The sequence below is a fragment of the Desmodus rotundus genome, chromosome 8 (assembly GCF_022682495.2).
Source record: "Desmodus rotundus isolate HL8 chromosome 8, HLdesRot8A.1, whole genome shotgun sequence".
Taxonomy (NCBI): Eukaryota; Metazoa; Chordata; class Mammalia; order Chiroptera; family Phyllostomidae; genus Desmodus; species Desmodus rotundus.
The window spans coordinates 120,523,035-120,769,014 of NC_071394.1; the positions used below are offsets into that span (position 1 = coordinate 120,523,035).

A 245,980-nucleotide genomic window follows, 5' to 3' on the forward strand; every position below is an offset into this window, starting at 1 on the left:
ATTCTTGAATACTATTTAGCATAAAATTCAAACACAGGGGTTGGTATCTAATCTCACAGTCTAGAAAAGAGGAAACCCAGAAAAGCCACAGATATTTTTGGTTTTGCCAAGAAAGGCAAGTTCTGCTTCAAAAACACCCACCGTCCACCACCAGCCACTGTCCAAGTCAGAAATCCAGAAGTCATCCTCGACACTTCCTCTCCCTCCCCGCTTCAAAAGTCAGATCCCATAGGTTCCACCTGGAATGGGTCCGCTTCTCCCCATCCCTGCTGCCTGGATCGCAGCAGCCCACAGCTTTCCTAACTGTTCTTGTTGCTTCGAGTTTTGTCCCTCCCAGGACATCCTCTTTGCTGCAACTACAGTGATCTTCTAATAGACAAATACGACCACGTCACCTATCAGCCTAAACACTTCAATATCCCCCCATTGCCTTCAAAAATAAAATCCAAACCCCTACAATAGAACCTCCATCATCTGGTCCCAGTCCACCTGTCTGCCTCATGTATCGTTACCTCCTGCTCTATCCTCCAACTTACTGGACTTTCAGGTTTTCAAAGGAACCAATAGCTATTTTTCTGTTGCCTCCAAGCCTCCACCCACAGTGTTCTCTCTGCTGCAAACACGTTTCCTCCATTTAATTCCTACTCACCCTTCAGTCTAGAAATCCTTCTTCCGCAAAGTCTTACCTGACACCCTGGGTCCAGGTTGGTATCCCTCCCATCTGTTCCTGGAGTCCACGGTCTTATCATAGCAACATCAGTCTGGGCTCTACAGAAGATACTTGTTTCTTTATCTGACCTCCTTTCTGGACTGTAAGCTTTTCTTCAACATTGTATCTTCAGCTGGCACATGGTAGGAGTTCAGGGAATACCTGTTGAATAAGCAAATGAACAAGACTCAAATCTAGGACCAAGACCAGGTTACAATTTGATTTTTAAAAAGATTTTTATTTATTTACTTTTAGAGAGATGGGGAGGGAGAGAGAAAGTGAGGGAGAGGAATATCAATGCGAGAGAGAAACAGATTGCTTGCCTCTCTTACTCCCCCAAGTGGGGACCTGGCCCGCAACCCAGGCATGTGCCCTGACTGGGGATCAAACCAGCAACCTTTCAATCTGCAGGACGATATCCAACTTACTGAGCTACACCAGTCAGGGCTAACATTTGATTTTAATCAAGTAGAAACTGAGTAAATATCTGCTTTCTCTGATGAGGTGCAATACTAAGTCTGGTAATTTCATCTTCAAAACTTCCAAGTTCTCCCGGTGACCCCAGCAGAGTGATACTATAGATGTAACCAATAATAATATCCCATGCTTGGCTAGGAGCTGGCAGCTAAGCTGAAGGTAGCTTACAGTACTATGATCTCTAAAAGAAATAACCAATCCTCACACCATCCCAACGTAAGGGACTGGTAACAAGTTACCATGGGTGGATAAAAGCTGGTGTACAACCCCTTCAATAATTCAATAAACTTCGGTATGAACAGATTACAGTTGACACCTGCTACTGCTAAGTGTCTGGGGCTCTATTTGGTTCTTGCAAGCAGCGAAATCTGCCTATTATTCATTATGTCTCTATTCCCCAAGGAAGTGAGGTCAAAGCCCACAGATGTTTCCAGAAGGAGGCACTGTTTTTCCAGCCCCAAATCTGTAATTCCTCATTAGACTGCCAATAGCAATATTGAAAATGGGCAGTTTCATTTGAAGCCAGTTGTACCAAGAACAAATGTCACCATTGGGGATTTTACAGCGTGTCATTAGGAAGCAAAGTGGTGACATATGTACTATGAGAGCAGAGTAGCTCCAACGTTTCTCTAGGGTGGTCCAAGCGTAAGTCTCACCTGGCATTAGAGGAAGGAATTTAACCAGTATCAGCCTGTCGAAGAGTTTTCAGTGCCACAGAGAAATGAGGAAAACGAAGTCGTTATGGGAGAGTTTTCTAGAAGGCTAAGCATGTTCTTTCATTTTTCATTTTCAGTTTTCATTGTGTGTGCATTCATATTTTTGGTATGGACTATATTGATATATATTTTATATTGATATATAAAAATCAATATATTTATTGATTTTTAGAGAGAAGAAGGGAGAAAGAGAGTGAAACACTGACTTGTTGTTCCACTGATCTATGCAATCCATTGGTGGATTCTCACATGTGCCCTACAACCTTGACATACTGGACCAATGCTCCAACCAACTGAGCTACCTAGCCGTGGCTAAGTACAAATATTTTCAGTCTATAAACTCCCCAGGTCTGGGCACTATTTTAAAATACTTTGTTCAACAAGCCAGCATTCACGAAATGCCTTTTCATTCCAGCTAAAGGAGGCACGTATGTTGCTTCATGCCACCGCTGGAAACATTGGCTTTGACCATCGGGGTAAGGCGGAGTCAGCCAGTTTTCTCTAAGAACTCTTGGTCGCGGTTACTCGTTCAGCCTTGGTAGGTCATTTGTGTGGAGACTCTGAGGCTAGGTAAATACCCTCATGGAACTTTCACTATTTCGAGCATCTGTTGATGACTGGGTAGCACCATCACCCCTTCCACACTCGTATTTCAGTTGCATTCCACTGCGAGGAAGAGCTTTCTCTCTGCCTCGTTCATTCGTGTACCTATTTCTTCAAATCACATCGACACAGGAACTGTTATTTTATTTTACTCAAAGGGTTTAAGTCCATTACTATTATTAATTTTGATGCTGTCAACCAGATTTGGCTTGTGGGAAATCCTTTTTTAAAAAAAAACAAAAACAAAAAACAAGCCACTACCATTTCATCTGACCTGACTGCATCTAAGTGAAAGTCTCCCCTCTCTTCGCCTCTTTGGTTTTTGTATTAATCTTTGTCACGAGTCTATAAAATAAATGACTACTCACTCTGCGTATTCTGGCGCACTGCCTCGTGCACATCACGTGATTATACCGGGATATCAGCAAACTCCGTACAATGATGCCGTGTCCACGGAACAGTAGGGAATCGCATTATCATGCACGTGTAGTTGCAACACCGGAGAAGAGGGGTTTCTATATGACGTATAAATCTTCTAGGCAGAGGCTAAAAACAATCAGGTGTCGCTGTAAATCTTCGTAACGCATGCCTACTCCTCATCACGTACCTAAGCTCATTATTTTATGTGACAACCCCACTTTGTAACACCCATTCAAGAAAAAAAAGGAATAAAGCTTGAATAGTCCATTTCTACTTTTTTCATCATCCCTGGTTAGGTGTCTTTTCATTCGTGCATACAATTGAGAGTAAACCATCCGTGAGAGAATGGACAGAATGATCTGTTTCATTCACTCTTTAAGTATTTCTTTGAGTAAATATCGTACGTAACATTGGTAAATCTTTCATACAATGTAGAGATGAAAACAAAAATAAATTAGTCCCCTGGGCATCAAATTAATAGGTCTAGTACTTTCCTATGTACTATGAGTACTTGTTTCTTTAGCCAGTCTCTACTGGTACATTAGTTTTTCTGGTCCTCAATTTTGACTGCCTTTGTAATCACCTCTTGAACTTTAAACAAATTCTGAGGCTTGTACCCCATTCTGGGAGATTCTGACGTAATTGTCCTGGGGTGGTGCCTCGTAATGGGAGCCTTTAAAAGCTCCAGAGTTGGAGCACCACTTGTTTAAACCACTTTGTCCTCCCCCCCTCCAACAGTGCCAAGCAAGGTGCCAGGTGGAAAGTGACGCTTAGAATACAGTTCTATTTTTCGGGAAGGCAGGCAGCGCAGTCTCACAAACACAAACTCTCCTGCTGCCCTGGCACAGAGATAACGAGGAGAAGGCAGGTCCTGCCGAGCAAGGGGTTGTGGGCGATGCCGCTGGCGTCAGGTCTCTCTTGACTCTTACTAGTGTCCACACGGATGCTCAGGTACTGTCCAGGAGGCCTCAGAAATTAGAAGTTCATTAAAAAGTTCAGGGGTGCCGGGCTGTCTCGCTTCTAACACGTGAGGCAGAGGTTGAAAGGGCAGATGTGGGGGACTTCAAGCTCTGGCCCACGTCTGGCCGACTCTGGACTCAATCTGGGACCTTCTCTCTGCTCCAAATTGCAATGTGGCAGCTCTTCCCTCTCGGGCAGACGAGCACTGTGGTAGCGGGGCACTGAGGCGAGCCGGCGAGCCGACGGGCCGAACTGGGCCTGGTGTGCCCAGGCGCTGGTGTGCAGACTCCCGCGCCGGATGCACCAGTCGCTGCGCAAGTCCCAGGGGCTGCACGTGGCGCGGTGGACAAGCAGTCTAGCGCCGCTCGCTGCAGCAGGGCGTGTGGACTACAAGCTCCGACACGCCTCGGGCAGGGGTAGGGTGGTGCGGTGCCGGGCGGGGAGGTCCACCAGGCCCAGGCCTGCGCAGTGCTTCTCGGGAGTGGCGGGGCGGGTCTTCCCGGGCTGTCCTCAGTGGCCGGGTGCTCCTGGGTGGGGGTGGCCGCGGCCATTGGCCGAGAGGCGGGAGGGGCGGGGTCCTCGGGAGCCGCTGCGGGTCTGGCTGAGCGGGAGGAGGCCAGCGACCAGCTGGAGAGGCACGCGTTGGGCTGCTGCGTTTCTGTCCTGTCATGGCACCGTCGCCCCTGAAAGTGTGCATCGTGGGCTCGGGGAACTGGTGAGCGGCGGCGGGCCGACGGCACGGGATCCGCCTCCAGGAAGCCCCTCTCCGGGGCGTGCTACGGCGGCGCGTCCCTGTCGCGGCGTGGGCACCGCGCACCGCACGCAGGGAGGCGGGGCGGGCGGCCTCGGGGGCGGACTGGGCACCGCGCGCCCGGGGAGTCTGAGCCTAGGTGCTCGCCCCGGGGGCTCTGGGCCCGCGTGCTCGCGGTGATCGCGCGCACAGCGGGTACTGCGCGCCCGCGGGCACCTGTCTACGCTCAAGTCTCCGCGCGGGGGGCGCACGAAGGCCACCTGCTTTCCGCGCCTGGGTGTTACGCGCAATATCCTGAGGGCGTTCTCCATTCTCGGGGGATCGCCTGGATCGACGAATTGAAAGAGGCTCGGATATTCTTACTATAGTTTCGGTCATAAGAAAAAAAGGCACAGAGGGCTAAAAAGGGCGCCTGCTACTCAGGTCACAGGGTGGCGGCGCTACTCTTCAAAGTGCGGGTCTCCGCCTGGTAGCTGTTAGGTCTGGTATCCTAGTAACGTCGTCTCGGGAAGAAAACCCAACTTCCGACCGGCCTGTCTCCCAGAGTAATCAAGGGGCGTTGAACATTATCTGGGGAGGTGTTTGCGAAGCTTTGCGTCTCTGCTAGGCTTTATTTGACTTTAACATTTATAAAGCACTTTTCTGCCGGACGCTGTTCTAAGCACTGTATAAATGTTTGTTCTTTTAGTTCCGTGTATCAAGCTTCCACAGTGAGATTCTCTGGTGTGGGGGTGAGTGGGTGTAGGGGACAGAGTATAGTGTAGAATCTTATACAATTTTTTTCCATTGCCGTGCACTATTTTTCCCACATCCGAGGGACTGGTAGAGAATTTTCTTAATGGGTTTTTTGTTTATGCTATTACAGTTGTCCCAGTTGTTCTCCCTTTGCCCCCCACCCCCCCTGGTATAGAATGCTGAGCGATGTCCAGTGTTTGTGCGTTCCTGGGGCCTGACTCTCATCACAGTTCAGGCTTCGAGGGGCTCAGCAGCAATTCGTACTAGATACTTGGCTTTAGTCTTTCTCTTTGAGGCTTGGCCCAGAACGTATAATCCTTCTTGGAGCTATTATACCTTAACTGGTTTTTTACTTACCCGTCCCCGCAAGTGCACGGGCCCCTCCGCGTATCCATCCCTGTCGCCGACCTATCACTGCAAGGGAATGATTTGTCTATCTGTTTCTACTCCTCCCTATCCAGCTCTTGAGACCAGCATCTACCCTCGTGTCTGGCATAGGCTAAGTAAATACTGCATGTCTGAAAGCTATTTTTTTCAAATGTAGTTATATTTGATTAGGTAATATATTCATGTTGTTTAAAAACCTAAATGTACCAACAAACAAAACAAAAAACCATGAACTGTCTCCCACGCACACTTGTGTCCTAGAGGAACTAATGTTCATCAGATTTTTCTGTCCTTCCTGGAGGAATTCCATCAGATGCAAATGAATGTTTACATAGGTTCCTTCCCCTCTCTGCCCTGCAAACACTGGGGTATTACGCATGCATCTGTGAACAGGATGTTCTGTGCAGCATTTAATGGAGTTGGTATCCATCCCCTGCAGAGCTTCATTTGGACTTGCAGGCTGGCTTTGCCAGTTTTCATCCCAAGGTCACTAGAGTGAGATGTCAGCTGCCCGGTTGGCCTTGGGACTGGAGAAGCACCCACTTAGCACGTGTCCTTTTAATGCTAGTTTCCTCTTGTGTAAGAGGCCACAGAACCTCAGGTGCCACAAGCACCTCTTCCTAATTTGCAAGATGCAGCGGAAGTAGCACAGCTTTGCCAAGCTGGATTTGGGCCTGGATCGGAAATAGTGAAGTGAACCTTCTGCCCCTTCTGCTGGGGCTTGGCTGCCTGCCCACAGCTTTCCTCTGTACTTGACTGTTTCCTTGGCCCACTCCAGCCCAAGGAAGTGGACAGAACTTGGCTAATGACACTGGAGCAGGGCAATTGAGAAATGTGCCGTGCCGATGGTTTGGGCCGGCTGCCTGGCTCCATTAATTGTGGGATCAGATAGAAACAGTTGTTGGCTTCCTTGCAACTGCTCTGGGTGCAGAGCCACTTCTGTCCTAGAGAGAGGATCACGACCTCACTGAGGATGCAGGAACTTAGGGGCTCATTGCGTGTTCAGCCCTGGTCAGTAGACATTGAATGTTTCCGGGGATGCAGACACAGCTGGACACAATCCCTGCCTTTAAGAACTTCACTTCCGGATCTGAGATAGAGATTTGGAAGATAAATTCAAAAGAAATAGAAAGTGGAATGAAATATCTGTCACAAGATTGGATGTTACATTTTGAATAGTATTTCTTAACATGTGGTTCAAAGCACTTGCATCAGAATTCCCAATGAAGCTAGACTTGCTGAATCATATTCCCTAAGGGACTTTAGCCTCTTGCTAATTTTGACACAGATTACCTAGAGAGATCTGCATTCCAGATGTGGGCCTTGCCTCAGGAATGTGAAGGTGATTAAGTAAATGCTAACCTTGGGCCTTTGAAGTAGTTCAGAATGCTTGTGTAAGTAGAGGTGTCCCATCTAAGCTCCTAGCTCCAAGGTAGCTCTAACACTCACACTGAGTGTAAATGATCAATTGCAGTACAAATACCTGAAGACAGAATCTAGCTGACTTGCCAGGGAGCTTCAGCCAGAAAGGACATGTGAGGGGAATTAAACGGGTTGTGTAACATGCCCTTGTCTTGTCCTTTGGCACCTCCTTCCCTGTAGACAGGTCAGGGGGGAGGCTGGAGGGGCCACCCAGGCATCCAGCCCAGCCCTGCTATGCTGCAGACTACTGGGAATGCTGGGAGCTGCTTTCCTAATCTGCATGGCTCTGGTACCTCAGAAAGAACAACAAAAAGAACACACACACACAAGGCTTCTTAAGTAACTCCAAAGATGAAACAAAGTTTCTTCATCAGAATCTTGGGAAGATCACCCAGACACAGTGCAAGATCGAGTTCTAGAACTAACACATTTACAGCCACACGTCTGTGCTAGGGAGCCTCCGTCCCAGACCTCCTTTGCAGGCAGAGTAGAAGGAGGGCTCGGGGTTCCAGGCCCTGGGTTTCTATCGTGGCAGCTCCGAGACCTTGAGCAAACTGCTCCTCTCCAGGAGTCAAGGCTGATAATACCGGCGCCTGCTGTCTAGGATTATGGGTAGGATTAAATGAGGTGATCGGGGAGAGCGCAGGATGAGTAACAATAAATGTCAGCTATCATTATTATAATTATTAGTCTCATCATCCTTTGCCCGTACCATCATTAGGTCATGAAATGCACCAGTTGGAGTTTGGCCAAGGAGTAGAGACAGAACGGGAGAGAAGACAAAAGACAAAGAGCGTGGCCGCTACGCAGCTGGAGTGGTTTATCTCTTGCCCTTGTTGTCACCATCACCCCACTTCTTGAGGCCAGCCACTAAAGGTCAGGGAGAGCTGTGGCCTAGTTTGTACCGGTGACTTAAGCTGTCTGTGTGGGACTGTTTTCTGTAGTCTGCTGGAACCTTCTGAATGCAATGCTGTGGCTCTTTATCCACTTCTGTCACCTGTTTGTCTTTGCTGCTGTTTCTGACCCCATTCTTGCTACACTCCCCATGGGGAGCGCAGACAGTCTGAGGGCCTGTTAAATCAGCCCCTCTGAGGTCAGAAGTAATCCCTTCCCGGCTGACAGGTAGCACCGACACACCTCTGCTTTAGAAGCTGGAGGGAGAGTTTAGTGATAGGAGGGGTAGACTAAACTGGGCAAAGGTCCAGAGTTCCTTCTGGCTGGGGCGAGAACACTTGTATAATTAATAAACAACGACAACAAGCTGATACGTAGTCACCTGGTTCCATCATTCCCTCACCTGTTCAGTATACAAATCCGGACCACCATTCTAGGGGTGAGCCAGGGCTTATTTTATCTCTTGACCTTTTGCCTCTTAACCCTCTTTACCCTCTTTCATCATTCGTCTCTTCCCCTTCCTCACCTCCCTTAGGGGACAGAGTGACCGGTACCACTTACTGGTCACTTTCTGTGTGTCAGATGCCTTATTTCATTTAAGTCTTGTAATAAGCCTGTGGGGTACTATTGTTAGCCCTATTGTAGATGACAAAGCCAAGGTCAGTGGTCCATCAGATGAAGTTGAAACACAGATCCTTCTAACCGCAACGTCCAAGTTTCTGTAAATTCTTATTTTCAGTAAGAAGCATACTTCTACCTGAGGACAAATCTGGTCCTTAGTATGCTTGTCGTAAAAATACTGAGTACCTTACCCTCCTAATGAAAGTCTAGTATAACAATATTCCACCCAAGAAAAACCAGATTGAAATGAGGCCTTAAAAATTGTCACGTTCAGCCCTGGCTCATGTGGCTCAGTGGATTAAGTGCTGGCCTGCAGACTGAAAAGTCACAGGTTCAATTCCCAGTCAGGACACATGCCCACGTTGCAGGCCAGGTCCCCAGCTAGGGGCATGTGAGGGGTGACATCAGTGATCCTCTTCCTCTCTTTCTCCCACCCACCCTAAGAATTAATAAATAAAATATTTTTTTTAATTGTCATGTTCAGATTCCCTCTAAGGCAGGCATCCCTTATTTTGTAGATAGGACTGAAGATCATAGTTTACTATTTTTAAGGCGACTGATTTTTAAAATTACTCTTAGAAAAATTGTTATTAAAATTTGTATTTAAGTAAAAAAATCCGTCACCTTCAACATACCCTTTAAATCTCAGAGCAATGCCTGGGTGAGCCGACCCTTTTCTAAAACATGTTCCTTAGGACAGAAAAGTCACATCTCCACTGAATCTCCTCTGTGGCGGCCAAGTGTCTCAATGGTGGTTGGTGGGAGGCGGTGTCCAGGGTCCTCCGCATCCAGATCACCCTCTCTCCCTTCTTCTTCCTCTCATCCCCTGCCCCGTTCCCGGTGAAGTCAAGAACGATGCTCCATGGTCTTCTGGGGTACCTTCAGGTTATACTAGTAGCGCTTTGCCATCATCCTAGTTTGAGGTGCAGTCCCTGCCACAGCTGGGAGCTGGGAGCTGAATCAGTTATCTGCCTATTTCTCTTAAAACTTAATGGCCTCAGAAAGCAGTCACTGATTAGCTCATGATTCTGGAGATGAGCAAGTTGGGCCGACCAGACTGGGCGGGTCTTCTGCTGGTCTAGCCTGTGTTCACTCATACGGCCGTGTTGTCAGGTCATGGGTTGGCTGGGGCTTTTGTAGGTGACCTAGGTGACCTCCTGCACATATCTGGCAGTGGGCAGGCTTGGGCCCGGTGGACGGGAGTGACCTTCAACCAGCTAGCTTGGGAGAGAGCTCCTATAAGTGGGATCACACAGTATTTGTCTTTTTGCACCTGGCTTCTTTCACTTAGTATGACGTGCTCAAGTGCTGTAGCATGTGTCAGCACTTCCTTCTTTTTTAAAGCTGAGTAGTATTCCTCTCTGTGTACATAGTGTATCTTGTTTGCCCGTTCATCATGTCAGTGGACACTTGGGCTGCGTCCGCTGTTTGGCCGTTGTGAATAATGTTACTGTGAACATGGGTGTACCAATATCTGTTTGAGTCCTGGCTTTTAATTCCTTTGGGTACGTACCACAAAGTGGGATTTTGGGTCATGTGATAGTTCTAAATTTAGTGTTTTGAGGAACCACCGTATCATTTTCCATAGTGGTTGCACCACTTCACATCCCTCCCCCGCCCCAGCAATGCACAAGGGTTCCTTCCGACTTCCCCACGTTCTCACTGACACTTGTTATTTTGTCTCTGTTTTTATTTTTATTTTTGATCATGGCCATGTTGAGGGGTGCGAGGTGGTATGTATTTTGTTCATTGCACATGATCATGTGGCATGTCCAATTTTGCATCCTGTTTTTATTAAATGTAACATTCTTTCTTAAGCCTTTCCTCTGCACTTTGAGTGCTAATAAGCAGAAAGGCTTTCTCATCTGCTTCTCCCCCTCCTTTCCTTTATGTGAAGTTGTTCACATTGATCTTTTTTCCTCTGCGGTTTCTTCCTTTGATTCTACGCTTAGGAAGCTTCCCTACCCAGAGATCAAATAAACATTCACCGAGTTGAATCTATTTCTAAAATGCTTCATTTTCCACGTTTGTATCTAATACTCTGGCATTTGATTGCACTTTAAAAGCCATTTAACTGCCAAGAATTACACAAAATGTTAACAGTGGTTCTCTCCCTAGGTGGTGAGATTATTCATGATTGCTTTCTCTTCTTTCATGTATAGCATTTATGTGTAAAAATGTAGGTGTCATTTAAACCAAAACTGACTGCCCTCTGTCCTTAGCTCCACAGTCAGGATTAGCTCTGGAGGGCCAGGGCATGGGATGGGGAAAATGGGGTGGAACCCTTGCTCATTCTCCTTGGGTCTTAGTGCCCTCCTCGGTAAAAAGAGGACTGGACTCTTGGGTCCTTTCTGGCCCAGAAAGAGTCTCCACCCTGGAAAGGAGCATGGGCCACGAGAATTCGGGCAGGTTTGGGCCTGACTTGCTAGGTGGCCATTCCTTGGGTGATGCAGTGCATCCCCCCCTGAGTAAAATATCACACCTTTTTAGAGAGGGAAGGGGGAGAAGGCTGTGTACAGAGAGTGAATGCCAAGAAGTGGGGGTGGGGGGTGCCAAGGTGGAAGTTAGGACCTCCAGCAGGTGGGTGTCCAGCTGGGACCCAGGGAGGGAGAGCAGAGCATTGAAGACCCGGCCTGGGTGAACACAAACCATCTGTGTTCTCCTGGTTTCTGTTTCTTCATGTTCAAAATGGGCCTCATCACAGCACCTGCTTCAGAGGGTTGCTGAGGCTTCAAACAGATGACAGGGGTCAGGTATTTAAAACAGCGCTACAGGGGTAATATATAAATGTGTTGAGTCAATGTTGCACACCTTTAACTGATACAAAGTTATGTATCGATTGTATTTTAATAACAACAAACAGTGCCTGACACCTGATAGGCAGGAGATCACTGCTGTTTCTGCCCCTCCTGCCCCTTTCTCACTTCTTGCCTCCCCTGTGCCCTCTTCACCTCCTCGGCCCTCCTCTTGCAGTCCTGTCCTCTCCCTCCCCTTTCTCTCCCCCTGCCCCCTCCATTCTCCCCTCTCTCCCTCTCCTTCCTTTAACCTCTCCTTCTCTTCTCCCCTCCTCCCTCCTCCTCTCCCTCTCCCTACAAAATTGACTCTGTGTAAAAGGAGAAGATAATGTCCCTGTGCTTCCTGTTCATGTACCTTTGCTCCAGGGGCCCTTCCCTCTGCCTGGAAGGCTCCCCACCCCGACTCCTTGTTAGGGCCTTCAGCCTTTAGGGTTCAGCCCTAGCTGCACTTCCTCCCAACTCTCTCTGACCTCCCTGATGTCTGCCAAGTGTCACTCTGTCACCTGCGTTGCCACCAGTGGTACAGTTACATTTTTATTGATTGATTGATTTTAGAGACAGACAGAGAGAGAGAGAAACATCAATTTGTTGTTCCATTCATTGATGCATTCATTGGTTTATTCTCGTATGTGCCCTGACTGGGGATTGAACCTGCAACATGCCTGCCAGGGGGATGCCCTTGTTGACTTCGTGTGCGTTACATAATGTCAGGGAACACTGGGCCTGAGCTGCTGCCTCGCTGTGAGTACATGAGCAGCCATTTCCAAGATGGGAATAAAGGTGAGAGGGATGGTGGGGAGATTCTTGGCCTCTTTTCGCAAAGTGTCAGGAGGAGAATTGGATTGTGGGTGTTTAGCTAATACACTGTCCTGCTGGGATAGAGTAAGAATTTTACAGGGAAAGCCACAGAGCTTTGATTGGACAGCTACTCTTCTGTGAGGGAGGGGGTACCACGGTCTAGACTATTCAGCAGAGCCGCTGTCCCAGTCCCTGGCTGCACACCAGTCCCTGGAGGGCTTCAAAAACGGCTGCTGCCTGGTCCCACTCCAGAGGTACCGATTTCGGGGGCCCAGGGTGTGGCCCGGAACTCGGGTACTTCTAAGCCATTCTGTCTCAGGAATGGGAAAGTGATTCTAACATACAGATGATTATTTGGATCTTCCCGGTTGTTGATGCACAGAGGTTTATATCCTGGGACGAATTAGAGTTGGGTCAGAATAACTGAGATTTGTTCGAAAGCAGGGGTGAAAGTCTCCAGTATGTTGCTCTGCGTCAGCATCCCGGCGCCCTTCCGTTATCACCCCTTCATCCCGCCGAACTGTCTTAAGAATTGACTGTAATATAAGACTGTGAGGCTAAGAATGCAGTATTTCCCAGTTTTCGTATTTCTTCTAAACCCCTCCAATTTGTTCCATTGTTTTTAAATGGGCCCCTTACACAGTGCATTGTCGTGATGTGAGGGAATTTTGGACTTAAAAAAAAAATGTTTCTGTGATGAAAAGCTAGTCCTCTATTTTCAGAAAATAATTGTCAATTAATTTGCCAGAGAATTATCTCTTTAATGAGAACCATATGGTCTCACTCATCTGCGGGATATAAAACTGAAAGCAACCAATGAACAAACAAGACAAACAAATGAAAACTCACAGACACAGACATCAGCGTGGTGGTTCCCCGAGGGGAGGGCGGAGCGGGGGGGGGGGGGGGAGGCAGTAAAGGGCAGGGAGGGTCAAATCCGTGGTGACGAAGGAGGTTTGACTTTGGCTGGTGACACGTGATGCGATATTCAAATCATGCGTCGTGGAATTCTACACTCGAAACCTATTAATGTTATTAGTGTAACAGTGTAATCCCAGTACATTCAACTCAAAACGCTTTTTAAAAAGAGCCAACAAAGTATTATCTCTGTAATTATTGTAAATGGGTTACAATTTAAGCCTATCTTTTAGAATGTTACATGTTTTAAAATGATTTTTACTCTGTAGAAAAATGTTGCGTGGTACATTTACACCGTCTCTTTTGGGAAAAGCTTTCGTCCTTAAATTGTTGTATTCCTGCACTCTGAAGGCGTGTAAGACAAGTTTAAGCCTGCAGTAGAGCCTACGGAAGCTAATACAAGGAACACTGGTCTTTTGACAAAATACGTGTGTAAATTTTGATATTGTATTAAAACTCTTGAAGGTCTGTATACAATTGAGTATCAAGTATATGTGCTCATCTTAGCAATGGTAATAAATTATTTCATCTCAAAAAAGTTTTCTTGAGAAAACTATGAAATAAAACTGTAGTTTTTATAATCTCTAAACATCTTTTCTGCGATGAATTACTGCCACTTGCGACAACTTGGGTGGGTCTTGGGGGTGTCGTGCTGAGTGGAATGAGTCAGATGGGAAAGGACAAGAACTGCATGACTTCACTCACGTGTGGGATATAAAACTGAAAGCAACGAACGAGCAAACCAAAAACTTACAAACACAGACATCCAAATGGTGGTTACGGGGCGGGGGGTGCAGGTGGAGGGAGTAAAAGAGGATAAAAGGGATCAAATATAGGGTAACAGAAGGAGACTTGACTTTGGATAGTGAACACACAATACAATGTAGAGATGGTGTGTTATTAAATCGTACATTTGATACATATAACCTACCAGTGTAATTTAATTTAAACTGCACTAATTCTACTGCACTAAATTTAATTTAAAAAGTTTTCTTGAGAAAGCTTACAATTATAACTAGTTGTAGAGGCTTAAACTGTTGTTTCACCCAACTGAGAATTCATCTCAGTTTCTTGTTAGGGAAAATGACTGCCCTGACGCATGAATTCGCAAAGTGCTGTTCACTCTTCTTTCATTTGCTCCTCACGGGGAAAGGTGTCTGAAAAACAAACTACTTCTCCTACTCAGAGTCCTGCAGCAGAAGCTTATTGACTCAGCCGGGATCAGATGCCCATCCCTGGACCAATCAGTGGCCCCATCAGTGGGCCACTGGCCTACTGAGCACTCAACACATTTGTGAGGTGGGCTCAGGTGCCCAGGCCAACCCTGGACACCTCTGTCGCAGTGACTGGCAGCAGACCTACGGCCCTTGTCTTGAGGACTGGCGTTAACTACCTGGAGTGCCTTTCTTCCCTTGTTGGAAAGCCTATAGGTGACTGATTCGTTACCAGGGTGGTTGGAGTGTAGAGATGCAGAAAATGGGAGCCGGGCCCTGGCAGGTGTAGCTTAGTGGATTGAGCGCAGGCCTGCGAACTGAAAGGGCGACAGTTCGATTCCCCGGTCAGGGCACATGCCTGGGTTGTGGGCCAGGTCCTCACTGGCCTGCAAGAGGCAACTGGTGGATGTTTCTTTCCCTTTCTTTCTCCCTTTCCCTCTGTCTAAAAATAAATAAAATCTTAAAAAAAAAAAAAAAAAAAAAACAAGAAAGAAAATGGGAGCTAGTTGGGCTTGAGGCTGGCTGGATGTCTGCTGGGGGGACTGAAAACTCAGGCCCCCAGAACCTGGGCTCTTACTCTGCTCCTGTTCTGGAATCCACTCTGGTTCTTGTCTGTCGGTTATGACTGCACCTTGGGCCTCTCACAGTTTACCAGAACACAGTTTGTTCTATGGTAGCGACATTCTTTTTTAATAGACACCTACACCAGAAATTTATCGCTCAATAAAACCTTGAGGCTGGCAGTCCGGAGCTGGCATGACAGCTCTCCTGGATGGTGTTGATAATCCAGGCTCCTTCTCTTGTTACTTTGCTGTGTGTGATCGTGATTCCTAAATTCTCCTCACAGCCCAACATAGCTGCTGGAGCCCCAACAGTCACATTCTGTCTTCTAGCCCCAGAAAGAAAGAAGGGATTTTAAAAAAGGAGACAAAGGGCATCTTACAGTAGCTACATTTTAATCTCAATGGATTTGAAATGCTGCCTGGGAATCTTAGAGAAGAACCTGTGTTGTTTTTATGCCATCTTTTAGGTGGTTTTCTCTTCTGCCTCTGATACTCTCTTCCAAGATAGGTTGGTGCTTACTAGTTTCAAGGGGTGGTGCATTTTGACCTTGTACCAAATTCTGGAGCTTTTTTGATCACAAGGGTGGCATTTCCATGTGGACAGTTAAGTTTCATGTGGCTTGTGGCTGGTACAACATCACATCTTGAGTTATAAACTCAGTGCTTGAATCAGAATCAGAATGTGAGACTTCTCAATTAGAATCTAGTGCATTTTCTCTGCTGCCCAAGTGAGTTTAATTTTTTTTTCCTTTTCCACTGTTTCTTTTATAGGGGTTCAGCTGTTGCAAAAATAATTGGTAATAATGTCAAGAAACTCCAGAAGTTTGCCTCCACGGTCAAGATGTGGGTCTTTGAAGAAACGGTTAATGGGAGAAAACTGACAGACATCATAAATAATGACCATGAAAATGTGAAATATCTCCCTGGACACAAGCTGCCAGAAAATGTGGTAAGACTCGAGGATGAAGAGTATTATACATTCGGTTAATTCTGAAAGTTACAGTCCGCTGAGTTAGCACTTGGGACTTGAGGAAATACAAAGGCTACTTTCTTCTTCCCCTGTGCCTTTCACCCTTCAAGTTTTTCCCTTGGTCAGTTTTGGTCTTCCAGACTCTGAAATGGGTTTTGTTTTAGTTTGCTAGGGCTGCCATAATAAAGTACAATAGCCCAGATAGCTTAAACAGCAGAAATTTCTTTGGTCGCAATGCTGGAGGCTTCAAGTACAAGCTCAAGGTGTCAGCAGGGCTCTCTCTCCTTGACTTGTAGGTGGCCATCTTCATCCTGTGTCTTCACGTGTTCTTCCCTCTGTGTTGTCCACATCCTAGTCTCCTCTTCTTATAAGGGCACCAGTCATGTTGTGTTAGGGCCCATCCAAGGACCTTGTTTTAAACAATGACCTCTGGAAAGATCCCATCTCCAAGTACAGTCCTATTCTGAGGCACTTGGATTATGTATGAATTTTGGGGGGGATACAGTTTGGCTCATAACAGGTTACTTTCTTGGCATTCAAAGTTCAGGTCACATCAAAGCTAGACTAACAATCTTGCCTTTGGCTGCTTGTGTACCATGCTAACTTCTGAAACACTTTTCTAAGTACGTGAACTTTGATCCACTCCCTAGGACACTTGACCCTGGTCTATAATTAAAATCAGGGTCAAGGCCGAAATTACAGAAGGAGATCCAAGAAAATAGAAAATTGTAAGACTGACAGTTTACAATTCAGGCTTCTTCAGTCTGGGAGGGGAAAATAGAGGTTACCTGGCCTCGTTGCAGTGGCTAGTGGGGGAAGGAAGAAATGAGCATGAAGAACAAAAAGAGTAAGTACCCCGCTGCTTGTCTGCGTGCAGTGTGTGAACCTCGGTTGCCAGCTTCACCCCTTGGTAGCTTTCTGTCATAGTTTGAAAACCAAGCATGGTGGCTGCTTCATTCCTGTGGTTAACCAGAGACACTCGTCTCCTTTGTTAATGAGACGCCCACCACTACGTACCTTCATACATTGACTCGCCAAACCTTCGTGAGCAGGTACTGTGCATGCGAGCACAGTGCTGGGATGCTGGAGACAGAAGGAGGGATAAGGTGAGTGCAGCAGGGGAGACAGTTAGTAAACTGGTGAGTGCCGGAGCTGCAAAGACCTTGCTCGCTGAAGATGCTTGTTTGGCTTTTGGTTGTGGTGCTCCTGAGTGTCGATCACTATGCTAAAGAGTTTGCATATACTGTCTCGTGCTCTCAGTAGCCCTCTCAGGTTTGGTAAAGGACAGAATTCAGCCAAGTAGACGTGAAGATTGGATTGCCTTTATTAAGCTATTCATGAATTCCATCTAGCAATTGGAAAGGTGCTCAGAGGAATTGTACAAAATGGAAGGCTTTTATGGGCAGAAAGAGAATGAGACGAGAAAGGAAAAGGAGTGGGGTGTTTCAGGCACGGTCACCTTCCTGTTGGGGAAGGCAGGTGTTCTTATCACTAAGATGACCTCACTACTGTTGATCAGCAAATTTAATTCAAGTGATTGGATGAAAGAAATCCCACTCCTGGGAGAGGCTGAAACTTGTTTTCAGGTAAGTTATTAGGGTTTGGTTTGGCGACCTGGCTTAGCAAAGGTGACTCCATTTTGGCTTGTTGTCTCTCTTCTTTTCTTTTTCAACAGGTTGATACTATTAGTTTTCCTATACTGATTCTGATTTTATAAGGGCAAGAAATCAAGATCCAGAGAGGTTAATGAACTTGTCCAAGGCCACTTAGCCAGAGGCTAGGGTTGGAATTGGATTCCTGGTGGACTCATTCTTGAGCCTGCTGAATCTGTTGCCTTCTAGACAATGGTGATTTTCTCTGTATCGTTGAGCTAAGACCAGGCAGCAGTTCCCCATTGTTCTTCTTTTCGTTTTTCACTTACAGTTGACATTTAATATTATTTTATATTAGTTTCAGGCCCACGGTTGTTCTTCATGCTGTCAATGGGGCGAGAAAGGATCCCTAGGGTTCTGAGTTTGGAAGTTAAGTTGCCCACATACCTGATGGAAAGCATCAAGGGAGCAACTAGCTATTCCCACTGCAGTGTAAGGCCTGCTATGTGCCCATTGGCTTGGACAAGTTAAGGGTCATCTGTGGAGCAGGGGAGGGGCCTACCTCACCTAAACTGCATGGTTAATTGGGGACGCCTTCTTGCCTGGCGTTTGTGAGCCTAGCCTCAAACCGGGGCTCTCTGGCTAAGGAAGGAGGCAGAGCAGACACTGGGCAATAGCAAGCAGTCTCTGCTGGAGACTGTATGCCCCCGTGTCTGTGTTTCTCTGCCCGTGTTCAATTTTCAAACCCTTTTTTTACTTATCTGAAGGAAAAATGTCATCATAAGAGCTGACAGGTATTGGATGCATGCCAGGTGCCAGACATCTTTCTGAATCATTTATTCCTCACAGCAGCATGCCCTAAGTGCCTAACCAAGGAGAGTTTACTGTGGGACTGTTGACGGAGGTCTGGGAAGAGCTGAGGTACAGATGGCCTTGGCGAAGTACGCAGAGATTAGCCCCAGCAGGAAGCCATGATCACTTTGAAAGGGCAAAGGGACAGACCAGTGTCACCAAACCTGCCTGACAAGAACTTAGATATGCAGAAGAGGGGCTGCCGGCAGGAGGTGTAAGGGCAAAATGAAGCTGAGCCAGCACACCTGTGAGCCCTGGCAGGCGCGGCCCAGGAGGCTCATGCGCACCCTGATCTGTGTCTCACCCCACTTTGGATCCCCTGACGGCACGGCACCCCGCTTTGGCTGAAGCCGGCTGGAAGGCAGAGAGCCAAGGTGCCCAGAAGAAACAGTCCCTATTAAACAGCCCCCTGGGGAACAGAGTGGGTCAAAGAAGGGCGGGAAATGGACTGGGGGGTTGTTGGGAGAGCAACAGAGAACCACCCACAGAATATTATAATGACTCCTTTTTACAAATAAGGAAACTGAGGCCTGGAAAGGCAGACAGAGGCTCCTGGCTTTGGATACAAGCTGTGAATGAGGAAGGCAGAGCACACCCCACACTTGCCTTAACTGTCTGCACTGTGCTCTCTGCACTCAGCAGGCGTCTGGAAAAGGGCCAGAGAAGGAAAGCGTTTGGATCAGCGCGTGTTGGTATAGGAGTAAGCGCTTTCTCCTCCTGGCCATGCAGGTTGCCGTCCCAAACCTCAGCGAGGCCGTGCAAGATGCAGACCTGCTGGTGTTTGTCATTCCCCACCAGTTCATCCACAGAATCTGTGACGAGATCACCGGGAAGGTGCCCAAGCAAGCACTGGGAATCACGCTCATCAAGGTGACTTGCCTGCCACTGACCCAGGCTTTGGGAGGCATTGGTTTCCGGGAAGTTTCACTTCCTCTCCCTTTCATCTGTTGGAGATAAGGAAGTGAAGGGGCGGTTGTGGATCGGGGATAATCAAAACCGTCCATCCCAGGAGCCTAGCTTAGCTCAAATTTACAAAGAGACTGCTTTCTATGGCAGATGGGGGGAGGCGGGAGGCGGGGGGGGGGGGGGGGGGGGGGGGGGGCTCCATCTGGTGAGTCTTGCTGTCAGAAGGACCCTGTCCCACCAGCTGTGGGTTTCGGCTGGTGTTCCAGAACTCACCAGTGGTTCGTGTGAGTTCCCACTCCTGGTGTTTTGCCTAAAGAGGGAGTTTTTAACTGGCAGTCCACGACCAGTCCCAGAGATTCATAGACAGAATTCAGGAGGTTCATGGTCTTAAATGTGGGGGGAAATTGCACTTTTATTAATTTCAACCTCTAACTGAAACGAGCATTTTCTTCATTTACGAAGGAAGACCACAAGCCAGAGTTCAGTGATAGCATATGAGCAGGGCCCGGGCCCCTCCTGCCAGTAGAGATTCACATCACCTTACGATGGCTTCTGAGGTCTCAAGTATCATTTATGCTCATCACTACTTTGAAATTGTGATAATTATTATATCTGCCAGGACATCTTTTTCTAATTGCATTAGTAAAACAACACATATATTACTTTATCAAAAATTTAGGGGTTTTGTTTTTTTTAACATTTTGGTAACAACAGATCAATATAATTGTCTTCCTGGGTAATCTTCTTTTTTTTTTAAGATTTTATTTATTTGTTTTTAGAGAGGAGAAGGGAAGGTGAAAAAGGGAGAGAAACATCAATGTGTGGTTGTCTCTCGAGCACCTCCCCCCACTGGGGTCCTGGCCTGCAACCCAGGCATGTGCCCTGACTGGGAATCGAACCAGAGACCCTTTGGTTCGCAGGCTTGCGCTCAATCCACTGAACCACACCAGCCAGGGCAGGCTTCCTGGGTAGTGTTATATATTTTGCTTTATGCATATGAAATTCTCAGAAGGAGTTCATCCCCTTCACCAGCCTGACCCAGGAGAGGCCCACATCATAAAAAGGCTTAAGAACCCCCTAGAGAGACTGTGTTCCAGAGTGTTCATAGATGAATATTTACGGAAGCAAGCTGGCACGACTCCCATGTCAGCCAGCGGCTGACTGCATAAGCGAATGGACGGTTCACTTTGGAATATTACACACGGTAGTAAATAGGAGGGAATGAGAGCGTTCATGCAGCCACGCGAGTGAATTTCTAAAACAATAACGCAGCATAAATACATGTCCCGTATGAACAGTACGATTCCATTTACAGGCTTTCAAAAACAGGCATCGTGACTTAAAGTATTGTTTAGGGACAGTTGTATGTGGCAAAATGATCCAGCAAGGCCAGGGAGCAGCGTGTACAGAATTCAGGATGGCGGTTCTCCCTGGGGGGTGCATGGACCTGGGGAGAGACGCTGGGGACTTCAGTCATGTCAGGGATGTGCTGCCTCTTAACCTGGGCGGTTGCACATCCAAGGTGGGGAGACATGTTCGTTTTCCTTTCGTTTTCTCATATTCTCGAAACAGTACATACACAGCACGTATGTTTTCTCTTGGGGGAGATATTTTTCAAGATGCGTATGCCATTGGATGTCTGGATCTAGATAACTTGTAAAGCAAAGATCCCAGACCTCTTCTGTTTTGGTGGTGTGTTTCTCCCTAACTTCCTGACCTCCTCCTAGGGCATAGACAAGGGCCCGGATGGGCTGAAGCTCATTTCTGACATCATCCGAGAGAAGATGGGCATCGACATCAGCGTGCTGATGGGAGCCAACATTGCCAATGAGGTGGCTGCCGGGAAGTTCTGTGAGACCACCATCGGTGAGCGCCGGCCAGGCCCTGGGAGCCTGGGCCTTTGGTGCTTTCTTGCTTTTATCCTTTTTGTTGAATTATTGGGGTGACACTGGTCGACACAATTATATAGGTTTCAGGTGCACAGTTCCACAACACATCATTCATCCCCCTGAACCCTCCTCCACCTCCCCCACCACCCCTCCCCCAGGCAATCCCTACACTGTTGACTCTGTCCGTGAGTTTTTCTCTTTCTTTTCTTTTTTTTGCTCAATCCCTCCAGCCCTCCTCTCCACGCTTCCTACCACACTCCCCACTGACAGTTCTCAGCCTGCTTGCTCTCTATGAGCCTGTCTCTGTTTTGCCTGTTGTTTCATTTTGTTCTTTAGATTCCCCATATGACTGAAATCATATGATACCTGTCTTTTCTCTGACTGGCTTATTCCACTTAGCATAATGCTCTCCAGGTCCACCCATGCTTTTGCAAAGGGTAAGATTTCCTTCTTTTTTGTGGCTGAGTAATGTTCATTTTCCATTTCTGATACCTCCTGTGGTGGACTCTTCCCAGCCCCCTTGACTCTCCTGAGGTGGACCTTCAGTGGGGAGGGGATTTTTTGTAAGGAGGCCATTCTGTGGGTCTGAAGTGTCTTCAGCAACCTCCAGATTGGAAGTAAAGCCAAGGAGACCGTTTTGACTGGTCATGATGCGCGGACAGATGATCGAGGCTAAACACAAAGAATGCAAGGTTGCTTGTACCCAGAAACAGGTGTTTGCATCCATGGTGGGGCTCCCCTGGCCTTCCACACCCAGCTTCTTTACTCCCAAATACCAGTGATTTCAATGAGATCTGAGAATCGGTGGGAATGATCCCTGCTTTTCGGTGAATGAGCTGCGGCTCAGGGAATAAGTTACCTGCCCCGAGGTCACACAGCTAGCACAGAACCCAGGCGTGGACTTGGGTCTCCTGTTTCCTGAAATAGAAAGTTCTTTCTAGTCTTACACAACATTGATGGTGTAAAATATTTTGTTTCTTTTAAAAAGGGCATCGGAATTTTCAGCTGCCTGTGTGTACCATATTAAAGGACTCGTAGAAGGGGGATATTCTTGTATTTGCAGATGTTTTGCAAGAGTTTATTTACATTTTTCTACTATTCCAGAACTAAGTTTTACCCTTGTCACATACTCGAGCAGAGTGAACCATTTGTCCCTGGCAGATGCGTAACAGGAAGCTCCGACTCCTGACTGAGATGGGAGGCGTGGGGGAAATGCAGCTCCTGATTCTCACACATCCCTGCAAGTCAGGACATTTTTACTTTTGCATGTTTCCCATTTATTTATGTATTTACTTACTTACTTACTTATTTAAAATCTTCACCCCAGGATATGTTTATTGATTTAAAGGGAGAGGCAAGGAGAAGGGGAGAGACAGAGACACATTGATGTGAGAGAGAAACATTGATTGGTTACTTCTCTTACACGCCCTGACCGGGGATCGAACCCGCAACCTTATGGTGTATGGGATGATACTCCAACCAGCTGAGCCACCTGGCCAGGACTTTCCTTTATTTTTATGACATAGGTATTATGTCATTATTGTGGAAAACAGTCAAAAGAAACCATTTTTATTATTTCATTTTTCCAGACAATTTATGTTTGTAGTTTATTCATGTACTGTTTTTATAATTGCTTTATTAATATACAACAAACAACTGTCAAAGTCCAGCATACATCCTCATAGCTGCACAGTATTCCATCAACAATCCCATATATATGGGTACTTAAAACCCCCTTTTTCAGAGACAATATTCTTGGAGTGGAGAGGTATAACAAATAATATAAAGAAAAAAAAGCGGCCTATAATACCATTTCCCAGGTTGATATTTTCAAAAGCGATTTAACCATGGGTGAGGAAATTCAAACAATATGAGAAGGCATAAAATTAGCATTAAAATTGTAATTTCCCACCCACTCCCTCTTCTGTAGGATGTCACTGTTGGCAGGTTCTAAGTATCCTTTCAGAATAAATGTACATATGTATATATACTACTGTACTTACAGGTTTTATTTTTTCACAGTGAATTCTTTTATCCATCTGTGGTTTTAATAAAGCCTGTGAAATTATCATGTAATTCTGTTTTTCAAAAAGAAAATTGTTAACTAGTTGTTTCAACTCAGTCCTGTTTGCCAATAGTCAACTGGCAGTCAGTTTTGCCAATTGGTTGGAATTGACTGGTTACCCCAATCATTCCACAAAGCTGAGACTTCCTCTCCGATTCTTGATTGAAAACCTTGTGTTTCCCTGTAGATTTTGGCGAAGCTGTTTACCTGCCTCTAAGCCCTGTTTGTTGCAAGAAAGTTTCCAGTGGGGTGCGTTAGGGTCTGTGGGTTTGTGAAGACAGGTGATTGCCTGGAAGTCACACCTCTCTCCCTCTGGCTTCTGTTTGCCCAGTGTTTCCCCTGCCTTTGCTGTGGGTTAGACTCTGGTTACCGAGAGGAGAGTGACCTGAATTAAATTAAGTAAACCACTGAAAGTAAGGTAGAACACGAAGACGATATTTTCTAAATTGTCTTACATAACCCGAATTAAATATCAGAAGGCCCAAAGTAAGGGATGTGTTACAAAACAACTGGCCACACTCTTAAAATGCCTTTGTCAGAAGTGACGATGGGAGGCTAACTGGAGTGTCACGGACTAGCGAGGATTCAGGGAGTGCGGGACAGCACCGCCATAATCCTGGAGATTGGAATATGGTTGTATGTTAGAGGATTGTATCAACACTAAATTTCCAATATTTGGTCATTGCGCCGTGCTTGTTCAGATGGCCTTTCTTGATGACAGTAGCAACCAAGTCATTTTTAATTATGGTAGGTTCAGGAATTTCAGCCTACTTGATTGAGTCTTCCATAGAAGAAGAAAAAGGAAAAATGGCATCGTTTTTAGTATCTTGTATAAATACTAACTGGCACGGTGAACTGCGGTGCCCCCTTGTGGTAAGAGTTCCCTTCATTCTTGGGACTGACCTCACAGCATCTAAAGGCTTTCACTCAGTTGTCCCTCAAATCTTTTCCAACGCCTGTTATGTGTCAGGCATGGAGTTAAGTGTCGAGGATACGTAAGCTCCTTGTGGTGCTTCTAAGCACAGAAACAAATATGGAATCACAGGCTGAAATGGTAGTTTTGAAGGAGTCTTATTAAAATAAGAGGTTGATTCTCTCTCACACTTAGCATGAAAGTGAAGGGGATATTCCTGTCTCTTGGTTCATATGGAGTTTGGTAGAGCCCTCCCACGTGGCTGTTGGGCATGACCTGTTCTGTACCAGGTGGTCCGGGTCCCTGCTTGCCACATCACTGCTTGTGACTGGAAATAACACAATTAGTCTTTTCTTTTGTATGTATTTATTTATTTTTAGAGAGAGGGGGAGGGAGGAAGAAAGAGAGGAGAGAAACATCGATGTGCAAGAGAAACATTCATTAGTTGCTTCTCACACGCCCCCAACCAGGGACCTGGCCCACAACCCAGGCATGTGCCCTGACTGGGAATCGAACCAGCGACCTTTCTGTTTGCAGGCCGGCACTCAATCCACTGAGCCACACCAGCCAGGGTGGTTAGTGTTTTCTTACCCATGATTTAAAATAATTTTTTTGAAGTACATTTGGGAAAAAGTGTTCATTGCTGTAAATCAAGCTCACGCCTCTGGTGGACACTGGGAGTAATTGGCAGCCACAGGAAGAACTGGCAGACCCCACTTTGCTTCTCCGATGGCCCACAGCAGCAGGCAGCTGGAGTCAAGTCACCTGAGTGGGGGCTCGTCTGTGATGCTAATGCTATGGGAGGCACTGCACCGTGGCCCAGGGTGACAGACAGAGGAGAAAGCAATGACATCACGCTGTGGAGGCTGGGGGCCAGCTCACCCAACCCCGGTGACGAAACGGAGTTGCACGGGGTCACCCAGATGCTCTGCTGACTGTTTGAAAGAGGAAGGGGACAGTTTGCTCAAACCGACACAGTTCCACTCGGCTAAAGAACAGATGAGAGCAAAGCTTATAGGACAGAAAACATGTTTCTAGGTGTTTGGTGTAGATGTTTTAAACATTTTATTGGGGGAAATCTCCTTGAAGACAAAGAGTACAACAGTCTCATGAATCCCGTGCCCCCCACGCCCATCTTCAGTAACGAGTAACCTCTGGCCACTCTTGTTTCATCTGTGTGTCCCTCCCCCGCCCCTCCCCTGGGTTGTTCGACATGATATTACTTGTGGGTGTAATTTTAATGTTGACACTCATCTCTTTTCCTGCATTGGAAGAACAGAATTCTGTTGTCATGTTTGTTTGATTCTTGTTTGTTTATCTTCTCTTTTCCCACCCCCTGAGAAGCAGCGTAGCACAGAGTCAGTTCAGAGCTGCGGCCAGAATTTGGGCTCTGCCTCCTAGTAGCTGTGTGACTGTGGGCAAGTTGGTAAACCTCTCTGGGCTTCCTGCCTGGAAATGGGGAAAATTATAGTCGTAAGCATGGTTAAGTGTTACCTAGGCCATCATTATTTACTTGGGACTTTGAGTGCTAATTATGACTCATAGCCTATTTTGACACCTGATTCTTACGTAACCTCCCAACAGCCCTAAGAGTGCTGTAGTGTTTACTCATGAGGAAGCCAAGGCTAGAGGAAGTTAAGTCTGAGGTTTGCACACTTGTCTGCCCATTGGAATTGCCTGGGGAGCTTCAGAAACTACTGAGGCCTGCTGTTCCCCAGAGACTGGTTTAACTGGCCTGGGATGTGACCTGGGCTTTGGTGTTTTTAAAGATCCCGAGGTGACTGTAACGTGCAGACAAGCTTGGGCACAAGCATGGGAACCTCGGGGCAGGCAGAGCCCAGGCACTAGTCCTCGGCGAGCTGCCTGCCACCGGTGTGGAGACGCTGACTTGAGAGGCAGGACTCAGCTGGTCAATTTTATCGTCCTGATTTCCAGGGCTGAGCCCCACCCCGGACCCCCAACAGCCAGAGCACATTTCACGTCCGCTTTTATGTGTAAAGTTCAACTTCTGTTTGTTTTTGGTTTTAACCCCAAGTCCCCAAACAAAAAAAAAGTGCAAAAACTGCTACTGAGCCTCCATCTCATTGTAGGAACCGTCCCAATGGCAGGATGTAGCAGTAGCACAGACGAGGACCCCGAGTACATTTCTGCCTTCCAATTAATCAGTGGAAAATATTCGTCAACATTGTATCAGTTCTCTATTGCCATAGTGATACAAAATAACAACAATCACAGAATCTCAGTGGCATACAAAATAAGCACAGCTAACACAGCCAGCCACTGGGGGTCAGCAGATCTTGGCCGGGACAGCTGGGGTGGCTCTGCTCCATGTGTCTGTGTCTGTCATCCTCCAGCTGGGCCCAGTGGGCTAGCCAGGCCATCTTACAGGGAAGGCAGAGGTACAAGGGACCGGCCCTGCCGCTCAGTGGACGTCAGGCTTCTGCTGCATCGTGTCTGTTAATGTCCCTTTGGCCAAAGCGAATCACAGGGCTGAGCCCAAAGGCAGCGGGTGGGGGAATAGGCCCACTCACTGTGAGTCCAAGCATGCAGCATCGTCAAGCCTAACATCCAAAACGAATGCACTCTCCTCCCAAGGAAATGGGGTGAATAATTTTTTAAAAGATTTATTTATTTATTTTTATAGGGACAGAGAGAGAGAGAAACAATCAGTTGCCTCTCACGTGCTCTCAGCCAGGGACCTGGCCCACAGCCCAGGCATGTGCCCTGACTGGGAATCAAACCTGCGACCTTTTCATCTGTGGGAGGACGCCCAACCCACTGAGCTACACCAGTCAGGGCAGAGTGAATGATTTTGAACAATAATCTGTTACACATGTAAACACAGAAATTGAGGTTGTGTTTATGGTAGCAAAAATTGCAACAATTTTAGATCTCAAACACTAAAAAGATACTTAGATAAAACATAATACATAGACACAGCAACATACAAAGCAGCCATTTGAAATGATGTACAAAAAATATGTTGTCATTGAAAATTAGTCATGCCATAAAAAGGGAGAAAGCAGATTATGAAATTGCATATACATTATGTTTCCGGTTTTGAGAAAAACTATGTATATTCATATTTCAGTGAGTGAAAGGTGTGTGCCAAATTATTAGTGATCATCTGTGGTGAAATTCTGGCATATTTTTATCTTCTATTTCTACTCTTATGAATTTTCTAAATTTTCTACAATGACCATATGCTACTTTTATAATAAGAAGAAACTTACTTTAAACTGTGTAAGGTGTGAAAATTAAGAGTAGAGGCTGTTACGAATTTCCTGTTTTCCATCCTTCCAACAGGCAGCAAAGTAATGGAGAACGGCCTCCTCTTCAAAGAGCTTCTGCAGACTCCCAACTTCCGAATCACAGTGGTTGACGACGCCGATACTGTTGAACTCTGTGGTGCTCTTAAGGTAAAGTCGGCCTTGTATTCCTGCTCAAGGAGAGCAGTTCATCAAGCTTGGCCACTGTTGGCCCTCGGAATCTCACCCTGAAGAATGGGCCCTGTGTTCTGTGCGCTCACTTCGGCAAAGAATAGTGAATTGAGAGCCTTCTCTGTCACTTCCTGCTTTGCCTTAGCCTTTCCTGGGTGGTTCGAGTTCCTCTCTCACTTCTGATTTGCTTTTATTTATAAATCTGGGACAGTTGTGGTGTTTTAGTCCTTGGGACACTTGGCAGCATTAACGTTTGGGAAGCATGGAGAGTACATCAATTGTTGAGTTTACCGGGGAGCGAAGGCTTCTATTAATTCATATCTCTCTCCTGACATGTTATCTTGGGTAGGAAGAGGAACTGTTTTCTCTGAATCATGCTACTCTCTTGGTTTGATGGTTCTGTTGGTTGTTCATGTTAAAGTTAAAGGAAAAAAGTCTGCTGCTGATGGAGGTTTTTTCAAGAATGGTTTTATCTCAGGGGGAAAGATGCTATTAAAGAAGCAGCTCCTATTGGCCAGGGCCTTGGGAGGATAAAATAAAAGGAAGTTTCCACACTTGGGCTCCTTCCTTGCCTCCACAGGTGCAAGACTTGGTCAAGGTCCCTCGCTCTGTCCTGACTCTGGGAAACAGCCAGCCGGGAGCTGGGCTGCTGAGTCATTTCTTTTGTGGCAAAAGCTGCTTTTCAGGAATTTGAGCAGCTAGGGAAGAAACTAGGTAATGTGGCATCCACCTCACTTTGTTAGGTAGGAAATGCAACGGTTAAAAGAATGCCTTTCTACCCTTTCTCTAAATTGAGCATCTTGTTTAAGCATCAACATTTAAAACCACTTTCCAGAATTAATATTGTGTGTATGTGTGGGCACATGTCCCTAGACCATGAAAATTTTACAAATTAAAGCCACTCAAAGACCTGGGCTCCCAGGGAGCATGTGTCTATATTTCTAAATGCTTGTCTGGGGTGTTCCTCATATCGTACGCAGGTCCTGTTATATGTTTGAGACACTAGCTTTGGCTGCTTTGTTTATTTTTGTTGGTTGGGATTTTTATGGGTTTTTAATAGGCCTTCATTAGTTTAATGACCACTCGACAGCAGGGGCATCCTGAACGCCTAATTGCTCAGCACCGGTCTGTCGCTCCAAAGCTGTTTCTGAATGACTGGACATTTTGGGAGGTGGATGGGGAAGCTGTGAGATCCTGCCCAGAACAAAGGGTGCTGCAGGAAAAGGTTCTGGATGGACAGCTCTGGAAAAGCTCTGCTAATGGGACCCCTGCTGGCCCTGTGTCTGAGCTTAGAATGGCTTTTCGTTTTTCTTGTGAGTGGATTGGTTCCCGCTCCCACTACAGAGTGGCTCATTGAGGGCGGAGGGGGGTGGGGGTTGAGAACCATTTACATCCTTCCCCTTGGCCACCCTCTGGAGCAGCATCCGTAACCGTCGTTCCTGTCAGCTTGCGTCAGAGCCGGGCTTTTTGAAAACCAAGAAACAGGCATTTCGGCAGGAACTGAGTCTAACCATGCCGTCATTCACATAAGGACACAGGGATCCAGAAAGAGTAAAGGGCTCAGATGCAGCAAATATTGGCACAATCCTGGTGTCCGTGCAGGTTCCAAGAATCTTGGTCCTGTGTCCCTTGGTTACCGTGTCCAACCTGACCTTTCTGGGTTGTGTCTGGGCAGTTGAATGAAGTGCATCCTTGTCAGAACCTGCCAACAGTGTAGCAAAAAGTGTACAGATCAACCTGTGTTATCTTCTGAATACCTGCTTCATCAGGGTTGAGTTTCTTTAACAGAGACCCAAAATAACAGTGGCTGTACAGGTACAAGTTTATTTCTTATGTAAAATCCTGAGTCCATGTAACAACTCCGTTGCACAGAATTCTTAGGGACCCTGGCTCCTGCCAGCTCACAAGGGCATGGCCCTCGTCCTTGCGGAAGAGGAAGAACCTTCCCTCTACCATTCTAGGTTCTTTTGGCTGGTCTAATAATTAAATTGACATGAGCCAGATTCACAAGAGAAAATAATAAAATTTAATTACACACCTCTGTATGGGAACCCCCCCAACACACACACACACACACACACACACACACACACAGGAGAGGTTCAGAGACAGGAAGGGGAAATGAGATGTGCGTGACTTGCTGGATTAATGAATGAGGTGAGGCGCCTGGGGTGTCAGAGGGGAAGAGGGCAATTCACAAGACTGGAAGCAGAGCAGGTTTTCTGTAATTAGATGTTTGCCCTGCTGTGTACACGGAGCATAAAAACTCGTTTCTAGTGATAACTCGTATTAAACTTAAACCCCAATTTAACTTCTTTCAGGGAGACGAAATGGTTTCTCTTGAGCCTGAAGGGTCTCAATGGCCGTCAGCTCAAAATCATTCTCAGGCCGAAGTGGCACATCTTGGGGAGGCCTGTTCTGAACCCCTCGATCCTCCTCGTTTCTAAGATGGCGACCAGAGCTCCAACCATCTCTTCTGCCTTCCAGACATCAGGGTTAAAAAAAAAAAAAAAGAAAGAAACAAGCAAACAAAGGACAAAGGCCACGTGGCAGCTGTCTTTGAAGGCAGATTCTGGGAAGTGGTGATATAATACTTTGCCTTCAACTCGATGGGCAGTGCTTAATTGTGCGACTGTTCCTAGCTGCAAGGGAGGTTGGAAAATAGTTTTTCTCCCCTGGGTAGCCCTGTACTTGCATGAAAACCGGGGGCTGTGTTACTCCGGAAGAAGGGAGAACAGGTTGGGGGATAAACCCATAACCTGAGCCATGTGACGTTCCTTTGAAGGGCTGTCCATCGTGAGGGTGACCACTCGGACTGCTGGGTGTATAGGTTCCCCCCAGGGTCTGGCTCTGATGAACCCTGCTGTGATGGCAGCCTTGCGCCTAGTCTCTAGCCAGGGCCACCCAGACCCCATTAGCCATATATGGCTATTTGCATTTACATTCAAATTAAGTAAAACTTAAAAAAAAAATTTAAGTCACAGTAGCCCCATCCCAAAGGCTCAGTAGCCATGTGCATATCAGTGGCCAGTGGCTACTGGCCATTTTACATAAGCAGATCTGAAGTATTTACATCATTGCAGAAACTTGCATTGGACAGTGCTACTCTGGCTAAGGCAGCTTCTTGCAGGGTGCCAGGCCTGGTGGACAGAGTGTGGGCATGAGCTCGGCCCTGCTTGACATCTCAGCCAGGCTGCCTTGCATACCGGGCCCAACCCTGCGAGCCGTATGTGGTACCTTGCCTTGTAGTAAGCCCACACTCTGCAGTCAGAGCTCCCTCTTGGGTCAAGTGCATTGGGAGCTGGCCTCCAGAAGAGGCAGCTGTGTGTGGGCTTCCAGAAAATAGTGAATGCTCGCTTGGCTTCAGAGGGGCCTTTCTTCCTAGGTGGGGAGAGTGTTGGAGTAACCTGCAGGTAGCCTGGGCTGCTTCTCCAGTTTTATATTCTTTTTGTGGGAGGATGGGAGCGGAAGGAACTGAGTCGCGCCCAACCCACCCCAACTCAGAATTGCAAAGGTGGCACCTCGGAGTGGGCGAACGCCTCAAGCATTGCCATCACCCAGGAAATGGAGCGGGGCTTAAGCACGTCTGTCTTCTGAAAATCACAGTATTTTTAGCTCCAGAACAGTTTCAGGCAGATTTAAATGCATGGTGGATAATGATAACTTTCACAGCTGAGCGATCTCAGAGGACATCTGCTCAAATGCTATTCAAACACAGTCTGACTGGCTCAGTGTGTTTATTTTTCTTTTGACAGTGATAAGTGGTGGAGGGGGAGAGCTTGGATTTCAAGATCCATCATAAGATGATTAAACCAGGTTGGGGCCCAGGGTCCCCTCGGATGGGAAGAGTTTACCCTGCAGTAGCCCCTGTCCGCCCCCCTCCTCAACATGGGGAGGTTAGATGTCTAGTGGGGACTGTGAGGTCGTCCCAACCTGTGTGCCCTGCAGTGAAGGGGCCGAGAGGGAGGCCAGAGCCTCCAGGCATGGGCACCCTTACCTGCCTTTTCTCTGAGTGCAGCGATGTGAGAGCTCAGAAGCACTGCTTTGGAGCTCAGGGCTCATCCTTACAGCTCCTGCTTGGATGCTTCCAGTGACTGGCAGCTCACTCCTGTCTCTCTAAATCTTTCCAGTTGGGTGAAGTCAGCTTTTCCTATTAGAAAGTTCTTACCTTGGCTCTGAGGTGGCCACTCTGTGCCTTTCACCCTGAGGCCCTAGAGCAGTGTGGTTTGACCCACTCCCTAGAGAGGAGTCAGGAGAGGAGCCAGGTGTCCTGGGCTGGAAACCCAGCTCTGCACGGTGTGACTACAGGACCTGGGGCTACTTACCCTGTGTGCTTGAGTTTCCTCCCTTCCCTCCCACAGTGCACAGAAAAGAGCCTGCCTTATAGGAATGAAGACTAAACGCACTAATAATATACGAAGCACTTAGAACAGTTCAAGAAGGTTAACTTTTGTTGTTATGTTTATTACCTCCCCCCCATAAGTCTTTTCTCCTCCTGAGCCTATCATTACCTCCCAAGCTCTGTGAAGGCCAGGCAGGCACTCCCCTTTGACATCCAGTCACAGAGGGTTCGGGACAGTCTCTGACCCAGGGAGGAGCAGGTGGCCAGGCCAGAGGTGCCACAATTTAGACACAGCCAGGCATGGGGAGGGTGGGGCTGCAGAACCAGGCCCTCGGCGCATGTCCCGGCTGCATCACTCACCAGCAGGGTGTTCTCGGCAAGCCACTGAACCTCTCGCAGCCAGCCGGGAGAATAGGCACACACACACACACACACACACACACACACACACACACGGTCAGAATTCCCATGAGACAGCGTGTGCACTGGGCCTGGTGTGGCTCACGTCGTCACTTCCTGAATTACCCCTCTCGCCTCTGTTCTCTCCCGTTTAGTCCATAGACATTTACTGGGGTTGGTTTGTCAGGTAACCTCCAGAAGGTGTCATGTGTGATGAAGGGGGACACAGAGACACAGTCCCGGAGGCATGGGAGAGCAATTTCAGCAGTCTAACCATTTGGATCCCAGGCCTCATCACATTGCCTCGGTAACGTCAGTAAAACATCTGACTCTTAGTCTCTGCCCAGCACCCCATCTAAAAGGTCTGGTGTTCCCAGGGGCTGGGCCGCCCTCCCCTCTGGAGCAGAGCTGCAGAGGCAGCAGATCTCTCCTCGCCCTTCAGCATCTCTCAGGGCTCCTTTCACCCTGCGCCTCCCCTCTCCCCTTCTCAGGATGCCGCCAGACACCAAGTGCACCAAGCCAGGAATTGGCCGCTTCCTCATCACTGTGCACACACAGCAGGTAGTTGGGGATGGATGATCACCGACAGGGAGCTGATGACACCTGCAGGGGGCACCCCCGCATGGCAGGGAGGGGGGGAGGAGCTTTTGCAGACACAGGCAGAAGTTAGTCTGCAAACATATGCGCCCTGGTCAGGCCATTAATGCAGAAGACTGGAGCCCTTGTCGGCTCCACCTGCAGCTGTAGGCACCAGGCCGGAGCCTGGCCTTTGCAGGGGGGAAGTGACCCCTGGGAAGCTACTTCGTTGGTCTGCTGTAGCTCACAACTGCCCTGAGAGACCAGAACACAGAAATAGTTTGTTTGTCTATGTGTCAGCTTTCTGATTATTTTTACAGTGTTTTTTTTCTTTGTGTTGATAGCAATGAAAGGACTACCAGTAGCCAAAGTAAGCTCCAGTGTCATTACCGAGGAGGAGAATATACATTTGGGCCCCTTCCGTTCTGACTCGTGGGCTCCCTGTGGCTGCTGCAGGGCGGTCGGGGTCTGTCTGTCCGAAGGAGACAAGCTTCCGGAGGGCTCCTCAGGTTTTTTTCATCTGAAGTGGCTTCGTGGCTTAGGTCTCTTGGTGAGCCAGAGCTGTGTCGAAGTGGCCACATCTCTTTCTGAGGCGAGCCTGGCCACAGCAGTGCTGTGTTGGAGGATGTATTTTATCAAAAACTGCACAGCAACCAAGGGAGACAATTTTCTTCCCCAGGTCCTTCCGTTTTTCACCTCATCCCTCCGATTTTGATAGGCCTGATGTTTAAAGAAGTATCCTCTTTCACTAATAAAACTTTCTTTTGGAGGAAAAAAACACATTTATCATATTTTCACTGATTTCCCATTTGTTACCAACTAGCTTCATGTTTCAGTCTCTCTCAAGGCACAAATCCATATGTGGTCACCAGATATTACAGAAAAATGCTGGTGTGGTTAGAGCCAAAATACGTGCATTTTTCCTGGCATCACGCGTCCTCGGTGAAGGAGCTGGTACAGTGTGAAGGGACCAGGGACGGGGCCCACCCAATGTCCCTGTGTCCTAGGGCCTCTGTGCTGCCTTGCGGGCATGACGCCTCATGCGTGCTTGTCGGAGTTTGCATTTGACGCGAGGCCGAGCTCGGATGCCACCTGCTCTGCACAGCCTTCCCTGCTGGAAGTGAAGCCTGAGGCTCACCGCTTCTCAGCACACTTCCGTCTCGGTGTATCGTGATGCGCTTTGTTGCGTCTCTTTTTCCAACTAGGCTGTCAGCCCCTTGAGGAGGACTTCTGCGGCTGAAGCTATCTTTGCAGCTCCGCGCGGGGGGTACACTTATGACTTGTGTACTTTTCTTTGTGCAGGTTATATTTCAATGAGACATTTGATTTGAAAACAAACCCGAAAGGTAAAACGGTTTATGCAGACAGTGTTTCACCAGAGACAACTGTCAGCGCTCTCGTTTTGGGGCTCGTGCTCGTCCACTGCTGCCTCCCACTGACCCCAGGTCTGGGCTCCTGTCCTGAAAAGGGTCCCTTCTTTCATCTCTGTCACTCATGGTCCAAGAGCAGAGCCAAGGGCTGTGTCCCGGCCTCGCCCCCGACCTTCCCCACATCCTCATCCGCAGTGCGTGTGTGACAGCATCCTGCCTTCCTTGTCTCCTTCGCAGAACATCGTAGCGGTGGGAGCCGGGTTCTGCGACGGTCTCCGCAGCGGGGACAACACCAAAGCTGCCGTCATCCGCCTGGGACTCATGGAAATGATCGCCTTCGCCAGGATCTTCTGCCAGGGCCAGGTGTCCACAGCCACCTTCCTGGAGAGCTGCGGCGTGGCCGACCTGATCACCACCTGCTACGGCGGCCGGAACCGCAGGGTCGCCGAGGCCTTTGCCAAGACTGGAAAGGTAGCCTCTGGCCTGCCCTCCCCACACCCCTCCCTCCTCCTAAAGACCCCTGGGCTGGGGTGAGAGGCAGTCCAGCGGAGATGGACTCCTTGCCCACTCTCCTCTTAAAATAAGTGACTCTCTAGTCGTTACCATAGATTTTTTTTTAAAGATTACTTAGAGAGAGGGGGAGGGAGGGAGGAAGAGAAGAAGAGAAACATCAGTGTGTGGTTGCCTCCTGAGCATGTGCCCCGATTAGGAATTGAACCAGCGACTCTGAGCCACACCAGCCAGGGCTGATTTCTTTTTTTCCTTCTTTGTTTTTAAGACCATTGAAGAGTTGGAGAAAGAGATGCTAAACGGGCAGAAGCTCCAGGGGCCTCAGACCTCTGCTGAAGTGCACCGCATCCTCAAACAGAAGGGGCTGCTGGACAAGTAAGTCACCGTTGCCCGTGAGACAGAGACACGGTATCACCCCGCTTCTCTTGTGACCACCAGCCCAGTCGGTGTCACTAGCACAGCTCTGTGAGGAGTGTGCCAGAGCTTTGTGACATTAGTTCCACCCTTTGTGTGCCGTGAACGGTGTGGCAGGAAACGCCTGCCTGCCCTGAAAATGGGTGTTGACACAAAACACAAAACCAGCTCGTCTTGAGGAAGAAGAGCTCAGTTCTTCCTGTTATAAAATATGAAGTTTAAGATTCTGATTTGTTTGGTAAGAGCTACATGTTTTAAGTTGCAAATTTAAAAACATGTGTTTGCTTTGCTGTTTTTATAAAAAGATAAAATCTTGTTAATGAGCTGCCAAGCAATTCAGAATAGAAGGAAAGACACATCTCCCCAGAATTGTACCCCTGGCAATGGAACGGCCTGTGTTAGGTTTCGTGAGCAGCCTTTGCAGCTGGTCCTCGTGTGGACGGACAGACGGACAGACGCACACATGCATGTGTGCATCCGGCCTCCACCGCCCTTCCAGGCCAGTCACATGTTCAGGTGGGCTTGGGTCAGCTTGATTTGCCCCCCGACCGAGGAAGTAAGCCCTGTAGCACCACAAAAACTGCTCGACTCTCTGAGGCTGCTCCTGGCCCTTCATCTTGCTGATTCGTTGAGCCTTCCTCCATAATTGTGATGCCAGTTACACCACCTAGTGAATGCTTCTGCAGCGGGTTCTGCGTATCCTTCACTCTCTGCATTACTCTGTGGGAGGGGAAGTCTGGCTGCCTGGGAGAGTAGGGAGCTGGGTGATGGGCAGTGTCTCTCTGGTCACGTCTCCTTCACCCTCTCAGGTCAGCCCAGGTGTCTCTTGGTCCGAGCCTGGCGCCCTGACCTCACCCTGCACTCCTCTTTCCAACCAGTGCGGATGGATGAGCCATGCAATTCCCCAAAGAAAGTGGAAGATGAGGGAGGACAGGGCATTTATCTTCCTCCTTTAATTTGCATTTTATTTTTCTGAAATGGCTTTTGAAACCAGCCAGGCAGGGATGGAAGTCATAAACAAGCCTCCAGAGGAGGGGAATTACCTTGAAATCGTGACCGAAAGGAAAACACCTCTGACACGCATGGTCTTTCACATATTTAACAGCAGACAGTGATGCATTTGTGTGTGGCTGGCCTACTTCAACAACCATTAAGTCTTTATCAGGATTTGTTTAAACTCTTAAAAAAAAATACCTGGGTCTTTGGTGATGGTTAGTATCTGCCAATCACAGTTTTAAAGTGGTACCTGCGTGCTACCAAGGGGTGCGTCTGATAGCTTATGAATCCACAAGGCGGCTGGCGGTCTGTATTCGTTGTTTCACTTCAGGAGGGTACAGATGGAACCGGCTTTCTGGGATCCGGACCTGCCGGTATTAAAGAGCAGGTGTCATCAGCAGGTGAACATGGCTCTGAGCAGACACCTCTCCTCAGTCATGTCCCATTTTCTTCCTTCTGATTAGAAATCGGACAGGCTCCACCTGTGCTTAACGAGCCTCTGGAGGGAGCACCCCACTTCTCCCAGGCCAGACGGTAGAGCCCAGCGGGACTCCCTCTCCCCTGCCCCTGCCTCCCCCACCTGCACAGGCAGAGCCGCGTTCTAACATTTCTCCCTTTATACCACCTCCTGCCTTGATTTTTTTCCTTTTTTCATTCCAGCCGTCACTACTCTGGTCCTCCTGTTTCCTTTGCTCCTCCCACCCCATTTCCATTGCAATGGAAAGAGCAGTGAGCAGGAGGCAGCATTCAAGGCCACCCTGTGTCTTACTAGCCGTGTGGTCATACGCAGGGCATAGGTTTAGCTGTTCTGTGCCCCTATCTCTTTAGGCCCAAAATCAAATGGGTAGATCAGATGGTTGCCCTGGGCCCTTCTCCCTCGAGTGATCAAATGCAGAGGCATTCCTTTAGAATGCATTTTGAAGATTATTTTATGTCTGCATCTAGAGACTCAATGGCTGTGGAACATTCCACTGTAGGGGAGAACCCGTCTCCTCCTGACAGATGGTAAAGTTGTCTGGGCCTTCCTGCTATGACAGAATTTGCTTTATCAGATTCCCTTGTCCATGCATCTTTATGTGTGAGCATAAGGTATTTGTGGTAGTTGGCTCGGGCTGCCGTAACAAAACACCACAGACTGCGTGGCTTGCACAGCGGAAACGTACCTCTCACAGTTCTGGAGGCTAGAAGTCTAAGATCAAGGTGTTGGCAGCGTTGTCGTGGGAGGACCCCAGCCATACTGGTTGAGGGCCCACCCTAATGAACCATTTTAACTTAATGACCTCCTTAAGGGCCTTAACTTCAAATACAGCCACAGCCTAGGCACGAGGGGTAGGACTTCCCTGTTTGAGGGATACGAGGTAGCTCACAGCAACGTTGTAAGCTCCTTGAGGGCTGAGGCCCTGTTTACAACACTTCACATTCCTGCATCTGGTTGACGCCAAACACATCATGAGCCCTTGGTGTCCATTGGTGGGATTGCTGATTGATTGGTTTATGTCAATATTTTTCTGTGAAATATTGCCTTTGGTCCTCCTTTCACTCTAACCTTATTTAGAGAGTTCCCCAAACTGATCTAATTGGCCTTGTAGCATTTTGTATCATAGAAAATTGCATTTGGATGGGCAGTAGAGCCAGTGGTTGAGTGTTAGCTCCAGAGTCAGGAGTCCCGCTTTCTCCTTACACTCCTTATCTCTAAGCATCCCATCAATAATGCATTTTGGAAATGCTGGTTGTGAAAGTTGGGAGTGCTTTGGGCTGCAAGAGCAATGCTCAGTTAAAAATGCCGTGAACCATGGGGTGATTTTTTCTCACATAACAAGGAATCTGGAAGAGGACAGTATTGGTGTCAGCTCAGTGCCTCCCATTTACTCGTAGAGTCTCACTCATCCCATTGTCCTTCTCTCGAAGCCTCAAGATGGCTGCAGGAGCTCCAAGCATCATGTACTTACACAGTTGTACTCAGCTGCAAGAGAAGTCTAGGGGAGCAGATTTTTCCTCCAGTTCCTGTCAAGGAGAGGAATATCTTCCCCAGAAACTCTCAACAGATGTATATGTCTTGGTGGCTAGAATTTGCTTGCTTTGCTAGTTTTAGGTGAAAGAGAGGCTGAGAAAGTGAGCATTAGTCTATTTCCAACCTCAGTAAGGGGAAAGGGGGTTGGGAATGGCTTTGGGTAGCCACTTACTACCTGCCACCCTGCTTTGGAAACGTACAAGTCATCCTCATCCTAGGAACAGAAACGAAGCCATAGAAATACAATGGAAGGGGCCAAAATCTCCAAGCCCTGGCTCTCATTCACAAGAATTCATTCAGCAAATACATACTGAGCACCTGCCCCCTGCTGTGTGCTCTGTCAGGCCCCAGAAAGCAAAGGCGAACAAAACAGACTTGGCCCTGTCCTCCTGGAGCTCACAGCCTAGGACCTGGTGGCCGTTGGTGGCTGCATTTATAAGCTGTTTTTCATTGCACACCCACCGTGTGCCAGAGAGATTGTGAGACTTCCCCAGGGCTAATAGGCTGCAGAGTCAGATTTGATTAAGTCTACCTGACTCCAAAGGATAACAACACATTCTGAACCTTTAAAACCCCACAATGACAGGCTGTCATAAAGACACACGACCTAAGCTGTCATTACAGGATTCTCACTAGATAATTTTCAGGATGGCCTCTAAGACTCATGATCCTGTCAAGCTCGCTTTGGGTTGCGTGTGTGCACGCGTGCACATGTTTAAAAGCCTGATTGAAATTAACTTTTATTTCCTGGATGATACCTGCCATAATTCTTGCTGAGCCAGCTATACCTGGGATAATGTTATGTTTTCTTACAGTGGATTATTAACCCACACCTTCACACCCTCTCCCATTTCCAACTTTCATTTATACGTGTTCACATCTTAAAAGAAAAGGCAAAATATATCCAGCTTCTGACATGAGACTGTGCTCTGCTAATTGTGGGTCCCCACGCTGATTCTCGCAGGAGCATTCCAGGCTGAGTTATTTACGGTGATGTGTGGGCTGCCTCATCTCCATCCTTTCTGGAGAAGAGAGAGCAGTACCTCCTTGCAACTTAAAATTTATTCTCCGGGCTTTTCAAAGAGTGACAGAAGCCCTGGCCAGGTGGCTCAGTTGGTTGGAGTGTCATCCTGTGCACCAAAAGGTTGTGGGTTCAGCTGTGGGTTCAGTTCCCCGTCAGGCACATACCTAGGTTGCGGGTTTGATCCCTGGTCAGGTCGTGAACGAGAGGCAACTGATCGACGTCTCCCTCTCACATCAATATTTCTCCCCCTCTTTTCTCCCATCCTCTTTCTCCAAAATCAATAATAAAAAATGTCCTTGGGTAAGGATTGAAAAACAGTAAATAAATAAAATAAAATAGTGACAGAAACTTAGAGTCTTTTCAGATTTGACCAAGAGCCCGAGTCACAACTCCTCCTGTGAAGGACCACAGTACCTGCACGTTTACCACCGGACTAGTGTGCGGGCGCTGCACTCCAGCTAGGCAGGCAGGACGGTGTGGGTCCTACCAAGATGTCTTGGCCAGCAGTGCAGAGGCGCTCTGCAGACCAGATAATAAAGGAATGCGGGAGGGGATCACAGGTAGCCCTCTAGCGCGCAGGCTGTTATGTCAGAAAATCTTAACTCGTTGTACGAAGTAAACCAGATGGCTTAACTTGTCTTTTCCCACTTCCCCCCACCCAGGTTTCCATTGTTTACCGCAGTGTATCAGATCTGCTACGAAGGCAGACCCGTTCAGGAGATGCTGTCTTGTCTGCAGAGCCATCCGGAGCATACATAAAAAGGATCCTGCAGCGCGGCCGGCAGAGCTCTGCCTTTCCCATCAGTCCTTTGGGTTCGGGTGGAAACTGGGACTTGGCAACCAGATGTTTGCTTGCCTGTAACCCCATCACGGATGTGTATGAATTTTTACAGGTTGGTCTTTAAATTTCGAGCAGATCATTGGCTAAGATGTACTGAGCAGCAACAGACGCACACATGTGAACACGTGAATGTGTGTTCATTCCTCGTTCTGTGGATGTTTTTATGAGCCAAAATTAAAAGACCTTTTTAAAAATTACTTTGAAACTTCCCCACTGTGGTAGCTTATAAGATGGGGGCTATCTCAGCTAAATTTCTTAGGTCTAATTCCTTTGTCCTTGAGTGAAGGGATTATTTTTTCCTCATTATCTGGATGTTAAAATTTAACCAGCATTAATAACGTGGTAGAATGAAAGAGCGAGTGTGTTCAAAGATCAACAGACTAACTTTTAAACATTCTCTCAAAGCCAGCGTAATTAACGACTTTGATTGTGAGTTGACTTTTTTTTTCTCTTTTTAACAATCAGGTATTTTTACTTAGGTGACCCACTAGGCATCTTCCTCCCACTGCAGTTTTCTGCATTTTTAGCCTCTTTGCTCTTCATTAGCTGCTAGAATGTGCTTTCAGAACGGCTCCGCAGTGGCAGAAGACAGAAATCTCATCTGGGGTTTGCCTGCTGTGACTGACACATGGTCCAGATCAGCGACATGTGTGTGATGTTGTGTGTTAGCACGTCCCTGCAGGCATTTCCTTTGTGCTTCGCAGGCCCTCTGACAGGGGGCGCTGTTACTCCTCTCTGAGGAGGCTGTCTCTGTGCCTGTTCACCTGGTAAGGGGGGTGCAGAACCAGGAATCCAAAGTCCAGTGCTCCCCCACTCCACCAAGGTGCCCTGAGACTTTCTCGTGTGTCACCAGGCTGGTTTGGCCTCCAGCTAATTAATTGGGTGTGGCCAGTGGCCACGGGCAACCTTTCCTGAGGCCACGAGAGGGCTTCCTGCTGCTGAGGTTTGCGTGCGGTGCTGTCTACACCAGCAATTTTCAACCTTTTCATCTCACGGCACACATAAACAAATGACTACAATTCTGCGGCATACCAAAAAATGTATTTTTTTGGTGATTTGACAAAAAAAAAAATGGGTGTAGTCAGGTATTGCATGTTTCTAAAAATTCTTGTGGCACACGGTTGAAAATTGCTGGTCTAGACTCAAAATGTGTTTGTCACTCCATCCAGCGCAGGTCCCCAGGTCCTGCCACAGACCTGTGAAGTGGGGTGTGGGGTCTGTCCTTCGACACACCTCCCAGGTGCTTCTGGTGTTCACCACGGTTGTAGAAGTGCTGTTTAGAAAATGTCCTTTAGAATGGCATTTCTCAAACCATGTTCCATAGGAAACGAGTGTCCTGGGGGATCCAGTGGTGGGTGGTTCTGGGTGTTCCCTGGCAAGGTCAAGCGAGTTTGGGGAGAGCTGCATCTTGATGGTCTAGAATGTGTGTTAGTGTGTCAGTGGGACCTGCTTATTTACCCTCACCAGTTCCAAATACATTAGATTATGGAGATTTTTTTTTTTACCAAGGGAACTTGCCAAAGTGTCCAGGGGACACTGTTCTCGCCTGAGGTGACCTTAGGATAACTCACACGTACCCTTCACTCCCTGTACGAAATTGGGGGGAGTAAGCACCTGTGGCCGTGTTAGTTCTCAGCTTTACAGTGCAGGTCTGCCGTGAAGCTTCGATGCAGCTTTCCGGTGACACCAACAAGAACAGCCTCGCTGAAACGCACATTGTGGGGAATGAGTGCTGTTAGTTTAGAAGTGGAATGGGAATGATGGCATCTCCTCCGATGAGACTGGCGTCAGGGCCGCACTGCAGGTTCCCTTGCATAGCACTTGATGAACTGTTAGGGGAACATACGGATGTCACTGCTACATTCTTGGATTTTCAGTCACTCTCTGAGATGTAGACTTTTTTTATTTTCCAGTTTGGGACTTCTTTTCCCTATATCTGAAATGACTGTAGAATAGATTTTTGTGGGAATTTTTAATACTCATCCAAAATGTTTCAGGGGCATTATAAAGCCCCATCCACAGAAGTATATGAAGCACACAAAAATGCTCCAAGTTTTATTGATTTTTGTGCCACCATTAAGTTAATCAATTTTTGCTTGTCTCATGATTAATCCTTTTTAAAGTTTGTACCTAGGTAACAAAGTGTTACTTTTAAGATACATATACAGAACTGTAAGTTTTCAATTGTGGTGTCTACTAAGTAAGGTCATCAGAGGTGAGGAATTCTGTCTCTTGTATGTTCTCATCTGCACTCAGCTTCCTGCTCTGGGTTTGTACTTGAGTGGTTTTTCATTACCAATGCTCTTCCCTCTCTGAAGTCTGCTGCCTGTACCTCTTGAACATACATATATTCTGCACATTATGGAAAAAGGCAAATTTTATAAGTTTGGCTCCACTACCTGTAGATATTTATTACTCTATGAGTTATCTATTTTTGTAACCACCTGTGGTCTATCATGTCTTACTAATGATGGTAATGGGGGGGACATCCCGAAGAGAAGCCAATTCGTACTATTTCAGCAACCTGTGAATGTAAAAACTATGCTGGTGCCTTGCTGTAACCCCATCTATTGCAATGTGGAACAGCTACCTGTCTTGAAATCCGTCGTAGCAGGTGGAGTTGAGCTAAACTCCTTCTGGTTTTTTATTGAACTATTCAGCTATGACAAGGCCCCGTGGCAGTGGCCCAAGGAGTGGCAAGGTACCAGTGTACAAAGGGTTCTACAGTTTTTCCATTAACTTTAATCTAAGAGCCTTTTACTTACATCTGTACTGTATTTGTTTACAGACTGTAGGTGGATATAATTTAAAAGCTCGGTTTAATAAACATTTAACCCCCTCGAACCTGTGCTGCTGATCTGATCTTTTTAAAAAATCAGTTCCTGATTTTATTTATTTAGGTCAGCTCTTTTTTTTTTTTTTTTTTCTGAATTGTACTGCATTAACAATAATAAAAAGGCAATTTTTAAAAGAAAGGCCTCATCTCTAATTCCAGTCTTCAAACACCTGTTTCCATTTGTCTGTGTTTCTTCCCATTGCCTGCTGGAGTGGCATTGGTGGGTAAGATGATATAAATTTCAGGCGTACAATTCTGTAAGACGTCATCTTTACATTGCACTGTGTGCTCACCACCCAAAGTCCATTCTCCTTCCATCGCCTTGTCTTTGATCCCCCCTGAGCTTTCCCAACATCTCCCAACCCCCCTTCCCCCACCCCCAGTAACCACTGTACTGTTGTCTGTGTCTGAGTTTTGTTTGTTTATTTTGTTGGTTAACTCATTGCTTTCAGTTTTATATCCCGCATATGAGTGAAATCACGCAGTTCTTGTCCTTTCCCGTCTGACTTAATTCACTTAGCAGGATACGCTCAGGATCCGCCCATGTTGTCGCAAATGGTAGTGTTTCATCTTTTTTCCCATGGCTGCGTAGTATTCCATTGTACATACGTAGCACATGTTCTTTATCCAATCATCTGCCAAAGGACAGATGGGGTTGTTTCCGTGTCCAGGCCACCATGAATAACGCTGCAAACACACACACTTGTAGGGTAGAGACCTTCCAGTTCCAGCCAGCCAGTGGACTCATGAACTTGAAATCCACCGCGGCCCCACCCCAAATACTTAGAAAAGCCAGGAAAATATAACCAGTGTCTTTTTATATGCAGGACTATTCTCCTAAAAAAAATTTGAGTGAAGTCCCCAGGAGCCCAAAACAAATAGGCGCATGACAGCCGGAGTGGTAAAGCCACAGTGTCCCCGTGGCTGCCAGCGCAGGAAGTGGGAATTCTCTCTACTGACGAACGGCTCAGGTTGTAAAGATTACACTGGACCTAGGGCCCTCCAAGGGCTATGCTATCAGGGACAAAATGGCATAAGGAAACCCACGTATAGGCAGAAACAAGGAAGCTGGACTCCAGGCAGAGAAAAATGTCTCCTCTGAAAATACGTAATCATGAGTCCAGCACCGCACACGGGCTTTGGGTTTGAATTTTTGTATCCAGGAAACCACGAGCAAAAAGTTACCATCAAAATTGGAACTTGGGCCAGTAATACCAGGACGTAGCAGAAGCAAACACAAAACACTACAATAATCCACGCTGGATGCGGGCTGCACAGACGTCCCACGAATAAGGTCACACCGAGTATGCACTCAAAATATATAAAATAATTACAAACTCAATATGGGTGAAAGAAAATAGAATTTTTAAAACAGAAGAATTAAGTGCCTAGGGCTTCAGATAATTAATGGAGCAATATGATACATGCCTTGAAAGGTAATTTTAAAAATGACGACAAAGAAGGAGCATTAAAGTATTAAGGGCAAATTGCTATGGAAAAAAAAACAACCAACCAGACGGACTGATAAACAAGCCTGTTAGAATATCTAGAAATGGATATAATTGTAATTATGTCATCGGGCAGATTAAAGAATATATTTGACAGCTGGAGATGAAATTAGCAAAGATCTATTCCTATATTAATATATAATATATTATATATTCAGCTCTGGAAAATAAATAAATAGATCTGAATATATTAACAGAAAGCAGCAAAGAAAGTATTTGAGAACTTAAGAAGTAGCGGCTAGGATAAGAAGACTCTACTTCTGTTAGGAGTTCCAGAAGAAAGAACCAAATTTCTGACCAACATCTTTCCATCTCCCCCAGCCCCAACCCCTGGCAACCACCATTCTCCCTGCTTCTATGGGTTCACCTGCTTTGGATTCCACATATAAGTGAGATCTCAGTATTTGTCTTTGTCCGGCTTATTTCACTTAGCATAATGTCCTCCGGTTTCAGCCCTGTTGTGACCTATGGCAGGATTTCCTTTTTATGGCTGAGTAATACTCCATTGTGTACACACAGGCCACACTTTATCCATTCATTCATTGACAGACGTGCAGGTTGTTTCGTGTCTTGGCTATGGTATAGGATGCTGTCGTGAACGTGGGAGTGCAGATATCTCTTCAAGACACTGATTGCATTTCCTCTGGATATGCACCCAGAAATGGGGGCGCTGGATCATATGGTAGCTGTGTTTTTCATTTGGGGGGGGAACTTCCATGCTGCTTTTCATAGCAGCTGTAGCCTTTCACGTTCCCACCAACAGTGCACAGGGTTCCCTTTCATCCATGTCTTTGCGACACTTGTTTATCTGTCTTTTATTAGGCAACCAATTTGACAAATTACAAGGTGCAATAGTTTAATAGCAAGCTACTTTTCCAATGGCTCTGTTTCATTCTCATCGTGTAAAATGCAGAGCTGTTTCGTTCCTTAGTTTTGGAAGGGGAGCTAAAGAGCCACTCCTTTTGACTTCAGCTGGACGTGGCTTCCAGCAATGATAGCGGGTGTGTGGACTTCCCTAAACTCTAACACTTCTAATCAGAAGCTTTTGAAATGTTGAAGACATCCTGAGGACACCCCAGTGTTTAAAAGGCACATGTTATAAATCATGGACCTTGCTGGCGTTAATTCCAAAGAAGGAGAGACAATTATATACATGAAGTCTGGACTTAACTGTTTAGTCCTGGAGAGGAACAGAACAGACAGGCACCCACAGGGGTACCCATGCACATTCCAACACAGCCTCTTATGTCCAGACAAGGGCTGCCAAACCAGACGCAATGCTGTAGCGACTAATCAGTAAGTCCTCCCAAATCTCTTCATATTTTTGCAAGTTCCATTTCTTGTCCTTAACTGCTCAAACACCTTTTTAGCAATGACTTAGGGTGAGTTATGCTAGCTGCTGTAACAAATAACATTTAAATCTCAGTGGCGTGATATAGCAACTTTTATGCTACCATAGTCCAGTGTGGACTCAGAAGGTGGTGTTGTCAGGGGATGCGCATTCTCTCCATAGAGTCACATAGGAATCCAGGCTCCAAGAGCCTCTACCATGTCCAACATATGGCTTCCAGGTCATCCCGGAAATTGATATCCAGTCAGCACACAGGGGAAAAGGGAAGAATCAAACAGAACATAACCCCTGGAAGTGGTGTTTCTTCTTTCCCATATAATTGGCCAGACCTGCTGGGGAGGCTGGGAAATGTAGTTTAGCTGTGTATCTCAGAAAAAAAAAAAATTTAATCTCATGGGCACACAGCATTATCTCTGCCACCAACAGCTATTAATATCTATCATAGTTTTTCTCCTTCAATATGTTGATTTCCTGCTTTTCACTGACCTTCACAGGAATCCTATGAGCTGGACAGCACAGATATTATTCCCAGATATTATTCCCAGATATTATTCACAGATATTAAACATTATAATTGTTTATATTAAAAACAATTGTTTGCCAGTGACCTAGTTTATATGTAGTCAGAAAAAGTTATCAAGACTATCTGGCAAATTTTAATGGAAATATGTTAAGAAAATAATATACAATTGATTGCATACCATTAATTCTGGACAAATTTCAGCCTTTATTTTTTCAAAAATTATCTCTTCCTCTCCTCTCTCCTGGAACTCCTGTCAGATGTAATAGGTCATTTCTCTCTGGTTGTTTTCTATATTTCTCTTATTAAAATAATTGCTAAAGTAAACATTAGTAAAAATTACACGTGCACCTCTGCTCACTTATGAGTAAATCTAGAAGATAAAAATCCTACAAGGGGATGTGCTGGATCACAGATAAATGTGTTTTATGTTTTAACAGACACTGCAAAATTAACCTTCAGAAGGTGGCAGCAATGTACACGTCTGACCTCAATTTATTTTCCTAATTACTTCTGTAACCTCTATTAGGGTAGGGGTTCCTTTGCAATAATCAGAGGCCCAAATCGAACCAATAAATTCAAGAAGTGTGAACTTTCTGTCTATCGAGAATTTAGAAGACTATCCTAACAGTTCCATGGTAAAAAGTAAAATTTTATTATTCAAAGCTACAATTTTGTTAAAGCAGCCATGTTACTAGTAGTGGTAATTCTTGGTGGTGCTGAAAGTTTGCATGGGCACAAAAATGGGTCATGTGAGGGAGAGGTTTGCAAGGAATATCGAAACCAGAAACATGAATAATATTAAAAGACAACAACAACACTCCAAAACACCATTTAAGCAAAACCCCAGACGGCTCTTCCAAAAACACAAGCTGACAGAGGGGGTAAGATGCTTGTCTGAGGAAATTCCAGGTTCAGGTGACCTATGACCCTCCTGTCCACTAGGGGTCACTCTTTGGGAATGACTTTTTCTTAGTTGGCAGCCTGCAAAGAAATGACATCATTCTTACTGGGACTTTTTGGTGGAGTTTTTAGGTCACGTGTTTCTTATGTAAGAAGCTGAGTTTTTGCTTGGCAGTTGTCAAGAGTCTAGATTTTATTTTGACTTTTTAATTCAACACCAACCACAAATTTTGACGTACAGCGAATTTACTCTCACTCTGCCCTCCGTCCATGTGGACGTCTGATTGGGCTTTGTTACTTCTGCATCTTTTCCCCTTCCCGGATGTTGGGCAGCCATTCTGTCTGTCTTCGCTCAGCTTCTGTCTTCTCTTCCTCATCCTGGCGCAGACATCCTGACAAAAGCGACACCGCCTGCCGCTTTCTCTTTGCTCTCAGGAAAGACCGCAGGAACGAACCTGGGAAATACAACTTCTAAAGGAGGGAACTGTCATGCTTTAAAGAAGTTTCAGCAAATAGGGTGATAGACATTGAAAATAAAAACCTCTTCACATCCTAATTTTCCCTCTGGTTTCCCCGTTCATTTAGAGACCATTTTGGCATGAAGCTAAGGAAATTTAAGCTTCAAGACCCTGACTTATAGAAGTGCCTTCTAAGGCCCTATACCTACCTTTGTTTTCTTCAATTCATATTCTCTCCTTAAATTGTTGTTTATTGATTTGAGAGAGAGAGACATCAATTTGTCATTCCACTTATTTATGCATTCATTGGGTGATTCTCCTATGTGCCCTGACCAGCCACCTTGGTGTATCAGGACTACGCTCTAACCAACTGAGGCACCCAGTTAAGGCCATATTCTTTTTCTTGCTTGCTTGCTTTCTTTTTTTTTTAAGATTTTATTTATTTATTTTTAGAGAGAAGGGAAGGGAGGGAGACAGAGAGAGGGAAACATCGGTGGGTTGCCTCTCTCATACCCCCATCTGGGGACCCGACCAGAAAGCCAGGCATGTGCTCTGACAGGGAATCGAACTGGCGACCTTTCGGTTCACAGGCCGGTGCTCAATCCACTGAGCCACACCAGCCAGGGTGGCCACATTCTTTTTCTTAAAGAGAGTTTCTTGCCCTCAAGTTGCAAAGACTTCTGGCCCCTTAAAATGAGTTCACACTCAGTTTCAGGATTTTGGAATCAGGTGGGGATTCAAATGTTGAACCTGTGTGACTTGGGGCAAGTTACCTCTCAAGGCTTCAATTTTCTTACCTATAAATAGTATCAGGTTTTGAGAGAAGTCAGAAAACAAGTAATTTGCTTTTCACAGTTCCCTGAACACATTAGGGAACTTCAAGATGGAAAGTACCCAGGGAGAAAAGGACACCCATATTTGGCTTGAATGGCTAGTTCCCTTCAAAGGGAGATGTCCAGAGGCAAGAGAACAGTCTGGTCCACAGATCAGAAAGGAATGAGGCAGTTATGGAGCCAGAGCAGAGTGAAGGAGGCACCTGTGAGGCAGGAGGAGTGGGGGTGTGTGGGGCCTAGTGAAGGCTGACGTACCCAGGGTGAGGTCCGGACAGAAGCTCCCATTGCGCTTCGGGGGATGGGGGGGGCTGATAAATCTCGTACATATTCCTCAGGATTTACTCACTTAGGGCCCCGTTCTCCTGTTCTTGCCAGCTTTACTGAGGCTTAATTGGCAAATTAAAACTGCACAGACAGAACAGGGAAATGTGATGGTGACATATGCCTACGTTGTGACATGACTACCACAAGCCATTCGTCACTCACATTTACCTTTCTGTTGTAGTAGTGGTGGTAAGAACCCTGAAGACCTATTCTTTTAGCAAATTTCAAGATACAATACAGTGTTATTAACTAGAGTCACCGGGATGTACATTAGGTCTGAGAACTTACAGCTGAGAGTTTGTATCTTCTGACCAACATGTTTCCATTCCCCAGCCCCACCCCCAGCCCGAGCCCCACCCCCAGCCCCTGGCTGTCACTAGTTGTCTCTCTGACTCTACCAGTTCACCTTGTTTAGATTCCACATATAAGGGAGATCATATCGTATTTGTCTTTCTCTGACTGGCTTATTTCACTTAGCATAATGTCCTCCAGGTTCATTCACGTTTTCACAAATGGCAGGATTTCCTTTGTTTCCCTTCTGTTGTGTGTATATTGGGAGAGGAAATACATTTTATTTGTCCATTCATTCATTGGCAGACACGTAGGTTTCCATACATTGGCTTTGCAAATAATGCCACCATGAACCTGGGAATGCAGATATTTCTCTGAGATACTGATTCCGTTTCCTCTGGAGATCGACGCAGCAGTGAGATTCCAGGATCCTACGGTAGTTCTACTTTAACTTTTTGAGGAACCTCCATGCTGGTTTTCACAACGGCTGCCCCTCTTTACATTCCCACCAACAGTGCACAAGGGTTCCCTTTCCTCCACATCCTTGCTGACACTTGTTACCTATTGACTTTTTGGGAACAGCCATCCTAACAGGTGTGAAGTGACAGCTCACTGATGACTAGTGATGCTGAGCACCTTGTCATGCACCTGTTGGGCCCGTACTCATTTGCTTCTGCCCTCACAGAAGCCTGAAAGCCCTGGCCTGTTTAAAAAGCAATTGTTGCAATGCCCAGAGGAGTCACCTGAGGGCAGCCCTGCACAAAGGTAACGCAACCAACCTCCTTGATTCAACAGATACTCATGGAGGGCATATAATGTGCTAAGAGAGTTTGCGACTACGACATTGACCTAGCCAGGGAAGTCAAGGAGGGCTTCCCTGCAGAAGTGCGCCTTGAACCAGGATGCAGCAGAAGTGAATAGGGGAGGGAGAAGTCTCCCAAGTGAAGGCAATAGCACATGGCAAAACCATGCCACGGTGGCAGGCCTAGTGCGTGAGAGGGGAAAGGACAGTGTGGCAGAGGCTGAGAGTACATAGGGTGTGGAGGAAGGTCAGGGTTAGAAATTTCTAGCTGGTTAATATTTATTGAGAGACTACTATGTGCCAGACACTTTCCCATAACATGTCATTGTCAAGGCAGGTGACATTAGTCCCACTTGATGAAGGCACAGAGGCCTGGCTACCACATACCTTTCTCTAAGCCACCTCTGCTTACCAGAGTGGCTGCTAACCCCTACTTTTCTCTCTTCCGGTTGAGAGTTACTGATCTTTCTGTGCACGTGTCTTGTCTTCACAGCGAGACTATCTCCCTGAGCCAGGTGGTTCTGCAAATACGTGCGTGTCCCCAGTGCCCAGCCGAGACCTGACAGTGAGGGGCTGCTTCCAGGTGGTTCCTGAAGCAATAACATTGATGAGGTATCAATAACAAAGACACGGCTATGTGGGAGAGTCCCATCACGGCCCAGTTCTTCACCCCTCCCCAAAGGACATCTTTAGCCATGAGACTTTACAGTCCATCTCCAGCCCCTGGGGTAGGGCTTGGCCTTGGGACTCATTTTGCCAATGCAATGTGGCAGAAGTGACGGTGTCACAGGTCCCAGAAATATGGATACATATTTGCCAACGTGACTTTCTCCTGAACTTTTGCTCTCTTTAGTCTCCCTTCTAGGAAATAATAGGAATCATTTAAATATGTATATTACATTTAGTGGCTCAAGTTTATTTATTTTTAACTGCTGTCTAATTTTCCATTATATGAATAAACCCCAATATATATAGTTACCCGTTTCCCTCTTGATGACATATAGGTTGAAGATGTTTACTAACAAAGAAAATGATGGAAAATATTCCTATGTGTGCCTCCAAAATACATGGATGAGACCTCCTCACACGTATGTGCTAGCAAGTCATACACAGCACATTTCTTGAAATATTGCTAAATTGCTTTCCAAAGATTTTGGACCAGTCTACTCTCCCACCAACCACATATGAGAACTCTCATTCTCCACTTGCCATCACTTAATATCATAGTAATTTATGTAGGGTTTGTTTTTGTTTTTGTTTTTGTTTTTTTTTTGCCAATCTGGCGGGTCTAAAATGGCATTTGCTTGATATTTGAATGTTTATTTTGCTGATCTCCAAACAGGGTTGGCCTATTTCCATCGGCTCTTCCCGTTTCCTCTGCTGTGAACCGTCGGGGCATATCCTCTGTTTATTTTCCTGTTGGGTTGTTTGTCTTGAAAACAAAACATGGTGCTGCTCCTACAAATCTCTAGATAGTCTTTATACTTTATATTTAGAATTCTATAAATCATATATGCCCATACAATACCTGAGGAGAATATATAAAGAATCTAATGGATATTTATATACAACGCATAAAGAATGTTTTCTTTAATATGTTTGGCTGTTCATGTGCACTGCAGAGACCTCCTTCCAGGGACTTCTAACAGCTTTATTGAGATATAGTTCTCATATCATATAATTCACCCATTTTAAAAATGTGTGCAAGTCAATTGTTTTTAGTACAGTCAATTTTAGAGCATTTTCACAACCTCAAAAAAAATTCCCTGTACCCATTAGATATCATTCCTTTGTTCCATCATCCCTCCTAAGCAACCACGTATCTACCCTCTGCCTGTATGAGTATGCCTATTCTGGACATTTCATGTAAATGGAATTATATAACATGTGGTCTTTTGTGACTTCTACTTAGCATAATATTTTCCCGGTTTATGCATGCTGTAGTATGCATCGGAACTTTATTCCTTTTTATGGCTGAATATAGTCCATCGTAGGGCTATACCACATTTTGTTTACCGATGCATCAGCCGAAGTAACTAAAACGTAACTAAAGTTGAAATTTGTTTTTCCCATTTCTGTCCATCGGATCTGATTGCTTACTCCTATCCTCTTCCCACACGTGATAAGGCTTTATAACCAAAGTGATAACAAGGTTTTTCACTGGCTTTGAACTGTGCTTTACGGGTGAGAGCTCTTAGCTCCACTCCCACAAGGAAAGCGCTAGGCCTAGGCACCCTTGCCTCGTAAGTGCAGCCCTCGGATGCACAGCCTCAGCCTGAAGCTCGTTAGAATGTATGCGCTCCAGCCCTCCCCAGACCTGCCTGAGCTGAACTCTGGAGTTAAGGAGATCCCCTGGTGATTCGCAGGCGCATTAAAGTTTGAAAAGCACTGCTCCCTACCACTACTTCCTCCCCTGAGCGTTATACTGCAACCACCTGAAAGGCTTTTGAAACAATGCCAAGGACTTGCCCCCGTGTCAGAGACTCAGCTTTCATGAGTCTCAGGTGGGTCCCAGACTCTCCAGGCGACTCCACTGAGCAGCCCATAGCTTTGTGGGGCCATCCCAACCCTTTCTCTGTAGACCACTTTACCCGAGGACTATTTATGCTCCATGTTTTCAGCCCAGTTTGCGGTTCTGTTTAGCAAAACTCACTGAGCAGCTTTCCGGGAAGGACCTGTGTGACCCTTTTCTAAGGAACTGGAGTGTGACGGCCAGTTACACCTCCTGCTCGCTGACCCCCCTCTCTGAGTGGGTGTTCAAAGCTCTGTTGACAAAGATGGTCTGTGTTTCTAAGAAAACACAGCTGAGGCCCCTGCAGAGGGTGCGCTGCCAAGACGGCACTGGTTTCTCATGGTTCGTTCTCAGTATCCAGTTTACGGGCTTGCTCTGCCAGCAATGGCTACCACCTGCAGCAGTGTTTACCCAAATATAACTTCTTCCTTGCTCTGCCAACAGATTAAATACAGCAAGAACAAACATCTTGGGTATACATCAGCATTTGTCTCTTTTTAAATAAACCCCAATTCGATCCTATCTTTGCTAAGGAAGCTGCAGCAACAACAAGCTGTCAGATCTACTTCCCTCCCTTCTTCTCGTCTGGTCTGAGGATTTCCGTCCGCACACCGGCTCCCTCCTGTGCATTTATGACACTGGGGTCTCCTGGCAGAAGCTCCACTCACCATCCCGTGTGGCAGGTGGCCTGTACGGCCTCCACCTTCCATGGCCACCAAAAGTTTTACAGGGGTTTGTCTGCGCCTCTTTTATAACCCTGCCCTACATCTGCCCCAGATCATGTCACAGCAATGCCCCAGTGCCATGGCTGAGGCCACTTTTCGGAGTTCAAGGTAACAGGAGGGACGGGGAAGGAACACGTTTTGTTTTGTGCGTCCCGTCATTAATCAACTCACAGACATGTGCGCAAAGTCCTCTGAACTTTCTGTCTACATTATTTTCAGCCTTCTGAGAGCTTGGTCCACCTCACCTTATTGAAAAAAATGACCATGCAAGAATCACAAGAATCAAAGGCCCTGCGGCTCGTGAAATCCACACCAAGCAGGGCGCTTACAGGTGTCGAATAGCTTCTTGGGTTCTCTCCGTGGGGAGCTGAATTGCTAAGCCGTTAACTTGATCTGTTTCTCTCATACTGGGCCAAAGAACCCTGCTTTATTTCCCAGCCACCGAGTGCTAAATCTCCTGTGTTCATGACACTTTGCTAATTCCAACTCGGGGACATTTCCCTATTACTAAAGCAGACCTCTTGGGGGCTTTTTAACCAGTAGAGTCCTCAAACCTGGGCAATTCAAGGTATGAGTCTCAATTGGAGAGAGGACAGGCCTCACCTGGCCCACCATTTCAAAGTTCTGTCCATGGGGCCAGTTGTGTATCAACAGAGGCCAGTGAAGCTTGCTCGGAGTCGTGCAGCCTGGGGCCTGCCACCGGCAATTACTCCTGGTTTTGATCTTTGTTAAAGACTTTTGCTCAATTTGCTGGTACACTGCCTCCCTGATCCCATTACAGGTCTGCACCTGTATGTGTGTGTCCTTTGTAAATAACAGCCTGTTCTTTCCTTCCAGCCAGTCCTTGCCTACCCTGCCCTCTTAATTTTTTTAAACTGGTTTCATTCTTTTAAATTAGAGCTCCAATAAATAATTCAGTAATCTGAGCCTGAGGGCCCTGCCTCCTGGAGGTAGGAGCACAAGCAGGGCGTTTATTGGTGACTTCCACAGGGGGCGCTGAGCCTTTCTGCAGTGAGGTCTTGCTTTCCCCCGAGAAGAACCCAGCACAACTCCCTGACAGGCCTCTGAGGTCCTTCGCCCATTGCAGCCTGCGTGCTCCTGCCCCCGCTGACTGACAAGGATTTGATGGGAACATCATTTCTTGCACTTGAATACTTGTCGTATCTGCAGAAGAGTCTGTGTTCTTGTTGGTTCAGAGAGCCAAGTTCTTTGTTTGCTTCTAGTACAGAGATTCTCAACAACAGCTGGGAAGATGTGTGTGGTGTGTAGGTGAAGGGGGGGCGGGGAGAGAGAGAGAAACACAAAACTGTACCCATGGGCTGATTTCATTTGATCTTTCTGCCTAAGTTTCTAGGTCTTCCGTTTATCTGTCTCTCCCCCTTGCTCCCCTACACTGTGCCACCTTCCCCTTTTTTTACCCCTCTTTCATCTTTCCTTCATTTCTAACCACTCACTTTAACAGACCTTAATACAGAATATTATATTTAACTCCAAATTAATAGAACTCGATAAATTTTTTGTGTTCTCTATAATTAAATAGCAACAGAATAGAATAATTCCTTCTGTTTTTTCTTAAAGAAAGGGACAGGGTGGTAATTAAAATGCTTCTCTTCCCTGTCAGGTTCTTTTTTTAAATACCACATATATGGCTTTATTGTAAAAGTTCTGATCACCCCGTATGACTCCACTTTTTTCACTTTACCTTAATTCGAGAGTATTCTCCCATGGCATTAAATATTCTTAGAAACCGTATTTATTTGTAAGCCAATGGCATTTCAGTGTTTATTTTTTAATTTTAGTATAGATAACCTAATTACATCCATTGGTTGAATTGTAGGTACTAAAATTACAGGATTTAAAAGGCATATTTTAAAGATGTCAATAAATATAACCAAATTGCCTGCTAGTCATGTCCGTGTACCCAGCTTCCTGCCCTTCTAGCGGGCATTGGGCAATACCTTGGAAAATACAACTTTGCCCGTTTAATACATGAAAACAATGTTGGTATTTTAATTTACATTTCATCAAGTACCAGTACATTGAAAACTCAGAGATGACAGCATTTAGAAATGGAAAGGAGTTTGCTTGCAAGAAATAGGATACTCAAAAGGGCCTGCTCATCAAATAAAAAATACAACAGGTCATTAAAGCCAAACACTGAGAAATTACTGACAGACCTAGGCAGGCCTAGGAGGCATGGAAATCACCAGGCTAGAAAATGGCACCGTGGGAAGCTGCCTGCGACCCTACCCAGGAAAAACAGATGAAGATGAGGGTCTGGGGTCGGCCTATTCGGCACAACAGGATGCAGCTTTAACCTGAGCCTGCACCCAGCAACCAGCTCTAGCCAATTAATCTCTGATACCCTTCGCTTAAAAACCCTGACCTAAGAACAACCGAAGGAGTCCCACCCTCCCTTGGTTGGCTCCACTTTCCCTCTTCTTCCCGCTAATAAACCCTGCTCTCCTTAGCTCGCTGCATCCGTCCAGGGTTTCCTGAGCGGCTCTGACCTGACAATTACCAAGGTGACTGAACTCATGATTGGTACATTCATTACTGAGAACCAGCAATTTTCTTAGAGGGTTATCATTTCTGCAAAAGCTGTGGCTAGTCTGCAGACAGCAGCATTGCAGAAGTCAGTAATAAAGTCGTTTGCATTAAACAGTCAGCAATTTAGGCAATGCTCAGGAGTTTATAATTTGGGGAGGGGGTAGGCTGGAGTTAGGGTTAAAAGTGTTCACTGTCCCCTAACCATGGGACTTAATGAATGCAAGATGTGAATTTTGCTTCCACGAGACTTTTTGTGTGTAGAAAGGATCATGTATTTTATTTGTAGCTACATCCAGGGTGGGGGAAAAGTACATTTATGGTTTAAGTACACAAAACAGAGAGCTTATTCTTGTATTATTAGTTATTAATTATTGTATTATTTTCCCTACAAACAACTGTCAACCTACTTTGGCCCCACCCTCTCGTTTCCATCTTTCTTTTCCATCTCAATGCCTTCTGTTTCGTTTCCTTGCCTCCTCGGCTTGTCGATGAGCTGGATGGGGAAGCGAAGTAGTAAGAACACACCTTCTGATCTTGTTCCTGCTCTTAGGAAGAAAACCTCTGTCATCCCGTAAGTGTGACGTTAGCTGTGGGTTAGTTCTGTTTCGGTCAGGTTTAGGAGGTTCCCTTCCAGTCCTAGTTTCTGGTGCATTTCTGTCATGAAAGGGTGCTGGATTTTGCAAAATGGCCTTTCCTGTGTCTGTTGAGATAATCATGTGGCTTCTCCCCTTTGTCCTCTTGATGTGGTATATGGCACTGATTGATTTTCACAGATCGCCAACCTTGCATTCCTGGGATAAACCCCACTTGGTCCTGGTGTGTGATTCTTTTTATGCACTGCTAAATTTTGCACACTAGTATTTAACTGATGATTTTAAAATCTATATTTATGAGATGTTGGCCTGTAGTTTTCTTACGATGTCTCTGTTTGGTGTTATGAGGGTGACTCGGCATCACACAATGAATTGGGGAGTGTTCTCTCCTTGTCTATCTTTTGGAAAAGTTTGTGAAGACTTGTTATTCATTGCTGTTCCAATGTTTGGTAGAATTTACCGGTGAGGCCAGCTGCATGTGGGTAGTGTCCTTTCGATCGCTTTACTCGCTATAGGTCTCTTTCTACGTAAGCACTGTTTTCAGTGATCACACAACACTGTATCAGGTGGAGTGCCAGTCCTTGGATTTCGTTGGGAGAATCAAACACGAAGAACAGGGAAGAGGCTGGATTGACACTTATGTAGGCATACGGGAAGGACCCTGAGGAACACAAAGTAGACAGGTTGATCTTAGATGTGAGTTTGGGTGGCCGCTCCTGTGGGTCAGAGGAGACTCAGATGTGCTGGCTGGTCTCTGGGCCTTTCTTAGCTCCAAACAGCAACGCCTGGAGTCCTCTGGCACTTTCCCAGTTACCAAACACTCTCTCTTATAAAATCTCATTACAATAGATCCTTTAGGATAATTTGGCAAAGGTCATCATCCCTCTTTCCAAAAGCTGAGAAAAGCAAGGTTCAGAGAAGACCAGTATGAATTCAAACATTTAGGTGATGCCGCTCCTGTACCAGCCGCAAGTAAGGTACTAGGAGACGGATGAGGTCCTGGCCTTCAGCAGCTCTCGGTCTGAGGCAGAGAGAGACAAGGGGTCTGAGGTGCAGTTACGTGTTACAAGTCTTTGGTGGACATCTCTCCAGGGTGGCACACTGGCAGGGTTGTGGGAGGCTCAGAAAAGGCTTTCCCGCAAAGTGACCCGTGATCTGTAGCTGGGAACAGCCTGGCCATCATACCAGGGGGTCAGGAAAGTCTTTCAAAACGAGGGTGACCATATGCCCTGGTTTTTCCAGAATAATCCTAGTTTACTTGCATTACCCCCTTTTACTCTCAAAACACCCATTTGACATTTGTATAGTTTCAAAGTATTTCTCTAAAAGATTATTATAATTACACAGGGAAAAAGAGTAACTTTGGAGTGGAGAAATCTGGCAGACGCTGAGCCCAGTGACCAAGGTTCACGCCAGCACCAGTGGGACAAGTGAACATCATGTGCTTCCTGAGACATGTGCGGATAAGGTCACGACAGAACCTCCGTGGTGTTCTTGCCCAAAACACATACACTGAATCTAATCACTAAGAAATGTCAGACAAACACAGACTGAGGAACACTCTACAAAATAACTGGTCCATACGCTTGAAAAAAATGTCCAGGCGATGAAAGACAAAAAAGAAAAAGGGACTATTCTAGATTAAAGGAGACTTAACAATGACAACTAAATGCAACACATAGTATGGGATTAGACCCTGGGCAAGGAAAAAAAATTAGTGAATCACCTAGTGAAATCTGAATAAAGCCTGTGGATTAGACGGGAGTAGTGCTATCACGGCAGAATGTCCTTGGGTTTAGAATGGCTGAAAAATAATGGGAGCTCCCTCTCCACAGCCCAGTGAGAGCCCAGGCGCGCAGGGCACGGCCTGCCTCAGCACGAGCAGAAACCCCGTCCTACGCGTGGAATGTCAGCTCCCCACGTGAGGCAGAGGCTGATGGATTGCCCAGGCCCCTGGCTCGGCCTCTGATGTCCACTCGGTGAAGCACCTGGAAGCACCGGAAGCTGCGCCAGGGCCGGGAGGAGACCCGTAGCCCACTGCGAGCTCAATCAGAACTTTGTGACAGTGGCGGACAACCCATTGTCTGGGATTATCTCATCTCTCTCAGAAGGATTTGCTTTCCTGTTGATACTGGTGCTCTCAACAATGAGCACAAAAATAGAATTTTCCTGAGCAGTCCAGGGCTTTAAAATGACCCAGGAATGGGTTAGCAGATGGCTCTGTTGACCTTAGACATTTTTTTAAAGTTATTCTTTTCAACACTTACAATGAAGGTAACCGGGACATCACGTTCAAATGACCCAATTTTCCTTTCTAAAGGGGTGAGGCAGGAATTAGTGGAGGTGTGATAATTTGGGCAATCCTTCAAACAACAGATATTTTGGTGGTTGTACATGCCGTATTTTTTGGACCATAAGAGGCACCTAGGTTTTAAAGGAGGAAAATAGGGGGAAAAATTTTGAAGCGAAAAATGTGGTAGAATATTTAATAACATAAATAACACAATATTTCACCAATGTAAAAGTAAGCTACATTTAGACTATAAGACGCACCCCTCTTTTCCTCCCAAATTTGGGGGGGTGCATCTTATAGTCCGAAAAAATACGGTACGTTATTATAGTTCTTTGTAACACATTTATGGCATTATGTCCGAGATGCTACAACCAGTCTACTCACACGGAAGTGCCAGAACTCTTTGGAAAAAGTGATCCATGGATTTAGAAAATAACAAATGAAGAGACTCAAGAAAAGGGGACTTTTTTAAAAGTCAGAGAAAAGTATGCATTCATTCATTCAAGTATTTTATTGAGGGTCCTTGAATTGATGTGGCATTTCATAGGGTACTGTTTATTGCTTTGCCCACATTTTATACTATCAACCATTAATTTAAAAACAAAAACCTTAACTTGGGTGGTGAACGCAAGATACAATACACAAGTGATGTGTTATAGAATTGTACACCTGAAACCTATATAGTTTTGTTAACCAGCATCACCCCAATAAATTCAATGAAAAATAAGAAAATTAAAAGTAATAAAAACAAAAACCGTAAAAAGCATGCTTCCCCACTTTACAGGTGACCCTAAACTGGGAACACAGCAATGAAAGAGATGATGATGATTTAGATGATTAAGATTTAGATGATGTTGACAGGCCAGAATGCTGAGCCGTGCGAGACCAACAAGACAGAGTGGGAACTGCTGCTGTGCTTACTAAGTGCAAAAAAACCCCCGAATCTGCCCCGGTCCAGGGCAGCAGGTGCACGGCATGGCTCCAGGTGGCCTGAAAAAGGTTTGCTGCAGAAACCAGGTAAGATAACACCGTTTTAGGCTGCACAGTGGGGATAAAGCAGTGACAATCTCCAGAGAAATAATAGCAGCCCCTGGCGCTCTGCACGCCCCTGTCTCCTTTGGGACACTGTAAGCCCTGGGAGCCAGGGCTCCAGTCCACCTTGCTCTCTCCTAGGTCCCAGTGCCTGGCCCACAGTAGGTGCTCCACGCAGAGCTAATGGAACAATGAAGAAATACTGAACGGAATACGGGCATTCCACTGTCAGAGGGAACATTTAAGAATAACATCCACCTTAAAGAGGACAAGCAGGATGGTGGATCCTGGATATGATTAAATGGGTGTCAGAAGGCTTGGGCTGAATGTGCGGGGTGAACTTCGCTGTGATCTGAACATATCCAGAGGGAAGTCATGGGCAGAAGCAGAATTGTGCCTCTTGGTCCAGAGCCCTGAACTGCGCTTCTGGGTGAGAGAGGCAGGTTCAGGTTTAATGTGAGAAACTTCTCGCGGCGCCATCTGTCTGTGGTGGAAGACGGACAGCCTTGCTCGGCCGTATGTTTTTCCCACAGAAGAGTTCCAGCAGCGCTTGGCACGTTTGAGAAGATCCTTCTACTGAGGAAAGAATTTCATTTCCTCCCAAACAGTATTTATTAGGTTTCCGCAAACATCCAAAAGTATGAAGAAGAAAACAAAAATGGTCTATAATCTACCACGTAGAAAACTACTGCAGGTGAAAAATAAAAGTATCAAAAATTTTAAATTCTACTCAGTAAACTTTAAATTGCCAGGGGAAATGGAGGTTGTAACGTTTAGCTGGAGCCAGATTATGGGAGGTTTTGAATATCTGGTCCCCAAATCTAGATTTTATTCCAGTGGTCTCAAGTGGCTTCTTGGTTTTTAGGGTCAAAGATGGCTTTCAAAGGTAAAGTGTTCAACCAAAGAAGTCATTCTGAGAAACACACATAGCTCGCAGCCATCAAGGATCATATAGCTTGAAACTTCACTCCTCCGAGCAGAAACTTCCGGAATGAAATGAATCTTTTTTATTGCTAAGCCTGCTGGGTTTGTTTCTTCAAACATAAATCTCGCCAACATCCACCCAAACTTGCGGTTGTGTTGTCAGAATTGAGTCTATAAAGTAATACAAGTCCTCTCTTGGGGTTCCAACCAGGAAGCCCATCTATCAGGCTCTGGCAGCATTCCTTGTCACCCGGAGGAGGAGGGAAGAACAGTCTTTATGAGCAAGTCCTCCAAGACAGCGTGCCTTACTGTCAGGGCTTCGTGCCTGTGACAGACAGCTGCTGATTTGTCAGCTCAGGATGATGCCCGTTCCCTCTTCTGGCTCTGTGCCTTGCCCCTATCCTGTCCCAACCCCATGCTTAGAGACATCTTCCCTCAGAGCTCACCCCTAGGCCACAGTGATTGGTAGGATGGTAAGCCCTTGAGCCCAAATAAGCCAATCACGTCTTTCAATCTTTTATCACTGTAATTGGTACAAAGATCCACCCCAACTGGGCCAAAGGCAAGAGGGGCACCCCTCTCAGGTGACGGAGCTGAAGATGGGAGCCTGAGAATCATGGTTGGCCATATCATCCACACCTGGTAGAGACCCACCGAGGGAATGAAGACAATACAGGATATGGCAGATTGTGTTTCCAAAAAATGGCCACAGTAATATCTCCCACCCCACAGGCCTTCCCAGACCTGGCCACTCCCCGTCAATAGATGGAGTCAATCACTGTCCCCATTCCTTGAGACTGGGCAGGCCCTGAAAGGGCAGGGCAGGGCAGAGCGATACCGTCTGATGTCTAAGGTCAGCTTGTACAAGGCAATGCAGCTTTCTCCCGGCTCTCTCTCTGATGCTTGTCCTTGGAATGCAGCCCTCGTGGGATGAGTAACCCCATGGAGAGATTCACAAAGAGAGACACCTGGAGCCCTCAGCCCAGTCGATCTCCCAGCCGACTGCACCACTAGCCAGCCCAATGGAGCCATCCTAGAAGCAGAGCCTCCAGCCCTTAGTTCAGGCCTCCCGCTAACACCCTTGGAGCAGAGAGGAGCCTTCTCACTCTTGGCTAAACCTTGGCCATGTTGCAGATTCATGAGCCTAATAAGTGACGGTTGTTGCTTTATGCTGCTAAGTTTTAGGTTGGCTTATTCTGCAGCAAGACCTAAAGGGTACGCACGAGAAGATGGAGAGGGACACAGTAGCTTTCTGGTGCTTGGTTCCAGGGTCTGTCATCACCTTCTTGAAGTAATGAGAGTCTCACAAAATCCCCTTTCATCTAAGAGCATTGGATTTCTGTCACTTGCTGTTAAAAGAATCCTGATTAACACTAGTGGTAGTGATTAAGGAAGGATTCTGCTCCAATAAGAACATTGCCTGACACCCACAGGTCCTAGGACACCCCTGGGACACTAACTTCTAGATTACTGAATTTCAAGGTGAATACAATTGCCCACCCTCCGGCAAGCCCTCGTCTTTTTAAAAAAAATCTGTAATAATAGAGTTGCTGACTTTAATTTTGTCACATTAGGCCATTAAAAATATGAATTGCTATCTACTTTTACTGTAATATAAGAAAAGATATTTAAACATTAAAAATTTAGGAAGGACATAATCTCAGAGTGAAGAATAGTCCTTTAAATTGAACACATTTGGTGCCATGCAAAATTTACCACATTGACTTTTTCCCGACTTTTCACTAGGGTGTAGTAAAAAGTTTATCAGCGCCAGGTGTTGGTCCTTGATGCTTGGATAATGGAAAGTTAGCTGCTGTGGGGGAGGGGAGCAAAGTAGAATACAGCGCAGGCTGCCCTCCAGGAACTAACTTAACAGAACCCTGGGGCGGTGCATAGGGGGCAGCTGAGCAGGTGTGGCTGGTCTTTCCCTAGCAGTGTTTTGTCAAGAGCTGTCCGTCTCTGGAGAGGCCTAGATGTTAGCTGATGGCCGTGTTTCACAAAGCAGCATTGGATCTAATGGGTAAGTTTGCAAACTGTAGAATCAGAGGAGAGTCAGGTTTAAACTTCAGTGTCAATCACTTTCTCTTTTTTTTAGCTTGGGCAATTTATTTCTCAGTTTCCCTGATTGTTAAACCGAAATGTCTCCGGTTGGCTTCCCCAGAGACAGACCCTGTGGCCAGGATTCAGGTGGAAAGTATGTATCAGGAAGTGGCCCCAGGAGAAACCCACAGGGAAGTGAGACAGTGAGATGGGGAAGGGAAGAGGGCCAAGCTAAAGCACAATCTCCAGCTGAATCTCCTGGGTCATCCGGTTCAGACAGGGGTAAGGACTCCTGGGGAAGGAGGGCTGTAAACCTCCAGGCATTTGCAACAAGGCTCCCAGCAGCCTGAGGTACATTCTGGGACAAAGTAACCAAAGAGACTCAGGAGTGCAGGGAAGGGGTAAAGAAATCCAAGGGGAGGGAGGACACTGACCGCACCAACTAGGGGAAAATAATAGTACCTGCCACCTCTTTTTGTGAATGTGCCAACTCTTGGTCATCACTTAGTCTAAAAAGAAGAAAGAGGAGAAAGAGAAGAAAAAAAAAAAAGAAGAGGATGTGCAGGAGGAGGAGAAGGAAAAGAGGGTGGAGGAGGAGGAAGAAGGGGAGGAGGCGCAGGAGGAGGAGAAGGAAAAGAAGGAGGAGAAGGAGGAAGGGGAGGAGCGCAGGAGGGCTCCGTGGGAGCGCTCACGCCTGTGTGCTTGTCACTCTGAAGGGAAGGAGCAGCACTGGCGAGGCTCAGACTCACTTCTTCGCTCTTCTCGACTGAAACACCAGGCCGAGGTCATACAGCCTGGGCTGCCAGGCCTCCTGTCCTCTCCAGTCCTTTTTTTCAAAGGTGATATAACCATTTTCTTTAGTTATCTAAAGAATGGATTTATAAAGCTAAAAATAATGATGTCCAGAGAGTGCAGAGTCCCATGTAAGTTGGTAACGACAACACTCAAGGTTTGGGCTCCAAAGAGGGCCTGACTGGCAGGTTTTTAAAGTCACAACTAAATAAGAAAAAATTGTAGCATTTGGTTGCCATTTGAAGGAGATTACTTTTTAAAACTATCTAAAATCCATTTGTAGAACACAAAGGATCTTGAGAATATTATGTTAAGTGAAATGGGTCAGATAGAAAAAGCCGAGAACCATATGATTTCACTCATGTAGGATATAAACACTGAAAGCAACAAATGAGCAAAGAATACAAACAAAAACTCAGACACAGACAACAGTACGGCGGTTGCAGAGGGAAGGGGGTGGGAGGTGGGGATAATAAAGGGTACGGGGGTCAAATCTATGGGTGGTGGGCACACAGTATAATATACAGATGATGCATCATAAAACAGTACACTTGAAAATGACATAATTTTATTAACCAATGTCACCCCAATAAATTTAATAGAAAAATAAAATAAATGAAACTCTCCAGTCATGAAGAGAACATTCCTTGCACTGAAAAAAACAAATCTTGAGGGTGCCAATATCTGGCCTTTTTTTTTTTTTTTTTTTTTTGACAGTGTGGGTCACACAGAGAACTTGCTCACAGAATGCTGGCAATCACTTTAAAAGCACAAAGCCCACAGCGTACAGCCTGATATCAGAAGAAAGAAGGATGGGAGGATGCCAGGGGAGGGTAGGAGAGGGTTTCCCACAGCGTATGTTCCACTTAACTATCACTGTGTAATAAATCCTGCCAAAATCACTAGCTTCGAACAACAACCATTCTATTATGCTCCTGAATTCTCTGGATCTGGAATTTGGTAAGGACTGAGTGTGGATGGCTTATCTCTGCTCCATCATGCCAGGGGCCTTAACTGGGAAGAATCGAAAGGTGGCTGGGATTCACTCACTCATATATATGGTGATTGATTCTGGCTGCTGGCTGGGCTGTGGCTGGGCTGTTTGGCCAGAAAACTTGCAAATGATCCTTCTCTCTGGCTGCTTGGGCTTCCTGACAGCATGGTGGCTGCATCCCAAGAGCAATCCTCCCAAGAGAACTAGGTAGTAGAAGCTGTACTGTCTCTTATACCCTAGCCTTGGAAGCCATGCAGTGTCACTGCCAAGGTAGTCATAAGCTTACCCAAATTCAAGGCAAGGGAAATAGATCAAGACTCTTAGTGAGGAGGAGGACAGGGGTTAAAATCACATTTTAAGGAAACAATTTAGGAGATAGTGTGGGAAATTTGAGAGAAAGTATTCTGCTCTAGGTGTCCTATAGATAATCAGACCTGTAGGGAAAAGATTTACAAATTCAAATACTTTGGGGCAAATTCATGACACAATAGCATATTAAAGGCTTTGAAGTGTCTGGCAGCAAATAAACTGTGTACTTTTGCTTAGCACAGCATACCCCACATTTTTTTTTCTTTCTATTTCATACTAGTGCAAAGAACACACTCTCAGTACTGACCTCCCAAGAGTTCGACCCTTTCAGGAAACCCTTCGCCCAAATCGGATTTGGGTGAGTGAGATCAGGCCACGTCTGTGTTTCTCTCCTCAGAATAATACCAGATGAATTGGAGCTCTCTGTGCTCTTTTCAAAAAACAAACAAACAAAAGGTGTTAGTTGTGAACTTATCGCCTCTCAACTCCCAAAGCACCCTTCAATATATGCTCTGCGATAAACAGCAGAATTCTTTCAAGCATTTCTTTTGCAAATTGGGTATGTTGTTAACCAAGTTTTCTCTGTAGAGGGCGCTGGAGGGACACTGAGGAGGAAGAGGCAGTCCTGCCTTTCTGGAGTCAGCCTATAACCAAAATATCCAAAAGCAGGGCTGGCTTCAGGAGCCGTGTGAACCAGCGCCCAGATGACTTCACCATGGAAAACTCTTTCCCTCTATGTTGGTCCATACCAATCGCCCTCCCTCCAGCAACGTCGGGCTCTGCTATTGTAGGGCAGCAAAGTGGCTCCTGCAAACATCTTCCAGTCTCACTAGTTCTGATCGGGTCATATTTCTTTCCCTGAACCAGGCAAGGGGCCAAGATGGTGATTGAGCCAATCATGGCCCAGCCCTGGAACTGAGGGCAGGCGCAGTCCCATCTAAACAGCACGGCTGAGAATAGGGAAGGAGTAGTTTCCTAAGGGAAATCCAGGGTGATACTTTCATGGCGGAATAGAGGCTGAGCAGTTTTTAAAAGCGACATGTGTCCCCTGTAGAGAGGACTCTATGTGTGAAAATAAGACAAAACAGAGTTGGGCATGCTCGTTAGGGCCAAGAATTTGTGGCTTCAGCTCACCTTCCAGAACTTTGGAGAAAGAGATCCACCTTAAGAAAGAAAAAGTGGCACAGTAATGTGTAATATGAGAAAAACACTCCAGAATGCCAGCCATGAAAACCCTAGGACTCCAACGTATTAGCATTGTTTCAGTACGTTGTGAAAAAGTAACTCGTTCCCGAGGCTGCCCCAGCGCATTGGGTGCCTTTGTGCAAAAAAGGCACGGCTGACCCAAGACACTTCCCTGCCAACTGCCAGAAAATAGTTATACCCATCCACATCTAAAATACCTGGCGTCGGATTGGTGCCTCTGCCGATTATGGCTCCTCTGTGCAGGCCACAGCTGGAACAGCAGTATGCAAAACACATGTGCATTCAAATGGTGCAAATGCAAAGGGGCCTGAATAGCATGTCTCCTCCCCAGGCCTCATTTCCCGCTAGGGGCGGTGTACCGGAAGAATGTGAGCTTCCCAACGTGTTTTCTTATTCCACTTCACTCCCTGGACGTGGAGAGAATATAGGCAGAGGGAAAGGAGAGTTACCGATAGCTTCAAATCGGATAAACTGGCTTTCTTTCCAGCTGAGGGCCAGCAGCAACTCCTTCTTCTAACTGCCTATTTGAGAAGGTGGGGCATCAAAGCCTTTGACTGACTGAGGCGGGAGTAATACAAGCCCAGCCCCTGTAAACAGATTTTTCCTGAAAGAACAAGCTCAATAAATCTCCTGCACAAGGGCATCCTCGGCTCAGGCTCCACTGCTACAGAACCCAGCAAAGGTAAGTGGTTTAGGAGGAAAAGTTATTGGAAGAACTACGTCTTAGGCTGAACCCTTACTACGAGGATCATCCTAGATAAGTCACATAGTGTTTCGGGCCCCAGTTTCTTTATGGGTTCATCCATTCATGCATTCAACCAGTAGCCATTGGGCTAATCATGTGACCTACCTGCAAGATAGTTAAGATGCGATGAACTATAAATGTGGAAGCCCACTGCAAACTGTAAAGCCCTAGAATGTTAGGGTTACTTTAAGGGTCTACCCCCACCATCCCTCTCTAGTAGTTAATACCACACACTCTGGGATTCATGTCCCTTTTCTCCTCCTCTGTAAGCTCCCAATGGATGCGGGAGGACTGACTTTTCCTCCACCCTGGCGACCACTCTGTTTCCTCGGATCTAAAATTCCACTGACTTTAACATGCGTCCTCATTTTCTGCACAGTTAAGGAAGAAGAAACCCCTGTCAATCAAACTAGAAGACAATGACTCATTACTTAGAATTTTTAATTTATATTTATCATAGAGTCCTTTTAGATTTATTCTTATATTTTCTCCATCTTATTTCAAATTTTTTGTATGATTTTTTGTAATCATACGTTCAATCCAGTAATGTGTACCCAAGTGCCCAGGCCAGCGCCTACTTACCAGGTGACCTTCAGCAAGTCCATCCTGAATAAATAAATTTGTTTTTATCTCCAAGATTTCTTTGACCTGCTATTTTCTCCTCTGTTCAATAGTTCTGACCTATCAAAGTATATTGTTATTATGTTTTCCAGGCCCCAAGCCACCTGCTTAATAGCCACAAACTGCGTGGTGGGAATACTTGCTTGTCCCTATTATTGGTTTTCTTGGATTTTGCTTAATGTACCCTCAAGAGTGAAGGAAATGAGGTACCCAATGAAGGTGTTTCCCAAATAAATTAAAGCACAGTGCTTTTGAGGAACTCCTGTGTAGCCCTGGAGGCGGGCATTTATATTCCAGCTAAAATATAGGGGCCTTGATTCTGCTGTTATTTACAGATGCTGCTGATTGCTCTTGGACGCAGTGCTCCAGAGTCTACATCGTGCATCTAAGTAGTGCTTTAAAGGAAAGTTTACTCTCAGTCTCACTACCAAGAAGTGTAAATGCGTTTGGTCCATCAATATCGTTTGTTACTCTAAACTCAGCTTATTGAGAGGAAGATGGCACAGATTTAAACCAATATATAGTCCATTCATTGTTCTGTGAGGCTTCCGGGTTTTGACATCTGTCCAGGTCTGTGACTTGATATCAGATAACATATGATAAGGGAAGTCTTTCATTGGTCCTGCTACTATATAGATACCTTGTAGAATAATTTTATTTGGGTATGAAGAATCCAAGGGACCTCTTGCCACATTTATATCCAGATATTCCCCCACATACTTGGCATTTCAAAAAGAGATGATCTTGTCAATTTCCTTGTTTGGATAGTTTACTATTCAGATGTAACCATTAGGGGAAGCTGGGGGAAGGGTACCTGGTACCTCTCTGCACTATTTTTGCAACTTCTTTTTGACTTGTCTTCGTTTAGGCTGCTATGACAAAATACCATCGACGAGGCGGCTGATAAACCACAGAAATTTATTTCTCATAATTCTGGAAGCTGGAAATCTGAGATCAGGTGCCACTATTGGGTTCCAGTGAGAGCCATTCTCTGGATTGTAGCCTCACATGGCAGAAAGAAAGCGAGTTAGCTCTCTGACCTCTTCTTATAAGGCCACTAACCCTGTTTATGAGGGTTCCACCCTCAGGACCTAGCCTGCCTCCAAAAGCCCTCGTAGTGGGAATAATCTCAACATGAGAATAAATGTACACATCAAAATGACCATTTCTACTATTCTGCTAAAGAAAAGTAAGTTACATAATATTAAAATTGAATCTTAGCATGTATTTCCCCAAGGGTTCTGGATCTTTTCATAAGGGACCAGACAGTTATTATTATTCATTCTATAAAGTACCATTTTTATGTTTTTAAGATCAAAATATATCATTCTACAGCTACAGGCAAGTCTATACTATAAATAATTATATCAATTCAGCACATGATATTACTGTAAACATTGAAAGATCTTTTCTAATTTTTGACTGCAGGGTAGATTGCATTTTCCAAACTTTGGTTTTGCACTAGCAAATCCTATCACATAAAAAGTCTCTGGGGTCATTTCTGTATTTGGAACAGTCCCTAGCTTTTGGCCAAGTTCACCTTCCTCTGCCTGGTATCTTGTAATTGTATCGTTCACTTTTTCTTTTTCTACCACACTAATAGGCAATTGCTGATTAGCTAATTAGGCTCAAGCCCAATTCAGTAAATAGATGACATTATTAAGACTGCACTTAGTCAATATATCTCAATGGGAAATATCAGTCCTTTGATGACTGACTGGCTATTAATCTTCAGTCACCACCTGGGTAGCTATCATGTGTCAGATCCTATTCTAGGCACTGAGGACACAAGGACAAAAGGGAAAAGGACAGGGCTCCCTCCCCAAGGAACCCAGAGTCTCCGGAGGAAGACACCAGAATCCAATGTGACCTGCACTATAATTAGGGCAACCGGTTAATTTATCCTCAAGGTGGGACAGTTTGGTCAAAGGCGGTGCTATTAATTTGACACCTAGACATGGCATGTAAAACTAGACTGTTCCTGGTTCTATTGAAATTTTATACAACAAGTTATGGGAACAAAAAGGAAAGAACTGTCTGCAAAAATAAAACAACTGAAATAAAAATTACCACCCATTTCTGGTCCCCTCGTACTTTAAAGCTTTGTTCTGAAAAATCACGTGCAATTAAGTTATTTAACTTGTAAAGAACCTTTATTCAAACAACCATTGTATGAAAGGCGTTTTTAAAAGCAAGGTTGCCCAGTATAATTTTTGAAAGTTGTGTGAGCATTTGGATACATGGAGAAGGTTAAAGATAATTTGTTCCTTGAATAAGTATGCCATAAATATATTCATCTAATACCAAAAGTTAATAAACCAGCTCTAATGGAGTAATTATTTGAAAGCCCCCATCCAAATCTTCCCTTTGTCACCCACTGCTATTCCCAGCACTCTTTAAAACTGCAGCCTGAGCTACAGCAGGTAATTATATATGCTTGTCTGGCTTAAGGAGTAAATTAATTTACATGTAATTTTCCCCAAAGATCTATATGACAGGCAATTCAATTTTACACTTTTTTTTTCAGAATGGCAAAAACTAGCACAAAATACTGACTACTTAAAACTTATTTGCTTAGATGTTTCCAATCCAAAAAGCTAAGTTGTTTTTTCCCCCCCAAAGGGACTTAGAACCCTGTAAACTAAACTTTCTGCATACATCTGTGATGTCTGTGCCTATCAACAAATATGTTTGTTTTCCCAAGTCAGCTGCACGGGACAAGGTGGGCTGCCCATACTCTGTGTACAGAGGGAGCAAAGTCTTGTTTGCCATCCAAACAGGTCACTCCATCAGGCAGGTCAAAACGATGTTTGTTGGTGCCTGAACAGTAGGTGCATTGTGAAAAAATACCTGGGCACCCATTACATGACATTTTGACAGACGTGGGGTGTCCCGGACTGGATGCTGGATCCAGGCTGCTGTGAGGAAGACTGTAGAGAGTTCACATCCTAGCTTTGAGTGCCCCACCCGCATCCAAGTTGCCCTTGTATCTGTGAATTAAGGGTTTGGGGCTGTATGCTCTCTAAGCCCCCTTCCCACCAAAAGAACCCTAGCCCAGTCCACAGCCTTGAGACACATGTCATCACAAGCAATTTTCTTTCCAGAAGAGCTTTCAGGCTTGACTAGATGGCGCAATGTGCCAAAGGGGCCAAGGAAGGTGACAAAGGAGGAGATGCGGTAACCCTGATTTGGGTACCTGAGGCTCTGCCCCCAGCCTGTGAGTCCACCAGGGCTTCTGTGGGATACTTGAAAGCATAAAGATTTATTTACTACTTGTTGCACAAATGAACACAGGGTGAAAGCGATACCTAACATAAGGTAAGACCTTGGAAGTCACCTGAAGTATTGCCTCATTCCCAACAAATGGTAATGCTATTGTTACCCAAATAATCATTATCACCATTAATAATAAACTTGGAGGCAGACCCAGGTTTTGTAAGGTCAGAAGATTTTGCAGTTTTGAGGACCCACTGAAGAAAGAGAACAATTATGAATACAAAATCAGGTGAGAAATGCAAAGACATTGGTTAGGGGCTCTCATAGAGCCTACGGAAGGGCCTCTGCAACTGAGAAGCTTACAGCTTAAGCTCTGTGCTCTTCATGGTAAGTCTGCCCCTGGCGTCTACTAATAGCGTTAGAGTGTAAGCTCCAAAAGGGTGGGGTTTTAGTCTCTTTTCTTTCCTGCTGTTCCCTCCCATGCCCAGACCAGGGCTTGGTACACAGTAGCTGATCACTACGTACTTGTTGCACCAAAGGGTGAAAGTGATACCTAACATTCCCATGGTCAGGAAGTATGCTGAGCACTTTACATGTATGACCGCCTTTGAAACTTACAATGTAATGACGAGATCGCAGTTGCCAACGGTTATTGTTATTTGGTAGCAGTTGGTCGCTGTTGTCAGTGCTTTATAGTACTGATGAGCGTAATTCTGACAGCAGCACTAGGAGCCAGGTGCTCTTATTAAGATCCCCGGTTTGCAGATGAAAAATCTAAGGCAGGCAGAGGTTAAGTCACTTGCCAATGATCACACAGCTAGAAACAGCAGAGCTGGTTTTCAAAGGCGGTTATTCTGGCTTCAGAATCTGTGCTACAGTATTACACTACTGCCTCCCAAACAAGGATGAGAGATCCAGTGACCAGCAGTATTTAAAATAGGCCAGCTTTAGTTCACGCCTGGAGTCAGCCCAAGCCTCTTGCATTTACCTATGGTGTACAATCCTGAAATACCACAAATATTGACTACTTACTAGCAAATGTGTCTTAGCCTTGGTCTTTATTAGAACCCAGACTGTGGTTGAAACATAAGAGAAAAGAAAGCTGAAGTTGCACGGTAAACCAATCTGAAAAGGGGAAAAAAAGTTGGGCATTGTTTCATTTAAAAGGTGGTAATTTCCAGAGCTCAGGGGAGCCACCTTAATCACTGCCTCCCCTCACCATCCCCTGCTGTCGGCCCAGCCGCAGGCCTGGTCTAAGGAGAGGCCCTTTCTCCCATTGTGGCTACTTGACATAAATATAGTTTAATAGACGATTCAAGTATACTTAGATTGTGTTCCACGACTTCCACCACCATCAAAGAATAAAAAATAGAAAAATCTTGCTCTGATAACATCAAGGAATTTGGATGCAAAACCATTTGTAAGGGAAATGACTGAGCCATCCCTCCTGGGAGTGTCATTCATTTCCTCGTGTCCTTGGGAAAGTTATTTAATCTTTTTTGAGCCTTTACTGTGTTCCCACTGAAAATTAAATCAGAATAATGACTCTGGGCCGGGTGACTTCTCTTTGCTCCAGTAATCTCCCCTCTACCCTTCTGCATCCTGCTGTGGTCCAGGCTGCCCTCTTTAGTCAATTTGGAGCCTCAGCAGGAGACTGGAGGGCGGGTGCAGAGGAGATAAGGTCAGGGTGTTTGTTCTTCCTCCTCACAAGCAAGGTTGACACAGACTGGCTGCTGCAGCTTTTGGAAGACAGCACCTCCTGCCACCACCACCACCACCTTCCTCCAGGCCTGGGGGCAGTAACCGCCCCCACCGGGTAGGAACCTTGGGGATGCTGCATCTTCCCATGTAGCTTCCCACCTTTCTCACAACTTCCAAAACCTTTTCAAATTACTCCATCTGACTGTGCAGATATTTTACTAGCAGGCTCCCTGACTAATGCAGATATTTTACTAGCTAGGACATTGTGAGAATTAGGGAGAAAGGGAATTTGGTAGTTCAGGGCTTCAAAAGAGTATTCCAAGACCTAAGGCAGAAGCTTCATAGCCTTTTGTGACCTAGCTTGACAAGTCACATAATGTCACTTCTACCCCCATTCAAAAGTGAGACATACATGAAGGAACACAGGTCTGACACCTTGATGGGAGAAGTATCAAAGAATTTGCAGCTGTGTTTGAAAACCACCACCACAGTGGAACACAGATTCAGCCCCAGCCAAGATGCCAGACATGAGTGGCACCATCTTGGATGCTCCAGACCAGTCCATCCACCAGCGGAGCGACCGCAACTGACACCCCACGGATCAAAAACATCACCCAGCCTAGTCTTGCTCAAATTCCTGACCCACTGAATCTGTGACATATAATAAAATGGCAGTTGTTTTAAGTGACTAAATATTGAGGTAGTTTGTTATGCAGCAATAGTAACTGGATGGGGCACATGCCTTTATTTCATGGAATCCTTATGGCAGCCACTATTGTTTCCAGATTAGGAAACCAGGGGAGACGTTAAATAATTTCATTGGCACTGCCTAGCTAACAACTGGGGCAAGCAATCTTCGCTCCTTCTACTGTCTCAGACTGCTTCTAGAGGGTGAGAAAAAACTTGGATAAAACAATTGTAGATTACTGCAGATGCCCTAGAATGCGTCCCTCGTGCTTTTGTCCGGGTCAGGCCTGTTCCAAGATTACTAATTACACAAACCAATACCTCTCCCCAAGTTTCGAGGGCTAGCCTCTGGTAGTCATCACTATGTCTTCAGCCTCAGAAAGGTCTTGGGGACATAGACCTTGCTTGTTTATTTGTTATTTATACCTCTCTGGGTGTCAGGAAGGACAGGAAGCAGCTGGAGAGAGCAAGAGGTTTATTGTCACCAGCTACGATGTCACCCTGGTAAATGAAGTCTCCTTTTCTGCCCTCCCACAGGCTGACTTCCCATCTCAGTGAAAGGCAGTCCCATCCTTCCTCGCAGCCATTGTCAGCTCCAGCCAATCCCTCAGAAAATCCTGTTGCCTCTATTTTGAAAATCCTTCCATACTTCAGCCACTTCCCACCGTCTCCCTCACGGACTGGCAGGACCAAGCCACTGTTACTGCTTATCTGGGTTTTACTGCTTATCAGCGGTCTCCCTGCTGTCTCGGCTCCTCACAGTAACAAGTGACCCTTATAAAATCCATGCATGAATGTGCCCCTCCCCTGCTTGACAGCCTCCGACGGCTTCCTTCCCCCACTCAGAAGAAATTCCAGTGTCCTTGCCATGATCTAGAAGACCCTAAGGATCGGTCCCCAAAGCTCTGTGACCTAACCCCCACTGTGCTCCCTCCCGTTCACTCCCCTTCAGCCACAGCAGTATCCCTTCTGGCCCAGCAATGCCTCTCCTTGAGTCCCTTGCTCTCGCTGTTCCCTCTGCCTAGAAGGTTCTCTCCCAGACCTTCCCATGGGAATGAGTTCCATTGTTCCCCTTGGGTCTTTGGGACAGATGCCACTATTCCTGAGAGGCCATCCCTGGCTACCCTAGGTAACCAGCCCCCACCTCCTCCCCTCCTTCTCCTTTATCTTTCTATGTGGCCCTTACCCCCATTTACAATCTATGTCTGGTCTTCCCCTCCGGTGTGGAAGTCCTATGAGGGCAGAGATTTTGTCTGTTTTGCTCACTGCTTTGTTCTCACACCTAGCTCAGGGTTTGTGTAATCAGCACTCGATAATTATCAAACGTTGAATGAATTGAGTCACAGACTCTTGAAAATCTGATGACAGCAAAGATCGTCTCCTCAGATAAATGCCCAGACACAAACAGTTTTGCAGACAATTTGGTGGGGGGGGTCCCCAGGTCCCCAGAATCCATGCAGGTTAAGAACCTCTGCTTTAGAGTGACAGTATTTTAAACCAGGAGCTGTAACCTTCGACTTCTAGGGAACTGGATGTCTATCTCCAGTTAGACTCTAGTTAGACATAGTCACTAGCTAGATTGTTCATACATTGACTCGAACAGTATTTACGGAGTGCCAGCTGTGTGTCAAGTTCTGTGCTGATTCCTGGGGGAATAGATGTGCCTGTCCCAAAGGCATGCAGTGCAGGGAAAGACTGCCAGGACATTCCAACAACAGAGTGTTGTACACGATACAGTGATGGCAGGAGAGAGGCCATGATTAACTTCCTAGTTGAGGCTAGGAAGAGCTCGTACAGAAGGACAGGTCTGAACTGGATCTTGAAGCATGAAGTGGGTTGTCTAGCAGAGACCAGGGAGAAAAGGCAACCCAGACAGAGGGCCAACAAGCACCAGAGCATCTACAAAGAAAAAGCTACACATTTGGTTAAAAATCTGACTTCAACAAAACCATCTTAGTTTAAGTTCCCCTAGAAGCAGACGTGAGGCAAGGCTTTAGCATAAGCAGTTTATTCTGGGATCTGAAGGGAAGATGAGAATTGGGAAGTGATGAAGGGGAGCAAAGGCAGCCAATAAATAAAGTTCTAGACTCTGGGTCCCTGGGTCCCTAAGGGAAGCTCAGAGAAATGGTGTGGAACATATGCCTCAGAAACCTCCCACCCCAGGGGTCCGGAAGCTGGGGTGCGTATACACTGACCCCTCAGAGCCTTCGTGGAGGGCTGCATCTGGTTTGCAGCTCAGTCTTCCTCCCACATGTATACCGATCTGGTCCTCAGTCCACCTTCCCTTCAAACCAATCAGGATGGCAAAGGGAGGCACGATGGGGCTGGGGGTGGGGTCCAACTCATTCTCCCTCCATCCCCACCCCACAATGATGAAGGGGTGTGACAGATGTGGGGGAGGCAACCTCGATATCCAGCACACCCTTCCTGTCACACAAACTCATCCTTCAACAAGCCCCGGTTCGGGAAGATCTAAGGGACCGTGGTACATTTTCATAGTTGCAGTTGGTTGCCCATCTAGGCCACGTTTGTGAAGATGACAAAGCTCCTGGTTCATCCAGTCTTCCATCTCTACTCTGCCATATTTCACCAGCTGCTGATTGCTGGAGGCTGCCTACCTCCCACAGATTTCAGTTCTCTGGCTTTGAGTTTCAACATCTGCCTCAACCCATTTTAGGTAACCTGACTCTTTCCCAAGAAAAGAAGGAGGGAGTCGGGGAGATTGGAACGTGACTATTGGGGTGATGATGGGCCTTAGGGGGAGAGCACAGATCCTTCCCTGTGAGGCTAATTGGGAGGATAATAAAGCAAAGGGGTCCCCTCCCCCAGTGAAGGTCACCTTGTATAAAAGGACAATTGTTCCTCAGTAGCTTTCAAAGATTTCCCTCTGATGCTATCTGGCTGAAAGAAAACACGAGCCTGCTTGATGGGCTCTGGAGTACTTTTCAGTTCAGCGGCTCTGATCAGTCCAGAAGGGTGAGGTCTTAAGCAAAATGGAAAATTTCTCTGGGTTGAGACATCAAATGAAAAGAAAATGGTGTTCTGTGCTGTGAATACCAGGGGTGAAGATCAGGAGACCTAATATTTATTCCACTTTCCCCTGCCTTCAGAAGGCAGTGTGGAGAGAGAGAGCTCCATGCTGACACCTAGGGGTGTGGCCCTGGACAGGGAAGGGATAGAGAGTGACAGGCAAACAGTGTCAGAATGAATTCTTGTAAAGATTCAAGTGGAACCTTTGGGGCTGCATTCTGGCCTGGAGCTATTTACCATCCCTGAGCCTACGTCAAACGGCACAAATACGGTAACTACTTTCTCGGAATTCACCGTCCTAATAGAGATGGATTTTTAGTGCTGACTCTCCTAGTTTTGAAAGGGCTCTTTGCTAAGATACATTGCAAAAAGTCTTACAAAGGCAACTTTCCCCAGAACACCGATGCCAGGAAGACATCCCCTCCAGACCGATGATGTCATAGTCTTCACGGGTGGGGCTTGGACTTGGGTAGTTTTTTAAGTTCCCCAGATGATCTTAATGGGGAGCCAGAGTTGAGGACCCCTGTGTGAGGTCATCTGACCCCTACTGTTTCTATGGGAGTGACCCTCCCCAATTCCCCATGGTTGTAGTGCACCTGCTATTGTCAGTGGGGAGAGGGGACAGGCAATGGGCTTATGCTACACTATTGGGCCCCCTGCCCAGGAATTTGGGTAATGGATGCAAGTTCCACCTCAGTCTGGCTGCCCTTGTTACTCAGGAGATAAGTAGTGGGGGACTTCTGGCCAGCACTTCCCCCAAGTAGACCAGGAACAGAGAAAGCTGGTCTCCTGCAGGAAGGAGGAGAAGCACCACAGTACCTGGCACTTGGGGCTCCCAGGTCTCCCATCTTGAGGCTGTACCTGGGCAGAGTGAGAGAGAGCCTTGGTAACCATTGCCTTTGTCTCTTGGAAGACGGTCAGCTTCCAGGTTGGGGCTTTATGCAACTGTCCCCTGTAACCTGGAAGGTCTCATGTAACCAATAAACCTTGAATACAGTCCAACTTTTTAGGAAAAACCTCTAAAACTAAGGTTTAACACAGCACTTCTATTTCACCAGCTACTGGCCTGCTTCCACAGCCATCCTTCACTGTTGAAATCATAAAAGTGAGAAGACGCTTCACAAATTCAAGGATGAGGACTTCTGGGTTCTCAAATTGGTTCTGTTTGTAGAGAAATCACCAGCCTTGAATTTCTGCAGCTGTGGCTTTTAAACCTGGGCTCTCTGCTGATTTGGGGGTTGTAATTGCTTGTCTTGTTTTCCCCTCTACAGAATGGAACTAAGAGCACCCATAAGATCAGATCGCTTTGAGGAGTGCACTGTAAAAGGGTTATGAATCACGATACAGATGTAGAAATGCCTCTTATGCATGAGTCACTGTAGAATAGTGAAAGAGAGGCCTTTGGAGAAGGTTTGTTGAAATTTCAGCCTGTCTACCAAAACGAACCGCGGGATCTCAGGCAAGTTACAGAACTACTCAGAGCCTCAGATTCCTCATTGCAGATACTGGCTAATGATGCCCATTTGCAGAACTTCCGTGGGAAGTGAATGAGATGATGTGTGAAGGCACTGATAGCAGGCGTGCCTGGTTTCATGGAACTTCGCTCCACAGAGGTTGAGTTTTTTGCAAACTGTAGGCAAGACCAGCGTAAAGAGTACGGCTCACTGTGTTGTGATTCTCACTCTGTTGCAGTGGTCTGGGACCCAGCCCACAGTGGCTCCGAGGTATGCCTGTATATGGTAGCTGCTCAGAGGCACTGTGGCCCTTCCCTCCATGACCTCACTCCTCACCGAAGGTAGATTAGTTAGGATGCGACCCTCTTTCCCTCCCCAAATAACAAGGTTAAAATCAGATAAAGGATTCCTTCTCTCGTGTGTAACAAGCTGAGTGTGAGGAGTCCAGGCGATAGGATAGTTCTATGGTGTTGGACACTCGGCTCTCTCTGTGTTGCCCTGACATCCTCAACATGCAGCTCCTATCTTACAGTTCAAGAGGGTGGTTTCTAGGAAGGAGAGAGGGGGAACGGAGAGCAAGCTTCTCCCATCTCAGGGCATGATCTGGAAGTTCTACTCGTATTCCATTTGGCTGAATGTGAGCTAGGATGCAACTCCAGGGCTCCACTTCCGGGGCTGACATCCCAGTTCTACCACTTACTTTCTCTGTGATCTTGGCCAAGTCACTTAATATCTTTGTGCCTCTGTTTCTTTTCTTTTTTAAATCCTCAACCAAGGATATATTTATTGATTTTTGAGAGAGAGGAGAGGGGAGAGAGAGAAACGTCAGTGTGAAAGAGAAACATCCATCAGTTGCCTCTAGTAGGCGCCCCAACCAGGGATCAAACCCACAACCTTTTGGTGTATGGGACGACGCTCCAAGCAATTGAGCCATCTGGCCAGGGCTGTGCCTCTGTTTCTTAATACTTCCTGAAGTGACTGTGAACATTAAATGGATTAATATACCCAAAGCACTTAGAATAGTTACCTGGCACACACGAGTGAAAGCTATTATTATTTTTATTTATTTAGCCAAATGGCCTCACTTAACTGCGAGGGAGGCTGGGAAAAGTCCTTAAGCAGATGTGTCCACCTGAAAGCTTAGAGTTCCACTGTTAAAGGAAGGAGAGGACAGGGGATATTCAAAACCAAGTGTCTGTCATGTTAGACCTGCTAAAATAAACTAAAAAGACTGCTGGAGAGGATTTCAATCTCTAATTTGGGTCTAACAAAACCCATGTGAAGCCCTCCTTGTGTGATGGAGTGGAGGCGATCATTCCTAGAGATGGAGACAGTAGTGAAAATAATAATGTGTGAAACTCTGACCCACGCCGTGTCTCCATGGTCCATGTGACCTGTTCTGAGGTCCCACGATACTCGGGTTGTACGAAAAGCACCATTTCTTTTTATCCCGTTCTCCCCCCAGATTTTGTTGAGTGCTTTTCATCTGCCAGGCTAGGTGTCCGTGGTGAATTCCATCCTTGGAGTGCCACAGTTCTCTCAAACTTATGACACTACCCACGAGGCTCTGGCAGGCATGGCGCCAGGACTGCGGGCTCTGAAAAGCATAGATCCCATTAAGGCAGCGCACCTGCTCCTTCTCCATCAGCCTCCACCTCTGAGTGCGCCAGGAGATCCAACTGGCTTTTCTGGTTACAGATTCACCATATCAAGGGAAGGGATAGGAACCGGAGTGAAATCTGTCATCCAACACCAAACCAGATGCTAATATGACTTCAGCTTATGTAAAGGAGGCTGTGCTACGCAGGCTCAGAACCTACCCCCGGACACCCAATGCAAGCACATGCTGCAGCCAAAGACCTTTGAGCAAAGCAGAGCTGAACAGGGGAATGAAAAAACAAATAAATGCGGTGGTGAATTTTTGGCCTTGTAAATAACCAGGCAATAGAATTTCCTGAGCAAGCCCATATTATATTTCGCCTTTTGATTGTTTGCCAGCAGCTCTTCAAGAATGCATACTGAAATGTATCCTTTTGTACAAATTTGGTGCTTTATTGGAGTTTCTTGGAGATGACTATTTGGATAAAGATCCTAATCCCCTTTAAATTTCTCAGCCCCATCATCTCTCCTCAATCAAATTCATCTGTAAACAATCCCTCCAGTGGATTCTTTCTAAAGCAAAAGTACCCGGTAAGCAACTATCCACTCCTTAAATTTTGCTTAATATGTTCCTCTCAGAGAATCTTCTGGTGAGACACTTGATGGGTATTATCATTCTGCTTTTCGTCTCCGCTGCCTATTTTCCCGTGTGTGCTTCTGATCTCATCTTGGGAAATTCTTGGTGGCTCTTTGGCTGTAGTCAGCCTTGGAAGGTACTCGGAAGCTCATCCAGTACCTTGGGCAGAGGAACTCACAAGTGGGTGCCTAATTAACACTAATGAATAAAAGTTGGCATTGGGGCCTTCCAATTCACCTCTGTTTCAAATTGTTACCAGAGCCTAGAATTTTTTCAGTCCTACAGATAAAGCCTGTCGTTTTGGCCCATGACCTCAACAAAGTACCGTTAACAAGCATGAGGTATTTTTAGCAGTAGTGCCTTCCGACTCCCTGCCGCTCTGTGCACCTGCTGGGGAGACTCCCACAAACTCTGTGGATCTCCTCTCTGAAACCAGTAACCGTGCCACTCGGGCCTCATCCTCAGATACAGCCCATTCATGGGTTTCTGTCTGCTTGTAATTTATCTCAATCGCTTCCTTGTTTGAATGTGATAAGTGGATCCAGGCAAGATGAGCTGCAGGAAAACATGCCCGCCCCTCGACAAACCTGCTATTTTCCACTCTGCAACCCGGCGTGGGGGTCCTCTAAGCCACCCTATGGGGGAAAGTTCATGGGTGCCTCCCCGCCTCCCAGTCCTCTTACTGACCTTTGGTTTTATAGAATACTGTATACATCATTAATTTAATTTTCTACCGGCTTGTAAAAGTAATTGCTGAAAAACGTAAAACATGTAAGACCAAGAGAGCTTCTAGTAGTCCCTGACCTTGACTTTATTCACCCCCTGAGAAAATGCACATGGACACACACACACACATGCACCCCTCCTCCTCTGCACATCTCTAACAGGGGGAGGTGTGGTGTAACCTCAAGCTTCATAAATGCTCATTGATGAAATTTCTCCATATCTTCCCCTTTGTCAAGCACAGCTTAATAAATGTTTATTAACTAAGTGGAGAAGGAGCGGTGTGGGTCCATTGTTCTCTTTGCTGGAAGGCAAGGAAGGCTGGAATTCCCTCTAGCCACATCTCTCGGCAAACACACCGGTCCAGTGGTTCCTGATGTAGAGGAGGCTTCTGTCCCTTCTCCTGAAATTTCATCCTCTACTTCTTTGCTTAGTGAACCTTGAATGGCCCTTGAAAACACTTTAAATGTCTTCTCCTAGTGGACACTACCCCTGGGCCTGCTTACCACCCTCCCCCTGTATGGGTACCATCCCTGGCCTGGCAGGGACCCCACCCATCATTGATCTACTGGTCTCACACCCACACAATTGATGACACAGTCATTAAGGGAAGAGACGGTATCTCACTGAGCTGTGCACTACTGGAGTGTATGGCCCATTGTGGGTATTAAATGTTTCTTGAGCGAATGAACACAGCTAAGAACTTTGGGGAGTCAATCTTCCTCACTGAGATGCCTGAGATTTTTTTTTTTTTTTTTTACCTTTTTCACCCAGACCCCCAACCACTGCCCCTGCCTGAGATTTTTTTTAAAAAAACAGTGACTTAATGGAATTATTTAGAATTAAGGCAGTGCTTGACACAAAATGGGCCAATAATAAAGTACTATTTAGTTGTTGTTATGATTATTATTGTATCTTCCAAGAACCCCTGAAGTCTAAATAAGCTCATTCTGTATTTTCTCAGAATCACCTTCCTTGGCTTCAGAAAACCCTCTTTTGCCCTCAGTACCATCTCATTCATTTCACATTTTACTCACCACTCTCCTTGGTGTTTCCTCCAGCTCCTCCGCTCTTGGAGTCACCTTTCCACCCAGGCAGCTAAGGGGGCCTCCAAGGGGGAAGACTGAGAGGCTGGGAGGGAGAAGAGGGCCTTTCCCTTTGCCTGACTCTGAGGGTGCCACCTGAGGGTTCTCAGATATGTTTTGTTCAGCCCACAAATGTGGCACAGTGTTTTAAAAGAATGGACATTAGTTGATTCTTACATAGTAACAACCAGGTGATGCAGAAACCAGCCAGCCCCTTTAGAGCATTAGTGCTCTCGTTTGCCACAGACTCCACCACTCCCTATTACCCCTCCACAACTGAATTGAATGTTGGGGGCTGATTTCATAACATTCCCAGATTCTCAGATGTTGGTTTATGGTAAAAGGAGAGTGAAATATTTCTGGTCCTTCTGTCTCAAACTAAAGCAGCAAATGAAAGTACTATCTAGGAGGTCATATATTTCAAGAAATATGGGAGTAAATGTACTCTTTTATGTGAGTTCAGACCTTCCTATCAAGCAATAGTTAAGCACATGTGTGTCCCGTTCAGAAGAACACAATCGAAGAAGCCATTCCGAAACAAATCGAACCTGATTCCCTTACTTGTTTTATCTTATCGGCCTAATCCCAGAGGATTTAAGACCTCTGGCCACATTGACAGAGCCTCCTGGAACCCAAACCCAGAGGTGACATTGATGGACGGATTTGGGCCCCATCTCCACCTATTTCCGAATTGAAGACAGACCAGACTGACTGGTAGCTTTCGGCCCTGGAGTAGCAAGAACAGCCTTACTTCCCAGCCAAGCCTCTGCTTTCTCTACAGGACACATTAATAATAGGAGGAGGGGTGGCAGGACACTTCAGGGAGGATCAGCCTCAAAATCAAATGGGCCTGTAGAATCTGAACTGCAACTGGAATTTGAGAACTTTACCTTTAATCAACCACAAATAATTATTTGTATTTCCTTAACTTTTTAAAAAGATTTTATTTCTTTTTAGAGAGAAGGGAAGAGAGGGAGAAAGAGAGCGAGAAAAACATCGATGTAAGAGAGAAGCATCTATCGGTTGCCTCTCCTACATGCCCCGACCGGTGACTGAACTCACAACCCAAGCATGTGCCCTGACCGGGAATCAAACCAGTGACCTTTTGCTTTGTGGGATGATGCTCAACCAACTGAGCCTCACCGGTCAGGGCTATTTTCTTAATGTTTGAAATAATTTCAGACTAACAACAATGTTGCTAATAAATAAATAAAGATTTTCCAGCAAACTTTCACCAGATTCCCCAAATGTTAAATAATATTTTTCATAATAAGAGTACGAGGACTGAAATCATAGAATTAGCATTGATGTGATGCTAATACCTAGTCTACACAACTCATTCAGATTTCACCAATTACTCACTATTGTTCTTTTTCTGACCCAGGGTCCAATCTGGGATTTCACATTGCATTTAACTGTCAGGTCTCCTTCGTCTCTTTCAGTGTGAACAGTTCCTCCGATGCTTCTTTCTCTTTTATGACCTTGACTCTGTTAAAGAACAAAATCCAAGTGAGTCACAGATTGTGCAGCCACTATGGAAAACAGTATGGAGGGGCCTCAAAAAATTAAAATAGAAACTGCCTGTGGTTCAGTGAGTCCACTTCTAGATGTATATCTAGATCCAAGAGACCCAAAACACTAATTCGAAAGAATATATGCATCCTTGTATTCATTGCAGCATTATTTACAATTGCCAGTATGTGAAAGCGACCCAAGCGTCCATCAACAGACCAGTGTGGCTCAGTTGGATGGGCTTTGTCCCACAAAGCAAAGGTTCACAGGTTCAATTCCCAGTCAAGGCATAAGCCTGGGTTTCAGGTTGGGGCACATGGGAGAGGCAACCGATTGATGTTTCTCTCCCTCTCTTTCTCCCTCCCTCCCTCCCCCTCAATCTAAAAATTAAATAAATAAATAAATAAAATAGACGAGTGGATAAAAAGTTGTGGTACATATACAATGGGATATCACTTGGCCATAAAAAAGAATGAAATCTTACTATTTGCAACAGCATGGATGGACTTAGAGGGTGCTAGGCTAAGTGAAATAAATTAGTCAGAGGAAGACAAATACCAGAGGATTTCGCTTATATGTGGAATCTAAACAACAAAATAAACGAACAAACAAAATTGAAACCGGCTCACAGACACAGAGAGCAGACTGATTGCCAGAAGGTAGGGGGGTTGGGAGACTGGATGTAAAAGGTGAAGGGATTAAGAAGTACAAATTGGTAGTTCCGAAATAGTCACAGGATGTACAGCATAGGGGATATAGTCAATAATATTGTAATGACTACCTGTGGTGCCAGGAGGACACTGGAAATATTGGGGGAGACACATTGGGAAGCATATGACTGTCGTCGAACCACTATGCTGTACACCCAAAACGAGTACAAAATAATATTGAAAAAGAAAAACTCAATGTAGTACATTTGGAGATCTAATTGGGCTTACGAAGCGATGAATGAATGAATTGGGCAGCATTCTCATGTCGCAACTAGAGGGGTGCTTAGAGGAGCTGCACACAATGGAAGGTTTTTCTGGGCAGAAAGAGAGTGGGACAAGAAAGTGAAAAGAGTGGGTTATTTCAGGCAGAGCCACCTTCCTTGAGGAGAAGGCAGGAGGTTTTATCAGGCAGATTATCTCTCCAGTGCTGACCAGGAAATTCCAGACTGATTGGTTTAAAATTCCACTCCGTGGAGAGACTCTAAATGCACTTACGCTAGGAATTAAGTCTTGGTGGGGCTTAGTAAGAGTGATTCCATTTTGAGTCTGTTGTTTCTTTTTAACAGCTCTTAATAAAATGTCCCTTAGTTTTGGTCCATCTGTTCTTGCCTGGTGATTAAATTCAGGTTATTCATTTTGGTACGAACGCCACGGAAATGATGCTGCGTCTTTCTCAATGTATCGTAGCAGGAGGTACGTGTTATTAACCCTGATGTCTGGTGGTGGCTCAGGAGCTGCTCCACTGCCAAGTTACTTATGAATTAGGAAGGGGAAAGAGTGTCTTCTGGGGAAATACTTTGAGATGAGATAAACACCCCTTTTCTCACCATGCTTTCACCCACTACTTCTAACATCCACTGATGATTCCTGCCTGAAACAACCATAATTCATTTTAAATTGGAATAATAATAAAGAGAAATGGTCATAGGCTAATCTATGAACAGTACTTCATAAATGAGAGTGTCCCTTCATCTTCTCTTTTTCAGATAGCAGGTGGAGTTCCCAAGGTGCCCACTTGCTTCACTGAGTTATTCATGAGCCCGGGACCCCCACTGAACAATCTGGGTTCCACGAGCCCCTGAGAGTGCTATTTGTCCGAACGTCTGCTTGACGGGTGCTGTGGCCTTGTGGAAACCATCTTTCAGACTCTGTATAAACCCTCAAGCCTTCACGCCACACATCACCCTCATGCCATGCAAACAGATCTCAGGCTCCTCTGTACCCATCTGCACACGGCCTGCTCATCCTGGCACTTGCGGTGTCACTTGGGCTGTCCCTGTGAGGTGTGGTGCCGTCCCACCTGCCCACCTCCTCGATCATCTTCACAGGTTAGATACTTCCCACAAGTTTCAGCTCAAAGCTCTGTTCTGCATGACGTCTTTTTGGGGAGGGCAGGGTCTGCCTTTTCTTCCTTTGATATTTTTCTGCACTTAACAATGAAGCTTGGGTCCCAGCACTCCCTAATGGTGATGGTGGGGTTCAGAAAACATAGTTTCCCCAGAAATAGTGAAGATAGGTGCAGGAAATTAACCAATTCTGAAGAAAAGAACCAGCTTTATGGAAATCCAGGGGGAATCACAGAAAAAAGTGACTTTTGAAATGGCCTTGAAGGGGGCAAATTGGAGCTGTGGGTGAAGGTAGGAGGCTGTCTAGATTGAGCAAAGTTGGTTGTAAAGTGGTCATACCTGCAGAGACACGTGACGAGATATTTGGGGCGGGCCCGGGAAGCATTCTAGACTGGTTGGGTAAAGGGCTGGGAGGAGACTCAACCACTTCATAGAGGCTTTTACACTGTGTGGAGTGGGGTGTTAGCCCCAATTTGAGCCTGGGGCTTCAGGACAATAATACTTGCAGGAACACGGTGGGTAGATTGGATAAATATGTTGTAGGAGGAATGGACACCCAGTGTTCCAGGCAGAAGGTGAGCACCTGAATTTAGGCAGTAGTTGGAAAGGAGCAGACTACCTGTGAACAACCAGTGTACCACAGCTGCTTTGTAATTCTGAAATCTGAAAACCAAGAGCTTCCTCTCAAGTTTGCAGACAATTTATTTGGTACAAAACCCTGACTTAAACAGATACAAAGCTGTTTGTTGTCTTTATTTAGCCCACTGCATGAATTAAAAAGTGGCCACATTTCTTTTCTGCTTCTCCCATCCGGCGGTAGTTCCTATTCCTCCTGTTTGAACCTAGGCTGCCCTTGTCCCTGGCTTTGACCAACAGAATGTGGCAGAAATGATGCCGTGTATCTTTCAAGACTGGATCTTAGGAGAGCTGCAGCTTCTGCTCCTGCCCCTCTTGGGAGCCAGTTAGCATGTGGAAGTACAACTACGGTGAGCCCACCATGCTGAGTTAAAGCCCAAGCTTCGTGGATGGAGACAGGCTAGGTGGGAGAGCACTGACATGCCGCAATGTGAGTGAACAGAATGTGAGGGAAGCCCTTTCGCATTTTCTAGCCCTGCCCATTTGAAAGCAGCTAAGTGAATGATTCCAACCCACACCACGTGGAGCAGAAGAGCTGCTAGCCAAACCCTGCCCAAATTCCTGAGCCACAGACTCATGAACAGATAAGATGGTTGTCATTTTACACCACTAATGTTTGAGGAGCGTTTATTACATTGCAACAGGTAACTCGCACACTTAAGCATCATTCATATATTTTCACTGCACAAAATCAGTATATTTAATTAAAGGGCCACTCCAGACTTCACTAAGGGTGTTATGAAGTGCATGGCAAATGCACATTTTACCTTTCTAAAATAAAAGAAATCTGAATTTTAAAATCCATCTGGCTGCAAGGGTTTTTTGAGAAGGAACTGTCCTTTGTATTACAGAAATAGAGTTGTCTAGAGTTCCTTCCTGTCTTCCTGCATTCCCTAAATATCATGAATGATTCCACAGACTCCTCCAGCCATTTCGTAGGTGTACCTCTTGTCTCCCCAGCTACATTATTGGTTTCTCTAAACCAGTACCTCTCAAACGGCAGCATGGATCAGTCTCTTGGACGGCTTGTTCAGACGCAGCTTCCTGGGCTCTGCCCTCAGAGTTTCTGACTCAGTGGATCGCAAGTGGGGCCTGAGAAATTGCAATTCTGAAAATTTCCTAGGGACCGCACTCTGGGAACCGCTCCTCCAGGGGAGTGCTGTTTTAATTCTGGTTGTATTTGCACACCGGCGCAAGGCGCTTAGCAAATGCTCACAGACAGAATTTCCCCAAATCTTTATCTTCGTAATGTTTTGGAAGCCTTAACTTTTACTCCTGAGGTCATCTGGGCGTGGCTTTTGACTTAAAAGGAACTGACTCCTTGTTTTATTAGATGGTAAGTTGTTGCTTTCTTAGTTCAGCTGATAGGACATCGAGGATGAAATGTCCCTTCTGACCTCTTTTTTAACCTCTCTTGGAACAGAGCAAAGGGAATGCCTTCACTGTGACCACAAAGCAATTCTCAACTTGCGACCGACGATTATTCCCACCCAGAATCACCCAGAACATGCTCTTTTTCGTGAGAGGTCCATCTCTCAAAGCCTGTATTTTAGGGATGGTACCAGTGAGGCCCAGAGAGGTGGAACCACGTGCTCATGGTCAAACAGCTGGGAAATGTCAGTGCCCCCGCAGTGGGGCTCAGGTGGAACCTGGCCCTAAAACAAGGTACTTACTACATGGGACTCCCTTATCTGCAGGTCAGGGGCGGCCCCGTCGGCTCCAGGATCCCCTCCAGGATCCCCACGACAGAGCCGCTAAGTGCTTCCTGAAGCCCTGACGCTGTAATGCACTTACCCCCGGCATAGCCTCTCTGTGAGGAGGACAGACAGACCCTGCTTAACTCGACGAACGAAATGTCTTGGCTGCCCTTTGCATTTTGGCGCATAAATTCGAATAGTGACTGCGAAAAGCACAGCCCATATGTCACAAACTTCACTTTGCACGTGCACACTGTCCAGCTCTTTTCCAAACATTTCCTTCCAAGGGTGACTGGACAGAGTCACACTGATCCACCTTGACCAGGGACCCAAACACTGCCCCCCACCCCACCCCCGCCTCCTCTCTGGGCCAGGAGCCGTCCCCTCGGCTCCACGGATCCTCGCGACAGAGCCACTGCGTGCGCCCGCTGGCGTCTCGCCCTCAAAGCCCAGAGATTAAGTTGGTTCCTCACATTGTTCGCGACAGGAGGGGCAGGAAATAACGCCGGGCTGTCGTGGCGGCCGCAGCGGGCGGGGGAGAACGCCGGGCGGTCTCCTGGGCAGTCCTGGCGGCCTCGCATCGATCTCGGGTCTAAGGTCCGGCCGGGTCAGAGTTCCCGCCGCTCTTTCTCGCCCGCGAGTCGCCACCCCACCCCCTGGCCCGGTGGCCGCTCAGGGAGCTCATTAGCAGAGGCCTGGGTGTCCCCGAGGGGCCCCAAGCCTACGCCGCCGTCAGGTGCGAGGAGACCGGCCACCCGCGGCTGCCCGCCCGAGGGAGGCGGGGCCTGTCCGCGGCCGGGGCCGGGCCGGGGGCAGCGGGCGGCCGGGCCCCGCGCCCCTCCTCCGCGCCGCAGCCCCGCGACTCGGGGCGCGACTCGGCGCCCCCTCGGCCGCACGGTCCCCAGCAACAGGTGAAGAGGCGGCCGGCGGCGGTGCCTCCGCGGGGCGGTCCCTGCGCCGCGCGCCCGGCGCCCGCCCCTCTCCACGCCCCCTCCCCTCCTCCCGGCCACCACCGCCCGCCTCGGCCGCCCGGCGGCCTCCTCTGGCTCGGTCTCCTGCTCTCGGGCCGCAACGCCGCCTGAGAGCCGCACGCCGAGGTGCGGAGGCGCCACGCACTCGCAGGACACGCGCCGCCGCTGGACCGGCCGCGCCTGGCACCCCCCGCGCGCCTCCCTCCCTGTGCCAGCCGCGCTCCCCTCCCCCTCGCCGGGGTCCCGGGGCTCCGGGCCGCGCGTCCAGTCCCCGACGCGCAGGGGGTCCCAGAGGAGGGGCCAGCCCGGCCGAGGCGCGACGATGGAGGAGCCGCAGCGCGCCCGCCCGCACACCGTCACCACCACCGCCAGCTCCTTCGCGGAGAACTTCTCCACCACCAGCAGCAGCTTCGCCTACGACCGGGAATTCCTCCGCACCGTGCCCGGGCTCCTCATCGTGGCGGAGATCGTGAGTGCCTGGGGGCGGGGAGGCAGGGGCCAGACGGACCCGCGCGCGCTCCTCGGCCGGCAGCCAGCCCAGGTCCGCAGACGGGCTTCGAGGGAGCCCTTTTCGCTCGGCCTCGCCTTCTTCCCAAAGGGGCCAAACTCAGAGACCACCGCTCAAAACCAGGTCCAGTTACCTTGGGGAAGAGGCTCATGACCCTCAGGATGTCTGCTGGGGGAGAAACCCAACTTGCTGGGCCCCGTCGGTGGCCGTGGCGTATCTTGGGAGCAGGCAAGGAGTTTACGTTAATCAGTGTCCGGAACACCTAGTGCCGCCCTTACCTGATCTCCACGTGGATGGTCTCCTCCCTAAAGCACAGCTTTGCAAAGATCAGGGGACAGGAGAGGATTCTTTCGTTTTCCTAATTATCTCCCTGGTAATAAAATTGAGGTGAGTCAAGAAATGTTCACCGAATAAAACCTGAGGGCCTCAACCTCCGAGGACCAAAGGGTCTCCTGCTTGGTGCTGTGGCACATCCTGGTTTAGGCTTAGAACATTCCTGGGGAGAAGGCCGGGCACGTGCATTGTCCTCTTCACAGGAGGACACGGAGGCCGAGAGGTCAAGTGATCTAAGAAGTCCCAGCCAGTCCTTCATGGCAGGAGGACTGGAGCCCTGTTAACCGCTAGTGGCGGCCACCATTTATGGAGCCTTCGGCATGTGCCAGGGTCTCCTTGGGTACCTTCTGCCCTCCTGCGATCCACACACACAACAACCCTACCCTGGGAGAGTGGTTTCAGTTATTATCCCATTTTTACATGTGAAGAAACTGAGGCACAGAGAGGGGAAGTGAGTCACACCTGGGGGTGGAGGAGCTGGAATTCCGACCCCAGGCTGTCTGTTGTTAGGGGCCTGCTCTTAGCTGCTAACGGGCGCGACGCCCAGCTGTGTAAGCGGGGCCAGGTCCTCCATTCACCGCATACTTTCCTTTAAACATTTGTGGAAGGAAAATCTGGCCTGTATGGGGGTAGAGAATGGGAGCCATGAGGATGCAGAAGTGACTGAAGACTGTGAGAAGCCTTTGGCAAAACCTGTGTACATCAGATAGCTTACTTGCGCCTCCATTGTCTCAGACCCCCCCCCCCCCCACCTGCTGAATCAACCCAGGTAGTTCCAGCGGCTTCCAGTTTGAGAAGTGTTGGTTTAGCCCATCCCCCAGCTCCTCCCCTCAGCTGGTTTTGAAGGACTTCAGAAGACCCAATAAAAGGCTAAGGGATTGGAACCACCTTGCAGGGCCTGGCTTGTAGGAATTCAGCAAATATTTGCTGTGTGAATGAAGGAGGTGGCAGGTTCCCCTGATCTGTTGGAGCAAACAGAAGCTAAAGTGACAGAGATGGGGCTTCTACCCTGGGGTGGATTTCTACCAGGCATGAAGTAAAATGCCTCTTGTTTTCTGATTTACCATCCATATGTTCTCTGTTTCACACTATTTCCGGAAATAGAAAAGTGAAGGAAGAAATTGTAAATGGCCCACAATCCCATTACTAGAAATAACCACTGTTGGTATACTGGCATGCATCCTTTTAGATTTCAATACATTTTTTTTAAAAAAGGCAGAAAAACGTGTAAGAAAAATGACCCTTATTACTACTATAATTGAGTTTTTATTTTGCACAGAGCACTAGGCACACGTGTATAGTCAGTCAGTCCTGTAGGCAGAAATGTTTCCCCCACCATCTCCACACCTAGAGGCACTCACATTCAAACCGCTTAGGGCTCTAAATAACGTGATACGTATTTTTTCCAATTGTAGGCGTTATCCGTCAGCCACCCACCCTGAAAGATGAGGTTTTACCTGTCCTGGATGCCCTCCTCACCACCCCCATTATTCACATACCCTCCGGTCTCCCACCACGTTTTGGGTTAGGTCAGTAACAGGTGCTGACCGCGGGGACACGGAGCCACTGAGTCGTCTATGGGCACTATTCCATTCTTGCCCAATTTCTTGTTTTCCTGAAATTGGTAATCCTTTTTTCCATGTTTTAGTCCTCTAGATATTTAGTCACTCATTTTACCTTCGTTGTCTAAATCTCCTCTTGGGAAAACTAAGAAATACTGAGACAATGGAGAGGTATTCTATCAGAGTCATCCTCCCAACCAACCCTCCATAGGAGCCTCTGACCTGCTGCCCCACCTGGACTGCTCACCTGGACACAGCTGATGGCACGGGTTCTCCTGCACCATCACCTGGGGATTCTCTTTCTCCCCGTCCTGGGTTGGATCCCCTGCTTCCCTGTCTTGCTGTCCTCTGTGGAGGGTTGGTGGGGGGTGGAAACAAAGCCTCTAATAGTTTCCTAAGAAAGGATGCATGTACGGATTGAGCTTTGCATCTTTCAAAATGTTACACATAATTAAAAGTTTGGGTAAAGAATGTTAGATTGGAAATTGTTTTTCTTAAGAATTTTTAAAGTATTCCTCTACTGCCTTCTAGTTTTTCTGTTTCTTTTAAAAAAATATTTATTTCAGACCTGGCCGGTATTGCTCAGGTGGTTGGCGTATCATCCTATAGCAAGGCTGGGGGTTCAATTCCTGGGTACAGCATATACCTAGGTTGCAGGTTCGATCCCAGTCTGAGTGTGTACAGGAGGCAACCAATCGATGCTTCTCTCTCCGATCAATGTTTCTCTCTCTCCCTTCCTCTCTAAAAAGCGATGAAAAAATGTCCTTGAGTGAGGATAAAAAAATTATAATAAATATTTATCTCAATTCTTTAAAGAAATTTTTATGAGTTTGTTTGACCACATGTGCCTTCATATGAGTTCATTTTCTTCCATTCTACTGCGGACCTGGTATGTTCTCTCAATCGGAAAAACTGACATATCTTTAAGGAGATTTTTAGAATTTTGATTTTTATCTTTGCATTTTCTCTGTTTTTTTCTGAAACTCCCTTTATACTTTTATTTTTCCTATGCATCTATTTCCTTATAATTGTTTTTAGGGATGAAAGACCTGCTATGTTCACTTCCCACACAATGAGCATTTTCAGGGCCCGGGATCTCTCCCATTATTACAGTTTTCTGTCATCAGGAAGCACCGTTTTGATTTCCTCAGTTTTCCATTTTAAAACTAGCACGTTTCCAGGTTTTACTAGTATAGCCAGGGCTGTAGCAATCTTCCTTGTTTGTCCCTCTTTCCACATTTGTCCAGAAAGTTCCTTAGAGTCGAATTATGTCAAAGGGTACACAAATTAAAGTGTTTTGTTACATATTCTGAAATTACCTTTCTCTAAAGTTGTACTAGTTTAAACTGTCATCAGTAGTGGGAGGCTGTTAAACTAAAAACACTTTTTTAAAAAATTAGAAATCAAAATTTTAAATGTTAAGGATCACCTTAAATGATACACTGTTTTTAATTGATTCCAAGGTACTTTTTGTTCATATTTTAATATCCGAATCAGGATGCAGCTTACAATGGATGGCTTCCTGGATGTAATGAAATACAGTACCACTGCATCTTTCTTTATCTGGATGGGAGAAAGGGGACAGGTTTCAAACTATTGCTATCCCAGCCCTGAGATTAATATAGACCCACCTCCAGAAGAATGTTACTTTTCTGCCTTGACAAAAACAAAATACTGAGACATAGAATTACTAAGAACCTGACTTTCTGCTCGAACCGGGGGGAAATGAAATAATAGAGAACAAAACAATCGTCTCCCCAGATACGCTGTCAAAAATCGCTTGCCCTGGCTTTCTCGCAGGGGTGAGTGGTAGTAGCTAACCTATTAAGACACTCCAGGCTGTGCCAGTAGAACATGGTGTTGAAACCAAATTGTACTTGTTTCCTTTTTAAAATTTTATAACAAACTAAAAGCAATGCAGTACTTGACCTGTGATTTGTAGGGCACTGTGATCTCAGAGCAGTCCTGCATGCCCGGAGAACAAAAGTGATTTGTCAGAAACTAAGTGAGTTGCACCCTTCCTGTTACTGGTGACTTCCAGATGAATTACAGCATCTGTGTAATAGTGTTAGGTCGCCTTTCATGTACTGGCTGTCCTGAGCAAACTTGGTTGGGGAAGGACGAATAGGGTTTACCGAGAGCTGGAATCTAAATAAAGTAGTCCAGCCTGCTGAGTTCTTTTCTTAAAAAATGGGGAACATAGTTTCCATTTCACAAAAACAATACCTAGTCTTTGTAGAAAAAATTAAAAAAATATTGGTAAAGAAAAAATTGTAATTCTCGCTTTCACAGTGGTCCCTAACAGGGCTGGTGCAACCCTACGTCTGGGAGTGGGTAGTTTTGGGGGGGTTGATGTTTGTTTTTTAATGGTTATTGTAATGCTTGGAGTTTCCACTGGATTTAGTGCCCTTGGGGGGCAGGTGTGCTAAATGTCCTGAAGTACCTGGGACAGTCCCCAACAAAGAAGAATTGGTTCACCAACCTGCCGACAGCACCATATTTAAGGAACTCCGAATGAACCCACTCTTTACTTCTTGCAGTAAACCATTCCAGAATTTCTCAAGTGATCATGTTATTTATCTCTAATTTTTTAAATGCAGTCACTTGTCAACTACTTTTTGCTTTAGCGCTGTGGCCATCTGTGCTGGGTATCCTCCACTTGTCCCTCAGTCCATTCTCCACCCTGCCTGCTTCACCCTGCCCTCCACCCTGAAGGCACACATGTGTGTCCTATCTCAAGGGCTTCCTGCTCGTGTCCCACCTGGGTTCATCCAAGGGTGGCACCCACAGGAGGCTGTCGGGTGGCAGGTTCTGGGTATTCATTCCCCAGGATTCCTCCTTGCTGCATCTCAGCAGGCGGGCTGTGTCCCACTCTGGAAGGTGGATAACTATACACTCCCACGTGCTCACTATTGCCAGGTGTTGCACTATCACTTGCAGTTTTCCAGCACCCTGCTTTTTAAGTAACACCTTTATTAAACTCCACTCAAATTACCCAGTCTGAGTGTGCCCAGTTTCCTGCTGAGACCTGATAAATTGCGTTTCCTGGTCAATGATTAATTTCTTATAATAGACTTAATAGCCACATAGTATTCCATAAATATCCACTGCTCCTACTGTTCACGTTGTGTTTCTTTCTTTCCTTCAACAATGTCGTAATAAATATCCTTTAAACTAAATCTTTCTGGACGTTCTTTAATGTTTTCTAAGGATGAGTGCTTAGAATTGAATAAAAGGTATATGAATGTTTTAAAGTTAAGTATACTGAGGTATACTCCAAAATTCCTTCTTTTTAGTAGAAAGTTCTGAGTTTTAGCACATGCATTTTTTTTAAAGAGCAGCTTTATTGAGATGTCATTCATTTAATAAAATTGATCTTTTTATTTACTTATTTTTCTATCCTCCCCCAAGGACATCTTTTCATTGCTTTTAGAGAGAGAAAAGGAAAGAGAGAAATATCAGTTGGTTGCCTCCTTCCCCTCCACCTCCTGGGGATCAAACCCACAACCGTGGCTTGTGTCCTGGCCAGAATCAGGAACGCAGCCTTTGGGATGCAGATGACGCTCCAGCCAGCCGAGCCACACCAGCCAGTAAAACTGACCTCTTTTTTTAAAGTGTACAAGCCAGGGATTTTTAGGATATTCTCCCAGTTGTACAACTACCACTATTAGCTAAGTTTACAACATTTTTGTCACCTCAAAAAGAAACCCTATACCTCTTAGCAGTCTCTTTCCAATCTTCCCTTCCCTCAGCCCTCAGTACCCACTAATCTGTTTTCTCTCTCTCTGTGTCTGTCTATTCGGGACATTTCACATGAATGGAGTCCTCCCACACATGGCCCTGACTGTCTGACTTCTTTCAATGAGCATAATGTTTTCAAGGATCATGCATGCTATGTAGTATGTATCAGGACTTCATTTTATCACCAAATATTCCATTGTATGATATATGTAACATTGTGTTTATCCATTCATCAGTTGATGGACAGACAGTTGGGTTATTTCTACAATGTGACTATTATGAGTAACGATGCCGTGAACATTCATGTACAAATTTTTGTGTGGACGTATGTTTTCATTTCTGTGGGCATTTGCCTAGGAATGAAATGGCAGGGTCGTATGGGAATTCCTTGTTTGATACTTTGTGACACTGCTAGACTGTTTCCAAAGTGGCTGCACTATATTATAACCTTACCAGCAACATGAGGGTTCCAATTTTTCCACGTCCTCTCTAAGATTTGTTATTTTGTGTCTTTTTGATCCTGGCCATCCTACAGGGTGTGAAGTGGTTTTTCACTGTGGCTTTGGTTTGTATTTTGGTAACGATTAATGATGATCATGTGCTTTTAGTCATTTGTATATTTCCTCTGGAGAACTGTCTACTCAAATCCTTTGCCATTTAAAAAATTACATTAATTTCTTTTATTGATGAGTTGTAAGAGTTCTTTAGGTAGTCTGGATACAAGTCTTTTGTCAGATGCATGATTTGCAAATATTTTTCTTCCATTCTGTGGGTGGAGTCCCTGGAGAAAAAAAGGCTCTTAATTTTATAAAATCCAATTCTTGTATCTCTTCTATTGTTGCTTGTTTTTTGATAAATCTAAGAAGCCTTTGCCTAATTCAAGGTCACAACAATTTACTCCTATGTTTTCTCCTAAAAGTTGTATAGTTTTATGTCATACATTTAGATCTGTTTTATTTTGAGTTAATTTTTGTACATAGTATGAGGTAGGGGTCTAGTTCCTTCTTTCCCATATGCATATCTCATTGTCCCAGCACTATTTGTTCAAAAGACTATTTTTCCCCCGTAGAATTATCTTGGCACCCTTGTCAAAAATCAAATAGCCTGAAATGTAAGGTTTTAATTCTGGATTCTCCGTTCTATTCCACTGATCTGTATATCTACACTGTATTGATCAGTATAGCTTTGCAGAATGTTTTGAAATAAGAAGTGTGAGTTCACCAAATTTGTTCTTTAAAAAGATTTGGTTTTGGCTATTTGGAAGCCCTTATATTTCCATCTGAATTTTACTACCAGTCTAAATACAGTGAAAATTGAAAGTCTCCGCAAACCCACAGCCTTTCCTCTAGTCCTCACCTGCCCTTACGTACTATTTTAACCAAAATGGCAGCTGGGATTTCAATATGGATTGTGTTGAATCTGCAGATCAACTTGGCGATTGCCATCTTAACAAAATTAAATTTTCCAATTCATGAACGTGGATATCTTTACATTTATTTAGGTCTTCTCTAATTTCTTTCCACATTTCATGGTTCTCAGCATACATGTCTTACATTTGTTTTCTTAATTTTATCCATGGGTATTTTATTCTTTTTGATGCTATTGCAAATGGAATCACTTTCTTAATTTTATTTTTGGGTTGTTCGTTGCTCGATCATAGAAATCCAATTGAGTTTGGCATCCTTGACCTTATAGCCTATAACTTTGCTGACCTTATTTATTATTTCTTACAGTATGTGTGGGGGGGGAGGGGAGGGGGTATATGTGATTTTTTTTTAAGGCTTTTGATATTACTGCCAAGTTGTACAGAAAGGTTTATACCAACTGGCATTCCCTCTAGTGGTGTTTCAGTGTGTAACAGGGTTTGTTTCTGCACACAGACAAACTTTCTTTTAATATTGGCCAATTTTATTGCACTGGGAGATATTCAAAATAATAAAAACCAGGTTGATAGAGGCACCCATTATTAAGAAAGGACATCAGCTAATATTCAGGGAAGCCCTGGAGATGTGATAAAGAGCATGTTGTTTTTATTTGCAGTTCTGTGATTATAAAGTTGAGTATTTTAAATATGCTCACTAGTCATTTATTTCTTTTTTTTTGGTAACTGCCTATTCTGTTTTCCTTTACCTGTTTGAAAAGTGGGGCTCTTTCTTCCTTTAAAAGATATTTTAAAGGTTTAAAGGGAGAGAAAACTTTAATGAACATTACCTCCCAGAAGGGAAATAAGATTGGTTTTGGGAAATGTGTTTGAATAGGGATGTTCCTGTTTTAACTTCTTATATTTTTATATGGTTTAAGTTTTTTCTAATGAGAACATATTTACGCATTGATATAACTGAAGAAGCTGATGGAAGAGTAATGCTTGCATTGTAAAAGTAAATTTCAAATACAGGCCCTGACCACGCAGCTCAGGTGGTTAGAATGTCGCCCGACGCGCCCAGGTTGCGGATTCGATCCCCAGTCAGGCACACACAAGAATCAACCAGTGAATGCATAAATTCGTGGAACAACAAATTGATGTTTCTCATTCGCTCTCTCTAAAATCAAAACATTAGAAAAAGAAAAAAATTAAATACAGTGAAAATTGAAAGTCTCCGCAAACCCACAGCCTTTCCTCTAGTCCTCACCTGCCCTTACGTACTTACCATTCACATTTCTCCCAGACTGTTTTCTGTACATGTGCAAAATAGGCACGTGGTATAAGTCACACATCCATGAATGAGCATATTCTGCAACTTTTTTTCATTTAATAATACCTTGATATTTTTGATTGATGTACCTGTTTCCTATAAATTATGCATATTAATTTTCTCACCTGTCATTTGTTATTAGCATCATTCATGACATTTATTTCATTAAAATAAGTTTCTAATTTGCGTGAAATCTAAACTGTTAACCTTCTGGGGTTTACTTTGCCTAAACATACCTTCCCTAATGTCATGATTATACAAATATTTGAAGAAAATATAGGGTAGTCTTTTTAGTGTTAAGACTATCTACTATCATACGTTCTTTCTGTGTATATAAGGTAGGAATATAATTTCACTTTTGCCCAAATGGGTATGTCGTAGTCTCACCATTAATCATATCATGTTTGCATATATGTGTAACTCCTTCTTGACCTCATTCTGTTCTATTCCTAAGTCAATTCCAAATCCTTTTAATTGCTGTAGCTTTATCAGGCATTTTAATACTCAGTAGGGTAAGTCATACAAATATTTGTATTTCTTCGCTATTGTATACCTACACTAACGCAGGTGATTTTCAGAATCATTGTTCCTTAAACCCCATTACAACTTTGATTGAGATTGTATTCAATTTATAAATTGAGGAGATGTCCTTATGATATTGAATCTTATCACCTAGGAATATGTATTTTAACTTTCTATTTAGGTCATTACATGTGTTTGAAACCCTAAGTTTTTTTCCCGATGAGTCCCATGTATTTCTTACTAGATTTAAGTATTCTTACTTTTTGATAAATGAATTGGTTTTTCAATTTCTTAATATTTGTTGTTTATAAGAAAGCTGTTGATTTTGTTATTTTAATCTTATGTGTAACCATTTGAGTTATTTTAATTTAATGGTTTTATTATTTTAAAACTAATTTATAATAGTATCTGTGAATAAGGGTTTTTTTTATATTTATACTTTTCTTTTTTTCATTATTTATAGGTTAGAACTGCCAGCATAATGTTGAATGGTTGGGGTTATATGAATATCTTTGGCTGGCTCAAAACTTTAATTGGGATTTTTCAATGTTTTAATGATAGTCGATACAGGTTAACTTGTGGGTTCTGGTAGATATTCTTTATTGAGTTAAGAAAGGGAAATTTTAGTTTATACTCATTGTAATCAGGAATAAGTGTTGAATTTAGGAGACAGGATATGGTGTGTGTTGGGAGGGTGTTTATTGAGATGATCATGGCGGGGGTTGTCTCCCTCAATTTGCCAACAGAGTGAATTATATCAGGAAACTAATGTTGAATCATTCGTGGACTCTTGCAATAATCTCTGCTTAGTTAAAATGTATTTTTCTAATTTACTATTGGATTTTAAAACATTTTTTTACTCTTGGATTTGATTTGTTATTATCCTATTTGAGGGGTGTTGTTTCTATGCTCATGTGTAAGACTAACCCTTTAGATTCCTTTGCTGTGATCTATTTGTCTGGTTTGAATATTGCCATACCAGCTTTTTTGGCTAGCAGTCATCTGATACGTTCTTGTTTCTTTATTTTGTAATTGAAGCAAGATTCATAACAACATAAAATTTACTGTTTTTAAGTGAGCACCTGAATGGTATGGTGCCCATTGGCCGTACTGACTAGTACAGCGAAATCGTCATTGTTCACCCGTGCACGTTCTAGTCCACCCTCCTTGGCTGCCAGGTTACATCGATGTCTTGTGCAAATTGTTCTCATTATATTAACAATGGTTGGACTTTTTCCAGGAAGACCTCATATTGTGACGACTTATTTGCAATTCTTACTTTTCTAGTAGTGGTTGAAATGATAAGTTCTCTTTTTATTTTGTTTGTAGTTACTTTTGAAATGTTACCCAGTACTTAAACATTTTATCTACCCTGAGGATTAAGCTGTATAACCACATAATTGCATTCAAAAGACGGCGCTTTCTTACCTGTTCCTCACTATGTTCTCTGTGTTAGACAATGTTTTCTGTTGTTTACATGACACCTTTATGGAGACATAACTCACATACTGTATAGTTCACCCATATAAAGTGTACAACTCGGTGACTTTGAGAATATTTACAGAGTTGTGCAACCATCCCCACTATCAATATTAGAACATTTTCATCATCCCCAGGAGAAACCTCCTGCCAATTAGCAGGCATTCTTCATTCCCCACAACCTCTCCCCTCTAGCCCTAGGCAACGACTAGTTTACATTCTGTCTCTATAAAATTTGCCTACGGGGCATTTCCCCTCACAGCTGGGGATTTACTCTCACAGCAGCAGCTGGGTCCTGGACCTCCATCACTTCCATTGTGTGACACCTGGCTCCAGAGGGCTGCCCCCTGGCTTGCCTCTCAACACTACGAAGCTGGGGATGGGACACTGGGATTTCAGTTACAGCTGCCTTACACACACACGCACTCACACTCACACACTGTGACTTCTTGGCTGAGTCTGCAGGGGAGACACAGAAGAAGCAGCCTAAGCTTGTCTTCCAGCCCCATGATGGGGTCTTTTGCCTTCTACGGCTTGGATGGGTGTGTCTGCCAAAGCTACATCATGTGGGGCCCCTGAGCTGTAGTCTGGCTTCCAGCCTCTAGGACGCAGGAAGGCATAGTGCAAGGGGAGCAGAGTGGAGCTGGTATGTGTGGGGGGCGGGGGAGGGGGCATCCACTACAGCCACCTTCATTACATTCCACGAGGATCACCGTGTTGGAAGGGGAAGACCTCCTTTGATTTGTCATACTTCTGTGATGTTCTAAGGACTTGCCCCTTTTCAGTCTAGACGTGCATTGGATTTCTAGCTGTGTGGCCTTGCACAACTGACCTTCTATTTCCTGAACCCCCATCGGTAATGATGAGAAGGGTGATGACGACTTCACAGGTTCAAAGAAGATAAAATGAGCTAAGATGCGTGTAAACCCTGTCCCAGGGGTAAATATTAGTTTATTTCTTTCCTACATAGGTCCAGATTTTGTCAACTAATCCCACTGAGGGCTGCTTTTAGAATGGTTGGCCATATCTTAGCTTCTGGTGAATTTTTACCTACCCAGCAATGAGTGCGAATGTAGAATTTAGCCTCTGTTATAACCCTCTGGGGTTAGGATTAGGATCATCCTTTTAACTAAATAAAGCTTAAAGAAACGCTAAAGAAAACTTAACGTAAGCAGGTGTTTGGTGACAAACCTGCTTATTTTAACTTTTAACATGATTAGTTCCTTTAGACTGTGAAAGATGAGTAGAACGATCCTACCACAATTTGATGCCCGCTTTGCAGGTCCAGTGGAAAGATTTCACCGATTTATGGTCCCGGGTAGACTTTATTCAAAGAAGGTCTAAAAAGCCAAGGGGTGGGTCGGTTTTCCAGAGGTCTGAGTTTAATGGCCTGTTTTGGAAAACATACAAAGCTCTGACCTTGCTCCTTATCTTGCCTTACCCTTTCCTTCGTCTGTCCAAAATCTAATTATAAAAGGTGCCACTTTCCGGGGGAAAAATAATTGAGAGCTGAACGATGTCTTTATTGTTGATTTATAACCTGCCTTATTCCCAGAACGGACTTGAGGCAGGACAGAAGTCTTTAAATTGAGGTTTTGGAGAATGCAACAAGAAATCTATATTAATCCAGGATTGACAGGCATCAAAGATCATTTGAGAAAAGAAAAACTATCTGAACCACTAAACCGTGAGCAGATTTGAAGGGGCATCTTGAAGGAGATTTTTTAGAGACAGAAGGTGGTTGGGCTGCCTGACCCTGTGCAGGGCAGTCAAGGGGAGAAAATATTGGGGGCTTGTCCACTAATTGCCCTTCAGCTTTAGGTTTACTGTGGGGGGTGGGGGGAGGGAGTCTGTGTGCTTTGAGGCTCTGGTCTTCTTTTGGTTTCACAGGCCCAGAAATTTCCTTAGAATTGGAGCCGAGGAGATCTATAATAGCTGTATTTAATATTCTACTAGCTTATACTTCAGAAAGTGTGTGTCTGTGGTTCCTTTAACTGTGACAAGAATCCTGAGTGGTTTTCCTATTCATCCGCACTTCAAATCACGAGCTTGTGTTCGCACTGCCCTGGGAAGCGCTTGGTGGATTTTTAAACTTACCTTTATGTGATGAGGATGATGTAGCGAAAGACCAAACTCAGTTAACTAGGTCACCAGTTAATACCAGGTTGGCTTAGCTACTTGCCTGTGGAAAAGGAGTTCAGATGGGAGCTGGCGCTTGTGTTTCCTGTCTCTTGAGGTGCTTGAAAAGGTTGGTCCACCGTCTCAGTTGCCGACTTGCATAATTGTGGAACAGGGGGGTGTCTTCAGTGGACTTGGGCCATGCCCCCAGAAGTGAGATTCCTTAAAACGTTTTCGTGTGTGAAATATCATACACCACTAGAACCTATATACAAGTTCAAGAATGATAAAACAGGAACCACATGCCCAGCACTCAGTTTAATAACTAGAACTCTACCATGTCTCAGAGTCCCCTTGTGTCGTGCCTGGTTTCACACAGGTAGGTGCCGTCCTGGCCATTGTTTAGCGTCGACTCATTTTGAACTTCAGAGAATATGGAATCGCATATTTCCTTCTACGACTTGCTACTTTCATCATCACTGAGTGTTTTCCATGTTGATAAGTAGAGCTGCTCGTTAGCTTTTGAAGTTCTGTTGTATTCCATTATACGACTGTAGCATAATTTGTCCGTTCTAGGTGGATGGCGCCCCACTTTGCCATGCTGTAGAATGGTTAAGTTTTCCTTTTTTGTGTTTCTCATCCTTGTTCTCTCTCCTGTTAGTGTGGAGGTTAGGCTCTGTCTGTTCTTTGAGTGGACTCCCTGGCTGTCTTCATTCAACACGCACACTGACTCTGTTGATACGAGTTGAAATTAGTCAGTATTTTTATTTGGCTGTGAAACGAAGACCTCAGAACTCCGATGTCGATGACGTCCCTCACAAGTTTTGGTATTTGCTAGTTGTTTAGTTCTATCCTCCTTTCCACCAACAAGCGTTATAATTGTTGCACACAGTCAACAATTTCGTTTTATCTACAACCCACATAGTTGCCTGATAGCTTTGCTCGTTGTTCCTTCTTATGTCTCAGAACCACCATCTGGTTTTGGTTTTTTGGGAGATCTTTTTCCTCCTCATTATTGAAAGGTAATTACACAGGCTATAGAATTCTAAGTTGACAGTTATTTTTGTCCCCATTCATTGAAAGTGTCATTCTTTTGTCTTATTGTTTCCCTGGTTGCTGTGGAAGTTGGCAGTGAAATTGCAGTTTGCCATTCCTTTTGCATTCAGCTTGCTTCTGCTGTTAACGTTGTCTTTGTATACAGCAGTCTCATTATGATATGTCTGAGGATTCCTTTTCATCTCTCCTCGTGTCTAGTAGGGATTCTTGGGCTCAATTGTTGATCTTTGAGCAATATTGAAAAATTCTTAGACATTATCTCTGGGGATGTTGGAAATATTGTCATTTTATTTCATCTCATGCTGAAACTCAAATATGTGTTAGATCCTTAGACTTTATCTGCCATGTCTTTGACATTGATAATTATAATAAATTGTTAGTTTATTACTACTATATTTTTCATTTTAGTAATTCTTTCATTAGTAATCCAGGCCTTCAATTTTTAACTTAAATTCTCTTGCAATTTTAGAAATGCTTCAACTTTTTCAGATCTACTGAGCTCTTCATAGCCTACATACACTCAGACCCAACCCAAATGACAGACGAGTGTGGCTCTGAATTGAAAGGGATGTTTTTTCCTCTGTATTCCTTGCCAAGATTGAGATAGCTGTTATCTTGCTCTTTCCTCTGGAAGGTGAGTTAATTTCTTATCTACCTTCACTTTAAAGAGATGGCCTTTTAAGATCCCATGGGGGAGGGAGTGTGATTCCTGTTAGACCTTTCACCTTGGGGTGGGCCCTTGGCTTTAATTATCTTCTGCCATCCAGCACCAACATAGAAGCTTGGCAAGGAATTTGAATGGCGGTTTCTCAAAGAAAATATATGAATGACCAATAAGGACATGAAGAGATGCTCTATGTCATTGTCCTTTGGGAAATGCAAGTCAAAAGCACAGTGACTTACCACTTCGCAGCCAGTAGGGTAGCTGTAATTAAAGTGATAGACAAGAACAGGTCTTGGTGAGGCTGTGGAGACATTGGAGCCCTCATGTATTGGTGTTAGGATTGTAAAATGGTGCAGCTACTTTGGAAAACAATTGGGCAATTCCTCAAAGGGAAAAACGGAGTTAGCATATGACCCAGCAATTCCCTTCCTAGGTATATACCCCCCCAAATTTAATGAAACATGTTTCTACGCACACACACACACACACACACTGTACATGAATGCTTATAGCAGCATTATTCATAATAGTCAAAAGGTGAAAACAACTCAAATGCCCATACATTTGAGTAGATGAATGGGTAGACAAAACATGATATGCCCATACAATAAAGTATTATTTGGCAATAAAAAGGGATAAAGTACTGATATGTGCTATAGCATGGATGACAATTGGGAACATTATGCTAAGTGAAAGTAGCCAGTCACAAAAGGCCACATGTTAATAGGATTCCATTTGTATGAAGTGCCTGGAATAGGCAACTCCACGGAAACAGGAGGTAGATTAGTGGTTGCCAGGGACTTGGGGGAGAGAGAGGAATAGCAGTGAGTGCTAATGGGCACAGGGGGGTTCTTTTGGAGGTGATGGAATGTTCTGAAATTAGATTGTGGTAATAGCTGCACAGCTCTGTGAATATACAGAAAAAAATCACTGAATTGTGCACTTTAAAAGGATGCATTTATAATATATGAATTAGATCTCAAAAAAAGGCTTTTTAAAAAATGATGGAGCTCAATGTCCCCAAGAGGTTCAACGAACTCTCAGCGTGAAAACTGGCTTTGGCATTCAATTGCTTCCCGGGATTCCCATTTTATTTCATTTTGGGCCTCTTATGATTCCTTCTTTTCATGCCAGCTCAGCAACATGCTTTAAAATGTTTTATATTTTATCCATATTTGTTTCATTTGGGAGAATACCCAGCCTGTCATAGCACCAGACATTGGAAGCAGAATCCTTTTAACTTTTTTAGTTCAAAAACATTCCAGTTGCTAAGGAAAATTTTAAGAATGGTGTCATGAACTTCCTCTTCACTCACTGTAATTTCTCAAATGTAAATATCCTTGCTCATCCTTGCTCTCTCCAACTGTCTACTTCCTATTTTTGTGGGATCATTCAAGAGTATGTTGCAAACATCATAACCCCAAATACCCCAGGTATTTTAGCATGCATCTCCCAAGGACAAGAATATTCTGTATGACTACAGTATAGCCACCAAGTTCAAGAAATGTATCCTTGGTCCTAATACAGTTCATACTCGCATTTTACCAATAGTTACCAACAACGTCCTTTATATTCACTTTCTCCCCGTCTGATATGTAGTCCCAGGGTCACACGTTGTGGTTAGTTGTCGTGTCTCTCTTGTGTCCTTTTACCTGGAACAGCTCCTCAGTCTTCCTTTGTCTTTCAGGGCCGTGACAGTTTTGAAGAATCCAGGGGAGGTGTTTTGTAGGATGCTCCACAAATCGGGCTTACCTGAAGTTCCCTGATGAGTAGATTCAGGTTATGTTGTCGTCAGAAATACTACTGAAGTGAGGGCCTTATCAGTGTGGCATATCCGGAGGCCCAGGGTGCTGGCGTGGCTCGTGATTCGTGAATCTAACCTGAATCCCTTTTCTGAAAGCTAAGTATAGGCACACTTCTGAGCCGAAATGACACTTCTGAGCTGAAATGACAGAATTGTGGAGTCAGACAGATGTCTCAGTCTTGCCCTGGCTACTACTAGCTTTCTGATGGCAAACAAAATATTTAACCCACTTAAAGCTGTCTGTAAGGCATATCTGATAATACCTGCATCTTAAGATCATTGAAAAATTAAATACAAATTCATGTAAATTGTTTACCACAGTGGCAACAGTAAGAACCCCTAACTCTTCTTTGTGGGGAGGTGGTCTTACCCAGGTGTCATAGGGGCTCCCTGCCCCTTGAGGTTATTAGTCATATTGCTCAATCTCAGTATCTCTGTTTGAGGAGCCGAAAAGCTTCCCATTTATCTGCATTAATTTGCAGAGAGCCAGCACACTTGGTCTTCTCACCCCTCTCCTCTACCCTTTGCTATTGCCCATCTCCAGTGTCCATAAGAAGCCACCTGCCCGAGTGTTGGGTTGGTTTTAGGTACCGACCAGTGATGAGGGCAGAGGTTCTTGGCCAGCGCAAGCAGACCTCCCACACTGTTCTCCTCCCCACCGTGTTTTGCTTTGCCACCTTCCCTCTTGGATTACTCATGCTCTTCTCCTCCAAATCCTTCTCCCTCTGTGTGGAGAGAAAACTCTCTGCACCTCCTACCTTCAAACTCGGATATGAACCCAGGGAGGGTCCCACAGAACAAAGCTCCACGCCACACCAAGGACCAACCCCTTCGATGGCAGATGATGTGGAGAATAGGAACTTCTTTTTCTATACCGTGATTGTTTTTATTCTGCTCACTGGGCTGCTTGTGCAACAGTAATGCCGTGGTATTTCTCTTATCTCTACATCGTCTTGTGAGGACAGCACGTGGTTCGAACCTGTATGAGCAACACCTTGCTGGAGCTACTGCCCTGCTAGCAATTAGAATATTGCCTGTGGCTAACCGTGGGCTTTTGTGTAGACCTTTCACCTGAATTCCAGGGGCAAAAATGGGTTTTGCTGAGGTTGCGTCACACAGATTCTTGCTGTTTAGAAGTGAGTTTAAGCTGGGGCTCTGCACAGTGTCAGTGCCACTTAGGTGGCTTTTCTATCACCCGTCTCGTGAATGGGTCCCATGAAATGAGCATCGGATGTTGCATCCCCTGTATCTCAGGCCACCTCCCACTCCTCCAGCTCCTCTAAGGAGCTGTTTGTCTGGGTGAACTTGTTTGGGGAGGCTACCAGACTTAGGAAAGTAAAGGATGCCTTTTTCACCTTTGATTTTTTTTTTGCCTAAATGGGCGACTCTTCCATGATACTGTTGTCCATCCTGTCTCATGAGAAGTTGTTTGATCTTATAAAGGAGGGGGAAGAGAAGAAAGAAAGGGACAGTGTTCACCCTGGTAAAGGCCACTGGTATCCAGAGGCTCACGCAGTGAGGCAGCTGGAAAGGTCAGACCCCATGGTCATTGCGGCTGCTGACTCATGGGCTGGCAGTCAGTTCCCTGGGGGAGCGGAGCTGCCGTGGACACCGTATTTGAGGGCAATGAGAGTTGGGGGGACTGTCTTGTGTTGCGCAAACTTGTAGGACTCTGAATATCTCATCACTGTTACCACCCTAAATTATGTTAGTTGTCCTAGTGAAAAGTCTGTTTCAGAGAAGCCTGTGGAACAGAAATGCGACTGGTCCCCGGACCAGCTTTGTTGGCCTGTATGGTGCTGAAAATCAGAATTAGTTGTCAATATGTAGAAGGCAGCTATTATAAGAAACTCTAGATTTCCATGCTCTCTTGGAGAATTGGGCAGACGCACAACACTGGGTCCGCAGTCCCTCGGGGCAGTAATGCTTTGGAGCCAAGAAATAGCTGCCATATGCATGTGAGAGTGTCGGTCAAGATGCATGTTTGACTCTTGTGATGAAGACCAAAATAAGTGGCTTTAAACCAGGCAAACCTATTTTTCTCTCATTTGACAGTCACGCAGTCGTTGCCCAGGACAGTTATGCTGGCTCTGCAGTGCCAGAGATGGAGCTGCTTTTCTGTCTTGTTTGTCTCCCTCCTCGGCAGTGGGTTCCGTCCAGGGGTCCCAGATGCTGCTTTGTTTCCTGCCATCACGTCTGCTCCAGTCTGTCATAGGATGGGGACGTGGGGGATGTACTCCGTCAAGACCTGGCCTGGAAGTTACACATATCATTTCATCTCACGTCCTACTGGCCAGCACCTGCTGGTGTGGCCACATTTGGCTGCAGATAAGGCTGGGCATGGGTGGTCTCCATCTGGATGGCCATTGAATAGCTAAAAGCCAGTTGTTACTAAAGACAGACGGTGAGAGTGGGTACTGTGGACCACTAGTATTCTGAGTGGCCTTGCACTCCGCTGTTTGCTGCAGTCCTGGACTCTTGTCTTCTCATGACTGAGGCCAAGCGTCATTGCCATTCACTGCATTATATCTGATGTATTTCCCTCATTTATATTACCTGCCTGCTTCCCATACACATCTGGAGTGGCATTCTCAGCTATGTCCTCATAATCTCTTTCAATATACCGCGTGCCTTTACTCTTTCTGTTGCCTCTGTTTAGAATTCCCTTCCCTCTCTTTCAGGCCTGGCAAACTCCTTTTCAGGATAACTCAGCCCCCTCCTGCCTTTCCCAAATTGAGTTCTTTCTTTTTTGTCTCATCCTAATACATAAACTGGTAATTTTGCCTAATACCTTTTTGTTTACTTACCTTTATATACTTAATGCCTGGCAAAGCACTTGGACCCTAACAGACTAAATGATTGGTACCATTTCCTGAGTGTTCGTTCAGAGAAAGACATTTTCGAGAATTTTTATAAACGTTATTTTTAATATCCCACAGTGAACTAGTGTATTAGTTGTGGCCTTTTTATTTATTTATTTTATCCTTACCCAAGGATATTTTTTCACTGCTTTTAGAGAGAGAGGAAGAGGGAAGGAGGGGCAAGAGAGAGAGAGAGAGAGAGAGAGATAGATGCCAGAGAGATACATTGATTGGCTGCCTCTCATAGGCTCCCCAACCAGGGGTCAAACCTGCTACCTAAAGCCCTGATTGGAAATCAAACCCACAACCTTTCGGTGCATGGGGTGATGCTTCAACCCAGCCACACAGGCCAAGGCTAGTTATGGCCTTTTAGATGATGTAAATGTGGCCTAAACTGACTTGAGCAACAACAGAAAGGAGGAGCACTTACTGGTTCACGTATCTGAGAAGTGGAGCTGTGGTTCTAGCTTCAGGTCTGGCTAGAGCCAGGAGCTCAAATTATATGAGGCTCAGTCTCTCTTCATCTCTTGGTCATGCTTTCTCCTTTGTACACTTCATTCTCAGGAAGGTTTTTTATGCATAATAAAGATGCCACCCACAGTTCTGTATTATCTTTACAGTCTACTGATTCCAGGGAAAAAGAAAAGAACGCAAATCTATTTCTTCATAGTGGTAAGCGAAATGCTGGAGGAGGTCCCTCATTCGCCTGGCTTGGGTCATTTGGCTATTCCTGGTACAGTCACTAAGGCCAGGAAGATAGAGTACAGTGGCCACACTTTTGTCACCTGTCTTCTTCTGGTACCAAGGGTTGGAGTCAAGGGTCTGTCCACTTTGCCAGATCCAGAAACTTTCAGTCCTCACCTTACTGGACCCGTGATCAACATTGGTGTAGCTGACCTCTCTCTCCTTCCTCAAATACCTTCTTTTATTGCCTTTGACATCATTGTCATAAACTTGTCCTCTCCTATCTCTCTGCATGGGCACCCTGTCTCTTTTCCTGGTACCTCCTCATCTCCCAGCTCTAAACGTGGGGTGCCAGGGCAGGACTCAGCCATCAACTGTTTCTCTCATGTGTCTGACCTTCCCTTAGTCATCCAGCATCATAGCTTTAAACTCTCTCTCTGTCTGTGACTCCTAATTTCTCCCTCCCGCCGAGACTTCTCCCCTGAACCCCAGATTTGTATGTGCTGACATACCATTTCTCCTTGTATGTCTCATAGGCAACTCAGCACTAAGTACCAATTTTGGGGGAAAATGGGACAGAGAAACATGTTAAAAGAATCCATGAGGATGTAGTCAGCAAAATATAGACTGTGTCTTTAAGACAAATGTCCCAATTTTTCCAAAAAAAAAAGAGATTTTAGAGGGAAAAAAAAGGATAACAGGAGAAGCCTATAGATTAAGAGAGACTTAAAAGATAAATGTCAATCAGTGGCAGTACAGGGTGGGGCAAAAGTAGGTTTACAGTTCATATGGAAAATAATACAATAATTAATTGTAATAATATAAGAATAAACTCTGTGTTTCACGTACTCACAACTGTAAACCTGTGTTTGCCCCACCCTATATATGGGCCTTGTTTGGGTACTGATTTAAATAAGTGTTGAAGCCCTGGCTGGTGTGACTCAGTGGGTTGAGCGCAGGCTGCGAACCAAAGGGTTGCTGGTTGGATTCCCAGTCGGGGCACATGCCTGGGTTGTGGGCCAGGTCCCCAGTGGGGGCCACGTGAGAGGTAACCACACACTGATGTTTCTCTCCCTCTTTTTCTCCCTCCCTTCCCCTCTGTCTAAAAATAAATGAATAAAATCTTGAAAAAAAAATAAATGTTGGACAAATTACAAGACAATTAGGGATATTTAAATGTTGACTAAGTATAGATATTAAGTAATTATTGTTAATTTTTTAGCTGTGATTATGGTGATTTATCTATATTAGGACAAAATTCAAAAAATTCTATCCAGGATGTTATTAATTCTCACCACCCTCAGCCAAACGAGCATCCTCACAACTGATCTCCCTGCTTCTACTCCCACTGCCCCTGCCCCAAGTTTGTCCTCAGCAGAGCAGCCAGAGGTCCTGCTTAGATGTGTCACGTAAGCCACTGGCCATCTCATTCGGAGTGAGAGCCAGAGTCTGTTTGATCCACAGAACCCACGTCCTCCTCCCTTCCTGGGTCAGCCACTCCAGCCCGCCCCGCTTCCTTGTGCCTGCCTGATTTTTCTGCGTAACATTTCTCTCCATCTGACAGTCTCACGAATATGTTCTTTTTTGTTTGTTTGTTATGATATCCCACTAGAATGTGAGCTGTGTGAGAATAGAGACTGTATTGTTCGTTACGCTCTCCTCGGGACGAAAATAGCTCCTTATATGTAATAGGCACTAAATCAATGTTTGTTAAAAGAAAAAAAAATTTTCATGGAGGGAGCAGTGGGGTGGAGAGGCGGCATTGAGAAAAAATGTCTTACAAAGTTCCTTCGGGCGTGGGAGGCAATAATGGAAAAGGTTGATTGAGAAAGAAGGCCTCGGCCCAAGCTCTGGGGCAGCACGTGGCCATCGCGGGCCTGCTCTGACTCTTGTTACCACTGTGTTTTTCCCGTTTCCCATCGTGGGGCAGTCTGTGTTTTTTCTGTGACATCTGCATAGCACACAGACTAACTTTGCTAAGTGGCTCTAGGTCAGGAAAGGCCATTAGCATTTCTGCTTTTCCAACTGAGCCACAATCTCTTGAGCTCTTCCTGTGTGGCTGACATGCTGCTGGTCGTGGTGGGGACTGCAGCTGGCATTGGCTTGCTGTGCCCTCTGGAGAATGCGCAGACCTGCAAAGACAAGGCTCCCGCCCCGTTGGGTGCAGGGCAGTGACTGGCACGTGGTAGGGGAGTTAGCTTTCTTCCTGGTGCTCCCACTGGGCCCCACAGAGTGGTTTTGGGGGAGTTTACCTCGCTGCCACTGTCCTCAGGGCACTTGGCTTTTCAAGCTGGGCAGGTGACCATTGTGTGGGCTGTCCCCCTGTAGCAGGATATTTACCATCTCTGGCTTATGGGATTTATCTGGACACCAAAAACATCTTCCACCTGTTTCACACATGTCCACACACACCCCACTTTGAGGACTGAGGCTTCAGAGGGGCCCTGAGGAGGAATAACGAAGAAATGAAGGCACTGCATGCAGAGACTCGACCACACCCTCAGTTTAGGGCCAGAGCCTGATGCTGTAGATTCATTGAGGTGCCTTTGGTGTCTTTTCTGAAATTCCATTGGTAAGTAGTTTCTGGGTGTTTTATTTATAAGCCATTTCTTCCTAAAAAGGGATTGAAGTAGCTTTGTGGGTATATATAACCCCCCAATTAGACTTAGCAAATAGAAGTGGGGGGGAGAAGAAGCTAGCCTGGGAGAACAGGAGGGAGGAAGGAAGTGATCCCGAGGACTAAGACAGGCCTGTGGTGGAGGGTCACGTGCAGCCCTGTGCATTGTGCCAGCCGAGTGCCCAGGGAAATGGGCACGGGGCTCTGCCCCCTGCGGCTGCGGTACCTTCCATATCACTCTTAGAGCTTTTCCCTTAGCCGTCACACTGTGGTTTTTATTGAAACATCTAATAACCGACTCTACAGCATCATTTGGAAAGCAGATAGAAGACTTTCATTAGACACCCTAGATGACTCATGTCCGTATCCACCACTGGCCTGCGATCACCTCACACAGAGGCCATGAACTGGGTCTGTTCGTCTCCATGCTCCAGTACTGGAAGACAGGAGAAACTCAATTAATGTTTTATTGAATGAGTGAATGGTGTTATGGTCCCCCTTACTGGAAAGGAAGAGAGAAGCCAATCAATTGTTTGAGGGACAGGGGTTTTCTTGTGTTTTTTTAATTTTGTTTTTTCCTGGCTCAGTTTGGAGAGCTCTCTCACGCGGGTGGTTGTGTTAGAGAGGTGGCATGGTGTCCTAGATCTTGTCCTCGAGAAACTTCAGATACAAGATGCATCTGGCCTTTCCTCGTTGAGGGAAAGTTGAAGGCCTGACACTGAAGGGCAGTTTAATGGAGGAGAGTCTCAAAGACCCCTGGTAACAGAGTCTAGATGCGTACCTTCTGATCAGCTGACCTGATCCAGGAATAAAGCTGAGAACCCTAGGGAGAATGGGCATGGCTCCTAGACATTACAGCTTCCAGGGCAGCGGTCGGTACACACCGGAGCAGGTTCAGTCTGAAGTTATGTAACATAGATGTAAAAAGCAGAGGCCTCGCACAGAATTATACATAAATATACGAGGTCTGTCTAAAAGGTATCCAGCCATATTCACTGAAGAAGATACAAGAAACATTGTATCTACAACAATGATGCCTCAGTTCCCTTCAAAGCAGGCACCTTGGGACCTCACACAGTTCTATCAATAGACATCAGCTACCCTGTTGTACTTTCCTGAATTTCATCGATGGTCTGAAATCTCTTCCCTTTCGAAGGTGATTTTAGTTTTGAGAAAAGCCAAAAGTTTCAGGGCCCCAAATCTGGGCTGTAGGGGACTGCGTTACCTGGGTGATTTGATATTTCACCAAAAAACTCTGCACAAGACGTGATGCATGGGAAGGTGTGTTGTTGTGACGAAGCTGCCAATCACCGTTGCCCATAGCTGCGGCCTTCTGAATCACTGAATAGTTTTGAAAGAGGAATGCTTGAGCTTAACGTAAAATCTGATGCAGATTCATTGCTCTACTCACTCAGTCATTTTGGATGCCATGTCCACACAGGACACATGCTCACTCGCAGCATCTACCACCCCCACTGACTAGTACAGTGAAGTCACCACTGTTCACACGTGCGCATTCCAGTCCACTCTCCTTGGCTGCCCTGGGTCATATCGAATTTGCACAGACCATTCTTATATGAACAATGGCTGTAGTTTTTCCAGACAGACCTTGTATACCTCCAAAAATGGGAGAAATCCATGCGACACTGTAGACTAGTTCAGTGTGCTGTGCCCATATCAGTGTGCAAGGTTTGCTGGTAAGTGCTCTAGTTCTGTAAGTCACTACTATTGAGAAAAGATGGGGGATGGGTACAAAAAACCTTTATTATTTTTGCAACTTCTTAGGAGTTTGTAATTCAAAATAAAAAGTATGTTTGTTTGTTTTTTTAAAGCAGGGACAGTGGCAACAGAGCTGGCTTTAAGCCCACACTACCCTGTGCTGAGCGGTGACTGTTTTCTCTTAGCAGGCATCTGTGTATTTGCTGTCAGCCTTTCTCCCCGTGGGGATATGAACCCTTGAAAGCAGAAGCTGTATCCACTTTGTTTACTGCTAAATTCCCCAGCACCGAGCTCTCGGAGCTGGGACCCATTTTTTTGTGCTCAAATGTTTTGAATGAAGTTAGCACAGGGATTGAAGTCCTCTGAGGCTGTTCTGTTCTTGCTGCACTGAGAACAATGCCACCTCCTCGGGACACTGAGAGAATCAAATGTATGTGGTGGAGGTGAAGCTCAGGTCCATGCGAGAGCTAATGCTCCTCTGGAGGGCCGGCACCCTTCTGCTGTGGAGGACCAGACGGCACCTGTGTTAGGCTTTGCAAGCCGTGCAGTATCTGTTGCAGCTGCTCGCCTCTGCCTCTGTAGCACAAAAGCAATCGTAGGCAATATGTAGTAAGTGAGTGTAGCTATGTCCCAATGCAATCATATCTGTGAACACTGGAAGTTGAATTTCATACAGTGTTCGTAGCACAAAGGGCTCTTTGGTTGTTGTTCCCCCCCCCCACCATTCAAAAGTATAAAAATATAAAAACCAGTCTCAGCTCATGGGCCATACAAAAACAGGCAGTGGGCAAGATTCGGCCCTCAGCCCTCAGTAGGCACTGCCGTCGTGGGCAAGTTCATTCTCCTGACGGCTGGCCACAGGCGCACACAGCGTGGGGAAAGTAGATACGTTGGTGGCACCGTGCATACTGTCCCACAAAAGGGGTTCATTCTGTGTAGTGGCTCCGCCCCTGTGGCCTAAGTCAGCCCAGCCTGCATGGTCCTCAGGAAGCTCCAGGCATCTTGCTGTCATCATCTTATCTCTAGATTTCCCTTATGGTTTGATTTTTAATGGCCATGGTCTGGAAACAGAATGTTTCATGTCTTTCAAGGTGATTATTGGAGAAAGTAGAAAAACTTGAGCCTTCCTGAGGCTCAAGTTTGTGGCCACTGAGTTTGTGTGTGGTGGCAATGCCTGCCTCCCTCCTTCAACCTACCACCTTGGATTGTGGCCTCCTCCCGGGGCAGGGCAGCTGGCCACTGGAGATTTCAAAGAGGCCTTGAGCTCCTTCTTACAGTGATGTCTCATGTCACAGAGAAGAAGGTCCAGGCCTGGAGACAGGCACACTCTGTGAGTTTTTGAGAGAGGGGTCCAAAACCCAGGCTCCCAAGTCCCAGCCCAGAGCCCCTCCTGTTTGCCCAAATACCACAACCTGCTGTTTCTTTTCTTAATTAAACTTAATTGCTAAACAGGTATATACCAGTTACTATGTCTGCATGGTTCAACAGGCAAAATTATTAAAAAAGCTGTGCACAGAAATCTTGCTACTCCACCTCTCCTTGTCTTGCCCCAGCCGTTACCCTATCTCTTACACAGGTTTCTTGTTTATCCTTCTGTTACTCCTTTAGGCTGGGGTTTCTCAACCTCAGCACTGTTGACATTGGGGGCTGGGTAGTCTTTGTTGTGGAGACTGTCCTGTGTGTGGTGGGGTCTCATCAGCATTCCTGACTTCTTCGCCTCACACACCAGCAGCAACCCCCCACCCAGTGAGGACGATCAAAAACATCTGGGGGTGGGGCGGGGAGGGGAGGGCAAAACTGTCCTTGTTTGAGAACTGCTGCGTTAGGCAACTAGAAGCAAATGTAACTATGTGTCTTTATTTCCCACCTTTTTATTTTACTTAAAAGTTGCAATCTATATACACAGCTCCTCCTCCTGATTTTATGTATATAATTACTGATTATATATACAGGATGGGGCAACAGCATGTTTACAGTTGTAATACAAATATTAAATAATCCAATAATCAATAAATCATAATGCAAGAGTAAACTCTGTGTTTCCTGCACTCAAACTGTGAGCCTACTTTTGCCCCATCCTGTGTGTGCTTTATACTTTTCCACGTCCACCTCCGGGCACCGTGGTGGTCCTCCCTTTGGCAGCTGCATAGCATTCCAAGGGGTGGAGGCACCATAGCTGACTCAGCCAATCCCCTCTCGTTGGGCACTTGTTTCCAGTCTGCTAACTGGTGCTCGGCGAGAACGCTCATTCAGGTGTCCTTCTCTCTTGTGCAGCTGTATCTGTGGCATAGATCCCCCGAAGCTGGCTGGCTGGATCAAGGGTGAATACTTCTCATTTTGGTGGTGGTGGCCAGATTTGCCCTTGGCGCGGGCCATGCCATTTGGCACTCCCATCAGCAATGACTGAGAGGCCTGTTTCTCGAGGCTTCACCAACCGTGTTGTGAAACCTCTGGATTCTTGCCAGCTCCGTAGGTGAGAAATGCCTCATTTTCCTGATAGATAGCATCGCAATTGTCTTAATAGTCTGAATCATCCTGGACAAGGAGCTCAGTGAAACCTGCCTTGCCTGCTTCCCCCCAAATGCAAGTGTGGTCTGTCTCCAGGCCTTTGCTCTTGCTGTGCCCTGTGCTGGGAATACTCTTCCTCCTCACTTGCAACATTTTCACTGTCCTCGGAGGCTTCCTAATGCCATCTCTGCGGAGAAACTTCCTGATTCTGCTTTACGCCCCTGCTGTCCGGTCACTTCCTTCTCTGCATTTCCTTGGCCTTACTGTAGCTGCTTTGTGTGGTCACCAGTCACGTAGTTGTCACGTTGCCTAGGGTCACATGGGAGTCTGGAGTCAGGCAAGTCGGGTTTTGAATTCCAGCTTTGCCACGTACCATCTGCATGTCTTTGGTCAAATTTCTTCTCTGCGCCTCTGTTTTCTCCCCTGTAGCAGGGGAACGATGCTCCCGTCATAAAACTATAGGGAAGCGTTACAAGACACCCCGAGTGAAGTGTGCAGCAGCAGACGGGCATTTACCTGCAAGTTCACTGAGGACAGAAGTGACAAGTGCTCTTCAGTGAACTTCCTTGGGGCCCACTGGGATGCGGTAGACCCAAACCCAGATCTGTTAATGTCTACTCATGGCTTAAACTTCTCCACAGCTCCTCCTGGCCTTCCAGGTGTGGTCCAGACCTCTTCTGTAGCCTGCAAGGCCCAGTGTGGCCTGGGGCCTGCTTTCCTTTGCAGCCTCATCTGTTGTCTGGTGGTTTGCCTACCCCTGAATCCTACATACACCCCAGGTCCCCTGGACCTCCAAGTTCTAGAATGCCCATGCTGTCTCAGGTCTGCTTTTTTGCACATGCTGTTCCATCTGGCTGGAATACATTCCTTGCCTACCTTACCTAGCTAGTGTTCCTTTGGTCTCTGTTAGGTGTCACTTCCTTCAGGAAGCCATCCTTGATCTTCTCACCCCCCAGTCTGGGTCACACGCCTCCCTCTGTACTTAGTAACAGTCAGGACTTCCTTCTTTTCAGACTCCCACGGCCTTATATCATCAGTCTGGTTTACTTGTCTGAGGCTACGATCTCCCTAATTGTTTAGCCTGCACGCACACACACCCCACCGGGAAAAGGGGATACATCTCTCATCTGGTAGTGCATCTGTAATGAATGCCAGGTACAGTGAGCGATGGATGGACAGGTGGATAGTGGAAGCATAGAGTGGGTCGTGGATACACGTGCTGACTTGTATGTAGTCAAGCCAGCCCAGATGGAACCTGTTTTGCTTTGTAGGACTCGGGTTTTCCCTTGCCACTCCCTTGAAAATGCAACGTGTTCTGCTCCTGGCCCCATTGCTGGCCAGATGGCCCTGGAGAGATCACTTACCCTCCTGGGGCATTTATTAAATGACCTGCTGGGGCTGCAGGGTCACTTGACTCTGAGGGTTCTGTTGAGATTGTATCCCATGAGAACAGAACGCTTAGGGTTGCATCATGTGCTGTGTTGCTCCAGATGTTCCTACCAGATCTGAGGTTCCATAGATCGGGGCCCCTGCCTTTCTCACCCAGGTTATTCTCTGTAAGAGAACTGCTTAATTCAACCACAGAGGCACAGGAGGGGCACGTGCACACTTAATGGGCGCTTTTGTGTATTGTTGATCCCTGGCCTCGCCAGGAGAGGGCAGCAGAGCAGCCCTCCATGTTGTCCCCATTTTAATGACTTTAATAAAACATCAAGAGGATACCTTTTCAACTCACACCCCATGTGTTTGCTCCCAAAAGATGGTTGTTTTCCTGGAATGTAATGTGGTACAGCCACTGCACACAGAGAATACGTTTCCCTAGTACGTGTTCGTGTTCAGAGATGGCTTTAGGAAAATCGCTGTCTACTTTTGAAGAGGCATCACACCATCTCCCCACCTTGATGGACACAATCTGTACCTACATTTTAACGAGGCTGTTCTCTTCTGTGAGCCGACATTTGTGACTAAAGTCCACCTTGTGGAGTAAATGGTGGCCCACGCAGAAGACACAGCTGGTATCAGCTCTGTTTGCTGCTGGGGTGCACGGTCCAGGCTGCCTGTCTATTCGAGATCCCAGTAGTGTCATTACAGCGTCTTGTGCTAAATGGCGGTGGGAGGAGGCAATTTCTTCTCTCGTTCACCAGCTGTGTGCGGAGGAACATTTTACCACCAGCTTGTGACAGTTACGGAAAAATAAACTTCTTAAACTCAGGCGATTTGGCAGTTTAAAAGAAAGGCCTGAGTAGGGTAGGGAAATCTGATCTCTACGTGGGAAGGAGTTGGAGAAATAGTTTGGGTACAGCTGAAGGACTTGGAGTGTTTACGAGGCAGCCCTGGATGAGAATGCCGTTCTAAAAGTTAAAGCTGATGAGGAATGCAGGGGCAGAGGTGAAGGGGCTGGTCCGTGTTCTGCAGCAGGTTTCAGGGTCGTTCGCAGGGTTTGTTGCTCATCGTATTCCCACAAAATCTCTATAGTCCCCTAACTTCCTGTGAAGGTTGGAATGTCTGAAATAAGAGACATGTGATAGACATGCGACATTTTGCTTTTTGAAATCTTTTCTTTAAAAGTTTTTCAAAATAAGAACTTGGTCTGTTTCCAGGGAGACCCTAGCTAGGAATTTTTCTCACACCCAACTTCTGCTTATTATATTAAAACAATCCTGATTTCATATTTTATTTGTTCTCCTCTCGTGCAGGTCCTCATCAAATTACTAGTGTAAATTTGCCTGGGGTACACACCTCAAAGGGTCCTAATACGTTGAATGTTTCCATTAAAACAGTTCATGGACCTACCTAGACATACGAGGTCTGTCCAGAAGGTATCCAGCCATGTACTATGAAAAATAGAGACATTTATTGAAGCAGATACAAGATACAAGAAACATTGTACATAGGACAATGATGCCTCAGTCCCCTTCAAATTAGGCACCTCAGGACCTCACACAGTTCTCCCAATCGCCATCAGCTGCCCTGTCATATTTTCCTGAATCTCATCAACAGTCTGAAACCTCTTCCCTTTCAAAGGTGATTTTAGTTTGGGGAAAAGCCTGAAGTCACAGGGCCCCAAATCTGGGCTGTAGTGGGGCTGAGTCCCCTGGGTGATTTGATGTTTCACAAAAAAACTCTGCACAAGACATGATGAAGCTGCCAGTCACCAGTTGCCCATAGCTGCGGCCTTCGGAATCATCTAAATAGTTTCCAAGGAGAAATGATTAAGCTTAACGCAAAATTTGATGGAGATTCCTTGCTCTACCCTCTCAGTCATTTTGAATATGACAGCCACACAGTACACATGCTCACTCAATGGCGTCTACCACCCCCACTGACTAGTCCAGTGAAGTCGTCATTGTTCATGCATGTGCATTCCAGCCTTCTCTCCTTGCCTGCCAGGTTACATTGATGTTGTGCAAACTGTTCTCATTATATTAACAATGGCTGGACTTTTTCCAGACAGACCTCATGTAATGGGAGGTGAGAGAATGTCAAGGCATCATTTCCAAATGTAAATGTCTCTTCCTTCTACCCCTCCTTTTTGGAGAAGAGGTCAGAATGGAAATTGGTTTGAATCAGTGAAAATACTGGCTGAGGTTATGCTGTGTTTTGTAAACATGTTGGAGTTCTTCAGTTCAACCTCGGAATGGCAGGCTTCTATCTAGTTCAGCTACCCAGACAATGGAAGGAGGCTTCCCTTCTATAGGAGTCATCGACTCAACAGGTAAAACACAATAAGCGGGTAGAAAGGTAGTGTTAAGAAAAATTTATCCAAAATTTAAAAATAAAAGGTTACCGAGTGCCTCGCTGGGAACCGTGTTTAACAAGCCCACCAAAAATCACCTGATGTTCCGGGAAAGAAGCCGGCAGTCTTTTCCTGTGAAGTGCCAAACAGTAAATATTTAGACTTTGCAGACCACATGGTGTCTGTGGTAGCCACTCCGCTCCTCTGTTGGATCGTGAAAGCAGCCGCAGGTGATACATAAACAAACACACACGTCTGTGTTCCAGGAAGACTTCACTTAGGGCACTGACATTGGAACTTCATGTGATTTTCATGTACCATGTAATATTATTCTGTTGATTTTGTTCAACCACTTAAAAATATAAAAACCATTCTTCACTCGTAGGCCCTCTGGAAACAGATGGCTGCTATGAATACGTTGCATGTGATTTTTGTCCAGTTCAGATGTTGGTGATTTGTCCCAGATAGGAAAGGACCATCAAGGTGTTACGTCTTGCCCTGAAGCACATGAACTTCACTTACATGGAAATGTTCAGTCTACTCCAGCATTCATGGTCCCACAGATTTCTTCCACCCACTTAGATCCCGGCTCTTCCTCCGAGACAGCTTTGTCACCCAGCTGACTCCTTCCTCAGTGAGTTCAATCAGTCTTCCCCGTGCGCTTTCTTGTATTTATACGAGAGTCAAGTGCCTTTCAAAAATTGTAGATTGACAGCCACATATGTATATATAAAAAGCAACATGGGACATTTTAAATAACATGAATTGTTCATTTGTTTTTAAACCTAAGAACAGAACAATTCAATAAATCATTCAGTATAAGAGTAAAACATTTATACCTTATCTTCCATCCTGCAGGTTAAATGTAGGGCAGGGTGGGGAGAGTGAAGGTGGATAAAGGGGGAGAGGGAGAGGCTCACCGGGGGTGGGGTCCTCTCCGTGTCCACTCAGACTCAGTGGAATGGTCGTGTTGGGACTCCAGGCCTAGTGGGGTGATGCCCCAGGGATTCTTGACATCTCATACAGTTTCCCAAGAATAATTCTGGTTTCCAGTCAGAGGTTTTTATCATTGATAACATTTTGAAGAAGAGAAAAAATAATTTTCAGAAGGCATTAATGTGGAGGAGCCAGGCGGTGTCCCAGAGAACACTGGACTGGATGTCAGGAGGTTCCTAGTTTTGAGTCTGTGACCAACTATCTGACATTGGGGGTCGCAGTGAGGCTTGTTTCTGCATGTGTACGATGAAAAGCTTGCACTCCATAGTCACTGAAAATTTTGTAACAAAAATAGACTCAAATCCCTTTTGGTGGAATTGAGTGGTCACTCATTCCTAATTTTTTTTTTTTTCCTAAATAAGCAGAGCATAGCCTGTGTTCAGAGTCTAGATATCCAGGTTTAACTTCTTATATAAAAGGTGAAATAATCATATATAAAAAATAAAAACACTTTCAAGTTAACTTCCTACTTGGAAAAAAGAGTAGCAGGAAAGTGCAAAACGGAACCGTCTGCCTCTGGTTGCTGTTCAGTGTGTGGTGCCAAGTGCCTCCAACAGGATCTCTCTGTTCCCTGTACCTTAGGGTCGCTCCGCTGTCCAAAGTTGGTTTTAAGTCTGAGAGCAAAGATTTCCCTGGTTAAGGGAGGATCCAATGAAACACGGCTCCAGAAAGGTAGGTTGGCACCCTGACAAACCAGAACACTGGTGAGAGATGGAAATGAGATAAGGAATCAGAGGCCCTTTTGAATTTAAAAGTACACTGGTGGGTGCTTGAAATTCCTTGGGTATTTCAAGCCCAGAGAGGAAATTACAGCAAATCTCAAAAGACATTGGCCCTTCACCTTTTTTAGGAGGTCAGGAATCTGGTGAGAACTGAGGGAAGCTAAGGTTTCTCTCCTCATAAACACACACACACACACACACACACACACAGAGTTTTGCCTGTAATCTCAGCATCGTTGAGATCACAGACAGCAAGGAATTGACTCGATGAGTTTGAACAAAGGAACCAGGGCATTGGTGTAGCAGCTTGTCTCTGAGGAAGGACCTGGTCTCAACCTTTAATGCCAAGCGGCCCTGTTAAACTACTAAGCTAACTTTGCCTCTCTGACCTCCAGCCCTCGCAGCCAACCACGCACCTGACTGTGCAGCTTCCTCCTTTCCCCAGCGGACTGTCCTCGATTGCTGTTACATGATCTCTAAACTGAGCGTCCAAATTGCACAAGTCCAGAATCCAAATAAATACATTTAAGTTGTAAATAAGTAAGTTTTCTTCTAAAGAAAATCTTTGTTTTCTTACTCTATGCTGCTGATAGTCACTGCTTGCTGGAAAGTGGGGGCCTTTTCTGGCAAGATTTCCCTAAATTCTCTTGAGAGCACTTGTGTTAACAAGTTACAAGGATTACTTTAATCTTTGCTTGGAATCCATGTAGTGCAGGCATAAATCTTCCGGCTCATTATCACATTGGTGAGAAATTTCTAGAATTTGGAGAGCTCTGATGCATCAAAACTTTTGATTTCAGCCCATTCTTAATTGGTGACAGAGTCAAAACATGTTTGATTGGATTCAGAGATTTCTTTTTTAATTTTTTAATTTTTTGACCTTGTGCTTCCAAACACTTAAACTCCAGTTACTTATCTTCATATTTGAGGCAGAAAGTAATATTTAGTTCTTAATACCTTTTTCCCTTGTGTGATGCATGTATGGGGCATCCTGGCTTGATTACATATTGATAGCAGCAGATGTATATCCATCATTCTTTTCCCTTCCGATTTCAATGTTGACAAGTTTCAAATCTATAGGAAAACAGAAAGAAGTATTCAGATTCTTCCACTTAAATTTTGGAGACCCCCTTCCTTGAGATTGCCAGGTAGCATTTTGCCATATTTGCTTTATCTCGACGTGTGTATGTGTATGTATTATTATTTTAATTAATTAATTTTGTTGTTGTTCATCACGACGAATTACGATCAGTTGCAGACATGACACTTAGTTCCTAAATAAGTCTATGCATCTCCCAAGAACAAAGATACTCTCTTATATAATTGCAATACCGTCGTCACCCTGAAGGGATTGAGCCTCGTTTCAGTCCTGTATGATGCAGCCAATATTTAGATTTCCCAAGATGTCTGATGTCCTTACCTCCACCTTTTGTTCAGGGATCCAATCAGGATCAACAAATGACGTTTGGTTGCCATGTCTTTAGACACCTTTAATCTAGAAATTCCCCAGCCTTTCATTGTCTTCTGACTTGGACGTTTTAGGAGAGGCCAGGCCATTTTCTTCCGGAATGCTCCACAGCCTGGTTTGCCTGTTGCCTCCTGATGAGGTTCAGGTTAAACAACTCGGGCAGGAAAACGCCTGGGTGGTGCTGCGGCGTCTGATCCTATTACATCAGGAGGCATGTGAAGGCAGGCGGTTCCCCGCTCAGTGTTGCTGAGTTTGGGCACGTGCTTACAAGGGTACCTGCCAGATCCATGAAAGGGAGCCCTTCTCCCCCGTACTAAGGCTACAGGGGCCTATTTCGAGACCGTGTGGAATGTACTTTTTCCCAAAAGCCTTTCACCCACGGATATCAGCATCCACTGGTGTTCTTCTTAGCTTTATTTTGATGTTGGAGGTGGCGTAGAGGGAAAGAAAAAATATAAATAAAGGGTATCCAGCCAGATCTGTGTAGAGCCATCCCCGTTGCTCCTTTATGTGTATAATCGCAAGAAATGAATGATGGGAGCGCTCTCCGTTTTCCCAATTGTCACAGTCAATCCCTATGAACAAAGGCAGCTTAGTTTCCCTCTGTCTCTCCATAGAGAGACCTGCAAGGCAAATATTTGTCTGGAGTCAGCAGCCTACAGTGATGACCGAAGGTCTGGATGAGGTTATTAAAATGCCTGCTGTTTGCCCTGGTGGCTCACACAAGACAAACGAGGCGGAATTCTTCAGCTGGGTTACACGGTGGCAGTTCATGTTTTAGTTAACAGCACAGGGCAGGAGCGTCTTCAGCAGCCCCAGCTAAATAAACAGCCTCTGCAGCGTTAATAGAGAAAACTCAACGGCATGAACTGTTGACTTAAAGAGACAGATTTAAACTTTCTACATAAAAGGTTTGACTTAAACTTATGAGGAGAGATATTTCTGCATGGCTGCAGAAATTCAAGGGAATTTTGTGTTTCATCTTCCCCCGCATAGCGCAGTGAACTAAAACATTAGTCTTGGGCCAGCAGGTGAGCTCCATCTCACAAGGAAAAATGTTGGTAATGCAGAGCGTAATGTAACTGAGTCATCTCAAACACTGTTTCCGTCAAACAGGTTCAGCGTTTGTGCAGTGCCGTTTTACAACAGCAGCACTGTGTAGCCCAGCCCTTTCAGGCAGAACGTCACAACCAGGGAGGGATCCGGCCCACAGAAAACATGTGGCAGTGTTTTTGATTGTCACAACCGGGACGGTGGCCTTGGCATCTAGTAAGCAGAAGCCAGGGATGCTGCTAAACGTCCTACAGTGCACAGGGCAGCATCTCCTTCCCAGTCCCCGCTGCTCCTCACCGCTCCCAACAACAGACATGCCAGGTCCAAGGTTGCCAAGTGGTGCCAAGGTTGAAAACCCTTTTTTTTTTTTAAACAGGATGGTAAGGGTTCTTTTATCAACAAACGTTTGCAGTACATGAAGCACTGGGTGTTTCAAGAAAATAAGCCTGCAGTCAAAGCTCATCTTCTTGTTAGGAAAGCAGACCTGTCTGTGATCACAAAACTCTTTGTTTCCCCATTTACCCCTCCTTTCCCTCCACGTTGTTGGCAACCGTATTTATGGGTAAATGTAAATCTTTGATTTTTCATAGTTTAAAATAAAATGTGTATTATTGACTTGTGGGTATCTTAACACAGTTGCTTTTGCATAAAATATCTCATTCAGTATCTTTTCCAATTGGCTCTATGCTGTTAAAATCAATTCTGGTTGCTATGGGCCCATGTATTCTGTTGCCTTTTTTTTTTTTTTTTTCCTGCTAAGTATTCCCTGGGGTGTGTATCAATTAGTTATGCTTTGCGATAAACCACCTCAAACATAATATGACTCATTTTTCATGAGCCTGTGGGATTGGCTGAGTGGTTTGGCTAATGGGTCTGGCTTTGCTTATGTTAGTTGGTATCGCTCATTCATCTGAGGCCTGCTGGGGGCTGGATAATTTAAGGGGGCCTTGGCACATTATTGTCATCCTCCATCAGGCCAGCTCGAGCTTGGTCACGTGGTAGCAGGGCAGGAGTCCCAAGTGAGGGGAGAACCCTCAAGGCCTCAACTTGGAACTTTGTCATTTCCACCATATTCTGTTGGGTAAGAGTCACAAGTCCAGCCCAGATTCAAAGTGTGGGGAAAGAGACTTCACCTCTTAAAGCGAGGAGCTGAAAAGTCACACAGCACTCCTGGTTATAGGAGGTGTGGGGACCACTGATGCAGTTAGCCAACCAGAGGGTGCATCCATCCACCACCTTTAAACTACAGTCTCCCAGTGACACCTGTTCGAGTTGCTTCCAACCCTGGATGCTGTGCTAAACGTCCTTGTATGTGTCATCTTTTGGACCTGCGAATTTCGGAGATTTATCCCCAGGAGTAAGATTGCTGAGGCACAGCACAGACCTGTCCTTAGCATGACCACATGTAGACATCCCCCAGGATGCGCGCTGCAGTGCTCGCTCCCACCAGCAGTACTCAGGCTCCCTGTGTCCCCACAGCCAAGTCAGTGCTGTCCAGTGTTGGCTGGTGCAGTATATGTGGTGGTATCTTATGGTCACGATTTGTTTTTGCATTCCTCTAATTACTGAGTGTGGACGTCTCTTCATATGCCCATCAGCTTCCTGGGCAAAGACATGAAAGGGGGAAGCGGCATAGGGCAGATGGTCACATCTGTCTGGGATGGCTGCAGGACACCAGGAGATGAGGCAGGGGACTGAAGCAAGACTCCCTGTTGGGAAGTTGGGACTTGGTGCAGAGGGCAGTGGGCAACCTTGGGTTTTTGCACTTAGGTTTGAGTTTTAGAGGAATTCTCTTGACAGCAGCGTGAAGGGTTGAAAGGGACAGATACACAGTATTAGGTGCTAGGATGCCTCCCTGGAAGCTGAGAAATAAATGGTAAGGCCATAGAAGTGGAGGGAAGAGGTGGAGTGGACCCCACCCAGAAGCTGAGTGGATGGGGGAGGACAGGGAAAAGCAGGAGTCTGGGATGACTTAGTGGTTTCTGTCTTGGGTGGGTGGGGATGTGGTGTTGGCATGAGTTGTTGGGGACTATGGGAGGAGGCACAGACCCTGGGGGAGAAGAGCAGTCCTTTTTGGGTAGTGCTAAGTTTAGAGAGCCCGGTGGAGTGACAACGTAGAGATGTCTAGAGAGCATACCTGCTTGTGTGATGTGTGGCTTAAAAAGAAGTTGAGGTTAAAGGTGAGGATAAGGGAACTCCCAGACAATGGGAGGAGGTGAGTGCTAGCACAGGTTTGCCTAGGGCAGAGGTTCTCAAATTTAAGCAGTCGTCAGAATCCCCTGGAAGATCGTAAGTCACAGGTCACCGGATCTCATCCCCAGTGTTTCTGATTCGGTGGGTCTCCGGTGGAGCCGGGAAACTTGCGCTGCTGCCAAGCTGCCAAGTGGTGCTGATACTGCTGGTGTGGGGACCACAGTTTGGGAACCACCAGTGTAGGGCAGGAGTACAAATGGAGAAGGCCCGGGAGACCCGTGTGTAAGGACTGGACGAAGGGATGCAAAGCAGCAAAGGAGCCTGAGAGGGTGAAAGCCCTTCGAAGACAACAATGGTTCAAGGAGGAAGGGAGTTGTCACAATTCAAAAAGAAAGAAGAAAAGAGAGGGATATTCAGTGAGAAGCACGTTTTCCTTGCCACACTATTATTGTTATTATTAACATTATTTTAGCACAGAAGAGACTTAAACATCCTTTTAGGATAAAGAGACAGATGAACGGTCGTGGCTCCTTCAGACTCTACCCACTGCTTGTCTCTGATCTGGCGTGGGTAGGAGGGGACCTTCCAGGTGAGTGGACCTGCTTTCAGCAGCCTCAGGAATCACAGAAGCAGCTTCATGTCCGTAGGTTGACAGGGATGTTACGGATATATTGTAAAGAAAAAAAATCAGGCTACAGAGAAATATATTGGGTTGTCTATATTGGGAAACACAAATGTATAAGCTCCATCTATGTGTGTATATGCTTGAAAGGACACAATTTCAATATAACTCTTTAGCACACAAGTAGGCACCTCCACCCCATGGGTTCTTCCCCAGAATCATGATGGAGAATAAATGAGAATATGTATAAAGTCCTTAGAACACTGCCAGGCATCTAGTAAGTGCTCAAAATAAATGTAACCTGTGATTATTTTTTAATACAGGTAGATAGAGACAGTGGAGCTTAGTGAATTTTAATATATTGTCTGTTAGATCCCAAGGTGGAGCCCTTTTATGAAAAGAAGGTGGTAGCACCTTTAGGAATCAACACTGTTTCACTGATTAGAGAAGCTCCTTGTTCCACGTGCTGTCTGCTGGAAAGTTGCCATCACAGGTCTTTACTCAACAATGGCTAGAGGTGAATGGCACCATCTGGGGACAGCCCCTGTCTCTGGGATTATGGTACTAGGGCGTGCGAGGATTCGTAGGATTGCCTGTTTCTTAGGTAGATACAAAATAGCTGGGTGTCCTGGGGAGTGCTTGTGTCTTGGTCACGTGCACTGCATTGCTTATCTCTTAGACAAACATCCTTACCCACTCCTGGCCCACAGAAGTGTTGAGTGATACAAAGCATTGCCTGGGCCTCCCTCTACTTCTCCTGGTGCTGCGGGAAGACCCACTGATTTGAGTGTGAACTTGGAAGGACTCACACATGCTTGAGCTGAAAACCAGCTGACTCTTGTGCCGCAAGCTGGATCCATCTGCCCACAGGATGTTCCAAACTTAGACCATCTTGGTGACTCATTTTTCCTCAAAGGCCAGCCCGGGGAGAGCCCAGCTGGATTTTCATGAATGCAGCTGAGCCTTTGGCCCATCAGGAAGGCCAGAGAAGGTGTTAACATTCTGTACTAGCCTTGTCTGTGTTCTCTAGGCTTTGTAATTTCTCAAGTCACAACAGGGCACGGGAGCTTCATAGGCGGCGCCCACGTGCTGTGTGGGCCTCTTGGCGTTGGTGATGGAAGAGTTTGTTCGCTCTCCTGGGCATCTGATGGCTGTGGTCAGTCACCCTTGACCATGCTTGGTCGGCCCTGCTTTCTGCAGTATCATTTGAGATTCTCACAGCCAGTCTTTATTTTGCTAGCTCAGTCTTTAGAAAAGCGGAAGCAAGCAAAGGGCATTTCAAAATGGGACAAAGGGAACACAGTCGGACATTCGTCCACTCTAATATTCACCATGTAAGTTACATGTGTAGAAAAGAGTGATGATGTTATAAATGATTTTTTTTTAAATTGTGTGGGGTTTTTTCTAATACCTCCAATATTTCAAGGCTCGTACATGGCTTTGAAGAAGCCCCGTCTGGACCCGTCTGTGGGGAAGGTTTGGGAGGTGGCTCCATTGGAAGGAAAGCCCACCAGCACCCCGCCGTGGTGGTGGTGCTGGAGAGCAGAAGGGTTTTGCTGACACAGTCTGCAGCTTGAATTTACAGTCCAGCCATGTTTTTCCTCCTAGAAAAAGCGTGCCCGCCTTGTGGATACACTGTCTGCAGGCACTTTAGAAGTCTCCCATCCAGTGAATAACATCTTAATCGGAGGCGCATCCTTGCCTGTACGGGGTGCCGAAGGAAGAAATTCGTCCAACGAAAGTAGGTTGGACTTGAAAGTAGCCCTTTACCACCTTTGTCTGGGGTTATTTTCTTGCGACATGAAGAAGAATTCATACTGTCAGGGGCAACACTGCAATTGTGAGAGCGTTTCCTCCGAGGAATCCGAGAATTTCACGGCCAGCATCATCTGTTGGAAGTCTTGCATCATCGGCCTCGGGCACAGGCTTCCTTCCAGAGGTGCCAGGTTCCAGGTGTGCCTCGGAAGGTCTGTTTAGGAAATACTCTGCTATTTAGGAAACACAAGCTATTTAGGAAATACGATGGCTTATTTTCAAGTGTGATTTTACGTGCTTACGTTATAAAAATATAAAGAATGACAAAATTCCAGAAAAAATTACAGAAATTTGGAAATTCAGAAAAAATTTTTAAAATTTTCAATATCTATGCATGTATAACAATGATTGCCATTCTTCCCACTGGACATTTCGTAGCGCATAGACTTAATGTTTTAACAGTTGACAAAGATTGCGATAGAGGAATGGAAACAGTAGGGCCGGCCTGTCAACGGTTGAATGAATACCCAGCAGCGGCACGGCCATTCAGTGGGACACCGCACGGCAATATAGATCCGTGACGTACACAAGAACACGGACGGATGCCAGGCGTTCTGTTGAACACGGAAGCCAGACACGAAACGGTCTGTGCTGCATCAGGCGTCAGCCAGCCAGGCTACAGACCAGCCCCAGCCCGCTGCCTGTGTGTGCATGACCCACAAGCTAAGAGTGACTTAACTTGTTTAAAAGGTCGAGGAAAAAATCAAAATAAGTGTACTACTCTTTTGCAATGTGTAAAAAGGACATGAAATGCAAAGTTGCGCCCCCACATGGAGTTTTGTTGGATCACAGCCACGCCCATTTGTCTGTGTGCCGTTGGTGTCTGTCCCTGTGCCCCTCGGGCAGAGCTGAGGGGTCGTGACAGGGCCTCTGTGGCCGCAAACCCTAAAATAGTTACCACCCGGCCCTTTATAGGAAAGACGTGCTGGCCCCTGAACTGCATGATTGTATTCATGTGAACTTCCAGAAAATACAATTTAGTCCACAGGACAGGCAGCAGATCAGTGGCCTCCAGGAGGTGGCAGGAGAGGGGAGGTGGGTTGCAAAAGAGCACAGGGGACGTTTGGGGGTCATGAAAGCGTTCTGCCTCATAGAATGGTTACAATGAAATGATTTTCTACATAGGAGAGCTCAGAATGGAGCCTGGCAGCTAGTGAGAACTCAGTGATGCTTCCTGTCATCCCTCTGCTGTCGTCTTCCCGCCCCGTTTTCTGTCTTTAGGGCCAAAGGCGTTTCTGTTCTTTGGCTGGCTGGCGTTTTTCACTTACACCACCACTTAGAAAGGATGTAGAGTTACCATCTGGGCTACAAGCTTACTTACCTGCTGTTTATTATTGTTTTCCAGGCTTCTCATTGTTTTTGAGTGTGTTAGTTTCCTATTGGTGTTGTTACGAATTATGATAAATTGAGTGGCTTAAAACAACACAGATGTATTCTCTTATAGTTTTAGAGGTCAAGTCCAAAATCAGTCTCACTGGGTTAAAAGTCAAGGTGTTGACGGGGCAGTGTTCCTTCTCATGGCTCTGGGGGAGAATCTGTTTCCTTGCTTTTTCGAGGTGTATTCCTTTTGGCTTGTGGCTCCTTCTGCCGTTTTCAAAGTTACCTTCAAATCTCTCTCTGACTGACCCCCTTGCCTCCGTGTTTCACTTATAAGGACCCTTGTGGACCATTGGGCCATGTAATAATCCAGGTTAATCCCCCATCTCAAGGTCTTTAATTTAATCACATCTGTGAAGTTGCTCTTGCCGTGTGTACAATAGCATTCACAGGTTCTGGGGACTAGATGTGGGTGTCCTTGGGGGGTACATCATTCTTTCTACCACAGTGAGTCATCCTTTCCCCAGTTTCTCCTCTTCCCCTGGTCTTTTAAAGCAGCGGTTCTCAAAGTATGATGCTTGAGTCACACATAAATTGTTAAATGTATTTTCCTGAGGACCGCCCACCCACCTACCTAGAGGTTCTGACTCAGTAGAGGGGGCCCAGGAATCTGCATTTTCACTAAGTTCCCAAGAGATTTGGCTACTGATAGTCTAAGGCTCACTTCCTTTTACAGGAAGACAACTCAGCCTCAGAAGTGTTACCAAGGCTAGTTCCTGTGCAAGGTTCTAAGGGATTTATTGCCCATCGTGGAGGCCAGTGCCGCTGCAGTCGCAGCCACACCACAGGGAAGTAGAGCGTTAGTGCTTTGTCCTGCATCAGCCAGTGGCCCCGGGGCAGTGTGAGTCAAGTCGAGAACGGGGCAGCCTTGTTCTGCTGCGGTTGTGCCTGGGTGAGAGTAAATGCTGGCTGTGGGGGCACCCGGGAAGGAGGGGAGGTGAGCTGGCTGAGTGTGGGAGCCCCTGACCCCTCAGTCACTCTGTGGAAGTTGAAGGCGAGTTGGAATGAGTCCAGGAAGAGCCAGCGCTTCAAGGACCCCTTGGTGTAAAGAGAGCATGGGTAAGGAGAGTAAGACAGGAACGTGTTCTTGGTACATCTTTTTTTCTTTCTTTCCATTCTCAGTAAGGAGGGAGACTTTTCTAGGGGGGCTGTGGGAGTCCACCTGAGGCCTTGCTGATGGAGATAGTGACAGCCTTTTACTCAGATCTTGAGTTATGTGTTCTAGTGAGCGTAGCTGGACACTTTAGTTAAGTGTCCACAATTCCCACCACAGCTGTCAGGTTTCTCGTGCACACTTCCCGACTTTGGAGGGCCGCAGTGCGCCTCTGCTCATTTGTTCAGTAGGTAAGCTCAGTGCTGTGCGGGAAACAAAGGCAGTTAAACCACAGTTCCCGGTTTCAGAACCTTACAGTTCAGGGAGGAGTTGATGTGGACGCTGACCACGAAGCACAAGGCGAGGTGGAGAAAATGCTAGAACAGAGGTATCACTGGCCAGGTGTGCCAGGAGGCTCCCCTGGTAGGACCCCTGGGACACTGTGTTTAAAGTGAAAGGGGTTCCAAGGCCAAATAAGTTTGGAAAAGGCTGCGTTAGACAAGGTTAATATACTGAGGCCCTTCAAAGGCTTTATATGCTACATTTCGTGAAATGGCTAGTGTCCCACCTTTCCCAGACAAATACGACCATCAACCCTGTTTGCATGGAGTACTCTGAGAACATACTTTGAAAAATGTGACTTATGATCAACTAGAACTCAAAAATAAATTTAAAACATACGAGTTATGGCCCTGGCTGAGGTAGCTCAGTGGATTGAGTGGGGGCCTGTGAACCAAAGGGTCACCTGGGTTGCGGGCCCAGTCTCCAGTAGGGGGCGTGCGAGAAGCAACCACACTGATGTTTCTCTCTCTTTCTCTTTCCCTTCCCCTTTCTCTAAAAATTAATAAATAAAATCTTTTTTAAAAATATGACTTCTGGAACAGGTATCATTCTTTTTGGTGGCTTGTGGTGTTAGAAATTAATTCCTAAATTATCTGGAGCTGACAACCTACACTTTATTTCTTTTAAGAAAGCCAAATACCTCTCACTCTTTTATTTTAATGAACTAGCTCTATTTTGAGAAACATTTGACATTCCTTGAAATAACTAGACATTCTCCAGTAAGTTACAAAAGGAAACCACCAAAATCCAAAATTTTACTTACCACCTTGTTTCATTTCACCTTTTACTTGCTCACATCCAGCCATAGGTTAAGCAAATTTGATGAAGTTTCGACCATCAAGAAAAATTCCTCTGAGATTAACTTAGTCTTTTCCAGATGCCAGTGTTTACTCGTTGGGTCTTGAACCTTGACGGATGGGCAACTTTTTAAGAGCAGCTTAGAAGATGGTTGACAGAAGCATGACAAGAATGTGACCTTTATGATGAGAAGGTTTGTGGCTAAACCCGTAGGGCCGTACAGAGGGCCTTAGGAGATGTCCAGTCATTTGTGAGCTCTACGGTCCCTGAATGTGCAGTGAAAGTTGAATGTAGAAATGCCTGCCTGTCATTTGGGGGTTGTTTTCTCCCCCAAGACAGCAGCGATTCCAACTGAGACTCAGAGCGTATTCCAGGGGAAATGATGCTTGGGGCTGAGGAGGGAAGGCGAGCTAAATGACTTGGTTTGAAAGCTAAAATTCTCAGTCAAGATTTTAGAAACCAGTTGGTTATATGGCAAGAGAACTCCTCAGGGCTAAGTTTCAATTCTTTTTTTTTCTAAGTTATGGAATATATTGACTGCTGTGATTTTATTTTTTTTTTAACATGAAACATTCTTTATTTATAAATATCTCAGGGCTCAACACTCAGATCAAATTCCTGACTAATTGTGAACCCAGATTTGAACGTCTGTTTGCCAATATGGTAGATATTTTCCTATGGTAGGAAAAGGCATTTTGTATACAGTTTATTTCCAAAAATGCAGGACGTTTGAAAATTGAGCACCAGACGTAGATGTTACTATAAGAGACCTGAATATTGGGAAGTGGCCTGGGTTCTGAATGGGCACATTCCCCAACCCGCCAGAGGGCTGTGTACAAACAGCAGTAGGAGGAGAGGGTGGAGTGTATCTGATTCCTGCTTGTCACTCACGAGCTGTGAGACTGGGACAGCGACTCAAGTCCGTCCTTTCCTCGTCTGAGTTGATGTTGGTAATAGATTTGACCTCAAGGCCGTGAAAGGGTTAAGCATGTTGTTACACAGAAAGGCCTCAGAGTGCTGCTTGGCCCTTCGGGGTGGCTCAGTAAATGTTAGTTTATTTATGATGTAAGTACTTAAAATACAGATTAAGCAATAATTGTGATTACTTTTCTAAAGTAAATTCTCCATGTCTGACTTATTCCATCTGACCAACATGACATTTAGTAGGAAAATAACCATTAATATCAGGTGAAAGACTTACTGCTGAGGGAAGGAGGTAAGAGATGGTTATAACTTTGTCCGGGTTTTATTTTGGAATTTGCATATTGTTGGTGGGACAGTAAAAGTCAGCGGAGGTCTAACCTGCACAAAGAGCAGTTTGACAGTAGCCGTCACAATGACAAATGCAGATGTTCCTGGATCAGTAGCTATGCTTCTGCATGAATTTACCCTACGGTGGACCTGAACGTATACAAAATGATGTTCGTACAAGGCAATTCTTGTTCACAATAGCAGCGGACTGGAAACAACCCAAAACGTCCTCCTACAGGGAACTAGCGGCAACAGTGTACACTCAAGAACACCAGCAGTTTAACAGGAAGTGAGGGTGCTCTCTAAGTACTTAGAAAAGATCTCCAAAATGCATGAAGTCAGGAGCAAACAGTGGGGAGTTAAGTATCATTTTGGAAAGATACACAGAAAACTAATAACAGTATTAACCTGAAGGAGATGGGGAGGGAGAGCTGTGGGGGGTGAGATCCAAAAGGAGGATCCCAGCGACAAAGAGACTTCTACTCTGTAACTCCTTGCACCTCTCAATTCTTGGGCCATGTCAGTGTACATCACCTGTCAGGAGAGTTAAAATACTCCGAAGGTAGTTCAGCCCCAGCCTTCCTCCTTTGATGAAGTCGTCTGCCCTGAGTTGTTGCCCCGTTAACAGTGCTGAGACCCAGGGACTTTGTCTGCGTTTAAGTCTCAGGAGTGTGTGGTTTTCATTTTATCGCGGGAAACTTCAAACAACACAGGAAACTCCCATCTTCCCACCACCCAGCTTCCGTAATTACTAATATGTGGTCAATATTGTTTCATCTGTGTTCTACACATTCTTCCTCCAGGAGCATTTAGAAGGAAATCCTAGATGACATATCAATTCATTTATAAATATTTTAGTACGTAGCTCTAAAAGATGGGAATTTTTAAGAGTATTATATATTTTAGCCCTGGCCGGTGTGGCTCAGTTGGTTGGAGCATTGTTCCGTAACCAAAAGGTTTCAGGTTCAATTCCTGGTCAGGGCACATACCCAGGTTGCGGGTTCCATTCCTGGTCCTTGTGCATACCGGGGGCCACCAACCAATGCTTCTCTCTTATGTCGATGTTTCTTTCACGCACTCCCCCTTCTTCTCTCTCTAAAAGCAATGAAAAAATTATATTTTAAAATACAAATTTTTTGAATTAAACTAAATTTCTCCCCCTAAGGCCCTTTTACTTATATGACCGAGCAAGAAGACAGGATTTAAGCACAGCACCCACGTCAGAGGCATGTTTTCCTGCTAGTGAACGAGCCACACGAGTTTCGTGTCCCAGCAACGCACGGCACTATTTAAACAACGTTAGGGACCTAGAGGAAGCTTGGGTCCTATGCTAGCTTAGGCACCTAAAAAGCTGCTGAAAATAGAAAACCATACTGGGGAGAGAGGGAAGAACACACCGCTAGCAAAATGCACATGCAGTGTGAGTGTGGGGACTGACTCTGCAGGGCCCTCCACAGCACCCGGGGCAGAAGCAGGAGCCGCAAGCCAGGTTTTCCTCCATAAAACGTGGTGGTGAGGTTTGTGCGCCCCACCCATTACCCCAGACTCCAGTCCATTGGAAGGGAAGCGGTGGCTGTACTCTGCCGCACCAGGAGTTAGCAGACGACAGCCAGGGGGCAGATCTGGTGTGCTGCCTGTTTCCTTTGGAAATTCTTGTTCAAACACAACCATGCCCATTTGTTTGCTCGATGGCCACTTGTGTTACTTTCTCTATGTATAAAAAGTGTATTTTTAAGTTACTGACAGCATGGCAGACTTTGACTCCAAACTTGGTAACTTTTACCAAAATGTAGCTTTTACTCCTGATAATTATGCCACAGAAATGTTCCCTGTTATTCCTGCACCAGAGACCAAGTCATCATAAGCTTTTCCTCCAAGAACTCCCAAGAGCTTTGTGACAGAGCCCCTGCTCGAGCTTGCCCAGGATGGTGTCTGTTCCCCAGAGAGTCTGAGGTACGACATCCCTTTCGGTGTCTCTAACAAAACGGAAAAGCAGTGACCAGAGACCTTGGAACTGAGCCTCCAGGGGGTCCAACCTTTTGGTGTCTCTGGGCCGCACTGGAAGAAGAAGAGTTGGCTTAGGCCACACATTAAATACACAAACACTAACAAAAACTGATGAGCAAAAACCAAAAAGTTTTAGGTAAATTTACAATTTTGTGTTGGGCCGCATTCTTAGCCACCCTGGGCCACAGGCAGCCACCCTGGGCCACAGACAGCCCCCGGGCCACAGGCTGGACACTCCTGCAAGGGGTCAGAAAACCAGGTGCACACCCTGCCCCCCCCCCCCCCCCGCTACCTGTTGCTGGCTTTGGGCACATTGCCAACTTTGCCTTCGTTTTCCATTTTTAAAATATGGACAAAATTACCAACATTGTCAAGTTCTCTCGGAGATTGGTGGTGATACTGAGGAAACCTTCAAGATACACTAGGGCTCAAGAAATGCTAGCAGTTTCTTTTTTGCTCCCCTGTAAAGTGATGCAGGCCAAGACCAAGGCTGATCAGTGCTGCTAGTCGCTAGCAGCCCGGCAAAAATTTGGGTGGAAGCAGCAGTGAACAGCTTTGAAACTACTGACCTGCCAGCTTCTGTTTATACAGTTAATCGAGTTGGCTGAGCTTAACTTTCCACGGGGACCCTTGCCTTCATGTTTGCAGAGTTCACGAAGATCAGACTTCCGATTTCACCAGTAGTTTGCAGCAGGACCTATCATGCCCTTTACCTAAGAACAATAAAGTGAGGTGTTGGGTGTCTGGTTCTTAAGCCGTTTGCTTATAATGTGACAACATTTTTTCAGTCTGGGAGCCTTTCCTGGTGAGTTCTGAAAACCTACGTTCGTCCGCAACTGTTTTCATGTTATCCCCTGCAAAAAATGGTCTCTGGGTTCCCTCCTTCCAAAAGAGAGTATGGATTTGTTATAAATATTTTATGTACCTATTTGCTAAACGTCTCAGGGGTGTGAATCATCCCTGTGTCCAGCCTGTCAGCCACTCAGTAGCTGTGTTGGTTTTCAAATCGCCTGTTGTGTTATCATAATACTGTGTCAGGTAACCCTCATTTTACTTAATATTGACCTCAAATCCATTTACTTACTTTATTGCAGTATATTGTTATGATTGTTCTATCTTATTAGTTATTGTTCTTAATCTCTTACTGGGCCTAGTTTTTAAGTTAAACTTTACCATAGCTATGTATGTATAGGAAAAAGCATAGTGTGTATAGGGTTCGGTGCTGTCTGTGCTTTCCGGGATCCACTGGGCGTCTCGGACCGTATGCCCAATAGATAAAGGGGGCACTGTAATCATCTCAGGCTTACAGGCTTGTCGTGGGGTGTCATGCTTGCTGCAGAAAGCAGACAGTCTCATTTTTCCTCATTTAGGAAATCATTGCTGTTAATCTCATCTAAGGAAATAAGAGGCCGGAATCTCCTGGTATCCTCTTACCCAGGAAGGAACTTGGTGAGCTGTGCAAAATCTCAGCTCAGTTGGCAGCAGCGTCTGATTCCCGCTTCCCTGGGAGCGTTGAATGATGGCTGTCCCCAGTGGACCATCACGATGCCGGTTTAAATTGTCACACAGACCAAGGGGTGCGTCGGTGTCACTGAGTTACAGGGAGGAAAGTTCCAATTACAGAGATACATTGTTATTGGCAGGCTGAGAAAAGCTTCCACGGTGGGCTGTTCTTCAGAGACAAGGCCGCCCGGAGCCACCAGTATTATGATTGCTCCTGGAGCGGGGAGGGGCCTTATCCTTTTTTTTGACACTCAGTGGAAGGGAAATATCACAGCAGGTGTCTAAATTAATGAGGACTGTTGCTGTAGTAAGCCTGGGTTTATTCGGTTTTTCAACCAAAACATCCCAAACTTCTGAGAGGGAACTTACTTAGGGATCTGAGGATGAAGCCCAAACCTGCCCAGGGGGAATTTGGGGGAGAGGGAGGAATTTTACATTTTATTTTTTAAATTCCTATGAGCTGTTTTCTCTACAATGTTTTTGGTTTTGCTTATCAATGAAAAGATACTGTCGTAGTCTGCTCCTGCTACTGTAACTGAATACCATCCCCTGGGTGGCTTATAAAGAGCAGATACCTGTTTCTCACAGTTCTGAAGCTGGGACTTCCAAGGTTAAGGTGCCAGCAGATTCGATGTCTAGTGAGGGCCTGCTTCCTGGTTCATAGACAGTCATCCCTGTGTCCTCATGTGGCAGAAAAGGTGGGGGGAGCTTCCTGGGGTCTCTTTAATAAGGGCACTAATCCCATTCGTGAGGGCCCCAACCCTCATGCCCTAATCTCCTCCCAGAGACCCACCTCCAAATACTACCACATTGGGATTAGGTTTCAACACAGAAATTTTGGAGGGACAGAAACATTCAGTTTATAGCACGTACGTTCTTTATCTGCAGTAGTACTTCTTCCCTATCTCACCCCTAAATCTTTCAGTAAAATCGATGCTGAGATAATATGGCTCCCCATACGCCAGCATGCTGCTAAGTCCTCTCTAAGACTAGTCATACACTATTCAGTATTTGTCCCCATCAGTTGGTAGTCACGAAGGAGGCCCCAAGGGACCAGTGGCAGAGTCAAATTCTGAGTTGAGCACTCAGATCCGCTAAGCAGAGGGATGTTACTCTCCCAGGAGCAGTTAATGGCATCAACCAGGATGCAGGCACTTCGCAGGACCTGAGAAACAAGCCAGCAGGGGTCCTGAGGTTTAGAACTTTCTCTCAGGAAGGTGGGTCAGCTCCCAAGAGGCAGCCAGGAGAGGTGTCAAGGCCAACCTGGCGGGGCTGCTGACCTGCACTGTACTCGCCCACGGGCCTTCTAGGCAACAGTACATAGAAACAGCTCTTCCTGATGACACCTCTGATTCTCCCCGCACAGGCATTGCCAAAGGAGGTGTTAAAGATGGGCCAACCCCAAAGCACTGATGCTAGAAATACCTGTTTCAAAAAGTGCCTCTGCTTCTGTCACACCTGCCCAGTGACAAAAATCAAAATCTGAACTCCTTAACCTGTCATTTCAAGCTCCCCACTGTGTGGCCCCAACTGCCTACTCCCCCCATATCCTCATTGCCATCCTATGTGTTCCCATCCTCCTGGGCTTTTGCTTACATCCTTCATCCTTAAAGCAGGTAGATATCAGGTCTCTGGAAGCAGGTAGGGGTCAGGTTTCAGCGTCACCTCTGCCTGGAGTGTGGCTACTCAGGTTGCGGCCCTGGTCTTCCTGAGGCCATTTGTCCTGGCTGAGCCCCCAGAGCCATTCATCGTTCCTCGAGAATGAAAATCAGCATTTCTTGGAACGGTTGTGTTTTCTTGGTCCTCATCGTCTGCGCTCCAGGGCTGTTTTCTGTGTGTTTATCTCCCTGGCCACACAGAGCATTCTTCCAGGGAAGGAGCTGTGGCACCTTCCTTGTGTGCGTTGGCCTTGTGCAAGGCCTGTCTGTTTGGTTGTCCTGGTGTCCGGAAACCTCAGGGGCCCTCGTTCGGCTGCTGGAAGAATGGAAAAAATGGAGCTTTGCACAGATGTGCAATAAATAAATGCGATCCAGGAAAACATGAGCTTACATGGAAACAATTAGGAAGAGATTATTCTCCCAGAGTTTTATGGGTCCTCTTGTAAATAGTACTTTTCTAAGGCTTTTAAAGTAAGTTTTGATTTATAGCAACTTGATAACATCCTTTAGAAAAAGAGCTCTTAAAATGTTGGGGCTCACCTATATTTGAAAACATAACTGTTGATGCATTTTTAAAAGATAGTAGAAGGAAAATATTGATGACTGTTACATTTAAAAATAAAACATACTCTTACAATGCAATAAATAGTAAAAAAGACTATCCAACTTAAAAAATGGCCAAAGGGTCTTTATTGACATTTCTCCAAAGATATACAAGTGGCCAATAAGCACATGAGAAGATGCTCAATATATTTAGAGAATATATTCTCTATGAATATATGAAAATCAAAACTACAGTGAGATACCACTTCACACCCTCTGAGATGGCTACAATCAAATAGATAATGTCTGGCTCAGTGGAGTGAGCGCCAGCCTACAAACCAAAGGGTCCCCAGTTCGATTCCCAGTCAGGGCACGTGCCTGGGTTGTGGGCCAGGTCCCCAGTAGGGGGTGTGCAAGAGGCCACCACACACTAATGTTTCTCTCCCTCTCTCTCACCCTCCCTTCCCCTCTCTGAAAATAAATAAAATATTTTTTTAATGACAAGATAATGTAGCGATATAGGAACGCTCACATATTACTAGTAGGAATGTAAAATGTTGCAGCCACTTTGGAAAACAGTCTTCCATTAGCTCATAAGGTTGAACACGGAGTTACCATATGACACTCCTACGCATACGCCCAAGTGAATTGAAAAGCTAGGTCTCTATACAATGTGTATACATACACTCTCATAGCAGCATTAATCGTAATAGCCAAATGTCTGTCGGCTGATAAATGGATAAATGATATGTGGCATGTCCATATAATGGAATATGACTCACGAATAAAAAATAAATGAGGTACTGGTACATGCTACCACATGGAGGAACCTTGAAAACATGCTGAGTGAAGGGAGCCAGTCACAGAAGAGCACGTGCTGTATGATTGCATCGATGTGGAAGCCCCGAACTGGCAGGCCTTTGGAGGCGGACGGGAGATTACTGGCTGCCTAGCACTGGCGGATGGGCTGGGGTGGGCTGTGGAAGGGGGATGGGAAGTGACTGCTGTGGGTACAGGATTTCTTTGCAGGGTGATGAGAATGTTCTAAAATTGATTGTGCCTACAGCGGTACGACTCGGAATGCACTCAGGTCTGTTGAATTGAGCACTTTAAGTGAATTTTCTCTATGGTATGTGAATTATAGCTCAACGCTATTATTTAAAAAAAAAAATTCTACACCCAGCCTGATTGTCAGTTAAGTTTAAAGGCAAAATCGGTCGTCTTTAGATAAAAGATCTGTTAGGAAGCTGTCAACGATAGCTTCCCGTAGAAGCCTGAGTGCATTACTTCACCTTACCTGATATAAGGGTCATGCGAGGAGTTTCTGAAAACACAGACACCCAGGCCTTCCTCTGAAAGACAGCTTTGGGAGTCTAGGGGAGCCCAGGGATCGGTATTCCTAACAAGCGGCCACGGTTACCTCCCAGGAAGCCTACGTAGCACTTGCCAAGTCAGGCCGAGTTCCAGGAGCCTAACAGATGCCAACCCGTAATTCTCATAACGACACTAGTGTCGGAAGTATTATTTTTATAATGTTAGATCCGGGAAAGTTCTTAAACACTTGAAGCACTTTTACTAAAGTGTTAGTAGTAGTATCCTCTGAGTTCTAAAAGAGCATGAATGATTTGTTTTCTTAATGCTTTTCTCCGTTTTCCAAGTTTTCTGTCACAAACCTGCTGCTTTTATAAACAGAGTCAGCAAACTTCTGTGAGGTGTTGGAAGGCACGTGGCAAAGGACTTGAACAGACATTTCTCCAAGGAAGATATACGCATGGCCAGAAAGCGTATGAAAAGATGCTCAGCATCACTTGCCATTAGGACCGCTCTGTCATTCCAGGGTCAGGTGTACTAGCCGACGAGCAGTAGGACTCTTTGGTGAGGTTTACATCTCCCATCGGAAGCAGACTGGCCTGCCCAGAGGTTAGTATGCTTGAAAATGCAGAGGTCAGGCTCCCCTTACTAGAAGGCTTCTGAGCCTCCTGAGCTGCTTTGTAGGGGCCAGATGGCTACCTTTCTCCATGTCTGCAGCTGTGACTTCACTGACCATGGCCACTGGACCCCACTGAGCCTGGTCCAGCTGGTGCCATCAGGGCAAATGTTAATTGGGTGGAACAGATGTGTGGAAGGTCACCTGTTCCCAAGTGTTTCCTAGATGGCTGTTATGATTTATGCCCCCTTTCTGAATTTCCTTCTGTTTGTGACAAAAAGACCTGGTAACCCAGGAAATGGAATTAAGAGTGGATGCGGCAAAGGAATGTAGATGGCTACGAGGCAAGCCTGCCTGCCAGGGCCCTTGCTGTTCTGTGGAAGCAAGGAGGCCCGTAGACTCTCACTTGAAGATGAATCACAGTCTTACTTCCTGCACCCGGAGGCAGTTAAACACCCAGGAAGGACGGGCTCCAGAACACAGAAGCCCAGACAGAGAGCTGCGGAGCCTCCCACCTGGAGATAATGATTCTCCACCTGAGGGTTTGGCTCTTCACGCCTGGCAGCGGCAGCGTCTGGGCAGAGGGAAGCATTTCATAATCCTCCTTGTTTGATTTTCACTTTGGCTTTTTTGAGATTGACATTAAAGAGTGGTTTGTGACTTTTGATATTACATTGTTTACCACAAACCTCAAGGTAGGAGGACAGAGGTGGAGCTGTCCCAGGCAGAAAGAAGCAGGTTCGCCAGTAAACAGTCCTGCAGGCGACCTGTGATCAAGTGGAGTTGGCATGTGAGAGTCTTCCTTGACCTCAGATGGCACTGTGGACCCGTGGGCGGTGCTGGGAGGTTCTGTAGCAGACAGAAGTCCTCAGACCTGGCTGTGACTCCACCAGCTCCGTCCAACGTGGCTTTGGACATGACCTTTCTCTGCTCTGAGCCTCCATTCGTCTATGGGGATGGGGATGGGGATGGGGATGTCTGCATCCTTCGGCCGTCCTGTGGCCACGTGAGGTGGGAGGGATGTGACTGGTCACACCGAAGACAAACACTAAGAGTGGTGCTTACAGGCTAGACAGCTATGGTCACTATAGGATTAAGTGTCTCTCCCAGTAGATGGGAAGACACTTTTATAGTGATTCTCACCTCCCTGCCATTCCTTTCCCGCCCTTCTTATTATTCTTTCCTAGAAGACTTTCATCTCTCTTTTGTTCTTTAAACCAGAGGTCCCCATCCCCCAGTCCGCAGACCAGTACCAGTCCATGGCCTGTTAGGAACCCACGGCAAGCAAAGCTCACCTGAGCTCCGCCTCTTGTTCCTCCCACTCCCCAGCCCCGAGAAACTGGTCCATGGTGCCAAAAAGGTGGGGGACTGCTGCTTTAAACGATATCCTTTTTCCTTCCCTTCTTTGCCCTTTATACCCCCACCCTTCACCAAAACAGAAGGAAACCAACGTTCAAATAAATTTGCTTAAGGAAGCAAATAGGGTTGAGAGCCAAGCTGGCATCTGACCAGGAAGGGCTCCCTCCCGAGGCGGTGGTGGGGCTACCTCTGAATCCAGTGTCTCCTCTCTGAGTGCTGTCCCCACACAGTTCCTTCAAGTTTCTTGACGGCTGAGCGGCTCAGCTAGGCCTGGGTGCCACTTCACTGTTCAGTTTTTCACTGATTCATGGAGAATATTGAGATATGTGTGTATTCTTTGTGAGGCCTGAGAAGATCTTTGCTCAGGTCATTGTCATCTAAGATCCCTCTTTTTTTTTTAAGATTTTATTTATTTATTTATTTTTAGAGAGGGGAAGGGAGGGAGAGAGGTAGAGAAACATCAGCGTGTGGTTGCCTCTCAAGCACCCCCTTCTGGGGACCTGGCCCAAAACCCAGACATGTGCCCTGACTGGGAATCAAACTGGGGACCCTTTGGTTCTCAGGCTGGCACTCAATCCACTGAGCCACACCAGCTAGGGCTAAGAACCCTCATAAGTCCCTGGTGCACAGGGGCTCTGGGTGGCAGAGAGGGACAGGGGTGGGGCTTCTCTAACTTGTGCTGCAGGGCGACTTGTAAAAACACAGTGCTGAGCCCCGTTCCCCAGGGAGGCTGGTTCAGCAGGGCTGGGTGGGCCTGAGAGTCCGCACTTCTGGCAGGCGCCTGGGCATACTCATCCTGCTGCCCTGGGGACCACACCCTTAGAGATGCCGGGCTCCAGGGCAGAGGCTGGCACATGATAGCCCACCAGCCACCTCCAGCCTGCCACCCGTGTTTGTAAGCACGGTTTTCCAGTGGAGCAGTTGCTCCCACCCGTCTGCATGTTGTCTATGTCTGCTTTCATGCTGCAATGGCAGAATTGAGTAGTTGTGACAGGGACCATATGGCCCTCAAAGCTGAAAATATTTACTAGTTGGCCCCTCACAGACAGAGTGTGCCAAGGCTGCTCTAGTGATTCCTCAGTCCCCCGAGCCCAGTGGTTCTAATTAGGAGCACAGACCCCGCCTCTCTCTCGCTGGCCGAGGGCTCTAGGACCCTTACTGCCAAGACGCCAGCCAGGCTGAGCATTAAATCACGTTTCCTGGAAGAAAAAAACATGAGACAAGTAGTCACTGCTGTTCAGCTAGGTCTTTGCAGATCACAAACTACCTTTGAGACCGTGCAGCCACCTAGATGGTGCTGTACCCATCTTATGGAGGAACACACGGAGGTCCAGAGGCAAAGTGGCTTCACCTGTGCTCACACAGCAAGTCAGTGACGAACCTAGGTCTTCTGTCCTTTCTGCCTACCTCAATGCCCTTTGTAGATGAGCCCAAGTGGGATGGGAGTTGGTATATTAGCCGTCTATTGCTGTGTAACAAATACTCCCCAACTTAGCTTAAAACAACGGGAAATATTTATTGTCACTCACAATTTCTGTGGGTCAGGAATTCAGAGCCAACCTGGCTGGGCAGTTCTGCCTCAAGTGTTTTCCTGATGATCAGTCAGGTGTCCTCCGGGACTGGAGGGTCCCCCTCCAAAGTGATCACCAACCTGGCTGGCAAGTCGGTGCCGGCTGTCGGTGGGAGGCCTCAGTTCCTCTGCATGTGGGCCTCCCCAGCAGACTGCTCGCATGTCCTTGCAACATGGCCACTCACTTCCCCAGAGCACATGATCAGCGATGGAGATAGCTAAGGGGAAGCTGTAACCTTTTTACGATGTGACCTAGCCTCCCAAGTCACATGCATCATTTGCACTGACTCTGTTCATCAGAACCAAGTCCCTACATGCAAGAGGAGCCTATATTCAAGCGGTGCGTCGAAGAACTGTAGGCATGATTTAAAACCCGCCCAGGATGCAGACTTCCACTCCATTGCCTGCTGGGAATATTGAGGTCCTGTGCTATTGTCTTCATTGCAGGTCTAGTTGATCATAGAATGTCAGACCGACGTCCTAAGCAAGAGCAAGGTTAAGTCACAAATTACTAGCATCTCCCAGGCCTCAAGCTTTGTTCTGCTCTTGGAGCACCCAGGGGCTCCTACAGTGGTACTGAGGCCTCAGGGAGGGCCAGAGGGAGACACCTTCCTCCTGCCCTTTGTGGATGTGGGAAGACCAACTGATTTGAAATCCCCCAGGTGATTCAGGTATGCTTCCCCCTGGTGCTGGCCCCACTCCTATTCGAGAACTGCTTTTCTAACCCCTTTCTCCCCAGTTCCCAGGATGGGAAGAGGCCCAAAAAGGCAAAGTTCCTTATTAGAGAAAGTGGCAGAGCCCAAGGCCCCTTGGCCACCCTGGTTGGTACCTACCCGCTCCCCACACAGTCCCTTCTGCAGAGTATTAAACACACTTCACTCAAAACTTTGCAGGGGCACATGGAGGCTGTGAACTTGTGGATCAAATTTGCCCTTCCAAGTCTTCGTATTAATGAATCCTTAGTTCAGCCAGCCGATAACATTTCTTGTCAGGCCTGGCTCCAGGCAACGTCTGGTTCTAATGGGTGAGCACCAGACGTAGCTTATTCTTCCTCGGCCTGCCACCTCTGCGGAATGTGCTTTAAGTGTAGGAACGCATCCAGACAGATGGGAAACTGATCTCTTCCCATTGAACCCGGACTGTAGCGCCTCATTCTTTCATCGACAGTGCTTGGCCCCCCTCTAGTGGACACATGGAGAAGGTCTCCATGCTTTTGAACAGAATGGGTGTGGAGATGACTGGGCTTGAACATTCTCCTTTGCACTAGAAGGAAAATGCTGGGCAGGTGTAGGGAGTGGTCGGTGTAGTTCCCTGACGGTGCAGGGCAGGGATATGCTCTTTTGTCCTATCATCTCCTCTGGCTTGATGTGTTCATAATCTGGTTTATTTGAAAAGATGCAGGAAATGAAAATGTGAGTACAGAAATAGGTGCTTGTGTGTGTATTCCCTGGTGCAGAGAGCATGTGTGATGATTGACAAGGTTGGCTAAATTTTTTTCTGTAAAGGGCCAGACAGTAAATATTCTAGGCTTTGCAGCCTAAGCTCATGTCCCCTATGGCGGCAGCTGTAGACGAGAGCAGCCATAGATAATACCTAAGTGAATGAGCCCGGCTGTGTTTGTGGGCTGTAGGTAACAGGTGGCGGGCCACACATGGCCACGGGCTATAGCTGTCGACCCCCTGGTGAAGATGAATCAACTAAATAGTGTCTGTCTCTTACACTGGATAGTAAATCCCTCAGGGTGAGGACTCCGTGCCTTGCTTGCCCCTGAACCCTGAGCACCCAGCACCGTGTCTGGCATGTAGCTGATGCTCGGGGCTTATTTGCTGCTCTGAGGTGGATCTTATGCCAACCTCTGTGATATCGCCACTTTCTTCCAGGATTTCTTGGATGTGATCCTGTTAAAAGCAGTGCAGTCTCTGAACTGGACATTTAAACCATGAGAGCAAACAGGCTGAGCTGCCAACTTTGTTTATTTTCTATTTGTCTCCAGTTAAAATGAACCCAAGTGTCAAGGGAGAGACCAAGAGATAAAAAGACCTTCAGATGATCAGCCCCGTGCCCCCCTGAGGATGGCTCTCCCTGGTGGCAGTCGTGTTGCGCAGAACTGGGCACGACGTTGCACTGGGGCATCTGCTAATTTTACCAGAAGCTGCTACTTCCCAGAGACTTGCACTTGGGAGGGGCTGGCCGGGAGCACCCTGGGTGATGCCGCATCCCCCACACATCAACAAAACAGCAGGAGCCAGCCTCCATCTCTCCCACGCCCACCTTTTCAGCACTGCTCCTGGCTGTTCCTCCAGGGCGGGCTTGGGGTCTGCCAAACGCTCCGCTTCTGCCATCACCAGTCACAGTAGGACAGAGCATATTGTCTCAGTGTGTCGATCTTAGAAAGCATGTACTATCCCCGTCCTGAAGACACGGAGGCACGGGAAACTGAAGTGACTTGGGCATGATATGATGTTGTGTAGCATGACAAGTTAAAAGCTTGAACTAAGTTTCTTAACTCACTGTGCCTCAGTTCCCCTGTAAAATGGTCACGATGAAAGTCATTTCAGAGGGCAGCTGCGGGGTTAAGTGAGGTAAGGCTTGTAAAGCACTCCTTACTCTGTAATAGCTATTATGCTACTGCTGTTACCTGGGGCTTGGACACAGAGTAGGTCCTCGATAAATACTGATTAAATAAATGAAAGTTATTTGCCCAGTCACACAGCTGGTGAGAATCCAAAGCTTGAATCTTCCTCCCAAGCCAGGCGGCCTTTGCATTATGCCATTTAACCGTTTAACCATGGCGACTCACATTCCCAAAGGGTGTTCTGTCTCAGAGTCTCAGCATTCTCTTCTCCCCACAAATGTTACCTGCCTAACTCCCGGTCACCTGTTTACACCTTGATCTCCTCTGACCATGCAGCCTTGGTTGGGTCCGTGTGCTGTACATTCTCCTATCAGCCTAGTGTACTTCCATAGGACTTACCACACTTTATAGTTAAATATCATGGCCGTGCCTTCTCCAGGGACAGAGAGCATGCCTGTGTCCCTCCACTGCCGCACCCCCAGTGAGAACTCAGTGAGGTTTTGAAGGAAGGAATGTTGTCCCATGCGCGCTGTATTAAACACACGTCTGGAGAAGAGCGGCCAGCCAGGGTAATGCTGTTCGGTTCCCTCGTTGTAGAGCACAGAAGAGTGAATCTACAACAGCTGATTTCCAGTGCCACCTGACTGCAAGGAATTAGTGCGGTAAGTGATTTAAAGCCCAGCGAGGCATTTCAGAGGTGTGCTGAGCTCACATCTGCAACAACGCAGCCGCCCTGGGCAAAGCCAGCTGGGAACAGCTGGTACAGTGCTCCTAAGGGTAGCCTAGTCAGTCATCAAAATCACCTGTCTGTTTTCAAGACCGAAATACAGACGCAGTCGTGGTGCTCGTGCCGATGGAGGCTGAAGTCACATTAATCAGCCAACCTAGGTGCTCTAGCAGTGAAGCACCCCCTGCCCCCCAGCCAGCGCCTGGGAAAACCGCTGGCTCATCACCGGTGCTCTGTGGGTATTTGAGGAACTGGGACCCTTCAGCACCGCCATCAGGTGATTCCTCTTATAGCAGAATCGCTGCCACCAAGCTCACCGGCTGCATGGGCTCGGCTCTGCAGGAGAGTCTTCACAGACAGACTGGCTGTGTCTTTCAGTATGATTTCTAAAAATCTAAGGCGTCTGTTTCCTTAGTCTGTCGGGCTCCCGAGGAAAGAGGATGTTCATGGGCGTGCGCACACGAAGTGCAGAGGAAACCCGATGGCATCGGCTCCCTGCAAGCCTCAGGAAGTGACTGCGGATGATTTTCCATTAAAAAAAAATTTCTTCTTAGAAAACACAGATGTTGAGTACCATTCAGAGGAGGGGCAAGCAATCTCATTTCACGGCACACGGCCGTCATTGAAATGGTCTGTGTGTGAGGAGCCTGGGTCACCCAAAGGGCTAGCTGTGTTCGGGACACGGTACTGAACTGTAACAGGGAGAAACAGAAAATGCATTCAGCTGAGCTCATTGCCCTCTTGTTCAGGAAGGAGGCTGGGGGAGAAGCCTTGCAGTTCGCTGAAACACGGGAATCTTTAGCTTGATGAAGGGTCTCCATCACCTATCTGGAACAGTCACCATGCGGATGTAAAACCTCCAAGTGAACTACAGAGTAGAATAAAATAAGGATGGTCACTGTCACTTGTGTTCTGGAAGATGGTTCCAGAAAGTCTAGATAATGCGATGATACAAGAAAAGAAACAAATGGTATAAATATTGGAAAGCATCAAAAGTACCATTATTGCAGGTGCCTTAGCCAGGTAATTCTAGGGAATCAACTGAGATCACTAGGGTGGACAAACACCTGTAGAACTAAAAGGCTTGTAGCAAACAGCAGTTCCCACCCCCAAACCTCCTCCCTCCAGGGGTCTCTGTCCCGAGACAGCCACTTGAGACACCTCTGGCTTTACTCACATTCGTAGTCATAAATAATATGTGCACTGCCCTCTTCTGGTTCAGTTTATACATGCTAACTAATAACTTCCTGTTACCGTCTGTCTTAGCTTGGGTTGCCCTAACGAGATACGGTGGACGGGGTGGCTCACCTAACAGGAACTGATCTCTCACAGTTCTGGGGGCTGAAAGTCCAAGACCAAGGTGCCAGCAGGGTTGGTGTCTGGTGAGGCCTTTTTCCTTGGGTTGCAGACAGCTGCCTTCTTGCTGTTTGCTCACATAACTTCTCCTTGGTGCATGTTGTGTTTGTGGAAACAGAGAGAGAGAGAGAGAGAAGGGGGAAAGAAGAGAGGGAAGAGGAGAGAGAAACCCCAGTTTCTCCTCCTGAAACTTTGTAATCAAATGTTTGACCCCCTGAGCCTGTACTGTAACTTTGTTTCCTTATCTCTCCCATTTTTATCATCTTTTTGTCTTTCTGCTGTCTTTCCTAGAAGGTCTCCTCCATCTTATCATGTAGCACTTCTATTGCATTTTTTAATATCTGCCATCCTATTTTTCATTTCAAAAGTGAATTTTGTTTTTGAAGGACTATTTGTGTCCTCCTTGAAACCTCCTGTTTGCGTTTCACTATTGTAATATCTTTTCTCCCTGTGGATACTGATTTTTTTTAATGTTTTTTTTTTCTCCTTCTTCAAAGTGACTTTCTTCTAGTTAGTGTTTTGGTCTCAGCTCTCTGTCCTGTTATACAGGCTTTGCTTTCATCGTAGATCTGGTAACCTTGGTTGTCTGACTATGTTTTAAGAGTGCAAAGCTGTTCAGATGCTCTGAGCAAAAAGGTGGAGCTTATCAACTTTGAACTTCATTGCAGACTGACCGGGCCGGGCTGTGTGTCGGGGAACCACAAAGTCAGTGTCTGTGGATCTTCTGTCTTGTGCTAGGGAAGGCCCGCCTGCCAGTATTCCAAGAGCCCAGTGGAGGGGAAAGGTTAGAGATCAGAATCTGGGGGTTTTCACATTGAATAGTCATTCAAGCCTCTCGTTTTCAGTGTGATAATCAAACCTTGAACTGTGCCCCTCAACCCAGAGACCCTCTATTTTGTTTTACCTTCTTTAGAGTGGTTCCCAACTAGGGGTGATTTTGCCTCCCGGGAAACACTTGGCAATTTCTGGAGGCATTTTTGATTGTCATTAACAGGAAGAGGGGGAGGTTTGCTGCGGGCGTCTAGCGCGTGGCCACCAGGGTGCTGCTAGGCACCCTACAATGCAGGGGATAGCCCTCTTCAGAAGAATTATTGGCCCAAGTGTCACTAGGGCTGAGGCTGAGGAATCCTAGCCTAGAGAATACACTTTCAGACTAAGACTGAGGTGGGGGAGTCACCTAGCCGCTTGGAGTAGGGTGGAAGCTAAGGGCATAGCTACTTTCAAGCAACTTCCCTCGAGTCCTTCTCATTTCAGCCATCACCTCCGCCTTCGGGCCCTGCCCCAGAGGTACCTGGGCCTTTTCAGACTTTGCCATACGCTTGGTCTGGTTCTTTCCTCTCCCTGTGAACCAGCTGAGTTAGAGGTCCGCTTTCTCAGTGTGGCGAAGTCAGTCATCCCAAATCTTCCTGGAGACTTTAGAAGGGCTTGGGAAGGAGCAAAGCTCGGTTTGCTCGCTCAGTTGACATCTTTACCCAGAAACCTAAAGTAGATGCTGAAGCAACGTTAGGGGGCAGGGGCCCAGCCGCCAACGCTGACCAAGTGGGATAGAACCAAGAGTCCAGAACCTGATCCGATGTGTGAGAAGTGACCAGTAATTGATAAAGGATCAATTTACCATCTGCTAGAAACATAGATAAAATGAGCCTTTTCTCACCCCAGATGGATAGAACTCAGTTTAGGTTGGAGTAAAGATCTAAACATACATACAACCCTGTAAGAAAACATAGGAGAATATTTTTCTAATCTTGGGATGAGGAAGACCTTTCCAAGTAGATTGTAATAGAAGAAGGCTTGAAGAGCAACCAAGACTAGGAAGTAAAAAAACAAAGTGGGATGAGGAAAATATTGCCATCATATTACTTAGTTACCATCCCTCTTTGGTTTCTTCAAATCAGTAAAAAGGTGATTTTTTTTAAAAAACTTCAGAATAAATAAGGAAAGAACTCAAAGTGGCCAATAAGCTTTTGAAAAGATGCTCTGCCATTCTTACCACTGATCGGGGTGATGCGAACTACAACAGGAAGAGCGAACACTGTGTCAGTGGTTCTTGGTTGGTGGCCCTGGACCTGCAAGCACCTCACCTAGGAACTTGTTAGAAATATACATCCTCAGATCCCAGCCTGGACCTACGGAAGCACCGACGCCGCGGTTTACCACGCCCTCCAGGTGGTTCTGGCACGCGGGCACCGTGGTGATCATTGCTGCGTGGCCGAAAGAGTGCTTGCAAGCCATTCAGTATCATGGATGAATTTCTCAGGGTTGAGTGAGAGAATCCAAATGTAAGAGTACAGATTATAGGATTCCGTTTATGTGAAGTTCACAAACAGACAACACTAATTGAGGATGATAGAAATCGGGGGAGTTGTTACCCCTCGAGGAGGGAAGGAGCAACCAGAAGTGAGGATAAAGCTCCCCAGAGCTGGTCATTTTCTGTTTCTGGATGTGGTCACACAGGTGTGTTCAGCTCAGGGGAAGTCATTGAGCTCTTTTTCCCCTGGGATTCGTAGGCTTTTTTTTTTTTTTCTATGCTGTATTTCAGCAGCAGTAAAAGACAAAACATGAGCCCTGGCTGGTGTGGCTCAGCAGATTGGGTGCTGGCCCGTGAACTGAAAGGTTGCCTGTTTGATTCCCAGTCAGGGCACGTGCCTGGGTTGAGGACCAGGTCCCCGGTAGGGGACATGCAAGACACAGCTGATCCATGTCTCTCTCACACATAGATGTTTCCCTGCCTTTGCCCCTCCCACCCCTTCTCTCTGAAAATAAATAAAATCTTTTTTTAAAAAAAGGACAAAACACGAGGTCTCTTTTTTCTTAATTGGGTTTTTAATCATTTCAAACATAGGAATCTAGTGAGGGTGGAAGAGAAGAGCGTGGTTACACTTGATGGGAGGGTAAATTAGTACCGGGTTTTTGATGAGTTATTTGGCAGTGCCTCTCAAGCTTAAAATATCCTAGAAATTCCACTCCCAGGAGCCTCTCCTGGGTTTCAGCTATGCAGAGGTAGATATTATAAGAATGTCCCCTGGGCATTTTTATACAAACATAAAGGAAACAACTAAATTTTTCTCCACAGGGAAGTAGTGATGTAAGTTACGGAAAACTGCTCAGTTACAGACACCTGTTAAAATTGGCATCGATCTGTATGTGGCAGCATGGAAGGAGGCCCCCCATGGCATCGCTGAGTGAAAGAAGCAAGTTATGGATACCGTGTACACAGAGTGACCCATATATTTAAGGGAGAAAGAAAAGGGTGTGCAGATGGTTGTTATAAATGCAAGGGAAAGAAGGGTAGATATAAAATTTGTATATTGGTTTCTCTTGAGAATTTACAACTGGTGGATGGGGGCTGTCATTCCTTTGCTTACCATATATATATATAAATAAAATATTCTTTTATGTTTATTTTCACTTGCATTTATCACTTTTGAAATTTTTTTTTAAGTCTTAGCTCTGCCACTCAAAAACGTCTTAGCCTAAGGAAATATTTATTGGTGAAAAAACAAACAGTCATTTTGTAGTGTAGGCAAATAAAGATCTCAAGTTTGTCTTAAACACACACACAAAGCAGGAGGTGAATAACATTTTTGTAGACTGATTTTCATCAGTATTGGTTTATCAGACAAAAGGTTTACTTCTAGAGCTATATTGGTTACCTAGGAAATTCAGTTGGGTAGAACAGTTCTTTTCTTAAGGGACATTCTTTTTACTGTTTGCTGGTGAGGTCATGGGTCTTATGTTCCTGCTCTTTGAGAGGTGTCTCAGTTAACGATATTGTCCCTGTGTGTGACAGATGACCACCGCTAGCATATTAGACAAAGCATCTCTAGACAGTGGACTCAGCTTGCTTTAATAGTGAAAAACATTTTCACATTGGGAGCCAAGAGCTTGTAGCTAAGCCTGTTGAGCTGGACACAAGCTTGTGCTGGAAATTGTTAAACACTCACTCCCCTGGAGAGACACCCGACCCCATTTGCAATGCGTCCTCGTGAACGGTTGTTTCCTGTGTGGACCAGCAGCAAAGGGCTGCCCTGACCCTTTCAGTTTGAATCAAGAAGCTTGCAATGTTGTTTCAGACCTTGCCACGTTGGATTATGTCTATTGCCAGTCTTACTGATCCAATAGAATGTTAAATGTACATGAATAGATTACCTGTCAGTTACAGTGAATTCGGCCCCAGAGCCCCATTAGCATGAGGCCTGGCCCTCTGTGAAATTCTGTTTCAATTTGTGCATCTTCACTTTTCATAAATTCTTTTGCTACAGATGCAAGCACAAAAGCACATCTTCATTAAGCATTTCTTTGGAATTTATTTACAGTATCCAGCAGATAAAAGAATGTCAAATTTCAACTCTACAGAGGGCAAACAACAACATTCAGAGTCTATTCCCTGCTCTCCAGCTCAGACATCCAAACTGTGACAGGGAGGTGGGCTTCTCCCAGCAAGCAGTTTCCCGTGTCCCTTGGAAACATGTCTGGGGGCTTAATGGTCTTCTCAGTCAGTCTTCTTCCTTGAACAGGGGGCTGACCTAACATCCCTGCAGCATCCACCTCCCCTCATCCCTCCCGCAGGGCCCCAGCTACCTCGTCCTGCAGGGGCATGGGCTTGATTGAAAACAGAGCTCGTGAACCGCTGTTTAGATCAACGCCTCACCTGTTCCTCTTTCATTCTTCTGTTGGGGAAACGACATGCTAATCCACTTTTTATATCTTCCCAGAGACTTGGGGGTCATTCCTAATCTAATCTACTAACGCTATTAAAGGCCTGTCCGCTTCTGAAATTTGTCTTGAATTCACTCACTTCTCAATTATTCACTGCTATTGCATTGGCCTTGGATACAGTCACCCTTTGATCCCTGCAAGGGATCGGCTCCAGAACCCTCAAAGATACCAAAATTCAAGGATGCCCAAGTCTCTTAGATAAAATTGTGCAGTATTTGCATACAACCTACATACATCTTCTCCTATACTTTAAATCATCTCTAGATTACTTATAATATCTAATACGACGTAAATGATCTGTTAATAGTTGTTACAATGTACTGTGTGAGGAATAACGCCAAGGAAAAATCTGTAGGTGTTCAGTACACAGACGCCATCGTAGGCCTAGCTACATAGTGCACATCAGCAACAAGGTAACTTTTCTTCCCTGAATATTTTCAATCCCTGGTTGGCTGCATCCGCATATGTGGACCCATGGATATAGATGGATTCAGAGTGGTCTTAGGAAAACTTGATCATATTGTTGCCTTGCTCAAAACCTTGATGCTGCCCTTGGGATGAAGTACAAAATCCTTAAGCATCCTGAGCCCACATTATCTCACCCTTCCCAACCTTTCTAGGATTTTTGCACCAATGTTCTTATTATACTTTCTCATGAGTTCCAGAAGCAGAAAGCACTTAACCTCTGCCTAGAGTATTGTCCTCCCTCGGACTTCAGGGTGGCCTGTGTATTCAGATACATGCCCCACCAGACTTTTAGTTGTGTGTGCCCACTGTGGCCTTGGGGCCTGGTAGCGGGCAGCCTGGCATATGTTAGGTGTCCTTAATTGCTAAACAAATGACTGAAAGGTACCATCCTAGCTTTGTGGTTAGAATTGCTGTAGTATTTTGTTCCATGAGCCATGAAGAAAGCTAAAAACAGAAATGAGCCCTGGCTGGTGTGGCTCAGTGAATTGAGTGACAGCCTGAGAACCAAAAGGGTGCTGGTTCGATTCCCAGTCAGGGCACATGCTTGGGTTGCTGGCCAGGTCCCCAGTAGGGGGCGTGAGAGAGGCAACCACACCTTGATGTTTCTCTCCCTCTCTTTCAACCTCCCTTCTCCTCTCTAAAAAATAAAATAAACGCTTTAAAAAATAAATAAAAATCAATATTATCATGTAGAAACTTGAGTTTCTGTGTTCTCCTGGGAGAGGGTGGGGAAAAAAAGCAAAATTAGCTCACAGCAATTGACTGGAGCTGAGTAGAGACTGCCCCTTAGTTTTGCTTGTCTGCCGAGCCTACTATGTTCATTTGTTTTAGCTTCCTGGCCTCTGTCGGCATGTAAGTGTGTAACCCTTACTGTATTTGTAAGTCGTGTGTGTGTGCGTATGTGGGTGAAAGTTGTAATTGACACTCTCTAATGATTATTTTTCTCTTTCCTCTTCTTTTTCTTTCCTGTCTCCTTTCTCTTCCCCTTTCCACTGCCTCCGTCATTTTACAGATTCTGGGACTGCTGGTGTGGACACTTATCGCTGGAACTGAGTACTTCCGAGTCCCTGCGTTTGGCTGGGTCATGTTTGTAGCAGTGTTTTACTGGGTCCTCACCATCTTCTTCCTTGTCATCTACATAACGATGACCTACACCAGGATTCCCCAGGTGCCCTGGACTACCGTGGTAAGGAAGCCGAGCACTGCTCTTGTCCACTGCCCACCAGGGAGAATGGCGTGTAGTCCTCCGAGGGTCAGTCTTGCATTTCACTATAAACGGTCAGGAGGAACCAAGCTGCTCCTTCAACAGTTTACTTAAAAATTTCCTCTGCTCAATATCCAGTTTCATAGCTTGCACATTCTCCCTTCTACAAATCACTAGAACACAGTTTGGCCAAGTTCTCTGCCACCTTATAACAAGGATCACCTTTTCCTCCCGTTTCCAATGACGTGTTCCTCGTTTTCACCTGAGACCTCAGTAGAATCTCCTTTAACACCCATATTTTTACCAACATCCTGTTTATGACTATTTATGTACTTTCTGAGGAGGTGGAAGCTTTCTCTCCAGCTTTCCTCTTTTCTTTCTGAGCACTCACCAGAGTCGCTGCTAACGTTCATGTTCCCAGCATGCACCTCTCTTCATTGTCCAGCCTCAAAGCCTTTCTAGATGTTTTGGTATTTATCACAGTAGCCCTCCACTCCTGATTCTAAAATCTGTCTACCGTACTCTTAGTAACAAATGCTGTATTGGTCAGGGTTCTCTAAAGGAGCAAAAGCAATAGGATATGTATATAAATGTGTATAAAGAGCCTTATTATAAGGAGTTGGTTCACATGACTATGGAGCCTTGAGAAGTCCCGTAATCTGCAGTCAGCAAGCTGGAGACCCAGGAGAGCGGATGGTATAATTAAACTCTGGTTCAAAAGCTGGAAGGCTCAAGGTCCAAAAAGACCCAATGTTTCCTTTCAAGTTGAAAGTCGGGAAAAAAGATCGATGTTCCAGCTCAGAGCAGTCGGGCAGGAGCAGTTCCTTCTTGACTCACAGGAGCGTCTGCCTTTTTGTTCTATTCAGGCCTTCAACTGATTGGATGAGATAAAAGATCAGGGCCCCCAGTGGGGAGGTATGTGGGGAAAGAGCGCCTCTACCTCCTACTTACCTCTCTACCACCCCCACCGTCCCCGCTTCGCTCCAGGGGAAATAGGAGTTCCTCATTTCCTTAGAAAAATGGATTGGACCACCGTTAATCAGGGACAGGGTCGTATACTCAGGAAGTTCACAGGTCATACAGCCGGGGAGTCTTCTCCCCGTCCCCTCTCTGGCCCCCTCATCCACGCAGCTAAGCAGGCAAGACCCAGGACCAGTTTCAATGCATCATGGCATTCTGGTCAGGTGAGCTCTCCCGAATGTTCTCTCATTTATCTTGATCCCCTTTATGGGGACTGGACGTGCATGGGTGCCCCAGAATACGTGTTCAGACATGTTCATCACAGTAGTGTTTACAAACCTAGAAACCCTGGGAACATCAAAATGCCTTTCCATAGGGGAAAAGTTAGACCATGAAGTATTAGTACCAACTGTGTGGCCCCACTGGTGTGAGAGCGAGTGTTTGCCTGCGCCCCAGAGGCAGGGGTCGACGTGGAAAGGGAGGTACTGGCCTTTACTCCAGATCGTTCTGTCTGACTGGATTTTGTTTGGGTATGATGAACATGCATTACCTCTTTTTAAAAGAAGCATTTTAATGTTTCAAAAGTAATGCATGGCTAGTTTACTAAAGAAAAAATAAGTTTACCCCCCCACCACCTATAAAAGGATGCAAAATGAAAACTACAGTTTTCTACTCCCAGAGGTAACTACATTGAACTGTTTCTGCATTTAAAAAATGGTGGGGGGTCCTTAACTTGGCAAATAGCAAATGTACAAAGCTCAAGAAGTAAGTGCAATTTTTTACTTAAACAAGTAAAGTTTTTTAAACTGTACACATGTGTTCCTGGACACCCCTCGCCCCCCAAAAAAACCCCCACCACCAACAAGCATACTGAGTCATCCAGAGAAATTGGGGCTTTCTGGGGACACCTTTCTAATTGTAGATGAGCACCCTGGGTGTCCCAAACCCTGGGGCTGACCCTTCTCTTACAGGTGAATCGCCCTAACCCAGGGACAATGTGAGCAAAGTGTAGAGATGGTAACAGGGATACACAATCTGTCTCACAGTACTGGAGCCTGAATCTGGAAAAGTCTATGTGCCTTTATTTTCTCTGAGAACAGAAAGATACCGCCTCCTCCCCCTTTCCCTACCCACCTCTGTGTCTCTGAATTACGGAGGGATAGGTTTTAGGCCTTAGGGGCCCTATTCCTTGAGAGTCACCCCTCTTCCCCTCTGTGTGAAGCATTGATTTTTCCACACCCCTCCCCCTCGTTCAGATAGGGACAAGCTTTGAACCTTCTCAGAGTATGGTTTCCTAGAGTTTAAATATAACTGAAAACCAAATACCTACTTGGAGTTACATATCTCCCTTCTCTAAGAATAGGAAAAAATAAAGCCATGGGTGAGATCGGTTCCCAAAGGGCTCTATTAACGTGTATAATCTCCTTTTCATTTTTAAGAACCTGCAGCGCCTTGCGGAGCTCACTTAAATGCCCCTCCCTGCCTAGAGCGAGGGGTCAGAAAATCAGCTGGGCCTGCTTTGGGGAAAGCTCCCCTCTGCCAGGACAGGTGCTGAAGGGTGCGGCTCCTGCCGGGGACCATGGGCTGGGGCACATCTCACTGGTGGCACCTTCTGCCATCTTCCTTCCTCAGCCAGTATGTTACCATGGCTGACATTGGAAGAAATGAGGGTCAAGAGGAAATTGAGAGAGAGAGAAGGCCCTGAGGGGACAGCGGGCAGCCTGGTTGTGTTGGGGGAGAAGGAGGGGTGTCTGGGTGTGCTGTTAGTGAGATGGTATAAAACCCTCTCCTCCCCAAAACACAGATGAGCTGCCTTCTCAGAGCCCATGTCCCCTGCCCTCTCTCGGGTACCCAGATGAGCTCCTGACCGCATCCAGGGGGCAGCCCTGGCCACATCTGAGGTTCAGAGGTGCCCAGACCTCCCCCTGCTCCCTACATCCTCCACCTCTCTGTCTCCCCCAGGGTCTGTGCTTCAATGGCAGTGCCTTCGTCTTGTACCTCTCGGCCGCTATTGTGGATGCGTCCTCCGTCTCCCCAGAGAGGGACAGCCACAACTTCAACAGCTGGGCTGCTTCCTCGGTGAGTGAGCCCTCTCACCCGCCCCCCCATGACCACCTCCTTCCTCTCTGAGGCTCTCTGGGGATCAGGAGGAGGACAGAGTCATGCCCCGGAAAAAGCACCACCTGCAGTATGACACACATGGGACGAGCTGGTTGGTTTGAAAGCCTCGGAAATTGGCGGGGCCTCCTGATGGCCTGAAGTGCAAAGAGGCTGAAAGAATCTGCCTGAGTGAGAGCCAAATGGCTGGAACAAAACAAGTGCTTGAGGGAGAAAAAAAACATTTGAGGCATTCTAAGAATAATCATACTGACTGCAGTTTAAGTGGGGAGAGTCTTGCAGAAAATGAGCACACTATGATGCTATTTGCTTGTTGGTTTTTTAAAAGATTTTATTTATTTTTAGAGAGGGGAAGGAGGAAGAAAGAGAGGGAGAGACACATCAATATGGATTGCCTCTCGTGCACCCTGTACTGAGGACCTGGCCTGCAACCCAGGCACGTGCCTTGACTGGGAATTGAACCAGTGACCCTTTGGTTTGCAGTCCAGTGCTCAATCCACTGAGCCACACCAGCCAGGACTGTTTGTTGGTTTGGGGGTTTTTTTGTGGGTTTTTTTTTTAAGTAGAAATGTTTGCTTATGCATTGAGAATGCTTAGAAAAATACACACCAATAGAGAGGTTCCTTCCAGGGACTGTGATTGGATGATGAGTGTGGCATGAGGGGCTTCTACTTTTGATTGGGTTGGCCAAAAAGTCCATTTAGTTTTTTCTGTAAAATAAAAGACACACTTTTCACTTTCACCGATAACTTTTTGATTTGGATATTTTGAGTATGTTGACTCTCTCCCGCTATTGGCTTATAGTGGGTGGAGGCCAGGGGTGCTGCTAAACATCTTCCAATGCATAAGACAGCCCCACAGCGAAGAATTATTTGGCCAAAATGTCAGCAATACCAAGAAACTTCACAAACCACTTTTAACACGTTCAATCAGTCACAGCACCTTCTTCATACACTGCACAGATCTTTTTTTGTGTCTCAGTTGCATTTTTACCTTTCCTGAAATAATAAAGCATAAGACACCAAAAATGTTGCAGATCTTCTTCCATCTTCAGTATTAAATGGCCGCACAAAAATTCACCAATTTTGATGAGTTTTTTTATAAATGCACACTGATATGACAGCTGTCACAATATAACCTAACAAAATTGTTTCAAGTGAAGTTAAACACAATTAAACACTACTAGAGCCATCACACGGAAAAAACTAAACCAACTCTTTGGCCAGCCCAATAATTAATGTGTTTCTGAACTGTTTGCATTTTTAAACCATGAGTATGTATTGTTTTTCTAATTAAAACAACTGATTTTAAAGGTTTGTTTAATATTGGCCTTACAATATTCCATCTGCAAAAGAAGGGTGCGGGGGGTAGGAGAGAGTGGTGGATAGGAGAGACAGGAATGCTGAAGGGATGATGTTAAAGCTGATTGACACTACATGGGTATTCGTTATAGTTTTTCTTACATTTCAAAATTACTGTTTAAAGGTGGCAAGCATGGGGGCACATGAGATTAAAAGTCACAAGCTGCCCTGGCTGGTATAGCTCAGTGGACTGAGCGCAGGCTGTGAACCAAAATGTCACCGGTTCGATTCCCAGTCAGGGCACATGCCTGGGTTGCGGGCCACGTCCCTAGTGGGGGCCATGTGAGAGGCAACCACACATTGACGTTTCTCTCCCTCTCTTTCTCCCTCCATTCCTCTCTCTCTAAAAATAAATAAATAAAATCTTTCAAAAAAAAAAAAGTCACAAGCTTTGGCAGCACTGGGCTCCAGTTAACACAGAGCAAGGATCCGCTGGAACTGGGTGGAAGTTGCCCCACCAGAGGGGCCTGCACTTTCCAACTCCCCATCCCCACCCCCCCCCCCCCCCCCCGTATACCCCATGTGGGCTCCTCACTTCCTCCTGCCCGCTCGATTCATTTTGGTTAACGGGCCCTGTGGCAATCTGAGGTGAAGCCCTGGTCTAAAATTGCCTGTACCTTGGTTCCCCATTATCCGTGGTTTTGCTTTATTCAGTTTGTTAGCCACAGTCAACCGCAGTCCAAAACCATTAAATGGAAAATTCCAGAAATAAACAATTCATAAGTTTTAAATCGCACACCATTCCAAGTGTCATGATGAAATCTTGCACCATCCCACTCTGTCCTGCCCTGGACGTGAGTCATCCCTTTGTCCCTTGTGTCCACACTGCATAGGCTCCCTGCCCCTTAGTTACTTAAATAGGTTATCAGAGAGAGAACACATTCACCTAACTTTCATTACAGTATATAGTTATAATTGTTCTATTTTGGTATTAGTTACTATTGTTAATCTCTTACTGTGCCTAATTTATAAATTAAACCTTATCATAGGTGTGTGTGTACAGGGAAAAAACAGCATATACAGGGTTTGGTACTATCCATGGTTTCAGGCATCCACTGGGGGCCGTGGAATGTGTCCCCTGTGGATAAGGGGGAGCTGATGTGCTAAATTAGAAATGCATGTGCTTTTCTCAGATGCACTCCCCCACGTTCACCCCTAAGTGACTACCCCAGGGTTATTTGAGCAAAACTATAAGCTTTCCAGATAGGTTCCAAACAATAAAAACAAGATAGCCCGAAATCGTTTCAGAAGGCAGGTAATTGAACCGATAAAGCAGTTTTAGATGAGAAGGCCTGGAGTCGAGGGATGCTAAGTGTGTGATTCGGTGGAGGTGAGTGATAACTTTTGCTAATTAGAATATGCCCTAAACCCCTTTTCTATTATGCTTTTTTCCCTCCAGTTTTTCGCCTTCCTGGTCACCATCTGCTACGCTGGAAACACATATTTCAGTTTTATAGCTTGGAGATCCCGGACCATACAGTGATTTGCCATTCTGAGAATTAAGAGGCGGGGGGGAAAGGAAGAATCTCACTGTAAAAACAGCTGTAGGTATAATGTATATTTCCAGAGAATTATATTTAACTAATGTTTTTATATGCTTAGTTAAATTTCGCTCAGTAGTTTGTTACAATTAAACTGGATACTTGTTTGCAAAGTACTATAGGTTATAATGATCTCTTAAAGATCTTGTTGATGTCTTCATACACCTTATTATTATTTTCTTAAACAATGTATAAATGGATAAAATGCTAATATTAAGAAAGTGTCAAGTTTGTAAACCTAACTTCTAAAATGCCAGATTTTTTTGATTAAATGTTTCAAAATCTTGAATAACGTTATATTGATTTGAGAAAGGAGGCCTTTTGCTGAAGCCCAAGGCGGGGCGCTATGCTTCATTCTCTCAGGGCTGTGCAGGTACAGTGTTGCTAGGAGACACTTGTCCATGGCCACTAGGCCAGGGTGGTAGGAGAGAGCCATCTCTCCAACTCAAGGGTCATTAGTGTCCATGATTCTCACATGCCAACCAGCAGACCCAGAGAGCATCTGAGGAGACATTGGCCTTGGAGCTTGGTAATGAGTTCTCCCTGAGTGGTGCTGCTGTGTCCAGTGACTGCTGCACTAGTGGTATTTTTTTCTAATAATATTAAAATTAGTGCATAACCATCAAGAGGATAAATACTTGCATGTACCTTAAAATCATCTTGCTGACCACAGTGACACGTGTACCATATTCTGTGGGAAATGCTGGACCAAAAGTTCTCAGAGCTCCCATGTCCAGCACGGATACTTTGTAACATTGTTAGATATTATCAGACGGTGGGAAGGACCCGGGCAGCAAGGCAGATGTGCACTTAGAGGAAGTGTTTTTAGGCAAGGACGGTTCTTCCAACAGCAGTATATCTTGGGTGATTTTTCAACAGAGCTTCTTTTTGAAAAACAAAAAACCACAGAAACGTCAGTATAGCTGATGACAGCAGAGAGAGTTTCAGCCTCGTACCCACTCTGCAGACACGCCCCCTGAGACCTCTGCTCTGGTTTGACAGAGCTGTTTTTTCTGTTGTTTGTGTTATCTTCCTATCTATGGGATTCTAACTCCTTATCCAAGTTCTGTTTGCCCCTATCTAGGAGAGGTGGCGTTTCCACAGCGTCTAAGAATACCCACCCCAGACCTGGGAAGGAAACAGTGAAGAATGTCCTTGAGTTGTGGGTCCAAAGAGGTAGTGGGCAGGGGACACCACAGATGAGAGGCGGTATCGGGTACGGATGTGTGGGAATGGGTGGGTGCTGGGGGCACAGGCGGACACTCTGAGTCCAACGTGTAGCCAGCCGTGAAGGTCGAGCACTAGCCACGCAGACCTGCAGGTGGTCAGCGCTGTGATCTCTTTGGAGCTGCATTCCCTGTCATCACCGAGCCAGCCTGCGACTTGCTCATTTTGCAAGAGGCGACTCATCAGAGTTTGGGAGCTTGCTCCGTTCCTCGCCCACACAGAGGCACATTCATCCTCCGTGTGCTCCATGCGCTGTTTTAAAGTGCTTCGTATTGCAATCAAGTCTCAACAAAAGGCAGAAAGACCATAACCTACAAAGATCTGTTTCTGGAAACAGTCATAAAGAAAGCAGCCTGCTTTTATGTCTCTCTCCTCTTTTATGTCTCCCCACGTGTGTGTGTGATTTCTAAAATCATGCCTGCATTCAAGGAAGCAACTTCTGGGGTAAAATGTTCCATAAACCACTTGGAGGTATATTGCAAATAGACTACAAATGTAGGTCTTTCTGGAGCCAGTAGCACCAAACAGACCTATTTCGAGAGAACGGTGACTTGGCTGTGTCCTTGCAGGGTCACTTGCTGTCCTGTCTCTACCTTCAGGACCATGACCCTTTGCGGTGCTCTGAGAACACCAAACACAGCACAAAACAAACAAACAAAACAGCATGTATTTTTAACTGAAAGGAAATCATTATTTCCTCTTTTGCATACCAAGAGACTTTGTTCAAGAAAAATTTCTAAGTGTGGGTTTTTAGACAGCAAAATGAGTGTCTATTGTTCAGACGAAGCCATAAGTTTTGAACTGGGTTTGCATTCATTTTTCTCTTAAGAAAGAAGGAAAGCACAAAGCCACCTGCAGCACAGCCAACGTCACAGGAAGAACAGGTTTCTGGAAAAGGCTGGAACAGGGATGGTCTGTGTGCGCGTAAACTCCCCTCTGCCATCTGCGAGCACTGTGTGCGTTCACCTCGCAGCCCTTCCAAAACCAGCACGTTTCTCTGGTGGGTTTGGGTGGGTTTTCAGTTTGATGTATTTGCCCGCTGCTGGCCAATCAGTGAAATGCCTTAAGCAGTTCATCCCTCTCCATTGCTCCGTTTCCAACTCAGAGCCCCCAAAAGATAAATATTTAGCCAGTATTTGAAAAAAACCTACAAGAGAAGCTGGAGACAAGAATGTGCAATATCAATTATTTTCATACACTTTTAAATTGCATCCTTCCTAGGGAAATCCCTTCTGGGTATCAGCACACCAAAGATTTTAAAGACATGAAATATCTCTGCGTAGAGCACAGGCCATTAAGAACACTTAACTGAAGGTGCAGCCCTGGGTCGAAGAAAATCAATTTTAGAGTTTCTATTTCTGTTGCCTAGACAATTATTATTTTAGCTGAAAGATGACTTTTCACAGAAAAAATAATAATCCGGGCATATAAGGCTAGGTGCACACAGATCCACTGGAAAAGGTGGCGACCCAAGAAGCGTTTGTTAACCTGGCCTCACGCGAAGGTTCTGCTGCCAGAGTTCTGCCAGATGTGAACTGGAAGCTGACAGCCTGGAGGGAAGGTGAGGTAAATGCGCCAGTGTTGATGACTTAGGACAATCGGGAAGACTCGACTACAGATTGTGATGAGTTGGAGAGTCAGTAAGTTGAGGTGGTTGGTGTATATGTAAAAGAAGAGAGGGTCCCAAGGGATGGGCTTGGCCACACAGAGGTGATGACTTTGCAGACACTTAGGAATATCGAGGGGCGAGAAAGATGTTGACTGGGGGAACATTTCATTCAGAAGGTATTTTTTGAGAAACGTCCATGTCAGTGGTAGGTTTTTCAAATAATACTCAGAGTAACCAAATCTAGAATGTAGCAGACCTTGTCGCTGCTTCTCCCACACCTCTTTTCTGTCCCCTTGTTATCTAACCACTGTGGTTTTCACTCAGTATTGCCACCACCCACGTATGCGCCAGCTACTTCCAGGAAGCCAGCTCCCCTGTGACTCTAGGAATGGAGCACAGAGCTTGAAGTAATTCCACCCCGTAGCCCCACTGATTGGTTTAGGAGTGGGTATGTGACCCAAGGCTTGCTCAGAAGTTGTGGAAAAGAAGTTCAGAGGACCGGTGGACATAGGAAGTTGTTGGCAATATATTGTGACCACAAGGGGGAGCCAGCCATGGGATGACAGCAACTAGAAGGAAAAGGGGAAAAGCGACTTCATCCTGATTACATCCCCAAGCCACTGCATTCATTCCACCCTGCATGCTGGCACACTCTGGGCTTTGCATTAACCTGAGCAATCATACCCACTTCGCTTCAACTAACTTCTGTTACCTGCAACAGTATCCATCCTAACCAATACGCGGGACGTCCTGGCAAATGGCTTTCAAGCAACGGCATAAAATCTTAGTTCTAATTTGCTCTCTAATAGAAAGCCACCACAGTGCCTTCAGTAGATGACAGTAATGGTGGGATAAATCCACTTTAGCACCAGAACTCATTATCAAAAGAAAAGTAAAAAAAAAAAAAAATTTAAGAGTCTACTGCCATGACTGGTATGACAGTTGGTTGGGCATCACCCCACAAAGCCAAAGGTCACTGGTTTGATTCCCGGTCAGTGCTCACACCTATGTGGTGGATTTGGTCCGCAGTCAGGTTGTGGGCAAGAGGCAACCAATCGATGTTTCTCTCCCCCTCTTTCTCCCTCCCGTCCTCTCTCTCTCTCTCTCAAAAAGAAATCCACTTGAGTGGTCCAAGCCTTCCTGAGGCTATTGTTTATGAGCGGCGACTGCACAAAAGATCCTAGAATGAGCAGCAGTGGGAACGACGGTTTCTCAGAGGAGTTTCTGTGACCTGACTGGTTATTGCAATGGGAAAGCTCAGTGTGAAGAAGGAAACATAAAACAATCTGGCCTCCAAACAGTGTAACTGAAAGACAACTCCACCTTGGGCCTCAAAGACAGTCACTCCTGAAAAGCTGCTTCCCCTTCTGGCAGGAGGTCGGCCATTAAGTGCCAAAGAACATTGACCCTATCGGGGTGAGGGTTAACCCGAAACTCCTAACAGAAAGAAAGAGCTTAGAAATAAATCGAAGGTGGTGCATTTCTTTTTTTCAAATTAAAACTATAATGAGGTGCTATGCCACACCTTCTAGAATGGCTAAAATTGAAAAGACTGCAATACCAAGTGTTAGTGAGGCTGTGGACCATTGGAATTCTCGGACATTGCTGGTGGGACTGACAATTTACATCCACAATTTCATGTTTGATAAAGCTAAACATACACGTATAGTCTGACCCAGCAATTCCATTCATAGGTGTTTGCTCAAGACAAACATGTCCACAAAAAGATCATGCAGGAGTAAGCACAGCAGCTCTGTTCATACTGGGCCCAAACTAAACCCAACCCGAATGACTATTCCAGCGGTGAACAGACACATGCGGTGTATTTGTACGAGGAAATGCTGCCGCGCGATAAAAAGGAGCGACTCCGGGTGCATGCCCCAGTGTGGGTGCATCACCGAAATAGTGCATTGAGTGAAACAGGCCGGCCAAAACATGTTTGATTCCATATGAAGCCCACGCAAAGGGAAGGCAAATCTGCAGCGATGGGAAGCTGCCCAGGGGTTGCCTGGGTGGGGGTGGACGGACTGGCTCCGGAGGGGCACGGGGAGCTTTCTGAAGTGGAAGAAACACTGTATCTCGACTGTGGTGGGGCTTGCACGTGCCTGCGCCTTCATCAAAATTCACACACCGTTTACTTAAACTGGGTGCATTTTGTTTTATGGAAATTACACCTTGATAAAGTTGATTTTAAAAGAAAAAAGTGACGTAATTTTTGTTAAGGTTCATGACAGCCCTTATCCCACCCACCGTGCTGTCCCATCTGGCGTGTGACGTTCTGGAGAGCTGGGATGGTGGGTTTTCATTCCCAGCTCCCCTGTGGAGCTCAGCGCAGTGCGTGGAACCGAGTGCGTGCTCAAGGAACACCTGCTGCGGTGCAGATACTGGGAAGTTCGTGGAGAGTCCCAGAAGACCGAAGGATTAGCAAGTTGGAGGACAAAGATGAGGCAAACACATAGAGAAGGCGAGCCTGAGTGTGGCTGAAACCGGAACTGTCAGAATAGGAGCTTGCCCAGGAGATGGGGCGGGCGTGGGGGGGTGAGGGAGGATCTGGCCAAGGGAGGGTTCTGGGCATTACAAAGGGGCCTGCAGGTGAAGAGCTGAATCTGTGGGTCCATTTATGGTGCTCGGAAATAGACTGTCAGAAAGGAGCTTCATAAAAGACCTACCAGGTGGTTAGTGAGCTAGGTACCTGGGAAAACACAACTGCTGATTGGTTTCTGGCACGTACGAATGACCAATTACCTAGCAACTTCCAACCATTTAATGATACAGTATTAGGTTGAACCAAATGAAATAGCCAATATTTGCCTCTTTGACCTACAAAAATGGCAATTTCACATGACTGAACCTACCCTTTCATACCTGACTAGTCGGTTTTCAAATGTTAGGTCAGTTGATCCTCAAAACACCTTGGCCTCAGATGAAACGGGTGTCCACAGCCCCGTTTGCCTGATGAGGACAGCTGAGTCTTCACTAAGTGGCCAGCGTCTTGTCCAAGGCTACACAGCGAGTGATGAGAACAGCCTGGGCTCACATGGAGGTCTTCTCACTCCTGGCCCCAGCTCCTCTGCCAGGCCGACTGAAAGCCTCAGTCCTGTGAAGCAAGGAACCGGGTGAAAACTATACGTACAGGGTGGGGGGATGCAGCGGTACAACACTTCCAGAAATCTATTTGGCAATACGTATGATGAGCCTGGAAAAAAATACTCATTCCCTTGGACTTCGGAATCCCTCTTTTAGGAGTCTGAGATTCATGCACAAAGGTGTTAATCCTGTTCTTATGTATAACAGGTGAAAAAAAGAAACAGGGTCAGCCTAACACCCTCACAGTAGGAGAATGTTTAAACAATTAAACCCCCTGAGCAAGCCTTTAGAAATGAAAGCACTACAACCCACGCCCGCTCCCAAATATATCCAGAACCAGCATTGGTTATGGCACCCTCATTAATGCTTGAACTTTCTCTTCCGAGTACACCTCTCAGGCTGTGCTGAACCATGGTTGCAAGAGTGGTGATTAAGTGGAAGATCGGTGGTTCAGGTGGTTCAAGTGCTGTCTTTCTAAAAATATGTAATGGAGAAAAGTAAGTTGTACACACGCACAAAAATCGATGCTGCCGCTAAACACTGTTGGTGAAGAAGTTTTCCTAGGAAGTGTTTGTGGTATAACTGGAAGTTTACAAAAGGCAGAACAAACCCCATTGTAAAGAGTGGTGGGATCATTTTCTTTGTCTTTCTGAGCCTCCCCCAATTTTCTCCTATGAGCAGGAAATAGATTCATGAGCAGGAAATAACACCTATTTTAAAATAAAAGACGAGAGAAGGCAGTGGTTTCAGCAGGTTGGAAAGACCAGGACCCTCACTGTTAGCGGGGAAAGGTAGACAAGTGGCCGGAGCAATTGCATGAAGGTCATTCAGGGGACTCTACGCATTGCCTTTGTCTCATCTTGAAGGGAAGGGTACACATCTTTGGCTGCCATTTATCTCATTGGTGAAAGATTTCACGGATAAAGTAGGAAAGAGAGCCTCTTCTCTCCTGCCCTCTCCCCCCCTCCACCTCCTCTTCCTTTCTCCTGAGAACTTCACAAAAGAAATACCAATTGCGGTAGAAAACATTAGCACCACAAGGTAATTATTCCCTACATTTATATGTTGTTTTATTACCTTTCTTAACATTTCCAAATACATTTCTGTTCGGACCTCAACGACAAGTGGTATCAGCCCATTTCCCAAATAGGAACACGGAGGTTAATAAACTTAAAAAATTCACTGGAAAAGGATTTAAGAAGCAGCTTCCTGGGAAGTGCCATGGAGACCTGCTGCTTTTGCCTTTCTGTCTCAGCCTGGGCGGTGGGAACAAACAAAATGTCATATGCTGGGTGCCTTCAACAACAGAAACTCATTTTCTCACGGCCCTGAACCTGGGCCATCCATGGTCAGGGTGCAGCCACTTCCGGCTCTGGTGAGAGGGGTCTTCCTGGCTTGTAGACAAGTCGCCTTTGCTGTAAGAGAGGGAGAGGGTGAGGGAGAGAGATCAGGTGTGTCTTATAAGGGCACTAAAGCCATTATGAAGACTCCGCCCGGGTGACCTTATCTAACCTTAATTATCTCCCAAAGGCCCCATATCCAAAACAATACACTGGAGGTTAGGGCCTCAACGTTGGAATTGAGGTGGGGGCACATATTTACTCCATAACACTGCCAAATATTCATTCCCCTTTCTGGGGTCTGCACCCTAGTTTTTCTTGGGGGAATCACCCCTCCCCCACTCAGTTCCTGTGGTCCTAGAGAACTACTCACCCCCAGCTCCATGCCCAAATGGAACTGGGCCTGTCCAATAGAAGTGGTCCAACTCTCTGAATATAGTGATTGATTGAAAGGTGGAGCCATGACCCATATTTGGACCAATGAGAAGGCCTGTAATGGACTAAATTGTATAACCCTCCCCCCAAAAATTCATGTGTTGAAACCCTAATCTCCAATGTAACTCCATTTGGAGAGGGCCTTTGGGAGATAAGGTTAAATGAGATCCTAAGGGTGCAGTCCCAGTCTAAGAGGAAGAGACACCAGATTTCTCTCTGTCTCTGTCTCTGTCTCTGTCTCTGTCTCTCTCACTCAGAGAGGAAGGACCATGTGAGGACACAGTGAGAAGGTGGCTGTCTACAAACCAGGAAGAGAGTCCTCACCAGAAATCAACCTCAATGGCACCTTGATCTTGGACTTCTAGCCTCCAAAACTGAGAAAATAAATCTGTTGTTTGCTCCTCCCAAACTGTGATACCTGGCCAGAACGCTGGGAACCTGGTACCCTTATAAAGATGGGATTATTAGCTCAGGGGAACTGTGCTACCAGGTGCCAGGAGAGAGCCTGCCTTAGAGAAGAGCAAACCCAGAGGGGTTTGAAACCATGAGGCAGAGGTCCCGACTGCCTGACGTGAGTACCTGGATCCAACTGTGTCTGAAATAGGTTTCATGTCTGCATTTCACCGTTACACAAATCAATGCATTTTTTTTGCTTGAGTTGTTTGTCACTTGCAACCAAAAGCACCGACTAATACAGAGTCAACTCTCATTATTATATCTGACCAGATATGTCATCCTAATCACACTGGTGTAAGTGAATTGTGGTCAGACTGTGACATTAACTGAAGCCTTGGAAACTGCACCCCCTCAGGGTAAGTGGATGGAGAAGAACTTGGAAGTTCTTGAATTCTCACCAGCTACCCATCTGGCTTTCCCCCTCTTTGAGTATGACATCTTTAAAAGGGGCTATGCAGTTCTTTGCCTAAGCTCTTGCTCCCCCAGGGAGCAGCCCCTCACACCAAAAAAGCATCACAGCAGTGTAGACATCTCAGCGTACTTGACGGCAGCTCTGATCTGGGAGCCTCTTCTTGAACATCAGGCCAGCACATGGCTCTTGGACCGCCAAGCATCTTGCTCAAGCTCTTACGTGGTCACGATGAAGTGGTTAACACAAAGCGGCCACTACCAGTTGTTATTTCCTATCTGGGCTGGTGACACATTAGCCAACAGAAGTCAGAGAAACGCAGCAAAGTTTCAACTCCAGTGAGCTCAGGAAATGACAGTGGTCTCTCTCATATTCCAGCATGCATCTGAATCATGTGGGAGGTGGGGAGGACGGCTTATCAAAACATAGACTGCTGAGCCTCACCCCCAGACTTTCTGATTCAGCAGTTCTGGGTGGGGCCCAAGAATTTGCATGTCCCACAAGTTCCCAGGTGCTGCTCTGGTCTAGGGAGCATACATTGAAAATCACCGATTCAGAAGATTGCTGGAGAATGGGATGAAGGCCACTCGGAGGAGTAGAAATTATCCAGTGCTTGGTTTTCAGCAAAGACTCCCTGCCGTCTCCATTGTGGGGTTTTGAAGCCTGGGACAAGGACAGGAGTGAAAATGTAAACCCACATGAAAAATAATCCACAAGGCCAACTTCATGCCGGAGGGTGCAGAGCTGAGGCCAACTTCATGCCGGCCGGAGGGTGCAGAGCTGGAAATGTTAGAGAATGCCTGCACGTCTATTGCACTGTCACAGCAGCCACTAGGAGCAATTATCATTGTTTTACAGAGAAAGAAATGGATGGGCCAGCTGTCTAAATAAAAGACAGATATCGGAGGCAATTTGGCGGGGAGGGGGGGGGTCATGAAAATTGACAATGTCTCAACTTTGGCAATGACTGGTTCTCAAACTTGAGTGTTCACTGGAATGACCTGGGAGACTTTGGCAATCAGAGGTTGCATGAGTATCTCCACATTCTAGAATTATAGCGACTGCCACAAACAATGGCAGTCTTCTGATGGCAGGACAGCCCTGGCATCCAATAATCTCATTAAGGAGATTTTTGTTAATGTTATGTCCAAATAAAGATACAAGTTTTGATAGGAGAACTCAGGAGTTAAAGATGAAAAAAAAAAGATTTTAGTCGTAGTTATAGTTGATAGGCTTAAGTGATTAATGCAGGCGGAAAGCTGTTATTTCAGGAACTGGAATGTAGGACCTATGACTCCAGGAGGTCACAAGCAATTGACCTTTGTGCCGGAGGGTGTCTGCAAGCTGCTGATGGAGATGGTATCTGAGCCACTGTGTTCCAGGGAGGGAACTTCGGTGATGCAGATAAAGAGTTGTTGATCAGCAGATAAAGAAGTACTAGGAAAATTGCTGTCCGACTGCAACTCTTATCTGATTAAACTTTTTCCAACCCCCTTACCTACCGTTTCCTTCTCCCTATAAAAACGTCAGCTTGAAATGAGATGTTAAGACTTGGGTTTGGGGAGGGCAGGTTTAGGGTACATAACCTGCCATCTTCTCAGATTGCTGGCATCTGAATAAACTGCCCATAAAGATTCGATCCCTGTCTCTACTTACTGGGTCTGGTAGTGACAGGCAGCACAGAGGCCAGCCTTTCCAGGTTCAGCTTGGCCACAGGGACACTCTGCTCAGAAGAAACACTGATGAACATATCTCACTGTGGTAGCCCTGTTTGGGCCTGTTCACTTAAAAATAACCCAGACAGAATGCAACATGGTATGTTCCTTGAATAACCGTTTGGCAACTTCTAGTGGAAGTAAACATGCTCACCGTGTGACCCAGCAAATCCACTCATTGGTATTTACCCCAAAGAAATGAGAGTTTATGCCCATCAAAAAAAAATCTCACCAGAATGTTCATCACAGCTTTATTGGGTACAACAGGTTGAATCTCAAATGCACTGTGTTGAGTGAAAAAAGATATAAATAAGATTATTGTGTATTATTTCAAGTATATTGTAGACCCTGAGAAAGGGCGCCTGGGGGCTAATTGGACTCAAATTTATAACAAACAAAACAAGAACAAAAACAAAAAAAAGTGCTTACCAGTCTTTTCGACACAGGGGCCTATCACACAAACTGTATTGCAAGGAGAAACCTGCACTCAGCTACCTGCCTTCTGCACTGAACTGTGTTCCTGCACTGTAGTCCTGCCATCTGAGCCAGCCCTTATAAATGAGTTCCTGGAATTGTATGTCAACCCAATAGGACTGAGGCTTTCCCCATCACCATCTTCACCAACCAATCAGAGTGGCTCTATTCTGACCAATCAGGACAGTGTCTTTTGGACCAAACTATGAGGTTTTGAAGTCCTCATTCGCATGAGGATGGACCAATCAGGCACCAGGGTCATGGACATCTGTCTCTCTAAGTCAGCTCCCCTCTGGCTCTGAGAGTTTACTCTCCCTTTCTACTGAAGGCTGAGGTGCCCTGGCTAGAACTGAAACAAAGATGAAACACCAAAGACACCTGGCAGGACCAGAGTGGAGAAGAGCGGGCAGGACAGGGCACGGCAGGGCAGAGGAAAGCAGAGCACCCCAGAGGAGACAGGCATGGAGCAGAGCAGAGAGCTTAGGGTGGTCTTGCCAAGCGCATCCTAACAGCTATGCTGTTCACAGCCTTGCTGCTTCGTGATTGAGCTGTAACAGCATTGAGCTGTTCCACAGCAGTGATGTATCACAATTGAGTTGTTGCACTGAATAAAGTTTCCTTCTTCACTGCACTCCAAATTGAGTCTTGTTGGCGTGGAACTGGCAAAACCATAGTGATAAAAGCAGCCTATGTTGATACCTGAAGCATGGCAGAAAAGGGGGTGCAGTGAGGAAAGACAGACTGAGAAGGAGTAGGAGGGAACTTTTGGGGGTATTGGCATGTTCTATTTGTTGATCTGGGTGGTGGCTACACAGGGGTAGACACACAGAAAAGTTCAGGTGGTTGAACACGGGAGGGGAAGTGTTGGACATTTTAGTGTATGCAAGTTACACTTAAAGTAGGTGCTCTGAACACACGTCCACACCCACACACCACCCCAGGAGGCCCAGACCCAGCTGTGGCCCTCGCCTTGCCCACTTCGGAAAGCCTTCAGCCTCTTCCCTGCAGTACCTTTCCGGAAAGCGCCCGGCCAGTCCCTCGCGGCTGAGTTCTCCACCCCTGGATGGGCGTTTCCCGCATGGGCGGGGGTGGTGTGCGCCCCGCCCTCCCCACCCCCGGCGGCCCGCACACCCGCGGGAAGGCCCCGCCCCCTGCCCCGCCCCATCTCCGCCCCGCCTTATCTGCCCCCTCGGTCCCCCGGCCGGGGGAGGCGGCCGGCTGGCAGGGCCGCGCGATGTCGCACGGAGCTGGGCTCGTCCGCACCACGTGCAGCAGCGGCAGCACTTTCGGACCCAGGGCTGGCGGGGGCCAGCAGGGCGCGAGCCCTTCGGAGGGTCTGCTGGACCCGGTCTACCCCCGCACCCATGGGGCCCTGCTGAAAGTGGCGCAGATGGTAAGAGAGGCGGGGCCGCACGGCCGGGGTCACCCGGAGTGGCCCAGGAAGGAAGGGATCCGGGCCCGGGAGGGGGCGCGCCAGGCGGAACCCGCCGGAGCATCGCGCTGCGGACGGGGTTCGGAGGCGCCAAAGTTAAGTTGGAGGAAGTCTTCCTCCCCGAAAGTTGGCTGTGCAGCCCCCGCCGACTCGGAACTCAGCCCCTCTCCCAGGCCCTTGCTCCGGGGGACCCATCTCCGGGGTCCCGAGCTCTTCCAGCCACCCTTCTGCGTAGCCTCACCCGCTTCCCGATAGAAACCGCGGGCAGAAGTTCCTTCAGGTCTCCCTCTTCTCCGGGCCGCGCCGCTTCGAACCCGAGCCGCGGGGGCGGAAGAGTCGCCCAGGCCGCGGCGCTGAGGCAGCGAAACCCGACCTCCTCCCCTGCCCGGCCTCCTCTTTCCTCCGAACCCAGCGCGCATGGCTCCGCTCTGTGTGCGCACTCTCGTCCCTGGAAGGCAGTCCAGAGGTCTCGCGTTCCAGGGTGGGGAAAAAGAATTGGGATCCCCGGGCAGCCGTCCTGGGCCCCCGCCCTCTCAAGTCCAAAGGGGTGCCCAGATCTCAGGGGACCGTGGAAGGCAGATGATCAGTGAGGAAGGCCTGTTTTGAGGAATCCGTACTTTCTGGGGGGAGTCGGAGTCGCCTGAATGGGGGTCACCTGCGGAGCCAAGCAGGCTGCAGGTCTGGGCTGAGTGTGACAGCGCAGGGGGTCTTCCACTAGGGCAGATGTTGCCCGGCCTGTTCTCCTGTTCCCCACTCTTTTCTCCCTCCCATATTTTTCTTTAAAATATTTTAATCTTAAACACCTTTCCCGCTGGTTGTGTTTTGAAGCTGGGTTGGACTGTTTGTGGCTCTCCACTCAGTGTAATGTTTGCAGCGAGAATGGCGAAGGGGGAAGTGGCCGTTGTGAAGCGGGATGCGGAGAAAAGAGTGTGGGGATAGGAACAAGGTCACAGCCCCGGAAGCTGGGCCTGCCAAGGGGGACCAGCCCCAGGGGGCTGGACACAGGGCGAGAGCTGCCCACGCTTCCTTAACACTGTCATTCTGGTGTGTGTAGAGGGGGCTCTCATTTCCTGCTCGGGCCAGATCTGAAGGAAGGGGACTGAGTGCCCCTTTCTCTGAGAATGGCATCTAGATGGAACAAAAATGAGGAAGTATAGGAATGTTAGTTACTGTTCAAGAAAGAAAAATTGTACTGAGCGATGTTGATTTTGAACAAGGATTTACTTATTTATTTATTTATTTTTGGTTCCGATTAAGAGAGATCTGATCAGCCACAAAGAGGGGACCAGTTTACCTCCCATCCTTAAAAGATGGGTGGGGTGGTACAGGCATACCTGAGCACTGGAAGACATACCTGGGCGGGATGATGGTGGACAAAGATTGGGATCAGAAGCGTCCATCTTGGTCTGTGAGTTTGATGGACAAAGGCCGTGGGGTGAGAAGGCTGCGTGTTGGTCTATGCAAGTGGTGGACAAAGACTGGAGAAGAGAAACCTCCATTTCATTTTAAGCACCTCATTTAGCTCCCGCCTGTGGCCCTTGTGCCCGGTTGCAGGTGACATTGATGGGGCCTATGCCAAAGAAGAGAATAGGACTTGGAGAATTGCTCCTCTGTCTGCCCCTCACAAAACCATGCCCAGGGCATTGTCACGCCTCCTTCCTTCCCTGGGGAACTAACTCCCTGTGGCTGCAGGCTGATTTGAGCAGATTCCCCAGGGAGCGAAATGGCCCTTGCAGCGTGGCCCTATTACAATAGAGAGACTATTTAGGACTGTCTACTTGGACCTCTTGTCTAACTCCTCCCCGATCTCCTCTTTTCTGGGCCACCTGCTTGGGTGTTTGATGTTCACTTGTCTTCTTTGTGGGAAAACGCATAGCCATGTTCTAGCATTGGGGGAGGGCAGAGGCAGCTAGTGCCACCCTTTGGGCACTCTGGGGGTCTGTCATTTTGACCACTGATGTCTCACCTATATGACCCTCTGCCCTAGATACTCTCTACAGTGTTTTCATCATGGTCTGATCAATGGCCCCATGAATATATTTGTTACCTTAAGGCATCATTGAAAAGTCTCTTCCTTTGAAGAACAGCTTCCTCTGTTTGCTTTGGGAATGTCAATTGGTTACAGCCAATTTGGCCAACAGCCAGTCTGGCAGTTAGTTCCTCAGACTCTGAAACATCGAGTTGCCATGTGACCCAACAATGCTGCTCCTAGGTGTATAGTCAAGAGAAATGAAAACACGTCCGCACAAAAATTTGTACACGAAGGTTCATGGCAGCATTATTCATAAAAGCCAAAAGGTAGAGACAGCCCAAATGTCTGTAAACTGATGGATGGATAAATAAAACGTGGTATATCCATATAATGGAATATGACGCAGCAGAACGTGGAGTGAACTCCTGACACAGGCTACAGGGTGAATCTTGAAGACATGATGCTAATTGAAAGAAGCCAGGCACAAAAGACCACGTGGTATATGATTCCACTTAGATTAAATGTCCAGAACAGGCAAATTTGTAGAGACAGAAAGTGGCTTAGTGGTCGCTTCAGGCTGGAGGGTTTGGGAGTAATGGGGAGTAGGTAGGGGGTTTCTTTCTGGGGTGATGAAAATGTTCTGAATTGATTGGGGTTGGTGGTTACACAATTCTGTGAATATACTAAAACCCTCTGAACTATACACTCTTAAGTGTGTGAACTGCATCTCAATAAAGCTGTTGAAAAGAGCTAGACCTAGGGAGGAGTTTGGGGTTGGAGAAGGGATACTCTGCATGAAGCCGTCAGGTACGGGAAGACCACAGCTACACTTCAGGAACCTCCCTTGGCGCCCCACCACGTCCACTAGTAGAGGAAGGAATGTCCTCCTGGGACCTCAGAGAGCCTGAGCGGAAGCGCCAGGTCTCCTGACATCACCTGGGTGCCTGAGGGGCCTGAGACGGATGGAAGGCTGTGGGGTCTGGAGGGGTCCAGGAGCCCTTGCTTGTGTCCGTACCAGCTCTTCCCACCGGTCGGTTCATTTATCCAGCATACATTTATGAGCCCCATGTTCATTTCCATTTCTGCAGAAGCAGGTGGCTGTGGCAAAGCCCTTGCTCTCAAAAAGTCTGTGAGTATGAGTTTGTCAGGTTGGGGGTGCCCCACTTATCTCTAAATGCTTTCGTTCGGTGTGGTTCAATTGGAGAAAAGTGATATGTTGGGGAGGGGGGTAGGTGAAAAGAAAGAAGATATAGCAAGACATGAGCCAATATTGGGGCAATTCTTAACCTCCCCCCACCCCCCACCACTTCGAAAGAGATTTCATCTCATTTATGGAACGTTCACTGTCTTCTTAACTTGGTGTAAGGTGTGTGGAATATGGCAGTGAACAAGACAGTCCCTTTCTGCCTGTGCGGGAAAAGACTGTGACATTTGCAGAAACCTAGTATGCAAGGAGGTTCGGAGTGTCTAGTTCCACAGGCAGCGAAGATGGAAACCTCAGTGTCTTCCAGAACGTTCACTTATTTATTCAACAAATGTTTGAGCACCTACTGCCTGCTAGGACACTGTGGATAGAACAGTAAACAAGACAGATCAGCCCCTGTCCTCCTTTGCTTTAATAGGGTAAACATGAATCAACTAATTATAAATATGTCATTACAAATTGGGATGAAGGCTATGAGCGAGAGCTACTCCAGTGCCATAGAGAATTACCTAGGGGGTAAGGAAGGACTTCTCTGAGGAGGAGACATTTGAAGGATGAGGGAACAGCCTTAGTAGAAGAAGGAAGAGCACAGACATTAGCTCTGAGTCTGGAGGACGAAGTGTTGCCGTGTTTGGAGTGGAGGGAACAACGGCAGGAGAGGCTGCATGAGACTGGGGAAAATTGCAGGCACCAGACGATCCAAGGCCTGCCAGACCATGGCGAGGGTGTGACCCTTATTCTGAGAACATGAGGGAAGCATTATGTCAACATTTACCCGCCACTGAAATGGGAGTCATTTTGGAACTTTGTTGAAATCTCTTTGGGGATTAGGCTCACGTTAGGTATCCATTTAACTCATTTCAGGATAGTAATGAGGCCACAGCAAATACTGCATGTCTGAAAGATGTTTTGTCTGAAATCATATTGCAGGAGTGTAGCTGGGCTGGGTGGAACCTGAGCGGTGTGTGAGTCTGGGGAGGAGGCCAGTTCCCAAATGCGGTTAGATTGTGGGTGATGTCAGCCTCTGGGCTAGCGGTGAATGGACCTGTGGGTGGAGAAGGACCCAGCATAACCCAGAACGGTCCACCCTTCTACGCTGTCTGGATCTGTGTAGCAGGGCAGCACCAGTGTGCCTCCCAAAGGCAATCTGCACGCCCCTGGCCCGTTTCCTGGAAGCTGGAGAGTTAAGGGCAGCAATCCCACTGCCAGGGTTCTTTGACTCCACCCCAGTCCTGACCCAAGAACAAGGAACTACGTTCCATCACTGGTCAAACAAATGAAAATATGAAAACAGACTAAGTTCCAGGCTTTATTCCTAATAACAAAAGTAACAACCTGTTCATTGTAGAAATTTTGGGACACAAAGAAGGAAATAGACTCCCACTCCCTCTCTACTGAGATTAATATTAAAGTAAAATTGTATATTATTTCATAGTAGACATATATAATTTGAGTGTTTTGGTCTTTGGTTTTTTTTCCCTACAAAATTAGGATACTATATTTTGTAAAATGCTTTTTTTTTTTTTTTTTTTTTTGCTTAATACGTGATGAATGTTTTCTCATGTCACTTTATGTTTGCCTGCAATTTGGTTGATTTTTAAAAAGATTTTATTTATTTCTTTTTAGAGAGAAGGGAAAGGAGGGAGAAAGAGAGGGAGAGAAACAGCGATTGGCTGCCTCTCCCACACCCCCACTTGGGGACCCGGCCCACAACCACAACCCAGGCATGTGCCCTGACTGGGAATTGAACCAACAACCTTTTGGTCTGTAGGCCGGTGCTCAATCCACTGAGCCAGGCCAGCCAGGGCTGCGATTTGGTTTTTAACAGTGTTGTAGCCAGTCATGGATGTCGCATGGTCGATATGCCCAGCCCCCTCCCCTTATTGTGGCTCAAGGAGCTTCCAGTTCTGCCCAGGTACAAACAAGGCTGTGGTGAACTTCCTTGCAGAGAGGTACCTAGTGTACAAATCCACAAGCACGTCCTCAGAATAAATGGCAGTGACCTTTCACAGAGAGAGAAATGAAGTGCTTCTTGCCCTTCTGAGCAGGTGGCATTAAACCACTGTCTAGACTGTTTAACATCCAGAAGTTAACGGGTGTCCCTTTATCATCCAGAAATTTCAAAGAGCCAAATGGGATAGCAATCATACTTTAAGCTGTACTGGTATTTTTGGTGTCTGATGATTTGGGAAAAACACAATGACACGGATAGGCTAGAAAATCCCACTGTGCTTTTAAATGCACTTGTTTGTAAGTCGTGGCAACAGCGTCGGCCTACATTGGAAGAACGATAGAGGACCACACAGGTGCAAGACTTTATTTATTCAAGCTGCAGAGCATGTGGATTTCTTAAATCCTGGCGGGAATTCCTCTCCAGGGTACCCCAAATAACCACCTGCCCCCAAGTTGGGGACCACTGCCCTGAGGAGATGGCACTGAAGAAAACACCAGCTGTAGGGGCCACCAGGCTTCCCCGGGGAGGGTGGCGTGTAGGTGGGTCAGTGGTCCCGTGTAGGTGGAGAGAGGCCCACGGGTTTGTCTGGCATTAGCATGGGTCCTGGACACCCTCCAGGGCCACCTTAAATCTCACTTGGGCTGACTCCCTGTGTGGGTCAGTGTATTGATTTAAATTCTTGGGTCAGGACACCGCCTCTCCACTCCTTTCTCCCAGCCCCTGGTCCCTGGCTCCTAGTGCTGCACTTCCTGCTCAGCGCTGCTGGACATCCATCTGTTTCCTCCCCCTGCCATCTGCCTCGCTGGGCGGCCCAGGCACTCCGCCAGCTCAGCCCGTGAGAGCCTCCCTCCGACCTGCCGCCTGCCACATGCTTTCTTTGTCACCAGTTTGGCTCAGTGGTTCCCTCCACCGCTGCTCACTCCCTGGCATTCCTCACTGGGGTCTTTAGCAACCCCTGGCACCAGAGGCCTGGCTCGGAGCCTAGCGCTGGCTGCTGGCTGGTCGGAGGTCTTGGGTCTCCCTGAAGGGAAAGGAGGATGCATGGGACGGGATCTCTGGCCACGGGGCCCTAACCACTCCCGCAGGCGGAAACCACTCACCGAGATGCTTCTCAGCCTCCCGCAGAGAAAGCGTCGTCGTCGTTGTCCCCCCCCCCCCCCCCCCCCCCCGGTTTGTGTCAAACAAGTGGCAGTGACAAGGCTCTTCCTTTCCCTGGGAAGCCACACTCATTTTTTTTTAACTTTAAATAGACAGAAGGACAGATTGATAGAGAAAGAAAGTCAAGTTAAGTTGCCTTTGGAGTGGCTCATATACAGGGCCCGGCACAAAAAATGCCCCCTTTTTATTACAAAATCGTATGCATGTAATTCTGTAACATAACAATATCACACTCAAGCACACCATATGACATTTCAGGTGAAATGTTCAAATTACAACTCTACATTATTACACCCATGGTATTACTCTACCAACCACTCTCCAGCAGACGTTACTTCTGCCGGACCCTGTGTATTACCCACAGAAAGGATCGCTGTGAAACTTGAGACTATCATCCCATTTTAAAAGATGGAATAAATAAAGTTCCTTCAGAAGGGAATGCCAATGGGGGGAAAAGGAGAAATAAATTAAATGCTTTGGGTACAGAGTACATTGGAAGCTTCTGGAAGCAGAGGGAATTGCCAAGTATAGTATGACCCCAGGGTATTTTTATTCACTTCTTCCTCTTAGGTTTTCTTTATTGCCCTCAGAAGACAGCAGCAATGCTAATGCTGTTTATGGAGAAGCCTTTTTGTCTTTACCTGTACCTCTCCAGTTACGAAAGTGGTGCTTTAATAATAATAACATCTGTGATGGAGTTAGGTGACAGCCCCTCGGCTAGGTGTATCACCTCATTTTATCTTTGTGATAGGTAGACCTGTCATCTGCAGTTTACTGAGTGCAGAAAGGGTTGGGTAACTTGTCCAAAGACGTGAATAATAGTGAGGCTGGATTTTTAGATCAGGAAGTTTGAGTCCAGATCTTGAGCTCATAGAAGGACAACTTGGGGTCATGAGTCTTTTCTCACGTCATTAAGCCTTGCTTGACAATGATGTTGGGATTACTGCAAATGTCCATTATTTGGTTGTACCGTAATTTTACCCAGTTTGGCTCCTTGTTGGTGGGCACGTGGTAGCAGATCTAAAAGGAGGGGCTGTGAGGTGTGACAGTTTCAGGTGCTGGTGGCAGTCTTCCCCAGAGATGAGGTCAGCTGCAGAGGGGAAAGCCCCATGGGGTATTGAACAGCGTGTGTGTGTGTGTGTGTGTGTGCGTGTGTGTGCGCGCGCGCGGTGTTTGATAAACCCTCGGGGCTGCTGGAAGATTTCAGAAAAAGCCATTCATACCTGGGGGGGCAAAAGTGGGTTTGCAGTTGTTCATGTGGAAAATAATACGGTCAAGAACGAACGGCTTCACATATAGCTGTAAACTTACTTCTGCCCGCCCCTGTATTATCCTCGGTTTTAAGTCATGAGTTCCTCCAGGTAGGAGAACTGAGGTTTGAGTGTCTTTTCTACTGTCAGGTGATTTCACACGCAGTCTCCCTTTGTTTAGCCCCTCTAGAGACTCTGTGTGTTGTTTCCCCCTTCTTATGATTGAGCAGAGGCTGAGAGGTTTTGCAACTTGCCCAAGGTTCAAAATATCCATTAAGTTCTGGAGCCAGCCCTCGAACCTCAATGTGGCCAAGGCCTAGCCTCTTCCCACTGGGGCGTGCCCTCCCTCCAGTATGGCTAGCCCACGGTGGCAGACACACCCTAGGGTGACTCCCACTGAGTCCCAACCGTGTGTAATTCCATCCTCTTGAGTGTGGGTAGGGCCTGGGACTTGCTGCTAAGCAGCAGAATATGGCAAAGGTGATGGAATGTCATTCTTAAGATTATGTTATATGCCAAGGTGAGGGTAGGTTGTGGATATAAATAAGATTCCAAATCAGTTGGTTCTGAGTTAATCAAAAGGAGATTATCTCCAGTTGGGCCTGACTTAAGTGAAAGTCCTTGAAAGATGCTCTGGGTCCATCCCAAACAGAGAGATTCTCCGCCAAAATGTGGGCTATGGTCATGTGTCATTGAATTCCTGTGGAGTAAATCCATTTGTTCAGTTGTTGCTTTGGGCATTCATTGTGTTGAATGCTTTCTATGTAAGAACTCTCTCGTCACTGCGGCGTCCCTAGGAGGTACTGGCATTCCCACTTTACAGATGGGCGAACTGTGCGGGGCCTTACTTGCAGCCACTGGGCTTGAAGAACTACCTTCATCTCACAGCTGGCCCTCCCTCTTCCATGGTCTCTTCCCAGAACGCTTCTAAAAAATAAAAACCTGGGTTTAAATAGTAATTATGGTGGTATAATTGTTAAAATTTTACTCGCTTTTTTGAATAATTAATATCCACATGATCAAGATTTCAAAAAGTCCCCCAACTCCCACTCTTCCTCTCTGGAGGCCACCAATGATACCAGTCACTGGTAGACTCTTCAGGAGTTGGGGTGTGCGTGTGTGTGTGTGTGTGTGTGCGCGCGCTCTTACCAGCAATGGGAACCTATGATACTCACTGTACTTTTATTGCCTATCTTCCCGTCTAGGATATAACTCCATAACCAGTAGAATTTTTCTCATTCTCTTCATGCACTTTAACAGCTGCATTGAGTTTTAGAAAATGGATTTACTACAGTAAATGTATCTACCCATCCCCCTGTCGGCAGGCATTTTGGTTATTTCTCATTTTTTTGTTACCTGGTTGTTGAGAACACGCTTGTACATATCGTAGTTTTGTGTGTGCAAGGGGAACCAAAGGAGAAATTCTTAAAAGTAGATTTCCTCAGCCAGGTGTTGTCTGCTCTTGGTAATTTTCCCATGTGTCCAGTAACTCAGATTCTCAAATAGCACCCGTGATCTTCTCCCGAAGGGCGTCGGGCCCTCTGCAGCCGCCGGCGTCGAGAGAGACTCTGCTTCATGTGCAGAGTGTGATCGGAGTCCCACTGCTCTGGATCCCACTTAACTTTAAGGTCTTAAGAGCCTGCAAAGTCTTGGGAACAAGAAGACCTGCAGGACCGGCATTGTTCTTGGAATTTCACAATGTTTATCACAAGGAGGCTTGAAGACAGCTTCCCCAGGTGCAGAGCTGGAGATGGGGATTCTTGTGCGACTGTTTTGTTGAGTGAGGAAAGCAGGCAAGGACAGGAGAAGGAGCCGGACAAAGATGGGTTTCAGAAGTCTAGCCTCAGCCTGACTTTTCAGGGAGCTCTGGAAAGTGAGGTGCAGGTGAGGTACACCACAGATATTCTCATGCTTTGAGACAATGGAGTTGCTTTTGTACCCTTTCTTGGCTGCAGACGGCTGCAGCTGTCCAAGGGAAACCATTAGAAGGTCGTAGGTGGGAGGAGTTGGCAGCAGGTGCCCCCTGCCCTAGCTGGGGAAGGGATGCACTGACCTGGTTGAAGGGAGCCCACTGAGCAGGCAGCATTGAATGGAGTGCCTGCTTGTGTTCCCCAGGAGCCATCCGAATTGCTTCTCACCTGTCTGATCTCTGCCAAGGCTCTAAGCTGATCCACTCTGGGGACATACCTGATTACGGCCTCCTTCTACCTGCAAAACCGATTTATTAGAATTTTTGCCCAGGATCCCTGTGGGCCTACCATGCCAGGCAGCTGCCTGACAGACCACACAGGACTGGTTTTGTTTAATATGTTTATTGATTTTAGAGAGCAAGAGGAAGGGGGAGAGAGAGACAGAGAGGGAGAAAAAAAAATCAATGTGCGAGAGAAGCATCGATTGGTTGCCTTCCATACCGACCCCGACTGGGGATCAAACCCGCAACCTAGGTATGTGCCCTGACCAGGATTCGAACCTCCAACGTTTCGGTGTAAAGGATGATGCTCTCACCAACTGAGCCACACTGGCCACGGCCACACAAGACTTTTGATATTACTTTTTGCTGTCCGCTTAGAGAGTTGTTATTTTTTTCAACTCCTATTTGAAACGAGGGGAGAAGAAAACAAACCAGTGTTTACGGAGTGAAAAACAGAAGCAAGAGAGAGAACAATTGTTCCTGTAACCTTTCATGGGAGAATTACAAGCACTGACTTGCAGTATAAATTTGACCGCATGTGTTTTAACTTCTTGGAAGGCCCTAACACCATAACCAGGGGAAACTTTCCTGGAGAACAGGTGCTTGATTTCAGAGGTGGGCGGCCTTATTGACGCTTGGTGGTGTGAACGTCACTTGGTAAAAGACGCCTCTGACTCTTGTGTTGATAACTGGTGTTGGTTTGACAAGGGTTCCCCGAGGGGCACCGTGTTTGTGAAGTGCGTCCTGTGTACTGGCTGCCGCTTTGGGCAGAGGAAAAACTCTGCGGCATGACTTGCATCCCTTGGCCTGATGGTGTCTCCTCGCTGACAGTAAGTCTGCTGTCACAGGTCATGGTGACATCGAGCCCGTGTGTATAGACGTGATCGTTACTTCAACATATAGCCGTCTGGATTATCTGGATGGGCCTTAAATCCAATGACAACTGTTTTTGTAAGTGGCACGCAGAGGCGGAGAAGGCAATGGGGATGTGCAGGTGTGACAGAGATTGCGGTGACGGCCAGGATGCTGGGACAGCCACCGGAAGCTGGCCGAAGCAAGGTCCTGATTCTCCCTAGAGTCTCCAGAGAGAATGCAGTCCTGCCAATGCCTTGGTTGGAGCCATGGACCCTGATTCCGAACTTCTGGCCTCCATAACTGTGAAAGAATACGTTTTTTATTTTTCGAAGCCACCCAGTTTGTGATAATTGGTTACAGCAGCCAGAGGAAGCCAATCCAGCCAATTCAGGACTTTCTCCATTGTGGTCAGATTCTAAAACTCTTCAGCGTAGCAGACAACAGACATTTAATGCTTTCTCCTTGGAGAAGGGCTTGTTCGTTTCCAGGAGAGAAGTTTCGGAGGTAACGGCCACCCTCTGCCATTGCGGTCAGCGATTACATCTCAAGCTTCCTATTTTAGCACATCGTTTCCCTTAATAGCTTATTCAAAGAGAAAGCAATACTGGAATTTCTGCTGACAAAAAAGCAGAAATATAAAGACAGAGAAGTACAAAAACTCGAGCAGAACATAGATGACAGGGTGGAGGCAAAGAGGAAAAGTGCATTGCAAAGAAGCATGCTTCTGTCCTTCCGCAGGCATTGAATGGAGTCTCCCCAGATCCCCCCAAAGCACTAGATTGCCAAATCTTACAGCATTCTAGTAGAATCTTTAAAGATAAGATACTGCCGCTCAAGAAATATGTATTAATGTGGTCAAGTTAGCCCTGCTTCCTGTACTGCTTATTAAATATGGCTGCTATTTTAAAAATATTTGTAGCAGTGCCCGATGATTTAAACTTTATATACACACTTTTGTGACTTTTTACTTATAAATCATTCTAGATTTACAGAAACGTTGCAAGGACAAAACCGAGAACTTCCCATATACCCTTCCCCCAGGTTCTCCATCTGTGAACATTTACTACATTTGTTCACTCCTTTTCCTTTGTATACGTATTACATTTTCTCTGAACCGCTTCAGTGAGCATGCCCTACGAAGAAGGACTTCTCTGACCTGTCCGCAGTGCAGGTCCCCAGTCCGGAAATCCGCGACACCAGTGCTGTCGTCTGACCGGCCAGCCGTGTTCCGATTTCACCAGCGGACCCACTCGTGTCCTGTTCCTGGCCTAGGATCCCGTGCCGGGTCACACAGTCAGTTGTCATGTCTCTGTGCTCTCTTTCAATCCAGAACAGCTTCTCAGCCCTCCTTGTCTTTCGTGGCCTTGGCATCTGTGGAGAAGCCCAGGACCGGGCAGCCTCAGCACTGGGTGTTGAAGTTGGTTTGGAGGGCCCTTCTGAGGCCCGCATGTTGTGGGCACGATGGAGGCAAAAGAAAAGGGGAACAGGTTTGGATCACAGCTCCCCTTATCTCAGTTTTAGGGCTTTTGTTTTCACAAAAGTCCCTTTGCTGACTTCCCGTCTGAACTTAGCTCTTAGTTCAAGTTGAGGCAATGGCTACAAGTTATTGAGGTCTTGTCCCCTACCAAGACCTGTTCTAAGAACTTGACATGATGCATGAATGACCTCATCTAACGCTCACAGCAGCCCTATCATTTAGGTACTATTATTTTTCATATTTTTTTGCCAGGCATCAGAATTCATGGCAATTATGCCGTCAGATACTGCCATACGGGGTCAGCTTGATGGTGGATATATTTAGCTGTTCCCCCGAAGCTCATGCTTCCTCTTTCAACCATGTGGGCTTGTGTCTGGTTGACCACTGAGCACACAGACATTTCTTACAGCCTTTGTATTTTTTTTTAGATTTTATTTATCTATTTTTAGAGAGAGGAGAAGGGAGGGCGAGAAACATCGCTGAGAGAGAAGCATTGACCAGTTGCCTCTCACACTTGCCACCACAGGGGACCAGGCCCACGACCCAGGCAAGTTCCCTGCCCAGGAATCCAGCCAGGGAGCTTTTGCTTTGCAGGAGTTGCTCAACCAACTGAGCCACAGAGGGCAGCCTTTGTAATTACGCGAGGCATGCAATTTGCTGTCCTTTCAAAAAAGTCACCCTGGGCAAGATGCTTGACTGGCCTGGGTCTTCCTTAGAGGACACAACAGTGTTGTGTTGGGAGGTGCCTGCTGAGGGGTGGGGTGGGGGCCAGCTGGGGAAGGGCCCCTCCACCAGGCCCAGAATGTGCTACGGGGCCTGGGGCACCTCACGTTAGGCCTGCAGGCCAGGAAGCAGGGAGTCTCTGAGAAGAGGTGGGGAGAAGATGCAGGTGGGGACCCCGGCAAGGAGAGGGTGGGATGCCCAGCCAGAGTTCTGATAAAGATTCGGTTTCTGCACTGGCTGCCAGCATGACAACACCTTTCTTTCTGATTTAGTGGAGTTGACAGGTTTCCACTGACTCACACCGTCAAAACAGCGGGTTCCTACGCCAAGGTAAACAGAGACAGGCTGAGGGATGAGAGAAGTGTCTGTCAGTTTGTCAAGCTGTCAGGACAGGTTCCTAATTTAAAACAACACCAGGAAACACTGAATAATGACATTACTGTATTGGATTAAAGACTAATAGAATCGAGTGCCAGATGTGGCCAGCTCACTTTTGGATTTCCGTAGCTAACCCTTTGGTGTGGTCCTGGCCATGGCTCTTTGCCTGGCCAAGGCTACTTGAAGTCACTTCATCAGATAGTTATTTGGAGCCTCTGCTGCCCCAGGTCTGTGCCAGCTGCTGGGGGTACAGTTTGAATAAGGCAGGCCCTCCCCCAGGGCTGAGAATCTCAGCTGGACAGGTGTGGTGTTTCCTCACCTCTAAGGCACCATTGTTTCAGGCACTGCTAAGAAACAGAGGAAGGAGGGAAGGAAGGAAATGTTTTTAATATGATGACACAAATCCATTTTATCATTTAGAATTTTTATGTTATGATTATTGAAAGAGGTCTTTCAGACTCAATTAAACAGATTTTTATATATTCTTGTGAATTCATCCCAGGGTCTCCAACCTTTGGCATCTCTGGGCCACACTGGAAGAAGAGTTGTTTTGAGCCACACATTAAATACATTGTGACACCTAATCACAAAAAAAAATCTCATAATGTTTCAAGTAAATTTACGATGTTGTGTTGGGCTGCATGTGGCCCGTGGGCCACAGGTTGGCTACCCAAGGAAAACTGGTGGAGGAAAATAAATGGGTTAAGATATCCTTAAAACTTTTTACAGTCAGAGCCCTCCTAAATTCCTTTTTGTAATAATTATTTTTGCACACTGTTATCCTCCGTGCCACCAAGCATGTGAGCACGGCAGCGTTCCTTACGAGAATCCATAAAAGAACTAAAAGCTACTGGGGACCAGCTCATGAGCTGGCCTTGATCCTCTGTTTTGGGAATGATGCTAAGCCTGCCCAATTCACCATCCTGTCACATCATCCCCACGAACCTCTGGATCCCTGGGCTTCGCAGAGAGCTCCACTCTTGCTCTGGGATGTTCCCCCCTGCTGCTGACACCCATTCTGCAAGTTCCGATGCTGGCACAAGGCAGGCTGTGGTAGCCAATCCGCAACTGCTGTCGGGTCCTGCTGCAGCAGCTATGGGACCTACCACTGCGCTGAGGGAAGTGAAGATGGGCAAGAATGAATATCTTTGAATCAATGACGTGTGGTTAGTGTGGCAGGGCTGAGCATCACGGAGGAAGCAGAGGACGCTGTGAGCACAGATAACAGGAGTCCTCCACAGGCTGTGGCCAGACCTTCCCGGGGAAGGAAACTTCATGCTGAGACCTGAGCATGCAAAGGGGCAGGGCAGGAGGAAAAGGTTGGAAGAGTGTTCTGGAGAAGGGAGCAGCCTGTGCAAAGGGCCAAAGCTGGAGAGAAGGTAGAGAGTTGGAAGTTTCTTGGTGAGCCCACCCAATGTGGTTTTTAGTAGTGACGGAGTGTGGGAGAGCCGTGGGCCACAGAAGGAGGTTAGTAGTGGTTCCGTCAGCGTTTGACAGCTGCTCCATCGTCGTCGAGTGTCTCCCAGGAGCTGCTGGCGGGATGAAGGGTGCAGTGATTAACTTATCTGCTTCATCTGCGGTTTCCACCGAAGGGAATCTATAGGGTTAGCATTTGATTTCTGAGATTTTATATTATTGCACCAATGTGATTAGAGCCACATTAACATAATTAGGTCCAAAAGTATTAAAAGATAAAATTCACCCACAGTCCACCATTGCACAAATTCCACACATGTTTTGTTTTTGTTTTCTTTCCCCACTGATTTTTAGAGAGAGAAACATGGATTTGTGGTCCCACTTATTCATGCATCCATTAGTTGGTTCTGGTACGTGCCCTGACCGGGGATCCCACTGGCAACCCTGATGCATTGGGACAACGCTCCGACCAACCAAAGCTACCTGGCCAGGGCCCACAAACACTTCAGTTGTGTACGTGAACAGAAGTTTGCAGGGCCGTAATCCTACCAATTAGAGCCATGGATTCTGCTTCCCTCTTTTTTTTTTATTATAAAATTGAATATTTAGTAACATGTCTCTGTTGCTATAAAAATCTGCGTAATTATGCATAATACATGCAATTGTCTAAGTGTCTGTCCTTTAATAACCACTCCCTGTTGAACATGGAGGTCATTTTTAAGCTTTTAGCTACTATCAGTGGTATTACACTGAGCATTTGCAGGGGTCAGCAATCTATAGCCTGCTGTCCAAATTTGGCCTGCCAGCTGTTTTTTTTTTTTAATAAAACTTTATTGGTACACAGCCAAACCCATTCATTTATGAATGCATATGGCTACTTTTGCACTACGTGGCAGAGTTGAGTAGATGCAAATAGCTATTGTCTGGCCCTCAAACCCTAAAACATTTACTGTTTGGTTCTTTACCCCCCCAAAATGCAAAGTCTTATTATAGGACTTTGTTTTGACTAATTTTCCTAAAGAGAAATTCTGAGGGATGGGATTTTTCACTTATAGGATATAAATGTTGATTTCAAAACAATTTCTAATTTGCAGCATGAATGTGGTCCATGTAGACCCTGATAGAATGAGAACAAGTGAATGAACCAATTCGTTGACCATTATAAGATCATAATAATTAGAAACTGTTATAAAGCAAGTTTGGTTTTCTAACTTATATTTCTCTTACAACCGACCCCCTTGAAGCACCAATTCTTCTCATTCAAAGCAATTCTCACAGTTCTTAATTGTATTTCACTCCTGTTTTTCTCAAGTCTCTTTTAATCTGTGGGTTCCTTTCCCTCCTTTTTCCTTAGAATTCATGTCCTGAGTAAGTGTGGTCATTTGTTCCTGTGGTGCCTTCCCACAGAGTGGGTGTGTCTGAGCACCCCTGTGACGTCACCTACAAGTTCTTCAGTCCCCTCGATTTCCTACAGACTGGCAGCTAGCTCTAGAGTTTCATCAGGCTCAGCTTTGTTTGCTGTGGGACCTCTTCCTGGGTGGCGATGCGTACTTCCAGCGGGCAATACATGATGTCTGGCAGTCTTTATTTTTGTGGTGTGAGGTCTGACCGATGGGCTCAGGTGTTGTCAGCCTGGTCCCTCCATTATACTGTGGGCACCTGGCTTTTTCCATGGTTTTCACTTGCTATTTTCATTTAACAGTATATATTCGAAGCCACGGCATGGGGTTCCCCGCTTCAAATGATTTGCTTCTTTTCTCACATCAAGTCTGCCTCTTAACTGTCATGGGGCCTGGGAATATGTTTCAGAATCTCTTTCTGGGGATCCCCACCCTGCCTCATTCCTAGTGACCAACCTAAGCTTTGGTTCAATTTTCATTATTAACTTTGCATTGACTTTGAAAGTTTGCACCTTCTTTGTGGCTCTTCGTAAGGATGATTCAACACTGCATTCGTAGTCCCCATTTGGTGCAAATCTGCTCTTCCCTTCATCTTTGACATTTCTCACTAAAGCTCCTTTCATTGCCTTCTTACTTTAGGGAGAGTTCAAATACAAATTACTAAAATAATAAATATTCAAATGTCCCAGACCATCTGCCCCCAAACAGATGTCCACTTTAAGTAAATATCAACCTCTACTCTTTGGGGCCAAAGGAAATGTGAACAAAAATAAAGGCCAAGCAACGCAGGGCGGGCCCTCTCCCCTGGGAAGGAAAGGAAGGCTGATGAAGTGGTGGCTTCTATTTAGTTTCTAATTCAAGACACAGAAAGACTCCTTCCAGAAAATGCTGGTAAGGAAGAGGAAATGGTAACCCAGGAATGTTATTTCACGGGGCCTGCAGATTGCTTACCATAACAACATTGTTCCGTGAATCCGAGGAGGGTTTTAGTTTGCATTTAATACACGATAGAACATGTAACAATGCCAGGTGCTGTGCTTGGTGCTTTTCAGGTATTACCTCAGGTGAGAGGGCCCTCTAAGTGGGGTGCTGTTTGTCATCTCCACTTTCCAGATGGGAAAATGGAGGCCCTGGGAGGTTATGTAGCTTGTCCAGGTCAGTTACCTAGTAAGAGGCAGTGAGGGTAAGTCACCTGATCTCTCTGTGCCTCGGTTTCCTCATCTGTGAAATGGGGGTGATGATATTACCTGGTCCCGAGGGTTACTGTGCCAATCCTGTGTGAAGCATTTGAGCTCTGAGAAAACGTTAGTTATTACTCTTACCTCCTTTCAGTGCCCTCGTGGGAGCTTTTGTCTTTAATATTTTTCTCGGAAATCAACTGGTCTTCTTCTTAATATTCATTATAGTTCTATTGCCTGCAAGGTCTCCATCCCCTCTTCCCCTCTGCACGCCCCGACCGTCTTGTTCCTATGAGACTGCTCTGGTCCTTCTGATGGGAATGTTGGGGTGGGACAGGTCAGTGTCTGCATGAGGAGGGAACCCGCCTCCATTCAGGTATCTCAGACACCTTGTTTTGCATTTAGCCATCAAGTGTAGAACACATGGCGTGTGCCAGGCTTGTGTTTTTGGCCAAGCAGAGGGGCATCAAGGTAATGCAGAAAGTACATCCAGTTGGCTCTTGCCTCTGCTACCCCTAAGCTGAGTAACCCCAGCTAAATCATATCCCTTTTCTTGGTCTTGAATTTATCTCCAGGAAAGTAGGAAGGAAATTGTCAAGATCACTGTTCTAGTCATTATATATGTATATACAAGGTGAAGCAAAAGTCTATTCCCATTTGTTCGTATGGAATATAATACAGTGATTAATAAACAATAATGCAAGAATAAACTCTGTTTCACATACACACAACTGTAAACCTACTTTGCCCCACCCTGTGTGTGCGCGAATGGACAGGGTCAGAATATGAATGGCTTGGCAAGTTCAGAAAAGCCTGGCCTCTGGGGTAGATCCACTGTGAGTTTTGGGGCGGTGCCATTCCTACATCAGGGGCTTTTCTGGAAGGTTTTTCTGTTGGTATCAAGAAAGTTCAGGGCAGAGAAAGTCACAGTTCTAAAAAACCCCAGTGGAGATGCCACAGTGAGGTTTTTATATGGTGCGGTGAGGGCTGCGACGTCTTAATTTCATCTTATCTCCATGACCTCTCACTCTGCGGTTTGACAGTATCAGCTGACCATCTCTGTGCAGATGACTTCTCTCTCTCTTTTTTTAAGATTTTCTTTTTTAGTTTTGGGGGTTTTTTTAAAAAAGGTTTTTCTTGGTAACAGCTTTGTTGTAACTAAGTCACACGCCACACAGTTCATTCATTTAAAGCACACAGCCCAGTGCTTCGGAGCACATTCACAGAATGCGCCCCACTGTCACCACTGTCACCGCGGTCAATGTCGCAGCCTCTAGAACAGTTCCGTGCATCTGGGCAAATGCACAGAACCATGCACCCCTCGCCACAGTGTGATCTAAAACAGCCTCATCACCCCCAGAATTCCCCTGTGCTGTCACTTTGTAGCCAACCGCTGTCCTTGCCTCACAACCCCTTTGCCTTTTCCTATGAGTTTTAGAGTCAGCTCATCAATATCTGCCCCAAAAGCCTGCTGGGATTTGATTGGGATTATGCTGAATCTGTATATAAATTTGGGGAGAACTGACATATTAACAATATTGTATCTTTCAATCCAGGAATGTGTCATACTTCTCCTTTTATTGAGATCTCCTTTGATTTCTTTCATCAGTATTTTGTAGTTTTCAGCATACTACAAAGTTCGATTTAAACCTAAAAAGTATGTCCCCCCTTCTTGGCTGCTACTGTAAATAGTCCTATGTGTTTCTAATATTTAATTTCAGTTTATTACTAATATATGGAAATAGAGTTGATTTTTGTATATTAATCTTGCATTTATTGAACTCGTTTATTAGTCCTTGGATCTTTTTCTGCAGAGTCTTTGGATTTATTCATAGGTAATCATGTTGTTTAAAATTAAAAAAGTTTTTGATCTATATGCCTTTTATTTCTCTTTCTTACCTTATTGCAACTTCTGGAAGCATGTTGAATAAGAGCGGTGTGAGAGGACATCCATTCTTTGTTCCCCATCTTGGGGGGAAAGCTTGCAGTCTCATCTCTTATGATGCCAGCTGGAGATTTTTCTGTAGATATCCTTTATCAAGTTAAGGATGTTTCTTGTTATCCTGGTTTGGTGAAAGTTTGTATCGTAAATGGGTATTGAATTTTGTCCAATGCTTTTTCTGCATCAATTCATATGAATATTTGATCTTTCTTCTTTGATGTGTTAATATGGTACATACATTGATTTTCTTTTTCTTTTTTTATATATTTTTTAATCCTCACCCAAGGACAATTTTTCATCGCTTTTAGAGAGAGCAGAAGGGAGCGAGGGAGAGAAACATCGATGTGAGGGAGAAGCAGCAATTGGTTGCCTCCCTTATGTACCCAGATTGGGAATCGAACCTGCAACCTTTCACTTACAGGTCAATGCTCCAACCAACTGAGCCTCACCAGCCAGGGCTACATTGATTTGCAAATGTTGAACCAGCTCTGTGTTCCTGGAATAAATTTTAGTTACTTGTCGTACACTTATATTCCTGTATATATTGTTGGATTCAATATGCTGATATTTTGTTGAGCATTTTCGACAGTCTGAAAAGAGTTTATCCATAGGCTGGATAAGGACCCAGCCCACTTTCAGTCCTTCCCTTCAAGGCATTCACTTACTGAGAGTCTAGTGTGGATTATTGTGAATCCTTCTCTCTCTTTCCTCTTCCTATGGTGGCTGTTCTTTTTTGGCTTTACCTGTTTCTCACTTCTCACGTGTTAGAAAATCTTGAAGTTAGGAAACTCGGGCCAGAAACAGGATTAACCATGAAGCGTTTGGGCCCAGCAGCTAGACTCAGGTTGATTCGTCCTACCTCACTGAGGTCGTGCCAGGTGCCTCTAGGAGGACAGTGAATTCATATAGGATTTATCTGAGGGGTCTAGTTCCCCGCGAGCAGGTGCCCGAGAAGAGGAGGCTTTGTTTAAGATGAACCTGTTGTGCAGGTCTTCCCTGCCTCCTCCAAAGGCATCCAGACCAGGGCAGAAGCAGGGCAGCTTCCTGGGGCCTGAAAGGTCCTCTTTGTCTTCCCACCAGGCGGCTGCTGCAGCAGCAACGAGGCCCCAGGGTGACCCCGCAGGTCAGGTGAGGGGAAACGCAGGGAGTGCCCGGGCTCCAGCCTTACCAGGTTATTTTTAATAAGTGAAGGCCAACGGGGTGGGGAACTTTCTGAAGGGAGGTCTTTGTTTTTATTGGCACTCTCTCGGGTGACTCAGAAGTGAGAGGGCAAAGGAAGAGTGCCGGCCTCAGAGAAAAGCCTGGACTGGGCCCACCTGTGGAGTGGCTTAGCTGGAAGGGGTTAGGGGGGGCAGGGTGGTCAGGTTACAGTGATCCATGGCGCCTTTGAACTGAGGACAAGGTAGCTGGAGGAGGGAGGAAGAACTAGTTCTTATCTGTCAGAAGGGAGCGGTTCAGCATGGCTGGCTTTCTGCTCCCCAGCAGCGAGGCAGCCAGAGCTCAGGTGGCCTAGGTCCTGTGTGGGAGTTGCTCTCCAGAACTGGGTCCAGCCGAGAGCAGGAGAGGGGAACACCTAATGGCCTGCAGCAGGGGCGTGGCCTGGTGCATTTTTCCGTCTGTGGTTTTGTGTATGGAAATAGTTGGACACGTGGAGTTGCCAGCTCATTTTGAGCAAGCTGTCCGCAGTCTGAGGAATGGGAGGCAGCTGCCTCCCTACGGAGCAGGGGCAGTTTCCTGTTGGTCCCACCAGCTTCGGGGACCTTGGTGGGTGGAGGGAGGGTCTGCTCCCACATCACCATGCAGCCTGGATTCCTGGAGGCTACTCTGGGACATCCATGCCCCCACTGCCCTCTCCTTCCACACCGCCTCCTCTGCCCACTTATTACTCTTTAGTACAGGGCCTGTGCCTAAGCTGTCCTTATATTGTGCTCACCTCCTGGTGACAGCTCAGTGCACTGCGAAGAGTCACTGTTTAAGTGCTGCCCTGGGCGCAGAGCTGCGCAGACATCACCCCATGCCGCTCTCCCCAGCATGCCTCTGCAAGGAGTGTTAATACCTAACATTTGTTGAGCATTTACCAAAGCAGTGCCAGGCTGTCCTAAATGTTTTGCCCAAATCAGCTCATTTAATCCTCATATCCACTCTGTGTGGTGGGTTTCATCATTATCCCCATTTTAAAGGTGAGGACACGGAGGCCCAGGGAGGTTAACTGTCCCATTCATCATTGTGTTTGTAAAATGACTGTGTAACCAACAGGGGTTGCGAGCCATGCCTTATGCTCCATTCAGCCTCCCTTATTCTCATCAGAGGCCAACCTCTGGCCAACATTCAGACTCCCCTCTCCGCCCCTCACTGGGTCCCATGTGGCAAGCACGCATCCTCGGCACTGCTGTGGTTTTCCGTCAGTGACACGTGCTTACAAGCCCTTAATGGTTCTTGTGTACTTGCTTTGTCATTTTTTATTCCAGACTAATTTCTTCTTCCCCAGGCCAGCACCGGTTTGGCATTATGCTGCTTGGGTTTTAATCAAGGCATCCCACACCCACATTCTTAAATTCAACGGGCACTGACTTCTGGCAAGTGCCCAGGGCTGGATGCCAGGCTTCCTGCTGAGACTGGCCCTGCAGCTTCTCCTTATATTTATTTCCCCAGGATAGTGGCTAAAGTACTGAGTAACATCACTATTTCTCATGCATCAAGTTTTCCTTAGGATTGTCTTTGGCAAAATGGAAAGCAGTATAGCTTTGTGCTACTTGCTAAGCACAGGGCTAGGAATGTGGTTGCTACTCAATAAATAGTCATTGAATAAGTAACTTTATTTTTCTTTCCACTTTAGAAACTAGGGTTGCCTGACTGAGAAACCAGGGAAATTCTGAAAACTGATGTATCAGTTAGCTGTTGCTGCATGACAAATAGGCACACAATAAGTGTCCGTTGTTCACATGAGTGAAGTCATCTGGGGTAGGCTCTGGTGATCGTGAACAGGGCATGTGTCCATGTCTGGGGGCTGGCTTCTGTCATCCAATCTGGATGGGGATCGCCCGGGCTAACTGGAGTGACTCAGCACTGTCCGTGTGCCTTTCATCCTTTTGGGATCAGTGGGCTAGTGACTTGAGTAGGGAAAAGTGGCGGGAAGATGACGTTGCTACAAAGCACACATCAGGTGCTGTGAGCTCACCAAACTCAAAAGAGCCTACCTGTGCCGCAGCACTGTGGAAAGAGTTGCTACGTTTAATGTAAAGAAAACCAATATGTAGATACAGGTGGTAGGAGGATCTCCTTTTCCAATGAAATCTTCCCAGGAAGCGTCAGTAAATGATTCTCCCAAGCTGAGCTGCTCAGAGGTGGGGCTGACAGAATGCCCGGGCAGCAGCCGCTCTTGTCCTCCTTACTCATCTTGGATCCCATGGCTACTGAGAAGCCCAATCCAAGAGCTCTTAGAAGTTGCTGACAGTCACGGGCATTTTCATTGACCCAAAGCAAGCGCGGAGCCCTCAGGCTCGGTGGTCTGAGCCCCATCAGGCCCTTTAGACTGCTGAGGGGTCGGGATGAGCATTCACTCCGTGATACAGGACGGAGGTGGGGCTTCTCAAGCCATCTCCACCACAGTGGGGTTTCATTGTGTAATATCAGTAATAGTGTTCTCTGAGGCGACAGCTGCCTTCCAGCTAAGCCTGCCCCAAGAACATATCTGCTGAGGGGACATTTTGCCGACACAGTCCCAGGTGCAGGTCACAGATGTTGTCTCTCTCTCTCACCTGGCCTCATCCCTGATCTCTGGACAGAACTCAGCTTCTCTATGCAAAGAATCAAAACATGAAACCCAGAGCAATTCATGTGCTACTTTCAAAACAGACCAAGCAGGACCCTTTTTTTTTTTGTTTAAGTGTTTGCTCCAGCTGCTATGGTTGTAGACCAAATTACCGCAAAATGTACTGATGTAAAGCAACCACTTATTATGCTCACAAATTCTGTGGGTCAGGAGTTTGGGCAGGGCGCAGCTAGGAGGGCTTGTCTTTGCCCCACTGGTGACGGGTCTCAGCTGGGAAGACTGGAAAGCTGGGACTGTGGGCGGGGTGCCTACATGTGGCCTCTCCAAGTGATGTGCTTCTTCGTAACATGGTGGGAGGGTTCCCAGGGTGAGCACCCCAAGACAGAGGGCCAGGGGAAGTTGTGTCGACGTCTCCTGTGACCTAGCCGTAGGAACCATACAATGCCACTTTTCACCATGTTCTAAGCAGCCACCAAGGCTGCCCTGCTTCCAGGGGAGGGGAAACAAGAGTCTGCTTCTTGCTGAGCAGCAGCCAGGTTCTAGAAGAGGATGTGAGACTCAAAATGTGGCTCTGGCTATTTGGGGAAGCCATGGGGGTGCTCCCTGTGGAGAGTGTGACATGAGGGGGGCTCAGTCCCGGAACAAGTGGCAGGGACTGGAGAGAGGGAGCGCCCACCAGCCCTCCCTAAGCTGCCGGACAGGTGCCCCCGTGTCCCTTACAAGGGGACCTGCGTGGGTGGCCTGCTGCCTGGAGCCTCAGAGCCCAGAATGAACTGGAGCGCCTGCCTTGTTTGAGTGTCCCTCCGTCTCCCCATCTCAGTGCCAGCCAGGTACTGTCAGAGAGGAGAAGCGAAGTGCATGAATAAACGTGCATTCGGGTGAACCGTCAGTTAGAAAGGGTGTCTAAGTGGCTGCTTAGCCTCTGGAGGGCAGGAAGTCAAGGGTGTCCATGAGATTCAGGCAGAGGAAAAGATTAACAAGGAATTCAGCTGAGGGGTGGTGGGGCAGCTGACCTGGGGTTAAGCTGGGTTGGGGTTGGCTGGAAGGAATCAGTGTCAGGGTAAGACTTTTTGCTCCTTTTCTGCTCACGTGGGATCTTTGTCTGGCTTTTAAAATTATACCCTGCCTGTCTGCACATTTCAGGGCCTTATATCTGCTCTCCACACCCCTGCCTCGTTGATCAAAGCAGCTTGGGCATTTTTCCACTCAATCCCAGGAAAACGTGGCTCCAGAATGTTCCTTGTTCTCTGCAGGGTCAGACAAGTTATGTTCAGGCCACCTCCTACCGTTAGTGTGGAAAGTTGCAGGTACCACCTGTCCACCTGTGGTCCCTTTCAGACACCGGTGTGCTTGACGACACCAGACACACTGTCCCCAAGTCTCTGCGCTGGTGACTTGTGTGACTATAGAACCTCCTCGTTTGGTCTGGCCGTGGTCGGAGTGTGAACTCTTGCACTTTCGTTCAGGTTATCGGAAGGAACCGGAAACCGTTGTCTGCCCTTGGAGGGAGTCTCATGGCATCACACTACCTGCATTGCTCAAGAAATGCAGCTACTGCTTCACAGTTTTAAAAATAAAAGTAATTGCCTAACCTCTACCTAACTTCCACTTGTGCCTTTATGGTGGGAGTGATGACTGCGGATCTCAGTTTGCTCTTCCTCCGCTCTCCCTTCTTTGCGGCAGTTTAGTTATTTCTCTGGGCTCATTGGGCACAGTGAACCCTTATGTGCCCCTCACCCAGCTGCCCGACCCTTGCTGCAGTATGTCCCCACTCCCTGAATCACACCGCATGACCCGGCATTTGAAAAGGGAAAATAATACCATGTGAGCTTACAGGTTGGGTGTGAGCTCATCCCTGTGCGACACACTCACTCCTCACTGAGTCGTGGGAGTCAGACCTGGATTTGCTTCTTGGTTCCACCACCTTCCCTCTGTGTGGCCTTCCTTGGGCAAGTGGACCACCCCGCTCCTTCTTTCGTCAGACCTGAGAACTGGACATGGCGCCCCCTGGCCAGGGTGGGCTGCTGTGAGGATGAGCTGGTGTGAGGATGAGCCTGCTGCCTGGTGGTGTTCAGTAGGGGGTTATTCTGCTGATCCTGTTGTGGTTCCCATTCACTCCCTGAGCTTGCACATCTCCTGTCCTGCCTTGGCTGGGGCTTCCTGTACCCTCGAGGGTTTCTGTGGCACTGGCCTCAGGACACCTGCCCCTCTCATTCCTCTCTGTCCTGTTCACTTTTGCTGACACACATCCAGTAACCAGTGTTGAGGCTGGGGTGCTGTTTGGAGACACGGCTGCATGGTGAGGGCCATTATTGCCATAGCAACGAGAGGCTGCCCCCTGCAGGCTGCCTGGCCAGGTCCACCCCTCGGCTCCACCCACCCAATTGTGTGATCGGTGCAGATCACTCAAGTCTCTGTCCCTCCGCTGCCTTTCTGTGAAGTGAGGAGAATAACAGCACCTGCATCATAGGTTCCTCTGAGGATAGAACGGGCAAGTACGTGTAAAGCACTCAGAACGGGATGCGCAGTGAGCGTTCACGCACGTTACTGATGGCCTTTTGGGGTTCCCTGTGGCGTCTCCACATTGTCTCAGCACCCTTGGTCCTCTCTATCCTCCTGGGACTTCTTGGGAAGGCTGCCGCCTGCAGTCCGTCTTCTCACCTCCGTACGCACACGAAGAAATATGTCATCCCCCAAGGATGGCAGGTGCGAGAGGCAGAGGCTGCTGCTTCTGTGTTCGAGACATGCAGTCAGCCACTGCTGAGCCCATGCAGTCGAGTCACATGCTGAAAGACACACAAGACAGAGAAACCATTAAACAAAAACTTGTGATTTCAGTTTTGTTCCGTAGAAGCACCAAAGCACCAAGTTGGCATGAATGTAGTGACGTCTTTGACAGGTTGTGACTTCCCGCCCAGTCTTCCTAAGTGTGATCTGATGACCTTTGCCAGTGAAGAGCAGTGACAGCATGGGTGACAGGATTGTTGCACAGGGGGCCCATTTTTCACAGGCTGCAGCTGTTGTGAAAAATGACTCGGGGACAAGTGGCCTGAGTGACAAGCAGAGGGTATGCTGGCTCCATTGTGAACTGAGAATCTAGAAGCTCTTTTACATTACACCCACCCCCACAGACTCTGGAGAGGCTGAATGCCAGACAGGCGTTTGGCCGACTTTGAAAGGGGTTCCCAGAGTAACTTCCAAAATTCCTTCATCTTCTACATGCCAGGCATTGCTCTAGGTCCCTAAGTGATGTTCCCATAAAGCACGATCCTCTTCTCAAAGGCCTTGAGGCCAGTAAGGGAAAAGATGTGTGTGTGTGTGTGTGTGTGTGTGTTTAATGTGTCAGAGTGCCATGGAGCTTTGGCCAAGGATGGCAGGGTAACCCCGGGAACAACTCATTCACCCAATGTTGAATGGAGTACCTACTGTTTGCAGGGCACGCTGCTGGGAGCAGAGAGTAAAAGTGAAGCCCGTGGGTTCTCTATACTCATGGAGCTTGCATTTGAGCTGGGGAAAAGGGTAGTGAACAAGTTAACCAACAAACACAGAGATAGTTAACCAACACATAGCTAAGCACCACCGATTGCCAAGGCACCATGAGGGAGAATACTGGGGTTCCTCCTGCAGGACAGAGTGTACCCAGAGAAGCAGAGGCAGCTGAAACAGAACCTGCAGCCCCTTTGGACCTCATTAAATGATTTTTACCTGATTGATTCAAGAGCATAGGAAACTATTGAAGGGTTTTAAGTTTTAAGGCTTTCAGGAGTTTGAAACTTGATGATTGCTCTGTGGACAGTGGATTGGAAGTGAGCAGGTAGAAGGTGGTGTAAAAGTCCGCCTTTCAAACCGGTGGGGAAAGGCTGTGCTATTCAATGAATACTGTTGGTACAATCGATTGACTATTAGGTGAAGTTAGAACCCTGCTGTGTGCCCTAGCTCATGCCATCTACAAAAATAAATCCCACATGCTTAAGAGAGAAAAGTTTTGCCTTGGCTGGGTGGCTCGGTTGGTTGGAGCATTTTTTCATACACCAAAATGTTGCGGGTTCAACCCCCAGTCGGGGCAGGTACAGGAAGTAACTGATCTGTGTCTGTGTGTCTCTCTCTTTCTCCCTCTCTCCTCCCTCCCCCCTTTCTCTCTCTCTCCCTTTCTGTCTCTCTAAAATCAGTAAGTATATCCTTGCATGAGGATTTGAAACAAAAGATGTAGAAGTTTTATATGCAAAAAAGGAAATAAACACTTGTTTTTAATGTAAGATGTTCTATAATCTTGGAGTGGAGAATAAGGCACAAAACCCAGAAGCTATAAAAAGTGATGCATAGATTTACTGCATAAAAAAGTTAAACTTTGGTAAAATCTAAGATGGCAAATGAGGAATTGAGAGAATTACTTGTAATATGTAATAGGTTAATATTCAGAATATAAAGAGTTTTTCAATCCATAATAAAAACACAAATGATGGTGAAATAGGCCGAGAATATGAACAGACAATGACCAATAAACGTAAAAGATATTCAACCAACTAGTCATTAGGGAAATGAAGATTGAGTAAGAAGATACTGTTTTCATTCTTTTTAAACACTATAATAACCTGGGTTGCAAAATTTCCTATGCAAGGAAACATATCTTTTGGGGATAGCATTTTGGCAGCAAACATCAAAATCTCCAATGTAAATACACTTCCACCCAGTAATTTTACTCCCAACAGTCCTCCAGAAATGTTCATGTACGTACGAAGAAGTACGTCCAAGAACACTTTTGCTCAATTGTCTGCACTTGTAAGAAACTAGAGATGTGATAAACGCCCATTGCTAACAGACCATTTAAAGCAGTGGTTCTCCACCAGAGGCAGTCTTGCCCCCAGAGGACCTTTGACAATGTCTGGAGACATTTCTGGTGGTCACTCCTGGCTGCTGAACATCCTCCAGGACAGCCCCCCACGACAGCCCCGACCGGCAGCAGTGCTAAGGCCGAGAAACACTGTCACATAAAGCCGCAGCCGATGACAAGGGAAAGGGTAGGTCCGTAGATATGCCACTGAAGATCTCTGAGACGCGTCATAAACAAAATTAATTTACAACTTACTGTGTGATCTTGATGCGAATTTTTTAAACCACTAAATAATTCATTCTCCTCCCAGATGCAACCACTGTTCACAGCTTCTTACTTGGCCTTCCGGCGCTATTCCCGGCACAGACACGCCTAGGTGCTGGTGTTTAGTATACTGCAGGGGACCGTGCTGCGTGGTTAGATTCAGAAACCAGGGCATTCCCTGGCTGCTCCAGGCCTGGACCTGAGGCCCCCTGACACAATGTTTTCTAGATGATTCCCCCTCCTGCGTGTTTTCTTTGGCATTTTTATGTTTGAATACAGAACAAAATTGTGTGCTGGGGGAAAAGGGTGCGAAGAAGCTTGTAGCAGAAGCCTGATCTTGCGGGGGAGGAGGGTGGGTGGAGGAAGTAAGCCAGGGTGAGGGTTCTCTCTCTCCGTGGGTATTCATGAGATCGCACCAGGGCCGTTTCCTGGTGGTGACTGTGGGGGCTTTCACAGCGGGGCAGGGTAAATTTGCCTTCGCCCCAGGGCAGGATGCAGCCAACGCCGGAACGTTGCAAGTTTCTCTTCCGGCCTGCCCACTGTCAGGCAGAGTCACTTATGGGCCTTCTTGCCTCTCTCTGCAGTTTCCAACCGCTAAGTCATCATTCACATCTCGGACTTTTTGAATAAGCCTGGCTTTCATCTCCTGCGCTCTTCCAGAAAATCCTCTTAGAGTTGGTCCTGAGGCTTTTTGATGTTGTCTTCATCAGTTACCTGGCCTCCTCCTGCCTGTCTCTCTCACTGAGCACCTTATTCCAAGGTCAGAATAAAAACCCTTGAGAGAGGGTGGAGTTAGCCAGCATCCATCCAGCCCAGGGCTCTTAAAACAAAAGGTGTCTGCTGCCACCTTCAGCCAGACACAGGCACGCTCTGCGGACCGGACCGGGCTTGGCAGGAGCACGGAGGGCCAGGCCTGCCAAGTGCAAGGGCTGCCGGCAGCAAGCGGCAGGGCCCCCCCGCCCCTCTGCAGGCCTCTGCGGTGCAGCTCAGAGGAAGGCATCTCCCGAACACAGCCTCCTGGGCCTTCTCAGCGATTGTCCATCTTAGACGGCACCATTCCACTTCTCCCTGGGGATGTCGGGGGAGGGGAGAATCCCCCCTTTACCCTTATTTAGTGCTTACCACTTGACTAATAATGAAATAATAAAATTGACACAAGATTAGATTAACAGGAGGAAAAAATTTAAGACATGCGCACGGGAGAATCACAATGTGATGCTCAGATCATAAAATGAGGCTCAGTGATCAATCTAGAGATCAATCTAGAGATCAATCCAGCTGCCTTTTTGTCCCGAAGTGTCTGTGTAAACTCTTGGACTCAGGGTCTCTGAGCTTCAATGTAAGCGTGTCTCTCTCAGGCCTCCTAGAGCAGCGAGAACACCTGTCACTTGGGAGACTGATTTCCTGCGAGCAAGGAGACAAGTGAGGGTCAAGGTGGCCTTCTGGCACCGGCTGCTTATCAAGTAACCTTCATTCGAAGTAATCAATATGGCATTGTGGGGCATTTGGGGGTGGCCTGTCTTGGGCCCTAACAAGGATTACCACCCGGCTGAGAGCCTGGCCAAGCAGTCTGGTGCCTGGCTGTGGCATTAGGACCAGCGTGTTTTAGTTCCAGAGTTCTCAAGGGACAACTGCTTCTGTCAGGTGATATCAACTTGCTCCCTCTCCTGTGAAATTGAAACCCACTGCTACTCTCACAAAAGCCGCCTTTTCTTTCTGGTAAGAATTCTGACAGTATGGAGTCAGAAGGGACACCGTTGGAGCCAAGGGGGCTGGTTTCTAATCTGAGGTGATTCTGGTGACTTTAAACAGTCCCTTGGGCTGGTCTGTGAGAACAGTTTTGAGCTGAGGGTTCTTGCAACATGACTTCTAATGGACATGCATGTTCGATCTTTTATTTTCAACACTCACGGCAGCTCCATGAAGAACAAACCCTGAGGAGAAGAGCTAGCAGGCACCCTGAGAATCAAGTCATTCCTTTGGACGGTATCACATTTCAGTTACTCTAAACAGAACCACCTCTCTCTTCCCAGAGCCCCCCACTCAGTCCTGAGTTCAGAACCCCCACTGGGTCATCTCTGAAGTCAGGATGTTTGTGCATCTGCTCTTCTAACAGGCAACCGGAGAGATCCTGAGAGGGCTGGGTGGGGGTGGGGAGCCTGGGGCCTTTTTCTCCACCATCATCTTGTTCCTTCTGCTCCAACTTTCTGGAGGCCCCTGATCATGGATCTGAATGATTCAGGGGTCTCCGGTGTTTGCAGAGGTCACCTACTGGCCTTAGAAGAGTTCCTAAAAAGTTTGGTGCCAATCAAATCTGTTTTTTGGGTTTTGTGGTCTTTTTTTCAAGTGCACTAGCGAAGATGCTGGCTATCTAAACTAGGGATGCAAGAATCCTTGGAATCTTGAGCAAAAGGAAGCTCTCAGGAACTTGCATAAGTAAGTACACGCCCTCTGCTGTCTTAATGAGATTTTCCAGAATTGGTCTTTCCTAAAGAAGAGCACATGATAGGCAGACTCGGGCCAAACGGACAGAATTCGAGAAGACTCGTGGCACAAACAAGTTTCCCAGAGAGGTTTGAGATGGCTTGTGGTAGAGCAGTGATGTGCTTCCTGCTGCACAGTACTCAACCTGGTAGCTCAGCGGGGGAGACCTGCAGGGGCCCTTTGAGTCACTGGGAAACTCCCACACCCCTGTGTCAGCAGGAGTGAGAGCTACTCTGTCACAGAGGAAGGGCTGTAAAGATTATTCTAATCTTTGCATGAAATTAGGTGCGGCATTGCTTCTTTGCCCAGGGATCGCACTGCCTGATCCTGGATTATGTGCATGTTAAAGCAGGCCTTGAATAAACATGCCCCGCGTATGAGGGGTCTGCAGGAGACCCAGAGGCTCCCCAGACAGAGGAAGCCTGGAAGTAGGGGCCGACGACGGCCCTCCAGATGGAAGCAAAGCCTCCCCTTGGCTTTAAAATGACCTCAAGGCATGAGTCATTCTATCACCATGGCTGACTGGCTACAGAGGAACTGAGAAAATGAAAATGTGTTGCTCATTAGCAAAGGGAAATATGATGATGTTGAGGGTCCCTTCTTGTCAGAGCCACACTCTGCTGCTTTGGTCTGTGAAGCAGAGAGTTCTTCATATCCGCTGTAAGCTTCAAGCCGAGAGAAAATTAATTTCTAGCTGTTGACTTATTACTAAGGAGCTTGGTATTACGCTAGAAATGAGGCTTTAGGAAACAGTCTTTTTGGGCATAGACTACTTTAACCAGCGTTAGATCTGTTTTGTGATTTCCTTTTCATTACGGGCTCATTTTCTACGGCAGGATCTCTGCACGGCAGCGTGACCGTTCGGGCCACACGGGAGAGCAGATGCAGGGACCATCCTTGGCGGGGTGTTTAGCAGCAGCACCCATGGCCTCTCCAACTGTGTCTACCAACAGCACTCCCCCCCTACAGTGTGACAAGCAAAAATGTCTCCAGACATTGCCAAAGGACACAAAATCGCACACACACACATACTTTGGGAATCACCATTCTATAGGAAAGAAGCAGCATAAAATAATATTTGTCCTAAGAACTTACACACGTGACCCATGGACATGAACAATGGTGGGGGGATTGCCTGAGGGAGTAGGGGGCAACGGGTAGGGTGTAACGGATGAGTCACCCTCTTTGTGGGTCTAAAACAGTCAAAGGCTGGCCACTTCCTACAATTCAACCGAATGTGCAAACCCAAGGCGCAGCATCACGGGGACTGCATCCGTGCTCTGTGGGGTCCAGCAAATAAATGGAATGCTTCTGCTCGCTTACTTTCAGGACAAGCCGCGCATGGCCATTCTGAACATTCTCCACCAGCATGTATTTGAAAAGCTTCTGTAGTACGGAAAATTGCACACTTCCAGCCCATTTGTGAGGAAATAACCTGAATGGTAGCCGTTCCTCCGTCTTCCATGGTTGGTTGTGTTCCTGTGGAGGTGCCTTTCTCTGATGGGTCTGTATTTGTGTTTCAGGTCACGCTGCTGATTGCCTTCATCTGCGTGAGCAGCTCTCCGTGGACCAGCTACAGTGCCTACAGATACTTCGAAGTGGTCACCATTTGCAACTTGATTATGATCCTCGCCTTTTACCTGGTCCATCTCTTCCGCCTCTACCGCACGCTCACCTGCATCAGCTGGCCCCTGTCGGTAAGGGAGTGGCCCGACCCCGTGCTCCACGCCCAAGTCAGGATGCTCATTGGGGCGTCCATCCCATGGCGTCCTTCTGGTCTGCCCACCCCACCTCTTGCACCGTCCTTAGCTGCTCCAGCCCTGAATTTCCCACTGTTTGGTGCACAGCTCTGCCTGATGTCTCACTGCTTTCTAAAACTCACCTTCCAGCTACAAGAGGGCTCTGCCTCTCACCCCTGTGTTTGTTTTCTCAAGTGACAGATAGTGGGCTGTGTGTGTGTGTTGGGAGGAGGAAGGTGATGAAGGTGATGGGTATTTGTACCATTATGAGTATTGAAGATAAGATGTGTCAGCTAAAATGGACTGGCAGAGTCTGAGGAAAGATTTTAAAGTTGCCAGGGTTTTTTCTTCCCTCTTTATTATTTTTTAAAAATAGCTTTATCAATAGATCGTTCACCTGCCCTACAATTACCCCCGAGAATGTATAATGCACTGGATTTCAGTGTATTCCCAGGGCTGTGCATCCATCACCACAGTCAATTTTAGAACGTGTCATCACCTCAGAAAGAAGCTGCATGCACTTTCTCTGTCCCCTTCTACCCTTCATCCCCTCCCGCCCTGACCAACCACTAGTCTACGCTCTGTCTCTGTAAGTTTTCCCATGCTGGCCATTCCGTGTAAATGGAGTCACACGTGTGATCTTCCGTGACTGGCTTCTTTCACTTAGCAGAGTTTTTCGTGGTTTATCTTTGTTGTCGCGTGTGTCAGCACTTCAGTCCTTTTCACAGCCAAGTAATATTCCACTGAATGGATATATGTACCACATTTTGTGTATTTATCCACCATTTGTGGACATTAGGGTCGTTTCCGCCTTATGTTCACAGTGCTGCTGTGAACACTCATGTGCACGTTTTTTGTATAGACGGGATTCCGTGTCACTTGGGAATACAGCTACGCGTGGAATTGCTGGGTCATGTGGTGACTGTGATTGTTTGAGGACCTGCCAGACTGTTTGACAAAGCGGTGCCTCAGTTCACATTCCAGAAGCAGTGTGCTTGCGTTCCAATTCCTCCACGTCCTTGTCAACACTTTTTATTTCCCAACTGTCAGATTATGGCCATTCTAGTGACTATGAAGTGGCATCTTGTGGCTTTGATTTGTGTTTTTCTCTGGTGATTAATAAGGTCAATCCTCTCTCATGTGTTTTTTGTCCATTTGTGTATTTTCTTGGGAGAAATGCCTACCAGAGCCTTTGCCCATTCTTTGATTCGGTTGTCTTTTTATTATTGAGGGGTAGGAGTTTTTTATAGAGTCTAGTTAAAAGTCCCCTATCAGAATTCTGATTTGCTGATATATTCTCCCATTCTGCTGGTTGTTTTTTACTTTCTTGATAGTGTTTGTGAAAGCACAAGTTTTAAATTTTGATGGAATCCATATTATCTATTTTTCTTTCGTTGCTTGTGTTTTTGGTATATCCAAAAGGCATTGCCAAATTCAAGACTGTGAAGATTTACCTCTAAGTTTTATTCTCAAGTGTCATAGTTTTAGCTCTTACATTTAGATGTTTGATTTACTTTGAGTTAATTTTTGCATATAGTACAACGTAAGGATTCAGCTTCATTTTTGGCATCTGACTATCCAGTTGTCCATCACTATCTGTTGGGAAGACTATTCTTCCCCCACTGAATTGTCTGGGCACCCTTGTTGGAAATGACTCGGCCATAAACACGTGGATTTATTTCTGGACTCAATTCCATTGCACTGACCTTGCTACACTCTCTAGATTACTGTAAAACTTGTAGTAAATTTTGAAATTTAGAAGTTTGACTCTTTCTGTTTGTTCTTCTTTATCAGGATTGTATTGGATTTTGGCAACTTGATAGGAATTTTAGAATCAGCTTTTCAGTTTCTACAAAGAAGTCAGCTGAGGTTCTAATAGGAATTACAGGGAATCGATTTGGAGAGGATTGCCGCCTTCACAATAATAAATCTTGTGATTCATTTGTAATGGGAGGTTTTCAATTTATTTAGATCTTTTAATATTTCCTTTAACAATGTTTTAGAGTTTTCAGAGTATAAGCACCTTAGTTTTTGATGCTATTTCCAATGTAATTATTTTCTTAATTTCCTTTTTGGGTTGTTTCTTGCAAATGGATAGAAATACAATTAACTTTTCTATGTTGATCTGATGTCCTCACCTTTGCTGAACTCATTTATTAATCTAACAGATTGTTAATGGGTTCCTTGAGATTTGCTAAATGCAAGATCATGCCACCTGTGAATAGAGATAGTTTTACATTCCCTTCCAATCTGGATGTCTTTTTTTAATTTTCTTGCCTTATTGCAAGAAATTAGTGGAATGTTGAATCAAAGTGGCAAGAGTAGACATCATTATCATTTTTTCTGATTTTAGGAGGAAAGCAGTCAGTCTTTCATTGTGAAGAATGATATTAGCTGTGGGTTTTTGCAGATGCTGTTCATCACAACAGAGGAATTACCTCCTAGTCCTACTTTGTTAAGTGTTTTTATCGTGAAAGGGTGTTAGATTTTGTGAAATGCTTTTTCTTCTATTGAGATAATAATATGAACTTCCCCCACTTATAGTCTATTAATATGGTGTATTACATTGATTTTAATAGGTAGAACCAAGCATGCATTCCTAAGATAAATTCTGTTTGATCATAGGGTAAAATTCAGTTTATATGTAGCTGGATTTGGTTTGCTAGTATTTTGCTCAGGATTTTCACATTTGTACTCATAAGAGATACTGTTCTCTTGTGACATCTGTGTCTCATTTTGTTATCAGGGTAACACTAGCATCATAGAATAATTTGGGAAGTAGTCCCTCATCTTCTTATTTTTAGAAGAGTTTGTGAAGAGTTGGTAAGCCATGTAGACTTGGGCTTTTCTTATGGATGATTTTTTTATTATTAATTAAAATTCTACTAGTTTATACAGGATCAGGCACAAATAATGTCCCTTTTTTATTACAAAATCATAAGCCTGTCATTCTGTAACATAACAATATCACACTCAAGCACACCATATGCCGTCTCAGGTGAAATGTTCAAATTAAAACTATAGATTACTACACCCATTTTATTACCCTACCAACCACACTCAGGCAGGCGTTACTTCTGCCGGACCGTGTAGAGTTATTCGGACTGTTTGTTTCTGCTCGAGGCATTGTCGGTAGTATGACTTTCTGGGACTGTTCATTTTATCTGACTTAGCCCATTTTGGCATGCAGTTGTTGATACTATGCCTTTAAAATCCTTTTTACTTCTGTAAGATGACTGGTGATGTCCCCTCTTTCATTTCCAGTGTTGGTTATCTGAATCTCTTCTCTCTTTTATTATTTTTAATTTTTATTCTTGATCAGTCTAGCTAAAGGTTTGTCTTCTGTTGATCTTTTCAAAGAAACCAGCTGTTGGTTTCATTGACTTTCTCTGTTGTTTCTCTGTTCTCTGTCTCGTTCATTGCTGCTCCAATCTTTATTTCCTTCTTTCTACTTGCTTGGATTAGGATTAATTTGCTCTTTTTTTCCGGTGTCTTAAGGTGACTGCTAGGTTATTAATTGGAGACCGTTCTTCTTTTGTAATATGTGCATTTACAGCTGTCAATGGCTCTCTGAGCACCGCTTTAGTTGCTTCCTGTAATTTTGGTGTGTTGTGTGTTCATTTTCATTCATCTCCAACTTTTTTTCTAATTTCCCTTGTAATTTCTTCTTTGACCCATTAATTAGTTAGGAATGTGTTGCTTAATTTCTACAAATTGGTGAGTTTCACAAATTTCTATCTGCTATTGATTTCTAATTTTATTCCATTGTAGTTGGAGAGCATACTTCAAATTATTTCAATCCTTCTACATTTATTAAAGTTGGTTTATGGTTTGGCATAGGGTCTGTGCTGGAGAATGGTTTATGTGCATTGGAGAAGAATGTATATTCTCCTTTTGTTGGGTAGAATGTTTCATAGGTGTCTGTTGCATCCCGTTGTTTTATAGTATTGTTTGCGTCTTCTATTTCCTCGTTGGTCTTCTCCCTAGTTGTTCTAAACACTATTGAAAGTGGGGTATTGAAGCCTCCAACTACTATTTTTGAATTATCTATTTCTCCCTTCATTTCTTTGAGTTTTGCTTCCTGCATTTTTTGCTCTATTATTAGGTGCGTATTTGTTTGTCATTGTTAGTTTCCTGATGGATGGACATTTTCATCATTATAAAATGTCTTTTTTTATGTCTGGTAATATTTTTTGTTTTAAAATTGATTTTGTCTGATACAACTATAGCCGTTCTACCTTTCTTTTGGTTGCTATTTGAATGACATATCTGTTTCATCTACTTTCAATCTACGTGTATGTTTCAATATAAAGTGTGTCTCCTATAGAAAATGAATAGTTGGGTCTATTTTAAAAACCTGGTCTGACAACCTCTGCTTCGTGACTGAATTGTTTAACCATTCACACTTACCCCTATTACCCACTATGTTATTTTAAGAGAGATTTATTTTGGGTTCCTAAGTTGTAAGGTCCCTTTCATAGTTTTGACACCTTTTTGCTTCTTTTGAAAACAGGCTCCTTTGGGCGTCTCTGAGGCTGATAATGAACAAAACAAAGGAGAGAATAAAAGCTAGGGGCAAGAATGAGGGTGGGCTGAAGGGGGAGTAAATGTTGGAAGGATAAATTCAGCCACGCATTTTTCAGCTGAGCACAATTTAGGCACCTTCCATTTAGCACTCAAGTCATTGTCCCCATCCCATGTCATAGTCCTCTGTCTTTGTATGTGGGAATCTTGGAGGTAGGGAACTTCCAGTTACCAATCTGCTCTTCATCAGAGTTTCTGTGGTCTGCCTTGCGATATCCTTTGCTAGTGGCTAAGGGAGAAATCAGGGTCTTTCACTTTGCACGGCTCTCACAGGAACTGCAGCTTGAAAGCAGAATGTTCCCCACATCTAATAGCCACCTGCCCTGACGGGCAGAACTCCATGAAGGAGTAATTTCTGAACTCTCATTGAAGACTGAAAATGGATACACTCTGGATTCAGAGTGAATACTGTGAATGGCCCTAAACCCCATTCTGTGCTGACCTGGTATTTCCTGGGGAGGAAGAAGGATGAGGAGCAAGCATTCCCACATGCTGAATGACAATGACATCCTAGTCCTGGAGAGTGCATGGGGTGGAAACGGATGGCCCCGTGGACCGAGGGGAGGAGCACAGGCAGAGTCCATCCTGCCAGTAGACTCAGCAGCAGAGCTGGGCCTGAGGCATCCTTCCGGAGAGAAAGCCAGTTCCCACCACACAGCCAAGCGCGAAACATTCTCTGAAACAGAAGTAAAGGAAGCTTTGCTCCTGAGGGCTGGAGCTTTGTTTAAACTTTCCAGCCTGGGAGTTGGGAGAAACATGTTTGCTTTGGGCAGCTTTGGCCAGAGGTCAAGATAGTGTCTACAAACTGATCTCAGGAATGCAGCAGCCCTTCATGGATGTCTCTGCTCACATGAGATGCATCCTTGTCTTTTTTGTCCCCTTTCTCTCTGCCCCCCAGCATCTTTTCTCCCTTGCTTGGCCATGGCTCATCCTGGCCAGCCTTACGCATTCGTTGCCTGTGAGCTGTGCTGCTCCTGTCCAGGTGTTACACTCCCTCCCCTTCTGCTCCTCTCTTCTGACGACTGGTTGCCCCTCAGAACCAGAAGTGGATGCCCAACCCACTGCTTTGCTCTGTTTCTGCCCCCAGGAACTTCTGCACTATTTAATCGGTACCCTGCTCCTCCTCATCGCGTCCATCGTGGCAGCCTCCAAGAGTTACAACCAGAGCGAGCTGGTAGCCGCAGCGGTGAGGACCTTCTGGGGAGCCTTTGGCAATGAATTCATGTTTTGAATGCTCATTTTCTTCCTGATGGGGACAGCCAAGGGATTGTTTTCTGGGGCCTTTCTTCTGCAGAATCGGTACCCACCTTGATCCAGCACCCACCTGATCCAGCCAGCTCAGTCTCCAAAGAGCCTTAAACTTGGGTCCCCAGTGGAGGGTCTCAGGAGGTGAATCGTCAGGGCTGTTGGCAAACAAAGGGCCCCAGCGGCCCAGGCCTGTCTCTTGCAGCCACTAGTTAAGTCAGGTGGCAAGTAGGTATCAAATCATCGTCACCTGTGGCCATTTGCTTGTGGCTGCCTCAGCCCTATACAGAAAAAGATTCTGGAGCCTCCTTTGGGCTCAGGGGAACAGACCTGGCATCAGCCAGTGATATGGCCATCAGTCCTAGTTTCGCCAGCCTTGTTTGCAGTGGCAGTCAGGCCAGGAAGTAACCCTCCTATACCTTTCGAAGGGGGAAATTGACCCATCCGATAGCCTAAGTAGAAGCATAGAAATGTGCAAAACTATGGTGCTTTGGGAGCTTTTTTTTATTTATCACATGTATACAAACACCTGTATACATACGTGTACATCACTGTTTTTAAAAGATTTATAGATGCCTGTCATCTGATTTCCGAATTAGCAAATTGTTTACAGAGGTTGGTGGCTTGAGGGGCAGTTCTGATTTGCCTCATTAAGAAGCAGGCAAGATATTCAGTGTGTTTAAGAAAAGCTGTCTGTGTGATGGTCACTCTTTCATTTACCAATTCTCCAGCCCTTCAGCTCAGAGTGGGGCTGTGCCTGGAATTCCACCGAGGGGTGGCGTCTGCCCTCTACCTGTCCGCGTGGGACAGAAGGCCACTCTTCTAACTGCCCCTTAAGTTAGAAGCTCACAGCCCACCCATCCATCCACCACCTTGCCCCCTTTACATCCCCCCTTCCTCCAGTCTCCAAGGAGAGGCATGGTTACCAGCCACAGGTTACCACCTGCCCAGCTGCAGGCTGCTAGGGGCGGCGAGGGGCGGGGGCACAAAGAGGAAGATGTATGCCCACTGTCTTTCAAGACCATGTTGGGAGGCTCCCACTGGGTTTAATGATTCTTGTTGCACATAATGGTGTTGGCCCTGGAATCCCAAAAACCCTGTTTATCATACACCATCGGGGTCCCTAGGGGAGCCAGAGAAATAAAATGATAGGGTCCTTTGCTTATGAGAAAGTGGTGAGCCAGCTCAGGAGTCAAGGCTAAGGCACGTGAAACAATTAGCAAACAAGGCATTGTCGTCCAGAATAGCATTCTGTAGCAATGTAATAAACTGTTCAATTATGCAGTGCAGACAGTTGGAGACCGGGATGGTATATAATGTGCTAATTGTGCAGAACAGACAATGAGAAGCCCATACAGGCTTTAATAGGCTAATTATGCGGTGCAGACAATCAGTACAAAAGGAGCCAAGCACACAGACCTCAGGAAGGGGAGGTAGGCGTGGGCCTGTGGGGGAAGCCACTCATCAAAAACCAGCAGGCAGGCTTGCAAAGAAAACCGAACCTTGAAAATCCCGCCCTTCACCCTGGGCCAGTTCTCCTGGATGTCACCAGTGGTTTCTGCCAGGCACTTAGGGGCCACACAGTGACACTGAGGCTTTTTGCAAGGCTCAGAACACCTGGGCAACAAGTAGAACAGAGTGTGGGCTCCGGAGCCACACTGCCTGGGCTCCCTCCCAGGGCTGGCCTTGCTGTCTCTGTGGCCCTGGGCAGAATCCTTGACCTCCTGTCCCTCCGTTTCTTCAGTTGTAAAATGAGGGGCTGGGAGGGTAACACTGGGGTCTACCTGGAAGACCTGTGAGGGTTAAAGGAATTAACACACCTGAGGGCTTAGAAGACTGGTGGGTACACAGTAAGTGCTCGATAAATTTTAGCTGCAGCTGCCAGATTTGTTCACTAGTCAGGAAAATGACTCCAGACTTTGAAGTTCCAGACAGGACACCAGAGCATGTGCCGCTTCTCGTCTGCCTGTCTGTTGAGCCTCACCCGAGGGCCACTTCCTCTCCGGGCGCCCTGCTCCCCACCCACAGAGGAGGAGGTTGGACAGGGCAAGGTCCCCACACTTGAGCGCTGGGTGGACCCCCCCAGAAAGGAAAGGGGCGCTGCCTGAAGTTATTTTAGTCTCATATTATTTAACTACGTGCAAACGTAAGGCTAGATGGCAAGGCCTCCGCTCCTGGCTCTGGCACAGCTATAAAACTAGGCAAAAACCATAATGCATGAAATGCAAACAATGCTACCACACCAATTAAAGCCACGTCAACATTAAACATTTAAAACTCAGACTAAAATTTACAATTCCACCTTCTTCTTTTTCATTAGCCCAGGATAAGTAAAGTATAAGCAAGGTAGTGGCTTGGCCCCAGCTCAGTTGAAACATGAACTTGAACATGGGCACTGAAGTGGCCTAGAGCAAGAAGAGCTGAGGGGTAGAGACCTGGAGGCCTGGCTGCCAAGCCTGACCTGCGTCCCAGCTGGGAGACCTGGGGCCAGGACCTCATCTCTACACATGAGAGAGAGAACGAAGAGTTTGGGTTAGGTGATTCCATAAGCTCCCTGCCGACTACAGTCAGGACGGGGAACAGGCACAGAGACGAGAAGCAGACTGCCGGAGTGGTTGGCCCTCGGCCTAGGAACTCCCTCTCCTCTCTCTCCCGTGCAGATCTTCGGTTTCGTGGCCACCTTCCTCTGCCTGGCAAGCGTGTGGCTGTCCTACAAGATCTCTTGTGTGACCCAGTCAGCAGGTGAGTTCTGGCTGTCTGAACACAGATGATCTCCGACAGGTCCCTGTGCTCAGGGACAGGAGGAACAACCTGTTCTGGGGTTTCAAGGTAGAGAAGACCCTGCTGTAGAGGAGGCCAAGAGCGCACAGGAGCCCAGGAAGAAAGATGTAACGCAGGACCCTCTGCTCTCTGGTCCCGTCCCCGCCATGCCCCGAAAAGCCCTAACGTTTCAACCTCTGATGGAGAAGCATTTTCTTTAAATGTTTCCTAATGACAAAAATAAAATAGAGAACATTTAGAAAATGCAAATAAGAAAAAAAATTTAATAAAAACCATCTGTCATCACACTACCCAGAAATAAAACCTGCTGGGTGACTTTCCTTCCAGGATTTCCTCTCTCGGAATAACCAGAGAGAGAGAGAGTGAGAGAGAGAGACACATACATGTTGCTTTGATTGAAACGATCTGAACTGTACGTTATTTTGTGACCTGATCTTTCTCTCCTACTTTGCCGTCTCTCAGACATCGTCCCCCGGTCTGCAGGTGCTCTTTTCTTTCGTCCTTAATGGCTCCACGATGTCGCATCGAGTCTGTTGCATGTCTGTGACGCTGTGCACTTGTCTGCTGTGTGGGGGCGTATCTTGTGTTGTTGCTGTTGTTTTCATTCTTTGCTACTAAAAAGTGCCATAATGAACTTCCGTACAAATAGATCCTGATACCTATACCTAGTATTTTTTCTTTAGACTTGCTGAAAGCTTGAACCAGCTATTTTGAATAATCCACTTTTTTCTTTGATCTCGCATTTCCTTCCTTTGTTCTTTTTCTTTAAACACACACACACACACATTAAAAATATTGCAGCATTTACATGATGCTGTGTGAGTTGCCCTGCAGAAGGGCGGCCACAGCAGAGCCTCAGAGTCACTGGCAAACGTGAACAGGACGGGCGCCAGTCACGAAAGACCATGTGGGGTGGGGCTCCATTCATGTGCACCGTGCAGAAGGGACAAGGCCGCAGGGGCAGAAAGGAGATGAGCGCTCGCCTGGGGCGGGGGGGGGTCGTGGGCTGCAGGGCTGCCCACTCCCGGGTGTGGGGCTTCTTTCTGATGCGGTGAAAATGTTCTGAAAGGGCTGCACAGTTCTGTGAATAGAGTGAGTACAGTGAAAGCCATGGGTGAATTCTGTGGTGTGTGAATTATATGCCAGTAAAGCTGTTTAAGAAAGAAAATGAATGATTAAAAACAGAACGGGAAAAAATGCTAATAGGTAATGTCCAGAGGTGGTCGATCTATAAATATTGGCGTAAATATGTTACTTAGACTTGTGGAGGAGCAGCCAAAAGAACCAGCTGACGGAGCTCAGGGAGCTCTGAGGAGGAAGCCTTGCGGGGGTGGGGGGCAGCATAGGGATGGAAATCCCCTCCACACTGTTTCATTTTTTGCCTTTTTAGATATGTATTTAAAAAAGAATAAAATAATCCCAGCGACAGATGGTGTGGGTGGAGGAAGGCGGTGCCTGGGGCTGAGCGTGGGTTGGCCTGCTGGTGTGCGACTCGTGGGTGGGCCCTGCCCTAGCCAGCGGTCCTCACTTTGCCATTTCCTTCCCAAGATGCAGCCGTCTGAGGACACCGCAGGCTCCGGGTCCCTGGGGGGCCCCGCGGGACACGCAGCCCAGCAGCCAGGAGGATCCGTGGGCCGGCAACCGTAGGAAAGACTTCTGAACCTGTGTCCTGTGCCAAAGTGCTGCCCGGGCTGGTGGGCACAGGGGGGGCCTTCACCTTCCTCCTGGGCTCCTGAGCTGCCCCCAGCCTCTCTCTGCAGTCTGAAGAATAATACTCCTCCCCACCGGGGAGAGAAAAGCAGCCTCCAGGGAAACCTGGTCTCTCCCTCCCGCTCTTAAAACTGCCTCAGGGACCAGTGCCGCACTTCACACAGTGGGGGTTTCTGAACCCTCCCGCATAACTCCCATCCCTCAGCGGAGCGGAGCTGCCTTCTGTCTGCTGGAGAAACAAAGCCCTTTCCTAATTTATCTAGTTGGGGAAGCTGGACTTGACGACGCCCCATGCCCTCGCTCTTACAGCGAGGCATGCCTGTAGAAGCGCTGTGGTCAACCTGTCCCCCAAGATGAGATCTCAGCCTCCTTTCCCGACTGCCTTTGTGACTGTTGTGTGTGTGTCTGTGTTTTTTAAATAAAATATTGACCAATGGCACGAGGATTTCTTATTAAATCAGAAGAAGGCTGTAAAATCGGGAGTAAAGTGGAGGGGCCCACGAGGCTAGCTGCGGACCACCCACTGGAGGTGAGCCCAGTAAAGGATGCAGACGACAGTGGCCTCTCAAGATTTGCATATTGTCAGAGTGAACTGATTTCAAGGGTGGAAGCCAGTAATATTCATGCAAGACACACAGCAGGATTCAAAGCAACTCAGGCAGCCTTTAAAAAAGAGGGAAATTCAAGCCCTGATGGGTGCGGCTCGGCTCGGTTGGTTGGGCATCATCCTGCAACGGGAAGAAGGGCTGCCAGTCCGATTCCTGGTCAGGGCACACGCCTGGGTGGTGGGTTCGGTCCCCGGTTGGGGCACAAACGTGAGACAACTGACAGATGTTTCCCTCTTTCTCCCTCCCTTTCCCTCTCTCTCTAAAAATAAGTAAATACCGTCCTTTTTTAAAAAAGGAAATTCTGACACATGCTACCACACTCTTGAACTTTGAAGACACTGTTAAATAACGCAGACACAAAGCAACAAATGCCGTATGATTCCCCTTAGTGAGGGACCCCGGGCTGTCAGAGGGACAGAAGAGGGTTTAACGGGGACACTTTGCATCAGAAGGTGACACCTTCTGGAGGGGGACAGTGGTGGCAGTTGCACATCAGTGTAAATGTCATTAATGCCACCGTGCTGTGCACCTAAAAATTGTTAACATGGCGAGTTTTTTGTTATGGATGATTTTACCCCGACTTTTTAAAAAGTGATACAGGACCTCTGTCTGGGTATTGAAATAGCTGAATGGGGGAAGACAGAGACCCTGTTACACAGAGGCCAGCGCCATGGTCCAACCACTAAGCCTCACAGGTCCCAGAGAGCCGAGCTGTGTGGTGCATTCATCTTCTCTATACCAGGCTCCCTCGGGGGCAGCGCCGGTGTGTAACCCAAACTCTCTACCGCACCCCAGCCCCCAGCCCGGGGAGGGGGCCCACCGAGCAGTCACCACCAGGCAGGACCAGCACAGATGTGAGAGGAGGGAAGTTGGGACCCATGGAGGGAGGACAGGGAGTCGAGGTCTGCCCCAAGGACCAAGAGGCAGCCCTGGCTCTTTATGGCAACCTGAGGCCCCAGGAGAAGGTGTTGGCACCTGTGGGCAAAGCGGGTCTGCCCGCACCCTCTACCATAAGCGGCCAGGTCCCTGGCCAGCAGAGCCTCCCCAGGCCTGGCCTGACCATTGGAGAGGAAGGGAGGGAAGGCGGAGGCTGGTGCTCTCCCGCCCTCCCCTGGGCAAGCCTCTGCCACGGGTGTTTTCTCACCACCCACGAGGAACACTGCTGCTCCGAGAGGCTCTCAAACACGGCTTGGGTGCGGTGCTCTCTCTGCAGCAGGGTGTGCGCCCCGGCAGGACTGCCCACCCCTCCTTGTGCGGGGAAGGCAGCTCCCTTCCCTGAAAGTGCTGGCACTGCAGCTGCAGACTGCTGAGTGGATGTGAGGTGACAGAGCTGGGAACTGAGTCCAGGTCCGGTGTCTCCTGGGCCCCAGCCTGGGACACCCCCCAACCCCGGGCCAGCGGGATCTTAGGGCAGGGCCGGAAGTGACTGGCTGCCTCCCTGGGCAGTTGGCTGTGGTGTCTGCAGACAGGCCCAGAGGGAAAAAATGAGCATGTTCCTGAGGGCCCTGGCCTGATGCACGCCCCTGTGCTGCAGCCGAGTGCTGGAAGCTTATTTCCCAGACATGTTTACCTGCTCGGCCCTCAGACTGGGCCTCCAGCCAGGAGACTAAAGCGACCCAGCCCTGGCCCATCCCCTGGGTGCCGCCTCCCAGCCTCTTCCCTAACATGAAAAGCAAACACGTGTTGCCACGGAAACAGCAGGTCTTTGGGGCCCCCAGCAACCACCACTCCCCCCTGTGTGGCGGTATCTGAACTGCATCCTGTGAACGCAGGAGCTTCGGGGGGGCTCACAGGTACCTGATTTTACAGGCAACACATCCGTTAGCACCTAAAACACACACTCTGCTGTCATCCACGGCCAGCACCGACACAGGGAACCCGCACAGGCTCCCTCACCATGGGCGGCCCTCGGCGAACCCTGCTCCTGGCCTGTCGTTGACGGAGAGGAGGGTGTGAGGCCAGCTGCTGAGACACCTGCCACCCCTCCTGGGTACCTCTCCGCCCCGCGATTGAGACAAAGCAGCGGATGAATCCGAGGAAGAGCCTACAGCCCAGTTATCTCCTTACTGCAAACTGCACTTTTCAAACTAATCCCACTATTCTTAGGAACTGACTTTACAATAAGTAAATGTTGGAAATTGATGATTCATATTAATGTCGTATTTCCTGTTTTATAGAATGGAGCTTCACATATGATTTAGATTGAATTTTTCTGCTAACAACAAAAACACTAGGAACCCCCCTGACTTCGATGAAAGGGGCTGCCAGGCCGCCTGCTGCGTTGCGCGCCAGGTGGAGGGATGGAAAGGGCGCCCCGCCCGGGCGCGGGCAGGAAGCCCTTCCCCATGAAGACAGCGGTGAGAATGCCGGGCTCCCCTGCACCTTGTTAAGGAGATTGAAGCCACTTGTGTATCATCTGCGTTTGATTGTCATTTTCTGTGTCCATAGAAAATTACGCGAAACTTTTAAAAGACCACGATTAACTCCGTGTAGTTGAGCAAAACAGGAGATGTTGTGGTGTGAAGTGTGCCCTTTGGCCCGGTTCTGGGTAGTGATAAGAACCAGAATAATGAGCAGGCCGGATATTGGCTGACCAACACTGTCAAAAGCCTCCCGCCCAGGCAGTGTGCCCGTGGTGCGGTGCGGACAGCGGCCCAGTGTTGCCAGCTGCCCCCAAATGACCGTGAGAAATGGATATCTGGATTTTTAGGCTAAACATGGACTGATTTTTAAAGGTTGCCAAATAAACCTTACACTCCAGGCCAAACCAAAACTGTGTGGGGAATAGATGCAACCAGTGGGCCCCCAGTTTGCTACTCCACCCGGCCTCGGGGGAGGTGGGGGTTGGGCAGCAGGCAGTCAGGGCCAAGGCCAGGAGCGCGTAGAGGCTTCGCTGGGCTGGCAGCTGCTTCCTCCCGAATCCCCAGGGCAGCGCGCGGGACGGGGACCCTCCCTGGGGAGTCCCCGGGATCCCCTGCCAGCAGCCGCGCCTGCCTGGGCGCTGCCAAGGCTCCCAGCTGGGCGCAGCTTTCCTTTCACGAAAACAAAACCCTAAGACCCAAGTGGCGGCCCGAGACTCGCGCCGCGCCCCCTTCCCTAGCGGCGCGCGCCCTCTTATGGCCAGAGGGGAGAAGCGCCGCCTTTGGTCCCTGAAGGGGGGGCGGGCTTCGGAAAAGTGGAGTTTGCCAAATCCAGGGTTCAGAATCGATACACCAACTTGTACATTTTATTTGGACCTCAAGTGCACAGATGAATCATGCTTCTCGGTTCATGACACTCTCCCGCTCTAATCGTTGGTCCACGCAGGGCCTCCTTCCTCCATTTCTATTTTTAATAAGGCAGTCAGTATGAAGTTAGACCCATGACATCACCTACATTTAACTGTAACCATGCGCTCCCCCATCTCCTTCGCCCATCTCTCTCCAAAAATAACCTCCTGAATCTCCTCCCTTTCACCACACCTTTGCCTCTTATTACATAGTTGTACTATAGCTACATGTATTGTTTCCAAAGTGCAGTGTGCAACTTTGTATGTGTGCTAGTTGTTTATAAAAGAATGAAAATAATGCCACACTGTATGTAATCTTTTGGGACTTTATTCATTCACCATTATATTGTTGAACACAACAGTTTTCAACCTTTTTTTATCTCATTGCACACATAAACTAATTACTAAACTTATGCAGCACACCAAAAAATATATTTTTTGCCGATCTGACCAAAAGAAAAATAGGTGTAATTTTGATTCATTCATACCAAACAGCTATTGTTGGGTTGGCTGTTGTCATTTTTTTTTTTAATTTTACAATCCAAGGGAAAAGAGGTCAGTGCCCCTGACTAAATAGGTATTGCATGTTTTAAAAAATTCTTGCGGCACAGCGGTTGAAAATTGCTGCTGTAACAGATGGCCCCCACCCCCTTTATGCAACAGGTTACATCCTCTTGCTCTCACTTATCTCTCGTCACTGGTGCCTTTCTGTGGCCACTGCCAGGGGACCCACTCAGCACTCACACAGGTGCCACCTGCACTTTCAGCAGTCTGCCCGGCGGGGCAATATTGGCCAGTGGGACACAGCAATCAGTGGATACATTTGTACTCCCTCATTCCCTGGACAGAATGTCCCAAGGCAGGTTTCATACAGCTTCTCCAAGGGACCAAGCAAACGATCACCCAGTGAGTCATCCTTCCTCCTCAGCTTCATTCCCCGCGTAGGGGGATCAGCTGGAGATGTGGAGACACACCTGAAACATGGCCAAAGCACAGCTTGGAGGAGCAGTGAATGGACAGGCGCTGGAAAGAAAAGGACTTGTAGGCTCCCCAGGGGCAGGGGGTGCGGAAAGCCACTGTAGTTTTCACACCAGATGCGTTTCCAACAAAATTAAAGTCCTGGGTAATCTACTGGATGCCAGGGAAACAATGTAGCCCAGGAAAAATCCCTGCACAGGTGCAGATATTTAGGCTAGAAAGCCAGGGGGATGATTGAAGGAACGGCAGAGCCAGACTAGCTGGGGCTGAGGCTGCAGAGCAGCAGATGCAAAAAACCTGGAGTGCACTTTACGGCTGCAGCGGAGCCAAGACCCAGGCCTGAGCTGATACCACACAGACCCGACAAGGTATGGCGGTGGGAGAAGCAGGGACAGGATCAGATATGGGGTTGGGTCTCCAGGTTCAGCCCTGCCCAGGAAGCCCCCCAAATCCCTACACTTGCTAGATCTTGGCTGTAGTTTTGTGGTTTTGTGTGTGTGAGGAAGGGGTTGTTTTTTGGCTTGGACTGTGTTTGCTGCTGTTTTCCAAGAACCTATTCATGGGATACATTCATTGCAACCCCTGTTCGTGGCTCACATAAGGGTCAGTCACAGGCCAAACCGAGGATGGCATTTACCCATAACGCTTGCCAAGCCCAACAACTGAAACAATGCTTTTTCCTGGGAGAAGAAAAGTACACGGTCTTCTCACACAATGTTTTATGCAGCCAGGACTGCTAGGCAGAGCTCCAAAGCTTCCTGTAAGCTGAACATGGCTGTCAGGCCAATGGGAGCTGGGAGCTTTGCTGTGTACTGTGGAAGTTTAAACAAGAACATAGCCCTGGCTGGTGTGGCTCAGTGGATTGAGCACCGGGCCTGCGAACCAAAGAGTCGCCAAATCAATTCCCAGTCAGGGCACATACCTGGGTTGCAGGCCAGGTCCCCAGTGAGGGGCATGCGAGAGGCAACCACACAATGATGTTTCTCTCCCTCTCCTTTCTCCCTCCCTTCCCCTCTCTCTAAAAATAAACAAAATCTTTAAAGAAAAAAATAAGAACATGGCCACTTTCACACGACAGCACCGAGGGTATTGCTGCCATCACACCTGGTTCTTGGCTTGCAGCCTGAGCAGGGGATTGTTAACACCTTATTTTAGATGCCCAGGGGGGAATCAGCTGGCCTTCCCCTCACACAGGATACAAGACACGTTCATGGCCCTGAATAGTCCAGTGATGGAGCATCAGTGGTTTGGACACACCCTGCAGAGAGGGAACAGCTGGTGGACATGCAGCGATTTCCACAATAGCCATAGGGAAAACTGCTGTGCCACGTGACAGTGCCCCCCAGGCACTGCTGAGGAAAAGCAGATGGGACCTGAGTGAGGACAAAATCCGAATGACTTGCCTTCCCAGTAGCCATCTCTGCAGCTGTGACACAGCTCGCAGAGACAGTTCACAGTCAGTTAAGGACAAACTCTGTAGTGGCCACCAACTACAAAAACTGGCCCCCCACCCAAATCGGCTGCTTTGCATGTTGGCTACTGGAGGCAGTACATCCGAAACCTGGGAATCTTCCTGCAGCCTCCGCCCCATGTTGGCAGACACGTGGCCACATGTGAATGAGACCCCAAAGACAAAGCAGGTCGGGCTGTGGAAGAGGCCTTTCCCTACGCTTGTCTCCTTCCCATCTCAAGGAACTGACGGCACACTTGACTGGGGCCTTTCAGCTAGCTCCCCACTTCTGCCAGGCCTCTGAGCGTTTGAGTCTGCGGACTTCCTCCTGCTGTGGGAGGCGACTGGAGTGCTAACTCCAAACCGTTTGCCAGTGTGCATTCTCGTGGTGCGAGTCATTCCATAGGTGGGACAAGCTCTAGAAACTCCTGAGAAGATGAATCTTCAAAGGAAGGACCCACACCAGCCCTGAGCCTTTAATCTTCACAAACAGGTGGCTGCCCACTCATCAGGCAGAGTGTCTTCCCTGGTGCGCTGCTGGTTTAATGAAGGCCTCGCCTACAAAGGAGACCAGCTGACAAGCACGGCAGATGGAAGAGTCCACCCACCCCCAAGGGGAGCAGTCCTCTGCAATGCTATCAACGTCCAGTGAGGGCCGATGGCTGAGGGCCCACAGCAGCGGCCACTCCTTGCACTGGGCCGAACACGTAGGGCTTCCAGCCAGAGTGTAGCGCCCCAAGACTCATTGAACGATACCTGTGCATAGGCTCCCAGGCCGTTGCTAATGGTCTATCTGTAAGGGTCAGGCCTTTGGGGCACCCAGAACTGGTCTAGTAATAACTTACCAAATATCGTGTGGTGCACCCCTCATGGAAACGTATAACTATTTAATCATAGACATGTAGTTATATGAAGCAAGTACATCTAGAAGAAAAGTGTCTAGATAAACCAACATGGAAAAGGCCAACAAACACATATGGCCGTCATCGGAGACAGGAGGTTACATGCTTGCCCAGATTACAAGCTGCTCTGGGAACCGGCACAAAGCAGGAGGCAAGAGAGGGGTGCTACCCTGGCCAGTGTGGCTTAGCCAGTTGGGCGTCATCCCGCAAAGCAAAAGGTCACAGGATCGATTCCCAGTCAGGGCACGTGCCTGGGTTGCCGGTTCGGTCCCCGGTCAGGGCACATACGAGAGGCAACCGATTGATATTTCTCTCTCACATTGATGTTTCTCTCCCTCATTCTCCTTCCCTTCCCCTCCTCTAATAAAAAAAATGTTTTAAAAAAGAGATGGGTGCTGATTTATGTCAGGGCGAACATCCATTACGATCAGACAGTCTATGGGAGGCTTGTGGAAAGCAACCTCCGTTCCGGCGCGCATCCAGCTGGCGGGACAGATGGCAGTCACAATACAAGAGTCTTGACTCCACAGCAAGTTAAAAGACATCTTCCAGGAAAGCTCAATACCACGTACAAAGATAAAATCTTAAAAGAACCAAAAATTATGTACTACGAATGGAGGCTCAGAGCGGATTTTGTTGCAATGTTAGGGGCCAATGACAATGGAATAGTATGTTTGAAGTAATAAAAAAAAATAACAGTCGATCTAAAATTCTACGTCTGGCTTAGCTGTTTTGAAGATGAAGGGCAAAAATGAACATTTTTAGACTGTTGCTGAAAAAACAAGTAACACTTGAGTCAGAAGAGAACGGAATGTAAAACTAAGGAGTAGAAACCAAAGAAGCCTTGGGGGTCAAAAACTGAAACATAGTAGCAAATCCAAAAAAGCAACGACCGCATAAACAGTAAGAGCTAACTTGAGGGAGGCGGGGGAACAAGATGGGTTGAAACTGCTAGGCAGTCCCAGCAGAGCAGAGGGGTAGGAGTGCTGATTGACTTTGTCGGGGGGTTTTTTTTAAGTCGAATCTGCATGCTAAAAAGTTAAGAGTATCACTGAAGAAGTTCAGCTAACCAAGGTGGCAGGAATTACAGAATTACCAAATTGCCATTCTGCAACCTCTAATAAAATAACAGGTTTAGACAAAGATCAATGAGTGGAACCTTTCCGCTAACAAGTCGATGGGAAAGGTCACCGTGGGAGGGGTCCAGCTCCCTCCCAGGGGTCAGCACCTGGACCCACTGATGGAGTGCAGTACTCCTGAGAAAATCACCCGCTAATCTGGAAGTGAGCTGTGTGAGGGGAGGTTCCTGGACTTATTTTGAGCCACACGACACAGATACGCCTGATTTTCACTAACAGGTTGTTACGAGAAATATGGGTTTAAAGACTCTTCTATTTAGGGCCCAGAAGGAATAAAGGACATGAAAGAGGTATATGATGTCATCTTAGAAAATAACTAAATAATTATAAACAGGAGTTTGTTAGAAATAGAAATTATTAAGATTCTGCTGTTAGAGATCAAGGGAAATAAAAAACATGTGTCATTGGAAACTGGAGGAAAGGGGATTTCTTGTTGCGCTCATTCACATTTTCACAGTGGCTCTGACACATTTTGTAACAATGTCACAGTGTCTGGGGCGCACATGACAGAGGAGGTACAAGAATTGTATAAAGAAGGCCATGAAAATAAAGGCCAGCGTCAGCGGAGATTTATGTTCATCACTGTAATGTTCGGTCGTAAGTCATGCTTCCTCAAATTATCATCTATAAATTCAGTGCAACTCCAGAAAAAATATCAATAAGGGTATTTTATGGAACTTGCCAACCCCACCTTCAAAATGTGTAGTAATAGTGCCTCTGCACCTTCCTCTCAATCGTACTGTAAACATAAAACTGCTCCAAAAAGTGGTCCTTAAAAAAATTGACTGCCAGGAATAGAACAGAACACCTTTGAACTTGCCCTATCAGATATTAAGACTTTAGCAAGGCTGTAGGATTGGCCTGACTGGTGTAGCTCCGTGGGTTCAGCATCGTCCTGTAACCCGGAAGGTCGCCAGTTTGATTCCCGGTCAGGGCACATGCCCGGGTTGCAGGCCAGGTCCCCGGATGGGGCTGAGTGAGAGGCAACCACACACTGAGGTTTCTCTCCCTCTCTTTCTCCCTCCCTTCCCCTCTCTCTAAAAAAATAAATAAGTAAATTTTTAAAGACTCTAGGATTAGCAAAAGTATAGAAAAAGAGCCCGAGAAAGCCACACCCATGCATACATATACCCTTGGTAAATGACGGAGGCAACGCTGTCTATCGGAGGAGCAACTGAAGCAATCAATCAGATGGCATGAGGTACTGACCCATAAAACTGAAGGTAGGACCAAGTGCTAGGTATAAAGTGCAAATCTTTAAGCACTGTAGCAAGTACAGGAGAACATCTCTGACCTGGAGGGAACCGGTGAAGTAAAGTGAAAATATAAACCACAGGCTGCGAGATCACTTCCAAGGCATATGACTAAAAAGGGTCATATCCAGAACATGCTGCAAACTCTCAAATAAAGAAAACCTCAGCATGAAAAAAAGGCAAAGGGTATAAACCAACAGCTCGCAGATGTGCGGAAGCCTAAAAGGCCGACACACAAATGACAAAATCATCGGCCTCACTGCTTACATGGGAAATGTAGAATAAAATGAAGGGCCATGTCAGTCCCACAGTGGCAGAAGCATTAAGTCGGACTAACATTAAGTACCAGAAGGGTGGGGAAACAAGCACTCTCCTACACTGACGATGAGAACGTGGACTGCTTCTACCACTTTGCGGACCCATCTGGAAATATTTAGCCACGGTAAAATTTCACATGCCCTCGGACCCAATAACTTTATTTCTAAGTCCACACCCAACACTTAAACTCCTGCACATGCGCGTGAGATGTTTAAGTGTGTTTGTTCCCTGTAACATTGCTGGAAATGGTCAAAAAGAAAACCACATTAAATTTTTTCTATCAACAGGGGGATTAGAAAAACATTTTGGCTCATTCATACAATGGACTACCAAGTAACACTTGAAAGGAATGAATTAGTTACATGTATCAGATACACTGCAAAATACTCATTGAAAAAGCAAGCTACAGAAGGATACATACAGCACAAACACCATGTAATTTGTTTACGGACACACTTGTATGTAGATAATACAGACAACAGAAACAGACAGGAGAGACACCCACCAAACTCAAGATAGTGTTTACTATGTTTACTATTCTATTTCCTTTTCCAAAGGAAAGATTAAGATTAGAGGTGGTGGTACTTTAAAATATAATTTCATATTCTTTAAGAAATTTTTTGTTCTTTAATCCTTGCCTGAGGACACATTTCCATTGATTTTTAGAGAGAGAAGGGGGAGGGAGGGAGAGAGAAAGAGAGCGAATGGGGGGGGTGAGAAACATCAATGTGATAAACGTCAATTGGTTGTCTCCCATAAGCACCCAACCTGGGATCAAACCCACAACCTAGGCACATGCCCTGACCCGGAATCGAACCAGCAGCCTTTCAGTGCATGTAACTCTCCAACTCTCCATATGGCCAGGGCACGTCATTTTCTTTTTTAACCAAGGACCCTTAAAGCAAATATGGCAGAATGTTACGATCCACAGAAGCTGGGTGGTGTTACAACAGGAGTTAGCCTCTGTACTCCCAGTGTCTGGCCTATTTTAAAAATCAAAAACAAAAGTAGCCAAATGCAAAGATATCGGGGGAAGAACAATACTTTCCACATTTCATTAAACCAATTTTCTGATACACATTACTGGTAGAATTATAATTCTATCTAAAAAAGAAAACTGCTAGTTTTTCTGTCTGAAATTGTTTTGGAATAGTCAGGCCCACAAAAAAAAAAAAAAAAAAGTCTTAAACTGAGAATTGCTTTTCTCCCTGCTAGGGCACAATCCTTAACTTGCTACATGACAGATACTCTTTATCCCCGACCCAACGGCCCTTTCTCTTGCTTTGTTAGGGTATCAGAAGGCTATATGCTTCAAAGGGTACTCACAACCTAGGGGGAAATCTTGATTATTTTAAGCCAATTATAGTAATTCCATTCTCCGTGTCAATGATTTAAAAATGAGCATTTAATGTCTTGTAGTAAGCAAGTACATGGAGGCCACCCAGGGATTTCTGGAAGAAAAGAAACACCTTAGAGACACAGAATAAGAAACAATCTCTTCTGGCCTTCAGGCATTGCCGAGTGGTGGATGATGCCTGCAGATGCTGCCACCGTCTTGCTGCACGATCAAGGGTCCATCCTGAGGACTCGCAGCAGAAGGCAGAGGGGCAGGAAAACATGGAAAGGAAGAACCTGGGTCCCTGAGGACGCCACTGAAGCCTCTGAATTTACCAGTCTCAGAACTGTCCGATCCAGACTTCTTGCGAAATAAATGTTCCATGTTTAAACCCACCTAATTAGGTTTTCTGCTCCTTGCAGTTAATTGCATCTTGATAGTGCTCTTGAACAAAACAGAACACAAAAACTCTGAAGAATGCACAAATTCCAGGGAGTTCTCAATGACCATAAAGACCTTGTTATTCTCATACAGGCTGGAGGCAGGAATTTTGCAAACCACACAAATAGCTGGCGCTTTCCAAAACCACCCTAGTTTCGCTTCACACTTTCCCAATCATTGAACAGACGAAAAGAGAATGTGCCTATTTTGTTTTTAGCATTGTTAGCCGCGTTGAGAAATGTGATGGAGAGTCCAAATTTGCTGCTTTGGTGGTATTTAAAGACATTTAGCCTATAACGTTCCTTTCAAACTCTTCACCCATAGCTCCCTTCAAATTCTTCTTTGAATGTGTAACCCAACGTCTCAACAAGAGGAAAAGCCCATGGGCCAGCACTGGGTTTGTTTCCCTCCTACTTATGCCCCGCACCTGGGCAGACCCGCAGTCCAGTATTCGACATAGCTACTTACCACGGTCGTAGAGCCAACGCCTAAAACTGGAGAAGGCTTTCTTCTCAATACTGTGCTTCCCTAATGATTAAACAACTGCAAAAGTATGGACAACAGGACAGATTTATTTAAAAAGAAGGCTACAAAAGTTGACATGGAGAAAGATAAAAAAGACCCACAGGATTTCAATTGATAAATACAAAAATGATTGGATATAAACAATGTAAAAATACATTCCCCAGTCCCCAAACAGAACATAATTTAAGTACAGCAATTACAAAATTTTTATATTGTAAGTGCATTTCCCTTATAATTTCTCAAAACCATTCCAGTTTATTTGTATGAAATATAACAAATTAAATTTATAATATGTGATAGTAAAAATTATCTTCAATTTGAGTTTACTGAGTCTGTCCTTTCCTGTATGTAACAGCGGTTATGGCCCCGAGTCCTCCTGGAACTTTTGATTTACTGCAATGGTCTTTTCCCTCCGAATCTCTTCTACAAGAGAAGAGGGAGGCTAATAGGCCACGGGTCCCCTAAAAAAGCAAAGTGAAAAAAAGTTCTAGAGTGACCAAAATACCAGCGAATGTATTATCTTTCCGAAAAGGCAAGGATTAGCGGCCCTCCACCAAGGAAACAAATGGAAGTAAACCTCAGAACACCCAGAGCCGGAGCTGCATGCCAGCTGTGTGTGTGAGGCCCGCTGAGGACGGGGCCAGCAAACTCAGCTAAGCCCAGTGCACGGGTGGGGACCCTGAGGTAGTCCAGATGGTCTGCTGTGAATCCCGGCTGGGTCTGGATGATATTTAATATGGCAACGGTACAGTAGTTTGATGTGAAGTTCTAGAACTTGCCTACCGTAAGCTGGCAGGGCTTTTGAAGCAGTCTTTCTTCTTGAACCCAAGGCCCAAGCTAGCTCTCCTCTCTCAGACGGCACGCTCAGTAACAACAGCACCCACGACTGGTTTCATTACCTCCGAAGCCGGTAATGGTGACATCGCCACTAACACTAGCATCCGAAGTCTGATACAAATAGGTAAGGTCCTGAGTCATGAAGACAGAGCAGAAGCTATGTCTGGCCATAATGACCAAGTTTTGAGAGTCACATTAGCCACCCTGAAGCAGCTGAAACCGATCTATCAGACACAAAAGGCAGATGAGAAGTTAAAAAACGACGAGGTCCCTAGACCACCTCACTGGGAACATGATTCCACTTTTTCAGACAACCTAGCACACTAGCCTGGGAGACGTCCCCAAACTCCTGAAGGACCTGCCACGTGGGCTGATCACCTGGACATCGAAGTCTTGAGTCAGAAATCTAGGAGGAGGACAAGAACAGTGTACCTGTAAACACGGCTTGCCAACAACAGACAGTTCTTCCAGATCATCACAACTGGCTGTGAAGGGTCTCTTGAGAACAGTCTGACTGCTCCTTCCTTACACCACCAACGGCACTAACCTGGGCAGGGCTCTCTAGGTACCCACTTCCTTAGGACGGTCTCCTCCAAGGGCACTGCTCCGTGGGAACAGCAGCCCTGAAGGTCCTGCTAACACTGTGGGCAATTGGAGGGGTCCGAGCTCCTGGACCACCTAAAGACCACCACCACCGAGAAAGAGCCAGAGCCCGGAGCGCACCTCTGCCCGATGAAGAAGCAGAGGATGGACCATTCTGGGAAGGAGACAGAAAAGCAAGCATCTCAAATAGATGAAAAATCCAAAGGCTGGGGTTTTAAAAAGACTGGCTCCAAAGAAAACGCGGACCAGGACCCGCAGAGCTGTATCAGTTTCAGTAGAAATAATTAAGTGCCAACAGGAGAACGAACCATTTTCTCACAGTATGAACTCGCCTCTCCAGACCTTTGGTCAGTGGTCAAAGCCTGCTTTTATAATTTCACTGTATTGCACAAAAAGTGTATCTTTGTTATCTTTGGTCCTTAGGTGAGATAGCAGTTTCTTCCATTTTTCTATGTGTTCCACACAATTTTTTTTTCTTTACTCGATATCAACAACCAAAGTGCAGTACAAATGCTGGGTTGCAGATGTTGATTTTATAAAATAAAATATTAGCATCTCCCACACATTTTCTATTAGGCTATAAAAGAGTTAATAACAATTATCTTAAATTCTTACAATAGAATCTTAAGGCTGAGGGAGATGCAGTAGAGCCTGGGTATTATATTTTAAGGAAAAAACCTAAACCAACATTTTAAATATTGAATTTCAAAATTTAAGTACACATTAAATTTTATGTAATCCTCAAAAAACAAACTCATCGTTAAGCAAATTAACTTAAAAAGTGAAAAAAATTCTAAATGGATGAGCTTAACCATGCTGTTTATGTGGCTATAAGGCATAATTTGAAAGCTGAGCCTAGTAACGACAGAATAATTTATCAATAGTGCGCTGTGACTTAAAGAAACAACTGCCCTCCAAAAAATAAAAAATAAACTTCATTGATACAAGTTTCAAATGTTACTTAAAAAAAAAAAACAAAGACCAACAAACCCTGCTGGCCTAATTTGTGGTGACTGGCACACTATCCAATATTGATAAAACCGCCTTCGGGCCCTTCCCCTTGCTCTTCGAAAGAAGTGGTTTAGCAATTACACAGGTTGTACAAGGGCTTCTGCCTGGGCTCAGGGACCACGACAGCAGGGACCACGCCGTCGCCACCTTACATAACACCTGCTCCCCAGAGTCTTTAAGCATTAAGTGGTTCGGTGACGGCCTCTGCCCTAGTGGTCGTCTCAGGTTTTCTCAGCCGGGACGCCTGTCGTTTTTCATGGAACATAAAGGCAAAGTCAGCCAGGAACATAAAGCTTGCGAGAAATCCAAACACCTGAGGAGGAAAAGCGGGCAAAGGTCATATGAAGAATTTTATAATATAATCTCACATTTCCTGCCTGGCTTTGAGAGTGTTTCATAATAAGCAAGATGATGCAATAGCTTTATCTTAACTTCAGTGGTAAAAAAAAAATGTTTAAAGTCACCAAAACATGGAAAGAAGTTACCAAAAAAAATAAATAAGTAAAAAAAGAATTCCTGAATAATGGCTTTGCCAGTCTCATAAATAACAAATGCCCTGTCTCACAAACGCGTGTCAAATGCATGTTCATGTATTGAACTGCCAATCTATGAAGTTAAGGCTCTCAGACGAAAACCAAACCGTACAGAATGATACAAACAGGGTTATTAGCAACGGTTAGATGGCCCCTCAGATAAGATAAGGGGCACACGTGACTAGGCAGCTGAGCCTGGGTGAAAAGAGGAAACATTATTAATATAAAAAAAATCTATTTTGAAGATACCTTTAGGTTAAATTATCTAAAAAATATTTTCCAGTTCATTGTCACACTCGAATGACGTGACATGACGCCACTATTTACTTCCTCTTCCTCAAACCACTTCCTCATTATTGTACCCTGCTAAGATATGATCAACATTCTGAGAATTCTGTCGAGAGACAGACAACCTTGGTTCAAATTTGGCTTCTTCACTCGCAACACCTTTAAGGAAGTGGGGGCCAAAGTGCTCTATAAAAAGAGAAAATTGAAGCAGGTAATGGCTAAAGTCCCCTCCGTGGTTTTTAACATTTTGTCGTCATTTGCTGCGGTCCCCTTCCCCTCACACCCATCCCTTCCACCTCAAGAACATGCATTCTGCCTCATTTCACTGTGAAGCAAACTGAGTCCCAAATTAATTAATTCACCTCGGTGTCCCCAACACATCCAACCTAAACGTAATTATCAATCCCCCCACCCAAAACCCAACTCTCCTCTCCTCTGATGGCACTTATCCCCTTACTGGACTGGCTAACTCAGTCAGTACTTTAAAGGTAGACCAGATGTCAGCAGTCTGTGAAGCCATGTCCCACGCCCTCGGAGAGTTACAGTCCGTGAGGGCCCTCTGCCATTTAATCCAGACGGATGATCTTCCAGCTCGTTGGCTCACATACTTCACAAATTTTTTAAAAAATAAATTCCCTCACTCGTTTAATTCTACAAAAGTTTTCATAATTTAAATAGCTGCAAAAGGTAATTTCCAGCATGCTATAGAGTTTTTAGACTGCCACTCCTAAATATATCCAATGAAATCTAAATACTCTAACAATCTAACATATCATCTAATTAAAACACATAAACAAGGTCTTTTTTAATAGCTGGGAATCTTATGCCATGCTTTTCCCCCCTACACTCAACTTTTCCTCAACCTCCACCTCTTCTACAGTAATGTATTCCTACACTTGGAAATATCTTCCTGACTCTCCTACCCTCTTCCTCTGCAGGGCTTCTTCTGAAGTACTGAGACATACATACACTGAAAAGGTCTCCCTAAAACTTTTGGTTTTCTCTTCAAGAGGTTCACACGCCCATGGACAAATACTACTTATTGCTAGAGTGAGTCACAGTTCAGCATTAATTTTACTTCTATGTTTTGTTTTTATAGGTGTGAGTGCTAAGAAACCATGAATAAGGAGATATATTATAGCCATGCAATTCTTGAACTCCTTTTAAGTTTTTCTATGATAAAAAGTAGTTTTAATGATCTATAGCTGACATCTCAGTGATAACCTCAATTTTGTCATGAGCAGAGTGTTAATGGGAAACCAGCTGACTTTTAAAGGATTAGTTATCCAGTTCTGAGATGTTCACATTCGGAACAGTGGTACCAGTTCAGGTCTATGGTCCTTGCTTTGCGATTCTGAAACCCAAAACAAGCTCAGTTTTCATGATTTGCTTGGCTCAAAGGCGACATGAAGTAGAACTACTTAAAGTCTTTGCCTGTCCCTTTCACTGTGAATATTCATATGCTTCAGAAATAGTCACATGCTGGCTTAGAAGATGCCGCCAGGCCCTCTGAAGGTACTGTGTAATACAGGTCATGTACAGCATCACTTTTCTAAAATCCAAAATATTCTTGATTCTAAAAAATCCCTGCCCCACCCCCCCCCAAGGATTTCAGATACAAATGTTTTCTTTTGATCTTTTATTAGACTCAACTTTCGGATCATTTCTACATGCCAGGTGCTTTCAGAGCACCTGGCATGTAGATGTGTTTTGTTGAACTGGAAAGTAGAGAAATATAAGATAACAAAGTCAATTCTACTACTTCCATTAGCAATACCATGTTCATATGTGGAGTAAATGTGTTTTTGTTAACAAAACTCAAATTCTAAAGACAGGTTCTAGGTTCCTCATGCTATCATATTTAAAGCTATCGTTATTTGCTTTTAGGTCTTCTATTCAAAATTACAATAAAAAATAAGTTAAAAGACAAACTACTCTCCTGTATTATATAACTTGTCAAGTGCTTTCCAGACCCCAGATTGCTAATGGAACACAAAAACACATGAAGACAAAAAACACGAGGTACTTACAGTTGCAGCAATTTCAGTTGAGGTCTGGTCATGCGTGGAAACAAAAATGATGGACGCCAACAAAAATACTAATCCTATCCCCGCAGTAATGTAAAAATCCTATACGTACAACACACACAAGGAATACAGTATGGTTAGGTTGACAGAAACAAATATTTTGGTTTTTTACTTTAAAAAACTTTAATGACATTTCTTTTGCTTCACACAACCCAAATGGACATACTTGGACTTCTATCTTTTCAATAAGCCTAGCCCGAGATGGATGCCCTGTAAAGGAACACGAGGCACACTCTGGACAGGGCATGTTCCGAGAATACATTACAAAACAATCTTTTCACAAAACGGTTCCCCAAATGGTCATATGTATGTGTGTGTGCGCGTGTACTTCTCTGGGACATATTAAAATTACCAAAGCTGAAAGATTTATTAAATCCTATCTTCTGGTTAAAAAAAAAAAAAAAAAAGGCGTATTTCTTTCCTTTCAATGTATCCTGTGCTAGGATGGCCTGTCCGAGAGTGCTTCAGCACTCTGAAAGCACTTCTGGAAAAGAGACCCAAAAGAACCATCCATCATTAACTAAACAAAATCATGCCAGTAGCGTGTTTTTTAGCCACTTAAACTTTCTGCAATGACATATTGCTTTTAACTGTTCCATGTGGGTAATCCAAAATAGGCTTGTATGACCAGCTACCTACTACCATAAAGGCTTCCACAGCTCATCATAATGCAGCTTACAATGATGAAGTTCTTCATGGGTTTCCCAGGCTCTCTCGGGCATTATCTCACAAGGCGCTCTCTCTTATATGCCAACTGAAAATTGCTTGACATAGGTACTTGATTCAGAAGAGAAACTGGGAAATGAGGGTCACTCCAAAGTCTGAGACTTTGAGTTTTCTGAAATGCAATCTCCACTAAACTTAATATAAAATAAACTATCCAACATAAAATTCCTATACTATTGTCAACTGTTCACTTAACATTTATTAAAACATTTAAGGAATTTTGTCTTTGCTTCTAAAAGAGGTATTTTTCTACAGTACTTTGTTTTTCCTATTCCCTTAAATATTATTTCAAATCTGCTACACACATATATAAGATTCTACTAATATTTGGATTGCATTCAAGGAGGTAAACAAGCCAGTCATTTGGGGACAGAATAATGTACTATTCAATAAGCATGGGTTCTGGAGCCAGACTGAGTTCAAGTCCCAGTTACACTACTTCCCAGCTTTATGGCTCTGAATTAGTTATTTAATATCTGTGTGCCTTTGTCTCTTCATCGGCAAGTGGAGATAACAACAGTATCCTCTTTATAAAATGATCCAAAGATCAGTGTTAATCCATGGAAAGTGCTTAGATCAGTGCCAGGCACACAGTAAATATCTAAAATGTTGGCTATTGTTATTCTGGACAGAATCTGACCCACAGTGGCACAGAACAGAAAAGATGCTTTCTTGTAAGAGATTATCCTTCTCCCCTAGATACCACTACCACACACTCAAAACCTCTTCTCTAAATCAGAAAACCTCCCTTATATGAAAATATATTTAAAATTTAAGTAATTATGCACACAGTAAAAGTGATTTTAAACCATTGAAACAAACATGAAATCCTTATGTAGTTAGGTACAAAGCAGAATATATATACTCTATGATTACAACTATTTTAAATTTTAAAAATTACCTATTAATAAAAACAAAGGCCCAAAAGAAATATAGTAAAATATTTACAAAAGCTGTTTTAAGATAAAAATAGTTGAGCCCTGGCTGGTTTGGTTCAGTGGATTGAGTGCCAGCCTGAGAACCAAAGGGTCGCTGGTTTGATTCCCAATCAGGGCACATGCCTGGGTTGCAGGCCAGGTCCCCAGTGGGGGGCGTGCGAAAGGCAACCACACATTAATGTTTCTCTCCCTCTCTTTCCTCCTTCCTTCCCCTCTCTCTAAAAATAAATAAATAAACAAATAAATCCTTATACTAAAATAAAAACAGGTTCAGCAGGCTGTTTTTTTAAATAAATGCCTTCTTAATCCACTTACAGGCGTTTTTTCATAATGAAATCAAAACAAAAATAAGCAGGATTACATGCCATTTTATTTAGAAGCTCCAGAAACACAGCACTTTAGCTCAACACTCCACCTGCAGGGCCCAGCATCACGCCTGACAGACGACAGGCACACAGTGAAAAGCTGGGGAGCCCATGAGTGGCACTCTAAGATGTGAGGGATCAACAGTGGCAAGCCCTCAGTTTTTCAAAACATCTAATGTGAGTCAGGTTAAACCACCAGTGGCTGTGCAAAGTGGGTAGTGTTGTCACTTTCATTCTAATTTCGCTTTCTCCTTCTTTCTAGCCTGCCATTTGGCGGGCAAAACTGAGTTGCTTAAAGGCAGAACTGGAACAACTTTTCTCGCATTACTGAGTTTTGAAAGCGTTACTACTTTGAGAATAAAACAATACAAGATTCCCAAACCTCTACGTTCTTAGTATGAGGGTAGTATTTTTTCATGCTCACCGATAACTTGATCTTCCCAGCGTCGACTTTGTCGTAAACCGGAGTGCAGTACACTATCAGTATAAGGAGACTCAGAAGGAAGGCACTGCTGCTTACGAGCTCAAAAAAGTAAAGTCCTCCACACAAGGTGCACTGGGACACGACTTCTTCACAGATGAAGGCCAGCAGGGACAGCAACTGCAAAGAAACAAAACATTGTACTTCAGTGACTTTCCAGAGAAACGTACCGTTTTCGGAAAACACCATCTGTTCACTGAAATATTTATGACGTGGAGACTGGACCACGGCAAACAAACGTACTGAACGGCTGGTCCACAAAGACCTTGCGGTCGGGCTGCTTTGAAGGGAGGATAGGTCCACAAGCAGTCGGTCACCCACCATGCACTGTGGCACAGGGCAAATACTGGCTGTTGCTGTAAAAGCTTACTGAGGAGCCAGGGAACGTGGGGGGTCAGGAAAGGCTTCCTGGAGGACAGTAGAGTCAGTTTGGGGGGCTACAGTCAGCAAACGAAGTTCCAGGCGGAGAAGCAGCACCCACGAAGCCCCAGAGGTGGGGGAGCATGGCGCCCTCCTACCCAGCGCGCGGGCACGTCTCCCACCGCCTGCAACCGAACTGCGAGAGCGAGCTGAGTCCCCATGGCTAAAGCGTCCAGTTGACGGACGGGGACAGCAGCCCGAAAATGATGAGATGAGACTAGAGAGGTGAGCTGAGGACAGATCTAAATGCCCTCGTTAACTAGTTTAAGGACTCTAGATTTTAAGGGTTTTAAGGCAAAGGGTAACATGATCGAGTTCGTGCTTTTAGTAGTTCTCACTAGCTACAACAGGGAGATGGGACTGGAGGAAGGGCAAAACTTGGAGCAGACATCTGGCCAGGAAGCTGATGTGTGAAATCAGGGAAAAGAGAGTGCGCGGGGTAGCTAGCCATCGTAATGGAGAGAGTGGCTAGTTCCTGAAAAATGCAGTCGAAGCCCTTACCAGAGAGGATGAATACCAAACAGAGTAGGAAACAAGATAACACATATGCACTGAAACATTTTAACCTAATACAAAACGGCATATTTATTCACTAATCGTCTGAGGTGGGCCTTGTCTTTGAGTATGAGCCTACAAAGTTGGGATTCCACGGCAGGTTTTCTGCATTAATCACTTCCCTCACTTATGACTACCACTTCCACACTGATGTTATTGGAAGTGGGGCAAGATCTCGGACGCCGACTATCAGAGTACAGAATCCTTCTAGAGCAGGACTAGTTTCACCAGCCTTTCACAGTTGCCTTGCTCTTTCTTAATTCCCCAGCAAGTATTTTAGTAACTTATTTTTCCATCCTCCCAAAGCATTCAATTTAGTTTTCATAGAAGCAATTCCTTTTCACACTCAATTTTAGTTTGTATCATACTTAGTTAAATGCCTGGCCATGAAAAGCATTAATTCTCATAAACCAGTAGGGGACGTGGAGAGCCAAGAGCGCTGCGCGGGGCCGGCCGGCCGTGGCGGTCTGTGCTGGACAGGCGCAAGTCAGAATGGTTTTTTGCACTGAACAGAGAATGGTTAGCTCTGGCGCATTCGGCAACTCAAACAGACGTGGGTTTTCACGGTGCCCCCACTGCTGAGTATGTGGCGTTAACATACTGATGCTTCACAGCAGAAGGAAGTTTTATTTTGTTCTTCTTTTTAAGAGGCAAGGGTGTTGGGAAGAGAATAAATTCAGTCTTAACTATGCTGTGTCTGGGGGCTGGCGGAGAGTTAGGTGGAGATGTCTAGGACCCGAAGGGACACACGGGCCTGGAGCCCAGGCGGGAACCCGTCTGAGATGGGGATAGAGATGTGGGAGCCCGCCGGTGACATCACCCAGAAGGAGAAAAGTTGGCCTTGTGCAGAACTCTGAAGAACCCCAAGATTTAAGGGATATGCAGAGGGGAGACACCCGCAAAGGACAATCAAGAGCAACAGTCCAAGGGGCAGTAGACCAAGAAAAAAGTATTTCTACGAAAAAGAAAGGGATCCAGAGTGCTGAACATTACTTAGTAACCAGGTAAGAACAAAACTGAAATGCTTACATTAGCCCAAGCTGCAGGAAGACTGCCGATGACATCAGCAAGACAACTTCAGGGTAGTCATATAGGGAAGCTTAGATCACAGCACTGCATGTTGGGAAGTAAGGGGAAGATAAAACAGTAGAATGGAGACAGCATAGGCAAGAAGTGTGGTTTCAGGAGAGTGGCCGGCTAGGGTAGTAGCGGAGGAGGTCAAAGGGAAGGGAATTTCTGGATGGGAAAGAGCTGGTGTGTTTAAATGCTTAGGCAGAAACCAGTCAGATGGGTGTGTCTAAGGACAGGAAGAAAAGAGGGTCTCTAAAGGCCGGATTCAGAGCTCAGGTTTGGGGCTAACTCTTCTCTAGAAACACGAGGGAAGAAAGTGAAGAGTTTCACTTGGGCAGTTTGTGTGGGTTTTGTGGAAACTGAGGGAGTTTCCTTCTGAGTGTTAAAACAATCAAAATAACTGATGACCCAAGTAGATGCCTACATCGGGAAATGCCATCTCACCCAAGTCAGGCCAGTAGAAGCAACCAGATATATTAAGGGCAACAAAATTGCTACCAAAATCAACAGATACATTTCACAGTATATAATAAGAATCTTGTCCTACAAAACATTTTCACACAAAATGGTCAATGATACAGTCACTCTGGAAAACAGTTTAGCAGTTTCTCCCTCCCTCCCTCCCTGCCTTCCTAAGACTTCACTTATTTACTTTTAGAGAGAGTGAAAGGGAGGGAAAAAGAGAGGGAGAGAAACATCAATGTGTGCGAGAAACATTGATCGGCTGCCTCTCACACACCCACAACCAGGGACATGGCCCACAACCCAGGCATGTGCCCTGATGGGGAATGGAACCAGCGATCTTTCAGTTTGCAGGACGCTGCCCAATCCACTCAGTCACAGCAGTCAAGGCCAGTTTAGCTGTTTCCTTAAGATCTAAGCATGCAACTGCCATGAACCCAGCAACTGTATTTCTGCATTCTGCATCCAACCAAGAGAAATGAAAACTTAAGTTCATGCAGAAATCAGTACATGAATGTTCACAACAATTTCATTCATAACAGCCCCAAACTGGAAACAGTCCAGATGTCCTTCAGCGGCTAAGCAGACTGTGGTAGGTACACTACACCATGGAATACTATGTGGCAATAAAAAGGAACAAACTTGATATATGCAACAACCTGGATGCATCTCCAGAGAATTATACAAAGTGAAAAAATCCCATCTCAAAAGGTTATACACCGCATAATTCTATGTATATAGCATTCCTCAAAACCCAGAAATTACAGAGGTGGAGAACAACTCAGTGGCGCCGGGGGAGAGAGAAGCGGCGTGGCTGTAAAGCAGAAGCGTGAGGGACCCTGCGGTGATGGAACGGTCCTGAATCTTGATTGCGGCAGTGCTTCTAGGAAGCGACACATGGGATAAAACTGCAGAACGCACATCCACACACGTGCATGCATGTGAGCGTGCACAGGGCCTCCCTGCACATTTCTCCCCCAAGCTCCTGTGAATCTACAATCACTTCAAAATAAAAGGTTTTCAAAAAAATATCAAATCTAAATTGGTGTCTAAGCCTCTAAGGTTTTCCCCCCTTCTACAGGGCAATACAAAATTCGTACATCCCTACAACTGAAAAGAACCTATATAAGAATGAAAATAGATCCTACTGCTACGATGTCCTGTTAGTGAAGTGTAAGTCTGTCCAGTATATTCTGAACCGCCTTCAGACAGACATTAGGGGAGGCATTCCCAATCATTAAAGCGTAGGATATAAAATGACACACCAAGACAAACTCCCCAAGGCACCGTGTAAAGATCCTTTCTCAGTCTCCTATAATTATTCCAGGGTGAGTCTCTACAAGATTATAGTATAATAAAGTACTGCCTAATATTCCATTTGCCTTGTTCTAGCCTCTAGTTGCCTCTGTCTTAGGAGTTTTAGGAGCTTTTCTATGAGAAATTTCCAAAATGCACCTGTTGTATAAAAGTCAATTAACTACGAGGAGATATTAGCCTAAAACTCTAATTGGGGTTTGAGAATAGTTGAGGCACTCTTATTACAATAATTAGATTATCAGGAACACTCCTCTGTGTAGGCTGTATGACAAAAAAAATCTTATCTCTAGTAAAAATACAGACTGTTTATCTATTCTCAGTAAGAAAAGGGCAGGATCCAGCTTGGCCAGAAGCAATCAATGTGAAGTCATTAAAAGTCCTGCTCAAAACTTATAACAGGAATCATTCCCACTAACTTTAAGCCTCAGAGCAGCAGTATTAAGAGGTGGGTTCTGCATGGGCATCCTAAAAGACTGAAGGGGTATAATATTGAATTTGGGCACTCACTAGTTCGTATTCCCAGTTAAAGACCAAGAAATTAGCACTAGAAGCTACATGCAGTATGAAGTGTTCCCCTGACTGGCCATCTCTGATGCTGTTAAGCTTCCTTTATAATCTCCCACAGCACTAAAGTCTTTAGTACAAAAGAAAGTGATCATTTCACAATATGTTCAAATAATGAATCATTATGTTGTACACCTGAAACTAATATATTTCAATTACGCCTTGATAAAAAAATAAATAATGAAGTATATTTGGGTATATTACGTCTGGAGCGTTATAATATGCATAGGAACATGCAATGACAGAGCAGTAAGACCGATGTACAAAAAACAGTAAGAACACAATTATTTTGTACCTCGTAATAGAGCATTCATTATATTTAAGTTCAGGAACTCTCAGGAAAGTGTTCGGATCCACCTGCACTAAGAGTGCTGGCGCAGGACAGGAGGAAAAGCGAGACTCAGACCAGAGCCAAGAGACACACAGAGTCTGGGTAGGCATGCCAAGGAGGGAGACAAACAAGAACAGACCGTGAGGGCGAGCATTGGCATGGGAAGCCCCAAAGGGATAATACGGCAACTGACCGAACTGGAAGGGGAGTAACGAGAGGAATGGTTAAGGTGTTGGGTGTGGTTATGCGAAGGCCAAGCCAGGGAGTTTGGACTTCTAGACGAAAATAACAGGGACTGCCTGCCCGGTTTACATGGATAGAAGAAAAAAGGAACAAGGACTGGGTGGGGCCTGAAGGAATATCACAGCTCAAGAACACAAGGGGAAGAATAAGGAACACCAGACCAGCAAGTCACAAGTTTCGCACTTCTTAGGAAAACTCTTTCGAAAAGCAAGTAAACATACTCCAAACTGCTGAACAGCGATGCTGGGGCAAGTGGGAGTGTGAAGGGTGTAGTGCGGCTTATTTTATTTTAATCATATTTTTAGTTGATTTCTTTGTAAGCAATTTTTTTATTAAAAAAGAAAAAATATGAAAGTTAAGGGAAGGAAGAACTTCAAGAAATAGGTAGTCACCAGCACTAAATACCAAAGTGGTTAAGGACAGGAAGAAGAGATAAGGTCGCTGAATCGAATAAGGAAATATTGGTGAAGGTAACCTCTAAGTGAAAAGACTCAATTATTGTTATCCGGTGAACAGATTTATTCTCAATGCATGAGGACATGCTATGAAGTATCGCTTACTAAGTATGAAGCTAACTACCTAACGACAGGACACCAAGGTGGCTCCTTCTAACGACATAAAATTTTAGCCAAACATAAGTAAAGAATTATGAAACTCTCAGAGTTGGGAGGCCTTTCGAGAGCATAGTCTCCCTCCTGCGTGTTTACAAAGGATGGACTTAGTCTCCGGCAGGCAAGTCCCCCGTTAGCCAGACACTGACAAGAGCCCAGGTCTCCTGGCTCCCTCTCTGTACGTGTTCCCCCCAGAAAACACTATTTGTTAAGTTCATTTTACGACTTTGTACATTTGTGTAGGTTTCCCCTGTAAAACTGGGCTTTTGAGGTTACAACTGTAGTTTTGTGCATTTCCCCTTTTGCTGTTAAACCATACATTAAAAGCAATTTGCTAGGGTCAACACATCTGGGAAGTCTTAGTGACTAAAAGACGGTCTTACTCACAGTTCTAATGATTTCAACATTCAGATAATTACTACCCTGTGTCTTTCTCTCTCTATTTCAATTTCACTACCTTTTCTGAAACTTCAAGTCTTCTTTAAAATTAACAGTCCTTGTATTAAATACTAATTCTCCATCATTTGTCTTTAACAGTCTATAACAAAAAAATTTCTTATAAAAATAGCTTTTTGATGTTTGCCATTAATTATAAAACCCCATCTACAAAATTATATGAATTTGTGAATTAATGAACTTGTAGTCATCCGTAGTTTGAGTAAACGAATCTGTCAGCCTGAAGTTTAGGCCAGGCTTCCCTTGCCGTAAGCAAACATTTACTCTCACAAAGGTCCAAAGATAAAATTTGCTGACATTATGGATCTTCCTCAAGGTAAAAACAGAGCATTTTAATTTAGTACATATCAACTTTCACATTTAAGCAATGAAAGGACAACCGATATAAGATAAATTGCTTCTAGGCACTTACAGAGTAACATTATTTAATAAATTTAAATCACTGGTGAATTCCAAATCAAACTGCTTGCTTGAAGGGTTATCATAGTCATAGTACTGAGCAGCCACTGGGACGCGCAACGGGTACCATAAACACAATGTCAGTTTGTTGCAGAGAACATTACTCATATTTAGATCACTGCACCAGATTTCTAGCAAAGAATTAGGTTGCCAAATGCCAATTCACCCCTTAAAACAAAAACAAATTCCCTCAAAAATAACAACAAAAAAACCCTCACAAAATAAAATACATGGGCCTAAAGAGCAATCTAAGGATAGAATAAGCTGATAATAAACTGAATGCACAAATTCAGGACTGAAAGAACTCCTTACATGAATTCCTGGCTGAACCTTTATTTCTTCTTCAGCTCTGGAAGGGTAGGTGGCAGGTAGAGGATGCTTAGGTTTTGAACAAGCCTTTAACAAAATTAAGGTCATACCTGAACGGTAGACACAACTACACAACTCCAACTCAAGAGTTACATACAGGTAACTCAACAGCCAGTTACACTGTTCTATCTCTAACCTCCCCTTGCGTGTTTGCAGGCTCCACTCTCTAGCCCTTTTAGTACCTGGTTCTGTACCAACACACCCCACAGAGCCTCAGAGATTAGTAAAAATCTTGTTAAGATTCTCAGGGGAAATCTGATTCAACTTCCTTGGACTCGAAGGATTTCCTAAGTATATAGTCTCTGGCTTTTAAGTTTTAGAGCAAGGTTCCTTTCTCTTTGGGGTCTTTGAAAATCTGTAAAGACATATGGGCCACACAGACAAAATCAAGGGGTAGGGTGGAGGTGGGGGAGGGAGGTGGGTTTGGCTGGGGTAGGGTGGAGGGATGGGGAGAAAAGGCATACAACTGTAATTGAATAACAATAGAAGTTTAAAAAAAATAAATTGCTACCTAAAACACAATATAGTATGAAAAAAAAAAAAGATGTATGGGCTCAGAATGACATACCCAAACACAGAAACGCACTGCATTTCGAATTAAACGTCATAGGGCTTGTGGGTCCCTTGTTAAAGGACCTCCTCTTCTGATTATGGTTTCCTTATTGTAGCGCTGAAATTCTACTTAATCTTTTAAAGTAAGTCATCTAAAGTAAAACAATCTAAAGGCAGGATTTGAGTTAAGGAAAAGAAAACTACCTGTTGCCCCAGGCGGGATGACAGTTTTAATTTACTTGGGACTTTCTGGGTAACCCCCACAACACACAGTTGGGAAGGGGTAAGATATTATTAAAACAAACAAAGCAGGAACAAAAAGACAACCATCAAAATGAAAGGCAATTAACTAAGAAAAAAATTGAAAATATATACTAAAGAAAGCATTCTTATGACATTACAAGTTCCCCATAAACAAATAAATAGATTTCAAAAAAGACATCGGTTTTTATCCTTTCCCTCTTTCTCTTTATGGATGATGGAGAACAAGCAGGACTAATAGCCTAACAATCTTTGCAAGGCAAATTCATCTTCCCCTCTCCTGTAAGCCCAAGTAGAGTCTACTTCCAAAATTTCTAGTTGCATTCTCTTCCGAAGATACACAACTATAGTTTATTGAACTATAAATAAGGTAACGAAAAATTTTACTTTAGCTTTGCTATGTCTAATTAGGAAGAAAAATACAGGCAACTAAAAAATAGATTTAATGAGCAACAGAAGCAAATTGATGATGTTTTTTAAGCAGGAAGAATGTTTTAGATTAATAATCTCTTCTGGAAACATTTTACCTCTATTGCGGGGAAACGGCTAAAATCTACAAGCCATGTGAGAGCTAACAAGAGGAAGCGCAAGAAGGAATGGAATCACTCCTGGGTAGAAGGAATAGCTGATGCAAAGAAAGATACAGGGAACCCCTCCTGCCAAGAAACTAAAATGTGGAACTACCTAAAAAAAGGTTGGAGAGCCAGACAGAGCCAGACCCTCTTGAGATCCATAGGCCATATTGTCACTTGCCTCCAGGTGATTTCCCAATTATTCCCAGATGTGATTTTGGTGACTTTAAAGTAGTGCCAGTTTCCTGACTGCTATTTTCTTTTATTCGATAAAAGTAGGTCATCTCGGTTCTAAGAACATAAGCTCTGGTTATCTGAGTTCTATTAATTTCAGTTCTCCCCAAAGAAACTAATTGGTTATTTTCATGTGGCATCGTTTAAAGAACCAAACCAACCCCTAAACTTACTCTAGGCAGTCTTATTTTTCATCTCGCAGAAAACATTGCTCATCATTGGTTAAAACGGAATTTAAGAGCTCAGTATGTGTGTAAACAATTTGAGAAGTAAAATCCCAGTCTCAAAGATGTTCTGATATTTTCACCAACAGGTGAAAGGTGCCTTCACTGCCTGCAGTAAACTAAAATTCCATGAAATTGAAAATACCGTGCCCTAGTTTTGCCACCAGCACGCAAACCCAAAAAGACGTCCTTTTGATTTTGCACTTCGTACACACATGTTGCCCATTCGGAAATAGTTCTTTTCCAATCAATATAAAAGCCTTGGGAGACAATTTATTGAAAGCACACATCTCAGTGCCAGCGCGTGGAATCGGAAGACTGTGTCCGCCGAATTAAACTGCCCCCATCGACTCGCGCCAGGAAAACCGCTGGACCCAAAGATAAACAAAAAAGTACTTTGTAGTCTAAATACAGGAACTGTGGGAGATAATGCAGAGTAATAGCTGGGAGAAGAAACGAAGGCGGCTACAGAGGAGTAACTGGAAGGAGTCTGAGTCTCACTTGGGTCCGCTCCGATGCATTTCCTGGAATCCACCCAGCGGGCTCGGAGGCCCTCAATCGCTACCTGGGTCCCGGCCAGAAAGAGATCGAGCGATCAGGGGCCGCCCGGAGGGAGGAGGTGGGGGGCCGGGGGGTAACGCCCCCTTCTTCGCCGAACAGGGAAGGAACTGGGGGGTGTGGAAACGACCGCTTCCTGAACAACCACGCTGAAGAGAGGTGGCTCGGCGGCCTCCCAAGCCCACAGGCCGATGTCCCAGGGAGCAGACCCCCCTCCCCGGCCCGGCTCGCCCGCCAAGGCCACGGACTCACCAGCTGCAAGACTTTCAGCACGCGCTGAGGCAACTTGAGCCGGCCCAGGTTGAAGTAGGCGGCGAGGCGGCTCCTGGAGCCCCTGGCAGGGCCCGGATCCTCCTCCGTGGTGGGGCTGTACACGGCTCCGTTCTCCATCTCCCAGGGCCCGGGAACACAGCGACCACAGCGGTGGCAGTGCAGCCCTCACCGACTCCAGAAGTCCACCGCCTGGGCCGTCACTTCCTGGGCCTCCGCCTAGACATCCGGCGGACTCCGCCCTGCCCCGCCTCCGGCCCAGCCACGCCCCCGCCCCGGCCCCAGCCACGCCCCCGCCCCGCCCCCCGCCTCCGCCCCAGCCCCGCCCCTTCCTCGCCCCGCCGCCTGTCCCCCGTAGCCCTTACCCACCACATCACACGCCTTGTAAATATCTGGGGAGAGACTTTCATGTAAAGGAACAGAAAGTACACATGTCCTGAGAATCAAATGAGCTTGGCTCATTCTGAAACCAGACTGGTGTAACTAGGGCTAAGCAAGGGAGGAGAGGAGATGAGATTGGAGATGCAGGCAAATGCCAGGTAACGTAGGGGCCTTACAAGGCAAGGGAAGAAGTTAAATTTCATTTTAAGTGCAGTGGGTTGTCTGGAAGGACTTTGAGGCTTGCTGCTTTTTGCATCTCTCAGTTTTACTTATCAACATCATTTAGTTTACTCATCTCTTGTTCAGCTGCTACAGTCGCATGTTAATTTTGTGTGAACTTGTGGAATCTCGTCAAGGAATGTAATTAAATTTTAGCAATTGAAGTTGGTTGCATTACATGTCAGGCACACATATTTTCTCCACAACAATTTAGTGTAGGTATTAGCATTATTTTTAGTTTACAGATGAATAAACTGAGACCAAGACGGTGAGGGTTATATCGTAGGTCAAACAGCTGGAGGCAGCTGGAATGCAAGCCTAGGCAGTCTGACTTGAGATCTTTTGCTCCTAATCACTAAATCAGCAAACCTTAGCTTCTAGCCCATCTCTCCATTAGGGACTCAAAACCTGTGGAAGAGGGAGGGGTTACTGCTTCCACCTGCTTCCACATTATCTTCTCTCCCAAACCTCCCTTTCTTCCTCCAGAAACAAAACAAAGGCTCTCATTCAAATGAATGGAGACAAGTAGATACTACTTTGCGGGACTTTGCTGGTCCCTGAGACATCTGCCTGTTGTCTACAACCAGCCAAAACTATCCTTCTGTCTTTGTTTAAATGCATTCTAAATGTGCTGCCAAGGCCAAGCAGCCACCAACTCTGTCCAATAAAATGAGGCCACTTGTATTTTCACCAGGGCTGCAAGGGATTCACTGTCCATTGTTCTTCAAGTCACCACCATCCCAAATGAGACACTACTGATATCTGAAATGTACTTAGCAATTCATCCAAAAGAAATGAGATGAGGTGAGGAATAGAGAGGTGGATAAAAGGATAGACTTGTGGTAAAGCAACTGTAGCAACTAACCTGTTAATGGTATGTAT

At 46.2% G+C, this 245,980-nt stretch overlaps 4 protein-coding genes and 1 long non-coding RNA gene across 6 annotated transcripts; 3 read left to right on the forward strand and 2 right to left on the reverse strand.

Moving 5' to 3' along the window:
* The first annotated feature begins 4,414 nt into the window (after positions 1-4,414).
* GPD1L (glycerol-3-phosphate dehydrogenase 1 like) lies at positions 4,415-42,937 on the forward strand. The gene is made up of 8 exons (XM_053930398.2): positions 4,415-4,600; positions 15,755-15,932; positions 19,127-19,267; positions 21,031-21,169; positions 27,477-27,589; positions 34,535-34,768; positions 35,076-35,182; positions 39,915-42,937. Exons 1-8 carry the CDS (start codon positions 4,554-4,556, stop codon positions 40,009-40,011), a joined length of 1,056 nt encoding a protein of 351 aa, XP_053786373.1. The 5' UTR covers positions 4,415-4,553; the 3' UTR covers positions 40,012-42,937.
* On the reverse strand, positions 36,346-88,183 carry LOC139441087 (uncharacterized). 2 transcript variants are annotated; one of them, XR_011651482.1, is made up of 5 exons: positions 87,762-88,183; positions 82,750-82,875; positions 66,087-66,296; positions 64,991-65,113; positions 36,346-36,585 (listed from the first exon to the last, which is right to left on the reverse strand). It is a non-coding gene; the product is annotated as an uncharacterized lncRNA (long non-coding RNA). The 2 variants fall into 2 exon arrangements; XR_011651481.1 differs by lacking the exon at positions 36,346-36,585 and adding an exon at positions 54,850-56,960.
* CMTM8 (CKLF like MARVEL transmembrane domain containing 8) lies at positions 88,175-165,187 on the forward strand. Its single transcript, XM_024565744.4, has 4 exons — positions 88,175-88,728; positions 154,019-154,192; positions 157,133-157,249; positions 160,049-165,187. Exons 1-4 carry the CDS (start codon positions 88,582-88,584, stop codon positions 160,130-160,132), a joined length of 522 nt encoding a protein of 173 aa, XP_024421512.1. The 5' UTR covers positions 88,175-88,581; the 3' UTR covers positions 160,133-165,187.
* A 6,953-nt stretch (positions 165,188-172,140) lies between these two features.
* Positions 172,141-215,321, forward strand: CMTM7 (CKLF like MARVEL transmembrane domain containing 7). The gene is made up of 5 exons (XM_024566198.3): positions 172,141-172,335; positions 204,347-204,520; positions 210,234-210,332; positions 213,052-213,133; positions 214,721-215,321. Exons 1-5 carry the CDS (start codon positions 172,177-172,179, stop codon positions 214,732-214,734), a joined length of 528 nt encoding a protein of 175 aa, XP_024421966.1. The 5' UTR covers positions 172,141-172,176; the 3' UTR covers positions 214,735-215,321.
* An 11,806-nt stretch (positions 215,322-227,127) lies between these two features.
* On the reverse strand, positions 227,128-244,711 carry CMTM6 (CKLF like MARVEL transmembrane domain containing 6). Its single transcript, XM_024566078.3, has 4 exons — positions 244,481-244,711; positions 234,913-235,089; positions 232,403-232,501; positions 227,128-229,864 (listed from the first exon to the last, which is right to left on the reverse strand). The coding sequence occupies exons 1-4, from the start codon at positions 244,616-244,618 to the stop codon at positions 229,727-229,729; spliced, it is 552 nt and encodes a 183-aa protein (XP_024421846.1). The 5' UTR covers positions 244,619-244,711; the 3' UTR covers positions 227,128-229,726.
* Positions 244,712-245,980: the final 1,269 nt, after the last annotated feature.

What these genes read in the sequence shown, in the direction of transcription:
- CMTM7 (XM_024566198.3), top strand. Translation starts at nt 172,177, where the DNA reads ATGTCGCACGGAGCTGGGCTCGTCCGCACCACGTGCAGCAGCGGCAGC. An exon ending in TGCTGAAAGTGGCGCAGATG is followed by an intron (nt 172,336 to 204,346) that starts GTAAGAGAGGCG and finishes TTTGTGTTTCAG; the next exon opens with GTCACGCTGCTGATTGCCTT. An exon ending in GCGAGCTGGTAGCCGCAGCG is followed by an intron (nt 210,333 to 213,051) that starts GTGAGGACCTTC and finishes TCTCCCGTGCAG; the next exon opens with ATCTTCGGTTTCGTGGCCAC.
- GPD1L (XM_053930398.2), top strand. Translation starts at nt 4,554, where the DNA reads ATGGCACCGTCGCCCCTGAAAGTGTGCATCGTGGGCTCGGGGAACTG. An exon ending in ATCGTGGGCTCGGGGAACTG is followed by an intron (nt 4,601 to 15,754) that starts GTGAGCGGCGGC and finishes TTTCTTTTATAG; the next exon opens with GGGTTCAGCTGTTGCAAAAA. An exon ending in GTTCTGTGAGACCACCATCG is followed by an intron (nt 21,170 to 27,476) that starts GTGAGCGCCGGC and finishes TCCTTCCAACAG; the next exon opens with GCAGCAAAGTAATGGAGAAC.
- CMTM8 (XM_024565744.4), top strand. Translation starts at nt 88,582, where the DNA reads ATGGAGGAGCCGCAGCGCGCCCGCCCGCACACCGTCACCACCACCGCC. An exon ending in TCCTCATCGTGGCGGAGATC is followed by an intron (nt 88,729 to 154,018) that starts GTGAGTGCCTGG and finishes GTCATTTTACAG; the next exon opens with ATTCTGGGACTGCTGGTGTG. An exon ending in ACAGCTGGGCTGCTTCCTCG is followed by an intron (nt 157,250 to 160,048) that starts GTGAGTGAGCCC and finishes TTTTCCCTCCAG; the next exon opens with TTTTTCGCCTTCCTGGTCAC.
- CMTM6 (XM_024566078.3), bottom strand. Translation starts at nt 244,618, where the DNA reads ATGGAGAACGGAGCCGTGTACAGCCCCACCACGGAGGAGGATCCGGGC. An exon ending in TGCTGAAAGTCTTGCAGCTG is followed by an intron (nt 235,090 to 244,480) that starts GTGAGTCCGTGG and finishes GTTTCTTTGCAG; the next exon opens with TTGCTGTCCCTGCTGGCCTT. An exon ending in CAACTGAAATTGCTGCAACT is followed by an intron (nt 229,865 to 232,402) that starts GTAAGTACCTCG and finishes TTTCCTCCTCAG; the next exon opens with GTGTTTGGATTTCTCGCAAG.